At 42.9% G+C, this 288,358-nt stretch overlaps 2 protein-coding genes and 1 non-coding gene across 8 annotated transcripts in view; all 3 read right to left on the minus strand.

Moving 5' to 3' along the window:
- Positions 1 to 32,039: 32,039 nt before the first annotated feature.
- On the minus strand, positions 32,040 to 227,623 carry MTHFD1L (methylenetetrahydrofolate dehydrogenase (NADP+ dependent) 1 like). Of its 6 annotated transcripts, none has more exons than XM_060029788.1 (29): positions 226,638 to 226,768; positions 225,895 to 226,104; positions 223,040 to 223,124; positions 221,827 to 221,877; positions 221,668 to 221,721; positions 217,461 to 217,585; positions 215,095 to 215,195; positions 213,540 to 213,676; positions 199,511 to 199,622; positions 192,979 to 193,067; positions 191,347 to 191,444; positions 188,448 to 188,621; positions 174,069 to 174,205; positions 172,594 to 172,640; positions 170,280 to 170,387; positions 169,307 to 169,381; positions 167,581 to 167,683; positions 158,856 to 158,932; positions 152,627 to 152,767; positions 149,903 to 149,971; positions 145,642 to 145,753; positions 113,938 to 114,077; positions 108,576 to 108,617; positions 107,734 to 107,834; positions 107,006 to 107,183; positions 83,485 to 83,592; positions 81,203 to 81,355; positions 40,212 to 40,332; positions 32,040 to 33,122 (listed from the first exon to the last, which is right to left on the minus strand). In XM_060029788.1, the coding sequence occupies exons 2-28, from the start codon at positions 226,095 to 226,097 to the stop codon at positions 40,243 to 40,245; spliced, it is 2,910 nt and encodes a 969-aa protein (XP_059885771.1). In that variant the 5' UTR covers positions 226,098 to 226,104; positions 226,638 to 226,768; the 3' UTR covers positions 32,040 to 33,122; positions 40,212 to 40,242. The 6 variants fall into 6 exon arrangements, with proteins under 6 accessions (XP_059885771.1, XP_059885768.1, XP_059885770.1 ...); XM_060029785.1 differs by having other exon boundaries at positions 226,643 to 226,725; XM_060029787.1 differs by lacking the exon at positions 226,638 to 226,768 and adding an exon at positions 224,553 to 224,739 and having other exon boundaries at positions 225,895 to 225,980.
- LOC132437467 (small nucleolar RNA SNORA70) lies at positions 214,204 to 214,337 on the minus strand. Its single transcript, XR_009522050.1, has one exon. It is a non-coding gene; the product is annotated as a small nucleolar RNA SNORA70 (small nucleolar RNA).
- A 4,785-nt stretch (positions 227,624 to 232,408) lies between the features above and the next one.
- Positions 232,409 to 288,358, minus strand: part of PLEKHG1 (pleckstrin homology and RhoGEF domain containing G1) — a 157,633-nt gene continuing 101,683 nt past the window's right edge. Inside the window, exons 4-16 of the mRNA XM_060029789.1 lie at positions 278,651 to 278,720; positions 270,346 to 270,392; positions 266,330 to 266,480; positions 263,005 to 263,136; positions 260,056 to 260,238; positions 259,870 to 259,965; positions 259,619 to 259,705; positions 253,416 to 253,449; positions 250,956 to 251,051; positions 249,291 to 249,329; positions 247,304 to 247,326; positions 241,322 to 242,942; positions 232,409 to 235,852 (exon numbers count right to left, since the gene is read on the minus strand). Of these exons, the coding sequence (XP_059885772.1) occupies positions 234,924 to 235,852; positions 241,322 to 242,942; positions 247,304 to 247,326; positions 249,291 to 249,329; positions 250,956 to 251,051; positions 253,416 to 253,449; positions 259,619 to 259,705; positions 259,870 to 259,965; positions 260,056 to 260,238; positions 263,005 to 263,136; positions 266,330 to 266,480; positions 270,346 to 270,392; positions 278,651 to 278,720 (3,508 nt within the window). The 3' untranslated portion in view covers positions 232,409 to 234,923. The remainder of the gene's footprint in view (positions 235,853 to 241,321; positions 242,943 to 247,303; positions 247,327 to 249,290; positions 249,330 to 250,955; positions 251,052 to 253,415; positions 253,450 to 259,618; positions 259,706 to 259,869; positions 259,966 to 260,055; positions 260,239 to 263,004; positions 263,137 to 266,329; positions 266,481 to 270,345; positions 270,393 to 278,650; positions 278,721 to 288,358) is intronic.

Raw genomic sequence — 288,358 nt, forward strand, 5'->3', positions numbered from 1 at the left:
TAATAATTGGCTGGTTGGAACCCAAATCTCCTTGCTACTGTTGGGCTTTTAGTCTTTCCGCTGAACCAACAAGTTTTGATGAAACACAGTCCTTCTTCCTCTACTCAACTCAGTCTATCAGGAAAGAAATTTCAGTGGGGAAGACCATTTTTCTCTTTGAAAATGAATAAAAGATACATATGAAAACAAGAAAGTAAAATTCCAATTTGATATGAGAAAAGCCAAGTGAAGGTTTTTTCCGCCCTAGGCTAAAAGTTAACTTTATTTTTATTTTTTTAAAGAAGATGTTGGGGGTAGGAGTTTATTTATTTATTTATTTTTGCTGTGTTGGGTCTTCGTTTCTGTGCGAGGGCTTTCTCTAGTTGTGGCAAGCGGGGGCCACTCTTCATCGCGGTGCACGGGCCTCTCACTGTCGTGGCCTCTCTTGTTGCGGAGCACACGCTCTAGACGTGCAGGCTCAGTAGTTGTGGCTCACGGGCCTAGTTGATCCGTGGCATGTGGGATCCTTCCAGACCAGGGCTCGAACCCGTGTCCCCTGCATTAGCAGGCAGATTCTCAACCACTGCACCACCAGGGAAGCCCCAAAAGTTAACTTTAGAATACCTAAATATTAAACATTGAATATTTAAAGCATTTGCTTAAAAAAACTGGCCTTAAGATGCTCAGATCAGATTATTCCTAATTGTTATTATGCATCACATTTTAAACATTTCTATCTTCCTATTTCTTACTCATGACACACGGTCATCGTTGGTAACATTTTCTATGAAACTCCAAATACAAATAAATGTTTTCATCTGGATGGCCTATATCAAGGGTTGGCACACTATGGCCTGTGGCCTGTTTCTGTATGGGCTGAGAGCTCAGAATGGTTATTACATTGATAAGAGTTGTAATAAGAACAAAGACTATGTGGCAGAGTATGTGGCTTGCAAAGGCTACATTTACAGAAAAAGTTTGCTGAGCCCTGGTCTATATTGATATTTTTATATTGTTGACCTGGAACAAATAGACTGGCGGATATTATGGGTTTATTCAGATTCAGTAGAGAATTGCAATTCAGTGTCTGCAGCCTTGAGGAAGTCCCCACAGGTAAGGCAAGGAGAAAGCTTTTATAGAGAGGAAAAGGAAGTTGGAAGGGCTGAAGGAAACAAAGAGCCCATGGCTCTTCATTGGCTGAGTCTTTGCCAGGAAAGAAGAGAAATCTTTCTTCTTCCTGTTGGGCTCTGTTACTGTCACAGAACAGGGGAGCGCCCCCTTCTGGTCTCCTGATAATTGAACTGAGGTTTCCATAATTTAAAAATCCTTGGGCCATATATCTGTATCTATCTGTCTAATCTATCTCTTCCTTCCTTCACCCCACAAAGGGTTCTATGGAAGCAGAGGAACTCCCAAAGGTTCTGTAAGTTTTCTGCAAAATAAACTCCCTCAGCTGTATAGTCATAGTATCCGTAGCTTAAAAGCTGATAGAGAGAACAGAGAATGGAATAGTCGGGTGCATTCAATGAAAGATAACGAGAAATGATGAAAGGCATGGAGGATGAAAGCCGATACGGAAGAGCAACCCCGGCTAAGAAGGATGATTACAATTTATATAGAGCTTCATATTTTCCGAGTGCATTTTAATTCCCTTTCATCAATTTTCCAATAACTCCTTGATGGTCTGTGTCATGTTAACTACAGAAAAATCAACGAAAAAATAATAGTCTAAGTAGATGTTAAGCGGTGATCTTTCAGTCTAAAAATCTGTTTTCTGGTGCTGTATTGATACAGATTTTAAATATTCCTGCTTTCTCTGAGAGGTGATTGAATTGAGTTCTGATATCTGTCATTGTTATGATTTCCTCCTCTGAGATTTGAAAATGGTCTTTAAGCTCTCAGAATCCCTCAGTTAAAGTGGGGATGCAAAAGGCTGGAGGAGAGAAGGGCAGAACTGGGAGGGAAGGCAAATAGAAAAGAGGAGTTTTGTCCCAGATCCGGGCCTTCTACATTTGCTTTGTCCAAGACCCACACAACGCAGAGCAGACTGGGGGTGGGGGTGGGGGTGGGGTGCTGGGAGAAAGTGGAGGGGGAAGAGGGTGGGAGAAAAGCCACATACTTGAAACCCGGTGAAGCAGCCGAGGTTACAGGAATAAAAACACCAGGGGGGGCTTCCCTGGTGGCGCAGTGGTTGAGAGTCCGCATGCCGATGCAGGGGACGCGGGTTCGTGCCCCGGTCCGGGAATATCCCACATGCCGCAGAGTGTCTGGGCCCGTGAGCCATGGCCGCTGAGCCTGCGCGTCTGGAGCCTGTGCTCCGCAACGGGAGAGGCCACAACAGTGAGAGGCCCGGGTACCGCAAACAAAGAAAGAAACAAAAAAAACACACCAGAGGCATTTGCCTAGACACCAGTATTCAAGATGCTCCTTTGACCAACTGGATAAATCCTCCCAAATTTATGTACTCAATGCTCCCCAAAGACAGCTGCGGGCCATTTTCTCCTCTGGCCCTTGGGAGGAAAGGAGTATGCAGCACGTCACTCAAGTAAGAAAGACAGTGTGTGGTTTGTCACTTTGATGTGTTCCCTCCCCATCTCCTTAATTATTGGGCGGCTTGCTGGATGCAAACAAGCCTTTATTTGCCAAGAGAGAAGAGGAAAAGGTCGAAGTGTGAGAACCAGATCAATTACTCGCCTCAAGCTAATTCTTTTAACGGTGTGAGTGGCCACATGTTTCTGGGAGAATTCCAGCATAGACAGAAGACTTCTCTGTGGTTCTCTGTATTCGTTTGCTGAGGCTACCTTAACAAATTATCACAAACTAGGCAGCTTAACCAGCAGAAGTGTATGGTCTCACAGTTCTGGAGGCTGGAAGTCGGAGATTAAGGTGTTGGCATGGCTGATTCCTTCTGAGGGCTGGGAGGGAAAGATCTGTTCCAGGCCCCTCTCCTGGCTTGTAGATGGGCGTCTTCTTCCTGCGTCTCTTCATGGTGGCTTTCCTCTAAGTACATCTGTCTCCAAATTTCCCCTTTTTATAGGGACACTAGTCATATTGGATTAAAGCCCACCCCAGGACCACGTTTTAATTTGATTACCTCTGTGAAGGCCCCATCTTCAAATAAGGTCACATTCTGAGGTACTGGGGTAGGGAGGTTAGTGCTTCAACATGTGAATGCTGGGGAGGGACACAATTCTACCCAAAACATCCTCCCACATTCCACTATTCACTTGCTGACTTTTCCAACCTTCTGCCAATGTCCATGTTTTCCCTCACATCCCTGCCACCAGTCTCTCTCCTTCCGTCCACAGGGATCACTGTGCCCTATGCACTGGGCTTTGACAATCCATTTCAGACTTTCTCTCCATGTCCATTTCGACCACCATCCTGGATGATTTCCACTGCATGTGGACAGCTGGTTCCACACCCGAACCCATTACTTATTTGACATCCTCTACATCAAGGTGAGCGTCACCTTTGTTTCTTTTTAGCTCTGTAATCTGCTTCCCGTATGCAGTTTGGACCTTGGCAAACACATGAAACTCCTACACCCCTCTGAAATCTCACAGGCTAATATCCCACTCTCTGACACCACACTCCTGGGTCCTTTCAGCTCCCTCACTCACATTTGCCCATCAAACCTGCTGACAAAACCCTCTAGTCCCTCCCTGCACCCATCTTCCCAACTCCCTTCTAGCTGTTTCTTTTCCGGCATGTCCCATGTCCAATGCAGTAGCCATGAGCCACATATGCTTATTTAAAGTTAAATAAGGTTTAAAATTCAGTTTCTTATTGTTCTAACCACATGTCAAGTGCACAATAACAGAGGTGGTTAGTGGCTACTGGATTGAACAGTCCAGATTCTTTTTTTTTCTTATCTTTAAAAAAATTTTTATTGAAACATACTTGATTTACGTTGTTGTGTTAGTTTCTACTGCACAGCAAAGTGATTCAGATCTATATCTATATCTATCTATCATCTATCTATCTTCTTTTTCATATTCTTTTCCATTATGGTTTATCACAGGATATTGAATATAGTTCCCTGTGCTATACAGTAGGACCTTGCTTATCCATTCTATATATAATAGTTCGCATCTGCTCATCCCAAACTCCCAATCCATCCCTCTCCTCCCCTCCTCTCCCCTCCTCCTTGGCAACCACAAGTCTGTTCTGTATATCTGTGAGTCTGTTTCTGTTTCATAGATAAGTTCATTTGTGTCATTTTAGATTCCACATATGAGTGATATCATGTCTTTGTCTGACTAATTTCACTTAGTATGATAATCTTTAGGTCCATCTATGTTGCTGCAAATGGCATTATTTCATTCTTTTTTATGGCTGTGTAATATTCCATTGTATATATGTACCACATCTTCTTTATCCATTCATCTATCAATGGACATTTAGGTTGTTTCCATGTCTTGGCTATTATAAATAGTGTGAACAGTGCAAATTCTAGAACATTTCCATTATAGCAGAAAGATCTAGGGACAGCACCACTCTAGATCTCCTGAGTCGTCCTTTGAATTAATTTTTCAATTTTGAACAAATTTACACAATTTGTTGAGTAAATGAATAAACCCTTACGTTTTTTACTTCCTTGTCCTTTTCCTCCCTTTCAGCCAACAGCTACACAGCTGTGAATCAGTCCTACCTTCTACCTGTTTTTGTTCCTACATCTGCCTGTGCAGCGCAGCTGGAAAATTTGTTCAACAGGGTACACAGGTATCACTTCATGCTTCTCATCTATAAAACAGGGACAATAATAGTACTCATAAGATTACAAGAAGGATGGGAATGAGATAATGCCAAAAAGTGATTAACATAATGTTTAGCATGTAGTAGCAGTTCGATAAATTTTAGGTATTATTATTGTTAAAAAAATTTTTTTAAACCTCAGCTGGACCTTCGCATTGTCCACCATCCTCCTATTTTTCCCAGTAACTGAATCCCCACCCTTTTCTACTCCCAAAGAAGAGAGGCTTTTTTAAAGCTACTTCCCTTCTGCCGCTAAAAAGTTTTATTACATTCTTCTTCCAGCTCAGTGGAAGAAACTTTCTTTGTGGTAATTTTTTGTAGGATAAGATAGAGTTGCTTTAAGGGGGTGATTTTTTTAGTCTCTAAAACTGGCAGTAGTACCCGTCTTTTAAGACAAGGAAAAACGAGATGTAATTTCTGGAAATGCCTCTTGATAGGGTGCTGTATTAGTTTCCTTTGGCTGCTGTAACAAATGACCATACGTTTGGTGGCTTAAAACAAAAGAAATTTATTCTCTCATTGTTCTGGAGGCCAGAAGTCTAAAATCGAGGTGCTGGTGGGGCCCTGCTCCCTCTAAAGGTTCTTGCTGCTTCTGGTGGGTCCCAGCACTTCTTGGTTGTGGTGCTGTAACTCCAGTCTCTGCTTCCTTCTTCACATGGCCTTGTCCTTGGTGTGTGTCTTTATGTCTTTTCCCCTTCTGTCTCTTATGAGGACACCCATCGTTGGATTTAGGGACATCTCTCATTTGTACTTGTAGGATTTTTATTTATGGAGCCTGAGTGACGACATAGATTGGTCAATGCCACTGAAAAGAAAATTTATTACTTACATTTCCCAAGAGAAGAGGGCTCACCATGCCACTCAGGGCTGCAGGAGGAGCACCAGGTTTGGTCAGGAGGCAACAGCAGGGGCGGGGGGGAAGCAGGAGAGGAAATCCTAGGTCTCAGTCTCTACCGGAGTTTCTGTGGTAAAGGCAAAGCAGGGCAGGGGAAACATTTTAAGATTGGCTGGTTTGAATGATCCAGTAGGCTTTGTGCTATAGGGATGGTCTCTAGCTGCCTGGTACCTGGCCCTGGGATGATTTAGAGCAGGGGACATATGGCTTGGTGTGTGAGAGTCAAATACACAGGAGGTTGGGGCTATAGACTCAGGGTTGGTTGGTCTGCCTATGAAAGGTGTGCCCCTGAGCAGGTTGTTATTATCTTTAGGAATTAGCTTCCTCTAGGAGGGAGGGCAGTCTCTCTTGGGTCTGTAAGGCTTCCAGATGCTAGACCATCAAGAATGCAGAAAATAAGAAAATACAGTTAATATCACTGGCCCTGTGATGAATGGATGCCAAATAGATACACCTGCTTAATCCAGGATGATGTCATGTCAAGATACTGTTTAAAAATAATTAATTTTGGGGGGCTGTGTTGGGTCTTCATTGCTGCGCGCGGGCTTCCTCTAGTTGCAGTGAGCGGGGGCTACTCTTTGTTGTGGTGCACGGGCTGCTCACTGTGGTGGCTTCTCTTGTTGCAGAGCACGGGTTAGGCATGTGGGCTTCAGTAGCTGTGGCGCGCGGGCTTCAGTAGTTGTGGCACACGGGCTCTAGAGGGCAGGCTCAGTAGCTGTGGCGCGCGGGCTTAGTTGCTTCGCGGCATGCGGGGTCTTCCCGTACCAGGGCTCGAACCTGTGTCCCCTGCATTGGCAGGCAGATTCTTAACCACTGCGCCACCAGGGAAGTCCTCATGTCAAGATTCTTAACCCATCTGCAAAGACCCTTTCTCCAAATAAAGTCACATTCAGAGGTCTGGGTAGACATGTCTTTTTTGGGGGGAGGGCGTTATTTAACCCCCTACCAGTTTCCTACTAAGCGAAGTTTCATAGTTACTGTCTCCCACTCTCCTGGGCCACCTCCTTGTCATTTCTTTTTTTTTTTTTTTTTGAGGTGCGGGCCTCTCACTGTTGTGGCCTCTCCCGTTGCGGAGCACAGGCTCCGGATGCGCAGGCTCAGCGGCCATGGCTCACGGGCCCAGCCGCTCCACGGCAATGTGGGATCTTCCCGGATCGGGGCACGAACCCGCGTCCCCTGCATCGGCAGGCGGACTCTCAACCACTGCGCCACCAGGGAAGCCCCTTGTCATTTCTTGGCTGGACTATCATTAAACTGGCCTTCTTGCCCCATCTGCTCTTCTCTAGTCCATCTTCTGGGCAGCATCAAAACGATCTTTCTAAAATGTAAAACTGATCACATCACTCCTCTGCTTAAAAAAGCATGCTCCTAACGAGTGGGACTGTTAGCGCCATCGTTCTGAGTGTTGCAGGAAACATGTTGTAAAGGAAACATTTGCAAGCTTTCAAACTACAGAGCATTGGCTCCAATTTGTAGATTTAGGCAATTTAAATGCATTCATCTGGATGAATAACCTCACACTCTAACCTCTGAATTAATGAATTAATATCCCATGCTCCAGGTTCTACCCAGCTGTTTTCTCTAACTGGATGCAAATTAAATAGATATATTTAGTAAAGTGAATTTGGAAACTCCACAATCCCTCAGAGAAACAAACTTTCCAACGTTCAATATGGCCAACTGCTTCCACTAGACCTGAGCATGCGATAATTCTCCTAAGTTTTCCACACTTCATCATAAATTGAGAACAAAGGACATGAGCTAGCACAGGATAAAGAAATGGAGAGCCCAGGCCTGGACCAAATTCACTTGAGATCATGCAAACCTGCTTTACTTTGGCAAATGCAAAAAATCAAGTTAAAATGAGCCTTATTTTTAAAGATTGCTATATTTCAGTGTTCCTTATAACATGCCAGTCCTCAAGGATGCTTTGGGAGTCACCTGCTGAACCATTTATATTTCCACAATCACTACACGGACCAAACTCCCAATGATTCATGAACCTTCCTTATTGGAAAGCAAATAATATTTTAAAAAATACAATTGTACCTCTGAAGCTCAGACAATAAAGGATTAAGACACAAATCAGAAAGTTATCACCAAGTTGAACCTTTCTCATTAGGCCTGTTCAAGGCAGCCCAGCCAGACACCCAGGCATGTACCACTTGTGGGGATTGGACTCTTCATAGTGTGCCTTTTAATTAATTAATTAATTAATTAATTTATTTATTTTTGGCCGCGTTGGGTCTTTGTTGCTGCGCCTGGGCTTTCTCTAGTTGCGGAGGGCGGGGGCTCCTCTTCGTTGCGGTGCATAGGCCTCTCATTGTGGTGGCTTCTCTTGTTGCAGAGCATGGGCTCTAGGGCACACGGGCTTCAACAGTTGCGGCACACGGGCTCAGTAGTTGTGGCTCACGGGCTCTAGAGCGCAGGCTCAGTAGTTGTGGTGCACAGGCTTAGCTGCTCCACAACATGTAGGAGTCTTCCTGGACCAGGGCTTGAACCCCTGTCTCTCTGCATTGGCAGGTGGATTCTTAACCACTGCGCCACCAGGGAAGCCCCATAGTGCATCTTTGTAGCTTGGCTTTTGCTCTGAGTATTAAGTTTCTTGAGATAGCAAGTGAAAGAAATTCAACTCAAATGGGTGTAACGTAAAGTGTGTTTTTACTGGCTCAGTAACTGAATAGCTTTAGTCGTAACTGAATCCAGGAGGCCATCAGGACATTGTCCCTGTCTCCATCTTTCACCCTCTCTTCTGTTGGCTTCATTCTCAAGATGCCCGTCTCTAGGTGGTACCCTGGCAGTTCCAGCCTTACTTCCTACCAACTAAGCAACCTCAGTGGAAAAACTAGTACTTTGTTCCTTCAGAAACCCCACTCTCCGAAGTCTTAGGATTGGCTTTCACAAGCCTAATGTAGGTCACATTTCCAGCCCTAGTGATGAGAGCACAGTTCCATCTCTGTATTTTTACTCTCTGGTAGTACATGGGGAAGGATTTCATTTGTATGTAAATATTTATATATTCATATATACACACAAATATATATATAAATATATATGTATATATACAAATGTATATATGAATATCTATATAATGTATATATATTTATACATTATATATACACATATATACTGATTCATACATATACATAGATATAATTCATGCATGCATGTTCACATATATGTACATATACTCATTCATGTATATATATATATATATATATATATATATATGTTGCCCTTTTTATTAGAAGACACAGCTTCTGAACTTTATCAATCTTCATGTGCTGATTCATATGAGGTTCTTTTTTTTTATTGGAGTATAATTGCTTTACAATGTTGTGTTAGTTTCTGCTGTACAATGAAGTGAATCAGCTACATGTATATCTATATCCCCTCCCTCTCGGACCTCCCTCTCACCGCCCCCATCCCACCCATCTAGGTCGTCACAGAGCACAGAGCTGAGCTCCCTGTGCTGTACAGCAGGTTCCCACTAGCTATCTATTTTACACATTACATAGTGTATTTATGTCAAACCTAATCTCCCAATGCGTCCCACCCTCCCCTTCCCCCACCATGTCCACATGTCCGTTCTCTATATCTACATCTCTATTCCTGCCCTGCAAATAGGTTCATCTGTACCATTTTTCTAGATTCCACAAATATGCGTTAGTATACAATATTTGTTTTTCTTTTTTAATAAATTTTATTTAGTTATTTTTGGCTGCATTGGGTCTTCATGGCTGTCTGCGGGCTTTTCTCTAGTCACAGTGAGCGGGGGCTACTCTTCGTTACAGTGCGTGGGCTTCTCATTGCTGTGGCTTCTCTTGTTGTAGAGCACAGGCTCTAGGCGCGTGGGCTTCAGTAGTTGTGGTGCCCGGGCTCAGCAGTTGTGGCTCGCGGGCTCTAGAGCGCAGGCTCAGCACTTGTGGTGCACGGGCTTAGTTGCTCCGTGGCATGTGGGATCTTCCCAGACCAGGGCTTGAACCCATGTCCCCTGCATTGGCAGGTGGATTCTCACTGGGCCACCAGCAAAATTCCAATATTTGTTTTTCTTTTTCTAGTTTACTGCACTGTGTATGACAGACTCTAGGTCCATACACATCTCTACAAATGACCCAATTTCGTTCCTTTTTATGGCTGAGTAATATTCCATTGTATATATGTACCACAACTTCTTTATCCATTCGTCTGTCCATGGCCATTTAGGTTGCTTCCATGTCTTGGCTCTTGTAAATAGTGCTGCAATGAACATTGGGGTGCATGTGTCCTTTTGAATAATGGTTTTCTTAGGGTATATGCCCAGCAGTGGGATTGCTGGGTCATATGGTAGTTCTATTTTTAGTTTTTTAAGGAAGCTCCATGCTGTTCTCCATAGTGGCTGTATCAGTTTACATTCCTACCAACCGTGCAAGGGGGTTCCCTTTTCTCCACACCCCCTCCAGCATTTATTGTTTGTAGATTTTTTGATGATGGCCATTCTGACCGGTGTGAGGTGATACCTCTGTTATGAAGAGACCAAGTAATGACATTCAGGCTTATTTGTAATGCAAATGCACCATCACCATAGAGCTTCAGGGACTGATTTGCACCTCATGCACCTTAGCACCAGTCTGGCTGTGAGTGGGCCATGAAGGTCAGCGCCCTCTGAATGGCCGAGACCTTCCCTTCCCTCCTCGCTGCTTTAGGCCTGGCCTTTGCTAGAATCCCCCTCCCAACAGTCTGACGTCTCTGACAGGCTGGCAAAGTAAACTTTGCCATTACCCGTCTTATTTTCTCAGCCCTAGAATGGAGAAGCCACCGGATACTGACTTACTGAGCATAATTTTTGTCTGTGTTTTGAAAGCTTAGAAATACGTTCTTTGGACAACACACCTGACCTAAAACGCCCAGCATAGCACTGTACACATGCACCCATGTCCTCACCCTACCCGCACAAACCCCACCCTCAGGAGGCTATCCACACGCACTGTTTGCAAAGATCTGTTTTTAGGACTGAACCATTAACAAAATCTTATCTTCATCCTCATAGGCTTATTGGAGAAATCTAAGATAGGATATTTGAAGGGAAAGATACCTCCAAATCCATCTTCTTTCCTGTTGGTGGATTAAACCCTTTCCTACCATTTCTTGAAGATGGTCAATCAGTTCTGTTTAAGCATTTCCCCTGTGAGGAAAGTCACTAGTTAGAGATTCCCCAGCCCCTTTCATTGTGGAAGAGTTTGTATCATGAGAAAGCTCTCTCCTGTATTGATCTAAAGTTGCTGTCTGGGATTTCCCTGGTGGTCCAGTGGTTGAGACTCCGAGCTTCCACTGCAGGGGACACGGGTTCGATCCCCGGTTGGGGAGCTAAGATCCTACATGCCAAAAAAAGTAGATAAATAAACAAAGTTGCTGCCTCCCTAACACCCGCCTCTTCAAAAGCAGCAGAGAAAGTTTTGAGGAACTCTTTGTGCCTCTTTTTAGTAATAGATCAGAGTTTGCACTTCAAACAATTTCGTGAGTGTCTCTTTACAAGTCAAAGGCTCATCATCTTTATTTCGGATCAGTAACAAGGCACGTGTCTGGAATGTGTATACGATTTCGGTATAAACAGTCCCCACCCTCATGTATCAACCTGACAAAGTCTAGACTCAAGAGTTTGTTTCAAGAAGAAAAACAAGTCAGCTATGATAGAAAGAATCGCCAGCCTATAAATCGTGCTGAGGTGTGTTTATATAACTAGATGCGAGTTTAAATAAAGCAATTGAAGAGTAAACCTAACTACCAGTCAGAGTTGTAAAAGCAACCTCAGCGGAGTTGGCGGAAAGGACAGGTTACATTTGCCTTGATCGCGCACATAAGCAAACACAGATTTCTAAGCTGATGGCCGGCACGTCAGGACATTGCTTCCAGGGCGTAAGTGTCTTCATTACCATTCTCATCTTGAGAAACTGAAGTTCAAAGAGATGAATGACAGCTTCAAGTCAGACAGAGCCCTGATTTCAGGGGCCGGAGTACCTGTGGCCACTCTGACCTCATCCAGGTGACGATTCCTAGGAGCCTGTTGATTCAAGCTAGTACCCCAAAGCTACCTGCCGTCTCATGAGACAACAAGCCCGCTTGGGGGTGCCCACACTCCCTGTGAATTGTCATCAGATTCTTAGAGATGTCTGTGTCATGCCCCTGCCCCCACTCCCAGCCCATGGACCCCTAGAACTTCTGATCATGGCCCAGCCATCAGTCAAAGTTTCTAGAGAACCAGGGACAGGATTTGCTCTGTGATTTTGATTTATGCTAAGGGTCAAGCGAAGACAGAAAAGGAGGACAGAGGGGCCCGAGCAATATATTCAAGTAATACACTAAAAACAAGTCCGAAAAGAAGCTGTAGGAGGAAGTTTGTGGGGTTTACAAGCAAAATGAATGCTGTATATAATTTCATAGCCATGTGAGAAGTGTCATTTTAAGGCAAGCTGTTTTATGCTGTATGTGTATGATTACAAACACAAACTATATATCAAATGTATGTCTTTGAGACCTATAATCTATTAATATGAGATGCTGAAACGATTTGGGGTCCTCGCTGAATTTGTAATTAGAGAGAAACAAAGTGGACAGAAGGGCTAGGCTGGTGGCTCAGAGATGCAGGTAAATGTCATTGTTCAGAGTGCTGACATCTCACCTGGACCACTTTAATTAGCGCGCAGTTGGACGTGCCTCTCCTTTTCTCTAATCCATGCTCTCCAGGGCCTTGAGAGAAATCTTTGGTGAAAATACTTCTGTGGCTCCTCCGTGTCCCTGGAATAAAGACCTCACTTTTAATATATCACTTAGGACTCTCTGAAATCTGGCCCTAACGTACCTTTCTAATCCTATCACCCACCATGTCACCAGACACCAAATATTCTCCAATTATGTGTTAGGATCCACCTAAGACTCTCCTGTTCATGAAATCTTTAAACCATGGTGCACTTTCCTACAGAAATCATCTTTAAGGCAGAATTCTGTAAGGGCAGGTTGTATCTTCCAAAGACGGCCACCCCTACATACGTGTCCCTTATGCTTTTCCTACTGTGTGGCTGACATCCATCCCATTGAGATGTGGGTCTGTGTTCATTCCCCTTAAGTCTGGGTGTAGGCTTGTGACCACCTTGGTCAATGGAGTACAGTGGAAGCAAAGCTGTGTGACTTCCAGGCTAGATCATAACAAGGACAGAGCTTCTGTTTGGTTCCCTCTTGTGGGATACTTGCCCTTGGATCCCAGCTGCCATATTGTGAGGAAGCCCAGTCCACACAGAGAGGCCATGTGTGGAGGTTCTAGCCAACAGTCCCAGTCAGGCCCTCAGCGGACAGCCAGCATTAATTGTCACACGTGCGAGTGACCAAGCCCTCAGATGATTCCAGCTTTCACCCCAAAAGCCTTCCAGCTGAGGCTCCAGTCCTTATGGAGTGGAGATAAATCTCTGTTCCTTCTGTGACCCACATGTCTGACCCACCGAAACTGTGAGAGATAATTAATAATAATTGTTGCTTTAAGTCACTAAGGTTTGGGTTAATTTGATATGTGGCCATAACTAACGAATACAGTGCAGTTTACTGGGTTTTACCCAAACCAGGTAACAGATTCTGGTTGTTGGTAGTCAGTATCCAATGCAGAAATTTTTATGTGAAGGTACCACCAAAGGCCTTGGAATTATGGGCTTTATAGGAAAAGAAGAGAATATTTGAATCTTAAGAATTAAAGGTGTGTGTGTGTTTAGTGTTGTTTTCTTTTTTTTTTCCCGGTACGCTGGCTTCTTACTGCTGTGGCCTCTCCCATTGCGAAGCACAGGCTCCGGACGTGCAGGCTCAGTGGCCATGGCTCACGGGCCCAGCTGCTCCGTGGCATGTGGGATTTTCCTGGACCGGGGCACGAACCCATGTCCCCTGCATCGGCAGGCGGACTCTCAACCACTGCGCCACCAGGGAAGCCCTGTTTAGTGTTTTAAGCACAAGTACACATAACCGAATACAAATGCTGGTCAGCGGAGTTCTGCTTACAGCCATCAGTTCCTCTTCACTAAGCCGTGGTGAGGACATTTAGTCACTCAGGTGCTGCGGAGAAAGTCACGCTTGGGTTTACATTCCTGCTATCTGCACCTGAGCTGCTCCTCTAGGTGTCCTTGCGATTCTTTCTCCAGGCTGTTTGTTGTGGCATTGGTTGTTCCGTGTTTAAGGATCTCATTACTGTTTTCAGACCTGTCTCCGTGTCCGCCAAGGATGATTGCTCAACTTGGCTTCAACTTCCAAAGCTTCATCCATTGATTTGCTCTGTTAGAGATCTGACTCATTCTTAATGTCTACATAGTGTCATTGTACAGATGTTCCAATGATTTGTTGATGTTGTTGTTATCTAATTCCTAGGTTGATTTGCAATGATTTTCATCAACAAATGCAAATACGCCATGGTTTTGCAATATCCCACGGGCAGCCAATGTTCCCTTGTACTGTTGCTGTCTTTTCTTGCTTTTTCCTCTGCTTCTCTGTCCGAGGGTCACTGGTAACACGCAGACATGCCCCATGTGCTTCTTGCTAAGTGCCCTAATTAATGCTGTGGTTAAGGGGGACGGAAAAAGTCGTGGTTAAAATAGACTGGGAGAATATTTGAAGACCAGTGAGTCTTCCTTGCATAGCTGAGAGTTAGCTGTTGTCTGCTTCAGGGCCCCGATTCTCAGGCAACCAACTCTTGACTGCATTGTGAATACAAACATTCATGGTGGAGGACAGGAGGAAACATAATCTAAATAGAATGGCTTTATTCTCATACATATTTTAATTATGCTGAAATAAGGAGGGATCTAATTTGGGGAGATTTCAATTACTTTAGGGCAAAAAAGCGAAACTTACTGTGGAGACCCAGCAGCCTGGCCAGCTCGCCCGTCCTGCTTCCTGCCCACCCTTCAGCCCACATTCTCAGGAGGCCGCAGCACGGTCACCAAGTGGAATAAGAGAGCACAGCAGAAGCGGCTCCTGGCTGGACGTCGGTCTTATTTTCCAGGCTGATAGCTTTTCCAGGGAGAAAAGCTTCGTGGTGGTTTGGCTCTGACGTTCTCGCTGCTGCAGTACTGAACAGCAGCTGGGAGCCTGGGGTCCCCCAGACCTAAGTCCAAATCCCACGCCTCCCACTCGCTTGCTGTGCGTGGAGAAGCCACCGAAACTTCTAAGCCTCTGATTCCTCTTGCTCCCTCTCAGATGAGGATAATTATACCAGCCTCATGGGATACTTGTGAGGATTAAATGAGGTCATGCTGATAAAATGTGCGGCAGAGAGCCTGGCACATGGCACACCCTCAAGAAATACTAATCCGTGGCTATCAGAGCTGTGACAGACTATTCTTTTCAAATTTCTCCTATTGCAAGTGAGGCAACTGAAGACCGGAAAGGTGAGATGACTTGCTCAAGGTCACATAACTAGCTAGAGCAGAACCTAGTAACCAGAACCAGAGCTCACCTAAACCCCAGACATAAAATGGATACAAATGAGGAGACAAATATGTATCGGTGAAAGTACTTAAAAATTGTTTTTAACATGGCAAAGTATACATAACATGAAATTTACCATTTTAACCCTTTGTGAGTATACAGTCCTGTGGCATTAAATACAATCACTGTTGGGCAACCACCAGCCCCTTCTATCTCCAGAGCCTTTTCTGTTTTCCCAAGCTGAAACTCTGCACCCATTAAACAACTGTTGATTTCCTTTTTTAAAAAGTTGTATACATATATTTTAAAATTATGTTTTTTTGTTTGTTTTTTTACCCCTGCTGTATCAAATTCTCATTTCATAGCACACCTGCCCCACTGGTTCATGTAAGGTCCCTTAATGTACCCTGCGGAGCACAGGCTCCGGACGCGCAGGCTCAGCAGCCACGGCTCACGGGCCCAGCCGCTCCGTGGCATGTGGGACCTTCCCAGACCGGGGCACGAACCCGTGTCCCCTGCATCGGCAGGCAGACTCCCAACCACTGCGCCACCAGGAAAATCCCCTTAATGTACTTTTTCTTTTTTTTTTTTTGAGTCATCATCATTTCTAGGTAGTTTTATTTATTTTTAACATCTTTATTGGAGTATAATTGCTTTGCAGTGGTGTGTTAGTTTCTGCTTTACAACAAAGTGAATCAGTTATACATAGACATATGTTCCCATATCTCTTCCCTCTTGCGTCTCCCCGTTAATGTACTTTTGAGTCAGAAAAAAAAATATTTTGAATTGGGAAAATAAACTTCCAGGGTATCCTAGCACATAGTTATGACTTAAAAATCTCACAAGTTCCTCCTCTTCGCCTTCAGCTATTATGCTTTCTGTTTTCCGCTCCCTGCCCCTGGGTTGCACTTGCTCTGCTCCGGGGGCTGGAGACGAGCCCTAAATTCTCTAGGGTTCCGCTCTTTACAGTGTGTATTCTCACTCCAGCCACTGCCCTCCCTCCTCTCCAGGATGCTTCAGGCACTGTGGTCCCTTATCCAGTGTTCCGCACTGATGCCAAAGTAGTGATTAAGGGAAGCAAGGAATGTGCTCTCTCTTCCCAGGAAAGGGCTGAATCCTACACAACACACAGAGGAAAATAACAGCCTCCAACCAGCAATAGCAACTCACACAGAGGAAAGCAATCGGGATGCAGTGACCGCCCAACTGTTAAAGCTAAATCTTTACTTCTCAAAACCAAAGTCCTGCCGCTGGCTGCTCTCCTGGGAAACCGAAACTGCAAAGGCTGAAGGGTCTGTTTATGTGAAATATGTTGTTGCCCTGCCGGCGCGCTCCCTCCCTCCCTGGACTGGGTTCATATCAGGCCTGACACCTTCAAAGCGGATGTTGATCCCGACCAACGATGTCCCAGTGGCCATTTTGGACACCTCCCTGTATGTCACTGGGGTCCGGAGTGAGAAGGTTGTTAAGAGGTTGAGAGCTAAAGGAAACAGAAGGTTAAGGTGCTTGAACTGGCAATGCATCCCAGCAGCATAAACCAACACAGTGCCAGTGATCAGAGCAAACAATTATCACAGCAGAAGACACTAGGTCTATTTGCACACAGCTGTGACTCGCAGCTGCTGGGACCAGAGGCTTCCATGGGATCAGGCCGAGGGACCCCAGAGAATGACTCAGCCTGGGTTCCTCCTGCCGCCCCAAGGTGCCACTGCAGGCTCAGCTGGTGGAATGTTCAAGAAGCCTTCATGCCTTTTCTCAACAACCAGGACTGACTTTCATCATAAATCTTTGAGCCATGCTCTTTGGTTCCTCTCTTTGGAATTGTTAGTGCTTCTTAATCACTCTTCCCCTTTAAATCTCAATCACTCATTTAAAAAAGCCCTGACCTAAATGTAAGGCCAGAAACTATCAAACTCTTAGAGGAAAACATAGGCAGAACACTCTATGACATAAATCACAGCAAGGTCCTTTTTGACCCACCTCCTAGAGAAATGGAAATAAAAACAAAAATAAACAAATGGGACCTAATGAAACTTCAAAGCTTCTGCACAGCAAAGGAAACCATAAACAAGACCAGAAGACAACCCTCAGAATGGGAGAAAATATTTGCAAATGAAGCAACTGACAAAGGATTAATTTCCAAAATTTACAAGCAGCTCAATAACAAAAAAACAAACAACCCAATCCAAAAATGGGCAGAAGACCTAAATAGACATTTCTCCAAAGAAGATATACAGATTGCCAAGAAACACATGAAAGAATGCTCAACATCATTAATCATTAGGGAAATGCAAATCAAAACTACAATGAGATATCATCTCACACCAGTCAGAATGGCCATCATCAAAAAATCTAGAAACAATAAATGCTGGAGAGGGTGTGGAGAAAAGGGAACACTCCTGCACTGCTGGTGGGAATGTGAATTGGTACAGCCACTATGGAGAACAGCATGGAGGTTCCTTAAAAAACTATATATAGAACTACCATATGACCCAGCAATCCCACTACTGGGCATATACCCTGAGAAAACCATAATTCAAAAAGAGTCATGTACCAAATGTTCATTGCAGCTCTATTTACAATAGCCTGGAGATGGAAACAACCTAAGTGCCCATCATTGGATGAATGGATAAAGAAGATGTGGCACATATATACAATGGAATATTACTCAGTCATAAAAAGAAACGAAATTGAGCTATTTGTAATGAGGTGGATAGACCTAGAGTCTGTCATACAGAGTGAAGTAAGTCAGAAAGAGAAAGACAAATACCGTATGCTAACACATATATATGGAATTTAAGAAAAAAAAATGTCATGAAGAACCTAGGGGTAAGACAGGAATAAAGACACAGACCTACTAGAGAACGGACTTGAGGACACGGGGAGGGGGAAGGGTGAGCTGTGACAAAGCGAGAGAGAGGCATGGACATATATACACTACCAAACGTAAGGTAGATAGCTAGTGGGAAGCAGCCGCATAGCACAGGGAGATCAGCTCGGTGCTTTGTGACCGCCTGGAGGGGTGGGATAGGGAGGGTGGGAGGGAGGGAGACGCAAGAGGGAAGAGATTTGGGAAGATATGTATATGTATAACTGATTCACTTTGTTATAAAGCAGAAACTAACACACCATTGCAAAGCAATTATACGCCAATAAAGATGTTAAGAAAAAAAAAAGCCCTGAATTCTGTCATGATAATATCAATAAGAACAATAGCTTAATGATGAGCACTGACTGCGCCAGCATCGTATTAAGCACATTACATTCCCCACACATTTTATCTTCACAACAACCCTGTGAAACAATTAGTGTCATTATCGTACCATATGGAAACTGATGCATTGTGATCATAAGCGACTTGCAGGGTCGCAGAAGCGGGAAGCAGAGAGCCGGGTACAAGGCCAGGCTTCTCCAGGTCTGCCACTCTTTCTGGACCCATGTGCCTGAGAAGGGCATTTCCAGGCAGTGTGCACTGGTTACGCTGGTCATGTCGGCGAAGTTCTACAAGACATTGAAAACTAGATTTTTATGTTGGGAATAAATATCATTACCAAGACTTTAAATATGAGACAATAAGATGTATAATTGCTCTAGTAGCCAAAAACTGTCATACTAATAAAAAGCCTGATTTAAAAAAAGTTGTGCTAAAACACACAGAACATTTATTACTTTAACCATTTTAAAGTGTGCGATTCAATGGTATTAATTACATGCACAGTGTTGGGCAACCATCACCACTGTCTAATTCCAAGCATTTTTATCACCCGAACAGAAACTCTACCAATGAAGTAACAACCTCCAGCCCCTGTTAACCTCCGATCCACGTTTTGTCTCTATGCATTTGCCTACCCTAGATATTTCATATAAGTGTAATCATACACTATTGTCCTATTATATCTGGCTTATTTCACGCAGCATGTTGCTTTCAGGGTCCATCCATGTTGTGGCACATGTCAAAATTGCATCCATTTGTATGTATATTCTGCGTTTTGTTTATCCTTTTATTTGTTGGGTCATTTCCACCTTTTGGCTATTGCTATGAACTTGGTGTACATTTTAATTTTTTTGGCCATGCCGTGTGGTTTGCAGGATTTTAGTTCCTTGACCAGGGATTGAACTCATGCCCCCCGGCAGTAGAAGCTTGGAGTCCTAACCACTGGACCGCCAGGGAGTTCCCCATGGTGTACACGTTTGAGTTCCTGTTTTCAGTTCTTTGGGCACATACCTAGGAATGGAATCGCTGAGTCATATGTTAATTCTATATTTAACCTTACAAGGAATTTTCTTTTTTTTTTTTTTGCTATGGAAATAAATGGTTTAAAATAATATGGTTTAAAAAAGAGATATGCTGCAACTGCACAGAGTAAATTTCCTTGCTATGATTAAAAACCAAACAAACAATCCAATTTGAGGTTTAGAATGGCAAGAATATTCTTGACAATGTATTTTTAATTTGATAACACAAAGTTAAGAAGTGAGTGGATTGTTACAAAAACTGTGTTTAAAATTCAGCCTTATTAGAAATCTGTGGTTGTATTCCAAGGATAGAGTCTCTCCGTTCTAGAGGTGATGTTTGAAAGACAGGCGGGAAGAGCTGGCCCTGCCTCCCTAGCAATTTTGTAGGGAGATGGTAGGCCTGGGGAGAGGCTTAAGCCTGGGAGGCCAGGGGCCTGGCCAAGGGAGGACACAGTTCTGAGCAGGTGAGAGGAAGGGGCACTTCTGAGACCCTGACTCAGGTGGAGGCTGGCAGGGAACAGGGACACTGGCTTCCGTCTGAAGTTACTCCTTGACCACCCAAAGGCTGCAAGCGAATTAAAGATGAAAGTTCATGGAGGTTCCTTAAAAAACTAAAGATGGAACTACCATATGACCCAGCCATCCCACTCCTAGGCATATACCCGGAGAAAACCATAATTTGAAAAGATGCACCCCAATGTTCACTGAAGCATTATTTCCAATAGCCAGGACATGGAAGCAACTTAAATGTCCATCAACAGAGGAATGGGTAAAGAAGATGTGGCACAGATATACAATGGAATATTACTCAGCCATAAAAAAGAACAAACTCATGCCATTTGCAGCAACATGGATGGACCTAGAGACTGTCATACTGAGTGACGTAAGTCAGACACAGAAGGACAAATATCATATGATGTCACTTATATGTGGAATCTAAAAAAAGAGTACAAATGAACTTAATTACAAAACAGAAGTAGAGCCACAGATGTAGAAAACAAACTTATGGTTACCAGGGGATGGGGGGAGGGATAAATTGGGAGATTGAGATTGACATATACACACTGCTATATATAAGACAGGTAACTAACAAGGACCTACTGTATAGCGCAGGGAACTCGACTCAATACTCTGTAATGGCCTATATGGGGAAAGAATCTAAAAAAAGAGTGGATATATGTATTTGTATAACTGATTCACTTTGCTGTACACCTGAAACTAATACGACATTGTAAATCAACTATACTCCAATAAAAATTAAAAAAAAAAAAAAGGGACTTCCCTGGTGGCGCAGTGGTTAAGAATCCACCTGCCAATGCAGGGGACATGGGTTCGAGCCCTGGTCTGGGAATATCCCACATGCCGCAGAGCAACCAAGCCCGTGCGCCACAACTACTGAGCCTGTGCTCTAGAGCCTGTGAGCCTCAACTACTGAGCCTGCGTGCTGCACCTACTGAAGCCCGCGAGCCTAGAGCCCGTGCTCCACAACAAGAGAAGCCACCGCAGTGAGAACCCTGGGCACCGCAACGAAGAGTAGCCCCCGCTCACCTCAACAAGCGAAAGGCCACGCACAGCAACGAAGACCCAACACAGCCCAAAATAAAATAAATAAGTAAATAAATAAATACATTTATTAAAAAAAATAAAGATGACAGTTCAGAGCTGCTGGTGATCTGGAGTTTGAGACAGCGGTGTTGTTGGGAAAACCATGGATTCCACTGCTGAAGGCAACTAAGATCTGTCTTGGCAAAACCACCTGATGGGTCCTCAAGCTCCTTTGCTGCCTCTGAAATATCACGGTAGAGCTCTGTTCTTTTCTCAGTTCAAAGCACTTTTTCTGCCTGTGATGGCTCAGTGTGTAGGTGGGGGGGCCGAGTCTCTGGGGACACAGCTGTAACTGTGGCCATTCTGATGCCTCACTGTTGGCCTGCACAGCCCTCACCAGGTCACGTGAAAACGGAAACACCCTCAGCAGATGGGTAATAAAGTGACAGTGGATTAAATTCATTCATAAAGCGCACCGTGAGTGCCTCTTCTCTCCAGTCCTTTTCTCAGGGCGCCTCGGGTGGCAGACGAGGACCGGATTGTTCTAGAGTGGCTGTCTCAGGGGAGGGCATCATCAGCCTTCCTGGGAGCCCAGACCTGGCCCTCCCGTTGGTCCTCGTCTGTGGGCTTCACATCTAAAAGGTGAGGCCTCTGAGGGAGCAAGCAGGACTCTTTCCTCAGGGGTCAGCTCCCCGTGTGGGAGTTTTTTGCCCTCAGAGGTCCTGGCGGCACCTGCGCTCACAGCTTGGGGCAAAGCCTGGTAGGGACCCCAGGGACGGCAGGCACTTTGCAGGGCTCCCTCCAACTCCTTTTTCCCACCGTTCAGACTCCAGCACGTGACTAGATTCTACCCCTCAGCCTCAACCTAGATACGGTACAGCTGATGCAGGGGCTGTACCGTAGAACAATGATGCAGGGGCGGGGCGTGGCTAAGTGTGCTGACCCTCCGCGCCGTTGAGATTCCCATATAATTTACGTGGCCCTTCACATACATGGTCCCTTTGAACCTGGTTCTGCACCCATGGATTCAACCAACCTCTGATCAGGTAGTACTGTAGTATTTACTATTGAAAACAATCCACGTATAAGTGGACCCTCATAGTTCAAACCCATGTTGTTCAAGGGTCAACTGTATTTGAGCAGACGGAGGAAGTCTTTAAGGAAAAAGTCTTATTCTTTTAACTTCACGAATTATTCTCTCCGCGTTACTGCTGACCCCTGGACACGCTTCCGTCAATGTGAGGCGAAGTATCCATCCTTCACTGCCATTTTCTACCAACCTCCAAGGCAAGCCTGCAATTTTCCCAACGGAGCCTGACTCCGGGGTTCTTCTCTTTGTCCTGTTTCCTGCTGCCATCTTGGGCAACTGTAATGTCCATGTTGATAATGAATTGTTTCATTCATTCATTCAACAACAAAAAAAATTTTGAGCAGCTTCTGCTATGGGCTACTAAGCAGTGATAAAATAAACTACAAAATGGAGACCAGACTAGAAAATTCCCTGAACAGATAAAACCAGTTAAGCCACGTAAGGAAAAACTAATTTAGCTTATCCTGCAACACAAGTGACATTAGCTTGGGTCACTTCTTGTAAATGCCTTTGAAAATCATAAATGAAACTTAAACTGTTTTCCAAAATTGGCATAAGATAACCATTTTAACCAATCCCCATTATTAGGAAAAACTTCAACGCTATAACCAATCACTGTAAAAAATAAACAGCCTCCAAATTTTCACTGTATAATCTGTCCTATAGAACACACACTTCTGACCTTCATTCCACTAATGTCTTGAAAGCTCCCAGTTTGTGAACTGTTCTTATGTGCACATTAAACTCTTACTAATTACGATTTTATTGATCTGGTGGTTTGAATTTAGCTGTTTCTGGATTTTTAAAGTATTTATATATTTGGTTGCGTTGGGTCTTCGTTGTGGCATGTGGGCTCCTTAGTCGCCGCAGGTGGGCTCCTCAGTTGTGGCATGCGAACTCTTAATTGTGGCATGCCTGTGGGATCTAGTTCCCAGACCAGGGATTGAACCTGGGCCCCCTGCATTGGGACTGCGGAGTCTTAACCACTGTACCACCAGGGAAGTCCCGTTTCTGGATTTTTGACAGCAGAAATAGAAATACTACTATCAGTAATAATGATCAGGAATCGCCCGTTTGTCGTGCATTACATTTTGCAGTGTAGTTGCCTACCCGTGCTGTGTGAAGTCCTTATCTATCCTGGCTGTGTCTGCCTAGAGCCTGGCCTTGGTACCAAGCACAAGATAAGAACTTAACACTGAAAAATGTTCGTTAAATTTAATCGAATACCCTATAAAAGATGCTATTCATCTCTAGGTACAGTGATTCAGAGACAATTCTGTAAAACCACAGAATTTTGTTGTTGTTGTTGTTGCGGTATGCGGGCCTCTCACTGTTGTGGCCTCTCCCGTTGCGGAGCACAGGCTCCGGATGCGCAGGCTCAGCGGCCATGGCTCACGGGCCCAGCCGCTCCGCGGCATGTGGGATCTTCCCGGACCGGGGCACGAACCCGTGTCCCCTGCATCGGCAGGCGGACTCTCAACCACTGCGCCACCAGGGAAGCCCCCAATTTTTTAAAAAAATAAATTTATCTATTTAATTTTGGCTGTGTTGGGTCTTCGTTGCTGTGCGCGGGCTTTCTCTAATTGCGGAGAGCGGGGGATACTCTTTGTTGCGGTGCACGGGCTTCTCATTGCGGTGGCTTCTCTTGAGAGCACAGGCTCTAGGCGTTCGGGCTCAGTAGTTGTGGCACTCAGGCTCAGTAGTTGTGGCTCTCAGGCTCTAGAGCACAGGCTCAGTAGTTGTGGTGCATGGGCTTAGTTGCTCCGTGCCATGTGGGATCTTCCCGGACCAGGGCTCGAACCCATGTCCCCTGCATTGGCAGGCAGATTCTTAATCACTGCACCACCAGGGAAGTCCCAAGACCACAAAATTTTAAACATGACTATCCTAAAAATATATGGGTGGAAATATTACCAATTTCGCCATTAATTTCTCTGTTTTGATCCCACAACTCAGGTCTAGGACCAGAGTCAGTGCCCGTGATGTCTCTTTGCAGTCTGTGTGGGATTGGTAGGTTTGCCATGCGCTTCATCCTCAGTGTGGGAGCTCTGGTCACAGGGTGTAGAGAGAGCTTTGCCTCCTAGGACGACACTTGCCCGCTTTGGTCACACTGAGGGGAAAGCCCTGGTGTGGAGAGGTTGGTGGCCGTGTGAGCCAGGGCACGAGCTCCGTGGTAAAGTTACTGTCTTCTTACACACATTGGAGACAGCCTCTCTGGCACTTAACTAGATAGACCCTGGCCTTTACTCACTTACTTCCTATGTCTGTTGTTATCCAGGTGGCTGTGAGTCTTCATCTAGACTGTTTCTCATCCTCCCCACAAGGCTGGTCTCCTTCACCCTCAGTCCTCACGGGACAGATGACGCGGCTCAAGTCTGGGACCTGCCAGCAACCGTCAGCATGGATGGGGGACATTTGCTCAAATCTCTGCTCCTCCTTCAAAATCTGCTAGGAACTGAATTTCTCATGCTTGATTTCTCCTTTAGGAACGATCAATACCGCCAGCTAATTTGGGGCTTTCATTCTCAGGTTGCTTGCCGACTTCGTTAGGGTTTGAACGCAATTTCTCTATCATTTACCTTCCTGTGTTTGCACTGGAACACGCCGTGGTGGTGAACAGGAGCCTTTGCGGGGGGACAGCATCACATTTTTTTACCCTTAAAGCCTGAGTGTTCTCACTAGCTGCTTTGAACCCTCTGAATCTTTTTTAAGTGTTTTGAGTCACCACGTCTACAAACCAGCTTCTATAAACTTTTTTTTAAAAATTAATTATTTATTTATTTTTGGCCATGCTGCACAGCTTGTGGGATGTTAGTTCCCCGACCAGGGATTGAACCCGCGGCCCTCGGTGGTGAACGCATGGAGTCCTAACCACTGGACGGCCAGGGAATTCCCAAACCCTCTGAATTTTTTAAAATAGGGGAGCCCCAAACCATTTACCGGGTAACACCTTCTTGCTCCCAAATCAGTTGCTACTCTCTGGAGGAGAGTGCTGCTTCTAAGAGCATTTTTACCCCTAGCTCACTGCAGAGCAGGGGGCCAGTCTTGGGGTGGAAAGCTGCAGATGGAATGCTATTTCCATGCGCTGTGTCCGGAGGTTCCAGGAGGACCTCAAATATCTCATATAGTGTGTACTTTCTTTTTTTCATGTTGGCCGGGGCTGCATCTGTCACTTTTGCCTCTCTGAGCTCAGATTTGTCAGAAACCAGAACCCACCATAGATTCATCTTATTTTCCCTCCTCCGTCCTCACCACTCCCCCTTCCTCTCTGCCAAGGCTCAGCCCTCCCCTTCTTCAAGCCAGCTCCCATCTCGCTGGCTGTTGCCAGTTGAGTCCCAAATCACTCATCACTCTACAACTATGGCCTCCCACCTCCCCTGGCTTCCCTCCTCCCTAATTATTTAGCACTTAAGTGCATTTTTCTGTTCATCTGTAGTTTGTTGTGGACGTTTCTGTTTCTGTCACTTCTGTTTATACATATTTACAGTTACTTCAATTATCTGTTCTAATGGCTATCGAGGTGGCATGAATAATTTAAAGGTAATTCACATTTGGCTTTGGAATGCCTTTCTGTACTCCCATTTGAGTTTGGGGATGTCTGATATTCTGGGAATTCACAGTTCAAACTCAGTAATGAAGCCACAGTAGAAAATGGCTTGGAAGGAAGTTGGGGTGTTATTCAGCATCTTTTCCCCTAGCCCCTGAAGCATCCTTTGGCTCCCAGCTCCGTGATGAAGTTGGAAAGCATCACTTCTCATATAGTTGCCTAGTTCTGGCCCCAGCAGAGCCTTTCCAGTCCCTTCGGGGTGTCTGTCTCAGCTGTTTGTCTGGTACACGTTGTCTCTATCAAGGGGGAAGGTAAATCGGTAGGCTGGCTTGGAGGAACACTATCAGGGCTCATGTAATTATCTGGGGAAGAAAAATTCCTTAATTGTAAGACTTTGCCAAGCGAACGTTCATTCAATATGTCTGCTCAGTGCACACACAATTGTTAACCAGTCTGATTACTTTGAAAAATTGTCTTTGCAAAATCCTTACCGTAAAATACGTGAGCATCATGATCTATGACTGAACATACGAACCGGCTTTAAGCTAGCAGGGTCCTTTCACGTAAACAGAGATGCCCACACAGGCTTGAGTAAACAGATGACAGTCACCGTGGTGAGCCCGGGCAAAGGTTTGCGGCCCTGACCACACCACGAGAAATATTTAAGTTTAGCGGATTTCTTACATAAACACTCTAACCTCAGACTCAGTCTGGGCAATTCCGTCGCCCTCCTCTGAGCTCTGCCCTGCCAAGACAGAGGAGACAAGGGCTGTTTTCAGAACAAACCTGCCTTGAGTCTCATTCTAATCGTGGGAGGAAATATGACTGACAACGTATCTGAAAGGTTGGATTTTTAAAAGCATTTCAGGAGACTTAAATACAAACCTAGGGTGCTAAAGAGAAGGGAAGCCTTGCCACGGAGTGTGAGTTTATGAAAAACTCAAAAGCATGGGTATAAACTCCCTCTGGCAGGTGGGTGGAAGGCCATCCCCCACTGCCTCCAAGATCCTCCCAGTGGCTTCTGGGACCATTTTGCCAGCACCCCTCCCCGACCTTGATCATCCTCGTTAATCCACAGAGCCGAGTGTGAGGCCTTGCCTGGGTAGGCACTCAACCCATGCTGGATTATCAGACACAAGTCTAGGATAAGAGATCCTGAATTTGGCTGGCCTCATAAATCTCTTCGTTGTCCACAGAATCTTCCTAGGAGGTCTGTGGTTCCTCAGATGGTTTCAGGATTCAGCTTGGGGCGGGAGGTGCTTGGGAGCCTGGAGAAGCCACAGCGGAGGAAGGGAGGAGAGAGATGCTGTGAAAAACACCAAACTTAATTCCTCGGCTCTGAAGGGGTATTGGGAATTGAGAGTGCCGTAAGGATGATGCATAACGTGCAGGTAGGGCCGCCATGGGCCAGGAGACGGACTGCTAGAAATGTGCACTCTGGCTTTCAACAAGTCTTTGCATAGCACCTTCTAAATGCTAGGCACAGTGGTGATACAAAAGTGGAGTTTGGGTTAATTATTAAATTTAGGATGCAGGAGGATAATTTAGTGAATTGTTTAAAATACTGATTCCCAGGATCATTTCTAGAGAGTTGAATACACTAGGTCTAAGTGAAGGTGGGAAGTTACATTTATTTTTTATTTTTTGCGGTACACGGGCCTCTCACTGTTGTGGCCTCTCCTGTTGCGGAGCACAGGCTCCGGACGTGCAGGCTCAGCGGCCACGGCTCACGGGCCCAGCCGCTCCGCGGCATGTGGGATCCTCCCGGACCGGGGCACGAACCCGTGTCCCCTGCATCGGCAGGCGGACTCTCAACCACTGCGCCACCAGGGAAGCCCGGGAAGCTACATTTCTAACAAGTATTGCACGTAATTCTAATGCAGATGGTCCTGAGACCAGTTAAACAAAAAAATCGCGATTCTAAAACCTATTAGTAAAACTAGCCCACCCAAATGCTTGGGAGTCTGCTATTGACTGCCCAGAGACGATTTTGATGTTCAGGTAGCTCATATGGATTTAGCTTACCTTGAACACAGTGGCCATGGCCAGTCACGGTGTTGCTCCATGAAGTGTTCATTGTAGTCTTGGACTCAGGAAAGCAATGCTAGGTTAGGTGGCTGCATTTTGGACCTGAGGAGGATGCTTACCCCAGAGCCTAAGCAGCACAAAGGAAGAGCATCAGATTAACTAGGAAGACAACCCACACTGATAAGGCTGAGATCACAGGAGGGTGGCACAGCAGGGCATTTCATTCTTCTTTGTCTCATGTTGACGGCTCAACTACATGGTCCTACTCCATTTTCATGAAGTATTTTCGCCATCTTTTTTGGTTCATGACATTCATCTTTTGTCCTAGAATCAACCGTCTTACTGAGACCTGAAGGAAGGCCCAGAGTCATCATTAAGAATGATTCTTTGGGGCTTCCCTGGTGGTGCCGTGGTTGAGAATCCGACTGCCGATGCAGGGGACATGGGTTCAAGTCCTGGTCCGGGAAGATCCCATATGCCACGGAGCAACTAAGCCCGTGTGCCACAACTACTGGGCCTGCGTGCCACAACTACCGAAGCCCGTGTGCCTAGAGCCTGTGCTCCGCGACAAGAGAAGCCACCGCAGTGAGAAGCCCGCGCACCGCAACAAAGAGTAGCCCCTGATTGCCTCAACTAGAGAAAGCCTGCACACAGCAATGAAGAACCAATGCAGCCAAAGAAAGAAAGAAAGAAAGAAAGAAAAAAGAACGGTTCTTTGGACAATCCCCTGAATCTATGGTTGTTTTAATGCAAGTTCAGAACCTGGTGCAACTGTGGGTAACATCCCGCGGACAGCTGCCAGGTAGGGGGACTCTGGCCTTTCAGGAAGGGACATAGCTATTAGTGTCTCATATCCAGTGACCAACGGTGTCTGCCCAGATCTGCGGACACTGGCTTGCTCTCAGGAAGTTTATGGGGTCTAGCAGAAATCTTGCCTATCTCTTGATGGCTAAGGGCTTGAAACTAAGTCAGATCTTCGAATTGACCAAGAGCTCAATCTAAAACTGAGTAAGAGTTGTTCTCAAAGTGTGACATGGGGGCCTGTGGGCAATCTGCCAGGGACACGATGACATGATGTAGGCCATGAAATCTGCCCCATGATTTCTGAAACTTTTGGTATTTATGTATCTCAATAGTTTTTCACGACATGAGCTAAAATCCTTTGCTTAACGAAATCCTCCATCGGTGTACACTCCCGACACCAACTGGATCTTACAACTCCATTCAATTCAGTTCTGACACTCACTGCGCAGTTAGTGCAAACCCCACAGGTTAGAGAGCAGTGTCCCCAGCCAATAGGACCGCCCACTTCCAACACCAGTCACTGGTGTCAGCAAGTGGGCTGACACATGCTCAGTGAGGGGACGGATGAATTTGCTCAGAAAATACTTACTGATCAACTACTACCTTCCATTCCACTACTCTGTGGGTTTGGAATACAGTGGGGAATGCCCCAACACGTTCCCTTCAGTCATGGACCTTGTACGTCAAATTCCTTTTCTTTTTAAGACATTCTGCTTCACACGTGGTAGCAGCCCAATAGGGGTTTGTAGAATAAATAAACTAGTCAATGAATTAAACAATGTTACTCAACAATGGTAAGATCCCTTATCAGGAAAACCATACAGTAAAACTTGTAATTTTGTGGGAATGGCATTTGTGGTTACCCTGAGCCAGTGGTCCCCAGAACTAGGATGCAAGCTGAGGTTCTGTGTGAGCCTTGGGGAGACCAGGTCAGGTAGGACCTTGGTTGCCAGGGGCAGCGTCTAAAGCCATGTGGGAGAGTTTGACCCCAAAGCAGGGCAGGGGTGGGAGCCCAGGAGCTGGCCCAGGGATTGGGGCTGCTAGGCAAGCTCTACATGGACACAGCACTCTACAGTTTCCAGAGCTGCTTCTATCTCGTCTGCGTTAGGCCTGAGAGGGCTCCAGTGACAGGTGCTACCTGGGCTGCTCCCAGAACAAGGGTCTCAGATAGAGGAGTCCTGGAGCAGGGACCCTTAGGGATGGCTTGGAGCACAGATGCAGATGTATCAACATCCCAGAGCATCACAACAGGCTGCAGGATTTAGGAGGTTAGCATTTCATACGGTCCCTGGCGGTCATCACCATTTTGGTACCATAGATCCCTTAATCAGTCAGATGAAGTCTGTGTAGCCTTTCTCAGGATATCTTTAAATGCCACGTATGATTAACGCAGGACAATAGTGAAATGCAGTTATTAAAATGTTGAAAAAGTTATCAAATTTGATTACAGCAATGTATGTGGCTCTTGACACATGAAAAAACAGGATAGTGGCACATCTGCCTTGTTAGATGATGTGCTACTGCGATGCGCATAATCGCTACTGTGACTGCAGAAACTGTAACATTAGAATGCCGGTGACTTCGACTGCGACAGCCACAGGTACTGTGAGTATTGCTGTGATTTGCTGCTGACATTCATAATCGAAGGAAATGTTACATTACGGTTAGAGGTTAGTGAATACAAAGATGTACTTTTTTCCCCATCCAAGTTCATGGACTCTTAGATTTCAGCACTATCCCTTGTTCAAAGTGTAGCTATAAGAGTTTTTTGGGGTCCCTCGATCCATGGCTGCACTAAAGTCTAAGGAAACAGTGAAGCTCTGATTAGTAACCACCTGTTCTGCCACAATGCTCAACTTTCCCGGTGGATATGGATTACAGGTTTTTAACAAATGCTATAAAAGTGCACTTATTACTTAATTTTTACTCCCTTGTACACACACATTTATACAAAAGCAATGGACAAATATGTGTAGGTGGACTTTCCTGGAATAAATAAAGTAAGCTTCATACACCATCTTATCTAACGGCAGGTGTAAATTATGTTAAAGAACAGTCCCTGGGTAATGTTAGACAGGAGGATTCTCTTTGAATATCTGTCGTGAAGAACACTGATGTATTGTTTTAATGGAGTCAGCACATTCCAATTAAAACAAAGAGAATAACCCTAGAAGTAGAGAAATAATAAGAATATTAAGGAGTGGATTGGCTAATTGCCTTGCCGCTACTTTCCTGAGTCCCCATTCATCTCTCCCTTGCTTTTTGTTCATCACTATGGTGTGTTCCTCTGTCAGCTTTCAGAAGATTCTTCTGGTCTGGGTCTTAACCCTTGCAGGTGTTACTTCAGAACCTGAGCAGAGAGGGAGCAAGGCCATAGGTCTCTGTGTGCCATGGTGATCACTGTGGCCCTCACCATTTCTGGTCTGTTAGTAGTTTCTTACATTGCAGTTATAGAGGCAGAGAGAAATCAGGATCTACCCTTCTCGGGAAGATTTCTGTCTAAAACCCACCATGCCAAAGGTTATGTGATTTTTTTGTTTTTTTTCATGCCTTGGCCTCAGAAGAGATGGTAGGTAACTAGCTCTTTTCTAAAATAACGTCTTCTCCTGCCCGTGAGTGCCTCGGTCATCATGAGTTCATAAGCCCATTAATTAACCTGCCAAAGACCTTTCTTCTCAGTGGAGGCTGCTCATCACTCAGCAGGAGTGTATCCTAGTAGGGTTAGTGCATGAACAGAAAACAAATCCATCGGAACGTGAGTTATGACATCTAGGAGTTAAAACGAGCCCACGTGATGGGAAAACCGTGGAGTTCCCAGCGACACCTGGATTACACGTCCTTCGGCGTGAGTGCTGAGAAGCTCTCCCACATCTGTATTCAGGATGCTCTTTTTTTCCTCTCCTTTTTTTGATGAATTGGAGTTGCCTGGTGAAAGCAGGTAAGGAAAGAAGTCTCTGGCCTAAAGCCCTTGGAACATAGGTTTGTAAGATTTTTTTTTTCCCCTAAAACATTTTCAAAAATAGAAAATGAAACTTTAAATGGCAGAGGAAAATAACAAGCAGAAGGGAACTGCGGGAACTTCGGGGGACTTCGGGGACTTCCCTGGCAGTCCAGTGGTTAAGACTCCGTGCTTCCGATGCAGAGGGCATAGGTTTGATCTCTGGTGGGGGAACTAAGACTCCACATGCTGCTTGGCCAAAAAATAAAATGAAAAGAATTGAAAAAAAAATTAAGTAAAAATCATTTCGCGAGAAAGGCTGCTCACTGGGCACATTATATAGAGAACGAATTGACTGTGAACCCTCATAATCTTGAAACAGATTTATATGTCGGAGATGCTAGTTCACTGTGTATTCGGACAGGCATACACGCAAATAAAAGGCAGGGACGGGGGTGGGGTGGGGTGGATGACAATGGGACTGTGACACTTCAGAAACATGAAGCAGGGCTTCCCTGGTGGCGCAGTGGCTGGGAGTCCGCCTGCTGATGCAGGGGACGCGGGTTCGTGCCCCGGTCCGGGAGGATCCCACATGCCGCGGAGCGGCTGGGCCCGTGAGCCATGGCCGCTGAGCCTGCGCGTCCGGAGCCTGTGCTCCGCAACAGGAGAGGCCACAACAGTGAGAGGCCCGCGTACCGCAAAAAACAAAGAACAAACAAACAAACAGAAACATGAAGCAAAATTATTCTCAGGACAGACAGTCTTTGCGTGGGGAGGCTTTTTACTTATTAAACAGCGTTTTGGAACAAATTAAACTGCACATAAAGATACATTATGGGCAGAGCAGCTAACAAGCGGGGTCACTGAGGGTGGAGTACAAGAACATGCAGGATCTGATGGCAAGGGCTTTTGCAGGATGTGCCTGGGGGACATTTAAGATATTTATGGTGACTACTTTACTGATACTGCTTAGAGGACAATCACTGCTTGTTTGTTCCTGAATCCTTGGTTTTGTCTTAACTTTTATGTAATTTTATATTATTGTAGGGAAGAAATGGAAACAAGAGAGGGTCAGGAACAATTTAAGGGCTGGAAAAATGAAAAAACATTTGCCAAACACCCGACCTTTAAGGGTCACTTCTCTTGCCCTATGGGCCTGTGAGAGCTTAATGGCCATTGAGATTCATTCATCAGTGGAAGAAACTAGCATAAACCCATCAGTTTCTAGGTAAGTGATGTAAACTTCCCTGGCACTGAAAAGTAGTTCTGGATATAAAATGTATTTTGTTCCAAAGGATATTGCCACTTTCCAGCAGTCAGAAGATTTCACAACTGACCTGATGTTTCTCTGTCTGTTATTTTTTCCTTGTTATGTTTATAAAGCTCTCGTTGCATTCACAATTTTCCAGGAAATCAGTGTCAGGTAACAACCCCACCATGAAAAGCTACCTCTAGAGAGCAGTCAGCGAGTCTTATCTGGCACTGAAAGCTTGCTGGTTGGTTTTCTACATACATGTTTATTTTCAGTTCAAAGACAATATAGAAAACTCCATCGTGGAAAATGTTACCTTTTAGTTCACACTCTTTTAATCCCCCAGTCCCCATAAAATAAACATTCTAAAGTGTAAGCAGTGGGAAATAATGTAAACTCTGCGGAAACAGAAAATAAATTAGTTTCTTTCAGACTTGGTGGAGGTCCTTTTCCTGAACACTACACTCTGTTACAAACAGAATTCATCTTGAACGAAGAATAAATCTTTGGCCTATTTCACCATTTCCCCAGCATTGCGTAAGAGCATATTTCAAATTCACTTTCTTCTCCAACTGCAGCAAAAAGGCAAGGAGTAGTTTGTGTTTGTGGAGCCTGAAAAACAGGAAAAAAAAATATTTCGGTGGTTTAAGAACAGCTTTTTTCCCCTGGTGTCAAACTGTTCATATATTATAGCTCTAAAGCTGGAGACCACAAGAAAATATAAGAGCAGACAAGTGATGCTATTCACAAGACAAGGCTGGGATCATTGCTTGGAATCTTTTTACTTATGAGCAGTGGAGAATCCGATTCTGCACCACTTGGGACCGAGCCAGCATGGACACGGCAGGCAGAGGTTCTGAATTTCCTAAAAGATTTTGCTTGGGGACCGTGGCTGAAATTCCATGACTTCTAAATTTGGAATCTACAAGTTTCCAGGATCCTGTCAAGTGAGAACATCCAGGATTTTAGATTAGCAAGCCTGTTGCCTTGGATTTCAGTTTCTCTTTTATAGCAGGCACAGAGAGCAAGGTCTGAAAAATGCATTTAGGACAAGAATGGAAGTGAGTGAATCTGGAATTTCTTATTATTGTTAAAGCTTTGTTGTTTTCCCGCAAAGGGTACTAAGACTGTCTGTCACTGTGAATTCTGCAATCTCTTTAGAAAAAGAAGTGATCAAGCTACATTTTAAAAAGAAAAAAAGCAAACAAAACACCTAAGTACCAAAAAAAAAAAATTCATCAGGAGAAATGTAAAATACAAGCACTTGGCCTTTGATCTGAATTTATACAAGGAGGAATTTATCTCCTCGGCCAAGAGTTCAAACTCGGCTGGAATACAGCGAGCCAGCCTCCCACGGATGAGGGCAGGGTCTGGAGCCAGAAGGGATGCTTTATTCGCTTCAGAACAGAAGACGGTGACCAAGGCAGGGGACTAGGAGTTTCAAATACTCCCCTGATGTCTGGTTCAAATCAGGGAAGTAAACAGAAAACAGAAGCATCGCAAGCATAGTAAACATTAACAAAAAGAAAATATCTTTGATGTTAGGAAGGGAGGTCTGCCTGGTGCAGACCTTGCCCCTCCTCTCAGTGATGCGCCAGCCTCCTGTCGGTGGCTCTGGTGACCCTAGATACGAGGCACAGTGACTACGGGGGAGGGAAGGTGGGAGAGACGAGGCTGGGCTCGGTGGAAGACCCGTGGATTGACCACATGACCTCGGTATCAACAGTTTTTATAGTTAAAGAGGCTTAGAGTCTGTGGTTCCATATTTTCAGAAAACTCAAAGGGTTGGTAAAGGTATAGAAAGTCTGAATATAAATTTAAAAAAAAATCAGAAACACAATAGCGAAGGTGCAAATGAATCAGTTGTTTATTCAGTGGGGAAAAATTTTTTTAAATTTGATTTAGTGTTAAATCTTTTGGAAGATAGAATATATAAGACATCCAATCATGGTATGTGAATAATAAGAAATTACAAAGTGCCCAAGGCAACGTGAGTGACCAGAGGCAGAGACTGGAGTGACGTGGCCACAAGTCAAGGGCTGCTGGCAGCAGCTAGAATCTGGAGAAGGCAAGGAAAGGAGTCTCCCCTGGAGCTTCTGGAGGGAGTGTGGCCTGCTGGCACCTTGATTTCAGCCTGCTAATACTGATTTCAGACTTCTAGCCTCTAGAACTGTGAAAGAATCAATTTCTGGTATTTTAAACCACCAAGTGATTTGTTATAGCAGCCATGGGGATAAAACACACACGCACGCCCCCATAAGGGGAGTTCTCTCTTATTTACTAAACTAAGACAACTTCACTGTATTTACCCTTATGTTAATTATTGGTAATGGCACTTGGTTCTTGGCTTCCCTGTGCTGACAACCATCTTGTTTTGGTTCCCACTGTTGAATAACAGAGGTTAAAGTTAAATACGCTACCAAAGTGACTTTATTATTTATTATAAATTTATTTATTTTATTTATTTATTTTTGGCTGCGTTGGGTGTTCATTGCTGCGCGTGGGCTTTCTCCAGTTGCGGTGAGCGGGTGCTACTCTCTTCGTTGTGGTGCGTGGGCTTTTCATTGCGGTGGCTTCTCTTGTGGCAGAGCATGGTTTCTAGGCGCATCGGCTTCAGTAGTTGTGGCTCGCGGGCTTCGTTACTCCGTGGCATGTGGGATCGTCCCGGACCAGGGGCTCGAACCCGTGCCCCCTGCATTGACAGGCGGATTCTTAACCACTGTGCCACCAGGGAAGCCCCTGAAAGTGACTTTAAAGTAAAAACGAAGTCAACCTCAGTAGTATTTGTAAAGTTGATGGCGACATATTTTGACAATTTTTTTAAAACCTCAAAAGTGAATAATTTAGAATCATTTAGATCATGAATTTTTTTTTTTTGAGATTTGCTTTTGAATGGAGAAGTGAGTCTATTTATTTCTCTTATTAGTGAAGCTGCATGATAGTCACTGGGTGCTTATTAACCCATTTGAATGTCTGATAAAAAATGGCTTCTGCAAAATGGAGAAAATTTCAAGTTCATAGCATTTGGTTAAAACTTCCACCTTACCTTGCAAATTCTGATTTTTTCAAACCAACTGGTAGATTATAACTAATGACATAACTGAAGCTTTTCTCCAGGCTTTTCCAAAAGCGCATCCAAGCTTTTCTCACTGATCTATAATTTCTTATATATTATATTAACCATGTGTAAATTTAGAGTTATTAGAAAATTCATATTTTTCCAGAGTTTGATGAAATATTATTTTTCTTGCTTTATTTAAAAAAAAAGTATAAGATGATTAGATCCACTGCCTCCTGGGAAGTTTCTTTTAAAAGGGAATTAATTAAGAATTTCACAACCGTTAAGCCTCAAAACATTCCATTTTAGTTAGATAACGGAGATTTAATTATCACCATCTTTTAGAGATGTTAAAGATTCCATTTTAGATTTAATTATCACAATCGTTTATTTAAGTAGCTTGGGCTTCCAGCCTATTTTGGTTCCTGCCTGGGAGTGGGAAAAGGGGGGCTCCCTCTGTCCCAGGGACAGCTTGGGGTGAGGAACTGAGGACTTTTTCTTGAAGCACAACGGTGATGAACAATTTTTGAGCTGCTTCTTGAAAAGACAGAGTTTCAAAATTAAAATCAGAGAGCCCTGGAGCTCCCCCAGGAAACCCTGAAACTCTGTGGTTTACAACCTGGGGATAAGAGGCTCTGTCCACAAGCAGCGTCTGGAGATTAATTTATAATTATTAAATATCACTGAAAATTTCGGCTCGAAAGGAAGTTTAGGGAAGAAATGAGCTGGTATTATACTCCTTTTTGCATGTGCAATTCAAGAAAAACAATTATAGCAGGGCCAGAGTCAATTTGATTCCGTACTAACCACAACTTTGCACATCAGAACAAAGTAAGGGAGTGTCTGAATCCTTCAGGAAATCTGCCAGGCTTTCTTGAGTTCATTTGAATCCTGCCAAGGCCCAGAAATATGATGAAGCTTCAAAATGAGAAACCCAAAGGGGTTGGGGGGAATGAAACCTCCAAATCCAATCATCTTCAAACAAAAGACTGACCAGTAATGTCACAGGATCAGTTTCACTGGGACAAACAACTCATTTTAATTAGTTCTGTTTGGTAACATCCAAAAGAATGAATCATGCCCTTAGTCTAACAATAGCGAAAGCACGACAGGGAAGCTTTGGAAAAAAGCAGCAAGAGCTCAAATTCTGATGACTCCCGGGCACCTCCCGCTCATACCGTTTCCTAGAGGGTGAGATAAGCAGGGAAGGTGAGGAAGTGGAAGGAAAGACAGCAGCCCTCAACCGAGTGGCTTCTTCCATGTGCGACACGTCACGTCTGCAACACATTCTGCAAGGAGTAAGGAGGGTGATGCCCTGCAGCTGAGTCCAGAGAAAGAGCTGGAGCCTGACCACGATGTGAGCCAAGCAGCCCACCGGACATTTCCTCTCCCGATGCTCAAATGTGTCCGAGCTATCATCCAAGCTTTAACATTTGTATTTTGTGCATTTTTAATAGCCACAGACCTGTGACTGTTAGTACGAGTGGTCCCTGCCTGCCGTATGTGAGAGGGGACAGGAAGCAGGAAGAATGTCTGCGGGATCGTTATTCTGAAGGATACCCGAGAGGGAATGTTTGCTTTGTACAGTGGTTTTCTCTTACAGCACTGGATGGTCTGCGATTATTCAAGCAGGGTCAAGTGATGGGTTTTGAAACACTGCCTACCAAGCCTAGAACAAGGTTTGGCAATTCATACAGAAGAAAGAACCCTGGATAACTGAGTGGGAAAATGACATTCAATGAGAGACTTAAGTAAGAGATAGCTCTAGTATACTCTGACTGAAAAGAATTTTGACAAAGTCATAGCTTTTAATACTCAATTATCTTTTGTTATTAAAAAAAATCACCTGGTTATCCCCAAATTATGGGTCTGTTCAAAGAGCTGGTTATCATCTTCCAGAATGGGCCAAAGTTCATTTACCCCGTGAAAATCTTTTGGTTTGGGAAAGAAAGGATGGGGTGAGACCGAGAGTAAGCAGATCTGGGTTGAGTCTTGGCTTTTGTACTTATCAGCTGTGCAACTCAGGCAAGTTGTTGATGTCTCTGGGCCAGAGTTTCCGCAGTTCTGAAATTTGAGGCCAGCATGACATGTGACCGTGGATGGCAAAGCATTTCCTGCTACAGCTATGGAACGAGAGGCAGGGCTGAGTAGTGGAAAGGCAGTATTATTCCTCTGCTATCTGGTGGATCAGGGCCATCCCTCAGCTTCCCCCTCTTGTGACCCCAGGGGACAGGACAACACCTGCCTGCAAGGGGTGCAGTGACTGCCCACGAGAGGTGCTTAGCACAGTGCCTGGCCCATTGGAGGGAATCCCCAAAGGTCTTGACCCCCAACCCCTGCTCAGTCTTTGTTTTTAATTCTCTCCTTTTTTTTTGGCCGCACCCCGCAACATGCGGGACCTTAGTTCCCCGACCAGGGATCGGACCCATGCCCCCTGCAGTGGCAGTGTGCAGTCTCAACCACTGGAGGTCCCCCTGCTCAGTCTTCGAACAAAGTCCAGAGGGATACTTGTCAGAGAACTTGAACACAAGGATTTAGATGTAAGTACTGGTAAAGCTAAGGACACGCCACCTGGCATTACCTGAGCCCCAACTGCAATAATTAAGGCATAAACGCATTTATATGACCTGTTTGGAGAGCAAATAAAAATGGACCAAAAGGCTGGATAAATACTCATCTATCTGAGAGAGATGACAGAATTACACACACTTGTTCTGGAGAAAAATGACAAGTGGCAGAAATGTAGCATAATGGGTTGACATGACAAGGGAAATGAGTCTGGACAGGGGTCAACTCAAAGTTTAAGAGGAATGATATTGTGATTTTCCCAAGGCCTGGCTGGGAAACCCAAGACATTCACACACACACGCACATGCACAGTCATATCAAAAGACCAAAATAACTCTGTTATCAAAGGTCAAGTTTATGGGCTTCCCTGTTAAGTTAGTCTCCGTTAGTTCATTTTCTGGAGTTTTCTTTTTCAGACATGACAAAAGATTTGAAATGTGATTGTGGTTAAAACTAAATACAGCTCCCACTCACCAGCAAAAAACGCATACAAACACCACCAAACACCACACACACAACCCAAACCGAACAATCCCACAACTTGTATTAATGTGTCTCTTACCTTCCTCATCATAGCCTAAGTCTTCAGTGTTTTAGTAACAAAGACTTGCAAAAAAAAAGAAAAAAAAAATCTCCCCATGTTCACTACTGATAGACAAACAAATGCGGGAGTCCTGTGTGCTTGGCTAAGGGCGTAACTCAGGGACAACTGGAAAGGAGGGTCTTTAGGTCAAGCAAGGTCATCTGGAAGGCCCAGAATGTACTGGCAAGAGGGACGGGTGCTGGGCTAAGGAACCGGAACGGGAGGCAGTAGGGAGAAGGAATGGGGGTGTTTATGGGGAAGGAATGCGTCTTGAGAATATGGTGAGGAATTGTCTGATATATGGGATGGGGAAAAGCAGCTCCAAGTCTCTGAGACTTCTGACTGGGAGTTTCCCAGGGAGGAGGGTTGCAGCGGGGGGGGGAGCGGGGGGGTCCTTTTTCTTCGTGATGGGAAGCTGGGACAGAAGCCAGCAGGTGTGCCTGCGGCTGCAGGACCGAGGCACAGACGTGAATGAGACCAAAGGCCCCCCGCTGTGGGCCGCCTAAGCCAGCGCCAAGACAAGCCCAACCCTCTTACACTGCGCAGACCCTGAATCATCAAGGGCTCTAATTTCTGCTGCCCTGTGCTTCCTGTGACTCACAGGACCCTTGGAGGTAGACGATCTGTCCCACCTCTATGAATCTTTCCAGTGGTATGAGAGCCCAATCCCCCTGTTGTGCGACAGTGTTATGGGTTAGATTGTGTCCCCAAAAGGTACGTTGAAGTCCTGACCCCTAGTACCTCTGAGAGTGACCTTAACTGGAAACAGGGTCTTTGCAGATATAATCAAGTTAAGAAGAGGTCAATAAGGTGGGCCGCAATTCAATGCAACTGGTGTCCTTTAAGGAAGACAGAGACACACAGGGAGACAGAGGAATGTCAAGGATCAATGGGCACCACCAGGAGTTAGGAAGAGGCCAGGAGGCATTCTGCCAGAATCTCAGAGAGTGCATAGCCCGGACGACACCTTGACTTTGGACTTTTGGCCTCCAGAACTGTGGGAGAACAAATGTCTGTCGTTTAAGCTGCCCAGTTGTGACCCTGTTATGGCAGCCCCAGGAAATGATCATACTGGAGTCCTCTATCACATGATTCTAACTCTGTAGCAAGAGATACGTGGGATGAAGGTATAGTTGGTATAGTTAATGACAGAAGATATTAGTTTTAATTCTCGAAAAAGAATTTACAGGGCTCCTTTGTTATAGCAAGAGATGCCTTAAAACAAATCTATATTCAGAGACAGTGTGACTGACTTTCACTGGAATCGGGTCCAGGCACACCAAGGACCTGACCATCTCACTGCATATCCACACCCAGGAGTGACCCAGGGCATGGCTGTAACCTGGTAGGAATTCACAGTAACCAAGTGAGGAAATTACTTATCAGACCATTTCTGTAATAAACATCAGAAAAACCAAACAAAATAAAACTAAAAGGGATTTGAACTAGGGAAAAAAGAAAGAAAGAAAAAGTAAAAAGCACAATAGCCTACCTGAATTGAGTCCTGTGAAAATCCTGTTCACTTAGAACAAGCCTTTAACTTGCTCTGTTTCCGTATCAAGATCGATGTCATAGAAGCAGGGCCGAGTCGGCAGTCCTGGCATGGTGCTCATCTGGGGGAGAGAACAAAAGATTATATATTAGCCAGCGCTGCAAGGGGATCACGCTGGACACTGTACATCTAACGACATAAATTTACTATATAATTCAATTCAGTCTCATGTAACTTTGGGTTATATATACATGTATATTTTTAAATTCACCATCTGCTATTCCAATCTTTGTTTAAGGAAATGAAATCCCTCCATGGTCCCACAGCATACCATAGCTCCAAAACAGTGATTTTCAAACTCTTTTTACTAAGTCAAATCTTAGTGCTGAAGCCCAGCAAAGATAAGCCCCTCTGGCTGAAGGGGACTGTGGATGTGGAAGGAATGAATAATGAATAACCCCCAAGACACATTTCGGTAAAATCTTCAACTCTTGGAGCACAGTTTGAAAACTCCTGTTCTCCAGATAGCTGGTCTACTTTACTAGCAGTAACTGTCGTTTATTGAGAACTTACTATGTGCTAGGCACTGTGTAAATGCCTTTTTTTGCATCGTCCCCCAAACTCAATGAGGTAGATACTTTTATCGTTTCCATGTTACAAGGAAGGAAATGGAGGTTTAGAGGTGTTAAGTCATTTGCCCAAGGCCACACAGGTAATAAACAGCAAAATGGGAAATTGGACTCCACATTTGTAATCTCAAATTACTCATATAACCACCACCACCACTGCTGCCTCCACCACCGTTTGGGCACTCTATACTCAGAATTTTACATAGATAATAACTTGAGTTCCCCATCACCCTTCGAGGTAGGCACTCATTTTAGCCTCACTTTACTGATGAGGACAGAGGACATTTAGGCACAAAGGCATGGGCTCAAGGATACACAGCTGGTCAGTGGTGGAGACGGAATTAAAACCAGGCCTGTGCTTCTCACTGCTTTGCTGCACTGTGTCTAGATCGGTTTTGCAAAAAGCGCTTTGTCCACCTGCACCAGAGACCCCCGGTGACGAGCTGGGGAAGCTGGCCGGTTTCCCCTGGTGATGCTGACACACTAACCATGGGTCTAGAACCCGGAGTGTGAGGATTTTGGATGAGCTGCTCTTTATCGATTTTAGTATTCCCACTTCTTCTCACCAGCCTGGAAGTTCTCAACACCAAAGGAACCCAGATAAGGCCTCTGTCACAGACCTCCGGTCTCTCACTCTCAAGGTCCTTTTTTGTCGGGACAGGATTTCACTGACGCCCACTCTTCCCCCCGATGATGCTGACAGACTCTCGCTACTCAGACTGGGGTCTGTGGACCAGGGGCATCGGTATCACCCAGGAGCTTGTGGGAAACTCAGGATCTCAGGGCCCACCTGCGGGCCACTGAATCAGAATCTGCAATTTCAGCATATCTCCGGGAGATCTGTGTGCACGTCTCCATCTGAGAAGCCCCGGCTTAATCAATATGGCCTAGGATGCCTCCCCCCACTCCCTTTAGCCCCGGGAAAGGGAGATTCTGGGGAAGGGGGTGAGGTGCTGGGGAGGAAGGAGAGAAGAAAGCCCTTTCACCCCTGACCAAGTGCTGCTACTTCTTCCCGGCCCGAGCTCAGGTCGAGGAGGAAACCCGTGCACCTGCGGCCTCATAACCACCTGGGCTACGAGAGTGTGAGTGAGGTGGGTCCATGTGGCCAGACACATAAACACTGTGGTATACGGTGGCCAGCTCCTGTCTGGCTGATTGCACAGGATCGCCCTTTAGTATATTATGGGCTAAAAAGGCTTCTGAGGCCTGCCTGGAATACAGGCACCACTGATAGCACGTCTTCAGGATTTTCTGTGCTCTGGGTTTCGAGCAATGAACTACAAATAAAGTTCTGGCGCACAACCTGCTTGTAGGTGGGGATTTCCTGTACTTTAAAACTTTAGGTATGTGGATGGTTACTTCTCCTCCTGAGGTTTCTGTTCCTAGCAGGGGGGTAACATTTTTCTCTGGTTACTACAGTCGCTGCTCCTAGGAGACCCCAGAAAGAAACCCACGCTTAATGTGTTAGCCCTGAAACATCAAACACAAAGGACATCGGTGGGAACTGTTCATATTTTTTCCAGTTTCCTGGGCTACAAAACTCATACCAGTTACTCTACAACAATTTTCCTACCTAACCGCGTTCTGACATGAGCATTTTAAGATGCCCTTATAATCTGTGTGGGGATATGGATTTGGAAAAAGCAACCAGCGTTTTATAGTTTAAGGAACGAGTGACCGCATTCAGCCACAGTGAAGCTGCTCTGTCTCTAATTTAAAATAAGTCTCTAGGTCGAAGGTATCTGGGTGAGGATGCTACCCAGACTTGACTGCTGCTGCTTCTGAGGCTGCAACACTATTCATTCCAGGGCAGAATTCAGTATGAGGCAGATCATATCTAAATCCACATGAGGTGAGAAAACCCAGGAAGAAGCCCGAAGGCAGTGCATGGGGGTTCATCTGAGCAAAGTTATAATGGAAGTTTCTATTGTGGATAACACAATTGCACTGCCTGCTTGTTTACAAGCTTTTTTAACAGACATGAAAGTTCAGCTTTCCACCATTCACTTTTAGCTGGTGCAAGACCAAGACCGACAAAGGCAGTGGGATTTGCACGCTTCCTGGATCTGAACCACAGGCTGCAGTGACTCAGCGCGTGCATCTTTGGGTCATTCTGATACTGTCACAAATCTGGGAGCTTTTCTAAGTAGCCAAAATATTAAATGCCAGGAAGTATGAAATGTCTTTCCTCTATTTTCAACTTACTTCTCTCAAATGGGAGAAAAATGAGATCAATCAGAAGACTCCCATGTTCCTTTCCAATGATGCAATCGTCACTTTCAAGAATCAAGAATCCCTACTTATTCGGGATGAGCAACAACTGACCAGGAACCATGTGGAGTGTGCAGAGCTGGGGGACTCCCAGCCCTGGAGACAAAGCCACCTCCAGTCCATCTATGTTTAAAATAAAAGTCCTGCTGAGCAGACACAGTATGGAATTATGTTAACCAGACCTTACACATTCGCATCAGATTCTCTCCCAATAAAAAACACTCTGTTACCAAAGGATTGGAGCCCCCAGACAAGAGTCAGCAGAGCACTGCAGGAAAGAAGAATTCGGACAGCCCTTGGCAGTTGACCTCTGGGCCCACGCCTGGGGTCAGTGGTGATCTCTGTTGACTTATTTGTGTGCCCTTGAAGAAGGCCTCCTGCTTAAAATAATGAGGGGCCACTAAATCGTACTTACTTGTCATGCTGCCTTAATGGATTCTTTTACAAAGGCTGAAAAGCATGGGCTTTTGCCCTTCATGTGCCTAATTTTACCTACAATGAATCTTCCAAATCTTTGATTTCGGGTTAAGCTTATTTTGGAGAAACGACGAGTTATAGGAATAGCCTTTATAAACATTCATTAACACCAGCAAAGAGAAAATATTCATATACCTAAAACTTGTCATTCAGAAGTAAGGGTAAAACACTCTTAGAATGAGTAGAAAAATTACCTAAAAATCTGTTTCATAAAGTGATAGCATCATACTTACCACTTAACCAAAATATCGTTGTAGTTAATTTTGTTGTGTTTGTGAAATAATTTCTTTTCTGACTTCTCCCTAAATCTACTGCTTTTTCCTACTGGATAAATCATTCAGATTTGTTGTAATTCAGAAAAGAAATAAGCATTTGAACTCACTGTTCCTTCAGTTCATGATCTAAAAGGGAATCCCTTCTATACATTTCTTTCCTCCACCAATATGGCCGAACACCCATCATCTTGTTGCAAAAATTTAAGAACAACCAAAAAAGGGACTTCCCTGGTGGTCCAGTGGTAAAGAATCCCCCTTCCAATGCAGGGGATGCGGGTTCGATCCCTGGTCAGGGAACTAAGATCCCATATGCTGCGGGGCAACTACGCCCATGTGCCACACTACAGAGCCCACGAGCCCTGGAGCCTGCGTGCCGCAACTAGAGAGAGAAAACCCGCACACCACAACTAGAGAGAAGCCCGAGCGCTGCAAGGAAGAGCCCATGCACCGCAACGAAAGATCCCGCATGCCTCAACGAAGATACTGCATACCGCAACTAAGACCCAACACAGCCAAAAAAAAAAAAAAAAAACCACCAAAGAGACTACAATGGTTAACTACACGATGATGCAATTTAAATAAAAAGATTCTTTTTGATGAAATAATAACTCAAACATTTAAACTCTTGAGCAAAAGTATTTTCTGAATTATAAGTACAGTGCCTCGGGAAGCCCAAGGACTGGATTTTTTGTCTCTTCCCTTCTCCCTCTTCTTTGGACACGAGGGACAGAACTGTTTACATCTAATGGTCATTTAGATAATTAAACTAAGATGATGCAAGAGGAAAAATGGCCGGTATAAACATCAAGCAAAAGGAAAGAAGAGAGGTATTAAAAATCATGATAGGGCTTCCCTGGTGGCGCACTGGTTGAGAGTCCGCCTGCCGATGCAGGGGACACAGGTTCGTGCCCCGGTCTGGGAAGATCCCACATGCCGCGGAGCGGCTGGGCCCGTGAGCCATGGCCTCTGAGCCTGCGCGTCCGGAGCCTGTGCTCCGCAACGGGAGAGGCCGCAACAGTGAGAGGCCCGCGTACCGCAAAAAAAAAAAAAAAAAAAAAATCATGATAATGAAAACAGTGCTGCTACCACTGGGATTCCACTTGCTTGACTTAGTGGTGACGGAGGCTCTGGGATTTCTTTCTGGGTTAGGTAACATTCACCTGCACGGCCCGTGACTGCCAGGGATGCTCTGGGCGCTTGGGGGCGTGTCCTATCAGAGTGCCTGTTATCTTTCCTGGTGGCCAGCGACTGCCTGTTCCTGTGCGAAAGGGCAGTGAGGCTTTATTCAACCCACAGTCCTTTGCTGAGCACTCACTATGGGGATACCAAGGTGACCAGGACCTGGTTCCTGCTTCCAAAGGGACAGACCATTAAGCAGATCATTCGAGTCGAGTCACTTTTTACTTTTCAGTTAAAAGAAAATCTTTTTCATTCTTTGCTTTTCATATAAAAAGAATGAACATAATAAATTCTTAACGTCTGACTTTCGAAGATGGAAGTCAAGTTCAATCACTGTAAAGATGACTCTATCGTGCTCACATCTTGGAGCAGCATCACGGAGCTCCGACTATTCCAATTTATTTCAATGGCGCTGAATAAAAGACTGAGCAAGTACGGTTATTTCTCTCTTCTTTCGTAAAGCAAACTATAACTCTTAGTGGTAAGAAGCCTGTTCCAAACTAACTTTTCCATTAGTTAGAAAAAACTTACTTTCAACAAAAAACACTTTCAAAAAGAAAATACTTTCAACTGAGAAGTAATAAATAATAGAACTAAAAAGCCAAGTCTTGCTCTCCTAATACTGTTTCCTGGAGGTGACCCCTGTAAACAATGTCTTGTGCAAACTCCCAAGAAATGTTCTATTCTTATACAAGCCATGTGACTATATAACATGTATTTATGTAGTTACGTACAGAAACTGGAAAATTCCACATGTACAATTCTGAAATCTGATTCTCAGGGAGAGTAAAACTTAAAAGAGGCAACTGGGGTAATTTCTAAACAAAGGAATGTGGCTGAGTGGGGAGACCCAGGAAGAGTTGTTGCCAACACATTCTACAGTTGACCCTTGAACCACGTGGGGTTAGGGGCACTGATACCCAGCAGGGCTGAAAATCCAAGGATAATTTTTAGTTGGCCCTTGGTAGCCGAGGTTCCTCCCTATCCGCAGATTCAACCAGTGCAGGCCATAGATTGTTGAGACTGATACACTACTGTCATATTTAGATTGAAAAAAATCTGTATAGAAGTGGACCCGCCCTGTTCTAACCCCTGTTCTTCAAGGATCAACTGTAAAGTCAATGCGCCCTGCCTTTTGGAAAATGAGAGATTAGGGAGAGTTCTTTAGAAGAAAAGAAAAATAAATGCGAGCAGGGCGTCTGACCTACTGGATATTGACAAAGGAAACGAAGAAGTTCAGCACGTTTCATGCATCTCAAATATTACAACGGACTAAGAGCTTTCAGTTCAAAGACCACTCGGCATTTGAGTGCATCTTTCCCCCACCAAATAATTTATTTTTCTTTTTTTGTTCTGATTTTAAGGACGGTATCCTTAGTCAGCTTTCAACTATGCTTGCCAGGAAAGCCCCATGCTGGCTTGCTCAGTAAGACGCTGTCCTTCCTGTTTCCGTGCCTGGAAGACCAGAGGTGGCATAATGCAGCCCCAGGGCTTCTCTCTATTGTCCTCTTGGTGTTGGCTTCATCCCCAGGCTTTCTTCTCTGTGTGGGCAGCTCCAGGCCACATCATAGCCACACCCTGTGATATCCAGTGCGAGAAAGAACGTCCTCTTCAGCGACTCATTTTTTCCCCCGATTCCTTTCTTTTATTTACCAATTTTCAAAACAATAGTTTGGTACCCAGTGGTGGACTCTGCTAAGTGCTTTCCATGCTCTGTATCTCATTTAATTCCAACAATTCCACAAGGTGCATGTTATTACAGTTTCATTACCCCCAATTTGCAGATTAGGAAAACAAGACGAGGAAAAGCATAATAACACAAATCACACGGCTAACAGCTGGTTGAGCTGGAATTCAAAAGCAGACAGTGTGACCCCAAAGCCCTAGCTCTAACCACTGAACCCTACTGCCACTGCCTCCCTTACATCATGGCATTTAGTGTCGCTGCCCCTCGGTGGCAACATGTGTCCTGCAACTGCACAAAGAAATGTTATGAGCTGCTTTTGCAATGGGAATACACGTCCTATCAAACTACTGAGATTTCAGCTACAATATTTGTGTAAATAAATTTATATGAATTGTAAAGAAAATTCATTTACTTTACAATTTTAGTCTTGATTCCTTTTAAACTTTAATATTTATGCAAGAAAATGTTACACAGCTTACACCCGGGGTGGTATCTTCCAAATTACATCTTAGTCACACTAGTCAGCAGCGAGTAAAATACCTTATGACTGTTAAACATTGCTACTGTTTACCAACCAATTGGTTCCTCTCTCACTTACTTTGTTCTTATTCATTCATCATATGCTTTGATCTTATCCATTGCCAAAATGATAGATAAAGGTCATATCCACACAGGTGTTACACTGTTCACATCTCACTCTTCCATTTCCATTGGGGGGCGGTGGAGATTCTTCCCCATCTCTCCTCATTTCACCATAAGGACCACAGCTGAGGCTGCCAACAGCCCTGTGAGACAGGTGAGGTGGGAGAGGTCTGCGTAGCCCCACTGAGAGGTGTGGAAGTGGCCTCAGGACAGTTGTGTGACTTTCCCTGGACCAGTTAGGAATGGGAACGTCGAGCACAAAGGCTGGAAGAGGTAACTGAAGTCAGACGGGCAGCAGTAACCCAGGTGGCTCTGAGGGGTGAGGGGAAGGGCCCCGTTCCCGTACTGCCAGTGGACCTGGGTAAGTTACATCACTGAGTCTTGGTTCTGTACCTGGAAATACACTATGAATATAAACAGATCTATGTGATAGGCTCTATTTCAAAATTAAAATGGGATAAAGAAAGGACCCTAGTTTAGTGTGTAATACACAATGGATACAATTGTTATTTTATTATAGGAGGTACAACTATAATTGTCTCTATGAAGTACAGTGCTGTTATTATGATAGACACAGAAAAAGGAGACTTGAAAACAAATCTGAACTGTGAATAATTATGTTTCTTTTATAAGAAAAAAGGGTTCATTAGTTCTGAGATTTCCCCCTAATTTTTCCTGCTCTATAAACAATTTAAAAGAGCCCCTTTCTGTTGTTTCTACTAATGACAATCAAATCTGACGCTACACCCAATAACCAAGACCTAAGTATCAAGTAATCAGGGGCCTCTGACTGATGACAAAGGTTATTTTAAGAGAGAAACCTTCAGAAGTGTGACGAGCTAAAATCAAGTATGATTTTAAACTGAGTTCAGTCTTTAGGAAGAGGGGATTACTCTTTCTGTGTAGGCCAGAGAAGATGCTGTGAAGAGAAGCACAAATTCAATTCTTTACACACTGCTCCTCTCTGCTTGAACTTTTGCAGTGTTTCCTCTCCAGCCTTTCGATGGACAGGTGGCATGCCAGGAGAACCCTGCCAGCCTTGGCAAAACAAACCAATTTTATAACGTTTCATTGTTTGGAAACTCAATATCAAGCAATCAAATTCTGGTTTCTGAGAAGCTCATCTTCTGAAAATGAACTGTGATGTTCTGGGCGTGCGTTTTATCCCAAGGTCCTATTAGCAATTAAGTCATTATTCTGTAACTCCTGGAAGAAGAGAGAAGATGAAGGGGAAGGGAAGAGAAGGAGGCGGGCGGGGCGGGGTGGGGGGTGTCACGAAAACTGCCTTTACTTAGCTGAGCTGGTCCTTTTCTCCACAGAGGAGCTTGTTACAGAAGACACAGCTGCCCATGTAATTTAGCATTTCCCTTTTCTTCCCCCCGCCCCTCCTCCAACCCCGGCAAAGCTCCTCCCCAGAGATAATAAGCTGCTGCAGCAGCAGGAAAACAGAACAAGACAGAGGGAAATTGTATCCATTATTTTAATGTCCCCTTTATGGCTCTCTTGGGACAGAGGCAAAGGAGTGGTCTGGGGGAGCCTGGATGGGGAGGGGAGGAGTTATCTCATCTAATGTTTACTAACCGGACACTTGGCCAGCCAAGGTTTGACCAGGAAACTGAATTAGGAAAGAATTCCTGACCACCCTGCCACCTAATTTAACTATTTTAAATACTAGAGGCCTATATGGTTCTGCCATCTCTCTCTTCTTTTTTAAAATGTTTTTTCCTTCAGGTGGTTCAGACCAGATCCCAGCTGAACGCTCAGGACCTCAGACTGGGTCTATATACAGTATGTTATGGACTGAACTGTGTCCCCCCCGCTCCCCCCGCCAAATCTATATGTTCAAGCCCCAACCTCCAACATGAGGTCATAAGGGTGGAACCTTTATCCAGTAGGGCTGGTGTCCCTCTAAGAGGAACAGCCCAGAGATGCACGGGCACAAAGGAAAGGCCTCAGGAGAAACCAACCCTGATGACACCCTGGTCTTGGTCTTCTGGTCTCCAGAACTTTGAGAAAATAAACCTGCTGTTTGAGCAGTCCAGTCCACGGTACATTACTATGGCAGGCCAAGCAAATGAACACGTCGTACTTATGTGGGTATTTCCTTCCCTCTACAAACTTCCATGAATATCCACAAAACATGTCTTCCCCACTTTACCTTTCTCCAATTCCTGGACGGAAAGAGTCCTAACTGGGCTACGTGCAAAGGCTTCTCTAAACAGAACGCCTTTTCTCACTGCAAGGGCAGACGATAATTAAAGGACTTGGCGGGTAGAGATCCTGCCTGGGAGGTGAGCACCCCGCTGTCCCTCCCGCGTTTTCCCCTTCTTCACCCGGCTTCCCCAACACGGCAGGGATGCTGCAGCTGTCAGACCTGCTTCCTCTGGATTAATGCAGTGGGAGAAAAAGAAAACTGTGGACCAAGTATCTTGAAATCACTCATAAATCATGTACCTTGCTCTCTTTCTGTTTCTCACAAACACACAGCATGTGTTAAAAGTAAGGAGAAACATCAAGAGAGCAACATGATGGATTTCTGTTTTGTAAATCTGATTTTTATCAAAGTAAATCATGTACGTGGCTTAAAAGGTCACATTGTCCCTCAAGGCATACTATAAAAAATGACAGTTCCCTGTCCACTGCTGCCCCACCCCAGCTGTATTCCAGCTCCTCAGAGGCAACCACTATCCATTCTTAGCTCTTTCTTTTTTTTCGGGGGGAAGAAAGGATTTATTACTTGCAGCAAGTAAGGAGAACACCGGGGATCTTTCCCAAAGCAATGTCTCCCCAGCAGCAAAACCGGGAAGTCTTAAGGTAAGCGTACATGCATATTCATGAAGGGGCTTGGGACATCGACTGCGTCCAAACTTGATTGACATCACAAGAATCAGAGAAGGTCAACATCGTCATTCCTTAGGTTCCAGTTGATCTGGTGGTTGAGCGCTTCTGGCTAACCTTCACTTACGAAGCAGAACTGGGAGTCTTCGGCCCCCATGACCTTACCTGGTCTCAGGACTTAATGAAGCTCAGGTTCTTGATGTCTCATCGCAGAACGAATTCAGTGAGAGACAGAGTGATAGGTAAGAAGTGGATTTATTTAGAGAGAAACACACTCCACAGGACAGAGTGTGGGCCATCTCAGAAGGGGAGAAAGGCCCCTCAGCTCTTTCTTTTTATCATCACTGCTCTTTCTTGATTTATAACTTCAGATGCTATCTATTGGCTTTCTAACACAGAAGATGAGGATTTAGCTCTTTGACATCCTACTACCCATGCTCCCCCACCTCCACTTTCCATCTCTCAAATAAAGAGCTGTCATTACTTTTGGTCTGATCAGGATTTATTAGGACAATGTAAATATTATTCACAGAAGGGCCATCATACGTATTCTGATTACATTCTCATTCTTGTACAACTCCTGTTTCTCCTAGAGTTAATAACTGTCTTGTATCTTCATTAGTTCAGCTTTCTATAGGCCTATCATTCATGCACTAATGCACTCTGACAGTCTTGGTCCTCCCTTCATATGCCCACGCATGAGACTAGTCATCCTCGCGGCCATCCTGCGGGTGCCCTTCATCCTGTAGGCCTACTAAACAGCTGACGGTGGCATCTCCCTTTGCCATGATCCTGGAGACTCCTTTCTATTGTCTCTGTTGCCATGTGCTGTACCGTATTGCGGTTTACACACACTAGGGTGACTCCCAGTAACTCCCCCTCCTTGAGTGCAGGTGAGACCTGTGACTTACTTCCAACCAGGAGAACACGGCAAAAGTGATGGGGTCCTTCCGTCTTACCAGATTCAACTTTCCCCCGTGCTGGCTTCTGATAAACTACCATGCCATGAGAGGGTCTAAGAAGACCAGGTGGTAAAAACCACATGTAGCCTCTGAGACTTAAATGTAGCCTCCAGCTGACAGAGAGCAAAAGGCTGGGCCTTCAGTCCTACAGCTGCAAGGCACTGAAATCTGCCAACAAGCTGTGAACTTGGAAGAGGATCCCTGGCCTCACATGAGACTGGAGCCCTAGCTGATGGCAGTGCCACAGCCTGAAGCAGGCAGCTTCGCTAAGCTGGGTTTGGTGTTATTATAAAGCTGCTAAATTTGTGGTTAATTTGTTATGCAGCATAGAAAATTTTTAAAAAAATTAATGGACTTAACTTTCTCTTTAAAATTTTTTTCTCTTGTTTTTCTACTTTCAGCAACTTTATTTTAAAAACAGAGTGAATTATTTAGCAGCGTGGCATACGATAAGCTGCATGTGGTCAAGCGTAAAGTTTCTTCTATGCTATTACAAAACAAGCTGCTGTGAACATTCGTGTACAGACCTTACTATGGACATGTATTTCATTTCTTGTGAGTAAACACTTAGGAATGGAATGGCTTGGTCTTACGGTAGGTGCATGTTTAGACTTTAATTGTTTTCACATCCCCACTAACATCTGGTATGGTCAGTCTTTTTAATTTTAGGTATTCTAATAGCTATACAGTGGCATCCCATTATGGTTTTAACTTACATTTCCCTAATGACTAATGATGATAAGCATATTTTCATGTATTTATCACCCATATACAAGTCCTCATCAGATAGATGATCTGCAAATGTTTTCTCCTTTTCTGTGGCTTATTTAGTTTCCAAATATCTGGGGTTTTTCCAAATGTCTTTCAGTGTTGATCTCTAATTTAATTCCACTATGGTTAAAGAAGATATTTTGTATGATTTGAATCCTTCAACATTTACTGAAAATTAATTTGTGGCCCAGAATATGATCTATTTGGCAAATATTCTGTTTGCATTTGAAAAGGATGTGTATATTCTGCTATTGTTAGGTAGAGTGTTCTTTAAATCCAGTTAGGTCAAGTTGGATTATAGTGCTGTTCAAGTCTTCTAATATCCTTATTAACTTTCTGTTTATTTGTTCTGTGAAGGGTTTTAAAATCTCTTACTATATTTCTGTCTTTATCTATTTTTCCTTGCAGTTTTCCTTCATCTATGTTGAAGGTTTGTTATTAGATGTATAAACACGAAGGACTGTTATGTCCAGATGAAATGGCCCCTTTAAAAATATGAAACAACCCTCTTTATCTTTGTTAATATTATTTGCTCTAGTTCTATTTTGACACCAATCCAGCTTTCTTTTGATCGCTATTAGCATTTTCCCAGCCGGTTTCCTTTAACCTACTAATGTCTTTGTATTTAAAGTGGGTTCCTTGTTGGCAGCATATAGCTGGATCTTGTGTTTTTAGCCAATCTGACAATCTCTGTCTTTTAATTTGGGTATTTAGACCATTTACATTTAATGTGATTACTGATATGGCTGTGATTACCACAAAAACCAAAACAAAACAAAACTCATAACTGTTTTAATGTCCCTATCTCCTAATGCTATTATCTGTGTCATTTAAGCATTAATTTTGGTTGATTTTTTTCATTATAGGTTGTATTTTTTTTTTTTTTTTTTGTGGTGTGCGGGCCTCTTACTGTTGTGGCCTCTCCCGTTGCGGAGCACAGGCTCCAGACGCGCAGGCTCAGTGGCCATGGCTCACGGGCCCAGCCGCTCCGTGGCACGTGGGATCTTCCCGGACCGGGGCACGAACCCGTGTCCCCTGCATGGGGAGGCAGACTCTCAACCACTGCGCCACCAGGGAAGCCCTATAGTTTGTATTTTCCTACTTGTTTACATGCCTGCTAATTTTGAATTGGATGTCAGACATCTTATCTTTTCGCATACTGTATTTTTTGTATTTATAAATATTTTTATACTCTGTCCTGGGATACAGTTTAGTTACTTGGAAACAACTTGATTTTGGGGGGTTTTTCTTTTAAAGCTTTGTTGGGTGGGACCAGAACTGTGTTTAGTCTAGGATTAATTTTTCCCCTACTACTGAGGCAAGACCTTCTTGGCCCTGTGTGGGAGCTATGCACTGTTCCCTTTGATGGAGGTTTTAAAGGTGACACCACTCAGTGTACCTAATTAAAGAGCAAGGTTATTGGAAACATATTATTACATATAATGACAGAATTTGATTTTAAGATAAGTAGTCCAAGAATAAAATTATACTAATAGAAAAAAATAGAGAAATTGTAGAAATGACTAGGAATAAGGTAATACACATTTTGTTTATGTTTATAAACTGAAAAACAGGAATACAAAAGAAAATACTTGCTGCTCAGCTATCTGCTTTTCTCAATCAAAACAAAGTCAGTGGGCTTCCCTGGTGGCACAGTGGTTGAGAGTCCGCCTGCCGATGCAGGGGACACGGGTTCGTGCCCCGGTCCGGGAAGATCCCACATGCCGCGGAGCGGCTGTGCCCGTGAGCCATGGCCGCTGAGCCTGCGCATCCGGAGCCTGTGCTCCGCAACGGGAGAGGCCACAACAGTGAGAGGCCCGTGTACCGCCAAAAAAAAAAACAAAAACAAAAAAACAAAGTCAGTTTTCTCTGAACTTTTCTTCTTTTGGCAAGTCAGATCCTTCCTTCGTTGCTTTGCTACTGACACAAGCAGCAAGAACCATTTGAAGTTCAGTAGGCCTCCCTCTGCTGCCCTCTCAGTGACCTTGGTGAATGAAAGCTTCCCATGATGGCACTTTTTCAAATAAATATGTGGCCCAGGCATCTGACGAGTGTCTGAGTAATTCTCTAGCGTGTTGAAGGACAGTGATACCATCAGCCCATCAGCTATTTTCCCACAGGAACCAAGCCAATAAAGCCTGAATTTTTCATGTACTTGCACATAAATAACACGAAGCATCAATGTGGATGCACTGTACACCCGAAAACAGTTCCGTCAGTACCACACGTCTGCCAGCTTTGTGTGGTGTCCCTTTCTGACTACAATATCACCTTCCAATTTCTACTTCCTCCACCTTCTATCCCCACCCCCACAACCATTCTACCTATCACGATGTAATATTCTATGAAAATTTAATTTCAAGTACATATGTCTACTAGACGTGGCAAGTCTACAAATAATATTTATATTTCATATGTTGTTATATTTCAGAGTTGAGGCAAAGTGACCTAAAGCAGGGCTTTGAATTCCCTCTATAAACTGGGGCTCGCTGGGTGCTCCCAGACCAGCTGTTTCCCCTCCCTGCAGCCCATGGGGATTTCCATGCGGGAAAGGAATAGGGCTGGCTATCTGCCTCAGGGAACAGCATCTCAGCCCTTTTCATTTCATTCACACCAGTACTTAGGGACATTGGGAAACCCAAAACAGTTCCCAATGGGAAAGAGGTTAGGCGGTCCTGAGACAGTTCTGTGTGCCTTACTACCCAAACATGAAATTTCATGGACCTCTCCTTTCTTCTAAATCACAGGTTGGAAAACTATAGCCCATACACCATACATCAGGCCAGCTGTCTAGTTTTACAAATAAAGTTTTATTGGAACACAGCAACACTCATTTGTATATTGTCTGTGATTGCTTTTGTACTATAACAGCAGAGTTGAGTAGTGAGGACAGAGGCTGTTTGGGCTGCAACACCTAAAATATTTACTATCTGGCCCTTTACAGAAAATGTTTGTTGATCTCTGTTTTAAAAGACAATGTCACAGACAAAAGGATTTAATGAAAACCAAGACAGACGAAGAATTTGATTGTGGGTATTCTTTAACTTTCCCTAAAGACACCAAAAACATTTTATAACTAGTAAAGTGGAGGTGTCAACTGAAAAGACAGAGGCGGGTGATGGTGTTTGAATCTAGATTACTGGTTCAACAGAACACACATTTTCTAAAAGTGAAAGGTCAAGGGCACTAACCTGGCATATTCTCAATGTTTTGGGAGACTGCTGGGGGACAGTCATTCTCAGTTTAAAAGATGCTTAGTGGGAGGATGTTAATTTATAGTATTTTTTACTTAGAATCTACTTCAAAGATTTTAATTCATGGAGTTCTCATTTGCAAAATAAAATTCCTAACACCTAATTTGTAGATTCTAGATAAACGTTTTACTTGAAGTCTAATTTTCTTTTCTTTTTTTCTTTTTGGCTGTGCCACGTGGCCTTGCGGGATCTTAGTTCCTCGACCAGGGATTGAACCCGGGCCCACAGCAGTCAAATGCTGAGTCCTAACCACTGGAACCCCAGGGGGCTTCCCTGAAGTCTAATTTTCTTTGATTGGGAAAACACCTGAGTTCTTAGAGATGTGACATGTTGCACCAGAGGGCAAAACCTTCTGTTCCACTTGGGTTAGAGGTGGGAAGCCTATCTATCTGTGTGTCATCTGAAGGCTGAAAGGATGAACTCTTACTGACCAACCAGGTCCTCTGTGTATCACTGATTTTTAAGAGGTAGTGTTCTACTATGCACTGCAAGAGAAAACACAGGTTCTATGGCATGTTCAATGTATCGATGAGACTTGTTGAGGAATCAATGATCTGAGAACTCTGAAATGGTAGCTAGGGTGATCTAGTACTTGATGTCCTTTTACACCTGGCCCTGGTAATGTGGATTGATGGGCAAGTGGCACCAAAGGCCCAGATGGGCTCTGAGACGAGAGGGTCACCAGAGGGACCTTAAGAGGGAAAGTGATCCCTGGATAGCCAGTTAAATAGAACCAAGGACACTCTTAGAAAAGAAACACTGAGGCCCACTGGACAAAATAAAGTTGCCAGAGCAAAGTGGCTTAGCTAATAATGGGGGGGAAGGCGGGGAGGGGCACTTTCCTAAGATGAAAAGTTATAAATCCCCGGGAGAGGATTGCAACAGGAAAACAAGACAATGGAAAATTTGGTCAAGGGTGAAGAGTAGTAAAGGGAAAAAACATGGAGTAAGCTAGAATTTATGGTATTTAGCTTTTGTGATGAACAGCCATCATCTAAAAGTCCTCTGGCCTATCAAGTCAGCAAGGGAGTAACCTGCTTATCCTTGGCTATACCTTACCATTCCTGACTGTAAACCTGGAAGATCAGGGGGTCCCCATTCAAAAAAAAAAAAAAAAGAGAGAGAGAGAGAGAGAGGGAGGATAAATGCCTAATTAAAAATGGCATGGACTTCCCTGGTGGCACAGGGAAGAATCCGTCTGCCAGTGCAGGGGACACTGGTTTGATCCCTGGTCTGGGAAGATCCCACATGCCGTGGAGCAACTAAGCCTGTGTGCCACAAGTACTGAGCCTGCGCTCTAGAGCCCACGAGTCACAACTACTGAAGCCTGTGTGCCTTCAGCCCGTGCTCTGCAAGAGAAGCCACCGCAAGGAGAAGCCCGTGCACTGCAACGAAGACCCAGCACAGCCCCCCGCCCGAAAAAAAAAAAAGGCATGATTTCATAAATTAGGAGGTTGGGATTAACATATACACACTACTATATATAAAATAGATAACCAACAAGGGCCTACTGTATAGCACAGAGAACTACACTCAATATCTCAGTATTTTGTAATAATCTGTATGGGAAAAGAACATATATAATCTCTCTCTATATGTATCTATATATAACTGAATCACTGTGCTGTACACCTGAAACTAACATTGTACATCAACTATCCTTCATTAAAAATTTTTTTTTAAAATTGCATGGTTTCTATATACCTGAGTATGGCCTTATAACTGCAATCATTTTGGAGTGAAGCCACAACTAAAAAACCCTGAGGTAGAGGTGCCTGGAGTTGGAACATGCAATCATTACTCCCCGCACCCCAGCCCCTCACCACTAGACCAGCCTGCTCCAGCCTCCCCGTCTGAATTCCTCATCTTTCACCAAGACCATCCCAAATTATGATTGATGTAAGGATTGCAATGAAACGATACCATAGTTTTAGCCCTTTCCAAAAACTTAATGAAATCAGGCAAACTGGCAGAAGTCCACACGAAAGGAATCAAAGCTGGATACTGTGATCAGTGCTTCAGAGAAACGGAGCCGAGTTCAAAAGAAATAAGGCTGTGGACTAGTACTGATATTATTCTTAAGGCCACTGACGATCCCTCCTGCAAATGCATCATTGTTGACACCACTAAGTGCAGGAGGAAATGGTAAGGTCCTGGCCTACCTAAGGAAGTTCTTACATTTTTAGCATTTATATGCTGTCAAGATTAACTGTCTTAAGTTGTGAGTAAAGGATTTTTAACCTAAAAAATTTATGCAATCCATATCAAGCTTAATTTCTATTTTTTTGAAAGAAAAATAACTGGGCTGAGTATTCAGAATATTGAGTCTCCTGGGATTAGTGGATGGAAACATTACAAGTCTGAAAAAGTACTGAAAAGGAATGAAGGTCAGAGAGTGGGCTGGGAAGCATATGGATGTTGTAACTGGACCCTCAGTTCAAGAACCTAACCTGTAGCAGCTACTTGGAGCCACAAGAAAATACTTCAGGATTTGAAAGATCTGGTAGCGTTAATAACCATGTCGAAGAAGAAAAAGTGAAAAACGACACTGGAAAACCCTAAGGTGCCTCGATCTCCATCACTGGTAAGATCTTGGCTCAAGTTCCTCTTGATGGGTCACTGGGCAAAATGCACCAGGTCCCCACAGAATCACAACGTGGTGTTTCCACTTGGGTGTGTTTGGGGAGGCGAGCCTCTGTTGCTGCAGTAGGAGGAGCAGCAAAACGATCTTTTGCCATCTTTTTTTTTTTTTGCGGTACACAGGCCTCTCACTGTTGTGGCCTCTCCTGTTGCGGAGCACAGGCTCCGGACGCGCAGGCCCAGCGGCCATGGCTCATGGGCCCAGCTGCTCCGCGGCATGTGGGATCCTCCCGGACCGGGGCACGAACCCGTGTCCCCTGCATCGGCAGGCGGACTCCCAACCACTGAGCCACCAGGGAAGCCCTTTTGCCATCTTTTGACTTAATCAAAACCCAGTTATCAGATCTGAATTCTAGCTGTTACTTTGGTTTGTTTACCCAAAGCCTCCTCTCTTGCCGATGGAGTTAACTGGAATTGTGTTGCGTGTTTATTAGCATTTCTCATTTCTTTTATGTTGCCATCCCTGAAAATAAACTTGTTATTCAAATGCTCCTTTCAAGTCCTCCTGCGTCTCCCTTAGAGCCTCACTGAGTTACAGACGTGCAGTCAAGAATAAGCCTCCGTGGTTTACATGCACCAGAAGTCCACACGCAATACACGGGACGGGAGAGCTCATTTGGCTGGTGTCCACACAGCATGAGCAGAAAGAAAAGGAATCAGTGGTGATGCCAAGCTGGCAAGCGGCCACCGTGTTCCAGTTCCTGGAGAAGAGCCAACCACAGGGTAAGCCTGGCTCACTGGGTTTGAGAGCTTTCACTTCATCAGTACATGGAGATAGGTGTGTGTATATATGTTACCAACCTTAAACTTTATTAACACTTACTTCCAGTGTCACAAGCTGGTATCTATTATTTATGGGCTTAACAAAAATTACGATTGAAAGAACTGCTTAAATAAATATTGATATTTTAAACTGATCAAACGAATATAATTTGATTTTATAATAATGAAATTGATACGTTTTTAACACTAATGTGGACTACAAACACCTACACACACTGCTTTAAGGAGCTGAACAGGAGAGGGATGAGATGACTAACTGTAGGAATTTTGCAGGAATAAGATGAGAAACCTTAAGTTTGAGGGGATGCGGTTGGGGGAGGGTTGGTGAGGATGGCGGACTCAAGTACCACAAAAAGGATGCACTCTGGGGAAAGGCGAGCAACAGATGAAGGACCAATGCACTTTTCCTGTGGTTCTTTTCAAGCCAAAGCATTATTTAAAAAAACCCAATGCTACCTAATCGTTGCGAGTATGGAGACCCCTTTTTGAAGTAGAAAATGGTTCCCATGGGGTCCATACAGTCCATTCAACATGAAAATGCATAATGAGGAGGAGAGAGTATAAATTGAGTTATGTTTTTAAATGACTTCGTATTTCATCCACGCCAACCTCTATCTATAACTAAACAAACGGTCGTTCTGGCCCGTGGGAGACACGGTTTATTCACTCTACAGGCCACACACAGTCTGAGCAGTAGCCTCTGGCGGTCGTGCCTGACCGGCACTCTTATCCCGGCTTTTCGGTACCCGTAGGGGGGCTCCATGTGGTGCAGGGGGGTCTGCCTCTGCCTCGTCCGCAGGATGGTCATGACGGTCACTGGACACACTGGTGGGTCAGGACGGGGATGTGCGGCAAACAGGGCCGTCAGGGGATTCCTGAATACAGCTGACCCTGAACGACACGGGTTTGAACTGCAGCAGGCCCACTTACACAGGGCTGTTTTCCAATAGCAAATGGTACACAACTACACAACCCGTGGCTGGCTGACTCTGTGGATGTGAAACTGCAGACCCAGAGGGCCCACAAGCTATACGTGCATTTGCCACTGTGCTAAAACTGGCGCCCCTAAGCCTGGCGTTGTTCAAGGGTCAACCGTACCAACAGGCAGTCTGTGGGAGAGACAAGGTTTGTCTTCCTCTGGGATAGTGGGGTTTTACGTTTGAAGTAGGTCACTCTGTGATATGGAGGGCATCCCTTCCAGAGAGGCAGGGCTGAGAAACGGACAGCTGAAGCCGGAAGGCAGCAGTGGCTAAAGCCAGACGATCCTAGAACTCTGTTATCTCGGTCAGTTCTTCTTTCTGTATACACTTGAGTTGAGTTTCTCTTAATGCCATGAAAAGCGAGTTCTGACGAGCACAGTGAGGGTCAGACTTCGCTGGCCAGGAGCCCCTGCCTGGGCCACCAGCCTGGAGCAGGGGCTGTTCGGCGGGGCGGGCCCTGCGGGGGACGCGGGAGAGCACTGAGAAGCTGCCTGGGAGGTGGAGCCACGGTGGCCCGAGTCCCAGGCAGGTGGTCTCTTCCCATAGAACAAGGGTCGGCATGTCTGCTCAATCGCTTGCATGAACAGCTCTTCCTTTGCTCACGTGGGCCCCTACCCATGGCTGTGAGACGGGAGTGGCACTGCAGATGGTCCTAAATTAAATCACACCAAAGGTCCAAAAGTGTAAAGAAATGTGCAGGAGGTCATTTACGACCATTAACACATTTTTTCAAGATTAGCAAACATTTGCTACCTTGAAAAGTTATAAGCTATGATTTCGTTTAATATTTTAAGGTTTTTGTTTGGAACTATGGTGAGTATTAAACCAGTCTTCACTAAATTGCACTTAAAAACCCCAAACCTACCAAACCTCTATTTCCAACAAGTTAAAAACAATTTAACACTTCAAGGAAATTTATCAGGAATTTAAGGAATGGCACAAAGAGAAAAAATTTTAATTTATGACATGCAAAGTGAATTTTTTTGGAAGCGAACTCTGTAAGTGAAATCAGAGTTTTGAAAGAGACAACTCCTCAAATTGACTATTTCTGCCAAATATTAACCTTATTTTCATTCTTTGATTTTGCAAGACTTTAAAATAGTATATTTTTAAGACCAACAATTTGATTATGTATTTTGAGAAACTCTCAATCTGTGAGTTCATCCAGGAGTGGCCTGGTCCCAGTGGAAAGATTCATGACAAAGAAACACTGAATATCTTTTCAAATTCTAAGTAGCATGTGCTGGAAACGAACACTCCCAGGAATACTCATAACTCCCTGCAACAACTATAATATTACACTGCGTTTTATTCAAATTATTGCCCTCTTGAAAAAAAAACTGGAGCACAAATTCAAGTCTTTGGTTTTGAAGGTATATTTGAAAATATACCTTCAAAACCAAAGACTTGAATTCGTGCTCCAATTTCATTAACTTCCAGCTTGAGTCCAGATAACGTGATGGACACTGCCACTTCCCATTCTTGACATCTGGCTGTTTAATTATTCTATTCGCTTAACTGTCTAAATATATTTGCATAAGTTTACAACAGTATCAGATGGAAGGCTTCATGAATCTGTCAATATTATATTTGGCCAGCTTAATGGAAAGGAAACGTTATGCTAAAAGCACAAAAATTCTGAACAGGGAAATAAGCAAACTGCCCTTACATCCACATAAGACATATTTGTTGGTAAAATATAAAAGAAAAGAAAGATGGGTGTTTCACCTGATTACTATCTTACAAAATATTCAGTCTTTTTCTTATGCTACGCTGCACACCATCAGTTAATTATGTTTGAAAGCTGAAAGAACAAAGACTGCTTAGATGACAAATGAGGCAGTAAATGAAGCTGAGATAGGAATAAAGATTCAAGAGGGAAATATTTTGTTTCTTTTTTAATATGCATTTTGAGACTATACAAATGACCTGCAACTTATTTTAAAATCGACATTCTACCATTAAGTTTGACTCTGTACATATTACATGATATCCCCTGAGACAACTTAGAATGATGCAAAATGGGCTATTAATAATCACACAGAAAGCAGCAAACACATGTGAATGCATCAATCTAGCCATAAAAGGGCTCGAGGGGGCATGAGAGGAGGTTACCTGTTCAGGCACCAAAGTTAACTTCGAAGACCAAAGCCGACTTACATGTGTTGAGTTCAATGGATGTCTTACAGAACTCCAGTCAACATTGCTTTCTAGTACTTGTCTATCCAAGTTTAAGGCCACCCAGGAATGAAATCCAAAACTAAGTAAATATGCAGCAACCTCATTTGACAGTTTTCAAGTTCCAGTTTATCCTTTATCAGAGCTTCAAGCAAAAACCTAACATGTTTTGAGTTTGACTTCTTTTCATTTCCCATATCCAAGGGGTCACCCTGCCCACACTCTTGCCCCGACACACCGCTAATATATTGTGTTTTTCTCTTTCCTGACCCTAGGGAATAAGTTCGTGAAGGCAAAGACTTTGCCACATTCACCTTTTTATTCCTAGTGGCAAACAGAGTGGAAACATAAAAATTTGTTGAATGGACACAAGAGGAAAGAGATGGGAAAGATCCTAATAATTTGCTGCCCGTTGATAATCCAGATGGATTGACCATGAATGGTTGACTTAGCGGCTGCTTAGAAATTTCTTCCGTGTGGAGGCCTCGATGTGATCAACTCGACTTTTTAGGGTCCAAGGATTCACTGTGAAGTAAGTTGCATTAAGCAAACTTACAAAGTCTGTTTTATCATCTAAATCCCATTTTATTCATTTTGGGTGAGGTATGACTTAGCCATTTTGAGAAGGCAGTGCAGAATGATGGAAAGAGCAACAGACATGAAACAGAAAAAAGCACAGGCAAGCCGCAGAGTAGGGTCCTAGTTAGTAGGGTCCTAGTTTTCTCATTTATATAATGAGAGAGTTGAACTGGACGATCTCCAGCATGGTGGTTGGGAGACATCCAGGGGTGGGCTTCCTCTCTTTGTGATGCTCGTTTTAGTAGTGCTAATGACTCCAGAACATTTAATTTATAGCCCAGATCTCTTTACCGAACCCTAGACCCAATAACCAATTGCCCAGTGGACATCTTCACTTGAACTTACAACAAATGCTTCAGACTCAGAATGTTCAAAACGGAATTCGCTATCGTGCGGAAGAGAGAAAGCTACCCTTAGACCTGTTTGCAAGGCTGGCGTCTGGGAACCTGACTTTTGAAAGGGTTTATACTGAACACCTGCTTCTCTTGCGGGAGTCTGGAATTTGGTGAGTGCCAGGCAGAGGGTGCCTACGTTCCTCTGCACTTCACCCCATGTGCCTTTTCCCTTAGCTGATTTTGCTTTGTATCCTTTTGCTGTAATAAATTGTAACTGTGAGTATGACTATATGCTGAGTCCCTCTAGTGAATCACTGGGGGTGGTTTGGGTTCCCCCAACACAATTATTTGCCTCCTAAAATTGGTTTGTCCTCCTTTTTTGCTTATCTAAGTAAACGACAATCAGACCCACCTGGGGAACAAGTCAGACATTTGAGCCATTTTTTTATTTTTTTTTTGCTGTACGCGGGCCTCTCCCATTGCAGAGCACAGGCTCCGGACGCGCAGGCTCAGCGGCCATGGCTCACGGGCCCAGCCGCTCCGCGGCATGTGGGATCTTCCCGGACCGGGGCACGAACCCGTGTCCCCTGCATCGGCAGGCGGACTCTCAACCACTGCGCCACCAGGGAAGCCCTTGAGCCATTTCTGAATTCTCTCCTCCCCTCTCCTGCTTATTGAGTCCAGCTCATTCTACCCCCATAATCCCTCTGGTATCCATGTCCTCCTTCACCTTCACTGGCTCTGCTGCAGGCTAGGCTGTGCGCTTCTCGCCTTCCTAACTATCCGTACTACCACCTCCTAACTAGGTATTCATGCCTGTGGTCTCCTTTCTCTCCAAATGGCTCTAAACTGTGAACACAGTGATGACATTGCTCTGCTTAAAATCCACAGGTCCTGCAGAATTCAGTTCTGATTCCTAAGCTTGGCCCTCAAGGCCTCGCACGACCTGGGCCTTAGCTTCCTGCCCAGTGTCACTGCTCTCGCTCCGTCCAAATCTCTTGTTGCCCGCACGCACGATCACCATAGCACCACGTTCCGTCTCACCTTGATGCTTTATGTGTTGTTGTTTTCCTGTCCCACGTCACCTGACTAGCCTCTTCTCATCCCTCACAAGTAGGATGAGGCAACCCCATGCCCAGCCTGAGCTCCCCAACCCTGCCAGCTCCCAGTGCCATCTGCTCCCATGGGCTCTGGGGCACCTCTGCATCCCTCTGTCTCTCAGGAGGAAAGAGCGCTCGGCTCTTTAAGGTGTTAATATATTTAACTGCTGCCCCTCACTAGCCCGTGAACTCCATGAGGGCAAGGTCCAGTCCTTTTGTTGTTTTGTTTGTTTGTTTCTCATGGCCTAGTGCACAGCGCTCTTCGATAAATATTGTATGAGTGAATCAGAAATAAGGCATTTGTGTGGTCGCACAGTGATGCATTCATTAAGCTCGAATGCCCTGATGAATCATCACCATTAGCTTGAGTATCTGAAGTGCATCTAAAGGAAGAGGATTAGTCACTGCCAAGGACAGAACTCTCTGCCCTGGACTCTCCTGGTGATGACAATAAAATCGTCTTCTCCAGAGCTCCCTTTTCTCAGACCCATGTGGTCCTCTACCTTCTGTCCATAACCCACCCCGGGGCAATGCATATGATTCTTTACTATGTAAATATTAACTGAAGTGTTTTCAGCAGATTTTTCCCAATTGCTTCCCACAAATTCAGTGCTGTTTATCTAAGAGACGTCCGCTTGCTGACCGTGGCTTGCCTTGCCCTTCACTTAAATCCTAATGTCCTTCTTCAAGTCTCTACTGTTCCCTTCCTACAATATATGAAGGATTTGAATTTGGAACCAAGCAGAGCCCAAATCCATTGGAAACACTGACTTACCTGTAAATGAAATTGACTCCCCGGTGCATTAGGCAACGTACCGAGGAAGAGCCCTTCCCTACCACCTCATGGATGATGTGTACACATGTCCTCAGGACAGAGAGCACAGCCAACCTCCAGGCTGAGTGTCTGAAATGCAGGGTCAGGTAAACTTGAGAAACTGCTCTGGCAAATGCCAATCTACGTGCCTTGATTAGCAAGAATACTCAGTATCTCGGTTAGTTTTCAGGAATAAAAATTATTTAACAAAATGGTAAGAGAAGGGCCTTAATACTTAGGTAAGTACCTGATAGCTTTTAGAACATCTGCATCATTTAGCAGTTGTCGTTTCTCACAAAAGAGAAGGACATGCTCAAATTTTATACTCTGATTTGATAAAAAACCCAATCAACATCCAGTTTAGGACTACAGTGGCTTGGAGCTGACAGAGACCAGAGGCCGTCATCTCATCAGCGAGGTGAAGGGCCTTGGCCTGGGGCAGAGGCAAGACTTTAAGTCGAGATGGGGCAATGCCTCATTTAGGGCGCTCACCACGGCACCATCCTGCCCTTCATCCTGATGCTGTCTCACTTCTGGTGGAAAAAAAAAAAAAAAATTCCTTCCGAAGTTTTGAGAAAGGCGCTATATTGGTTCAAGTGTCATCAAATAAGTTAAAACAGTAAAAACAACCCATGGTCCACACCTGCAGATGCTCTTAGCACTTGGCCAGGCCATGCCCAGCCATGCAGATGGGGGCAGGAGTCCTCGGGAAGGAGGGGACCAGGGCTTTGCTGCAGGTACAGGGTTGGGTGTGTGCGTGAGCCGTGGCTCTCCCTTCTGGGGAGGTGGGGGACAAATGACACGTATCCCACAGAGCATAATTTTCACGGTACAGCTCTGTCATGAGGGTTCAGTGGGCTTCTGTAGGCTAATTATCATCGATGTCACTGAAGAATTTGCAAGTGTATAATGCAGTTCATGATTCTTGCTGGCCTGTGGGTCATCCTTAAAAGCAAGCAAATGGCACATTTCTGCAAAGAGTACCAACAAGCTTCTGCAGGATCAGAAAAGCAGCCTCCACCAAAGGCCAAACACGGATGTGACAGACCCCAAGAATCAGTGCCCCCATACTTCCTGCTCCTTTATGAAACCCAACATGGTCCCGACCTGCCCAGAGTCTCAAGCTGCACTAGATACATATCGTTCTTGTCTCTCTGTGAAGCTATTTATATTTCATTAAAACGTCAGTGCGGTCAATCAGCTTAAGCCCTTACTAGGTACGGAAATGAAACACGGAAAGAAGAAATTGAAACCGCTAATCTATAAGCCGTGGGCCGTCCCTGAATGGCAATGAAAATAAGGATTTTGTGTAGTGCTTTCCTCAAAGGTAAGACTATTCTGGGCAGTGTATGCATTGAGAAAGATACAGTAGAAACACATTTTATTGTATACATATTGTATGAGTGTGTGTGTGTGTGTGTGTGTGTGTGTGTGTGTGTGTGTGAAAGTCTAGATCTCTTTAGCCCTGGAGCATTCTGGGTGGTATCTCTATTTCGACTTTGCCCCCTAATCTTCTGAAGTCTGGTTTCAGAAGGTGGAGGTTTTCAGCAAACAACTTCAGGAGGCTTTTACTTTAAAATGAAGTTTAAGAAATTGACAGGAATCAGGAAAATATACACTGAATAAACATCAAGGTCCTGTTAGAAAGTAGGTGTGTGGTCCAGGCATCCTACAGTTATTAGAACCGAGCTGTTTATTAGTTTCAGAGCTTCTTGACAACCCAAGAAAAAGGGGAGAACACTCAGGCCAACGATGTGTCTTGAAAAGGTATTTCCATTTCCTTGGGAAAACAGCACAGAAAACAAAGTAAATAACCCCAAAATACTACTGTCACTTAAGATCGGAAGAAATTCATTCAATAGCTAGAACCTACTGTGTGCCAAGCGCTGGGCCTGGCAGCCGACAGGTCAGGGTTATAATCTCCAGGGACAGCAGGGACTGACTCTATTCTATCACGTTGGCTGAGCAGGGTCCTACGGCCTAGCACATCAATCATTGGGCTGGTAGGGTTGACAATACTTTTGTGAAATTAAGGAACCAAATCAAGTCTCTCACCTGAAGAGATGACCAACCTATCCCCAAGAGAGAAAGAGCTCAGTAGAAAACAATTCTGGACCCCTTTGACCTTTTAAAGCACATTCATTAATGGGTGACAGAAACACCAAGATCCACATCAAAAAAAAAAAAAAAAAAAGGGTGACATTATTCTGATTTAGAAGATACTCAAGGCAATAGTTTCAACCAGGAAAGCCTGGTTGAAAAATGTCACAATGAAAAATTTACCTTTGAGCAACACAGCTTTCTGCCAAGCAACCCAAAGTTTAGTTAGACAGTTTATCCTAAGTTACTACAATATTAAAGCTATAATGCAATTAATGGCTATCAAGCAATAAGGTTTTGGATATCATCTGCTCACATAATGGGATTAGTTTTAGAACAGGTCGTTTGAAGCCACTCTTTCTAATTGGACAGCTACCAGAATCAAGGCTCGTGTCCAGTAATGGATAGGATGTGAAAATAAGGCCATATAATCAGCAGGAAGATGATATAATATTTCTGAGGAGGCAACGATGGGGCTGAATCAAGGTTTTACTACTTACTGGCTCCATGATCAGGGCAATTTACTTAATGTCTCTGTCCTCGGTTTCCCTCTGTGTAAACAAGGGCAGTGATGTTACCTACCTGGAAGGGGGCAGTGAGCATCAGATGAGTTAATATATACTGCTGAAAACGCTGTCTGGCTCTGATGTTAGTGCTGATTACAGTTTTAATTTTTATCGTTGTAATTTAAGTAAACATCCCTTTGTTTCTACTTGCTTTTTCTATGCATTTTTACACCGTTGACATTATAGTCTATGAATCCCATTTATTTTCCCACTAAACAAACCAGTTATTTCTCCAAGTCATTAAACATTATAAGCATATAGCTGCTGTATGTATTTAGAGACAATCATTCCGGTCCTGAAACTATCCAGACATTAGTATCTTCAACCCTCCCTTCAATGATTCCTTTTCGCATCACACATTACATCTAGGGGAAGAGAATGGATTATTTTGGGGGCTAGAAAAGATGTGAGCTTATGTGCTCAACAGAGAAGATACGGAAGAAATAAAATCACAATAGAAGATCTGTGAAAACGTACAGAACTACTGTAGACAGAGTTTTTGTTTGTGTTTAATAATACACAGAGAGCAGTGCCTGCATGTTGATAACACAGGAAGGAGGACAGGATGTCAGGGTAAGATGCAGAGTAGCCCCGTGCACTTGAGATGAACTGGACATTCCACCCTTGTCCTCAGCTTGAATGTGTGAACACAAAGAAGTGCTGAAGAGGGATTTATGGGCATTTTTTTTTTCAGTGCTGCAGAGATTCCCCATCAGGGTTTCCATGTACCATTAACTATTTATTGTCCAAAGACAAGAAGACTCTGTCTGAAATTCTAATCCATACACTTAATATTCTTCTTCTTCCTGAAATCTTCTGTTCTTTTTCCAGTGATGTGGTTACAGCGATATATTTTTTTTTTCTGTCTGTAATGCATTCTACTCCAAAGAAAGATAGCAGGTTCCAATTTAAGCCGCAAATGAAAACTAAAAGCACTTCAAAGAAGTCAAATAGATCTCCTTTTGGTATCCCATTGTTAGGTGGTGCCTCTCTCCTCTCTCCCTGTCCAAACTTTTCCATCTCTAAAATGGAGCACATTCCATTCTTTGTGACAAACTTATCAAAATTAAAATAACAACCTCCGGCTGTCAAAACAACTTCGAAAAAAAAAAAAAGAAGTCACTTGTGGTTATTGTAAATAATAAAGAACTTACAGCTACCTATGCAATGATTTTTACCCATGTGAAAACTATTTCTTTAAATAGATGGCATAAAGGACTACAAATGAGTCATTTCTAAATTCATTATTTTATAAACTTTGGAGGGAACGCCAACCACATCACGGAACGGGGAACTGGACTGACCATATGCAACTTGGAGAACCGACCTTTTGCAGAAGAGTCCTTGTTATAATTATTTTCAGGCCCAAACAAAAAACTGTCTCTTAATATGAGCAAGTACTTGGCACTTACACTTCAGGGAGAACTTTTCACATATCATTGTGATATTACAGCTTTGATGACAAGTTAACTCTTTGCCACCTGTAAGCAGACTGAACTGCTCCATAAAAAGAAAGAGCAAAGATAGTGGAAACCCAGGTTACTGGTCCCCATGGGCTTATAATAATTGTGATAGAGCGGCAAACACGCTGAAAACAGAGGATTCTGATGGGTTGGAAATATTTGTGCAAGTTCGACAAATTATGCATGGTGTCTCAGACAGAGAAAAGATTACTTCCTTTATTTTTAGGAGAATTCTCTTTATTTGTGTAATGTAGCTTGAAACAACTTTCAAAGCCTCTGACCTGCAGCAAATCACGGTCCATTCAGAAACCAAATTATCGAGGCTTAATGACTAAATGGACACAGAAATAGTATTTCACTACAGGCAACCGCATAGAGTGCAGAAACAGCTCATCTGTCCCCAGACACAGCCTGGAGCTGCCCGTTTTGACGCTTCTGGCTTTCCTTGTTACCTAGTACAAGGTCCAGCCTGGAACAGGGCTCACCAGCCCGGGCAAGGGAAACTGCTGGAAGTTTTGCTTTTCTGCCTCAAAGGCAATAAAGAATGACCCAGAGACCTTCTGTTGTGGCCATGCAGGAGGTGGCCCTGCCCATGCCCAGGGACAACCATTCACACTTACTGCTGTGAAGGGCCCCCTGGAGCTGTCAAGGCAGAGGCCTTGGAATGATCTCATTATATCCTTCCATTGGTTAAGGGCTCCCTCCCACTGCCTTCACGGTCAAGTTCAACTCCTAACTACAGGGTCTAAGGGCATCTGCAGTCAGGTGCCTGCCCACTGGTCTGTCTGGAATGATTCCCCCCTAAACGCTGCCCTTTTTCAGGACACCAAGGGCACTTCCAGGCAGCTTCTCTGCACGGCTGTCCTTTCCCTCAGGAGAAGCGAGCACCCCTTCCTCAACCCGGCACCTTCAACACTTTGCTTGGATCTATTAGTCTGTCAGCACTAAGCATCCAGGGCAGGGGCTGGGTCTTTCCCGCCTCGGTCACCCAGTGCATAGTGCACGTCAGACAGGCAACAATGTTTTGAATTGGAAGGGAACTTGGAGACTGTATCACCCGAACGTAAAAGAAGTCTCCATGTTTTTGCTCTGGCCTCTCTCCAGAGCTCCAAAAATGAATTTCTAACTGGCTGATGGATGACTTGACGGGGAAATCCAACAGGCACCTCAGACAACATGGCGCTCCCAGTCACCTCCACTGAAACACCAGCTCGCTCTTTGTGCGCCCTTCCTTCCAGGTCCTCGGGAGTCACCTTGGACCCCTCCTCATATTCCATCCATGTGCAGTTTCTGTGACTCCCAGTCGTCTCCTGGCCACACACCATCCTCTCCATTTCTACCACTACTGCCCCCATCCTGGGCCTATACCACATGCACTAAGAGCTATTATTTATTATTATTATTCCCACTGAAATGAGGGCTGAGATTCATTAACACAAAATGTGACAAGCAGTTTCCACACAAACGGCCGTATGCCAAGTGATACAGCTTGGTGAGATATTCGATCTGTAAGTCCATATCTAAACACGTTAAGAAAAATATATTTAGACCTGATTTATAGCATTGCTGGTCAGTAACTGGTTTGAAAAGAAGGGCTACGGCACTGACCCCGAAAGGCTGGAGTTACAAGCAGATAAGATAGGTGGGCATTTGAGCCTGTCCCCTTAGTGTCTTACAAGATGTGCTTTTCCAGACCGGGACTGGAGTGGAGATCCTGATACTGTGAGGTCACATCGGCAGAGGACACCTTAAGGACCCCCGTGCCCTCCGCGCAGCTGGCTGACCCCCTCACACTGGGTTGGCTCAGCCGTACGTTCTACACTGGACTCCCCAGTGTGGACAGATCAAGGGAACCAAAGGCAGGGTCTTTACCCTGGGGAGGCCTGGATTAACAGGAGACACTGGGTAAGGCGACTTGATAAAGGATAGGACACCCAAAGGAAATAAGTGCAAGAGACCTTAGCTGGGTAGAGCTGGCAGCACAAAGGCAGAGGTGTGCTTGAGTGAGAAATGCAGTGTTGGGAGGTGAGTAGGGGGTCACAATGCCAGTCCTGGGGGAAGGTTCTGGAGTGAGTAAATATGTCTTCAGAGAAGAAACACAGATACATTTGAGAACTGGATGATGGATTTTGGAAGGAACAAAGAAGCACGGGGGTTACCCAGTGACTTTCACAGGCTTTACACTCCCCAGAGCTGATTCTTGGGGTTGGGGTAAGTCTCAAACAGGAGACTGACATACACTATGGATTCAGCTTGTATTCTTAGCCCTAGGTCTCCCCCTCAGCACACTGGCCAAGGGCACATACGTAATGCAGGTACCCCTGGAAATCCTTACAGAAGGGTGGCAGTGTGACTATGAATTTTCATTCTGGGTCTTCCAGGGACTATGTACATAAATACCTCTGTTTGATCACTTAACTCAACATAAACTATTTCTCTAATACCTACTTTATACTTGTTCCCTGATTTAATTAGATCTGGCTATAGTCACTGGTATAAAATGTTTTGAATTTTCAATGATACCCAGAAAACAGCAGGGGGGAACCAACTTTTCCAAAAGCAGTATACCACAAATGTTTTATAGGGACATATACTATTTTTATTTTAACGTTTAATCTGATGTCCATGGGTGGATACTCTGATGAACACGTACATAGTTAAGCCTGTGAACTGCTATGAGCTCCAGATAACATCAACCATATTCCTCCCTCAAATTACAATCCCAGTTGAAAGCGTCATATCCTTCTTCTCAATCTAGCTTTTCTTCCTGTTCATTCATTCCCACCAAATGCTCCAACTGACTCTGACGGTGGCCCATTTATTTAATTTGAAAGCTGGTATTTTGGTTTGTATTAATTTTATTACCCTTTCTTAAACTGCTTAGCTGCTTCTGACTATATGCCTCTTAGTACGGACTAGGATAACAAAGTAAACAAAGGCAACCAAGAGGCACAGAACAAAGAGAAGCGCCACGAGCGCCAGACACTTTCATGGATGTCTTTCCTTCTGACTTGCGTATATCTTGATTGGCAGTTTTATGCTCTGAATCCAAACTGCTAAATGTGGCAGGAAACAAGTAGGCTAGAGATGGAAGTGGAAGAGGAATGGGCCAATTTCATCAATCCCTAGAGAAAACAAAAGGTCAGTACGCTGATGATAGGGGTGGACACTTAGGCGCCACAAGTACCCTTTTCTAGGTTCATAGAAAGTAAGAAAGACAGAGCCTACACATAGGGATGACTAGTGGTAAGTTAAAAATTTAAGCCAATTAAAAAATAATTAACTCAATAATAGAAATATCTGGTAACGTTATTACTCAGCACGTTTCCCAGGCTGAGGCTGATTTCATTTGAAGTAATTTTATATTTATGCTAAAAATATATTAGCATTGGACTTCGCTGGTGGTGCAGTGGTTGAGAATCCGTCTGCCAGTGCAGGGGACATGGGTTCGAGCCCTGGTCTGGCAAGATCCTACATGCCACAGAGCAACTAAGCCCATGCGCCACAACCACTGAGCTTGCGCTCTAGAGCCCACAAGCCACAACTACTGAGCCCGCGTGCCACAACTACTGAAGCCTGCGTGCCTAGAGCCCGTGCTCCGCAACAAGAGAAGCCACAGCGATAAGAAGCCCTCGCACTGCAACAAAGAGTAGCCCCCGCTCGCCGCAAATAGAGAAAGCCCGCGCGCAGCAACGAAGACCCAACGTAGCAAAAGATAAAAATAAATAAAATTTAAAAAACCACAATATTAAAACAAAACAAAACAACATTAGCATCAAACTCAGGGAGAAAAGGTCATTGAAACAAATGGACTAGACCTAGATAACAGTATGTGGTAGAGGGGCAAACATTTTCCTGAGTCACAAAGCTTCCTGTGTCTCATCAACCTGATAAACAGTTTCTGGAAATCGAGAATGCCGCTGGTCACTTCCCTTCTGCTGAAACATGCCAGACTGAAAAGGCAGGGATGAGTTATCTCCTGCTGGACAGATACACGTGTGCCTCTCCTCTGGACACCGGGAAGGGGGCATGGTCACAGAGCAACTGGGCCACTTGCTGCAGCCACGTCAGGATACGAGGAAGTGAGGGATGCCTGCTCCAGAGGAAGGGCACGTTTGGGAGAAAGCAGGAAATCCTGATGTAGAGATAAGAAGAGCAGTGGGAGAGAGACCCAAGCTGGGTGGAGAAGAGGAACCCGACCAGGTCCACACAAATGGGGTGAAAGGACACAGCGATACAAAGGAAGTGAGGCCAGATGGGGAGGGATTTTATACTCTTTTGTGTGCAGCGAGTCTGGATGATTTCAAACTAATCACAGAGATTTCAGGTGTCGGGTTAACTGGGGCCAGGGAACATGGGAGTTAGGAAGGTCACTTGAAGAGACTTAAAAAAAATAAGCTAAGAGGGCTTCCCTCGTGGCGCAGTGGTTGAGAGTCCGCCTGCCGATGTGGGGGACACGGGTTCGTGCCCCGGTCCGGGAAGATCCCACATGCCGCGGAGCGGCTGGGCCCATGAGCCATGGCCGCTGAGCCTGCGCGTCCGGAGCCTGTGCTCCGCAACGGGAGAGGCCACAACAGTGAGAGGTCCGCGTACTGGGGAAAAAATAAATAAATAAATAAATAAAGCTAAGAGCTTCTTTATTTGTCGGGGGGGTGGTGGGTGGTGTGTGTGGGGAAAGTAAGGCAAGAGGAGAGTGAGGGAAAGGAGAGAGGAGGAGGATGATTTTGCAGGAAATATGCCCAACGCTGAGCTTCCGACAGACCTTCTGTGTGATCTCACAGGACGGGAAGCTCTTGACAACACGACTGCTTAGCCATCTCATTTAAAGGCAGCTTGGGGGGACTTCCTTGGTGGCGCAGTGGTGAAGAATCCACCTGCCAATGCAGGGGACATGGGTTCGAGCCCTGGTCCGGGGAGAGATCCCACATGCCGCGGAGCAGCTAAGCTGGTGCGCCACAACTACTGAGCCTGTGCTCTAGAGCTCGCGAGCCACAACTACTGAGCCCACGCGCCACAACTACGGAAGCCTGCATGCCGAGCGCCCGTGCTCTGCAACAAGAGAAGCCACCCAATGAGAAGCCTGCACACTGCAACCAAGAGTAGCTCCCTCTCTGCAACTAGAGAAAGCCCTTGCACAGCAATGAAGACCCAGCGCAGCCATAAATAAATAAATAAATAAATAAATAAATAAATAAATAAATAAATTTATTTAAAAAAATAAAGGCAGCTTGAGGAGTGAGTGTGTGTACCTGGCCATGAATCTCTGGAAAATGTGAGGAGTAGCGCACTGGGTTGAAACCTACAAGGTCTGAGTTAATTCATGCCTAACCGAGTGCACCGAGTTTGTAACTATGCATCCCTGAGTAGGGTCGGTGTGCCAGGAGGGAAACATCTCCCCACTGAGCTGCAGAATAACTTCACCACTGACCTGAATCAGATGCAGCGGAAACAAAACATTCAGTACATACTTTTACAGGAGAGGGAGGAGAACGGAAAACAAAGTGAGCTTAACTGAAATGTGAGAAAGAAAACGGCAATGACTTGGCTGGGTGGGGCCCCAGCTTGCGCTTTCACTGGCCCCCGTTCCCCGCAGACCAGTAACTCTCCACCCAGCATTCGCTGTGGATGACATCACTGATTTCCCAAACACGCTCCAGCAGTTTCCTGCTTTCCAGAGTCAAGCTAAGCGAGGTTGTCAGTGGGGCACCTGTGTAGAGATGTGGCCAGGTCAGGTCAGAGTGGAAATGGAGGCCACACCAGGGCCCGTTTGCTCGTTCAATGAGCTGTTTGTTTTACTGATGATGTTTTAGTCCCCTTTCCCTGGACAGATTTCCGTGCTCTGATGGGGCCAGCCCAGACCAATCATGGCATGTACATATATATTCAGTGCCCAGGATCACACGGTCTGTTCCAGAAAGAGCACAGGGGCCAAAGTGAAGGGTGTAGGAAGGAACAGGGGAACTGCCCAGTGAGAATCACTGCTCCAGACGGACTGGGAGCTCTGACGCACTGCATCTTACAGCCCCCAGCCTAGGTGCTTCTCTCTCCCCATTGGTCTGTGAGGCCAAAGCCCTAGGATTCTCTCCACAGTTTCAAGTAGCCACTGTGTCCCCCAGAAAGGCTCTAACTGGCACCGAACACCACGTAAACACTGTAGGAAGTCTTAATCCCTTCAGGGTAAACTGCAGGATGGCTTAAGCCCAAGATTCCAGCTCATATTCTTGTCCTTAATAACCATTAGGTCCTAATTTTGTGTCCTAAGTTTGTCAATAGAGAAGACTTCATATTCAAGAGGACTTCTAAGTTCCTCTAAGGAGCTAATCTCATTGCCTTGATGTGATATCAAAGGAAAAGAGTCCGAGACACCAAAAACTACCTTCAAATGGACTTCTGCTGGGAATTCACACTTGGTTGGACACCTCTCCAAGCCAACTGTTCTGACAACACGTCACTGTGTGAGGAAGCCCTGCACGAAAACAAATTAACATGGAAAAAACGATCTTGCATTTCCTTAGCAGAGTTTGGGGCCAGCAAACATCTGACAAGACTCGACAAACCATACTCAGGAGCGCACTTCTTAGAGGAACATTCCAGCTCTTTTGTCCATTCTTTGGTGTCCCAATTTTCAGGTGTTAAAACACTACAAGAAAGCCAGGAAGGGCAAGATGATTCTACCAGCCTAATTCCGCCTGCCATACGTGTACTCTGACTCCCTTGCAACTAACTGGCCCTGGCTAAACGTTTCCCCAAGTACTTTCAGTTTACCATTTCTCTATTTATTGTATTTTCATGTCATGAAAGTGACATATCCTTGATGCAGTCATTTGAAATAAGCAGAAAAGAAAAGCAGCTGTTCATAATATCACAGCCCCCTGTCAACATTTTGGTGTCTTTTTAGTCTTTTCTATATGGAATGTAATTTATTTCCCAATAATATAATTTTATAAACTTTGCTTACATATTAATGTTTTTATGTCACAAAATTTATGTCAAGTGATTAAACAGCCCTGATAAATTATAAAAACCTAAAGACAATATCAAAGCAATGGGACCACCAGACAAAGACCACCTACTAAACTGGGGAAGGGGTGGGGAATGAGATTGTTTTGGAGAAGTTTTATAAGTTATGAGATTTATTGAGCACTCGAAACCATAAGCTTTGAAAGAATTTTTGGAAACTTAACAGGGTAATCTGTAGACTATAGGGCTGGAAAATCTTAAAAACAGTCTGCTCTTTTCTCCCCACATCAAAGACCTGGATTTGCTAAACTATTTCTTACAAGGAGAGGTACTAAGTGGTGGTGTGTTGGTCAAGGATTTTATACTCTTTTGTAGCTTTCAATAATATGATGGAAAGAATATACAAGAATAATGCCATTAAAGAGAGGCAAGGATACACACGGAGCTTAGTAGGAACGAAGATATTTTAGGAAGGAAAAATGAGATAGAAAACACTGCCAGTGCACGTAAGGATGGGGCAAAGGTCTTAGATGGCCCTAGCTGAGGAACCCATGTACGACTGGGTGTTTCTATAAAAACAGCACCAGGAAGTGAAATGTACTGGTAAAGTGTCTACACCAACTGGAGGTCACAAATTGGTGATCAACTCCAATTAAAGCAGTAACTAAATAAAACATGATGAAATCATTCAGTGGTAGAAAACTTTGGCCTCTAAGTAAGGATGGAAGGTAACGTAAATATTTAGAAAACTAAATCTGGAGGGGAAAAAACCAAACTCTCCAGCACTTCACCGTGCGATCTGCCAAAGTCAGCAGAGCTGGAGATGTTCATTGTTTGAGGAGGGGCATGCCTGTGTTGAGATCCTCCACTTTCAGACCTACTAGGCAGCCAGGAGGACGGGCGTCCCCTGAGGACACCCCAGAAGGGATTTCTCCTCTGCTGTAAAGCCCACGGTGCTCTGCACGTGTATGATTTTCCTTCCAGCATCTGCCGTAAGGCCCCTCGGGAGAGGACTGGAGCTCGTTCACCCCCATGTGGCTTACAGCACCTCCCACCCGACAGGTATAAATGAATGCGTGAATGAATGAACGAGCCATGCAGAAAAACAGAGGGGCTTTCTGATTTTGAGGTCTCAGTTCGGGCTTTTTTCCTGGAGGGGAGAGACGGATGTGTGCTTCAGAGGCACTCGAATAAGCCCGTGTTGAGTCAGGGTGATTCATCAGGCTAGAATTTTCCCACCTGCAGGAGCCAGGCCCCCCCCAGTGTCCCCATCCCCCTTTGCCTCGGTCATCTCAGCAGGAAATTACTACACTGGGTCTCCCACACGTATGATGAATCTTAGAAGCATTCTCACAGACTGTGGCAGGGCCCCGGACGGGGTCAAGTAAAAGTAAATACCAGCCCTTATTAGGCGATCCTGGCCTCCTGCGTTGCGTTTGCCCCGGACACCAGCGGCTTCCTGCTCTGTCACAGAAAGCAGACCACAGGTCACCGCCTCCACGTGATGCTTCCTGACCTCCAGGAACTGCTTCCTTCCTCGCTCCTCACGTGATTGTTTTGGAGGATTTTACCGCGGGGCCCTGCCGCTTACAGCTCCACCCGGGGGTGGAGGCTCGGGACCTCCTCAGGGAACCCAGGCAGCCGGAGGCCACCCCTCGAGGACTGCTCACACCTTCATTTTCTAACTACCAGCCCGGCGTCCAGGAGGAGCAGAGGGGCGGAGGGATGGACTCGTGGTCATGCACACACACACAAGCTGTGGCTGATGGAACCCTGGCTTTCCAGAACTGGTCTTACAAGGCTGTGGATGTGAGGGTATTAGTTGAGGTGGGAGGAGACTCACAAGCAACTATTTGCTTAGTGACCCCACAGATTTAAAATTATGATTGGTATTTAATGACTTTTAAATGCTCAGATACTCAGAAGGTATCATTTATTGACTCACGATTTTTTATACCAAACCACTGTCTTTGTTAATTCCCTTCTATCTACCTTTACTAGCTGCCTGAAGTGGAGAAAGCTGCTTTACTGGGGGCTCCCCACGGCATGGAGCACAGGGCCATGTGCACGTCCCCTGAATGAATGAATCTGTTGGGAGAACTACGGTAGGATTTCAAATCTGTGCAGGACAAGACAGGGCAGATTAGGAACTCAGCTAATTCCCTCCTCAGTTGTGTCCACTGTTCCATGCTCTTTGGGACCCTCGTGGCCGCTTGTCCCTGGTCCCTCTGGGCGGGTACTATCCGGCTGTGCTCTGCTAAGCAAAGGCCTTCATGGACTGAAGACCAGATCTTTGGCCCTGAGGAGCTGCCGTCAGGGAGGCCATTCTAAGGAATATAAAGCAAGCTCTCCTCGTGTTTTTGTTAACTGAGATAAGATTAAATTATGCTCAATAAATTTTACCCTTTAAAAACGTGTAGGTCTATGAGTTTTGACACACGTATACAGTCATGGATCCACCACCACAATTAAAATATAGAGCAGGCGTCCCCAACCCCCAGGCCATGGAACGGTATCAGTCCGCGGCCTGTTAGGAACCCGGCTGCACGGCAGGAGGTGAGCGGCAAGGGAGCGAGCGAAGCTTCATCTGCTGCTCCCCATTGCTCCCCATTGCTCGCACTATGGCCTGAAACGTCCCCCCTCCCCCATCCGTGGAAAAACTGTCTTCCATGAAACTGGTCCCTGGTACCAAAAAGTTTGGGGACCGCTGATATAGAGTATTTCCATCACCCACAAAAGGTCGCTGGTGCCCCTCTGCAATCTGTCCCCTCTCCCCGTCTGCCCCCTGGACCACTGATCTGAATTTTTTTTTACCTTCAGTTGCACCTTTTCTAAAATTACCATTCAGAACCTGTTTTATTTGAACCCTTCTCTCTCTTCCAGCACCGTCGCTGTGCCTCCCTCAATGGGAATCTCCACCGCCAGCTCCTGCGGTTACTCTCTGGTCTCCCTGTGCCGCCTACGATGGTTCTGCCCAGACCCTCGAGGGCTCCTGTTACCCCGTTGGCTCCGGAAACATGGCAGTTTTCCTAGTACCATCCTTTACCGCTTATTACTCTCGTGCATATCCTTGCTTCTCCCCTGTGTCCACCCTCATGTATATTCTTAAAGCTCTCAGGGCCTTCTTCCTGCCTGTTCCTTTCTTCTGAGTGCTGTGTCTGTATTTCTCATGGATTCACAGACCATTTTATAGATCCTATAAGCCCTTTCAGCTCTCTACGTCCTGGCCAGACGCATTTCTGGCTCTGCCCATCTGTCTTCTTGACTGTGCTCCTTCCGCGACGGACAGCATCGCCGTCTACACTCAGGCCAAAAGTGTCCTTTGCCCCGAGCCCCACGTGCAGGTGGCTACCTTCAAAATATACCTCGAGGGTTTCCCTGGTGGCGCAGTGGTTGAGAGTCCGCCTGCCGATGAAGGGGACACGGGTTTGTGCCCCGGTCCGGGAAGATCCCACATGCCGCGGAGCGGCTGGGCCCGTGAGCCATGGCCACTGAGCCTGCAGGTCCGGAGCCTGTGCTCCGCGAAGGGAGAGGCCACAGCGGCTGAGCATGCGCGTCCGGATCACCGCGACGGGAGGGGCCACAGCAGTGAGAGGCCCGCGTACCGCAAAATAAATAAATAAAAATATACCTCGAATTCGTCTCTACTCCCCATATTTACTTCTACAGCTGCCATGCCAACCTTGATTACCTCTGGCCTCAGCCGATGTCTCCCTGGGTCTGGTTCTCTTTCCTCTAAACATTCTCCACTTTGCTACCAGAGCTGTTTTTCTAAAATATAAATCAGACATTTTTCTTTTCCAGTGGTGAGGACCCTGGGCTTTCACTTCTGAGGGCGCAGGTTCGATCCCTGGTGGGGGAACTAGGATCCCGCAAGCCACGTGGCGCGGCCAAAAAAAAAAAAAAAAAAAAAAGAATAAAAACCAGGCATGAAACCCATCTTACTGTAACTCCCCAGTGTGCATGGGATAAAACCCAAGGTCTTTAAGATGGCAGCTGAGATCCTTAACAGTCTGGCCTGGTGTTGCTACCCTAATCCCATTTCTCAGCCTCTCAGCCCCTGTCCAGCTCCAGCCACACTGGACCACGCTGGGAAGGGTCCCATGTATTTCTGTGCCTTTGAGTCAAAATTCACCGTTTCCCCAGTTCAGAGGTTGATTCTCTTTTTCTTCCACACACCCCCTGCCCCCAACCCGGTAAGAAATAGCTACTGCCTCCCCGGTGCCCTGAGAGTATTTCAAATGCCAACACCAACCCCACACGTACTGGATGCCTCCGTGCTGTTCAGCCCGCTGCTCCTCTTAGTATATCCTCACAGCTACTCCTCTTGGTATCTCTGTGCATCACAGGCATTAAGAATTCAAAAAACGCTTATTGAAAACACTTTGCCCAATATCAGACGCAACGTGTAAACATGAAGGCAAGCAACTCTGTACTCATTATGCACTTTTTACCCATCCACTGCCTAAACAACAGAGCCACATGGCTTATTTTAAAAATTGCTATGTTTCCTGTCTGGACTTGATCAGCTTGTAACAACAATGACAGCAACAGAGATGATCAAGATTTTTTGTGCTGAATCTAATCCAGGGGCGTCCCATGATGAGAAGACAAACCAAGGGAAACCACCATCTCTCTGTGTGGCTATAATGAAGCATTTTATGTACTAAGCCTATCATCGTGGATTTTAAGTGCTTTGATAAGCTTTCACTTCCGTGCTATCTCCCCTCCGTCCAAAGAGAAGCTTTGAAATAACAATAACCATCCCATAGCAACAATGTCCCGTCACAACAAGGTCAAAAACGAGAACTCATGTGATTTGCTCATTTTCTTAGGCAGAGCTCCCCCCTTAATGTGCTGACAAAGAGGTGAAGGCTGAAAGACTGATCTCCCCAGCCCTGGGGTGGGGGGCTGGTCCTGCCTCTTGGACATGGTGGTGGCCTCCATCTATCCCACCGCAGTGAAGTCTTATCATTCTCAGGGCAGTGATGTGAAGATCCGGAAGCCCTACACTAAGCCACCCCACCACTTCAACAGCAGACTGGCTCCTCCCAAATTATTGTCTTCTATGTTCTATGAGGGGGGGAATCGACTTTATGACTCAAGGGATCCTGAAGACAGGGCAGATTAGGAACTGCTGATGCAGGGGACATGGGTTTGTGCCCCGGTCCGGGAGGATCCCACATGCCGCAGGATCGCGGAGCGGCTGGGCCCGTGAGCCATGGCTGCTGAGCCTGCGCGTTGGAGCCTGTGCTCTGCAACGGGAGAGGCCACAACAGTGAGAGGCCCGCGTACCGCAAAAAAAAAAAAAGATAAAGAAAAGAAAAATTCAAACCATTCAAAATGGCAGGTGCATTTTTCACCGTGGAAGAGAGTATTTAGGAAAAGAGCAAATACTATTAATTACTTCCCAATACCCAATCTGTAAGGCATTCCCAGAGCATAAGGATTTCAGGCATCATGACAACACAGACTGCGGAAGGGTTCTGGAGAATGTTACACACTCACCGTTCCAACCAATGGGTAAATGAACCCAGCACCTATGCTGGCCCGTACGTCACTAATGGGTAGAACGAAATCCTTGGGTACGCCTTTCTTGTCAGGTTGGTGAGACAGGGAAAGGTGGGTCTTAGCCATGCAGATGGGCAAATTTCCAAAACCCTGTAAGAAAGGAAAGGAAAGGTGTTCCTTGAGCATAAACGTTCATCTCTACTTGTTTGACCCGCACTCCACAGAATCCCCACGACTCAGATCCACACATACAACAGTGCTTGTTACTGCCTGTTCATTGAACAAGAAGATGGGACAAAAACTCATCTGCACGAGATCATCACCTGGCAAGTTGAGGGTGTCGATTACTTACTTTGGATAATTCTTGTTACAGAAAGGCAGCATTATGTGTGTCTTTGAAGAAAAGGTGGCTATTTGCAGGCAAGCAAATAACTGCAGGCAGCAGCAGCAGCTGTAGAAACCACTTTCTAAGGATATTAATATCCGGCACTCAGAAAGGTAATCTGGAGAAAGGCTTTGTGACAAGGCTTTTTAGTCCCGTTGTTCGCTCATTCTTAGAGGCTGTCAGGAAGCAAAGAGCCTCTTTGTGTTGTTTTATGAATCATGGCTATTTGATCTGCGATTACATTATATGAACCAAGATGAGGTCACTATTTAAGCCTCTTATTTTTAAGGACCAAAGGCGATGCCTGACCCAGAGTTCCAAAGGTGAAAGGGGAGGCAGTCACATGTGGGGTCTCACAAAAAGGACAGTGTCCTCGCTGCCTGGTCCCGATTAAGGGTACACAGTGCCTCCTTAGAGACTTTGCTAATTAACTGCAACCACATACTTGACGCATAACTTTTAAGGAACATTCCCTCGGTGGACAGACAGAGATAAAAGGAATGCAATCTTCAGAGGTAACCCACACAGAATTTCTTATGATTCAACCTAGAACTATTTGGAAGATTTCAGAGTACTATCAACGGGGGTTGGGGGTGGGGTGTTCCCTTTACTCTTAGATACGGATCGGAAATCTGCTGGGTGGCGATCACAACTGCCCTACAGAAATGGTGCCCAGAATTGTGGGTTTCAGAGATCAATCAAATATTGACATAATTTTTATGAACTGATATGGGTTTGCCAATTTAAAAGTTTGCCAGTAAGAATATATTTTTTAAGAACCCAATATGCTATATACCATCACTGTATTACTTCACAAAAGAAAGAAGATTTTAAGCCTGAGAAAACATCAGGAAGGACCTAATATTCGAATCAATGATAGTCCTTAAATAGCATTATTAAAAAGTTATTTAAAAAAATCACCTCATGACAATGACCTTATTTTACTCATTTCATTGCACATGAGTGAAAATTTCACTGCAGAACAATGCCAGTGTGTACAGCAATGTCTGAGGATCATTTATGAAAAAGCACAAGCCAAGAGCATTCTAAGCTCTTGGAAAATCCTAAGAAGAAATGAATTGCCGACTATCTTACCAAACCTGGGAGAATACCCTGGCTAGTGCTGGTAGCACAGGACAAAATATTAAATATGCTTTAAAAATAGAATTTAGGAGTTGGGGGATTAAAAAAAAATAGATCAGTGATACTCATCATGAAGCTCTTTTGCCAGCAAGCTCCTGAAGAGCTCTGACTTCTATCTGATCACAGCAAACTGGAGGGGGTGTTTGAGGCACATGGCCCCTTTGGTTAAGGTGGCCGAACGCGCCGCAGTGGAGCCTGTTCGACATAACCATTACAGGACTAGACTCTCGCTGCTGAATCTTGGCCATGTGCACGGCAGAAGGCGATGGAGCCTTCAGCCACTGTGGACAATCTCACCACCAAGCCGATGAAGCACTTGTATAAGAAAGAATACCAAGCACCCCCGACTCTATGTGCTGCCGTCCTCTTTGACTGACCTGGCACCACGCTACCGTTTTTAAGACAGTAAGAGGAAGCACTACAGATTATTTAACTCTTGACTCCACTGCTGCACATCCAGGAACAGTTTCAATGTTTCTGGCTGACTAGCAGGGGCTGAAGATCTCACACACACAGCTAAACAGGGACACTACCTGTATTAGACAAATTTATAACCATAAAAGTCAATGATGTATGTACTCTCACCATAATTACAGTTAACGTCCTACCCAAGGACATTCATTCAATTTTTGTAGACCACAGAGTAGATTAAGCCAAGTTCAGCTGGTGGGACGTACACCAGCTCTCAAGTCAAGGTGAATAATTTCAAAAGCCTAAGCTGGATCTTCCCCCCTAAATGCACAACGTTTACCTGTTCCGTGTAACGATCTATTTTGGATTGTGCCTCCGGAGAGAGTTCAATATCTTCGGCTCCATAGACAGCCTGGGCGATGGTTCTTATCTTTTCCACAATTGGAAGCTGGGAAAACACAAATGACAACAAAATCGTTAACTTCAAGCTGGTTAAAGAATTAAGGGAGAGCTTAGTGAGATTTTCTGTAATTGCTTAAAATTCACTACCAGATTCCCTCCTCATCAACTGTGGTATTTGAAGCAAACACTTTTCTCTTCTATCATCCTTAATGTCCTGAAATTTTCAGATCAGAGATCAACTAGCAAGTAAGAAGCCTTAGATGTTCAACCTGTTCAGAGGCTGCTTATCAAGTTGAATCATTCTTATCCACTGCATCCTTTAACGAAGTTTATACTATGCTTTTTAGTGATCTTTTAAGCCAGAACATAAGTCTCCTAACTAAATAGTGCTGGTGTTTAAGTGGGTCTCAACTTGGGTTATATGACAGAAATGTAGCAGTTCTAAAGGACACATTTTTTTTGGTGAGCAGGAATGGGTTGAGATTTTAATATAAATGCTAATGTGATCAAACACTTTATTGGAAAACCAGAGGTTGAACCTAGTGTCACTTTAACAAATTATGAGACAACAAGGAGAATGGGACAAATCTGAGAAGACTAGATATGGGCAAATAAGTGTGTGGGGAGGAGATGGAAAACTCTTCCACAGTGTTGGATGCAACGCTTGGATATAGGTTGCTAGTGAAACACTAAAAGTGGCCTCTTCAGAAACAAGGATGGTTCAGTAGGGAAGGGATGTGCCATGGATAAAGTGATTCTTAATTCAAGCAAAGCATTTGACAAAATTGTTCCTAATTTCACTGGGGGTAGAAAACACATAGATGTAATGAAGATGGTTGGTGGATGTACTGTTCAGTGAAGGGCTGCTGGACCAAGTGCTGACGGAATGGATGTCAGCCAAGGGGCAGAAGCCTCTCATGGCCCCCCTCAAGGACTTTGCTGGGCAGTGGCAAATTTGCATGAATTACTGCTGATATATACCTAACAGGAGAAAATAAAAGCTAGCTCTGCTCTGCCAATTGATAGTACCCCAAATTACTTTAAAATGTATTTTTTATTACTACAGTTTTTATTACTGTAGAGTTGCTCTGTGGTCTGGAACTGAAATATTGGATGTTTCAACAAATAAAAAAGAAATGAAGGTGCAAGTCATTATGATCTTTCGCTGAAGGACATAAAAGAGGATCTGAATCAACGGAGAGAAATACTTTGTTCATGGGTGAGGAGATGCAATACTGAATAGAGGTCGGTCTCTCAAACTTAATCTATTAGTTCAATCCAATTCCAATAAAAATCCCAAGAGCACTTAGGTTACTTGGCCAACCAATTTTAAAATTCCTAATGAAGAGTAACGGCAAAAATAGGTAAGATAACTTCAAAAATAAATAAAACCAAAAGAACAAAGATAAGGGACCTGCCATACCAGGTATCAATCATACTACAAAACTATGCTGATTAATTCCATGTGGAATCGGCACAGGACGAGATGATTAATCAAGGGAAGATAACAAAGAACACAGAAGGACACCTCAGCAGGTGTGGGACAGTATATAGTAGACATGGCACAAAACAGGGAAAGGACTGACTATTCAACTGACTTTTGGCTGGAGAAATAAAATTAAATTCCTGCCTCACACCAGGCCCCTAAATAAGTCCAATATGGAACAAAGGCAAAATCTTCAAAATCAAAACTCTACATATTGGGGGAAAAAATTGGGGAATTCTTTATTATCCTGAGGTACGGAAGGAATTCTTAAACAAGGTAACAACAGACTCCGCCTTAAAGAAAACGATTTATAGATCTGACATCAAAACTTAAAGTTCCTTGTATTAAAAAAAAAAAAAGACATCAGAAATAAGGATAAAGCATAAGGAACAGTCTGGGAGAAGATGCTTGCAAATATTTAAAAGATTAGTTACTAGAATGCATAAAACTCCCACAAATTCAGAAAAAGACAAACAAATATTTAATACTAGGCAAAAGAGTGACTAATAACAATATGAAAAAATGCCCAATCTCATTAGTGATCAAGGAAAGGCAAATTAAAATGATGAAAAACCAATTTACAACCGTGAGATCAGCAAGACTGAAAGTATGAGAATTTCAAGCGTGGGTGAGGATGTGGGGAAGACGACCCTTCAGAGTGCTCTTGGTTGAGATGTTAAAGGTCTCGCCTACCACGACAGCTTCCTAACTGGTTTCTTCACTTCTAACACCCCCATCCACTCTACTGCAAGTCTGACCTTCTTAAAATGTACGTGAGTAAGAAAAACTCAAGATCACCTCTGCTAAAACTCCTTGAGCGCTCTAAGATCTATCCCAAAGGCCAGCATCTCCAGGAAGCCTGTACTGACCGTCCTCCAGCACACGTGGGCGTTCTCTTCTTTGCCATCCGATAGCCCTGTAATGCTCTGACCTGGGTGTTACGTGGCACCAGAGGTTCAGCAGGGCCTGGCAATGAGTGGCTGCTAGCAAAGCCCATGCCCTGCTGGGATGCACTGATGGACCTCGGATGGTAACAGTGCCAGGATCAAACTCTGATGCTGAAATCTACCGGGTGGCAAGGGGCCTTTTGTAAACTATGTCATAAGAGAAATCAGAGAAGAACCTCCACTTCAGGACTTCCCTGGTGGCGCAGTGGTTAAGAATCCGCCTGCCAATGCAGGGGACACCAGTTCAATCCCTGGTCCGGGAAGATCCCACATGCTGTGGAGCAAGTAAGCCTGTGCACTACAACTATTGAGCCTGTGAGCCACAACTACTGAGCCCGTGCTCTAGAGCCCACAAGCCGAAACTACTGAGCCCGTGTGCCACAACTACTGAAGCCCGCGTGCCTAGAGCCCGTGCTCCGCAACAAGAGAAGCCACCGCAATGAGAAGCCTGCGCACGGCAAGGAAGAGTAGCTCCCGCTCGCCACAACTGGAGAAAGCCTGCGCGCAGCAACGAAGACCCAACGCAACCAAAAATAAATAAATGAAGTTGATTCTTTTAAAAAAAAAGAAGACTCTCCACCTCTAGAAGGGACAACTCTAGAAAGAAATGATCGTTATTTTCCAGGAAGGCAGAAGGTGAAGCAAGGACAGAAATCAGAAGGAAATGTTTAAGGAAAAGCTATAATAACAGAGCTGTTTTACTCTGGCAGAGTTCAGGGTAAGCCGAGTATGGCTCCCGGGTTGTTGCAGAATTACCGCACGAGTGCAAAGTTGAGTCTGGGCTAGAGAAAACCTTGAGTGTAACTTCTAATGTAAAAGATTCCATGTTCGTTAGCTGAAGAATTGAGAATAGCCTATAAACTCTTTGAGGCCAAGGACCACCTCTTGTTCACGTAGAGGTGGGATACAGTACAGCCCCTGGACTACAAGAGTAGGCTCTCAATATACAGTTGAATAAATGGAATAAATATTTTCTGACCTTCCTGTTGACAAAGCAAGGATTCCATGTGATGTGACAGTGACGCTTTTTCAGGGGAAGGCAGCTCACAGAATATGGTGTCACCCAAGCAGTGTGATAGGTCCCATGCAACCTGGTTCATCTGGGCTCCTCCAGCCCTCCAGAACAGCTCAGGTGGGGGGTTCGTGGGCTGCTGTGGGACAGGAGAGCTAAGGAAGAACGCAGCCCCTTAGATTTGGCTGAATCATGCAACCTCATTCCTAGTGGGAGAGGTGAATATGCTGCTGTACTCATTTCACTGCAAGCACTGAAGCCACGCAGTGTGTTACAAATGTCACGCTGCACAAACCTTACGTAATATTATTATGATGGCGCGAGGGCAAGAGGGCTAACTAAAGACTTACGTTTTCCCTGGAAGTGAAACAAAACAACAACAAGACAGATTAGTACTACTCATGACACATTTAATGAACAGAATGCACTATTTACTGAGCTCTAGATTGATCTGAAAAGGAAAAGTGAGCGTGACTTTTCTATAATATAATAATTGAAAAAAACTCACACGTGAACAAGGTAACAGCAAATGGATGACAATGAAGGAATTCGTGTGAGTGGGTATTTAACTGACTTATTTTTAGTTTTTAAACACGAAATTTTTTTCAAGGAATACATATATTTAGTTTTAAATTGTGGTAAAACACACATAACAGAAGATTTACCATCTTTATCATGTTCAAGTGTACAGTTCTGTACTGTTAAGCACATTCCTGTTGCTGTGATGCTAATCTTCAGAACCCTTCACTCTGCAGAACTAAAACTGTACCCACGAAACACTAACTCCCCATTCTGTCCTCCCCTCAGCCCCTTGCTACCACCTTCCTACTTTCTGTCTCTATGGATCTGTCTACTCGGGGTACCTTGTATAAGTGGAATCATACAGTATGTATCTTTTTGCATCCGGCTTATTTTATTTAGCATGAACCTCCAGGTTCAACCATGATGTAGCACGTTACAAATTTCTTTCCTTTTAAAGGCTGAATAATATTTCACTGTATGGACATACCACACTAAAAAAAAATCCATTCATCCACTGATGGACACGGGTTGTTTCCACCTTTTTGCTCCTGTGAATAAGGCTGCTATGCTAAAAGTGGGGGGGGCGGGAACGGACAAATATTTCTCTTCTGGACTTCAATTCTTTGGGGCGTAAGGAAATACACATTTTTATCAACAACTAAACTGCCTTCCTGCCTAATGTTTTCTTTTTTAAAATAAATTTATTTATTTTATTTATATTTATTTTTGGCTGCCTTGGGTCTTTGTTGCTGCACGCGGGCTTTCTCTAGTTGAGGCGAGTGGGGGCTACTCTTCGTTGCGGCATGCGGGCTTATCATTGCGGTGGCTTCTCATTGCAGAGCACGGGCTCTAGGTGCGCGGCCTTCAGTAGTTGTGGCTCGCGGGCTCAGGAGTTGTGGCTCGTGGGCTCTAGAGCGCAGGCTCAGTAGTTGTGGCGCACGGGCTTAGTTGCTCCGCGGCATGTGGGATCTTCCCGGACCAGGGCTCAAACCCGTGTCCCCTGCACTGGCAGGCAGGTTCTTAACCACTGCGCCAGCAGGGAAGCCCCCTGTCTAATGTTTATTTGAAAGTGCTGTGGAAATTTCAAGCAGGTGCCAGGCTGACTTTGTGAACTGTGTAGTTGTGGTCTTATTTCCTATGGGAAAACTGCAACCACACATGACAGGATGACTCAAACAGAAGGCAGAGCAGGGGAGCAGGGGCTGGTGGTGTGAGTGAGTCCCAGTCAGGCGACTTGTTTCCCCTCCTTAAGACCCTGGAGCATCCCAGCAGCCACCATGACCAGCTCCCGGTATCCTGCACTTCCCATGCCCCAGCCTCAGCCTCGCCAGCCCCGGAAAAGATGACACTCCCTCGCCGGCCTCGACATGCACAAAGCTATCCAAAGTGAGCCTACGAGAGGGACCATCACCACCTGGTGTGTGTCTCACAGCCCCACACTGGATAAATAATGTGCTTCAGCTCATGGAGCTAGAAACCCCAAGACCAAAACTCTCTTGGGACTCCTGCTACAATTATTCTCTTTCACCTATGTGTACAAGTAAATAAATAAAAAGAACATCTCAGTTAACACAACTTTTGGGTTTAATATAAAAACTGAAACCTGCCCTGATAAGGCAGCTCCACTGTATACCTTGTTTATATTGTGACAGCCGGAAAGGAACCTCCTGCTGTTTCTCTGCTCGATTTTGGGGAGCAGTGTAATCTTTAAAGAAAAAAGCCAAATTCATGTCCAGTAATCTTGATCTGAACTTGACATTCACTTGTGCTGCTCGTTTTAAGTGGTAGTTTTTATAAAACAAATAAAATGGTAAAATAAATTATGAATGGGTATGCATTAATCATCCCTGGCTTTGCTCCAACTTCCTAAATATTTACAAATTTATCCATTTGCCACCTCTTTCCTCTTTACACCCCTGATGTCTAGGATAGTAACTTCCAATCAGTAGGCCCTCCACAAACAACTGCTGAATGAACAACCATCTGTGGCAAGTACTTTCAAGATGTCATGGTGTACAAAGAATTTCGGAGATTTTGTGTACAAAGAATGTCTGATGGGGTGGGGACAATGACACAGTAAAGTGTGACGGAATGGAGCGTGTGAGAAAGCCTTCGCCTCTACGTTACTACTAAAGTTGGAAGATCACAGATTGCAGGGGACGGCACGGAAGTCAGCATAAATTGGTAAGACCTAAAAGGGAACTTGAATGGTGCTTGAAGGATGTGAAAGATCTTAATAAGCAATAAAAGGAAAGATTATTTCACACGAGGAGAACGGCGCACATCAAGGTGTGAATGGCAGCAAAGACAAGGCTTTTTCTGGAAAGAGGGACTACTCTAGGTGTACTATGCTCAACATACTCATATAAGCTATTCACAAAGCCTGGCGTCTATACTAGGATCTTTGATCATTTGGGAACTAACATTATGTTAAATCTCCGTCCTCACCAAGAATAGAATTCTGAACGTATTCATTAATTTCCTCCCAAACCTCTTAAACGTATAAAAATAACTGAAATACTTTAGAAGAGAGCTTTCCGATGGAAACTTTCTGTGATGATGGAAATGTTCTACAACATGCTTTCCAGGCTAGTAGCCACCAGCCTCATGTGGCTAGTAAGTAGTTGAAATGGGACTAGTGTAACCGAGGAAATGAGCTGTTAATTTTAGTTAATTTAAATGTCAATAGCTTTCTATGACCTGTGGCTACTGAACTGGGCAGCAGTTCTTTCTAGCTCTAGAAAAGAACCCTGAATGGGGGGTCGTATTGTCTACGGTCTTTTGCTTAGAGTATGCCCACCCAGAATCCTGGCTGAGTGACACCAGGAAGGTAGGTTGGAGGATGTAGGGGTCTTCACTCTTTACCACATTCCTTATGTAGATGTGGTGACCCAGGCTCATAGAAGCTACGTTACTCAAAGTTAGATAGCATATCCTTCTTGAAAAGACCACTGGACTCATTACACATGCACCCAATGTTCATTGTCGCACTATTGACAATAGGCAAGACATGGAAGCAACCTAAGTGTCCATCAACAGTTGAATGGATAAAGAAGATGTGGTACATATATAAAATGGAATACCACTCAGCCATGAAAAAGAATGCAATAATGCCATTTGCAGCAACGTGGATGGAACTGGAGATTATCATACTAAGCGAAGTAATTCAGACAGAAAAAGACAAATATCATATCATTTATATGTGGAATCTAAAAATATGATATAAATGAACTCATTTACAAAACAGAAATAGAATCACAGACAAAGAAGACGAATTTACAGTTACCAAAAGGGAAAGGCGGGGAGGGATAAATTAGGAGTTTGGGATTAACATATATACACTACTATATATAAAATAGACAAACAACAAGGTACTACTGTATAGCACAGGGAACTATATCCAATATCTACTAATAACCTATAATGGAAGAGTCTGAAAAGAATATATATATTCTTTTCTGAAAAGAGTGTGTGTATGTGTGTGTGTGTGTGTGTGTGTGTGTGTATAGCTGAGTCACTTTGCTGTACACCAGAAACTAACCCAACATTGTAAATCAATTATACTTCAATTAAAAAAAAATGAAGCTGACAGAATTGAGGAAAATAAAGAAGTATGAAGGCTTTATAATATAGTGGCATCTCATCTTACTTAGATGTCAGGTTCTAAAGCCAGCAGCCCTGAATGTCTCTTAGAAGACCCATGAAAACATGACACAGTACTCTACTATCAATATTCCACTATCTCTTAAGCACATGACTGTTGAAGTGCTGAAACACACTGCTGTTTCCTCAGCCATTACACTGAATGAAAACTACATTGTTCTTTTGTTTTACCGAAGCCTAGATTGGAATTCACATAAGTTAAGTGTTCCTATGCTGTGATGTTGGCTTGAAGTACTTCAATGCTCATGAAATATTTAAGGAGAGGAATCAATTAGTAAATTTATAAGTCGAATAAAAATCTCTGGACATACAGTAATTATTTCAATTTGTATTTTGTATTTAAAATGAAGCATGAATTTTCAGTGATCTACAAGTGCAGTGTGGTAAATGGCCTTTCCTGTACCTCAAATAAAAGTATGTAATGCGAAACCAGCTTCCACCAGGAGCAAGGGCTTCACTACAACATACCCTGGTGTCATGGGAGCAGCTCTGCGTTGTGAGTGAGAACAACAGACCCTTGTGTCTTTGACACAAAGCATGTCGCTGGCTGGAAACCAGCACATCTGAGCTACCCAAGGTGTACGTGCTGACTGCCATGAGCCAGCTCCCGGAGTGGCTCGTCCCACTGGCTTGTTGGTCCTGAGCAACAGGTCTACCCAGAAGAATCCCAGAAGAATCTCGCTCTTCTGAGACAACCAGGACACATGTTGGAGATAGCTGGGGTCTGAGAAAGGAAAGAAGGCTCATCGCCAGAAAGTCTGCATTTGTCCATGTGAAGTGATGATACGGAATTCACATTCAAATCACAAGGGTGACCTTGTATACTCGTTTTTGTTTGTTTTTTGCCTTCAGTTTGATTTACTTCAGGTCACAGGAATTTTCTTTCTCCAATTTCCTGTAGTTGGACATCTTGAGGACTATATTTCATAGGACCAAATATGCAAAGGGATCAACATAGTGTCTAACAGAGCAATCTTGAGTGATATACAGAGGTTTGTGTTTAAAATTTGCTCATTGAATATGAATTCATTTGAATTTTGTTTCATCTAGTGGGAAAATTTTAGATTTTTACTCCTAGTTGAGGATTTTTTCCTCACTATTGTTCTCTTTTTCGATTCTTAATTTTATTTAAACAATTTTTTAAAATTTTATTTTTAAAAATAAAGTGCTTATTTTATTTATTTTTATTCTTTTTTTTTTTTTGCAGTACACGGGCCTCTCACTGCTATGGTCTCTCCCGTTGTGGAGCACAGGCTCCGGACCCGCAGGCTCAGCGGCCATGGCTCACAGGCCCAGCCGCTCCGCGGCATGTGGGATCTTCCCAGACCAGGGCATGAACCCGCGTCCCCTGCATCGGCAGGTGGACTCAACCACTGCGCCACCAGGGAAGCCCTTGTTTTGTTTTTTAATTCTTATTTTATATTAGAGTATAGTGGATTTACAATGTTGTGCTAGTTTCAGGTGTACAGCAAAGGGATTCAGTTACACATATACATGTATCTGTTCTTTTTCCAATTCTTTTCCCATTTAGGTTATTACAAATATTGAGCAGAGTTCCCTGTGCTGTATACTCTTTTTTTTTTTCCCTTCGGTACGCAGGCCTCTCACTGTTGTGGCCTCTCCCGTTACGGAGCACAGGCTCCGGACGCGCAGGCTCAGCGGCCATGGCTCACGGGCCCAGCCGCTCCGCGGCATGTGGGATCCTCCCGGACCCGGGCACAAACCTGTGTCCCCTGCATCGGCAGGCGGACTCTCAACCACTGCGCCACCAGGGAAGCCCTGTGCTGTATACTCTTAAACAGAACATTACAGCAACGCCAAAAGAAAGCAATATACAGGAATAGGTGATTTTAATGATCTCACCCAAAGGAGGGGGAAGGGCTGGTAGTGGCCTGAGAACTTGCTTGGCCTAATGATATGCATGTATGACACACCTGTTGTTCCTCCTGGCATGAAGTTACGTGCAAACCTCAGTGTGTTGTGAGACTAATATGAATGAACACGAGGTGCAGCCTGGCCTCTGTTTTCCTGGGCAGGAGTCATACCTCCCTCATTCATCTACTGGAGCAGGGCTGTCAAAGAAAAATCTTCTGGTCTAAGATTAAAAGTCTCACTCAAGGGTGGAGTAAACTACTTTCATGAAAGGAAAAATAAATCATTTTCGGAAATAAAATGATTGCTAAGACAAATCCCTAACCTCTCAGATCCTGGGGTGAGTGGAAGCCGGTGCTGTTTTGAGTGATGTCCTCCCCCAGTCCTAAGGTTGTCGTTTTCCTTTTCAAGTGGTCTTTAATACACCTGTGATAATATTTAAATAATGTTGCTTGCTTTTCAGGCTGAGAAAATGGATGCTTTCCCTACTGAGTCTTCTCGTGTCATCTGAATTTAAGTCAGAAAGACCAAGGGATGGATGGAATGATGGCAGAAGGTGACTAGCTAACACGTGGTGGGACCTTGACAGTTCATTTTACATCCCTGTCTTTCTTGCTTGGCCCATAATTTTCGATGAAATGCATTTCTAGAAACTTTTGCCATAGTGACATTCCATTTTTTATTAGAAGAAAGCACTTAAATGAAATCAAAGGAATCCTTGTGACATGTACAAGTGAAATAGATATAGACCACTGTTCCTTTCTCATCAGGTGCTATTTCTAGCTTCAAGGAGACAAAGCTGTGGGATGCCTTGCCAGAATCACAAAGGGCTGAATAGGATGCATTGAGAAAGTTGGGTGGGATCTAACAGTAGGTTCAGATCTGAAGAGACCTGTCAAACACAGATGGGTGAGGCAGCGGTAGGGGTAGGCCAAGGAGGTGAGTGATACACTGCTGGCCAAAGGAGTCTGGACAAAGAACCTAGAGGCCAGTGTTGGAAACAATCTAGTTTTGATAGTGATCTAAGATGTGTTTGCAGAAGGATGTGGTATTGAGGCAGTGTGGGAATTTGGAGCTGAATCATGAAAAGGAGGCAAGAGGAGAAGAGGCTGATGAGGGAAGGGTTAGAAGCAGTTCAGGATGGATGACCAAAGCTCAACCAGAAATAAGACAGCAGAACATGAGAGCACAGGGAAGAGACACGGATTCTGAATGAGATACTTAACTGACTGGAAATATAAGGGACAGCTTCCTACAAAACATGCCAAACATTCAATTGCACAAAAGGAGGAAAGGAGAGGGCTGAAGAAAGGACTGGTGGGAACAGGCAGACCAAGCGCAGGTCTGAGGACAAGCAGCAAAGAGCCAGAGGAGGTCAAAGGCCTTGAGAAGGAGACAACAGTACAGGGATAAGGGCATAAAAAGAAAGGTCATCATCTCTGGTGGGGCTAATGGCAGACTCTGGGAGGGCTCACGCCAAGAAGTACTTCCCAGAACTTCTGCTGCCAGTGTCCCTGTCCTCACGGTGAGCCACAGCCACCCCCAGCCTCTGCAGGACACCGTCCAACACTAGCAGCATGCTGAGTTTTATATACATAGAATCACATCACCAGCAAGAGGGCAGACAGCAGAAGCAAGAACTACAGTCCTGCAGCCTGTGGAACAAAAACCACATTCACAGAAACATAGACAAGATGAAAAGGCAGAGGGCTATGTACCAGATGAAGGAACAAGATAAAACTCCAGAAAAACAACTAAGTGCAGTGGAGATAGGCAACCTTCCAGAAAAAGAATTCAGAATAATGATAGTGAAGATGATCCAGGAACTCAGAAAAACAATGGAGGCAAAGATCGAGAAGATGCAAGAAATGTTTAACAAAGATCTAGAATTAAAGAACAAACAAACAGAGATGAACAATACAATAACTGAAATGAAAAATACACTAGAAGGAATCACTAGCAGAATAACTGAGGCAGAAGGACGGATAAGTGACCTGGAAGACAGAATGGTGGAATTCACAGCTGTGGAACAGAATAAAAAAAAAGAATGAAAAGAAATGAAGACAGCCTAAGAGACCTCTGGGACAACATTAAACACAAAAACATTCGCATTATAGGGGTCCCAGAAGGAGAAGAGAGAGACAAAGGACCCGAGAAAATATTTGAAGAGATTATAGTCGAAAACTTCCCTAACGTGGGAAAGGAAATAGCCACCCAAGTCCAGGAAGTGCAGAGAGTCCCATACAGGATAAACCCAAGGAGAAACACACCGAGACACATAGTGATCAAACTGGCAAAAATTTAAAGACAAAGAAAAATTATTGAAAGCAGCAAGGGAAAAATGACAACGTACAAGGGAACTCCCATAAGGTTAACAGCTAATTTCTCAGCAGAAACTCTACAAGCCAGAAGGGAGTGGCATGATATACTTAAAGTGATGAAAGGGAAGAACCTACAACCAAGATTACTCTACCCGGCAAGGATCTCAGATTTGATGGAGAAATCAATAGCTTTACAGACAAGCAAAAGCTAAGAGAATTCAGCACCACCAAACCAGCTCTACAACAAAAGCTAAACGAACTACTCTAAGTGGGCAACACAAGAGAAGAAAAGGATCTACAAAAACAAACCCAAAACAATTAAGAAAATGGTCATAGGAACATACATATTGATAAATACCTTAAATGTGAATGGATTAAATGCACCAACTAAAAGACACAGGCTTGCTGAATGGATACAAAACAAGACCCATATATACGCTGTCTACAAGAGACCCACTTCAGACCTAGGGACACATACAGACTGAAAGTGAGGGGATGGAAAAAGATATTCCATGCAAATGGAAATCAAAACAAAGCTGGAGTAGCAATACTCTTATCAGATAATATAGACTTTAAAATAAAGAATGTTACAAGAGACAAGGAAGGACACTACATAATGATCAAGGGATCAATCCAAGAAGAAGATATAACAATTATAAATATATATGCACCCAACACAGGAGCACCTCAATACATAACGCAACTGCTAACAGCTATAAAAGAGGAACTTGACAGTAACACAATAATAGTGGGGGACGTTAACATCTCACGTACACCAATGGACAGATCATCCAAAATGAAAATAAATAAGGAAACACAAGCTTTAAATGACACAACAGAGGGCTTCCCTGGTGGCGCAGTGGTTGAGAATCTGCCTGCCGATGCAGGGGACACGGGTTCGAGCCCTGGTCCGGGAGGATCCCACATGCTGCGGAGCAACTAGGCCCGTGCTCCACAACTACTGAGCCCGTGCGCCTGGAGCCCGTGCTCCGCAACAAGAGAAGCCACCGCAATGAGAAGCCCCCGCTCGCCGCAACGAGAGAAAGCCCGCGCGTGGCAAGGAAGACCCAATGCAGCCAAAAATAAAAAAATAAAAAAAAAAAAAAAAAAAATGACACAACAGAGCATATAGATTTAATTGATATTTATAGGACATTCCATCCAGAAACAGCAAATTACACTTTCTTCTCAAGTGCGCACGGAACATTCTCCAGGATAGATCACATCTTGGGTCACAAATGAAGCCCCAGTAAATTTAAGAAAATTGAAATCATATCAAGCATCTTTTCTGAACACAACGCTATGAGATTAGAAATGATTACAGGGGAAAAAGCTTAAAAAACACAAACACATGGAGTCTAAACAATACGTTATTAAATAACCAAGAGAGCACTGAAGAAATCAAAGAGGAAATCAAAAAATACCTAGAGACAAATGACAATGAAAACACAATGGCCCAAAACCTATGGGATGCAGCAATAGCAGTTCTAAGAGAGAAGTTTATAGCAATACATTCCCACCTAAGAAACAAGAAACATCTCAAATAAACAACCTAACCTTACACCTAAAGGAACTAGAGAAAGAAGGACAAACAAAACCCAAAGTTAGGAGAAGGAAAGAAAACATAAAGATCAGAGCAGAAATAAATGAAACAGAAACAAAGAAAACAATAGCAAAGATCAATAAAACTAAAAGCTGGTTCTTTGAGAAGATAAACAAAATTGATAAACCATTAGCCAGACTCATCAAGAAAAAGAGGGAGAGGACCAAATCAATAAAATTGAAAATGAAAAAGGAGAAGTTACAACAGACACCACAGAAATACAAAGCATCCTAAGAGACTACTACAAGCAACTCTATGCCAATAAAATGGACAACCTGGAAGAAATGGACAAATTCTTAGAAAGGTATAACCTCCCAAGACTGAACCAGGAAGAAATAGAGAATATGAACAGACCAATCACAAGTAACAAAATTGAAACTGTGATTAAACATCTTCCAACAAACAAAAGTCCAAGACCAGATGGCTTCACAGGTGAATTCTATCAAACATTTAGAGAAGAGCTAACACCCATCCTTCTCAAACTCTTCCAAAAAATTGCAGAGGAAGGAACACTCCCAAACTCATTCTATGAGGCCACCATCACCCTGATACCAAAACCAGAAAAAGATACTACAAAAAAAGAAAATTACAGACCAATATCACTGATGAATACAGATGCAAAAATCCTCAACAAAATACTAGCAAACAGAATCCAACAGCACATTAAAAGGATCATACACCATGATCAAGTGGGATTTATCCCAGGGATGCAAGGATTCTTCAATATATGCAAATCAATCAATGTGATAAGCCATACAAACAAATTGAAGGAGAAAAACCATATGATCATCTCAATAGATGCAGAAAAAGCTTTTGACAAAATTCAATACCCATTTATGACAAAAACTCTCCAGAAAGTGGGCACAGACGGAACCTACCTTGACATAATAAAGGCCATATACGACAAACCCACAGCAAACATCATTCTCAATGGTGAAAAACTGAAAGCATTTCCTCTAAGATCAGGAAAAGACAAGGATGTCCACTCTCACCACTATTATTCAACATAGTTTTGGAAGTCCTAGCCATGGCAATCAGAGAAGAAAAAGAAAAAAAAGGAATCCAAATTGGAAAAGAAGAAGTAAAACTGTCACTGTTTGTAGATCACATGATACTATACACAGAGAATCCTAAAAATGCCATCAGAAAACTACTAGAGCTAATCAACGAATCTGGTAAAGTTGCAGGATACAAAATTAATGCACAGAAATCTCTTGCATTCCTATATACTAATGATGAAAAATCTGAAAGAGAAATTAAGGAAATACTCCCATTTACCATTGCAAGAAAAGGAATAAAACACCTAGGAATAAACTTACCTAGGGAGACAAAAGACCTGTATGCAGAAAACTATAAGACACTGATGAAAGAAATTAAAGACGATACCAACAGATGGAGAGATATACCATGTTCTTGGACTGGAAGAATCAATATTGTGAAAATGGCTATACTACCCAAAGCAATTTACAGCTTCAATGCAATCCCTATCAAACTACCAATGGCATTTTTTACAGAACTAGAAAAAAAATGTTAAAATTTGTATGGAGACTCAAAAGACCCCGAATAGCCGAAGCAGTCTTGAGGGGAAAAAATGGAGCTGGAGGAATCAGACTCCCTGACTTCAGACTATACTACAAAGCTACAGTAATCAAGACAATATGGTACTGGCACAAAAAGAGGAACATAGATCAATGGAACAAGATAGAAAGCCCTGAGGTAAACCCACACACCTATGGTCAACTAATCTATGACAAAGGAGGCAAGGATATACAATGGAGAAAAGACAGTCTCTTCACTAAGTGGTGCTGGGAAAACTGGACAGCTACATGTATAAGAATGAAATTAGAACACTTTCTAACACCATACACAAAAAGAAACACAAAATGCATTAGAGACCTAAATGTAAGACCGGACACTACAAAACTCTTAGAGGAAAACATAGGCACAACACTCTTTGACATAAATCACAGCGAGATCTTTTTTGATCCACCTCCTAGAGTAATGGAAATAAAAACAAAAATAAACAAATGGGACCTAATGAAACTTCAAAGCTTTTGCACAGCAAAGGAAACCATAAACAAGACGAAAAGACAACCCTCAGAATCGGAAAAATATTTGCAAACGAATCAACGGACAAAGGTTTAATCTCCAAGATATATAAACAGCTCATGCAGCTCAATATTAAAGAAACACACAACCCAATCCAAAAATGGGCAGAAGACCTAGATAGACATTTCTCCAAAGAAGACATACAGATGGCCAAGAAGCACATGAAAAGCTGCTCAACATCACTAATTATTAGAGAAATGCAAATCAAAACTACAATGATGTATCCCCTCACACCAGTTAGAATGAGCATCATGAGAAAATCTACAAACAACAAATGCTGGAGAGGGTGTGGAGAAAAGCAAACCCTCTTGCATTGTTGGTGGGAATGTAAATTGATACAGCCACTATGGAGAACAGTATGGAGGTTCCTTAAAAAACTGATTTAGAATTACCATATGACCTAGCAATCCCACTACTGGGCACACACCCAGAGAAAACCATAATTCAAAAAGACACATGCACCCCAATGTTCATTGCAGCACTATTTACAATAGCCAGGTCATGGAAGCAACCTAAATGCCCATCGACAGACGAATGGATAAAGAAGTTGTGGAACATATATACAATAGACTATTACTCAGCCATAAAAATGAACAAAATTGGGTCATTTGTTGAGATGTGGATGTATCTAGAGACTGTCATACAGGGTGAAGTAAGTCAGAAAGAGAACAACAAATATCGTATATTAACTCATGTATGTGGAACCTGGAAAAAAGGTTCAGATGAACCAGTTTGCAGGGCAGAAGTTGAGACACAGATGTACAGAACAAACGTATGGACACCAAGGGGGAAAGCAGAGGGGAGTGGGGGTGGGGGTGGGATGAATTGGGCGATTGGGATTGACATGTATACACTGATGTGTATAAAAGTGATGACTAATAAGAACCTGCTGTATAAAAAAAAAAATAAGATAATATTCAAAAAAACCCCAAAAACAAAACAAAAATTAATTAATTAATTAAAAATAAAAAAAGAAAGGTCATCCCTTCTCCTTAGACTGTTGTTTAGCAATTACTACTAAATACGAAAGACATACAGAGATGTATGTTTTAAGTTCTATGAATTAAAACTACATATATAGTATTTATGTATACATTTTTATATATTCTAAATACATGGAACTGTATATATTTAAAAATGATTAAAATGGGAAATTTCATTTTACATACATTTTTTACCACAATTAAAAAAAATATACACATACACACACGAACACATATAATACTCTATATACATACATACAAGTACTTATACATATGCATTTTTATTTATTTCCTTAAAATTTGAGGCTCCGTTTGCTGGCTGATGCCCGGAGTCCAATTAAAGAATAACTCAAAACCCTACCAACAACTGGTTTGAATCCTTAAAAAATATAACATACATAATTCCTCAATAATCAACGAACTCCCCCAGCCCTCAATCCCCTGCCAGCAGGGGAGAAAACACTCCTAAACACACAGGCAGTGAAAGTGCAATAGTGCAGAAATCTGCGGTGCTGGCTGTGGCCCTAGATGGAGTCTTCCTGGTCTGTTTTGATCTCCCTTGCTTCTAGCCCTGCTGTGATCAAGAGAATGGCTTCACACAAGGAACAGGAAAGACCTTTTAATAAAAACAAACACCATCTCCTCATGCTGTCAAGGTTACACGTCTAAATGTTTACGAGTTTAGAGGAAGGATATGGAGGGATGTGGAGATGGTTTTCAACTTTCACTCCTGATTTAACAAACAATATTCAGATGGACTTTGGGTGGTACCATACATTCTTTGCAAAAGCTACTGACTTTCTATTAAATCACGAATAGCTCCCAATTCTAATGGAGAAAGAATGCTAAATGTCTTGCTTTAATTTGGGAGTGCCTTTCTTTCCTGGTGCACTAGGGGCTGCTAATTGCTGGTTTTAACACAGTTGAACAGGACACCAACCCTGCAGCCCGACCTCCAGGTTACCTGAGTCACAAGACAATTCTTGAAGGTCAATTCAGGAAACCCCTTCTCTTCCTGAAGCGAAAGTGACAGAAGGAAGAGCTAACATAGATTACCAGCCCCCTATGTCCCAGCATTTTACTCCAGGACATTTCACTTGGTGCTCACAGCAACTGGGTGAAGTTGGTGTTAATATCAGACACTATTTTATAGATAAGGAAGCTGAGGCTCAGAGAGTTGTCCACATTTATATCCATAGTGGGAGGTCCCATCGAGATTTGAACTCTGTTTGCAAATGAAGTTACCGACAACGGATTAGTCTCCAAAATATACAAACAGCTCATAACAGCTCTATGTCAAAAAAACAAACAACCCAATCAAAAATGGGCAGAAGATCTAAATAGATGTTTCTCCAAAGAAGACATACAGATGGCAAAAAGCACATGGAAAGATGCTCAACATCACTAATTATCAGAGAAATGCAAATAAAAACTACAGTGAGCTATCACCTCACACAGGTCAAAATGACCATCATCAAAAAGTCTTCAAACAGTAAATGCTGGAGAGGGTGTGGAGAAAAGGGAACCCCCTTGCACTGTTGGTGGGAATGTAAATTGGTACAGCCACTATGGAGAACAGTATAGAGGTTCCTTAAAAAACTAAAAATAGTTACTCCTGGGCATATAACAGGAAAAGATGAAAACTCTAATTAGAAAAGATACACGCACCCCAAAGTTCATAGCAGCATTATTTACAATAGCCAAGACATGGAAGCAACCTAACTGTCCACCGAAAGAGGAATGGATAAATAAGATATGTGGTACATATATACAACAGAATACCACTCAACCATAAAAAAGAATGAAATAACGCCACTTGCAGCAACACGGATGGACCTAGAGATTATCATACTGAAGTAAGTCAGAAAGAGAAAGACAAATAACATATTGCTTCCATGTGGAATCTAAATAAATGATGCAAATCAACTTATTTACAAAACAGAGACAGATTCCCAGCCATGGAAAACAAACTTACGGTTACCAAAGGGGAAAGGGAAGGGGGAGGGATCAATTAGGAGTTTGGGATGAACATACACGCACTACTCTACATAAAACAGATAACCAACAAGGACCTACTGTATAGCACAGGGAACTCTACTCGATATTCTGTGATAACCTATATGAGAAAAGAATCTAAAAAAGAATGAATATCTGTATACGTATAACAATCACTTTACTGTACACCTGAAACTAACACAACATTGTAAATCAACTATACTCCAATTAAAAAAAAAAATGTGGACTCAATTCTGAATGACCCCTTTAACTATAATACATTACTTCTTCCATCAAGCGTCCATTTGTCATGGGGCACGTCCCTCACCTTCTCTGAACGCCTATTTCTGCATTTAAGATACAGAGTTGAGCTCACACACCCCATGGGATTGGATGAGATATACTTGAAATTATGTACGGAAGAGGGATTTGTTAGCTAATAAAGTGTAAATACAGGTTCGTTTTTTCATCTGCTATTCTGTTTTCCTGGGTGCCTGCAGATATGGAGATATATTGGTCACCTGTAAAGATATAATTGCCAAAAGTAATAATAGAAAAGATAGGTTTTGGGGAGGACTTCTAACTGTTCCTTAAAAGGAAAGGGGGCTGTGATCATCATTAACGGTTGAGAGGAAATGACGCAGAGTAGTGCAAGTTTAAATATATCAGTTCTCACATGATAAACTTCCTCTGAACAATGAGGCCACTGCCTTCTATTCCATATTTAAAAAATTATTATTCTGGGAGATTGGGATTGACATATATACACTAATATGTATAAAACAGATAACTAATAAGGACCTGCTGTATAAAAAAATTTTTTTTTATTCTGAAATAATCAACAGCCACCTCTAGTACCATGAACAAAAGTTGCCTCCTCTTGAATTAGAAGCTACTCTGGTAAAAGAGGTGCAGAATTTTCTCTAGAGAACAATGGCTGCTTCCCTCAATTTTGCAAAGTTCAGCACAGACTCCCGAGTCAGAGGAGCAGCTTGTTTCGCGCTTTAACTAATGGAACCGTCATCAGAAGGCCTCATGCTCTGCGAGTTGTCCGGCCTCACAGTGTCACTGAGGTCAGGTAAACACTATTTCTCTCGAGCTGTTCCTCTTTCCCTTTGGGGTTTTGAGACGATTTCTACTCCCCACACAAAAGCAATCATGCCCTGTGCTCCGACACTATTTCCAATTTCTCCAATGAGCTCAGGTGTCTTTCTCCTGTAACACAAGACTAGGGCGGGGCTGGAGCAGGAACTAAGAGGCCATCAATCCTGCGCTGAATACATTCTTGGTGGAATAGAGTCTGGGATGATAGCAAAAGGCACACAGAAGCCCAGTTTGTGCAGAGAAGCAAAGGCACCAGGGCGTTTTATCCAAAAGCATTTTGTCACTTCTTTTTCTCCTGTGGGGCAGTCTGATACCTAATTGAGCTGTCTAGCATCAAAGGGCTAGTCGTGGGGGGGAAAACAAAGGGAATTAAAGGGTTTCAAGAAAACCATTATTACTTAAATAAAAATTAAAAACAAAAAAGAAAGAAAAAAAAGAAAAAGAAAACCATTACTTAGTCCACAAAGGCTCACCAACACTGCCTATGCACGTAATTGTGGCAGGAGGGAGGCTGAGCTCTGTTACTGCCTGCAACGATGACTTCAGATTTCCCACACCGTTACAAGACGAGATTGTACATGGTCTTATATTATCGAAAATCGACTCACCAGCGTGAGCGACAGAGCTATCAAGGAGACAGTCCCTGGTGAGGCAGAAGCAGCAATAGCTCTTTTCATGAATTGTCATGTAGCAATAATAGGCCGCGCTGCTGATTCTCTAAGAAGCAATTACGCAGCTCACGTCTAATTTCTGTGTTATAAGAAAAGGGAATGTATGTGGGCAAAGGAGGCAAGAATCCTATCAAATATGACTTTAGACCACATTATTATAAAACTGTTCCCCTTTTCACAGAAGAGCAGACATTTTAACAGCATTATCTCCACAAAAAATGGGAATTCAGGGAAAAAAAATTACGATATTGGTGGAAATGAAAAGGGTTCATTTAAGGGATAGTACACGTTTAAGAAAGCACAACTCAAAAAACATTGCTTCTATTTACTGACCTTTTCACTTTGGATGGTTTCCTTGAAAAAGCCACACTTCGTGAAATCATTCGTTTAAAATCTGCCATTGCGGGGCTTCCCTGGTGGCGCAGTGGTTAAGAATCCGCCTGCCAATGCAGGGGACCCGGGTTCTAGCCCTGGTCCAGGAAGATCCCACATGCCACGGAGCAACTAAGCCCGTGCGCCGCAACTACTGAGCCTGCGTGCCACAACTACTGAAGCCCGCGCGTCTAGAGCTCCTGTTCCACAACAAGAGAAGCCACCGCAATGAGAAGCCCGTGCAACGGGTGCTACCGCAACGACGAGTAGCCCCCGCTCTTCCTAATTAGAGAAAGCCCGTGCGCAGCAACGAAGACCCAACGCAGCCAACAAATAAATAAATATACTAAAAACAAACAAACAAACAAAAAAACTGCCATTGCCACTCAGAGTGGGCTGGTTCACGATCAGAGCGGGGCGGTGGTCTGAGGGTTTCCTGACAGTTGTTTGTGTAAAAGGGCCAAGAGCTGCACCAATTCATAAGGGCTGCACCCTCATGACCTAATCACCCTCAACCCAGCAAGGCTTACCTGGGCATCAAGGCCCAGGAAGGAACACAAGATTACCTTGGCCAGCCACCATCTGAGTTGGCTTCCTTCCCCGTGATGAGCCCACTGCAGGGCTGCATCTATATTATGCTCAGCATCTCCAGAGAACAGCTTCTAATCAGGACATCTTTCTTCCTGTAGAACCCAAGCCCCCTGCCCTCCCCACTGCCACATCCTGCCCCACCACCTCTATAAGACAGAACATTAGGGTCTCTCATAAAATGACCTTTGAACACGACACACCTTTTCTGAGCTAACCATCCTAATTCGTTCCTGAAATCCTTCCTCCCACAGTCACCAACTACCCGCAGTGACCCCGTTTGGCACGGATTCTTTGCCCATCGTGGTGCTTCCTCTGGTGGGTCACTCAGGTGCTGCCCGTTTGAGAGGAATCCTCCCCACCCCAACTCCCACTTTTGAGCACAGTAGTGGATTCTGAATGACAGAGCAGGACGATGGCTTCCGTCATTCCACACACACCCCCTCAGCTCTGCCTCTGTCTGGCTGTGGGACATAGGGCAGGTTACTTAACCTCTGTTTGCTTTATTTTCCTTGTATGTAAAACATGGGAAAAGCAACAGTTTCTACCCATCGGGGAAGTGAGGACTAAAGAAGTTAACAAGCACAAAGTGCCCGTATGCCTGGCAGACAAGAAGCCCTCCTTGCCTTAAAGTTATCATCGTGTTCTTCATGATGTAACTCTAGGCTCAAGACTAACAGAATTTGTGAGGGATGAAGGAACCAGAGAAGCCACCAGTTTGAAGCCTGAGCACTCTGGCAACCAGGGACTACCTATGAGGACAAATCCAACAGCCAGAGCTGGAGCCAGCAAATCCAGAATGGAGATGTTTGGGTGGCAGCAAAGATGAACCAAGAAGAGTGAGGTCCCGAGAAGTTCAGATGTTCTGATTGAACCCTCATTACCCAGCTGATACTAGACAATCCAGCAACTCCTCTTCAGCGTATATGCCCAAAAGAACTGGAAGCAGTTTTACACACATGTTCATAGCAGCATTATTTACAATAGCCAAGAAGTGGAAGCAACCCAAGTGGCCACTGACAGATGAATGGATAGCAAAAAAGTGACATAAACATACAATGGACTGCTGTTCAGCGTTAAGAAGGAAAGAAATTCTGACATATGCAATAACATGGGTGAACCTTGAAGACATTATGCTAAGTAAGTGCTATGGACTGAATGTTTGTGTCCCCCCAGATTGGTATGTTGAAGCTTAATTTCCAATGGGATGATATATTAGCATCTGAGGCCTTTGGGAGTGATTAGGTTGATGTCATTAGGAGATGGGGCTCTGGGGTGATTAGGTCATGTGGGTGCACCCCTCATGAATGGGATTAGTGCTCTTATAAAAAGATAACCTAGAGAGATCCCTCCCCACTTCCACCATGTGAGGATACAGTGAGAAGACTCCCATCTATGAAATAAGAAGCAGGCCCTCATCAGACATCGAACCTGCTGATGCCCTGATCTTAGACTTCCTAGCCTCCAAAACTGTGAGGAACAAATTTGTCGTTTATAAGCCACCCAGTACTATGGTATTCCTTATAGCAGCCTGAAAGGACTGAGACAGTGAATAAGCCAGTCAAAAAAGGGACAAACTTTATGGCTTACCGGTATGAGATAGCCAGCAACAGAGGAGGAGAAATGGGGAGTTAGTGTTTAACGGGCACAGAGTTTCGATTTTGCAATTTGAAAAGACCTATGGAGAAGGAGGGTGGTTGCACAACCATGTGAAGCTACTTAACACTAGTGAACTATTCACCTAAAAATGGTAAAGATGGTCAATTTTATGTTATGATGTATTTTACCACAATTCAAAAAATTTTAAAAATATACTAGGCATAGCTCAAGAAAACCATGGTGCAAATGGGCTATAGCAGAAACGGACAAGGAAAATACTGCCCGTGATATCCCACGCCTTATGAAGTTGATCAAAAGTCTTGCTCCTGTGCAAACCCTGTTGAACCCTGTACTCCAAAACCCCTCTGCGCTGAGTGTAGAGCACAGGCTTGGGGGCAAGGAGCTGGGGCCCCTCAGCAATAGGGCCTCGTCAGGTGGCTTAACCTCTTTAACCTTCGGTTTCCTCATCTGCAGAGCTGTTGTGACAACCCACGTGAAGCTCTCGGCACTCACCTAACAGTTAAGGTGTTATACAGTATACAGTATACAGTTAAGGTATACAGTTAAGGTGCGAGACCCATCAGGCACCATTATCATTGTGTTGGATCTTACCTGCACATCATACAGGAACTGGAAACGACTCTTTTTACTTGCAGCTTCTCTCACAGCCTGAGCCAGGTCCACCGACCCTTTCCCACCAATCGACCAGTGATAGCAGGGCACTGCATTAAAGGCGCCAGCCCGCTTTGCAAGCTCACACACCAAGTCAATCTCCGCTCGGGTGTCGGTCCTGGTGATGAAAACGTTTGTGGTTTTGCATCTGTATTCATTTAGCGATGTTTTTAAAGAAAGACTAACTGCTTATACAGAACTTTGCTCCCAAACACTGAATATATTTTAAACATCAGAAGTGGTTACACTGTGCTTAAATAAATCAGACCTTAAGAAAAGCATGGGGGAAAAATCCGCTCCAACGTGACTCAAATATTTCAAGTTGTTAAGGGTTTTATTGAGAAAATTCCATAACATATCCCTTTGATCATCCACAGTCTTTCCGTCAGAAATGCTGGGTGGAATTAAGACGAAGAAGAAGAAGAAAAAAAAAAGCCAAAGAAATGGTAACTCACTACATAGATTTCACTTCCCTGATAACATTTGAAAACACTTCTGCTAAAGTAAAACCAATTCAAAGAAAATCAAACAAATAGAATGAGCAGAGTATTTCTCTGTCCTTTTAGATGAAGCAGAGAAAAGGTCAAACATCCTCAAAACACAAATGCAGTTAGTTCACAGGGTGGCCCAGCGATATGACCACATTTAAAGTAGGACACTTGACTCACCTGAAGACATTCAGAGCTACGACAACAGGGACCCCGAAGAGCTGAGCAATCTGAATTTGCTTCTCTAGGTTACAGCAGCCATCTGCCACCAGCTGGAGGTTCTGTAAGAAAACCAGGCCCCCATGTATCACCTCCCATCCAACCTGCCAAACTACACAGGCAGGCCCACTCTGGCAGGTTTTGGGTCTATCTACACTCACGTTATTGTCCTGGAAGCTATTAAAGAAAGCCATCAATCATTTTTTCCCTCCAAGAAAAGATGGCTGCAGAAGGAGGAGGCTCATTTTCCAAGTAAAGTCTAAAATTATTCTAGATCCAATGGCATATGTGGGTCTTGAGCCAGGCAGCTATTTCTGCTGCAGACTGGTGGCCAGTACGTCAGCAACATGCCCACGCTCTGTGGGCTGGTGGACAAGAAGGCGTAAGGTCCTGGGAGGGTGACCAGCACCGTCCAGCTACTCCCTGCTCAAATCCCTGGCGCCACCTGTAGGAGCTAAGAGGTACTGTTGCCAGTCAATCAAAGTTTATTTACTCACTCAAGTCATAAAGCCAATTGTGTATCTTCCAAAAGTCAGTATCTGCCACATCAAAAGAATACATGGGTATAAGAGGCCTGCTCTGATGGCTGCCCAGCGGGTAGGAACTGGACAGAAAGCCTACACCCATCTTTTCTTAAGATTGGGGAGTTAACCGAATGGATTTTATCCCTCCCCCCACCCATTTCCTCTTGGATTATTAGAAAAGCACTTTTCTAAGAGGCCACTGGCGGAGGACCTATTCCCTGACTGAGATTCAACTGCTAGTCAATGGTTAACTGTATTTGAATAATTCTTCACTCTTACCTCTTCCGTATACTCTTTTTTAAGAGGGACCCCTGCAGTCACCTGAGATAAGAAAAGACAAAAATTAAGAATAATCCTATCAAACTGTTTACTCTGATTAAGATCTGAAAGAAAAACAAATCATGGTCCCTTTGGGGAAGGTTCATTTAAAAAACACATTTTGTGCTTTTAAACCAATAACTGGCAGCCCTGGCTGAACGTGAAGTCTCGTGGGTGCTTTTAAAAATCACTGATGCTTGAGCTCCACCCTGACCAATTAAACCAGGATTGCTGGGAGTGGGACCCAGGATCGGTGATGGTTAAAAACTTCTCAGGCGATTCTAATTTGAGCTAATATTAAGAACTTTCATACTGTTGCCCATTATCCTAGCATAGAAGGGAACTCACAGTATGATTAATACCTGATTTATACAGAGTGCATAATCGTTCTAAATAAATTCTAAGTCATTTAAAAGTAATTGCCGTGAATTTTCCCCTTTCTTTGGCCTAGTTTCTTACAGAAGCCGATGGGGTTGGCAGTTTAAAGATAAGGAAACTGAAGGTGAGAGAAGGCAGGTATCTTGCCCACAGTTACACAGCAAATGAGAGGCAGAACAGGGGCATGAGTATAATAGGGTTCTGAAACCCCAATTTAGTGCCTTTTCACAGTTCCCCATTGTTTTTTTTTTTTCTTTTTTTTGTCTATAGCCTGCAACTGGTTTCAGTGAGAAACCCCAGACAACATTTTAATTCACTGAGGACGTGGTGACTGTTCTCCTCTCAGCGAAAGAGGTCTTGAGAATATTGGAAATCCTTTGAAAAGTTACCTCTATGACAGATTGTTTTCTTGAGATTGTGAGGAAACATCATAAGGTATTTTCAGATGGGTTTTTTTTCCCCAGCATTAGCATAAACTAAAACACACAGTGGACCCTTCAGTTGGAACAACCAAAATGCTGGGTTAAAAAAGGAACATAAAGTACTGCTGAGCATGAACATATGCAAAGTTCTGCAAAATCAAAAATTAGGCAAAATCAAGAAAAATGGGTTGTACGCAAATGCCAGAAAGTAGAGGGGATCAACAAAACCAAAGCTGGTTCTTTAAGACTAACAAAATTGATAATATTCTGGCAAGAGTTTTTTTTTAAAAAGGAATGAAAAAAATATTGTAACTACACATGCTGTAGACAGAATTAATAGGATACTGGGACAAACTTTATACCAATACTTTTTAAAAGACAGAGAAACTTAGTATGAGTTTTAATATAAAACTCATTTAGGAAAAAGTAGAGAACTTAAACAGTTCTCTACTCATTAAAAAAAATTAAGTTTGTAGTTAAAAACCTACCCCTCACCAATAAGCAACAGGCCCAGAGAGTGTTACAGGTGACTTCTTCCCATCTTTGAATAAACAGATTATTCTAATGTTACAAAATCCCTTAATGAGAATATAAAAGAGAATCAATAAGCAAAATTCAGTTATTCATAAAAAAGATAATGAAAGGTTCATTTAATATTTGTAATATAATTTGCAACATTAATAAAGAGAAAAATCATGTCATCTCAATAGATGAAGAAGATTATTCAACATATAGTATAACAACGTGACAAATAGCAACAGAAGGCAATTTTCTTAACCTGATAAAAAACATATATGAAATATTACAGAAAACATATTTAGCAATGAACTATTAAACGTGTTCTCTTGTTGATAAGGAATAACAGTAGGATGCTGGCTATCAACACTATTTAATACTGCCCTGCAACTAGAAACATATGGTTAGTGATGAAAAAAAAGTATCAAGATTGGAAAGGAAGAAACAGAACTGTCATTATTTTCATGTATGATTGTCCACACAGAACTCTCTAAAGTATTTACAGCTAAATAAGTACAATTAATAAGAGAATTTTTTAAGTTATGGAGATTTAATATAGAGCATGGTGACTATAGGTAAAAATATTGTATTGCATATTTGAAAGTTGCTAAGAGAGTAGATCTGAAAAGTTCTCATTCCAAGGAAACACATTTTTTTTTAAACTATGTATGGTGACAGATGTTAATGACTTATTGTGGTGATCATTTTACAATGTATACAAATACTGAACATTATGTTGTATACCTTGAAACTAATATAATGTTGCATGTCAATTATACCTTAAAAAAATGTAGACAGGTCACTGGATATATACATAAGAATCCAGAAGTAACCTGTGAAACTATTTAAAAATATAAAGCACATGGGAACAGATCGGTAAAAGGATGTAGAAGTCCTTTGGGCAATAAACTGTAAATGTTTATTAAAATATATTTCAAAAGACCTAAATCAGTGAATATCCCAAGTTCCTAGATCTAAAACTGATCTATTGATTTAATGACATTCCAAAAAAACCCCCAAATCCTAGAAAGATTCTTTATGGGACTTTATGATTAGTTCAAAAATACGTATGGAAGTGAAGAGGACTGATAAAGGCCGGGCACCCATGAAGAAAGAGAACTACCAGGGAGAGCTTGCACCACAGACTTAGTGTAGCACACACACAATTATGTGTAAATAGACCAGTGCAACCAAACGAAGATCCCAGAAACACACCTACACGTGTATGGAGAATTGATTTATCACAAAGTAGCCTTGAAGATCAGAAAGGAGGGACTAACTAAAATAAATAGTGCTAGGCCAGTTGGCTATTAACACAGAAAAAATAAAATTAGGCCTGGTCATTACAACACACACCAAAAACCAGTAATGAGGGTGATGGTTAATTTTGTGTGTCAGCTTGGGTGATGGGATGCCCAGATATTTGGTCAAACATTATTCTGGGTATTTCGGTGAGGGTGTTTTTGAATGAGAATAACATTTAAATTGATGGACACTGAGTACAGCAGACTGCCCCCCATCACTTCAATCAGTTGAAGGCCTGCTATAACAAAAAGAATCTGTGCAAGAGAACATTTTCCAGCAGATTGCCTTCAGACTGGGACTGGACTACCGGCTCTCCTGAGTCTCCAGCAGTGGCCCACTCAGTAGATTTTTGGACTTGTCAGCCTCCATAATTGTGGGAGCCAATTACTTATAACAAATCGTTTTATAATAAATACACATCCTATTGGTTATGGAGAACCCTCCTTAAGAAACTATGTTTAAAGAACTAATTATAAAAGACATGTCTGAATCCAAATGCATTAGTTCTTCCATTGCACCAAGAATGGTCAGCATTTTGAAAGACAGGATATGACTGGGGCTAAAATGGGCAAGTTCAAGGGTCATAGGATTTTCCACTGCATAAATTATGTAAAAAAACAAGCTGAATAAACATAAGAGGCAGCCGAGGTTATTTGTGTAATGATATCAAAAGGAAGTAGAAATTATAATGGATCAAAAACATTACTATGGAGTTGTTTCAAGTAAGAAGGAATGACACTGAGGTGGATAATACGGAATACAGGATTAAGAAGATCAAGGTTCATGTATTATTCAAGTATCGAAAACATTTCCTTGACGCAGAGTATGCCAGGCATGAGGAATACCCAAATTAATAAGATATAGTCCTTAATCTCAAGGAATTCAGAGTCGAGTGGGGAGATACACACATAGACATTCATAAAGTAATATGATGCAGAAGCACTCCTGGGGTCCAGGAGAGGAACGCTGCACTGCATCTGGCTTCCTGATGCCCCCGTTTATTATCCTCCACCCATAGCTGTGCCTACTAATCTCGAGCCCTGTTACAATCATCACCGGCATGGAAACATGACATTAAGGGAAACTGAAGGATGTACCAAGGATTAAGGTGAGCAGAAAATGAAACCGTTGTAAAACAGAGCACACCCATTAAGATGAACTGAAATAGGATTATAAATCACGTAGTGAGTTTTTATAGGACAGAGACGAGATAGGAGGGTGCAAAAACACTGGACTAGAAGTCCAGAGACCTTGATTCCATGTCTGATTAGTCCCCTAAACAGATGGAGGATACTAAGCAAGACCCAGAATCCTCCAGCACCTCAGTAATTTTATCTTTGTAAAGACTTGAACCAGACTAATTTCTAAGCCCTTTCCAGTATTAAAGCCCTTTGATTTTATAATTGTCAGGGTGCAAGACAGGGAGGAGGAATTTCAAACTTATCTTATATAGGTAGAGATCGTTCTTTGAAAATGGAAGTCGATACAGCTTCAGAGTCTGAACTCAATTGGTGTTTTGAACAAAATCAGAACTCTTTAGCACTTCTATATTATAATACCTGCCGCGTCAATCTTGCCTTTGATATAACGGTGAAGCTCTAGGCTAAAATGAAGTGCTCAAGCATCTGGTATTAATGAGCCGATTAGGGATTCAGAAGAGGTTTACCCTTCATTCATATTCAGATCTGAATGCCTGACAAAAGTCCAGAATCTGTGTCTCAGACCCAGGCTTGAGATTTGGCTCTCTGCTGGCCTGGTGACATCCCCTGAACACATCAAACCTCAGCTTCCTCATCTGTAAGATGATATAATGTCTGCGTCTCCTAGGACAAAGAATTGCTAAGATGATTAAACAGTGCACATTGTGGTGTTTCATCATGGCAAACTTGTTATTTGTTTATGCTATATAATTAATCATTGTGTGATATCCGCATACACGGTATACCAATTAAGAAATCAGATTTGGCAGTCTGTGTAATATATCAATAGTATAAGTAATAAAGAAACTCCAAATGATTTTATTTCAAAAATGGTTAATCAGTACAACATTTCTTATTCTCCCTTTGGAAATCCCTAAAAATGGAAAAGAAAAAGGAAAAAAACAAAAAACTACATCTTTGCTGTGGAAAGGTGAAAACTCCTTTCAGGTGTGTGTGAATTCTATACATGATAAAGTCTTTAAAAATGTTAAAACAGAATTTGTGTTTTCTAAGCAAAGCTCTCTTAGAAATAATCCAGTGCTCTAGCAGAGTTATAAAGTGAAATCATAATAAACAGAAACAGAAGGAAAATAGCGCTAGATGAAATCTGATGAGATGTAGCGTCAGTGAACCAAAAAACTATCCGTACAAACACTGAACGACCTCACCCACAAAAGCCATCACTCTAACCCTTCTGTTCTTCATTCAGGAACCAAAGCCTCTATCCTCCCATTACCACAGGGTTATAAAATGTTGACATAAGTTTCAGTTTAGACTCTTAGAACTGAAGAGTGGTCACATGCTCCTTCCCCAAATATTGCTTAGAAATAACTTTGTGGGTGTTACTAATTACTCGATCGAACTGAACTCTAAGTGCCCTATCATGGTGATTTGTGAAAAAGGAGAAATTCTAGAAAACTGCAGCTATGAAGCAGGTTTGGATGTTTCAAAGGTTCAATTCTGCTGCCTTCTGTTTTATTCGAAAGGAAGCACGGTGCTTACACTTGGTCCACCTCCGTGCATCTTCAGAGCCCGCACCGTCGCCACCAGCACCACAACACTGGGCACCAAGCCAGAAGCTCTGCACTTGATGTTGAAGAATTTCTCCATGCCAATGTCAGCACCAAAGCCAGCTTCAGTCACTGTGGAGAATCAAGTTTGAAACTTGCTATTATCTTCTAAAAACAACAGTAGGTTTTGACAATCATTGATGTGGTTCAAATTCAAAGGATGACAAATTTTCCTCCACGTTCAAGGTTACTACACACCACTGCATCCTGTTCATATACAAAAGTAAAAAGACGTTTCCATGGTTTTAGAAAATGTCCTACTTCCTTACATTCCATAAAAAGATGACTCTCTACTCTGCTTCACACCACTGTTCCTTAAGGATTCATTGCCATGGCCAAGATTTTTCTTCCAGTATAGAAGGTCAAGGCAAAGCTTTTCTTAACACAGATGGTATTTTCAACTTTTTAATCAGGTTCCAAAATGTGTCAAAGAACATTGTTAGTATGATTAGTATAGAAGATCTTTCCTTACTCTTTATAAGATACATACAGAATCACTTATTTTTATTCCATCTGGCCATGTCTATTGATGAACAAAATTGAAGTTAGTTGAGCCGTTTAAGGAGGTTGATCATCAGGCTTGATCATAAGATGGTATCTTTACTTCATAACCAGAGAGGACACTCATCTTTAACCATCCTTTCCCCTGACCCTAAATTGCTAAAAGTGTTACTAAGGCAGTTATGGCTATAGCAGGGAGACTATCCAACACTGCCTTCCAAGATAATCCTCCTGACACTGGGTAAGCAGCAGTATCTTCATACACAAAGCAGAGCTCTGGACCAGCCACATCACCAGCCCCTGGGGGTTTATTAGAAATGCAGACTCTTGGGCTCTATCCCAGAACTATTGAATCAGAACCAGCATTTTGACAAGATCCCTTAGTGAGATGAATGCCCATTAAAATTTGAGAAGCACACTGCTCTAGGGAAGGAATACTATTAATGGAATAGAAATTAAATATTTATGGAATATGCACTACATACTTACAGTACAACCAAGGCCATAACTTATGGCAGAAAGAGGAAGAGGCAGTAAAAAAAAATTACTAAGATAAAATAGAAACCAATTAACATGTGAATAAATGAGGATTTTGTCCCCAGCATTCACTGAATATACACATTGTAACAAAAATTAAGAAAAGAAAAACAGAGAGGGCAGACAGACAGAAGCAAGAACTACAATCCTGCAGCCTGTGGAACAAAAACCACATTCACAGAAAGATAGACAAGATGAAAAGGCAGAGGGCTATGTACCAGATGAAGGAACAAGACAAAAACCCAGAAAAACAACTAAATGAAGTGGAGATAGGCAACCTTCCAGAAAAAGAATTCAGAATAATGATAGTGAAGATGATCCAGGAACTCAGAAAAGCAATGGAGGCAAAGATCGAGAAGATGCAAGAAATGTTTAACAAAGACCTAGAAGAATTAAAGAACAAACAAACAGAGATGAACAGTACAATAAGTGAAATGAAAAATACAAGAAGGAATCAATAGAGAATAACTGAGGCAGAAGAACGGATAAGTGACCTGGAAGACAGAATGGTGGAATTCACAGCTGCAGAACAGAATAAAGAAAAAAGAATGAAAAGAAATGCAGACAGCCTAAGAGACCTCTGGGACAACATTAAATGCAACAATATTCTCATTATAGGGGTCCCAGAAGGAGAAGAGAGAGACAAAGGACCGGAGAAAATATTTGAAGAGATTATAGTCGAAAACTTCCCTAACGTGGGAAAGGAAATAGCCACCCAAGTCCAGGAAGCGCAGAGAGTCCCATACAGGATCAACCCAAGGAGAAACATGCCGAGACACACAATATTCAAATTGGCAAAAATTAAAGACAAAGAAAAATTACTGAAAGCAGCAAGGGAAAAACTACAAATAACATACAAGGGAACTCCCATAAGGTTAACAGCTGATTTGTCAGCAGAAACTCTACAAGCCAGAAGGGAGTGGCATGACATATTTAAAGTGATGAAAGGGAAGAACCTACAACCAAGATTACTCTACCTGGCAAGGATCTCATTCAGATTTGATGGAGAAATCAAAAGCTTTCCAGACAAGCAAAAGCTAAGAGAATTCAGCACCACCAAACCAGCTCTACAACAAAAGCTAAAGGAACTTCTCTACGAGGGAAACACAAAAGAAGAAAAGGACCTACAAAAACAAACCCAGAACGATTAAGAAAATGGTCACAGGAACATACAGCTCAATAATTACCTTAACGTGAATGGATTAAATGCTCCAACCAAAAGACATAGACTAGCTGAATGGATACAAAAACAAGACCCATATATACACCATCTACAAGAGACCCACTTCAGACCTAGGGACACATACAGACTGAAAGTGAGGGGATGGAAAAAGATATTCCATACAAATGGAAATCAAAAGAAAGCTGGAGTAGCAATACTCATACCAGATAAAATAGACTTTAAAATAAAGAATGTCACAAGAGGCAAGGAAGGACACTACATAATGATCAAGGGATCAACCCAAGAAGAAGATATAACAATTGTAAATATATATGCATCCAACATAGGAGCACCTCAATACATAAGGCAAACGCTAACAGCTGTAAAAGAGGAAATTGACAGTAACACAATCATAGTGGGGGACTTTAACACCTCACTTACAACAATGGACAGATCATCCAAAATGAAAATTAATAAGGAAACACAAGCTTTAAATGTCACAATACACCAGATACATTTAACTGATATGTATAGGACACTCCATCCAAAAACAGCAGATTACACTTTCTTCTCAAGTGCGCTCCGAACATTCTCCTGGATAGATCACATCTTGTGTCACAAATCAAGCCCCAGTAAATTTAAGAAAACTGAAATCATATCAAGCATCTTTTCTGACCACAACACTATGAGATTAGAAATGAATTACAGGGGAAAAAAGCGTTAAAAACACAAACACATGGAGGCTGAACAATATGTTACTAAATAACCAAGTGATCACTGAAGAAATCAAAGAGGAAATCAAAAAATACCTAGAGACAAATGACAATGAAAACACAATGATCCAAAACCTATAGGAGGCAGCAAAAGCAGTTCTAAGTGGAAGCTTATAGCTATACAAGCCTACCTCAAGAAACAAGAAACATCTCAAATAAACAATCTATCCTTACACCTAAAGGAACTAGAGAAAGAAGGACAAACAAAACCCAAAGTTAGCAGAAGGAAAGAAAACATAAAGATCAGAGCAGAAATAAATGAAATAGAAACAAAGAAAACAACAGCAAAGATCAATAAAACTGAAAGCTGGTTCTTTGGGAAGATAAACAAAATCGATAAACCATCAGTCAGACTTATCAAGAAAAAGAGGGATAGGACCAAATCAATAAAATTGAAAATGAAAAAGGAGAAGTTACAACAGACGCCACAGAAATACAAAGCATCCTAAGAGACTACTACAAGCGACTCTATGCCAATAAAATGGACAACCTGGAAGAAATGGACAAATTCGTAGAAAGGTATAACCTCTCAAGACTGAACCAGGAAGAAAGAGAAAATATGAACAGACCAATCACAAGCAACGAAATTGAAACTGTGATTAAACATCTTCCAACAAACAAAAGTCCAAGACCAGATGGCTTCACAGGTGAATTCTATCAAACGTTTAGAGAAGAGCTAACACCCATCCTTCTCAAACTCTTCCAAAAAGTTGCAGAGGAAGGAACACACCCCAACTCATTCTAAGAGGCCACCATCACCCTGATACCAAAACCAGAAAAAGATACTACAAAAAAATAAAATTACAGACCAGTATGACTGATGAATATAGATGCAAAAATCCTCAACAAAATACTAGCAAACAGAATCCAACAACACATTAAAAGGATCATACACCATGATCAAGTGGGATTTATCCCAGGGATAAAAGGATTCTTCAATATATGCAAATCAATCAATGTGATACACCATATTAACAAATTGAAGAATAAAAACCATATGATCATCTCAATAGATGCAGAAAAAGCTTTTGACAAAATTCAATACCCATTTATGACAAAAACTCTCCAGAAAGTGGGCATAGACGGAACCTACCTCGACATAATAAAGGCCATATACGACAAACCCACAGCAAACATCATGCTGAATGGTGAAAAACTGAAAGCATTTCCTCTAAGATCAGGAAAAGACAATGATGTCCACTCTCACCACTATTATTCAACACAGTTTTGGAAGTCCTAGCCACAGCAATCAGAGAAGCGAAAGAAAAATAAGGGAACCAAATTAAAAAAAAAGAAGTAAAACTCTCACTATTTGCAGATGACATGATACTAAACATAGAGAATCCTAAAAATGCCATCAGAAAATTACTACAGCTAATCAACGATTTTGGTAAAGTTGCAGGATACTAAATTAATGCACAGAAATCTCTTGCATTCCTATATACTAATGATGAAAAATCTGAAAGAGAAATTAAGGAAACGCTCCCATTTACCACTGCAACAAAAAGAATAAAATACCTAGGAATAAACCTACCTAGGGAGACAAAAGACCTGTATGCAGAAAACTGTAAGACACTGATGAAAGAAATTAAAGATGATACCAACAGATGGAGAGATATACCATGTTCTTGGATTGGAAGAATCAGTACTGTGAAAATGAGGGCTTCCCTGGTGGCGCAGTGGTTTGGAGTCTGCCTGCCGAGGCAGGGGACACGGGTTTGTGCCCCGATCCAGGAAGATCCCACATGCCGCGGAGTGGCTAGGCCTGTGAGCCATGGCCGCTGGGCCTGCGGGTCCGGAGCCTGTGCTCCGCAACGGGGGAGGCCACAACAGTGAGAGGCCCACGTACCACACACATACACAAAAATACTGTGAAAATGACTATACTACTCAAAGCAATCTATAGATTTAATGCAATCCCTATCAAATTACCAATGGCATGTTTTACAGAACTAGAACAAAAAATCTTAAAATTTGTACAGTGACACAATAGACCCTGAATAGGCAAAGCAGTCTTGACGGGAAAAAACGGAGCTGGAGGAATCAGACTTGCTGACTTCAGACTATACTACAAAGCTACAGTAATCAAGGCAATATGGTACTGGCACAAAAACAGAAACACCTATCAATGAAACAAGATAGAAAGCCCAGAGATAAACCCACGCACCTACGGTCAACTGATGACAAAGGAGGCAAGGATATACAATGGAGAAAAGAAAGTCTCTTCAATAAGTGGTGCTAGGAAAACTGGACAGCTACATATAAGAGAATGAAATTAGAACACTCCCTAACACCATACACAAAAAGAAACTCAAAATGGATTAGAGACCTAAATGTAAGTCTGGAGAGTATAAAACTCTTAGAGGAAAACACAGGAAGAACATTCTTTGACATAAATCACAGCAAGATCTTTTTTGATCCATCTCCTAGAGTAATGGAAATAAAAACAAAAATAAACAATTGGGACCTAATGAAACCTAAATACTTTTGCACAGCAATGAAAACCATAAACAAGATGAAAAGACAACCCTCAAAATGGGAGAAAATATCTGCAAACGAATAAACAAACAATTAATCTCCAAAATATATAAATAGCTCATGCAGCTCAATATTAAAGAAACACACAACCCAATCCAAAAATGGGCAAAAGACCTAAATAGACATTTCTCCAAAGAAGACATACAGATGGCCAAGAAGCACATGAAAAGCTGCTCAACATCACTAATTATTAAAGAAATGTAAATCAAAACTACAATGAGGTATCACCTCACACCAGTTAGAATGGGCATCGTCAGAAAATCTACAAACAACAAATGCTGGAGGGGGTGTGGAGAAAAGGGAACCCTCTTGCATTGTTGGTGGGAATGTAAATTGATACAGCCACTATGGAGAACAGTATAAAACTAAAAACAGAATTACCATATGACCTAAGAATCCCACTACTGGGCATATACCCAGAGAAAACCATAACTCAAAAAACACATGCACCCCAATGTTCAATGCAGCACAATTTACAATAGCCATGTCATGGAAGCAACCTAAATGCCCATCAACAGATGAATGGATAAAGATGTGGTACGTATATACAATGGAATATTACTCAGCCATAAAAAGGAATGAAATTGGGTCATTTGTAGAGATGTGGGTGGATCTAGAGACTGTCATACAGAGTGAAGTAAGTCAGAAAGAGAAAAACAAATATCGTATATTAACACATATATGTGGAACCTAGAAAAATGGTACAGGTGAACTGGTTTGCAGGACAGAAGTTGAGACACACATGTAGAGAACAAAAGTATGGACACCAAGGGGTGTCCTATATTCCTATATATATTCCTATATAATTTTTAACGAATATAATTTTTAACGAGGCGTCATCAACAAGAACTAAGGTAGGTTCCGTCTGTGCCCACTTTCTGGAGAGTTTTTGTCATATTCCTATATAATTCCTATATAATTTTTAACGAATAGGTAGAATTTTGTAGTCTGCTCTTTTACTTTAAAATTATCAGGGTTTTCTTGCTGTACTACAAACTTCCAAAAATTATAAGTGGGAACTTATAATTTTGTTGTTGATGTACCGAGATTTGCAAAATTGTTCCCCCTGTTATTAGATGTTTGGGTTGTTTCCAATATAAACAATGCTGCAAAATAGCTGTGCATATGGGCTTTAACCTCTTTCAAATTATATTCTTGGAATAAATTCCCAAGGGTGAGAGTATGGTGCCAGAGGGTATAAAATTTTTTTATGACTGTTGATATGCTTTTGACAAGTTGAAAAACATTCCTTTGAAAGTATTCAATTTGGAATGAACATAGCTACAAGTCATTTTCCTCCCCTTTACTACATTTCCTTTGAACAAGCGATGTAGCTATGTTATGATATTTTAAAAACTGTTTCATGTCACCCTATAGTTAGAAGTAGACTATTATGCACATTTCACATACTAGGGTTTGATCAAGTGATCCCTAGTCTTTCCAACCTGATGCACATGTCCACTCGAAGCTCCCCTATTACACTGTAAACTCCATGAGGATAGGGACCATGTCTGTTAACACTGCAAGGCACATAGTAGGCCCTGAATTAACGTATATACCTCCAAACCAAACAAAAGGGAGTAGAAAGTTTCAAAACACTTGTTTTATTGTGTTATTAATATATTAATAGCACATTTTATTTATAAACGTGTAATTCCCTTGCAAAAGTTGCATGCTCAAATTCTCTTTAAAAAACCTGAACTCTTCCCTTCCTCAGCCTTCACATATAGTTACCAAGTTCTCCTACCTTCATCAGCTCAGTGCTGCCAAAGGAAAAACTCCCAAGATCCCTAACATAAAACCAAAGGCCACCCTAATGTAACTACCTTCCCTTTCCCCACCCTCTGCCTCAAATTTCGTGTTTCAGTAATACCACTTCCAGGAGAGCCCACACGAAGCATGTGATTTGGCATCCTCACCACTCCTCTCCCATCTGGAATGTTCTTCTCTCCCCTCTCCCTTAAAGCCTTAGCTCAGATGTCTCATTTCCTGGAAGCTTGCTCTGAACTTCTCAGGCAGAGGAAGCTACCCCTTCTGACCCTCCTAGCCCTCTGGTTTGTTGCTCCATGGGGCCCACATCCATCTCTGCATGTAGCATCCTAATTAGACGTATGTGTCATCTGCCATGTGGAGGGCCGGGGCCATATCTCCTTCACCTTTGTATCTCTAGTACCAAGTGCAAAAAAAATGAGTGAATTGACAAAGAAAAGAAGAAACTATCAGAGAGGGAGCCAGCTCTTATTCAACAGAGAAAGGTAGATAGACATATACATAAAATAGAATTTAAACAATTAATAGTTTTCTTACAGCTCCCTATCATATCTTCTTTTTTCTTAAAATACCAAAACCATTTTAATAAGAGCTATAAAGGTCATATCTGAAAAAGACAGACCACCTCAAATGTCTGCATAAGCTAGACAAGATTAATTTCATGTTGGGAGGGAGGAAGCACAGTAACAAAGAGAACTTCAGTTAGGGAAGGAAACAGGATGCAGTAATAAAGGTCTAGGACTGTGGCTTCCAAATGCAAGGGAAATATGGAGGCAAACAATAGGAAGAAAACAGGAGGAAGTGCCAGATTCTCATCCGTTGAAAGCTGTTTGGAAAATACTGCACGTATTTTTATTTGTTTTCAAATACCAGACTGTTAGGGAAAACAGCAGGTATGCTGGTGGGTCAGTAATTCCGAAAGGACGGACCACTTAATACGGCGTCATCAACAAGAACTAACTCCAACATGGACACCGTGCAGTGCTGTGTGTCTGTGTCTTAGTCCCACGGGCAAGGGGGACAGTGTCTGGTTGTGATAAGGGGGCAAGTCCCAGTTCCTAGGCAAATCCTGGGACTGGTCGACATCGAAAACCCGTAAGTTAAATTTTCCTAGTGACCTGAAATAAGCACTTTGTTCCCTTACTGTCTTGGCTGCTCTCTATAAATTTTAAAACAGATACGGGAGAAGGAATTATTTCATGTGGATTGTAGTACAGACTTGGTCTTGAGTCGCGAAGCAAGTGCGTTTACTATGATTTAGCAAGCCTGAAGAGCACGTAATGTAGACTTCTGCGTGCTGCACGTTTTAGAAGGTTTGCGAGAAACTGCCCGTGCCACGAGAATTATTTGTCTTGGCAATCTCATTTTTTTGGCGGGGGGGGGGGGGGGGCAGGGGCGACGGGGTTGTTTACAGCTCTTCAACTTACAGCGTGAATGGAAACAGGAAATGCTGACTGATACTCCGTGTGAGCACAGGAGCTCGTAGATAGGGATTCTGTAGCCTGGCTTGATTCAAACTTCAAAACCCATAATCTGCTCAGAAAGGAACTGTCAGTGGGTCTGCTCTGGGAAGGGACTATTGGGACAAATACTCTTAGTAACCTGCGCAGGAAACAGAGCTCTGGGTAAAAACCAATACTGGACAACTGGGTGGCTGGCTCCCTACGCTGATCTGCTAGGACACCCCGAGTCCCATGGTACAAACTGAACAAAAACAATAACAACAAAAAAGCCACTACTGACAGGCACACTTGCTATCTATGAAATTCTTCAATAAGGCAGAGAGAATGATTTTTATATTGAAGTTATTCTATCACATCCCCAACTTGCTATACACAGAGAAGTTGCAGTGATGATTAGGACTCAGATTTTAGAGTAATCACTGATCTGCTACCTTAAAAAAAAAAAAAAAAAAGCATTAACGTCATGACATAACAGGCAGGCCCTATAAGCCATGGGTTCATAAAATTCTAGAGCTATGAGGGACCTTTAGGGATAACACACTCTAACCTCTTCAGGGCTCCTATGTGCCAGGTAAGCTCCCTTCTTGAGATGACAATGAAGAACCTGCTATGCTGTCTCAGGTCCCTCTGATGCCCGGCCCAGAGCGCTCCTTTCTATATTACATACTCTCTGCCATTCTGCCCAAAAGCACTCTTGATTAAACATACACACCCCAGGATTTAGGAAAAACCTTTGTTTCTTCTCATTCAGTAATTACTGAACCTCTATGACCCTGCAAGGCATCTGAGCATTTATCAATGTGCCCCTGTCTTCACATAGTGAGCAAACAGGGCTGCCAGCACATTTTTAACAAGACAAAGATGAGAAAGATTCATTCATTACCTAATAACAAAGGAACATCTTTCTAACCTTTCTTTTCATTGTTTTCCTGCTTGAATTCCCTTTGGTACTTTAAAATGTTTATTTATCTATCAGTATGTAGGTAAATTGGAATCAACTCTCTTTCACAATTACTTCTAGATGATCTCATGGGTTAGTACGTTTACTGAACCCATTTCTATGGAATCACAATCTTAAGTGCAGTTCAGTCGTTCTCAACTAGGGACAGCTGTCCATATCTGGAGTCACTTTCGGTTATCGTAACTGGCATCTAGTAAGTAGGAGCCAGGGATGCTGCTAAACATCGTAGAATGCAGAGGACAGCCGCACACCCGCTTAAAAACAACAACAACAACGACAAAAACCCACCTAGAATTATCTACCCAAAATGCCCAAAGAGGTAGACACCCTGCTCTAGTTCAAGCAGGACAAAGGAGCCTTGTACTTTCTAGACCCTCTTCCTGAGAACGTTACAAATGCATTTGCTGCATCGGAACAAAACACTACAAGATTATGTTAACGAGAACCGTATGTCCCATGAGACCCTGAAATATGAGTAAAAACTCCACTCAGCAACGTCTGATGCGCTGTGTCGATGATGTGTTTACTACAACACGGCAGTTCCTGGTGATGAAAAGTAGTGTCTCACAGGTGCACCAACTTCGTAAGGAAGCGAGGAATACAGGACAACACGGGTGATGGCAACGATCTGTCTTACTACTAAGAACGAACATATATGATGGGGAAAAGCTATTCAAATAGAAACTGGGGCTTGGGGAGAGGCACAGACGTTGACATTTACTGACATGCCTGTGTGCCCGGCAATGCACTAGACATTCTCCATCTCATTTCACTTTTTATCGCCTTCATCCTCTGCTTACAGATTATGAAGTTAAAGATGTAAAAGTTTAAATGATTTTTTTCCCAAGATCAAACAGTGAGAAGGCGATAGAGCTTGGATGGAAATCATGGTCCATCTGACTGCAGGCTAGGCCCCTACTCCATCCTGCCCCGTCCATGTATAACTGATCCTGCAGCATTTCTTTAACTCAGCCGCTTGGCAAGTTGTGTACCAAGATGTAACTCTCAACACCTTATACTTCAATAGTAATTTGATATCTAAGATGTAGCTCTAGATTCTTTTCCTGAACCCCAGACTTGTTTTCTAATTGCAATGTGGCCCTGCTGTGATAAAAGAAAGTAAGTCATCTGCAGTCTTCTTCTCTATTATATTTCTTCCCTCCCTTCCTTCCCCTCTCTCCCTCCTTCCTTCCATTCTCTCTCTCTCTCAATTCAAAGTTCTTTTCTCTCTTAGAGCAATTCATTTAGGGATAATGAATCTCATCCTTTCCCAGTTCTCAGCCTACAGTGCTGAGTTCTGGGCAGTGGCGGGCAGTATACTGGTGAAAAAGAAAGAGCTGTCAAGGACCAGCTCCATCTGCGTTTGGTATCCAACACCAGCAGAAACAGGTCACAGGTAGAGAACACTTGCTCTGCAATCTGGCCTCCTGAGAACCAGATGGTATTCTGGGAGTCAGGAGGTATTTTACCACCTTTCACTGGATGAGTCAGATCCCAAGATGGGTCTTCCCAGCCTCCTCCAAGCCAGGCGTCCACCCTCCAGCACTGGCTGGGGAAATGACCAGCCCCCCAACTCTCTTGTTTGGGTTTTCCTTTCCAAATTGCACACCACGGTGGGAGAAAAGGCAACAAATACTTCAGATCCTAAATTCTCGTTTTTGCTTTTACACTGGGGAAAACCCTCCTTAGGCTCTGGGATAGAGTTAAGCTGAGGCACCAAGAGTTGTCCTGAGTTTCTGGCTACTTGAGACACCTGAATATTGTCACTGTCACAGCAAACTGAACTTCCACCTTGCTGTGTCACTAAGGGTTTACTCCATGTGTACTCAGAAGATTAGAATTTTCAGATTTCACAGCCACTTTATAATGGTAATAATTTTTCTCTCCATGATACATGCAACCAACATACATATCAAATACACAACATAGTGAATCCCCATTACTTTGGGACATGAACTTGAATTTATGGACTGTGAGAGGGCTCACAGAAGAACTAGCCTTTGCAATCAGTTTAGCTCAAAATAGGTTGAGATAAGAAGTATGTCTGCACAGGGCAGATTTTGCTAACTTAATCCTCAAAAGAATTTCTAGTAAACAGAGGGAGAAATAAAACCGTAGCTTTCATTCAGTTAGCACTTAACTTTCTCACGACAAATCAGAAATGAAAACAAAACCTTTGTACAGGAGGAAGTAAGGTGGATGCCGGACTAGGCTTCATTCTGAAGCACTGTGGGCTATAATTCCTGAATAATGCTAAAGGAATGGAAACTGGACTCTTCAAACTGCCTTTTTCTACCCTATGTAAACATGTCTACTCCGCTGCAGCTGTCTACAGATAAACTCAGGGCAAGTGGAGTTCAGAGTCACAGAAGCACATAAACTCTGAATTGCAGCTCAAGGTAGGCTGCTGGCCTTCGAGGATTTTAATTATTTTTTCAATGACTAGAAGGAGACTAAGTAAACCAGGATGAATCAATAAATGACAGGGGAAGCTCTGTATTATTACTACAGCTGGAAAAAAAAGTGTGGGGGGACTTGATTTAGAACGTATTAATTTTAAGGATCCAACTTAAGACTATGAAATTCTACAAAAAAATGAAATCCTTTCTGCTCTTTCGGACTTGTCTTTGCTCTTAGGGTTTTTTTTTCTTTTTTTTTAAAATTTATTTATTTTTGGCTGTGTTGGGTCTTCGTTTCTGGGCAAGGGCTTTCTCTAGTTGCGGCGAGCGGGGGCCACTCTTCATCGCGGTGCGCGGGCCTCTCATTATCGCGGCCTCTCTTGTTGCGGAGCACAGGCTCCAGACGCGCAGGCTCAGCAGTTGTGGCGCACGGGCCTAGTGGCTCCGCGGCATGTGGGATCTTCCCAGACCAGGGCTCGAACCCGTGTCCCCTGCATTGGCAGGCAGATTCTCAACCAGTGCACCACCAGGGAAGCCCCCCTGCTCTTCGGTTTTATTAAATGTCTTAGGGTCAAATTTTCATCAAGTATACAGATTCAACTGGGCACAGGAAAAAGAAACCAATTAAAAAAGAAAAAAATATTAATATTAACACGTGCCTTTCCTCTTTCTTACCATTTTGGTGAAGGCAGTGCTTACACATATTAGGGGAAGTCTGGTAGTCGTATAGAAGCATGAGAAGGTTACAGGGGATTTATTAGGAGAAAAGGAAAGAGAAGATAAGGAAAGTATAAAAAGAACATAGGTCCATATGAACTATCTGTTTTGGGTAGTAATAAAAACTTCAAAAATACCAGTAATGCCACTTAGATGTACTTTGGTATCAGGATCCAGAATCCTTCTTCCAGAGAATTAATTAGGTACAGACACTGGTTCCTGTTATTTGAACCCATCGTTATACATCTTGTTTTGTAAAATGATTTTGACCAAAGTGAAATTTGATTCTGAAAAAAATGTTTAGATGAAAATTAAATTATACATGTTACTTTTTACCTCCTCTATAAAAATCCAACTGAATTAAATTCATAGATTCATTACCCAAAGATGCCAACTTCTTGTACAGATCATGAGCACCTGTACAATGTCATTGCTTCGACCAGGGTTTTAACCCTTCCATTTTTAGCCAACTGTGGTACCCCAAAGTTCTGGCTAAGGGCCTGGATTTTGGGTGACTGCTTGGGGCAGAGCTGTTCTCTTGCAGCTCCTGAAAACCGGACACTAGGAAAATAACTTGAAACAAATTCTGAAAGTCTCTGCTAACAACATGTCTTAATTTAAAGTAATGGAAAGATGAAATAGAACATTTTTCATCGAGCAGTTGATGAAAACCAAGCCAAGGAGGAAAAAAGCATAAATGTCAAAAGGTAAATACGTTTAATCTCAAAGGTTCCCAGGGGGAAAAAACAACATCCAAAAAACTATATTAACTTCTTCTGTGACTGCAAGAAACCCAGCAAGAGAAACCAAGATTCCTGAGTTTGGAAACAAATTAAATCTACCAACATTCCTAGTATGACAACTTCTATTATAGAAAAAGAAACTAAGATGGAAGGAAAACATTCTAAACTTGAAAGCTGGAAGATTCTACAATGTATTTAACTGAATAAAAGCAGGCAGGGCAGGAATTTTTGAACTGAAGGTAGAGACCCATTAGTGTTTTACATAATCAACTTACTGGGTTGCAACAAGAATTTAAAAAAAAAAGAAGAAATAGGATAGGAAATATTAGGATACGTGACATATGATAAGAGAAAGTAGTCTTGTTTCATAAGACACTGATTCCATTTTTGCACACGTGTGTGCATGTGTGCACATGCATTTTGTGATATAAAGTGTACTTTATGCTCTGGGTTTCAGTCAAAACATTCAAGAGTCACTGGCCCAGACTCTGCAGATTTCTTATCTAGGAAGGGAGACAGACCGGCTGGTTTTACAGTCATGTCTAGCCCCACTGGTTTCTCACAAGATCAATTTAATGATTATCCAGACCTGGTCCCACTCTGCTCAGCACTGGGACAAACGGCACAGGTAGCTTAAAGGAATGACGACCTCAACCTCAGTGTTATCAGCCATTACCAGTACATTTAGAGGCACAGATGCAATGTTACTCTCACTGATCCAGTGGCTCTTTTGGGCAGAAATGGTCTCCATGGTCCTTCTTTCCATGTTTTCTTTCTGACCTGGTCACTAGCAACAGACAAGCCCCCCTGCCTGTCCAGTGGTACAAGATCTTGAAAGGATTCGATTTAACAGAACAAATGAGAACTCACTGAAAAGGCAATTCCTACTTACAAGTCTAAAGAGCTGAAAGTAAAGATAATTGCCCCGAAAGGAGGGATGAGCATGTTTTTTCCTTGGCTTATTTAAAAAATAATCCTTTCCGTCTATAAAATGAATATATATGAGCAGAAACATACTACTGATTACTGAAAAATCTGATGTGAAGGAGAAAATATATCAGGCACTTTTAACCGTGTTCGCTGTTACTTATGTCCTTGAATCTCTCTGTACTGTTGACCACGGAACATGCCCTTGAGATGTCCAAGTAAACACAGTTTATAAGGGAAAGGTAACAAAGCGTCAGGAATAATTCTCATGTTCCCACCTCTGCACCTCTACCCCATCCCTATGTGCAGAAGGAGTTGATACTAAAGTTTGGTATCATTCTTATTTTGTATAAACAAAGAACAAACCTTCATTTGCCACCCCTGTTTCTTTCTCCTGCTCTTGGTATGTCCCCAGACTGGCCTTATATCTAGAAGTGGGGTCCAACTTGGGTTAAGTACCAATAATAGAAATAAGATTATTTGCATCACACAAGAAAAAACTAATCTTTGATTTACTTAGGAATGAAAGTGGGCCCGTCGGTTTGGCTGATTTAGAAGATAATCCTAAGCATGTTTGTGTAGAGAAGTCAAAGAAGTCAAAGGTCTCCTCTCTCTAAACCCTGGCAGATATTGTCACACATACACACACACACACACACACACAAGAGAGAGAGAGTGAGGTATAGTGACATGGATGACTTGGCATTAACTTGATTCTGAGTCTGGGAAAACCTCTTGAACTATGTCATGCTAACCTCACCTTTCTATTTAAAGGAGCCCATACAGAATCAGAAAATGTTGTAGCTTCTCTTGCAGCTAGGTATGGCTATAAGACCAAGGTTGTTAATGAGATGTAAACAGAAGTGTTGTATGACTTCCAGTAAGGCTCTAGAAAAGGTGATATGCCTTTCATTCTCCTTCTTGCTGGCTGGGTTACAGATGTGATGGCTGGGGCCTGTGCAACCATCCTGGGCTACTAGGCACACCCTGATGACTGAGTAGATGACATACCAGTTGAGACTGTCTACCCTGGATTTCTTTTACACGGCAGAGAAATAAACTTATATTTGCTTTGGGCCACTTTTTTCACTATTGTTGTTATGTGTGGGTGAACCTAATCCTAGCTGATTCCTTTGTGAAAATAAAGCCTACTTAGAAACGTGATAGCATTTTTCATTTCTGTCATTTCAGTTTGCACATAATTTGAATGTTATGCAGTGTTTTCTTTCTCTGCACAACAGTAACTCTGGGACTAAAGACAAGGTTACATTTCTAATTTAGAAAAGATGTGAGATTTGCTCAAAGTTTTGCTGATGAAAAAGTTAAGATTTCTGAGGCTGAGAGTGGCTGTAACTCTTTGATAGATGCCTCAAAGCTATGTCACTGAAGGTAAGTGAGAGAGAGTCTAATCGAAAGCTCCAGACACAGATTTTAATCAAGACAGCAGAAACCGGTACATCAGTTTGCGGTAGAAGAGGACACACGGTAGGTCTCAAGAGGGTTTCCTGTTCATCTGACTTTAACAACTGTTCCCACTCTAAATTCTATCTCCTCTGTGTACGTGCTAAACAAAGAAGTGTTCTTTGAAGGCAAAAAAACCTATTTTCATAGTTGTTTTAAATATTTTTAGAATTTATTATTAAACTATTGCCTGACCCTAAAAAGTAGAAACAATCTAGTCGACCAAAACATTCATGCACTTTTATAAAACAAACAAAAAAGGACTAAACTAGACTAAGGTGGGCTGGGGTAGAGGGCAATCAAAAGAAGGTACTCATCGCTGGTGTCTAAAATTCAGTATGTTTGTGTGCATGAACACTTGAATATATGAAAAATAAAAATTAAAAAAAAACCCTCTCATTCTTTAGGACATAACTGAACATCTCAGTGGGCAAGAAGGAGTTTTTAGTGGATGAATAAGCCATCCTCACTGCCTCTGGACAGCAGGCTACAAGGGCAACCTCTGAGAAATCTCTTCACTTCTCCACATTGAGTTTGTAGAGAGAAAGTCTCGCCGGGGCTCAGGCTGTCTGATCCCTCAGGTCATCTACTGTCCACATCTCTACCATTCCCATTATCAAGGGAAATGGAAGAGCATGGACGGCTATATACCACCATCACTCCTGCTAGAAAGTAACGTAAAGGCCCTGACCCACTAAACATGACCGTTAGCATCCAGATTTAGCTCTAAAATAAGTAAAGACTTGACCACATACTAATGACAACTGCCAATCTACGCCTCTAGCCTCAGCCTGTCTCCTAAATTCCAACCTATATTCCTCCCCCGCCTTGCATAAATAACAAACATTAACGTTTTGCCACAACTGCTTATTTTCCTTTTACAAAGAAGTAACACAGCACAGACAGAGCTGAAGGCTATCCTCGTGCACGGGTACCAGTTCAGCTCCTTCCCTTCCTCTCACGGTCAGCAATTCATATTAACTTGGTGCTTATGCGGGTCATGTTTTCATTCTTCTGCAGACGTCCAAAGGCATAAACAAAATACAGTGCTGTTTGTATGTTTTTTAAGTGTGTGAGACTGTATTTACAATTCCACGAGCTGCTTTTTCACTCAACATTGTCTTTCTGAGCTCTTTCCTTGTGGAAATACCCAGAAGTAGTGCTGCTGGCTGTGAAGGACCCACATCTGTAACTGCTAACCGAGTCCTTTACTGGGGAAGGGGCCAGTTAGATAACCCTTTGGCCTCTCCTTCCCCTCACTCATTCTCTTCAGGAAGGTGGACTGTCTTACCTGATGGGAAAGGGGTAGTTTGGAAAGAAACCCCATCTTCCAGTGGAGTCCTGATAACAGTAACACTACAAAATCATTCCGGAAGTTCTCATGGATCAGAAACTGTATGCTCTTCTCCGTGACCTTTAAGGACGTTGAAAATATACGTCCAGTCTGTTTTCTCTGCCATATCGCTGAGCTGGATGAACTCCTGGTGATTCCTTGAACACATACTGATCTTTCTCCCCTCTGTCCCCTTTTACTGGATTAGATCTTAAACTTTTTTCAAAACCTCCCTCAAACGCCATCTTCTCAAGGGAGTCTTAATGGAACCACTACTGAAGAATTGTCCATTTATCTCTACCAGTAATTGAAAGCATAACATTTCAGATCGGCATTTGTTCCCCTCCAAATGACCTGATCTAACCATGAAATTCATCTCTGCCACGTCTTATACTCCAGCTAAACTAGCCTCAGAACCCACCAACTCTTTCCCATCCACATTTGTTTGTTCTGTGCACTCTGCCTAAAAACCATTTCTCCCTAACTCTGCGTGTCAAATAACTTCAGATTTTAAATCAATTTTTCCTTTTTTAAAAAAAATCACAAAAGTAATGCACACTAATTGTAAAAATTTCAAGAATACCAAAATACATAAAGAATACAGTGAAGGTCACCATGACCCCATTTCCCACAGATGAATAAAAGTAATCATTTGATATACTTCTTTCATACCTTTTAGTTGCAGGTATATATTTATTTCATAATTTTAAAATGCAAGAAATACATTATAAATATTGTTTGGCAGCGTAATTTCTTTTACATTATGTATTGTGAACTTCTTTCCATGTTCTATATACATCTATTCTTTTTAATAACCTTGATGTTACACCAATAATACCATACTTTTTGCTTTTTTTCTTAAAGCTTTATGTTTTAACGTTCACGTTAAAATTTAATCCATCTTTATTTGGAATAAATTGTGATGAAGGACTCTAAAGTTTATGTTTAAAAATTAATAGTCAGGGGACTTCCCTGGCGGTCTAGTGGTTAAGACTCCACGCTTCCACTGCAGGAGGCACGGGTTTGATCCCTGGTCAGGGAACTAAGATCCCGCATGCTGTGTGGGGCAGCCAAAAAAAAAAAAAAAAGAGTGCTCCAGGCAGAGAGAAGAGCCAGTGCAAAGATCCTGAGGTGGAAGCACCCAGTGTGTTTGGGGAAGAGCAAGAAGACTAGTGTGGCTGGATGGAAAAAAAAAAATTAATAGTCAAATGTCTGAACATCATTTAATGAGTGATACATCCACTGGCCACTGATTTCAAATGTTACCTTTATCAAATTATTAATATCTACATATAATGGAGTAAGTCTAATTAAGGACACAGGTATTCCTTTGATATCAGTTTTCTTTGTTTTTTCCTCTATTGTTATGGCAGTGTTATCTTGTTTTGATATCTAGAGTTAAGTAAATCATCCATCATTGTTCTTTAAATTTTTTTCTTATCTATCCTCGTCATTTATTCTTTTAGAATCTAAACAAATGTTGCTCTTGATTTAACGATGAAGCTCATCTTCCTCTATTTTTACAGTAACCATAGGAGAGCGAAATTTTCCACCCCAGAATGTGTCTCTTTGACATGAGGATTATTTTATGTTGATTATTCTTAAGAAACAGAAGACTCAGGAATTCTTTCTTTTTACTTCCTCCTTAACTGCTGAAAGAATTTAGATAAAGGGCTTGATCCAGGAACAGCAAGTTCACCAGAGACACCTACAAAGAATATGGGTCAGGTGTAGGTCGGGGGGTACTCGGCAGGGCCTGGAGATCAAAGTCCTCTTTGTGTCCCACTGTCTCTGCATAATCAAGGAAACATTTGCTTACCAAACATTTGCTTTTTCATCTTCCTGTGAATTGCCTTCATAACCTATGAAGTCCCAGACTCTACAGCCTTCTCCTTAGTCCAGGATGACATATATGTTTCATTTTACCTGACTGTCTTTGGAATCTCTCATGTTCTGATTCCCTGTACGTACATGATTAAATTTGGTTTTTCTCCTGTTAATCTGTCTCATGTAAATGTAACTATTAGGCCAGCCAGAAAAACCTGCAAGGGTAGAGGGAAATTTTTTCCTTCCCCAACATAATTACTGTGCTATACCATAATATGGTATGATATATAGCACAGTAGTTTTATAGTAATTTACATGTTAGTTTGACAGAGGAATGATGATAACACTGACTATTCCCATTCAAGAACATGGCATATGTGTAGGAAAACATGACAACCCAAAATCTATGAGATGCAGCAAAAGCAGTTCTAATAGGGAAGTATATAGCAATACAATCCTACCTCAAGAAACAAGAAAAATCTCAAATAAACAACCTAAGCTTACACTCAAAGCAACTAGAGAAAGAAGAACAAACAAAACCCAAAGTTAGTAGAAGGAAAGAAATCATAAAGATCAGAGCAGAAATGAATGAAATAGAAATGAAAAAAACAATAGCACAGATCAATAAAAATAAAAGCTGGCTCTTTGAGAAGATAAACAAAATTGATAAACCTTTAGCCAGATTCATCAAGAAAAAAGGGAGAGGACTCAAATCAATAAAATTAGAAATGAAAAAGAAGTTACAACTGAAACCACAAAAATACAAAGGATCATAAGAGATTACTACAAACAACTCTATGCCAATAAAATGGACAACCTGGAAGAAATGGACAAATTGTTAGAAAGGTATAACCTTCCAAGACTGAACCAGGAAAAAATAGAAAATATGAACAGACAAATCACAAGTAATGAAATTGAAACTATGATTAAAAATCTTCCAACAAACAAAAGTCCAGGACCAGATGGCTTCACAGGCAAATTCTATCAAACATTTAGAGAAGAGCTAACACCTATCCTTCTCAAACTCTTCCAAAAAATTGCAGAGGTGGGAACACTCCCAGACTCATTCTACGAGGCCACCATCACCCTGATACCAAAACCAGACAACGATACCACGAAAAAAGAAAACTACAGGCCAATATCACTGATGAACATAGATGCAAAAATCCTCAACAAAATACTAGCAAATTGAATCCAACAGCACATTAAAAGGATCATATACTATGATCAAGTGGGATTTATCCCAGGGATGCAAGGATTCTTCAATATATGCAAATCAATCAATGTGATACACCATATTAACATATTGAAGAATAAAAACCATATGATCATTTCAATAGATGCAGAAAAAGCTTCTGACAAAATTCAACACCCATTTATGATTAAAACTCTCCAGAAAGTGAGAATACAGGGAAACTACCTCAACAGAATAAAGGCCATATATGACAAACACATAGCAAACATTATTATCAACGGTGAAAAACTGAGACCGTTTCCTCTAAGATCAGGAACAAGACAAGGGGGTCCACTCTCGCCACTTTTATTCAACTTAGTTTTGGAAGTCCTAGCCGTGGCAATCAGAGAAGAAAAAGAAATAAAAGGAATCCAAATTGGCAAAGAAGTAAAACTGTCACTGTTTGCAGATGACACGATACTTTACATAGAAAATACTAAAGATGCCACCAGTAAACTACTAGAGCTAATCAATGAATTTAGTAAAGTTGCAGGATAAAAAATTAATACACAGAAATCTCGTGCATTCCTACACACTAACAACAACAAAAGATCAGAAAGAGAAATTAAGGAAATAATCCAATTTACAATTGCAACAAAAAGAATAAAATACCTAGGAATAAACCTACCTAAGGAGGCAAAAGACTGTATGCAGAAAACTATAAGATACTGATGAAAGAAATCAAAGATGACACAAACAGATGGAGAGATATATCACATTCTTGGATAGGAAGACTCAATACTGTGAAAATGACTACACTACCCAAAGCAATCTACAGATTCAGTGCAATCCCCATCAAATTACCAATGACATTTTTCATAGAACTAGAACCAAAAATCTTACAATTTGTATGGAGACACAAAAGACCTTGAATAGCAAAAGCAATCTTGAGAAAAGAAAAAAAAAAAACAGCACTGGAAGGATCAGGCTCCCTGACTTCAGACTATACTACAGGGCTACAGTAATCAAGACAGTATAGTACTGGCACAAAAACAGAAATATAAATCAATGGAACAGGATAGAAATCCCAGAGATAAACCCACGCACATATGGTCACCTAATCTATGACAAAAGAGGCCAGAATATACAATGGAGCAAAGACAGCCTCTTCAGTAAGTGGTGCTGGGAAAACTGGACAGCTACATGTAAAAGAATGAAATTAGAACACTCCTGAACACCATACAGAAAAATAAACTCAAAATGGATTAAAGACATGTAATGTAAGGCCAGACATGTATAATGTATGTAAGGCCAGACAGTATAAATGTAAGGCCAGACAGTATAAATCTCTTAGAGGAAAACACAGGCAGAACACTCTATGATATAAATCAAAGCAAGATCCTTTTTGACCCACCTCCTAGAGTAACGACAATAAAAACAAAATAAACAAATGGAACCTAGTTAAACTCAAAAGCTTTTGCACAGCAAAGGAAACCATAAACAAGACAAAATGACAACCCTCAGAATGGGAGAAAATATTTGCAAACGAAGCAACTGACAGAGGATTAATCTCCAAAATATACAAGCAGCTCCTGCAGCTCAATATCAAAAAAACAAACAACCCAATCCAAACATGGGCAGGAGACTTAAATAGACATTTCCCCAAAGAAGATATACAGACTGCCAATAAACACATGAAAGGATGCTCAACATCACTAATCATTAGAGAAATGCAAATCAAAACTACAATGAGGTATCACCTCACACCGGTCAGAATGGCCATCATCACAAGATCGACAGACAATAAATGCTGGAGAGGGTGTGGAGAAAAGGGAACCCTCTTGCACTGTTGGTGGGAATGTAAATTGATACAGCCACTATGGAGAACAGTATGGAGGTTCCTTAAAAAACAAGAGAGTTATTGAAAGACAAGAGTCCTGCTTCGTGCCTTTCAATAACATTTTATGGTTTTCTTTCTATATGCTCGTTTCTTATTAAATTTATCCCTAGGTATTTTATAGTTTGGGGACACATATAAATAGGATATTTCCCCTTTTACAGTATCTGTTTATTGCTGATATAAAGAAAAACTATTACATACTTACACTGCATCCAAATAACCAACCAACCAATTTACTTAAAATAAATTTCTTGAACTCTCTATTATACAATCATACTGTACATAAATAGTGGAAAATTTATCACTTCCTAATATTTATACTTTTGTATTGTATTGTTCTTGTTTTATTACATTGGCTAATACTTGCAGAATAATGATGAATAATGATGGTGATCATCATAAGTATTCTTTTTTTTTTTTTTTTTTTTTTTTTTTTTTGCGGTACGCGGGCCTCTCACTGCTGTGGCCTCTGCCATTGCGGAGCACAGGCTCCGGACGCGCAGGCTCAGCGGCCATGGCTCACGGGCCTAGCCGCTTCGCGGCATGTGGGATCTTCCCGGACTGGGGCACGAACCCGCGTCCCCTGCATCGGCAGGCGGACTCTCAACCACTGCGCCACCAGGGAAGCCCCATCATAAGTATTCTTGTCATGGCCTGAATACATTCGTGTACATTTAGGACTTCAATATTTAATATGATGCTGATTGTTAGTTTCTGTTTTTCAAATCTGTTTAAATTCTCCTATTGCATGAAGTCTTTATCATTCCATTGACATACCTCTTTCTTCAAGTAAAGAGTTACTTCTTTACTCTGCTTTATTTTGAACTGGATAACCAAGCACTTAGTAACTTGACATAGTTCTTTTAAACTTCAGGTAGTTTTTAAAATTTACGTTACTTACATCAAAACATTAACGGCTAAAAGAACATTTAGGGTTGAAGCTAGCAAGAGGTTGAGACTTTTAGAAAGCCCTAAAAATCCAATCTTCTCTCCCCTCCCCCAAAAAGATATAAAAAGTTCCACACAAGAATACAGTACTCATTTAGTGACAGTCAGCTTCCTTATATCCCTTACTCAAAGTTCTACTAGGTTTTCTTTGCGTGAGAACAGCGCAATATTGTAATTATATCAAACACTGCTAAAAGCTTAAGAACAACCTCATGTAACTGCAATTTTCTAAACTACAATTTATACATTAAGTAAGGGTAGTTGGACTCTTCTCGGCATCCTCAGGCTAAAAGTTCACAGCCAAGATGGGGGAAGATAGTAGTCAAACAATATAAACTTAAAGTCACTGCAGAGTGGACATTTTTATTTTTAATCCTCAAAAAGGTTATGCATTTTAAAATCATTTTATGTTAACTTTCACAGCACTAATCCCTGCAAGACAGTGTTTTGACAGGGGTCTTATTTTAACTCCATGTTTTATGATGGAAAGCAGAACTACATTACGAGCACATTATTTAGAATACACGTAAGTCCTAAGTAGGGATAGGCTAGATAACTCATTGAAAATAAATTTGCACTTTGTGGCACACAAAGAAACAGTCAAGGTCAGGTTAGACATTCCTAAAGTTCAAAACTCCTTTCGAAACTGTTTACTCTTCTTATTTAACTACTCTTTTAATTAATGAATTATTGCCTCAAAAAACCACCAAGCAAATATGCCAATGTTTACCATAAAAAGCCTAGAGGAAATCCAGACATGTTTACCAGTAGATAAGTTATTCAGTAAACTGATGTGTATTATTAATTTTTCATTTAAAAAAACATTTATTTAGTGCTGGTTACACGCTAAGCATAGGGCTATGTGATAATGGTGGTACAGAATGAAAGTGCACATTTAGGAAGCAGTAAAGCACAGTGCTAAGCGCAAAGGCTCGGTGCTGGGGCTTAGACTCAAATCTCTGCTCCCCCCTTGCACTAGCTGTTAGCCTTTGGGCAACTACTTACTCAGTTTCTTCACCTGTAAAATGGGGTGTATTATGGCAACTGCGTCCTAGGGTTGGTATAAGACATATTAACATATACATAAAACACAGAGGAAGTCCCCAGCAGGATGCCCAGCACACAGCAGGTCCTCAAGATGTGGGTGGGGCCAGCATACTGGAGACCTTGCACCGTGCAGGACAGTCCCACAAAGATCTGTCCCCTGCCCCACCTGACTTGCCTTCCACTCTCGTAGTTGGAAGACATGATTGTGATTATATGACCTTAGAGCCCTCCCCACAATCTGTTTTACATAAAAACTCCAAATCAAGCTATCAATAGCTATCATTTTTAAGGAATGCAAACAAGAGTGCAAACTGAAGGAAAGTTAACTTTGTTTTCTTTGGAACTTTGCCAAGAGATGTTCACTTTGGCAGAACATCGCATCACCAATGCCGATAACCACTTGTGACATCTGAGGTGCCGAAAACACGCCTAATCCTTCTGCACCTGTGGCTGTCCTGTGAACGAATTCTTGTGTATGTGCAAGCACTACTCAGAATATCTTTCAGCGTAGTCGAAGTAGTTTTCCTAATAAATACTCACTGAAATACATATCATGTTACCATAAAATAGTTTTATATCACAACTAACACATTACATTGTGTTTTGAAATTACCTGTAGAAGGTTATAGTACCTGAGTTTTATTGACGATAGTCAAGTGTTTGGTATAAAAAGAGGGAATGGCTATGCTGAGTTTGAGAACACACTGGGCTACATAACTCATTCAAAGTCACAGCTGATACGGAACAGAGCTGGTATTCGAACCGGGGTTGTCCTTAGAATGCACGTTTGTAATTTTTATACTTCTGAGGTGGAAAATTAATGGATGCTCCCCAGCTCCATGGAGTTCTTTGAATTGGGGAGTCATTTACTAGATATTTACTCAGAAGCTCAGAATATCGCAGTGAACAAAAGGGCCAAAGACCCAGTGCCTTAAAGGATTTATATTCAGTGGAGAGACAGACAGTGTTCACACAAATGCCTGCATGTCTAGTGGAGCAGCACAGAGGATGGGGGTGCTGTGGGGGGGCGGGTGCTCTTTCAGCTACAATGCATGCAGAAGGCCTCCCTGACACATAAGCAGAGACTTGAGAGAGGCAAGGGAGCAACCCATGTAGTTATGAGAGAGCTTTGAGAGTGAGAACAGCACGTGCAAAGGCCCTGATGTGGAAGGCGGCGGGGAGCACCCATGCCAGATGCTCAGCAAAATGGGGGAAAGGCAGGGCAGGAGATGAGATCAGAGGGGCAGATGGTGGAAGAGATTATGTTTGGGTTTATTCTGAAAGCTACAAAGCCGGATGGTCTTAGCAGAGTCAGGATGGAGTGTGACTCAGGCTTCAATAGGACCACTCTGGTGGCATTATGGAAACAGACTCTGCGGTCAGGGAGGGGTGCAGGGTGGCTGTCACACAGCCCAGGAGAGAGATGGTGGTGACCTGAACCAGGTGGGGCAGCCATGTGCCAGGTGTGGTTGGGTCACATCCATTGTGATGGACTGGGTTTGGGGTGTGAGTAAAAAAGAGGAAGGAAGAATGATTTCAAGGCCTTTGACAAAAGCACCCAGAAGAATGAAACTGTCATCAACTGAGATGGGGAAGCAGGATTGGGACCTATGGAAAGAGAATCAAAAATATGGCTTAGAAATTTTTAAGTGTGAGGAGGCATCTGGATATATGGTGGTCAAGGAAAGGTCCTGGCTACGTGTGGAGATGGTCAGTCAGGTCCTAGGGTGAAAGTATAGGGCAGCAAGAGAAAGGATCTGAGGATGAGCCCAGGCACCGGGACGATGCTTCAGCAAAGGAGCCTACAGAGGAAGGGGTAGCTGGAGGAGGGGCAGAGGTTTTAACAAGGGAAAATTCTTGTTTTATGTTATTCACATGTAGGATGTTACCAGCATATCTAATCCTTTCCTAGGGTAAAACTCTTGCACAAGTGCACCAGGAGATAAGAGCAAGAATGTCTGCTCATCACAACATTTCCTATTTATAATAACACAACAACTGGAAACAACCTAAATATCTGTTGACAAGAGAACGGAGAAGTGGTGGTATATTCACAGTTGCTAGATGCAACTGGTTAGAGAAGATACAACACCACATTACTTTTGTAAATTCTAAAATCCTTTTCCTGTTATTTCAGTAGTGAGCAAGTAAGACTTTAAAATTTAAAGAGGGAACTGTACTGGGTATCATATGCACCTGTGAGTTTGCTGGGTTCCAGGGCATTCTGCTTTCTCCCTGGTAACTATACAGCATTTCCAGAAGGACTCCAGAAGGATCCCCATATTTCCAGAAGGATTCCCCTAACCCAAAGGAGTCATCAGATCTGCTCAGAATCTCAGATCCCTTCAATGGATAATGGTCCTAAACGCCTTTGTCTGAGAAGGGAACAAGCAGTAGTGTTTTCCATTGTCAGAACACAGATATTCTTCACTTGAAAGAATGCATTAGTATTTGTGAAGGTTTATCTTAAAAGTAAAGATCGTCAGCATCTTAACGTGGTAACAGCAGCTGGCGTCCACTGTTCTGTTTGGGCCAGAGTCACCAGGGTCTGTGCTTTTCCAGCATTACTGCACTAAGCCCTGAAAACAAGCCTTGAGTTAGGTAAGGAGAAACCAAGATTCGGGGAGGTTACTCGTCCTACCTAAGGTCACAGTGGGCACACAGCAGACAGCAATTCAAATCCAGGCGGCTGAAGCCTGCAATCTAATTCGTGTGGCTGCACTCCATTTCCTGGAGTTTCAGTATTATAGCAGAAAATGACCAATAAACCATACTGGAGTCAAAATGAACACCCCCCACACCCAAATTAGTCTAACTTAATATTATTCTAAGTGAATTCCACTCAAGCATTGGAAGATCAGGTTGTAAAATTTGGTGACCTGTAATTAAGAGGTCCTACTCCTAAGTTTTAAAAAAGTTTATGAAAATCGTTGATATATACTAAAGAATATATGTAAGTTAGCAGCAATAACTAAAAACCCGAGCATCAACACCCCAAATCCAGGACAGTGGGCACTTCTAGTGGGGGGGGCAGAGAAATGAGATTGGGGTGGGGGGCATGACTTCTAATAATTTCCCATCACACGTGGGATCTTCCCGGACCAGGTACTGAATGCGTGTCCCCTGCACTGGCAGGTGGATTCTTAACCACTGCGCCACCAGGGGAAGTCCCTTTTTTAAAAAAATCAGTCTGTAGTCCATGGCAGTTTATCTATTCTGAAGGCTGGTCATTTGTCTGTTATCTTTGAAAATGTTTCCTCTCAATCTGTCACATGCCTTTTTAATCTTGTATCTTTTATCATGAAAAATTTATTTTTAAAATGTATTCCAAGTTACCAATCTTTTTGAGTTTGAGCATTTTTTTATCTTAAGAGAGTCTCCTATATACAACGACTTTTCTATGGACATAAATTCATACTCAGACTTCAGACAAACCTGTACTACGGCATTTAACTTCTGTAGATGGATGTTAAAATGGGGGTCTTTTGCCTGACACCCCAAAACCATGTCAATTGCTCACGTGTCAAAGGACAACGCTAGACCTAGCAGCACGTGCAAAGGAATTGTTTGAAAATACACTTTGCATCCCTTAGTCCAAGAGATACCTTTCAGAGAAAGGGGTTGACAAGAAATCGTGGGGAAGGATTTCTTCAAAGAAAGTTATGGACGTGCCAGCCCCACTCCACGCCTCCAGTGGGAAGGAGGCAGAGCTGCTGCCCCTTTTCTGGAGCTAGTGAATGAGGCTGTAGCAGAACAACTGGAAAGAATCAAGAGTGACACTGCCATCAGGGACACGGGTGGACCGGGGTATGAAAAATATCCATGAGCTGAAAAGAAACAGCCCATGACAGGGTTGTGCGAGAGATGTAACTGCATTCCCACTGATGGTAGGTCAGAGGTCGAAGGGCTGTGGTACCCTGAGACCAGGTGTGGAACCAGCAGCAGGATTTTCAGAAGACAGAGGTCTTCTGCCAAGAGTGTGGAAGAGGCCAGACTGGTACCATCGAATGGCCAACCTTCAACCCTGGAGGGGCCAGAGTGGACCTAAGTGCAAGGTGAGGGGCGTCAGAGAAGCAGCCACCTTCCCCATCCCACTGTCGCCTAGAGGCAGACCCAGGAAGGCAGAGTGAAGCTTCAATTTGAATGAAATTTGGAGTTTTCATGAGACTGGACCCATATCCTTTTAATAAAATGAGACTATTTTTGTGACCAAAGTGACTAGAGGAATGTTTTAAAAAATATTTTAAAGGAACCAGATATTAACTGGGAGCAAGAGCAATCTACCATAAATTTATTCCAAGTGCAAGGAATGAACCAGCCCACAGAGCGGGCTTGACCAGGCAGCGGGGAAAGAGCTTGTTCCTTATTCCCACTGTTCAGGACGCTGACTTTGCTCCCAGCATTTCACGGAGCTGCAGCATCAATTTGCCACCTTCGTGAGAGTTTAACACCACAGGCCTTGAGTCTTGTGGTCTGTACTGATCTAAGTCACTGGTGTTACACAGTTATACATAATGGACCATGATCTTTATATATTAAAAATAATATAAAAAGAGATATCTGTACACTCATATTCATAGCAGCATTATTCACAACAGCCAAAAGGTGGAAGAAACCCAAGTGTCCACGGACAGATGAATGGATAAACAAAATGCGTTACATACATACGATGGAGTATTGTTCAGCCTTAATCAATTACTAAGGGAGTTCTGACAAATGCTACAACATGGGTGAACTTTGAGGACGTTATGCTAAGTGAAATAAGCCAGTCCCAAAAGGAAAAATACTGGTATGAATTATGTAGAATAGTGATGTTCAGAGACTGAAAGTAGAAGGGTAGTTTCAGGCACTGGAGAGACGGGGAGTTGTTGTTCAACGGATACAGAGTTTTAGTTTTGCAAGATGAAGAGTCCTGGGGATGAATGATGGTGACGGTTGCACAACAATGTGAAAGCATTTCACTGAGTGGTACATTTAAAAATGGTTAAAATGGGAACTCCGTGGTGCTCCAGTGGGTAAGACTCCATGCCCCCAACAGAGGGAGCCCCAGTTTGATCCCTGGTCAGGGAACTAGATCCCGCATGCATGCCACAACTAAGAGTTCGCATGCTGCAACTATAAGATCCGACATGCCGCAACTGAAGATCCCGCACGCCACAACTAACACAGAGCGCAACCAAAATAAATAAATAAATAAATAAATATTTAAAAATTGGTTAAAATGATACATTTTATGTTCTGAGCATTTTGCCACAGTTGAAAATAAAAACTAAATAAAAAAGGAAATTTAACCTCCATCAGTCATGTATCAATAATGGAGTGAATAATGAGAAGTGGCTAAGAATTATCCTGTCTTACCATGTGTCAGGTGCCATGCCAGGACTTATACATGGTCTCATTTAATCCTCATTTCAAACCTATGAGGCAAGTCCTATTAAAATCGTTACTTTACAGATAAGGAAACTGAGGCACAGAAGGGTTACCTTGCCTAAAGTTACACAACTTGAAAGGAGTTGACAGAGATACTCTGATTCTAGAACTAGGCTTCTAAACCTCTGGCAGCGGGCAGATTTCACTGTCACTGAACTATCTCCCATTTACAGCCTCTTAGACTAGAAGAGATCATAGAAACAATTCACATAATTATTGACATTTGCATAGTTCTCCAGGTTTAAAAGCACTTTCTCTTTTGATATTACTCATTAAAATACTGCAGCACAGGTATTCTCCTTTTATCAGAGAGGACACAGAGACTAGAGAAGTTAAGTAAATGGCTTCAAGTCATGTTACCAGGCAGGGTTCCGATTCCACAGCTTCTAACTCTGGGTCCATGGCTAACCATCCAGATCCAATTCCTTGTCTAGTCCAGCTTCTCATTTTTCAGATGAGACTGCCTACAAGGGACACGCCCAAAGATGCTAATGGCTTGTCCAAGGTCACACAGAGAGCTAGTATGTTCTGTGCGCATCACCAGCACATGCCTTTAAAAATCCTTAGCCACGACAACACATATTCTATAAATATGTGTTGATAAAGGAAGGATTGGTGCAGAGGCAGAGAGCTCTGTCAGCATAAAATAGAGTGCTTTTTTCCAGAAGCTCTTTTATTTGTGGAGTTGATGCTTTAGAACCTACACTTCACGTAAGCGTCCAAGTTTTCAGTGCCTGCCCTTACTCAACCTCCCCCATTAGCTCTACAATTATGCTGTTATCAATTGAGCAAATCCACTTAGACAGCATGTCTAGCTACTCTCATAGCGGATTTCGTACCCAAGCAGCAAAGTACACGAGAGCTGTATAATGCAGACCTTTGAGAAATGAACTACATAAATCCTCATTTGATCCTGACTGTATGTCTATAAGGAATTCTTAAAACAGACTCAGCCACCCTGAGTGATCTTTTTAACGGCCGAGTGTAAAAATGCAGAGCTAAGATCCTCTGTCCAGCAGAATCTTTTCATGTAAAATAACTCACTTCTGAGATACAAGGCTAACGATCAGTGTGAAAAAAGCAATTGCTAGACTTGATTAAAGACACTCACGCAGTGAATGTAAACTACTTGTTGGCATGTGAAAATCTGCCAGTGTAATGGCTCAGATGTCAAATTAAGGTGATATTCCATGAATCCTTGTTTATCTTTTTCTTTCTTACAACCTTAATATTGTGGGTGGGATTGGGGCTGGCACGGACTGAGCAAACTCTATGGCAGTGTCCCCCTCTTTATGACTGGAATGTCCAACAAAACCCAGAGAGAAGCAGGTACCACAAAGAAGACCTTCACAGCAGCAAAACATCTGAGGCCTTACTAATAAAAATGTCCTAGTCTAATGGTTGGGAATCTCCCCTCCATTAGGCCACAAAACCACACTCGGATTCAATGAAGAGCCGACTGATTTCATTTCAAGTAATCAGTATTACTATTACTGCTAGTATTGGTTAACATTTAATGAGCATTTTCTCCTGTTAAATTACACACACAGTATGCTCCAGCAGGGCAGGACTAGGTCTGCTTTGCTCACCGCGTAGCCACAGGTCTGAGTCGCATGCCTTGTATGTGTTAGGTTGTCAATAAATATTTGTTGAATGAATAAATAATCTCATTTGGTTTTCCAAATAACCCTATAAGGTTTGATACAATATTGTTATCACCATTTCTCAGCTGAGAAAGCTGAGGCTCAGAGGTCATTACATTGTACCCAAAGTCACGTGGTCAGCAAGTGTCAGAGCTTATATTCTAAACCACATGCACCTGACATCAAAATCTATGGTTCGACCACAATGTCATGTCACTAGGACAGCCCAGACCTTAGGGTTTTTCCAGTACTGAGGCCATCTCTGAAAGGTGGGCTTACAAGAATATATTTCAAGTCAGAATGGATCTCACTCTGTTCCAGCCATCACCTTTCAGATTTCTTCAATATTCTTCAAAAACTACATTTAAAAAAAGTGACTTACCTACATATCCTTCTTCACCAACCAGTTTCAGGGCAATTTTATCAGCCAACACTGAAGAGTTGCCGTGGGCAATGTTGGCAAAGGGGCCAGCGTGCACAAATACAGGCGTCCCCTGTGGAAGCGGAAGAGCAAATTTTAAAAAGCTATGAGAGGGGCTTCCTTGGTGGCGCAGTGGTTGAGAGTCCGCCTGCCGATGCAGGGGACGCGGGTTCGTGCCCGGGTCCGGGAAGATCCCATGTGCCGCGGAGCCGCTGGGCCCGTGAGCCATGGCCGCTGAGCCTGCGTGTCCGGAGCCTGTGCTCCGCAACGGGAGAGGCCACAACAGTGAGAGGCTCGCATACCGCAAAAAAAAAAAAAAAAAAAAAAAAAAAAATCTATGAGAATCAGTTATTTCCTACTATAATTTTGATAAGCCACTGTTTTAGCTGTTTCAGTGACCATGAGATAAACCTTATTTCATATTATTCTGCATTATATTGTTATAAAGAATGGAATTAAACCTTAATGGTCTAAGAGGCTTGTTTAAATTGTTTATCCCCATTAAGAAATTAACCAATTCAAGAAAAATCTAATCATAAAATCAACACAATAAATGAATCGTGGGAATCATGGCAGGGCAAGTACATTTTATTATAAGCCATTTTTATATTTACAATAATAATCTTATTCTGATTTTTAAAAACTGTCTTTCTCATTGTTCCTCTTACCTGTTAATTTTTTAAGTTAAGTCACCTGGTAATTATTAAAACAAAAGAAAAATTTCACCCATACTAAAATGTTAGTTACTAAAAAGACAAAAAAAAACAAGGGAATTCTCAAAAACTTTAGATTTTAATTATTTAAACAAAATCTGTCACATAGTCATTCTTACTTTCATTCCTACACTTCTCTTTTGTCAAAGAGAAGAGACTGTAGCCCTCGCTAAAAAAAATCACCCACGTGCATTAAATTGTTTAGGCTGTATTCAGAGTCAGCTGGGGCCACTGAGGTCTGTGTGCGTGAACCCTGGCTCCACCTGTGAAAATACAGGTTGCCCTTTCACTGACATGGGGGAGGCAGGGAGTGATGCAGGGGATGGGGCCTGGGAACCATGGAAAGGTCCCATGAACCAGGATGGGCTGTGGGCGAGCATGTTTCAAAGCTGAGAGAGGTGAACAAAAGCAGGAAGAAAGGCAGTGAAAGAAAAATCGTCACTGAGAGTGAAAAGGAATTGATCAAATCCACTCAGAGTTTTCTATTTACGTTTCCCCCCAAAGTCCTCAGGAGGGACAGTCACAGAGTACGGATACGGCCATACAAATGTCTGTGGAAATAATACAGTGGGATACGTGTTTATGGAAATGCATACATGCATGTTTACTGTCTAGATCTCCACCTGTCTACCCATCTATAGTTTCTCACTTCTATGCAGATAAGCCTTTTAAGTGCTTTGACGGAAACACTGTTTAAAAGGTATTAACGCCTCCATCACCTCCTAGCCTTTGCCAGTCCTAGGACGTGGCTGCCTGTGGAAAGCTAGTAGCGGAGCTAATGAGAAAAGTTTAAAGACACAAGGTCACAGGCTCCACCCCTGGGTGGGCGGCTGGCTTCATTCTCCTATGCCCTGCAACCCTCATCCTGGCCATCTGTCTGAGAAGCACCTGGTACCAGTCTCCAGGGCGACAGGTGACAGGGTATGGCTGGATCAGCATAAACACACCGCTATTCCTGGGATAGCCACTCCAGGGACTAGATGGGCAGCATTTAATTTTAATTTAAAATGAAATTAAAAGCCACACAGAGTAATCACGAAAGCAGTATCAGAGCCCTGGTTTTTGAACTCCCAGTATGTGGTTTAAATAGAAAAATTCTTAGACCATCATTGTTGGACATTCAAACACAGACACAAATACACACTCAACTGATATTTATACTTATATGATGCAGTATACGGAGTTAATACTTTAAGAAATTCTATCACTAACCCAAAGACATAAAAATATCTATCGTGAGTTCAATATTTTATTTTATATGCAGAACATTTAGGAAAGTAGTAACAGGAAATATCTTGATTTCTATGATGACAAAGCTGTGAATATTCTCTTTAAACATTTCATAAGATTAAAATTTCAGCTGCTCTTTGCTGACCAGAGATCTAAAAGAGCATTATCCAAAGAACTTTCTGCAGGGCTCTAAACATTCTGTATCTGCACTATCTCATGCAACAGCCACCATCCACAGGTGGCTACGCAGCACTTAAAGTGCGGCTGGTGAAAATAAATAAATAAGTAGAAATAGAACTAGTATGACTGCAGAACTGAATTTTAAACTTAATTTAATTTAAACTAATTTAGATTGAAATAACCACAAGTGGCCAGGAGCTCCCATATTGGACAAAAGACTGCAGCAAGTGGGTGTTTTCCTCAACACTGCATATGGTTAACCCATGGTAAAATGTTAAGATCTCTTATCCTCTCTCTTCCACCGGGAAGTTCTCAAGCTTATATGTATACAAAAATCACCCAGGGTATCCAAGCCTTACCTGCCAGACATTCTAGAGTTCACTTTGTCTGGGGGAGAGCTTGGCATCAGCGTCTTTAAATCCTTCCATGAGATTCTAACGTGCAGCCAGGGTTGAGAACTACTGGTCTCCGGGCACCTTGCAGCAATGGAACCCTTGATAACCTCCTCTGGGACTAACAGTCAAGTGTGTTCAAACATGAGCACTAAAGCAGAATCTGTACATTAACCAGTGATTTTTGGATCATTTGTTGATTTAGGTTCCTACTGCCACTGATTAGCCACGTTAATGTGGAATGAATATTTAGGATGCAGGTAGCAGAGTTCATACATGCAGATATTTTAACGGAATGCTGTGTTCATTTTTCAAACAATGCCCATTGCCTGTGACATCAAAATGACGTCACAAATGTGAGCACAGTTAAGAACTGCTTAGGGGCAGTCCAACCCAGTAATTCATTCAACTAACAAGAAACTAGCCTTTTAGAGTGGGATATGTATTAAAGGTGGGAGTAAGTTTTAATCTAAGAAAGATCATTATTTAAAACAGTAAGCTGATCATCCCTAATGATGATGATAATGTGTTCATTTTTGAGGGGGAAATGTTATGATGAAGCAATATCATGTCTCTTTATACATTTTTTCTCATTCATTTAGTTATTTATCTAATATGTATATATTTTTAGGAGCAATGGAGTAAAAACAATAAATATCCATTTAATTCTTCAGCAAGTGTTTACTGAGCACTTAATATGTGTGAGGAACTTTCTAGGAGCTGGCGATACGATGGTGAACAAGATGGAAAAAGTCCTGCTCTCATCCTGGTGGGAGGAGAAATACAGTAAACAAAAAAAGAAATAGGGGCTCTCAGATGATATCTTGTGCCATGTAGAAAATGACAAGAAGGTGGGTTTTGGGCTTGAACCACTGACCAGGTTTGGGGGATGGAATGAGTTGGGAGGAGGTAGGAGGTGGATAGGAATCAAAGATGCTTTTTTTATGCATAACTTTGAAATGCCTTTTACCCACCCTAGCAGCTCGTGGTAACCACACCTACAAGTCTGAAATGCGGAGGTCAGGAGATTCAGAGCCAGAGTTCAAGGGTTATCACATGGCTGATACTGCAGGAAAGCGCAGCTGGAGAAGTGAGAAGAAGGCAGCGAAAGAGACGGAGGAGAGGCCACCGAGAAGGTCCAGGAAAGCAAGGCGTCAAAAGCAAGAGAGCAAGCGCTCCAGAAGGAAAAGCATCGGCTGTGTCAGCCCCCACTGAGCAAGCCATATACAAAAAACGACCTTCTTAAAAAAGTGGAGCACAGCACACTTTCCTAGAAAACATTTCTCCGCATTACTCTGTGTGTGCGTGTGTGTGTGTACGTTTGAGTTTACTGAATACTCTGCGTTTTGCTTGGAGAGAAAAAAGACAACAAACCTAAACTCCCCAAACTTAAGGATTATGAGAAGCTAAGTCAAAAAAAAAAAAAAAAAGCAACATAGAAAACATCATGTAAACATGATAAACGTGGCTACACAAGTTACTGAGATATCAGACACTGAGTTTCTAAGTTTCTCCTCTGGTCAATTAGTAATTAGCCAAGATATGAATCATATCAAAGAAGTCTGAGCTTTTGGGGGGATGACCAAGCTGTTATTCTGATGCTCCTCATGGGCTCACATTGGCTGGAAGTGCTCACGTGTGGAAACGCACAAGCAACCTAGTTAGTGCAACTCTGTTGACAATGTCTATGAAATGAAAATCACTTACTTCTAGGGTCTGCATCAGATTTGGTTTTATCGCGTCTTTCATCAGAACAGTCAAAGCACCTGTCACCCCCTGAAGGAAAGGGAGAAAAAAGCCCACTTATTTAGATTATTGACAAAAGATCGTTCGCACAAGGGTCTCTCAGCCTCTTCTCACCAGCCTACCTCCTAGGTGGGCATCCCCACCGGCCGCCGTCACCTCTGAGCTACAGGTGACACAGTGCTCTTGCCTCTGTCTATGTCTCCTCCACCTGAATGGATGCCAACCCTTCTAAGATGTGATGGGGAAGTAGTAGTCATCGCATTTTTTTTTAAAAAACCTCCTTTGACGGAAATAAGAGGCTTGCCATACCTTTCAATTTGCAACTATGCACATCATGTTTCATTACCAGAGATTACACTGTTGCCCCGAGAAATCAGATGAAGAACAAAAACAAGGCTTGTTACACAGAGGGAACGAAGAAAGGGAAAGGGACGTGTCTAAAGGCACCCATTCTGGTTTCCCACCCTCTCTCGACCTCTCATCCCACAGATAACCGAAGGCACTCAGAACACTGTTGCATTGGAAAGGCTCCTCCTTTTCTGTCTCTCGTGCTATGTCTGCCTAGAAGGGAGCTGATGCCACTTGTACATAGATTGTGGCTGCTTCCTTCCAATGCTATAATGCTTGAGTTGGGCTCTCTCGAAGCTCCCTATCCCATTCCTGGAAAAGAAGAGGTGGAGGAAGAGACACAGCAGGGATGAAGTCGGAGAGCTACTGGGGAAACTATTTGTGCCAAAGAAGGCCACAAAGGGAAGCTTTTTTAAAAAAAAACTCCCTTCCACCTTTTCTAAGGACACTGGGCAAGTATCTTTCAACAGATTAGTCAGTTATGGGAAGGCCATAATACGAGCAAATGCATGTGAACATGGCCCTGAAAAAATAAATGTGGCATGCAACAGATCCTAACAGATAAGGTGGGAGAATCCAGAGACTCTTCAGCTCTCCAAGGTGCATTCGTTCATTACTTTCTCCTTCTACCTCCATCACCAACAATGTTAAGTGTTTCTCTTATATGATCAGTTTCTATTTTTGTATTTTTATAATATTTAATCATTGAAGATTTCTTTAAAAATCAAATTTACTTTCTACTTTATGGCAGAAAATAAACCTTGCAAGAACTGTAACCTTCCTATTATAAATATATGAAGAAATCAGGTACCTTCTGCAAACAAGAAACACAAAAGAAAACTAAAAAGAGTTAACTTTGGGTTTTTTTGGTCCAGATCCAAGAGTTTTATGACAAACCAAAGGAGTAACTTTAGGGAAATATTTGTGGATAAAGTTTCAAACTACTCCTGGCACGTATTTACTGATACCTAAGATTAAGAGGATACAGATAAATATTTATACAGAAACTATTATATGCAAGTCTAGAGACAAACGTTGAGGTGTCGATCATTTTTAAAAAGCAGTACTTTTACAGCAACCTGGGTTTGAGTTTTCTCTTTAAGCCTTATACTAAGCATTCCATGGGCTGCTGATATAAATGTATCTATTTAATCTACTTGACAAGACTCGAGTCATTCAGATTCATCTCTTCAAAAGAGCCAAAAGGTAACCAAGACATTTTGGCAAAGGTTTAAAATTATATCCCAAGGCCCTAGAATTAATAAAATATTAATTGCCTGTCTCCTTTTCACAACTGTTTTTCAATCATCAGTGTGCTTTTAAGATTCCATTATGGTATGTGACTCGATATATGGGAAAGTAAGCTTAAATTTAGAGTAATGGCTGCCTACGTTGTACTAAGTACTATGTGCTTATAAACACGTACAAGCAAATGAAATAGCCTCACCACCGATGGGGATTAACAGTAAAGTTGGCTATTAAAAAAAGGAAAAAAGAGGGCTTCCCTGGTGGCGCAGTGGTTGAGAGTCCGCCTGCCGATGCAGGGGACACGGGTTCGTGCCCCGGTCCGGGAAGATCCCACATGCCGCGGAGCAGCTGGGCCCGTGAGCCATGGCCGCTGCGCCTGCGCGTCCGGAGCCTGTGCTCCATAACGGGAGAGGCCACAACAGTGAGAGGCCCGCGTACCGCAAAAAAAAAAAAAAAAAAAAAAAGGAAAAAAGATTAGCATGCCAAATTACAAAAAGCACTAAGGAAGGTGGTGGTGTGCCATGAAAGCTTTGTAAGAAGCATCATTCCACGCAACAGAAAGCTACATGAGTAAGAATGACTAAGGCGGACCTCTGTTTTTATCACGTGAAACCCAAGTCGAAGGCACAAATTTAAACAAGCCAGGGTGCCCAGGGAGCAGGCTGGAGCCAAAAATGTGCCATTTTTAACTTAACTTTCCTTCCATGAAGGTGGAGTCACTTCTTATTCCTTGGAAAGGTGATGTGCCCTCAATTTAAAGCCAGCATAGATCACACTTTTTTAAAAAAGCCACAGGCTGCAGGAGGATGACCGCACCCCAGGCAGAGCAGAGATCACGATTGGAAAGGATGGTGAAAAGCTCACGAAATAGGTTTCATAGGCTTTGGTTGCAGTCAGGCATAAGCATGTTATAAATGCCTGTGAGAAGATGATGAAGTTACAAGACAAACGGGATGGTGAGCAGGAAAACGTGTGCAGAAATTCTCTGAATTCCCATTATTACCCAGTGATGTAAGAGGAAGAAAACCTTCTCCTGATCCCAAAAGAACAGGGGCAGCGAGCTCTCTGGAGCTTCTGAGATGGACGTACCAAATCACCTGTCGTCACGGGCTGCCCGTTTCTGTCACTGGCCACCACCATTCTGCCCAGCCGCTCCTTCATGTCCGTGAGGCTGTCAGTCAGAGCCAGCACTGCCATGACCTCACTGGCCACGGCGATGTCAAACTGCGCCTGAAAAGGCAAAGCCAAGGTACTGGTCAGCTGCAGCTCCACCTGGATGGCCATTTCCATGGGGATCTGTATTACAGCAATTCCTGCAGGCCCAGGGTTTAACCCTCGATGGGCCGTTCTCAGAGGCACAAGTTTCCAGCACATGCCCGGTCCTGGGATCGGTGCTCCCTAAGGAGGCCACCCCTTCCTCCTTTTGCTGTGCTGAGCACGGCCTGGCTGGGCCCCCCATTACGGCAGCTCACGGCGCTATGAGATTTGCTTCTGTAGCACGTTTCAGCCTCGGAATTATTAATGTGATGACGTGATGGACGCACGGCTCCACCAGTGGACTGTAAGTGCCATGAAGGCAGGGACCATTTGGGGAGGGACTGCTCCTGAGTCCCCAGCTTGGAGGCCTGAGTGTGAAATGCGGGAGGCGTTCAATGCATATCAGCAAAATAAAGGAAGAGTCTGCTGCCCACCCCTCTGTTAGTTACGTGTGTCAAGGGGGATGCACGTGTCTGCCCAGCGAAGAGGTAAGCAGCAGATCGTGAAAAAAGAGGGTTCTGAGGCCAGTCTCCCAGACTTAGAGCTCAGCACAGCGGTGAGGAGACCCTCGACTTCTGTCATCCCCCCAGTCACAAGGTGACATGGAATCAGTTCTGAGCTGTCCACGGAGGCTTGGCCACGTCAGATCATGAATTGTCCAGCCATGAATGCTGGAGAGCGTCTACTTCCTGAGACATGTCCCTGGCCTTCCTATTCCCGCTCCTGGCTCTGATTCCAAGCTGGACACAATCCAACAGGAACCAAAAGAGACACAAGGACCCCGCATATCCTCCCCCTCCGAATTAAGCCACCGGACAAGACCGCTTCATTACACTCCTTCCCAAGGGGCATGTGAGCCAGACAAGTTCAGTCTTACATAGGAAATGGCTGTGCCCTGGAGGGATCACCTCAGGAGATATTTTATTGTCCATTTCCGGCACCCACAAGAAAGGAAGTGAAGGAAAGAAGGAGCTTTCTGGCTACTTCCTGGTTGAGATTTCAGTAGTCACTCATTTACTGAAAACACATTACTGAAAGGCAAATGCACCTATACTCAACTATTGCATTCTCAATATAACCCATTCCAAATCTCAGTGGTTTTTCATTGTGTGAAATTTAGGGTTTTCTACACCACCGTTCCATTAAAAACAGTACATATGAAAAGTAACTAAAAATGATGAGACTTTCTGCACAAAACCTGAGGCTAGAAATATTCTTAAAATATTAACTGTGTGGGCTTCCCCGGTGGCACAGTGGTTGAGAGTCCACCTGCCGATGCAGGGGACACGGGTTCGTGCCCCAGTCTGGGAAGATCCCATGTGCCGCGGAGCGGCTGGGCCCGTGAGCCATGGCCGCTAAGCCTGCACGTCCGGAGCCTGTGCTCTGCAACGGGAGAGGCCACAACAGTGAGAGGCCCGCATACCGAAAAAAAAAAAAAAAAATTAACTGTGTAAGTGATAAGTGGAATGTATAACACCCATAAGTTCTTCATTTGTAATCGTTACAATTTCAAAATTTTGCATCTCTAGCAACATCAAAATGAAACAAGGATCAATATAAATATAGTTACTCATTTTATGCCTGAATGGTACAGCTAATAGAGGGCTGCTCACTTTTGTTTTGCAAATAAAATATTTCTAAATCACATAAAGGTGTAGATGAGATTATTCTTATTGTTTATCACAGATTTAGACAAAAGACAAAAAGCCATGTTGACAAGGATGCGAATCCCCTTTGACTCTGCAAGTATGGATCTGTTTATCGTGTGTATGTTACAGCTTATTTATGATAGCCCAACACCGCAAACACCCTAAGCGTCCATTAACAGCGAAATGGTTGTATCTATCATGGTACATCTACAAGATGTGGTATTATATAGGCATTAAGAAAATGATGATATAGGGAATTCCCTGGTGGTACAGTGATTTGGACTCCGCGCTTTCACTGCCAAGGGCCCGGGTTCGATTCCTGGTTGGGGAACTAAGATCCCACAAGCCGTGTGGTCTCACAAGCCAAAAAAGATGATATAGATCAACATTAACTGACATAAAAAGATGTTCTCAATAGTTTTAAGGTTAAAAAAAGCAGTTAAACCTCTTAGATATAATCCCTTCTCACTTAACAATATGTATGCATAAAGCAATACAGAACATAACCTTGGACAAGTCACTTAACACAATATGGCAACTTTTCTCATTTGCAAACCAGATTTACAAACTAAATGTGCTCACGTATGTAATGGGCCTACCAATAAAAGGCACAAAATAGGCACTCAGATCACAGCAATTGTTAATCCTGCATCTCTCTAGTACCAAGATAGAGTACAAAAATACGCAGAGAAAATGTGAAGGAATTTCCTTACTATTCCTCTTCTGAAATCAGAAGTCACTGATTTCAGAAAGTGAACAGCTTTCCAGCTTCCATGTTATGTGTTTTTACACATATAAACACGTATGCTGGCTTTTTCTTAACATAAACTGGATTACGCTATATTCATTTTAGTCCAAATTCTTTTAACGTGTGTTTTTTTTCTTTTCCAAGATTTGATTTTATTATTTTTTTGAATTTTATTTTATTTATTTTTTATACAGCAGGTTCTTATTAGTTATCTATTTTATACATATCAGTGTATACATGTCAATCCCAATCTCCCAGTTCATCCCATCACCCCCCCACCACCACCACTTTCCCCCCTTGGTGTCCATACGTTTGTATGGACAAACCTTCAATTTCACAATCTGTATGAGAGCTCCATGTCACTCCCCCGATATACACTTTATCATTTTCAACGGCTACCTGTTTCTGTTGTGCAAAAGGATACACCAAATATATGTAATCACCCCTAACGATGAACACTGGATTGCTTCCAATGTTCACCATTACAAAAAATGCTGCAATTAGTATCCTATATTATAGATTTTTTTTGGTACCTGAGTAAATAGTCCCCTCTTTTTAAAAAAAATCTGTAGTCCTGAAGTTAGAACTGTTCTGACATTTCAAATTTTAAATACTGACAAACTATCATCCAAAAGGCTTTACAATTTATATTCTCACTAATACTGTAGAAAAGTCTCTATTTCTTTGCATCCTCACTAACGTTTAATATTAATTTATTTATGTTTTAATGAGCTCATAGATAAGTCTTATTATCTTCTACTTATCCTATTCATTTCTTTAGTATAGATTTATTGAACACCTACTACTCCTATGTAACAAAGTCCTATGCACTGGGAATACAGCAGTGAACAAAACATACCAAAACCCCTGCCCTTATGAAACTCACATCTTACTGGGGGGAGGCAGAAAATAAACAAATAAGTAAGGATAGCAGGGAAAGAAAGAGGGAGTTTGGGGCCAGGCAGGTGCAGTTTTAAAGAAGGTGACCAGTGAAGGCCTTACTGAGAGCAGTATTTGAGTATTAATTTATGGAAATTCTTTTTATGCTTGGCACTTTAACCCGTTGTTATATTTATACTGCGAATAACCTCTCCCAGACTCTTACTGGTCTTTTACTGATTTTGTAAATCATTTTTCCATATGGAAGATTTTAATTTTTATTTATGTCAAAATTATCTATTCGTTAGAGTTTCTGCTTTTTATGTCAGTGCCAATTCTACTAGGCCAAACTACTGTGTTTGACTTATGCCAGCTTATTTTGTATTTTCTGTTCCAAATTTTTTTTTCTTTCTACTCAAGGATTCTAGATTGAAAATCCTGTTCCTTCAGAACTCCAAATCGGTTTTCCCAGTGTCACCTTGCATTCAGTGCTGTCAATGAGAAGTCTGATGACAATCTGAATCTTACTCCTTTGTGACTCATCAAGACTTTTTTCCTCTCTGGCAGCTCTTTGGTGTTGTGAAATTTCAACATTATGTGTCTGGGTGTAAGTCTACTTCATTTATGCTGCTCAGCACTTGTTAAGTCTTTTAATATGAAAATTCTAAATTTTCCTTAAAGTCAATAAATTCCCTTTTTATTATTTCCTCAAATACATTCTTCCCTACATTCTCTGTTACTTTCACCGGTAACTTGAGATGAGTATTAGAACTGCTCGGTGTGTCTCGTATGTCTCTTGATTTTTCCTTTATATTTTCTATGGTTTTCCTTTTGGTAGTATGTTCTGAGAGAGTTTCTTAGATTGAACTTTCCTCTCCCATTCAGTTAGCCCTATTCTTATTCAATCTACTAACTGGATTTTTACTTTGACACTACAGTTTTATTTCCAAGATTTTAACCCATTTTTTTTCCACAACAGCTAATTCTCAATCCTTGTAGGACAGTTCCCTTAAGCCTCTGAGAATACTGATGGTAATCTCTTCAAAGTCCCCCCCCACCCCGCCACCATCTGCTCTGCAATCTTGTCTAGGGCATCTAAGCTTCTCTTTACCGCGTCTGGTGTCCATGTTCATGATATGTGTTTTCCTTTAATACAGACGATTCCTGGCTTTGATGCTCCCTTTTCCTTGTCTGGGGACCTGATTTCTGACAACCTCACCCTGTCTCTAGACATTCAAGAGAGTAGGACATAGGACATGCTGCTCGTTGGCTTCCTGTCCTGCAGTCTCTCACAGGATTAGTCCTGAGGTTGCCCACTGTGCAAATGACAAAAGGCTGCCCTCTCCTAAGTGTCACAATATACTGCTTTTCCTTGCACCAGATGCTTTTCACTGCCAGCCAGGAAGCACGGTACACAAGCGAATCTGTGACTTTGATGTGAGCCGCCCCCCACGGCTGGGCCCCAAGGCTGAGACCAATGTACCACTGGCTGTGTCTCAACCAGGTGTCCCAGGAAGGTGCCTGTGCACCAGTTTTTTTGGGAGCTGTCCCCATCCCTCTCCTGTGTCTGAGAAGTAGGGTATCTAATGCCTTTGAATTTAGCGACCCCCTCCAATACTTCCACCATATTTTGGTTTGTGCTTTTCTCCACCCATCCAATTCCATCTTCCTATCTTTCAGAAGCTTCCCCAAAGAGTATGGCCATGACTCCGGTTTTCTAGCAAGGATACTGACTATTTGAAATCTGTCTGTGTGTGCAAGTTTCAGGATTTGGAGGAGGGATGGAACAGGGGCTTAGCTTGTCTTCTCGATTCCATCCTCATATTCACTTTTTAAATTTTAATTTTTTTAAGTTGAAGTATAGTTGATTTACAATGTTAATTTCTGCTGTACAGCAAAGTGATTCAGTTTTATACACACACACACACACACACACACATACACATACACATTCTTTTTTATATTCTTTTCCATTATGGTTTCTCACAGGGTATTGAATATAGTTCCCTGTGCTATAGCGTAGGACCTTGTTGTTCAGATTCACTTTTTAATTCAAATATTTCAAAAGATCCAAAAGTCTATTTGGTATGAGGACTGAATACTATAGTAAAAGTGATTCTTTTTAGGTTAATAAAAACTTAGCAATGTAAAGGCCATAAATCTAAAAGTGTCTTAAGCTATGAAGTTTACTACAAAAAATAATAATTTAGAGGCCTGCTAGGCCTGGCTGAAAAATCATAGAATGAATTTATATTCACTAAGCACCATCACCCCATCCTGGAGACCTATTAAGATGAAGGTGGACATCATAATCTATCTTCTACATTTTCTGGATTTGGGTAATAAGACATTATCCTCAACAATTTCTCAGGCTAGTAAGTCAAATAACTGGGTGTTTATTCTTTGGTTTATGAAACGTGAGTAATGTGTCTGAGATTTTCATTTTTCGGTTGTTATGCAGATATAGTACGAACTGGGTGGGTTCATACTATTTTATATCTAACGTATAAAATACGTTAGAATGTATATTCAAGGGATACCCTGAATGGCTCTCACCAGAAACACAACTAAAATCACACAGAAAAAGGATGGCAAAATAATATTGGAGACTTTCTGTCTCCTGATGATTTCCCAGTCCTGCTGAGGGACTGGAAGAAATACCTTGACTCATCAGGGGCCCACTGGTTACTGTGGGTGGAAGAACAAGAAGAGAAATGTGGAGAACCAGCTTCTGGGCTGCTTTAAGTGCAAGAGCAGAGTCCTCCCTGGAGAAAACACCACCTACCTGCCGAGAAAAGCCCTTCTCTGTGTTTCCCTGCCCGATGGTTATTTTTCGTAGAAATCGGTCATTTGTATCCATGACTGGAAGAGAAGAGAACAGAGCATCAACGAGCAGGGACTGGCTTCCCAGTGTGTGTCTGGCATTATTCTGGGTGTTGCAGAGGCAGCAGAGAGCAAGAGCTAAGGTTTGGCTTCCCTGAGCTGATGATCCCGTGGGAGGATCACAGAAAGGGGTCAAATAAACTAGGGATCACCCAGCTAGGAAACCAAGGACGGGATATGACGGCGTGTGTCGGGAAGGGGTCTGGGGTGGGGTGCCGTTTTGAACAGGCAGTAAGGAAAAGCATTTCTGAAGGAGTGTCCTTTTTACACTGAAACCTGAGGCACAAGAAGAAGCCAATTAAGTCTCTCTGAAGGTTAAACATTGAACGAACATCTGACCCACCACTTCCAGGTATATATCCAACAGAACCGGAAGCAGCTATTGCAAACCCATGATCATAGCAGCATTATTCACAACAGCCAAGAGGTGGAAACAGCAAAGTGTCTGCTGACAAATGAATAGATAAACAAAATGTGGTATAGACATACAATGGAATGTTATACAGTCATAAAATGAGTGAAGGTTTGATATATTATGATACAACATGGACGGACGTTGAAAACATTATGCATGATGAAATAAACCAGATACGGTATGATTCCACTTGTACGGGGTTCTTAGAATAGGCAAATTTATAGAGACAGAGAGTAGAATGGTGACTACCAGGGGCTGAGGGGATGTGAGGACTTATTATTGAGGGAGTGTTGAGGATGATGAAAAGGTTTGGGGTGTAGTTAGTGGTGATGGTGTAACCATCCCAAGCCTTGGCCTATATGCCATTCGTGGCATATATTTAATGCCATGAATTGCACACTTATGAACGATTAAGATGATATGCTATGTATATTTTACCATATAAAAAACCCCCAAATAAATAAAGTAGTATATGTGGGGGGAGAAGTCAATGATGGTTCGAGTAAGTATCACTTCTCTTTACTCTTTTCACTGGCCTGTATGAATTGCACCGATTTACATTTTGTTTGTGAAAACCAAATCTACAATGCCAGAAAGTAAAGCCAGAAGGACACAGACTTCACTAATAATTTATACTGCATCAAACAGCAAGCCATCCACACTGACAACTTAGATCCAATTTACTAAATGTTTAACATGGCTCTGACCAAAACGGTGGCGGGAATTGTGTATTTGGGGACTACAAGCATCTGTAGGATGAAATTGTGAACGTTTTCTTCCACACACAAGGCACGGACAGACGTGCCAGCCTCGCCCGCCTCTGCTGCTCCCTGACTCGCCGCCGGCCTCTTTCTCTACATACAGTACTCTCCTCTCGGGACTTCCCTGGGGGCGCAGTGGTCAAGAATCTGCCTGCCAATGTAGGGGACACGGGTTCGATCCCTGGTCTGGGAAGATCCCACATGCCGCGGAGCAACTAAGCCCGGGGGCCGACACAACTACTGAGCCCACATGCCACAACTACTGAAGCCCGTGCGCCTAGAGCCCGTGCTCCACAACAAGAGAAGCCACCGCAATGAGAAGCCTGCGCGCCGCAACTAGAGAAAGCCCACACACAGCAACGAAGACCCAACGCAGCCAAAGAAAACTCCCAAAATCAAAAACAAACAAACACTCTCCTTTCTCACACATACATATATACATTCATATTACCGCACATTCATACGGGCACCCAGGCACACAGAAACCTCTCTATGACTTTAAGGCATAAGCAGAGGGCATACAGAGAAAGGAATGCCTCTCACTATTATCACTAGCTAGTACTTTATTCCCAAGACCAATGGTGCAGAATCATATAAAGTAAAAATAATTCCTACTCTCATGTGTAGTATACACAATCTTAATGTGATCTTTTTATTGGTATTTCAGCTGGTTTTTATTTAGCAAAGAAAACACAAACAAGAACCGCCCCCCCCCCCCAAAAAAAACGTAGTAAGATCCACCATAATCAGCGGCGTCAGGAGGCCACCTGTGCGTTTATTAGCTCAGCCCTGGCAGAACAGGGCGTCTCACCAGGCTTTTGATGTCCACGGAAAGACGTGTGAAATGATAGTGATACATAAAAGAAATGTGAAGATTAAATTCTGATACACAAGAAAGATGGATAACAGAAAGTAACGCTAAGTTAGTATACGGAACTCCTGCCCTCTAAGTGATAGAGGTGAAGATGGAATGAGAAACATACTTATTCATTTCAGGGCTATTTACTGAGGGCCAATTTTGTGGCAGGTCCTGCGAGAGCTGTACAGGGATACAAAGATGGACAAGACATCATTCTCTGATGGAAGGCACTCACCGGCAAGGGGAGAGATGGAGAGTGCAGGCAGGCGTGGAGGGGGGACCCTGCAGAGGGGAGAGATCTGGTTTTTCACGCTTTGCCCTAGACGGTCCCTTTAGGACTACACCGCTCTGTTTTGAGGAGCATCCAGAGTGTTCCTAGTGGCTTGTTCAAACAACCAGCACCAGCTCAGGGACCGGGAAATACAGGGTAGGACATCGAGGCTAGGCCCACTACTTTGGCTTTGGCAGAAGTGTACTGATTCCCTGCAAGGCTGTAGGGGACTGCTGGGAACTAGTAACTGGATGTCAGTTCCTGGAGACTGAGGCTTCTTGGTCTTCGGTCTAACGGCCTGTGAGGCCCCAGGGGTTCTGATACTCAGAAAAGCAGGGCTCACATCCTTCGAGGAACAATAAAATGACTTGATGTCCACTGTTTCTTCTGCTTATACTATGTGTTTCTGGAATAGTCTATCGGCTCCCAGTTCCACCCTGTTACCACGCACTTATGAGGCCTTCAAGCTAGTGACGGGAAGCATAGGAGAGAACAACCACGAGTTAAATTTCTTACAAAGGATAAAAGGGAAGAGGCGAGCATTCAATATGCGACATCTGTGGTCTCAGAAGAGTTTTTTAGCCCCATGTGGTCACTGAGTGTCCCCTCTGTAGTTATCAAATTATAAAAGCATCTAATCTCACCCAAAGGCCATACTCTTTCTAGCTCTAAGCCAATAATGTCTTTAAAAAAAAGAACAACAACAAAGAAACCTTACTTTTTATTTATTTATTTATTTATTTTTGCGGTACACGGGCCTCTCACTGCTGTAGCCTCTCCCGCCACGGAGCACAGGCTCCGGACGCACAGGATCAGTGGCCATGGCTCACAGGCCCAGCCGCTCCGCGGCATGTGGGATCTTCCCGGACCGGGGCACGAACCCGCGTCCCCTGCATCGGCAGGCGGACTCCCAACCACAGCGCCACCAGGGAAGCCCCGAAACCTTACTATTAAATGACCTCAATCTATTTGATGGAGAGTCCTATTTCTTATATTAATTCATGGGAATAAGAGTCAAACTAGCTATCAAATGTCATTCCAAACTCCTCTGACCTAGGTGGCTTGTCTATAGCAATAATTAGCACTTTAGTGCCCTAAACAATAATACAATTCTAGTATTTATCTGGAGTAATTTTTTAACGTTATCACTCACATCAAAAGTGATTTGCAACTATGGTATGCTTCAGTCCTTTCATGCTTCTTGGAGAGAAAGCAATCTGCAAGGTGGCCCTGGGTACATATGAGGGATCGTGTAGCCTTTCTTTTTCTAAGACCCACTTAGGAATGGGTGGCCCCATTTCTGGTGGCTGCCTCAGCTGGAGCCACAATGCAGATGCGGAAGAATGCCCCTTGTGTAAAAATTTCTTTCTTAGCATATCCCCAGGCTAGGTTTAAAATACACTGATTTCCAGGGCTTCCCTGGTGGTGCAGTGGTTAAGAATCTGCCTGCCAATGCAGGGGACACGGGTTCGATCCCTGGTCTAGGAATATCCCACATGCCGCAGAGCAACTAAGCCTGTGCACCACAACCACTGAGCCTGCACTCTAGAGACTGTGAGCCACAACTACTGAAGCCCGTGTGCCTAGAGCCCATGCTCCGCAACAAGAGAAGCCACCACGATGAGAAGCCGACACACCACAATGAAGAGTAGCCCCTGCTCACTGCAACTAGAGAAAGCCTGCGCGCAGCAACGAAGACCCAATGCAGACAAAAATAAATAAATTAAACAAATTAATTAAAAAAAATACTGATTTCCACCTACATTAATTTTTTGTTCACAAAACGGTTTTAAAGAGTAACACAAACTCACAAATGCCTTGAAAAAGCTGACTATGCATTTCAGATATAACGGTATAGTAATAATTAATCCTAGTTATAAAAAAAAAGTTAGGACTTCCCTGGTGGCGCAGTGGTTAAGAGTCCACCTGCCAATGCAGGGGACACCGGTTCGAGCCCTGCTCCAGGAAGATCCCACATGACGCGGAGCAACGAAGTCCGTGCGCCGCAACTACTAAGCCTGTGGTCTACTGTCCACGAGCCACAACTACTGAGCCGGCATGCCTAGAGCCCGTGCTCCACAACAAGAGAAGCCACCGCAACTACAAGCTCGTAAGAAACCGCAACAAACAGTAGCCCCTGCTCGCCGCAACTAGAGAAAGCCCCTGCACAGCAATGAAGACCCAATGCAGCCAAAAAAAAAAAAGGTAGTAGACTTCCCAATAAAATGCTGAACATATTCATATCGGTAATTAAAAATGATGTTGGGGGCTTCCCAGGTGGCGCAATGGTTGAGAGTCCGCCTGCCGATGCAGGGGACACGGGTTCGTGCCCCGGTCCAGGAAGATCCCTCATGCCGCGAAGCGGCTGGGCCCGTGAGCCATGGCCACTGAGCCTGCACGTCTGGAGCCTGTGCTCCACAACGGGAGAGGCCACAACAGTGAGAGGCCTGGGCGTACCGCAAAAAAAAAAAAAAGATCAGAGCAGAAATAAATGAAATAGAAACAAAGAAAACAATAGCAAGGATCAATAAAACTAAAAGCTGGTTCTTTGAGAAAATAAACAAAATTAATAAACCATTAGCCAGACTCATCAAGAAAAAGAGGGAGAGGACTCAAGTCAATAAAATTAGACACGAAAAAGAAGTTACAAAGACACCGCAGAAATACAAAGCATCCTAAGAGACTGCTACAAGCAACTCTATGCCAATAAAATGGACAACCTAGAAGAAATGGACAAATTCTTAGAAAGGTATAACCTCTCAAGACTGATCCAGGAAGAAATAGAAAATATGAACAGACAAATCACAAGTGATGAAATTGAAACTGTGATTAAACATCTTCCAACAAACAAAAGTCCAGGACCAGGTGGCTTCACAGGTGAATTCTATCAAACATTTAGAGAAGAACTAAACACCCATCCTTCTCAAACTCTTCCAAAAATTGCAGAGGAAAGAACACTCCCAAACTCATTCTATGAGGTCACCATCACCCTGATACCAAAACCAGACAAAGATACTACAAAAACAGAAAATTACAGACCAATATCACTGATGAATAGAGATGCAAAAATCCTCAACAAAATACTAGCAAACAGAATCCAACAGCACGTTAAAAGGATCATACACCATGATCAAGTGGGGTTTATCCCAGGGATAAAAGGATTCTTCAGTATATGCAAATCAATCAATGTGATACACCATACTAACAAATTGAAGAATAAAAAGCATATGATCATCTCAATAGATGCAGAAAAAGCTTTTGACAAAATTCAACACCCACTTATGATAAAAACTCTCCAGAAAGTGGGCACAAAGGGAACTTACCTCGTCATAATAAAGGCCATATATGACAAACCCACAGCAAACATCATTCTCAATGGTGAAAAACTGAAAGCATTTCCTCTAAGATCAGGAACAAGACAAGGGTGTCCACTCTCACCACTATTATTCAACATAGTTTTAGAAGTCCTAGCCATGGCAATCAGAGAAGAAAAAGAAATAAAAGGAACCCAAATTGGAAAAGAAGAAGTAAAACTGTCACTGTTTGCAGGTGCCATGATACTATACATAGAGAATCCTAAAGATGCCACCAGAAAACTACTAGAGCTAATCAGTGAATTTGGTAAAGTAGCAGGATACAAAATTAATGCATAGAAATCTCTTGCATTCCTATACACTAATGATGAAACATCTGAAAGAGAAATTAAGGAAACACTCCCATTTACCATTGCAACAAAAAGAATAAAATACCTAGGAAAAAACCTACCTAGAGAGACAATAGACCTGTATGCAGAAAACTATAAGACACTGATGAAAGAAATTAAAGATGATACCAACAGATGGAGAGATATACCATGTTCTTGGATTGGAAGAATCAATATTGTGAAAATGACTATACTACCCAAAGCAATTTACAGAATCAATGCAATCCCTATCAAATTACCAATGGCATTTTTTACAGAACTAGAAGAAAACATCTTAAAATTTGTATGGAGACACAAAAGACCCCGAATAGCCAAAGCAGTCTTGAGGGAAAAAAACAGAGCTGGAGGAATCAGACTCGCTGATTTCAGACTATACTACAAAGCTACAGTAATCAAAACAATATGGTACTGGCACAAAAACAGAAATACAGATCAATGGAACAAGATAAAAGCCCAGAGAGAAACCCATGCACCTATGGTCAACTAATCTATGACAAAGGAGGCAAGGATATACAATGGAGAAAAGAAAGTCTCTTCAATAAGTGATGCTGGGAAAACTGGACAGCTACATGTAAAAGAATGAAATTAGAACACTCCCTAACACCATACACAAAAATAAACTTAAAATGGATTAGAGACCTAAATGTAAGTCCTGAAAGTATAAACCTCTTAGAGGAAAACATAGGAAGAACACTCTTTGACATAAATCACAACAAGATCTTTTTTGCTCCACCTCCTAGAGTAATGGAAATAAAAACAAAAATAAACAAATGGGACCTAATGAAACTTCAAAGCTTTTGCACAGCAAATGAAACCATAAACAAGACGAAAAGACAACCCTCAGAATCGGAAAAATATTTGCAAATGAATCAATGGACAAAGGATTAATCTCCAAAATATACAAACAGCTCATGCAGCTCAATATTGAAGAAACACACAACCCAATCCAAAAATGGGCAGAAGACCTAAATAGACATTTCTCCAAAGAAGACATACAGATGGCCAAGAAGCACATGAAAAGCTGCTCAACATCACTAATTATTAGAGAAATGCAAATCAAAACTACAATGAGGTATCCCCTCACACCAGTTAGAATGGGCATCATCAGAAAATCTACAAACAACAAATGCTGGATAGGGTGTGGAGAAAAGCGAACCCTCTTGCACTGTTGGTGGGAATGTGAATTGATACAGCCACTATGGAGAACAGTATGGAGGTTCCTTAAAAAACTAAAAATTGAATTACCATATGACCCAGCAATCCCAGTACTGGGCATATACACAGAGAAAACCATAATTCAAAAAGACACATGCACCCTAATGTTCATTGCAGCACTATTTACAACAGCCAGGTCATGGAAGCAACCTAAATGCCCATTGACAGACGAATGGATAAAGAAGATGTGGTACATATATACAATGGAATATTACTCAGCCATAAAAAGGAACGAAATTGGGTCATTTATAGAGACGTGGATGGATTTAGAGACTTTCATACAGAGTGAAGCAAGTCAGAAAGTGAAAAACAAATATCGTATATTAACACGTATATGTGGAACCTAAAAAAAGGGTACAGATGAACCGGTTTGCAAGGCAGAAATTGAGACACAGATGTAGAGAACAAACGTATGGACACCAAGTGGGGAAAGCAGCGGTGGGTGGGGGTGATGGTGTGATGAACTGGGCAATTGGGATTGACATGTATACACTGATGTGTATAAAATTGATGACTAATAAGGACCTACTGTATAAAAAAATAAATAAAATAAAATTTAAAAATTCAAAAAAAAAGTTTGAAAAAATCTTGTCATAGTTGGTACTAATGTAAAAGCAGCTGTGATTTAGTTCTAAAAAAGAAAAAAAAAAAAAAAAAGGAATACACACCGTCTAACTCTTCGGTAGGTTTTATCAAGTGCTATTACCACACGCCTGTAATTATATATTACCGCCTCCATTTCCATCTCCAAGAGACCGGGGCCCAGAACAGGTATGTGAATCGCTGAGGGGGAGACACCCACTCAACGCTCCTGACTCCACATTTAGTGCTTTTCCCCACTATCCCACCCTTATGGAGGGCAGTGCGGGAGAAGTGAGGGGTGTCACAGCCAAGAGGAAAACAGGGAGGTCAGGACAGACGTCCCTCTGCCCCACATTTGAAGTGCTGAAGGGGATTCTAGTTAAGTGGCTGGAAGCAAGAGACTCAGAGAAAAGATTCTGCACTGAAAATACAAATTTCTAAGCTGCTTAGAGCTAGTGGTGAGGAAGAGAGTAAGAAATCAGAATGGCGGGTAGAGAGGGCAGCAGGACAGTTAAGGGGAGAGACACAGACATTTTTACCCCCAAAGAGAATACAGGAGGCCAGAGATGAGACAGGAGAAAAGTAATGTTCCTCGGAAATCTGGAAGAGATGGGGTGAATGGGATGAGCTAAGGGTACAGCTTTTTCTCCTAAATAGGCGGCAAGGATGAGAGAAGAGGCTGGTAAAATAAGTGACGGAAATAAATGGAGGGATTATGTAACGCAAGCTAGGAAGACAGTGGCAAGAAATACAATTGCGCATTTATGCAGAGCTCCAATTGGAAGACATGTCACCCTCCCCATCTAGCCACCAGCACCTACCTCTCTGCCACGTGATGGTGGAGGGGTCAATGTCAAGACGGGCAAATTTCCTCATTTCCTCTTCTGTCAGAGCGCTCGGATCAGTCTTATTTATTCCCAGTTTCTAATGATTAAGAAGAACAAAATATGTTTTAGAAGGAATAAAAAGCAAGACGTAACCAAATTATCCCTCTACTTTTACCTTCTCCATGACTAGTAAAGCCTTTTTAAAAACTAAGCTGAACTTCAAGTAAATGGTAGGTTAGTCCAACTCATAAATGAATGGACCCAAACGCCTCCTAAAATGGGAGACATTCTTTGTGTACTGTCACCTGTTATTCGAAGGGTGTATTATTACAAATACACCCTTCGAATAACAGGTGACAGTACACAAAGAATAAGTACCGTATTGTCTGTCATAGCCTAAGGCTCTCTACGTAGTCACCACATGCCATGCACAGAAGGGGCATAAAACTTCCATCTAACTGATGCTCCAGTTCACTAGTTGTTCTTTTCAGATACAAATACCAATAAATTTTTTTTTAACAATTTCCTCTTTTATTTATTTATTTTATTTTTATTTTTGGCTGCGTTGGGTCTTCGTTGCTACGCGCAGGCTTTCTCTAGTTGTGACGAGCGGGGGCTACTCTTCGTTGCAGTGCACGGGCTTCTCAATGCGGTGGCTTCTCTTGTTGTGGAGCATGGGCTCTAGGCACGTGGGCTTCAGTAGTTGTGGCACACAGGCTCAGTAGTTGTGGTTCGCAGGCTCTAGAGTGCACGCTCAGTAGTTGTGGCTCGCGGGCTCTAGAGCGCAGGCCCAGTTGTTGTGGCACACGGGCTTCGTTGCTCCAAGGCATGTGGGATCTTCCCGGACCAGGGATCGAACCCGTATCCCCTGCACTGGCAGGCAGATTCGTAACCACTGCGCCACCAGGGAAGTCCCTACCAATAATTTAAGTAACGATTATGTCTACGTTTTCAAGTTATTTCTAATTCCACAAGAAAAAAATTAAAACTTTTAAAGCATCTCTTTCTATAAAGGAAACACTCTAACAAAGTGGTTTTTGATAAAGTATAAGAAAAGAATCTGGGAAACAAACTATAAACATTGGAGATGCTGAGGATACCATATTGTGCGTTATTCTCAACAAACTGAACTTGGTTCAGTAAGAAGCCAGGGGATGAATTTTTTAAACCAATTCTCACCAACCAGTGGCTGTAGATTATATCATTAAAGTTATTTTTTAGTCTGAAAAAAAGCAAAGGGAAAATCTATGTGATAGTAGGGCATTAAGTAGCAAAGAGCACTAGAAAATGGTAAAATGGATAAGAATTAAGAGCACATCCACAAATAGAATCTTGCTACAATAAAAACTGAAATAGATGAATTTTCAAAGTCTTTCTTAGAAAATTAAGAACTGTTATGAAAAGGAAGACTCTTGGCAATCTTCATTTGTTAGTTGACTAGAGTTCTCAGCAGAGTGGGGCTCTCGTTTTATAGATGAAAAAGCTGACATCTATAAGGGTGAACTCATTTGTCCACCTGCTTTTTGGTGCAGGATCAAGGCCTCAGGCATCTAGTTCTGGGCAATCTCTGTTACATTGTTCTGTCTATTCAGAGTTCAATATCCAAAAAAAGCATCTGAAAACCCAAATCAAATCAAGTTCAAAATTTCTGGTTCTGACGATTTTTCTGATTTGTTTCCAGGGTATTTTCTTTTTAAAGAACAATTAACTAGAAACTTACTTTCAGCCGAGCAAGTTGAATTTTTGAAAATTCTCTAACACCATTCACTGAAGCAACCAGTCGATTATACAGAGCCTAGAAACGCAAAATAAAAACAAAACTCACAAAAGTTTAAGGGCCAACCATGAACTTGGACAATTTACAGAATATGGCAAAGTTCATTACATTTATAACCAAACTGTTTAGATTACAGACCCTATTAAAATTCTCGGTTAATGTAAACAATTTAGACTGAAGTTCTGTCATTTTAATAAATTCGACTAGATCTGCAATAATGCACATTGTAAAGAGTTTGCATGAAAATACATTTCTTGATCTACAGCCTTATAACTACCAAGTTAAAATTTATCTCTATATTTATTTTTGGCTTCAAAAACTCACTAGGGAGTTAGTTTAATTGGAGGATGTTAGGACCTTTGTAAAATGTGTCAGAAATTCCCACTTTTATCCATGTCCTATGTCTATGAGGAATTAGCATCTAGTAGTCTGTCCCCTTCAGGTGTGTGATTTACCTCTCAGACCCTACAGCCCTGAGGCCCAAAAAGGGGGTCTGACCTGTTTAGCAGGGCATCTAGGATAGCTGCCTGTAACATCAGAATCTTAAAAAGATATCTCTCCAACCCCCTTAGCAGAGACCAGAGATTACACCCATGGGCAAAACTAAGAGAACCTGTCTACCAATTACCTTTAAAACTAAAGGTTCGTCTTGAAGACAATTTGGCTTAAAAAGAGCAACTAGCATAATTCTCCCAATAACCTGGTAGTGGTCATAAACTAATTTGAGAACCTTACCAAAGTACAGATCCTCTCCTTAAGAAATAAGGACATATATACAATTCACAACATTTTGAATAGAATTTCAGAGAACTTTCGGACTCCAAAAGTTTTTTCATGAATTCCTTAATCCAGGAATCCCAGGATAAGATGCCCAAAATGGCCTTTTGGGCATCTTAAAACAAGGAGCCTTTCTCACCTTATCTGTTTGAGTATTTTCATGCAAAATCCTTGTGTCGATAGCAGCAGCCAACAAGTTATTAGCAGCGGTGATGGCATGGATGTCCCCAGTCAGGTGAAGGTTGAACTATAAAGTGAAACGAAAACATCTTTCTACTTGTTTCAAACAACCATTGCAGTACTGAAGGACTTTCCAAATAAACAAAATATTCTGCTAATGACATACCCTTACAACGCTTAAGATATGTTTTATACAGCCTGAATCCGAAGATCAGAAAATGTCAGTCTTCCACTTGACAACAAAGAATACTTGCACAGACTTTCTATTGCAAATTCTTCCTTTCTCAGGTTAAGAGTGAAACAATTCTGATGGACTTAATGATTGGGTTCCTTACTTTGGTTTTCTTTTTTCATGTACTTTTATGCACTGTTTTATAATTAAGAAAATAGTACCATATCAAATGTACTTTGGAATAAGGCAGGGAATAAAACACACAGTAGCAATAGAACAATATAGAATGTGACAGCCTGAGAAATAGAAAAAAAGTATCACTCTCACAACTCTCTATTTCGTTATTTTTCTTCTAATCTTACGTGCACACATGATTATTATCTGTAGAATCAGCATGTTTGTAATTTGCTAACTTTTTCAGATAGTTGTAACTACCTTGTCCCTCAGTTCGGCCCAACTTGGGCCATGCAGGTGATGCCTATGACAGCAGGTCAGCAGCGCCCTTTCAATACTCCCCAGGCCACGTTCCTTACACTCCATCCCCAACCTGGCCCCCTGGCTCTGGAGCTTCCTGGCTTGTGACTGTTACTCATCCTCCTGCAGATGAGGCCTGGGGCTATTTTTCTCAGCCAAGCCTTGACTATGCTTTCTCACTCCCACCCCCTTCTCACTCCCACCCCCAACATTTGAAGATTATCCAAAATTTCCCTCTAGCTTCCATGATGCTCACATCCCTGTGGGTAAAAAGAAAACCCTTTCCTATTCCTTCAACAAAATCAACAAATATTTCCTAGTGAGCACCTCTTACGTGCTGGGCACACGGCTAAGTGCTGGGGCCCAGGGGGTCTAACTCCTCACAGCCCGATGGGACCACATGGAGGTAAACACAGAGCAGGAGGGGATCCGTGGGATGGAACAGAACCTCGACGGAGCAGGTGCCATTTGAAATGTGAGCTGAGCAGGGAAGGCAGGAAAGGGAAGAACATTCCAGACTTGGAATCAAGAGAAAACAGGGCAACGAGTTTGACAGGGTGGAGACAGGGAGGGTGGCATGGGAACCTGAGACACTGGGGGTGGAGAGATGGCCGGAGCATGATGGAGTAACTGCTGAAATGCAGGCAGCAGAAAAGGACATGGGCTTTAGGAAGACTTCTCAGGACCTGAACCAAGAGGCTGATGTGGAGAGTGGAACTGATGGGACCTGGTCACTGGTTAAATCCAGGGGACAAGGAGGTGTTAATACAGGGTGCAGAAATAAGAATTGACACCATTGGCCTATTTGGACCATTTGTTTTTTGGAACTGTGGTTGTCCCTCAGTATCCATGCGGAATTGGTTTCAGGACCCTGTAGATAGCAAAATCTGCAGATACTCAAAGTCCCTTATGTAAAATAGTGTAGTATTGGCATATAACATACTCTCATCCTCCGGTAGAATCTAAATCATTGCTAGACTACTTATAATACTCAGTACAATGTAAACGTTACGAAAATAGTTATCAGCGTGCATTAATTCAAGTTTTGCTTTTTGGAACTTTCTGGAAAATTTTTTTTCCTGAGTATTTTCAAGCTGCAGTTGGTCACAACCATGAATGTGGAACCTGTGGATACAGATGAGCGACTGGACTTGATTCTGGAGTCTCAGTTCACAGAAGTGAAGAGTCCAGGCCTTCCCGAATTCAGCAGTGTAACAGATGATGATGGAGACACAGCTCTGCGTCCTATCATCCAGAACCCTTGAGGTGGGTTTTGGGATTCAGAATTTTTTGGAATGTAGAAAGGTAGTGTGATGGACACGTAATTTATTTATAAAACATTCCAAGCAGGGTCCAGGTCGGCATCCATTAATCAAAAATAATATTTCTGCAGCAAAATATATGAATATTTACACCTAGTGGCACAGACAAAATCCATAAGTAGCTCATTAACAGTAAATGTCAGGTCTTCCCCCAAATGGGTCAGGCAAACACTTCTGGTTTTCAGAGCCTTCAGAACTTTGGGATTGAGGATAAAGTACTGTGGGCCTGTATTTACAGAAGCACAGAGAAAAGGTTCCAGGAGGGAAAAACAGTGACACAAGACCCGTGTCTCTTGGAATCTTACCTCTTCCATAGGGATGACCTGGGCGTATCCACCACCTGCAGCTCCTCCTAAACAACAGAGCAGGTACCATTTGAAATGAGTTGCCAAGTACAGGAGCCCCAGGGACACAGCTCCCCAAGCCCAACAGGGACGCACGTACCCGTAAGATGTAATAAAAAGAGGCAGTGAGAAATAATACGTCTCAGGCAAAGCAGAAGGTGAAGAAAGTTCACCCTACGTCCCACTATATAATTTAAGGACTTTGGTCTCTTTGTTTAAAAGGGGGGTAAGCAGAATACAGCAAACGGCGTTACAGCGAACATGAGATTCTTTCGTTAATTTATTATTAGATTTACGTGGCTATGCTTCACCTAAACGGCACATGCATTTAAAGTACCAAAAACTTTCCTAAATAAAATCTACCTGATCAACAGACTTACACATTACAGGCTTCTGTCAGTTTATTTTAGTTAATAGTATATATGATTTATCATGCTGCTTATCCCCCGAAATAGTAAAGTTATTACATTAAAAAGACTTCTCTATCCTAAAACAACGATACCTTCTGTGTCCACATCATTTTACAGTTGACCTTATTTTTATACACTATTTTGCCTCACGATAATCTGGGAAGCCTAGTACTATATACCTTTTACACTTTTACACACGCGGCTCAGAGAAGTTATGACTGGCTAAAGGTCACACAGCGCTAAGAGACACAGCCACAAATAAAACCCCAGGCTTCTTGTCCACATCTAGTGTTCACTGCACTACATAATGTATGACATTCTAACAGTACTTAAAGTTAGGAGTTGTTAATATTTGTAACAGTAATATAAATATAATACTGCTAAAAACCACAAAGTACCGAGAACAAGCAGTAATTGTAGCAGTAAAGGCTATTATAAAGTGAGCTGAAGAATGATTCATGATAAATCCACGAAGCAAGACTAGTGACTGTGGAGGTGCCAGATCGCAGCCCAACCACAGCCACAGAGGAAGTTCATCGCATCTCCCGGTCCACAGCCAGTTTCCAGAGCTCCTTGGGGCCCACGCAGCAACTCCAATGACATGAGGCTTGGGGCTGACCTAAGGGATCTCTTAACGGTTTGGTTGGAAAGACCTTTTAGCTTGGCTGGGATGACAAAACACCAATATAAACAGCTGAGTTTCAAAACCGCTCGGCAAAAAAGGTACTGATGAAATGGAAGGCTTTCTGCTCAAGGCTGGAGTCCCGAGCGAGAGCCCAACCATCGCTCAAGGGAAGCAAGGGAATCGGCTTCCTGAGGGGCTCTGCTGAGACCTCCCCCCTGAAGCTCTCTCTGCGGGAGGATCATGCTGCGGCGACCTCCTGAATGTGCAGGGGGGAGGGGGGGGGAGGGCTGCAGGAGTGCATGTAGAGATGAAATGTATCAGTTCCTCTAGTAAGTTGTAACTCCACGATTGTTGGTGATAAATTTTGCCCTGAAAAACATACTAGTTGTTAAATGAACTACCTTTCACTCCGAAAGTCGGTCCTTGAGAAGGCTGCCTCAGACAGGCAAAGGAGTTGACGTTCAGGTGCGCAGTCAATGCCTGCACGAGCCCAATTGTAACCGTACTTTTCCCTTCTCCCAGAGGGGTGGGTGTGATCCTGGTGTGGGGGAAAAGGAACAGTAAATTTAATATTTTCTAGACAACCTATGCACAGTCAATCTATGGTACAAGAACCAACTCGGAGGAGACTGAGAGAGGCCAGGCCACTCCAGAATCACTGAACCATTCAACTTCCTTGGATCTTTTTATGGTCTACCCACATCACAAAAGTCCGCGCTTAAGTTAAAATCAGGATATAGACGTATCTTTACCAAGAGTGCCAAGAAAGAAAAGTTAATTCAGCAGTAGTGCCAATAACACTATCAACTTCAAGAAACGGCAAAGAGTTATTCATCAAAACGATTTAAGTAATTAAGCTGATGTCATTCTCTTGCTGATGGATAAGTTGGCATTTGTTCTTCCAGGGCCATTTACCGAGGGCATTAAGTGGGCACGAGGCCTAAGTCAACGGTCCAGGGGTGGTGAGGCATGGCCGGACTCTCATTTTGGAAGGGATTCTAATGTCCCCATTCGTCCATCTCCTTCTAGATATCAGTGTCCGGGGCTTGTCCAGCCATGTTTAAACACAAGCTGTGCCGGAGGCTCATTACCTCCAGGGTGGCCCATTCATTTCCTGATAGCTTTTACAGTTAGACAAGTTCTTTGTCCTAAAGAGGAGATATCTGCATTCCTGTAGCTTCCTACAGACACACTCAGCCTCTCCCTTCCCGTATTGGGAAGGAGTAAGTCCACAGCTCCTAAGCACACTCAGGAGGTCAAGTCTGCTCTGGGAGCTCACTGTTGAGCACACACCCTACAGAGCCAAGCATCAGAGGCTCACAACATCAAAGAATTAAGTAATGGGACAGGCGTCTATTACATTCCCAAGTAAAGACCCATGAAATTGTTCCTTGGCATATCCTAACCACTGTTACAAGTTTCAAAACTTCTTTTGCCTTACAATTTAGTCTTCTGTGGGTTAGATGCTGTGAGCCAGATTGTCTAGGACGCTCAACCAAAACAAAACTGATGACAGAGTTTTCTGACCCAAAAAACCCAGCGATGTGACCACAAAGAAGCAATACAACTATCTCCGTCCACCACAGCAATACAATCAATCACTCTTTCAGCAAATATTTCTTAAGTGCCACTGTGTCCAGGTAACTAGACCCCGGGGACACAGTGACGACCACACTGGACTCCACTGCTGACCTCACAGAGCTTATGGCCGATGGGAGATGTGGAGAGATCAATGAGCAGTTACAATGAATGTGAGAAACGCTGAGACAGAGGAAACAGGGCAATTACACTATATTATGAGAGCACACAGGACGATCCAAGTAGACTTGGGACAGCAGGGAAGGCTTCCTGGTGGAAGTAACATCTAAGCTGAGACCTGACAAATGGATGAGAGTTCGCCAGATAAAAGTGAGGGTGGGTTTGGGGTAGTTAATATGCTAGGCTCTGTGCTTTATATTTGTTGGGTTAATCTTCATTTGATAAACGAGGAAGCTAAGGCACAGGAATTTTAAGTATCCTGCCCAAGGCCACACAATTAGTAAGCAGTAGAGCTGGAAATTAAACCCAGGCAAGTCATCTGACTTCACTAGGTTATTTCTATGGATGGAAATCATTATCGATAATGAGTAATTCAAAGCATGGGAATGGAGACGATCAGCCAGTGGAGGGAACAGAGTACAAAAGGGATAAAGAGAGAATTGTTAAGAACATGGTCTCTTAGGGAATAGTTAGAAGAGAGCAAAGGGAAGCTAAGAAGGAGCAATATTAAGTTCGGGAAACCCTGACAGGAGGCAGAGGTGTGACAGGGGAATCTTCGAAGGGAGCCATGGAAGCGTCCCCAGACTCAAATGCAGTCCAGTGAAAAGCGGTCACTGGATGGAGCAACAAGGAGGCCACTGGCAGGGAGCTAGTGATCCCACTGGAATGCTCCTCGGTGGTGACGTACACTTCCAACCAAGAGCCACAGGCATCACGATCTTACGTAAAGAAAATGCAGGTCAGATGTAGGGTGGATTAAGTACTGTACTGGTATTTACTTCTTGCAAAGGAAGAGAGGCTTTACTTAAATGTGTCACATGAAGGATTAGATTTTCATCCCTAAGGATATGCTCACAATGCTGCTGGCGAGAGCCAAAAGCAGACACGCCCAGAGATGACCTCCCAAAAACTCCAGCTAAGCGTCCAGCTCTTAATGAGAAACACAGGACTGCTGAGCGTTCTGCCAACTGATATAATTCAGGAAAATCAGAAAGTAGGAAGTATTTACGGGGAGCAATCAAAGGAGAGCTACCAAAAAAATTTTATTTCACCTTAATTCCTACATTTGGCATCAAAATTTGGCTTAATTGTCATCTCACGATCCTTAGCTCACCTTCCAAACTATCAAGTTGACTGAGGAAAGAATAAGCACCACGTTAACCTAATTTCTTTTTCTGTAAGAGCCTGGAGTTTATGGAAATGGAACTGGGGGTTCTGCTCATTATCTTCCACATCTTCTCCTAGGATATTTATCTGCTCCCTCCAACTTCCCACAGGACTCATTTCGTGCTTATTATCTAACTTTTCAGGGGGCATTAGGACTACAAGCTTGCTGAGGTGAAAGACTATTTCCATTGCGTTTCTGTCACATGTCCAGGCATAGATGAGCAAAAAACATTAGAAAAAGAAATGACACCTTTTCTAAGACAAATGTTATTCACTGTCAACTACAGTAAAAACGAACTGAACGAGTTGGAGATCTCCCAGACATCTCCAACTCAACGATAAGACCCAGGTCCACTCAACGACCAGCAAGCTACAGTGCTGGACACCCTATGCCAAACAACTAGCGAGACAGGAACACAACCTTACCCATTAGCAGAGAAGCTGCCTAAAATCATAATAAGGTCACAGTCACCCTAAAACACACCAACGGACATGGTCCTGCCCAGCAGAAAGACAAGATCCAGCCTGACCCACTAGAACACAGGCACCAGCCTACACAACCCACTGAACCAAACTTAGCTACTGGGGGCAGACACCAAAAACAACGGAAACTACAAACCTGCAGCCTGTGAAAAGAAGACCCCAAACACAGTAAGTTAAGCAAAATGAGAAAACAGGGGAATGCACAGCAGATGAAGGAGCAAGATAAAACCCCACCAGACCCAACAAATCAAGAGGAAATAGGGAGTCTACCTGAAAGAAGAAATCAGAGTAAGGATAGTAAAGATGATCCAAAATCTTGGAAATAGAATGGAGAAAATATAAGAAATGTTTAACAAGGACCTAGAAGAACTAAAGAGCAAACAAACAATGATGAACAACACAATAAATGAAATTAAAAATTCTCTACCAGGAATCAATAGCAGAATAACTGAGGCAGAAGAACGGATAACTGACCTGGAAGATAAAATAGTGGAAATAACTGCCGCAGAGCAGAATAAAGAAAAAAGAATGAAAAGAATTGAGGACAGTCTCAAGAGACCTTTGGGACAACATTAAATACACCAACATGAGAATTATAGGGGTCCCAGAAGAAGAAGAGAAAAAGAAAGGGTCTAAGAAAATATCTGAAGACATTATAATTGAAAACTTCCTTAATATGGAAAAGGAAATAGTCAATCAAGTCCAGGAAGCACAGAGAGTTCCATACATGATAACTCCAAGAAGAAACATGCCAAGACACATATTAATCAAATTATCAAATGTTAAATGAAAAGAAAACATAGTAAAAGCAGCAAGGGAAAAACAACAAATAATACACAAGGGAATCCCCATAAGGTTAACAGCTGATCTTTCAGCAGAAACTCTGCAAGCCAGAAGGAAGTGGCAGGACATATTTAAAGCGCTGAAAGGGTAAAACCTACAACCAAGATTACTCTACCCAGCAAGGATCTCATTCAGATTAGACGGAGAACGTAAAACCTTTACAGACAAGCAAAAGCTAAGAGAATTCAGCACCACTAAACCAGCTTTACAACAAATGCTAAAGGAACTTCTCTAGGAAGGAAACACAGGAGAAGGAAAACACCTACAAAAACAAACCCAAAACAATTAAGAAAATGGGAATAGGAACACACATATCGATAACTACCTTAAATGTAAATGGATTAACTGCTCCAACCAAAAGACAGACTGGCTGAATGGATACAAAAACAACACGCATAGATATGCTGTCTAAAAGAGACCCACTTCAGACCTAGGGACACATACAGACTGAAAGTGAGGGGCTGGAAAAAGATATTCCATGCAAATGGAAATCAAAACAAGCTGGAGTAGCAATTCTCATATCAGACAAAATAGACTATAAAATAAAGACTGTTACAACAGACAAAGAAGGACACTACATAATGATCGAGGGATCAATCCAAGAAGAAGATATAACAATTGTAAATATTTATGCACCCAACATAGGAGCACCTCAATACATAAGGCAAATGCTAACAGCTAAAAAAGAGGAAATTGACAGTAGCACAATAATGGTGGGGGACTTTAACACCTCACTTACACCAATGGACAGATCATCCAAAATGAAAATAAATAAGGAAACACAAGCTTTAAATGATACATTAAACAAGATGGACTTAATTGATATTTATAGGACACTCCATCCAAAAACAACAGAGTACACTTTCTTCTCAAGTGCTCACGGAACACTCTCCAGGATAAATCATATCTTGGGTCACAAATCAAGCCTTGGTAAATTTAAGAACATTGAAATCGCATCAAGTTTCTTTTCCGACCACAGTGCTATGAGAGTAGATACCAATTACAGGAAAAAATCTGTAAAAACTACAAACACATGGAGGTTAAACAATACACTACTAAATAACCAAGAGATCACTGAAGGAATCAAAGAGGAAATCAAAAAGTGCCTAGAAACAAATGACATGAAAACACAATGACCCAAAACCTATGGGATGCAGCAAAAGCAGTTCTAAGAGGGAAGTCTATAGCAATACAATCCTACCTCAAGAAACAAGAAACATCTCAAATAAACAACCTAACCTTACACCTAAAGCAATTAGAGAAAGAAGAACAAAAAACCCCCAAAGTTAGCAGAAGGAAAGAAATCATAAAGATCAGAGCAGAAATAAATGAAAAAGAAATGAAGGAAACAATAGCAAAGATCAATAAAACTAAAAGCTGGTTCTTTGAGAAGATAAAGAAAGTTGATAAACCATTAGTCAGACTCATCAAGAAAAAAAAGGGAGAAGACTCATATCAATAGAATTAGAAATGAAAAAGGAGAAATAACAACTGACATTGCAGAAATACAAAGGATAATGAGAGATTACTACAAGCAGCTATATGCCAATAAAATGGACAGCCTGGAAGAAATGGACAAATTCTTAGAAAAGCACAACCTTCCAAGACTGAACCAGGAAGAAACAGAAAATGTAAACAGACCAATCACAAGCACTGAATTGAGACTGTGATTAAAAATCTTCCAACAAACAAAAGCCCAGGACCAGATGGCTTCACAGGTGAATTCTATCAAACATTTAGAGAAGAGCTAACACCTATCCTTCTCAAACTCTTCCAAAATATAGCAAAGGGACGAACACTCTCAAATTCATTCTATGAGGCCACCATCACCCTGATACCAAAACCAGACAAAGATGTCACAAAGAAAGAAAACTAAAGGCCAATATCACTGATGAACACAGAGGCAAAAATCCTCAACAAAATACTAGTAAACAGAATCCAACAGCACATTAAAAGGCTCATACACCACGATCAACTGGGGTTTATCCCAGGAATGCAAGGATTCTTCAATATACACAAATCAATCAACGTGATACACCATATTAACAAATTGAAGGAGAAAAACCTTATGATCATCTCAATAGATGCAGAAAAAGCTTTTGACAAAATTCAACACCCATTTATATAAAAAACCTCCAGAAAGTAGGCATAGAGGGAACTTACCTCAACATAATAAAGGCCCTATATGACAAGCCCACAGCCAACATTGTTCTCAATGGTGAAAAAATGAAACCATTTCCTGTAAGATCAGGAACAAGACAAGGTTGTCCACTCCCACCATTATTATTCAACATAGTTTTGGAAGTTTTAGCCACATCAATTACAGAAGAAAAAGAAATAAAAGGAACCCAAATCAGAAAAGAAGAAATAAAGCTGTTACTGTTTGCAGATGACATGATACTATACATAGAGAATCCTAAAGATGCTACCAGAAAACTACTAATCAATGAATTTGGTAAAGTATCAGGATACAAAATTAATGAACAGATATCTCTTGTATTCCTATACACTAATGATGAAATATCTGAAAGAGAAATTAAGGAAACACTTCCATTTACTATTTCAACGAAACGAATAAAATACCTAGGAATAAACCTACCTAAGGACACAAAAGACCTGTATGCGGAAAACGATAAGACACTGATGAAAGAAAATAAAGATTATACAAACAGATGGAGGGAGATACCATATTCTTTTATTGGAAGAATCAACATTGTGAATATGACTCTACTACCCAAAGCAATCTACAGATTCAGTGCAATCCCTATCAAACTACCAACGGCATTTTTCACAGAACTAGCACAAAAGTTTCACAATTTGTATGGAAACACAAAAGACCCCAAATAGCCAAAGCAATCTCGAAAAAGAAAAACGGAGCTGGAGGAATCAGGTTCCCAGACTTCAAACAACACTACAAAGCTACAGTAATCAAGACAGGATGGTACTGGCACAAAAACAGAAATACAGATCAATGGAACAGGATAGAAAACCCAGAGATAAACCCACGCACATATGGTCACCTTATTTTTGATAAAGGAGGCCAGAATATACAATGGAGAAAAGACAGCCTCTTCAATAAGTGGTGTTGGGAAAACTGGACCGCTACATGTAAAAGAATGAAATTAGAACACTCCCTAACACCATACAAAAAAATAAACTCAAAATGGATTAAAGACCTAAATGTAAGGCTAGACACTATAAAACTCTTGGAGGAAAACACAGGCAGAACATTCTATGACATAAATCACAGCAAGATCCTTTTGACCCACCCCTTAGAGAAATGGAAATAAAAACAAAAATAAACAAGTGGGACCTAATGAAACTTAAAAGCTTTTGCACAGCAAAGGAAACCATAAACAAGACGAAAAGACAACCCTCAGAATGGGAGAAAATATTTGCTAATGAAGCAACTGAAAGGATTAATCTCCAAAATTTACAAGCAGCTCATGCAGCTCAGCTACAAAAAAACAAACAACCCAATCCAAAAATGGGCAGAAGACTCAGACATTTTTCCAAAGAAGATATCACATTGCCAACAAACACATGAAAGGATGTTCAACATCACTAATCATTAGAGAATTGCAAATCCAAACTACGATGAGGTATCCCCTCACACCAGTCAGGATGGTCATCTCAAAAAATCTACAAACAATAAATGCTGGAGAGGGTGTGGTGAAAAGGGAACCCTCTTGCACTGTTGGTGGGAATGTAAATTGATACAGCCACTATGGAGAACAGTATGGAGGTTCCTTAAAAAACTACAAATAGAACTACCATATGACCCAGCAATCCCACTCCTGGGCATATACCCTGAGAAAACCATAATTCAAAAAGAGTCATGTACCACAATGTTCACTGCAGCACTATTTACAATAGCCAAGACATGGAAGCAACCTAAGTGCACATCGACAGATGAATGGATAAAGAAGATGTGGCACATATATACAATGGAATATTACTCAGCCATAAAAAGAAACGAAATTGAGTTATTTGTAGTGAGGTGGATGGACCTAGAGTCTGCCATACAGAGTGAAGTAAGTCAGAAAGAGAAAAACAAATACTGTATGGTAACACGTATATATGGAATCTAAAAAAAAAAAAAAAAGGTTCTGAAGAACCTAGGGGCAGGAGAGGAATAAAGACGTAGATGTAGAGAATGGACTTGAGGACACAGGGAGGGGGAAGGGTAAACTGGGAGGAAGTGAGAGAGTGGCATGGACATATATACACTACCAAATGTAAAACAGATAGCTAGTGGGAAGCAGCCGCATAGCACAGGGAGATCAGCCTGGTGCTTTGTGACCACCTAGAGGGGTGGGATAGGGAGGGTGGGAAGGAGATACAAGAGGGAGGAGATATGGGGATATATGTATATGTATAGGTGATTCACTTTGTTATAAAGCAGAAACTAACACACCATTGTAAAGCAATTATACTCCAATAAAGATGTTAAAAAAAAACAATTAGTAAAGCTTGTCCTAAGTCATTAAAAAAATAATAGTCTGTTCATTAAAAAAAAAAAAAAAAAAAGGATAACCATGGTCCATTTGTTGTTTCCCATTACACTTGACTGAGGCAAATAGTTCAAAGTCCCTGGCCTCTTGTAAATACCTTTGTTCTGCTCTGCAACTACAGTAACTAGAAGAAAAACTCACAGATATTTAGATAGTTGCACAGGGCAGAAAATCACAATCTTAGAAGAATCAAAAGAAGTTATTTTTACACTGACCAAAATGGTTTGTAACATTAAAAAATAAACTAAAATAAAATCAGGTATTTGGCACTCTAGACAAACAAATAGTGATGTGAATATTTTCCTTTAATACGAAATTCAGTCTGTTCACACTTTGAATTTGGGCTTCTTTTTTAACTGCTGGGTCCAAGCGATTCAGAAAAATTCTAAAAACTTCTGCATGGAAATCAGTAAAGGGTGGATGGAGACCCATTCGGCATACACTTTCAATGCCCTGCAGCTGCACTCCGAGTCAAGTTCTCAAACAAATTCCTTTTCATTAGTGTAACTAGGAAAATATGTAAAACTCAGGAGACCCTAAGATTCTTTTGGCATATTTCCCTGAACAATTCCCAATACTTTTCATTTTGTCAGGCAGAGCAAATAAAGTGATGTGTAGGTGTAAATACCATGTGAAGTGTAGCTGATGAAATACAGATGATTCTGATGGAATAAGAAATTCTGAAGTTTGAAGAATAGCATTTTAAAATGAATTAATCTGTTTTGCATTTGGGTTATTAATAGTAGAAGGTTTTTTTAATCCCATGGTTTTATATTTTAATCCCACTGTTGATATATTCAAATCACATTTATACATGAATTCAAACGTGCAATAATATTTTATTATTTAGCTTTACTGAAAAATTATTTGGGCATTTGAATTCTTCTAAAGCATGAGAGAAGACTTATGTTATAGTATTCAGGGATAAAAGCAGGACACAAAATGGTATTTATGGCATGATCTCAATGTGTAAAAAGGACAGATGCAGAGATACAATCCTGGAAGGAAATATAAAAATTTTGAATACTTCTGTGTAATGAGAGATTTCGTTTTCTCCTTCTTTTTACTTTTCTTTATGCTAAATTTTTATTCAATGGGTCAATATTATTTTCAGATTAAAAAAAAAACTTTCAGAAAAAAGGAAAAAATCATTTAATGGACTGGTAATTTATATTTCTTTTTTTCCCTAACATCTTTATTGGAGTATAATTGCTTTATAATGTTGTGTTAGTTGCTGCTGTATAACAAAGTGAATCAGCTATATGTATACATATATCCCCATATCCCCTCCCTCTTGGTCTCCCTCCCACCCTCCCTATCCCACCCCTCTAGGTGGTCACAAAGCACAGAGCTGATCTCCCTGTGCTATGCAGCTGCTTCCCACTAGCCATCTATTTTTTTTTATTATTTAAAAAAATGTTATTGGAGTATAGTTGATTTACAATGTTGTGTTAGTTTCTGCTGTACAGCAAAGTGAATCAGTTATACATATACATATATCCACTCTTTTTAAGATTATTTTCCCATAAAGGTCATTACAGAGTATTGAGAAGAGCTCCCTGGCTATACAGTAGGTCCTTATCACTTATCTATTTTTTATATAGTAGTGTCTATGTGTCAATCCCAATCTCCCAATTTATCCCTCCCACCCGCTTTCCCTCCTGGTAACCACAAGTTTGTTTTCTACATCTGTGACTTTATTTGTTTTGCGAATAAATTCATCGGTATCATTTTTTTTTAGATGTCACATATAAGTGATATCATATGATTTTTGTCTTTCTCCATCTGACTTACTTAACTCAGTATGACAATCTCTAGGTCCATCCATGTTGCCATGAATGGCATTATTTCGTTCTTTTTTATGGCTGAGTAATATTTTATCTTTATTTGTGGTATATATGTACCACATCCTTTTTCTTTTTTTGAGTTCTGCTTTTTTTTTTGAGTTGTTTTTTTTTAACATCTTTATTGGAGTATAATTGCTTTACAATGGTGTGTTAGTTTCTGCTTTATAACAAAGTGAATCACCTATACATATACATATACCCCCATATCTCCTCTTGATCCCACCCCCCTAGGTGGTCACAAAGCACCGAGTTGATCTCCCTGTGCTATGTTGCTGCTTCCCACTAGCTATCTATTTTACAGTTGGTAGTGTATATATATATGTCCATGCCACTCTCTCACTTCCTCCCAGCTTACCCTTCCCCCTCCCCATGTCCTCAAGTCCATTCTCTACGTCTGCGTCTTTACTCCTGTCCTGCCCCTAGGTTCTTCAGAACTTTTTTTTTTTTTTAGATTCCACATATATGTGTTAGCATACGGTATTTGTTTTTCTCTTTCTGACTTACTTCACTCTGTATGACAGTCTCTAGGTCCATCCACCTCATTACAAATAACTCAATTTTGTTTCTTTTTATGGCTGAGTAATATTCCATTGTATATACGTGCCACATCTTCTTTATCCATTCATCTGTCTATGGACACTTAGGTTGTTTCCATGTCATGGCTATCGTAAATAGTGCTGCAATAAACACTGTGGTACATGACTCTTTTTGAATTATGTGGACGGGTAATTCATATTTCTTAAGAAGCTGCAACCATGCGTATAAGGGCTTGATAATGTCACTTTTCCATAACTGACCTGACAAAAATTAAAGGTGATTTTATTTCAAATGAAGTTTTCATTTTAGATTATAAATGATTGTTTTGCTGTTTTAAAGTGATTTCAAACATCCAGCTATCAAAAGATTAGGTAACAAAGGCAGTTTACACACTTAAAAAATATCTCTTGTTGTGTTGGTGAGGGGAGTTCATTCCTCTCTTATAGAATACACTGTTATATGTCTTTTCTAAAAACCTCCAAGCTCTGAGACAGATGCATATATACATCTCAAAATCCTACCCTCACAGCTTCTTTTTCTTTTTTAAAAAAAATTTATTTTTTTTTAAAATTTATTTTTGGCTGCATTGGGTCTTTGTTGCGGCATGCAGGCTTTCTCTAGTTGCAGCGAGCGGGAGCTACTCTTCGTTGCAGTGCACGGGCTTCTCATTGCAGTGGCTTCTCTTGTCGTGGAGCATGGGCTTTAGGCGCACGGGCTTCAGTAGCTGTGGCACGCGGGCTCAGTAGTTGTGGCTCGCGGGCTCAGAGCGCAGGCTCAGTAATTGTGGCGCACGGGTTTAGCTGCTCCGCGGCATTGGGGATCTTCCCAGACCAGGGCTCGAACCCGTGTCCCTTGTGTTTGCACGCAGATTCTTAACTGCTGTGCCACCAGGGAAGCCCCAGCTTCTTTTTCAATGCAGGTGAAAGCAACACAATTTGATTTTTGTTCCTTCATACGTCTTCGTTATGTAAGGGAATTTATACCACAATTTCAGAAAAAGAACTGTTGACGTCCTTGGGTTAAATCTGTACTTGAGAATTCAGGTTTAATTTTGGCTTCTACGTATGACATGGCAGCCTGGCTTCTTCCGATCAGTTACACACATAAAGGCCAGCAGAGACAGAGTGGAATGATGTTCTACTGGGTATGGACCAACACGTAGTGGCAATCTAGGCGGCCAGGCTGGCGGTCACTCTCTGGCATGTGGCTGGAGGCCAGGTTATGACTTCAGGTTTGGAATCTGATAACAATACCATCACAGGTTTTGTTTTACAAGTATCAATTCTGTGTTCCCAGTGAAGGGCAGGGCCTTGTCTAGATTTGTGCTTTTATTTCCAATACTGACAAGCCCAAAACAGAGTAAATCACAGCCCTTCCATGTGAAAAATGGCTGCATGGTTCTTCCTTCGTAAACTGAGACCACATCCTCCTGAGTTTTCCTAATTCTTCCTACCTTAAACAGGGTGAGAAAACCAGCAAACCCACTTACTAAGAGCACCTAAATCCTGGAAGAAGGGAAGCAAATCTGTGGATAAGATGCTAAATTTGCTTCTGAAGTTCTTAATGTCTCAGAGTTAATTTATTCACTGTAAACAAACTTGCGTGAAGCCCACTTCCAGAACAGCAACACTGACTGACTAGATGTTCCCTCCAGACTCTGGGACCCAGGAGTACCCACCCCCTGCCGTCAGCCAGCTCCTTTCACAGATCTACCCCCCCAGAGGGTGCCTCAGTTGAGGCCACATCTCCCCTCAAAGAGGTTTCCTACAGCTCAGTTATGGGGACATCAGGGCTGGGGTCCTAGGCTGGAGAGCATCCCATTAGGATTGGGAATCCAGCTGCGGTGAACCTGGAAGTCTGAGAGGTTTAAGCCACAGGCAACAGAGGTGCTGCAGCAAGGTATGAATTCCTTAAAAACACAGCCACCGAATGACTCTAGCTGTCCATCTCTCTTAGAAAACAGTAACAGAAGGAGATGGGGAAAGAGGAGCTGGGGGGTGGGATGGGGGGTGAGGTCGGGGGGCAGAGGAAGGCTAAAGGAAAAAGGGGAAGAGATATGAAGAAATTATGATACCATTAAAGAGGTGATATTATGGATGCTATCTTGCTTTATCTGTAGTTTTATCTTTATTTGTAGGTATGAAAAATTGAATTCATCTCTAGGGATTGTTCCTAAGCAGATTATTGGATAAATGCACAAATATGCATGCCCATGGTTGTGAATTTCAGCACTGCTTATAATGGCCAAAGATGGGGAACAATTTGAGAGCCCATCAATAGAGAATTGGTTAAATAAATTGTGGGACATCTCTATGATATCTTCAAACCTTTTTTCTGCCTTAATACACTTGAAGAAGAATGAGAAACATGCTTTACTATCAGTGGCTGAGCCACAGCTATGTTTCTTGGTGCTGGGAAGATGTGTAGAATGGAACCCACCCTCATCCCAGGCATTTCTACCACCCCCCCCAAGCCCTACCCCCAGCACATTGAAGAATCTGGGATGTGAGCAGTAGCATGTCAGGTAGTCATGCAAAATGATAACACAGCTCTATCCTGACTCCCACGGAGCTAGGTATACAACATATTGTTAAATAATCAAGTTGCTTACAGAATAGCATGTGTTCAATGATCTCATTTATGACAGACTGCCTTTGTGTCAAGATGGTCTCAAATGTGAACAGCCGTTTATACTTTCTTGTTTTTACTTTCTGTATTTTTCAAATAGTTTTACAAGTATGCATGACTTTTATAACCCGAAGAAGAAATAAAGCACTTACATGAATAATCAGATATGTAAAAACCAAGCTAACTGTAAGTCAAGTCCAGTTACAAAAATGTCTCTGCCTGTTAACAAACAGGGTTTTGTGCCCCAAGCCTCGGCCTATATACCATTAGTAAGTCAATGCAATGACATTTCAAGACAACAAAGGAAGTTATACAGTCTCCTAATGCTCCCTTACATGCTCCTAATGCTCACATTAAATAAATATTTGAAATCCCTTGTTTTCTATTGTTTTTCAGCTGATGAATGTATTTCTTTTTTTAAAAAAGAGGCAAAATAAAGCAAATGGCTCCTTTTCACAAAAACTGTGCATCTGCCTTTCGTAAAACGAGCAACACAAATGTAAATGGCCCAATATTAATTCTGAAATGCAAGAAAGAGAGATGAGTTTTTGTAACGCAAATTCATAAATATTAAGGATACTAATCGAAAAGTCTAAGTCTCACACAATGATCCGTTCATTTTCCAATGTTATTTCTAAGTAGGAAAACAACCCATTCGGCTCAAAATATTTTACTTTCAATTCTTATTTTAATTTTTATCATGAAAAGCGAAATGAAAAATCCAAGGCAGAACCAGGGTGATCAAAACACAATATGGGAAACAAAAAGCGAAGTCCTGGATTAGGAACTCGTTACACTGTATATTCTGTGGAGGAGACTCATTTGTTTTACACTGAAAATAAAAACTTACCTCATGTCAAATGAAGGACGGCCAAGGGAAATGGACAAAATAATGTCAGGCTGGAGAAGAGGATGGATTTGAGGGGTGTGGTGACAGATACAAACAGGGAAGAGAGTTTTATAAACGTCTTCTCAGTAAAAGAGATTTTAAAAGTAGTCTTACCCAGCAACTAAGACGTATTTTCCATCTGCTTGATCCTTTAACCTTTCTAGCAGGGACAAACGGACTTTGGCTTTGCTTTTGCCATAGATTTCAATTTCATCTGCAAGCAACCCTATCTCCTTGGCAAGGATATCCACAGCTTTTGGAGTCTGTGCTCTTGAAATCTCGATATCACTGGGTGGGGAAACATAAGAGGTAAGAGAGTCTGCTCAGCTTAGGTGGTCGCTGCTTGAGTAGAAAACAGCTGTACACCATGCCAACAATTAGATCCAATGGCTTTGTGGCCCTTTCTCCCAAGTAGGATTAAGTACAACTGCTAACAATTAAAGTGCGTAAGAAAACGGTACATTGCTTTAGATAGAGAAGCAACTCTTAAAGATTCTAGAATTCTTCCCAGGTGCCAGGATACACCTCTGCCATAGGAAAGGAGATGGATTATTACCACGTGTCCAAAGGCCACCCCTCAAGATAACTCCACGATAGAGCACAGTGTTTTTTATGGGTCATCGCTGAATTCCTTAACCAGGAATAGAGGCGTTATTGCATAATGCTTTATTACTGGGCTAGCCACATGTGTCTCTTGGCAATTCAAAAATGTGGAAATACTCTTTTGTTTTATCTGTGTCCATATTTTCCCTCTCAAGTCAAAAATCGTATTTCAAAATATTTCATTAATTACATAACTGTCGGTAAATGGAGCTAGTGCCCGAGACTCGACTTCAGACACAGGAAATTTTAGGAACTCCAGAGTGTCGCTGGGCAAACAACTCAACTATTCTATTTCACTGGTTAAGATGTGCAAGCTGCCGCTCATCTTAACAGGAGTGCTGTGAAAATCAAGACTTCTCAGAGAGAGCCTCTTGGGGCTCCTGAGCTCAGCCGCTTCTTTCTTCGGGGGTCTGGCCCCTCCGTCCGTCTGTGACTTGGTCTTGAGGGCTGATGTGTGACAATGCAGCAGTTTCCTGATTCACCCTGGGGCCCCTATCTTGCGGCGCAGCGGTCTCTCCACTGGTAGGCAGCCCCCTGCTCTATTTTTTCCGCAGACAATCTCTCAGACCTCATACTACCCTATGTTCTCCTCCATGACCCCATGGAGCCTGACTCTGGTGCAAGAGGTAACAGTAAACCTACTTCCAATGCCCACTAGAGCGGGAGAGGGGGAAGGGTGCCTCTGCCCAGATGTGGGCGGAGCTCTGTACCTGCAGCTAGGTAACCCCTTCCCCAGGTCCACCTACATTGTCCTTTCTGATTCTTCCCCCACCAACAGCACCCCAGCCTTCACTGTCCGTGCTCCCACTTCATTTCGCCTTCCTGAGTACACCTTTTTTTTTTCTGTTTCTCTCCTCCCACAATCTCCTAAATTGAAGAGCCTACTCTTGCAAAACCTCCACGGTTTTCTCTTCACTAGCTGAAGAGTGATGGTGACATCATTTTGATTTTCTGAGTGATTTATAAACTACTCAGCCTGCCTTTCTTTCCCCAGTGGCTGTAGGAATCAAATTTGGTTAAGCAATTTAGGGGCTTTTCCCGCCAAGTGGAATTTATTTGGATTTGTACACAATTTGGCTGAATCCTTCTCAAGTTTTTTTCAGCTCTCTGTAAGTAGAATTCACTCATTGACTTTTAAATATGAAGGTTCTATAACAACGTAAGTAACCTCAAAAACTATTTTATGAAACAGACTGCACAACTACGGGGATGATATTACAAAGAACATTCCTTGGAATTTATGTATTAATGAACACAGAAGATAACTAAGACGTTTAGTCTATTTGAGGTGTGAAAACATAGCTTGGAGGGTTTCACCAGCCTGGTGGGTATAATCGAAACTTAGTGTTGGGCTGTGGCCCAAGGAAACAGAGGTCAATTCTGAAAAGCAACTGGTTATCAAGTGAAAAATGAGTCAGTTCCGGGTGGTGTTATCTCCTACATCCTGTGTATTCCATGCTGGCAGACAGCATCACCTGGTTAAGCGCTGGACTTATGGGCGTCCTGTAGGAAGGGGACTGGGCCAATTCACAGGAGGAGGGGTGGCCATGGGGGATTCACTGCGAGGCTGGAAAATGCATTTGCCTGGCTCAGATAGCTTATCTAGCAAACTGTTCCAAAATCACATGCTGAGACTGTCCTGCAGTTTGTATTTCCAAATTTATACAGAGGGAATATGTAGCTTACACTTCACACTTCATTAAATACCACGCTGAAGAAAATATCCATCTGGACCCTCCCAGAGTGTCCTGTCAGAGAGCAGATGCCACCACGTTCTGAAGAAGGCAGAGCTCCGGTCCCACGTCTAATGGCGTTTGGTTTGGTTGGTCATTTACCCACAGCGTAGAAACCTACAAGGCCCTGAAGACCAAGCTGACGTGTGTGTTGGGCATTTCTAACACTGAAAAGCGTATTCCAAATATGACATTACCGTATTCTGTCAAATCTAAGATACCATTATTTTAAGAAAAAACACTGCCACTGAATACAGGGTACATCATTGACAATAAGGTGCATCCTGATTTCAGAAACTAAAAAAAATCTACATCTTAGAACTGACAGAATATGGTCAACATGTTCATTATCATTTAATTTTGGAGGAATTAAATGACAGAAAAAAATGGTGCAGCAGGACTTCCCTGGCGGTCCAGTGGTTAAGACTTCGTGCTCCCAATGCCAGGGGCATGGTTCGACCCCTGGTCAGGGAAATAAGGTCCCGCATGCCGCACAGCGTGGCCCAAAAAAAAAAAAAAAAAAAAAGAAAGAAAAAATAGTGCAGCAATTTGGTTAGAGAAAATTATCCACCATCAAAGCCATAACACCACAAGTTGTGCCCCTAACCAATGGGTAACTTTGGGTATCTAAGGCACTTTGGTGAGCCGATGTCAGTATAAACAAATCACCTGAATACCTTGGTACGGGGGACAGAGGCTGAAGTTTCAAGCAGTGAAGTCTCCACCTCCTGTACTGCTGCTCACGGAACCACCTCCTTCTGCTACTAACCATGTTCTTCAATAGGGATAGGAAGGAAAGCATGTTAGAAAAGTAAAAGCTGACAGGTTACACATCTAAACTATGAAAATATCGAATATCGTTCAGGGATATTGTCATGAAAAGGAGTATAAGTTGCACAGTAATCCAAGTGAACACCAGGACTCATTTTATTCACACGTAGTTAAATGTGCAGATTTTTCTTAAAAAAGAAAATGTGAGATACAAGTACTATTAAAGTTTGTATTCACTAAAGGCATCAAGTACATGGATTACAATTATAGCATCACCTCAGAGAAGAAAAATGAGGGAAATATGAGAATGCATGACAGGCTAGCTGGGATGCCCAGCTTCACCAAAAATCTGCACCATTGCAAGCATAATCCTTCTACAGTTGATATAATAGAACAAGCAAACCGAATTATCAGTCATACATATATATATATACACATATATATATACATACATGCACACACACACATATATATAGAAATAATATTTGCCTTTAGTTGCAATGTAACACAGATGCCTTACAGAAATGCACTACGTCCCATTTTGAAGTAAAATTTTTAATTGGGTATTGCATGTATTAAGAAAGAAATGAACTAAAACCTGCTTCTGTTCAATTAGAGGCTCAGGTTTCTCTACTGCTACTTAATGCCTCTGCTGGCCGGCACCCTCACTGCAGGCTTCGGCACCAGCCTAGCGCACAGGAGTGGGGAGCCGGAGACCTTGGGCTTTAGGTCACACAGATAGCGGTGGTTCAAAAAGATGTCCACAAACTCTTTAACACTCCTGTCTTCAAGAGATGAGCCCAATTCCCTTTCCCTGGGTTGTGAACTACATTGGTGGCTCAGTTCTAGCAAAGAAGAAAAGAGGAGGTGGTGGCACGTGACTCTGGAGACTGGGTCACAAAACCTACTGCAGTTTCCTCCTTGCTCTCTCCTTTGATCCCTCATTCTGGGGGAAGTCAGCTGCCACATCGTGAGCAGCCCCATGGAAAAATCCAGGGGATGAGGAACAAAGGCATCCTGCCCATAGCCAAAGAGGATTTAAATACCACATGCCAACAGCCATGTGAGGGCGCCATCTTGACTCCTCTGGCCCCAGTCAAGCCCTTCAGATGACTACAGCCCCGCCATCTTGATTTCAACCACATGAGAGACTCCAAGCCAGAACCATCCAGCTACGCGGCTCCAAATATGTGACCCACAGAAACTGAGATAATAAATGTTTGTTGTTTTAAATGGCTAAATCTGGGGGGTAATTTATTACACATCAATAGATAACTAATAGAGGACCCTGATGTGGGTCCCTGCCCCATACTTGTCATGTGACCAAAGGCAAGTAACTTAAATTTTCCAAGTCTCCATCTTCTCATCTATCAAATGGGAATAACACTATCTTACAGGATTGTTGTGAGAATTAAATGACATCATGTTTGTAAAGTGTTTGACACTGTGTCTGCTAAACAGAAAACACTTCCAAATGTTAGCAACTATTCACTGAAGCTCCAAACTCAAAAATTCTCAAATAGCTGTGTCAGACAAACCTGAATCCGCAGAGCGGCAGCAAGGAGACTCACGTCTTCTGCGATGGGACCAGTACCATGGACACCGGGAGAACTGCATCCAAGCTTCCCTGGGGAAAAAAAAAAGACTTTCAGCATATTGTTCCTTGTAAAATGCCAGGACGATGAATGATGTTCTCGTTTCCAACCAAGCAAGTTAGCATGTCATGGCACAGCTACAGAAACGTTACCAGGCAGGTCCTGGCACAGCCTTGGGGCTCTCAATTGGGCCACATATTTGGAGTTTGAGTGCTTTAAACTCTTGCCTCTACCGCTTACTTGCAATTGTGACTCTGGGCCTGTTAATTAATGTTGTTCAACCTTGTAGAGTTTTGTGAGAATTCAATGTGATATGGTAATGTAAAGTGCTTGTCATATCGTATGCATGTTTAAACAATAAATTAAAAAATCAAAGCAATTTCATGTATGAATACAAAGTATTGAGTTGGCCAAAGAGTTCGTTTGGGTTTTTCCATAACATCTTACGGAAAAACCCGAACAAACTTTTTGGGCAACCCTATATAAAAAGGAGGACTAAAACACCTATAGGACAAGCTAGTTAAAGTGTTCTGTGAACGATCAGGCTTTCTTGGATAATTTTTTTAAATCCCTGTCATAAAAGTGACAGAGCCAATTTTTCATCTAAACTGAGAAATTATATTTTAGGGCATTAACTTTGAGGATTACCTGGATTTCAAAACACAGAGGCATTTTATAAGAATTCTACTGGGGTTGGCACTTAGGAAGTTTATGAAAAGTAAACATACATGTAAAATGCTTTAGTCTACATCCTCTCTTAGAGAAGAGAAACATTGCTAATAGTAACTTTTTTGAAGTAAGAAACTATTTCCTTCTTTTTCCACCACTCTACTCTTTATCTATTTATTTAATTTTTTTACCATCTTTATTGGAGTATAATGATTTACAATAGTGTGTTAATTTCTGCTGTATAACACAGTGAATCAGCTATACATATACATATATCCCCATATCCCCTCCCTCTTGCATCTCCCTCTGACCCTCCCTATCCCACCACTCTAGGTGGACACAAAGCACCGAGCTGATCTCCCTGTGCTATGCGGCTGCTTCCTACTAGCTATCTATTTTACATTTGGTAGTGTATATATTGGACCACGCCACTTTTTTTAAAAAAAAAAAATTATTTATTTATTTTTGGCTGAGTTGAGTCTTCATTGCTGCACGTGGGCTTTCTCTAGTTGTGGCGAGCGGGGGCTACCCTTCCTCGTGGTGCGAGGGCTTCTCGTTACGGTGGCTTCTCTTGTTGCGGAGCACGGGCTCTAGGCACGAGGGCTTCAGTAGTTGTGGCACATGGGCTCAGTAGTTGTGGCTCACAGGCTCTAGAGCGCAGGCTCAGTAGTTGTGGCAGACGGGCTTAGGTGCTCCACGGCATGTGGCATCTCCCTGGACCAGGTGTCGAACCCGTGTCCCCTGCATTGGCAGGTGGATTCTTAACCACTGTGCCACTAGGGAAGTCCATGACCACTCTACTTTTAAATTATCCATTTTCCTGGAAGTTCTTTGCAAGAAAGAGCATGAAACAAAAGTTAAGTGTTTTGTAATGTTCTATTGTCAAATGTATTAAGGGTGTTGGAAAATCATATCCCTCAGGTGTTGTTTAAAGATTAGCAACACTTCAGTTTTATAAATCATATTTAGGCAAAAGCCAAGAGTCTAGAGAATGAGAGAGATTTGTTTTCTTTTGTTTGAACCACTAGAGATCTGACCTAAAGCTCTTATCCAGCCACTAAAGAAAAGAAATATGCTTCCCTCTTTCTTACCTCTTTCTTTAAATGATGGAGAAATAAGAAAAAGCTACATTCTAGGATGTGATCTCAACTTACAAATGCATGTTACAGGAATAAATCACAAATACCTCTGTGAATGAAGACTATTTCACCTACAGAATTACACAGTGAATAATTTCTCCAGTACTCTTAGCCACTGTCTTGCATAAAACAGAACATGGCTAAAACAAATGAAGACTTTAAAACACAACACAAAAGACACATACACTCATATTTCAAACTTTAGGAGAATCTTGTAGGGACCAATATTTCTCTTTTTGAAGAAGAGTTATCAGAATTCCAGCAATGCTTTTAGTATGTTATTTTCTTTTCCTTCTACTATATTCCATCCAATAAAATTGAGTGTAATTTTTTCATAGGAAAAAATCTAAGATGGTTATCTCAAGATGACTGGGTCAGAAGTTACTTTCTTCTTTTCTATTGTATACTTCAAAAATGTTCTATCATAACCACTGTATCATTTTTGTAGTAGGAATCAATGCAATCTTAAAATGGATTGTAAGTTCTGAATCTGGAGAAATTGAAGCAATTAAGATGGTAACTCAGTGAATCAGGAATACATTCTTAATAAATTTCTTGGCTAAGGAGAATTGAAAAAGGAAATCATTACATCACCCCCTTGCCTATGCAGAGGCAGGGCCCCACCCGGAGGGGTGTCCACACTCAGTCTGTGAGTCCAGCAGGGCTCCCATCCCAAACCAAATGGGTCTTTTCACTTCCCACTAACCACTCCCCATTAACTCACAGTTCCTTCCTCCAGGGACAAGTCAGTGAATCACTTTAAAAGATGGCCTTTCACTTATAATTTTTCTTATAATAACCAAACTTGCCACAATCGGAAAATTTAAGGCTAAAGTGTTATAAGACTTTCCCTGGAAATCAGAACAATCCTTTTCTGAAAGGAGCTGTTTTGAGGCCACCCTGGGGATTTTAGCAACTTTGATTAGCACGAGTCCTGGGATGCAGCCCAGGGCTCCCTGCTGACTTATGTGTGCTTAAAATGATGCTGTGAACTACTCTGACCCATAAAGTTGCTGTTTTGATACTGTTCTCTGGGCCCAAGTATTAAGACCAGTTTCTCCTTTGTCCCATTTGGTACATCAGAAAGTGAGTTTGAATATTAGAGTGCACAGTGGTTTTGCTTAGGATGATTTCTGACCTTTCGCAAGCACAGCATTACAAAATCACAGCCCACTTCCTTCATTTGAAATAATTGTTTTAAAAATAAAATTATTCTTATAGCTAGAAAACTGAACACTGCTATGTCCCTGTTTTCAATCTAAACATGAGACTCATGCCATAGAAGAGTGAACAGATCCAACAAGTTAGGTATAATTGTTTTCCGAGCACTGCTTCTGGGATATCAGCCATCAAGCAAATCTCTCTGGGGATTAGGTATTCAATAAAATGGCTCTATAGAATTACCTCATCATAAATCACCATATTCTATCTATTTTTACGGGGGGGGGGTGGGAAGGGGAACCCTGCACCATTAAGATGACCATGAAAATTTCATTATAAAGCCCTGCCTTCACCCAATCATAAGTGTATTAAAAATTCTTTTTCTCTGAAGTTTAAATAAAAGCAACTTTCCTTTTAATAATGTTTGAAAAAGATCTTCATTTGTCTAAAGTGGAAAGTTATATATAAAAGAGAGGGAAAATGCCTTTCTCCAATTTACTCATAGATTAAATTTTCATGCTAATTAAAGTTGCTAAAATTAAAAGTGTTGGACTTCCCTGGTGGTGCAGTGGTTGAAAATCCACCTGCCAATGCAGGGGGCATGGGTTCGAGCCCTGGTCCGGGACGATCCCACATGCCGTGGAGCAACTAAGCCCATGTGCCACAACTACTGAGCCCACATGCTGCAACTACTGAAGCCCGTGCGCCTAGAGCCTGTGCTCCACAACAAGAGAAGCCACCACAATGAGAAGCCCGTGCACCTCAATGAAGAGTAGCCCCTGCTCACCGCAACTAGGGAAAGCCCACGCTCAGCAATGAAGACCCAACGCAGCGAAAACAAAACAAAACAAAAAAACTTTTGACAACTGAGAAATGTAACGCTATCATAAACAGTACCGACTGGAAAACGTTCGTCCATTTAATCAGAGTAGGATTTTTCATCTTTGCCTTTGTGCCGTCAGCCCTGTTTTTAAGTGGGATACAAGTTCAAGGAAATGTCTCTATATCTGCAACTAACTTAAAAGTGCAATCAGGGCTTCCCTGGTGGCGCAGTGGTTGAGAGTCTGCCTGCCGATGCAGGGGACATGGGTTCGTGCCCCAGTCCGGGAAAATCCCACATGCCGCGGAGCGGCTGGGCCCGTGAGCCATGGCCGCTGAGCCTGCGCGTCCGGAGCCTGTGCTCCGCAACAGGAGAGGCCACAACAGTGAGAGGCCCGCGTACCGCAAAAAAAAAAAAGTGCAATCAATTAGAGTACAATTCTGAGTCCATGTTTATTCACTCAGTATTTACTGATCCCTTCCTAAACGTCCGGCACCGTTCTGGGCACTGGGCATTCAAAAATCAATAAAACCACTACTACTGGACCAGATAAATTGAAAATAAACTAACTGCAATCAGTCTACATACAGAATTGTTAAAACATAATGCTTGCTCTTATTTTTTTCCCTCAAGAGAATTGTTACATCTAAATCTAATGTTTTTAAAATGCCTTTAAAAAATAAAAGTCCTAAAAAGAAACTTATTAGAAATGAGGCACCGTTTCACCAATAAAACATATGGCTCATGGGGATTCCCAAAGAACACTGAAGCAGACTCTCCTATCTCCAGCCAGGATTGTACCAAAATTGTCCTAAACACATAAACTCTAATAAAAAACAGCAAGTAAACATTGTAGCAAGGAAACATTCATTAAAAAAAATAATAGAGTCATAACTGACTATCCTAGTCCAACTAGGATTCTGAGCAAATCTATAGTGCATTTCCACTATTAATGGGTTAGGCATTGTTTTTTTCAGGGAAAAAAAAAAGAAGTTATACCCAGAAATTACATATATTTCAAAGAAGTAATTTAGTACCTGCCTTCTATTTGCTAAAAAGAGCCATTAATCCTACATTCGTATTATATTGTACCTCAAACTGCTTTATTCATGTGTGCGCTCATCTGTGAACTGAGTACATGAGCATTTGGGGAAATTCTTGAGCATCTTCCTTTCAAAGCACCCCAAACAACCCCCTAGCCCTTCAGCTCCAAGGGTTTTTAATCTGATTGGTCGATTCTGGGAGGAGCTACATTTCCCAGAAAGGAAGGTGCATTATTTCTGTTTTTGAAGAAACAGTTAAATGAATTTCAGTAGAGCTTTTAGCATATTACTTTCTTTTCTTTCCACTGTATTTCAATAAAATTAAGTTTAGTGCTTTTTTAATGGAAAAATGTAAAATGGTTATCTCAAGGTGACTGGATCAGAAGTTACATTTATTTTCTCCTTGATACTATTCTCTACTTCACTCTGTGTTCCGGGGCTGCCTGAGTTTCAAGGTCTAGAACTCCAGTGTGGTACCGGTAGAGACCTCTGCTCCTTTTGGTCCAAGTTCTGACCAGCTTTGAGGGAAAAAACGCCATCCTCCTGGACAGTTCAGTACAGCCTCCCCTACCACATGTTGAAATTTGGAGGCCATGGGTAACAAAGAGGGTTCTCTGTCTCCCTCTGCAATTGTCTCTTGCATACACATGTCACTCAGGGTCTTGAGGGGGTGGGCTGGGTGTGCTAAAGCTCTCTTAGCCTGAGTGTCTTTCTGTGAATGAGAAAAGGGTGTCCCTACTGGCGCCTGGGCTGAGTGCCCTGGGGCTGGCACAGTTCAGCTACCCTGAGGGTGACCTGATGCGGTCCAGGATGTTCCTGGGTCCGTTGGCAAATACCATCAAATACCAGCACCCATCCTAAGACCTCTTCGGTTTCTAAGGGTGACTTTCACAGTGTTTTGAAGTGACTTTGTGGCTCCAAGGGAGTGCGTGAGGGGGTCACTGCAAAGGGAAATTACAAACACAGGGGAGCTAGTCTCCACTCCCATCCCTCTGGTAGCTGTGTTTTCATCTGCTTTTACGTGTTGAGGTTCACCCAAGACTGCTTTAGGAGAAAGGATTCAGCTGATTTTTTGGATTTTTTTTGCGGTACGCGGGCCTCTCACTGTTGTGGCCTCTCCTGTTGCGGAGCAAACGCTCCGGACGCGTAGGCTCAGCGGCCATGGCTCACGGGTCCAGCCGCTCCGCGGCATGTGGGATCTTCCCGGACCGGGGCACGAACCCGCGTCCCCTGCATCGGCAGGCGGACTCTCAACCACTGCGCCACCGGGGAAGCCCTCAGCTGTTTTTTGAAAGACTGTGAAAACCACTGTTTCTAGTTTACCTCACACCTGTAAAAATGTCCTACTTTAGGCCACAACCGACTCGACTGCTTGATGCCAGAGGCCAGCAGGGGACATGCTGATGAAGGGGGAAGAACAGAAGAGGAGGAGAGGCCCTTACTGCAGCTGGCACCTTGGCTGCTCTTTGCCCGGCAATGTGGTTCCAGCATCAAGCAACCCAAAAGGCAGGCACGTTACCTGTGTAGGTATGTTGACAGCAACCATCATTTCGGGAACAGACTCTTCTGAAGAAGATTAACTTTCCTCATAGCAATCTCACCTATTTTGATCAGCGGCCTAGCACCAATTTGAAGACATTTACCTGACAGAAAGTCATGGGAACAGTTGAGAACAGTAGTTCCTGGCTGAATCCAAGAAAGGGGAATCTCTTCCGGCTTGGGTGAGCCCAAGATCACAATGTCAGCCTCATGAAGCTAGAAAGAAAAAGAAAAACACCACACACATTGTCAACTGTAGCATAAAGACGTGACGATCAACGCCAAATGCCTTCAATGTAACAGACAACAATCTTCAGAGTTCAGTTCCACACGGATGCACTGACAGAATCACTTTACTAATTTACTAATGTAGCTCATATTAGTACAAACCAAACGTGATCATCATATCCTAGAAAAAAAAAGCTTTAAAAATTTCTTCAGGGGGACTTCCCTGGCAGTCCAGTGGTTAGAACCCTGCTTCCACTGCAGGGGACTCGGGTTCGATCCCTGGGATGTGGCATGTGGGGAACTAAGATCCCACATGCCGCATGGCATGGCCACGAAAAGGAGAGAGACAGAGAAGGACAGGTCCATCATTGTGATCTGTACAGCAACAAAGAAAATAAAGTGTTTACTCTTATTAAAAAAAAAAAAATTTCTTCAGGGCAGTCACTTCAGCATATATACTACGTGTAGTCTTATCATTTACATGTTTTCAACACTAACTGCAATATCAAGAAAAAGGATGGGGCCAAGGAAACGGCACTGATGGGAGGAGGAGACTGCAAGCTGAAGCGGGTGGACAGCATCCTGACTCATGCAGCATCCTGCCGTAGGGGGGAGATAGTGCTGGTCGCAATGAAGCCACTTGAAGATCTGACCAGTGCAGGGAGCCTTCCGGCCTGTACAACTGCATAATCAAAATTAGACCCATATGGAACTTGTACTAGATCCATGGACAGATTTTCAAGAGCTCAAGCAAGAATCGCATTTTCCTTGAGGTCCTGGTTAGTCTCTTGTCAAACTGTTTTTTTTTTTTTTTCCTTAAAGAAAAAGGAAACAATGCAACCACTACTACAAAAGACATTCACATGTCTGCCCTGTTTGTATTTTGGTAACACGGCACAGGAGGAACATGTCTGGAAGGATGGTTATGAAGCAGGGTGAGAGGTTGGTTCTGGCCTCAACAGAAGAATGACCACCTGTCCCAGTACCAACTAAACAACCAGACTTCCAAGTGGATCCATATGTGGAGGGAGAGAGCTGAAGAAGGAATCTTAGACCCATGGGGAAAATACCAACAGCTGCACGTGTCAGCTCACAAATACGTGAGGTTGGTTTCATCATACCCATTTAATGGACAAGTAAACTGAGGCTCAGGGAGTGTAAGTACCTCTATGGTATGTCCTGTCTCCCTAGCAAACACAGCCTTGGAATACTCAATACTCTATGAGGCAGAAAGAGAGGGAAGCTGACAGCCCTCCACTCTGTAGTGCTGATGGCCCCTCCCCCATTGCTTTTTCCACAGACTTCAATGCCCTGCAACTGACTGCAGACTCTTCAGAATCAAACAGACAGGAACGGAAGACAAAACACAAAAACACCCCCAGTGCCACTACCCTCACCCAACCACCCAACAGCCCAGGAAGTGAACGGGCTCCAATGGTCCTCATCCGCTCTCAGCTTGGACATGCTGATCGCTGAAGATCATGGGGAAGGACCAGGCCAGCTCCTCAGCCCAAGTCTGTAACACTGTTTGGGCAAGAGGCTGCATCAGCTAAAGTCTCAGGAATCTTGGGAACAAAAAAGCCAAGATCTAGAGCAGCTCCGAGCTCCCATGATAGGAGAAGCATGGTGAAAATTTAAATGCACAGGTTAACATCCCAGAAACACCGGATCAGCTGGATCATGCAAATAGGGGAGAGCAATTCAGTGAGTACCGCTAATGAGGCCCGAAGGTGCTCACTGCTTTTCAGCACCGCCCTAAGGCACAGGAAGAGGAATATGTTAAAATGGTATCTCTGTGAGTCTGTATTAATCACATGCAAAAAGAGATCCCTACTAGAAAAACCACTTTTTTAATGCCCAAGTCACAGTACTGTGAACCCGAATTAAGAGGTTTACAGCCAATATTCCCAGCAATCTAGTGCGTTAACGCCCCATGGGTTCTGTACAGATAGAGCTGAAAGGCAGCCAGACTTGCAGGTGATGGTACATTTAGGGGAAAAATGTGTTCTTATGGAAAGAGGATTTTAAACATCTGATAAGAAAATATGTGTGTTCCTTTACCACTGCAGACACTCAACCACAGTAAGACTTGAAACACAGATGCTTAGCGTGTGGCAAGTGATCAGCGAATAAGAAACGCCATTTCGCTGCACTTTCCACGCTCGACGGCGGCAAAAACAGAACATGTTAAAACATCTACAAAAAGGAAGTTAATATGTACAAGACTGCAATGTTCATTTTGGAAAAAGCCAAGGATCACAGGTTTAATTGAGTCCCCTAAGAGCACTTAGTTTCCTCCATGTGGTGTCTTCCGTACAACCTGTTCTTTTCATTACCGATAAATCTTGGAAATCTCATTCCGACCCCTTAACTGTGTACCTAGACTCGGCTCGAAAACGGGCCGTGCTAACAAGCAACTGGGGGGGGCAGCTGATCCCGCAAAGGCCAAAATCTCCTCCCCCAGACGTGATCGCATCGGAGATGCTAATCTTTCTGGAAAGGAAAAGTGCTAGATGCTTAAATCAATAAATAACCCACGAAGGCCCAGGCGAGGTTTTTAATGAGCTACGATTCAAGAAGAATTATCATCTCACTGGCTGTTTCTACTTTCTTCCTCCCTAATGGGAAGGACCCTGGCCAAAGCCTGGCTTGAAACTTTACTCATAACAAAATATTGCCTTCTCTGCTGAGACTTGAGTGGAAGCAGCTTTCAGCGAACCGCCCACTCCCCAGGCAGAAGACCAAATGTTAAAACAATCGCGAGACACAGATATGCAGGCATTTAGCGTGGAGCACGTGGGAATGCGGAGGGTTTAGATACCATGAAAACTACTTTTCTGAAGTCACTGCTTTTTCAGGGAGTGTGGATGGGGGACAGGTCTCAGAATACGGACGGGGAGATGGAGGACAGATAGGACTTGCAGAGTTATAAGGAACCTCACAACTTTGTACTTAGCAAATGAAATGCATTTTAAAATGGAAACTCCAGAAAGGACAGCCCCACCTTCCTAGTTAGAAGACAGGACTTATGCTATCAACGGTTTTGAAAGGGCATATATGAATCTCAGGCATGAGGTCTGTATGCCTACAAAAGGTAGGACAGGTGAAAAAAAAGGTTTGGAGCTATGTCCTGAAGCATCGTGATGGAATTACCTGAGACCTATCAAACCTGCTTCTACATCCTTCAAAAGTTATCAACACAATTCAGAAAATAAAGTTCAAAATGAAGAACAATACTTAAAAAAAAAAAAAAGCTACTTTTCTCCAGCAAACACATGCTTCTCACATTACAGCGACTGAAGAGAATAAAAGAGATCCAGGATTCTTTAGTGAATATACTCTTCACCTGCCATCTCTCAGGCGCCACCTGGGGCAGACACTGAGGTTGCTGAGGATAGGAATATAAAATTCCCTGCCTACAAGATCTGGGAGCTGGGGATCTTCAAGATGGAGGCGCAGGGCAAACCACTGGAATACGGAAAAGAAACAAACGTTCGATTTCTACTTCTTTTGCCCACACAGTTGGTAAAATACTTAAAAACGTTGCTAGTGTTTAACACCCGGCAGTCCCTGTGCAACAGGGACATCCGGCAGCTGTCACACACAGTTAAGTACAGGGAGGGGCCCCGAGGGAGGGAGGGAGGGTGGGAGGTGACCCGGCCCTCATTCTTTCACTTTCAATGAACTGGGACACTTTGTGGTTAGTGCAAGCCGGGTGAGCGGCTTTACAGATCACATCATGTTCCGCAGAAGACTTTTCACGGTGCTCTGCAAGGACAGGGTGTGTCTGTGAAATCTCATGTGGCGTGGAGGCCCCGTGGCCATCTCATGGCAAAGACCTAAAAAGAGTGAAGTGTTCTTCTTTTTTATGAAATGTCACTTTCTTTCAATAAATGCCAAATTCCGGGATTTGCTGGCCTTTTCTTGGTAACAGATAAGTAGCTGTCAGACCGGGCCACTCTGGCTGCCCTCACACCATCAGCTGTGCTTTAGGAAGATTCCTCTCGATGCTGGAGGGGCTGAGAGGGAAAGCATTCTACTGCAGCAGGCAGAGGACAGGGCTGGTAGGAAGCTGGATGCCTGGAACTGAGGAAGGTCAGTAGGATGGGGGTGCAGGCTGGGATCTGCCAGCATTATAGACATAGTTAAAACTAGAAGCTTGGACAAGATCCCCGAGGGAAACAGGTAGAATGGGGAGAAAAAGGTGTTTAAGGCATCTCTTGGGAGCACTCATCGTAAATGACAAAAGACGGGAAGAAATGATATGACTCTGGTGAGACTCCAGACACAGGAAGGACTGGATGCCTTCAAGCCGGCACCGGTTCCAGTGATGCCCAGTGGCTAAGCAAGCTAAAAGGAAAGAAACTCCGTTTTGGGCAATTAGGAACTCATCAGTGACTTTATTATAGAAATGGGCATTGGCAACCATGCCTGGGTAAACTCTTGCCCTTTGAGTCCAGTGTATTCCCTGACGATGGAGATTTTATTGAGGCAGAGCTTTTCATAAGCAGAGTCCCTGTTTATCCATAAATTATTCAAACTTAGAATGTCTAACTTTTTATTCGAATTAACTGAATATCTACCGAAGGATTCTTGCTTCGTACCCATGGATAAATATACAGACTTTCCTGCAATATTAAGCATACTATCAAAGGAGAACATCAAAATAACTGTGTAAACACTCTAAAGTAAGGATGTCAAACCATGTTCATTCAGATGTTGTAATACTTTGGCAAGATAAGAGAATGAGTCTCAGCAAAAGGTACCTCCCCCACTTCAGCAAGTGATCTCATCCCAGAGAATTTTTTTCCTTTCTGGAATTGCCTATGTTTCTTTTCTCCACTCTCATCTGTGATCAGCAGGACATTATTGGCTTTTAAAATTAAGACCTATTTCATAAATCAGAATGACTACAAGCCACATGGATAACTTGGGAGTATGATCACAGCACTTAGCTCCCCAACTTTTCCCCCAAAGGTTAATAAATGACCTTCCTTTTTCTAAAACGTTCATGTCTTACTTCATCATTCAACATATTTACCGCTCAACGTATGAGAAGAGTGTATCAAAGATAGCCAGTTGTGTCCCAAATGATATAGAAAAGACAGTTAATCCCTCTTCAAGTTTACTTGATTCTCACATAAATTATGATGGATGATAAAAGGAAAATGCAACCTCAAATCCACTAATGGATATACTTTGATTCATCAAGCATAATTCCCTTGGGCTTCCCTGGTGGCGCAGTGGTTGAGAGTCTGCCTGCTGATGCAGGGGACACGGGTTCGTGCCCCGGTCCGGGAAGATCCCACATGCCGCGGAGCGGCTAGGCCCGTGAGCCATGGCCGCTGAGCCTGCGCGTCCGGAGCCTGTGGTCCGCAACGGGAGAGGCTACAACAGTGAGAGGCCCGCGTACCGCAAAAAAAAAAAAAAAAAAAAAAAAAAGAATTATTCCCTTTCTCGCATCCTAGGAAGAAATAAAACTAAAAAGTAGGGCTGAGACACACACAGAGAGCGTGAGCTCACACCTGTGTGTGTCTGTGCGTGTGTGTATGTGTGATGAGAGATAATCTAATATGACAAAGACTCAGAACCACGTAGCACAAAAATGTGGAAAAGACCAACTTATGGTCCCCAGATCCACGAGAAGCAAGCCCCACTTCACAGAGGCAGGACAGCCTTATGATTTACGGTTATGCCGTGTTGAAGTTAAGGTGAATTGATGAGACTGTGGGAAATTCAGCGTTGCGTCGCATTTCCCGCCATACTTGTGCTTTCCAATTCTGAACCCTGGGCTGCACATAGGATTTCTGCATCCCACTTCCCCTGAGTAACTCTCTGGCCTTAGTTGCCTCCTTGGAGAAGTGAAGAAGCTGCACTTGACAGAGAGGAACTGAGGTGCAGAGGGAAGACCGTGGCAGGTGGGCTTTATAAGACCCGATTCATATCCAGGCTCTGCTCCTTTTCACTGACAACCAGGGTCAAGGCACCATACATAACACCTTGCTTTCAGGATATAACGCTAGTATATGAAAACACTTTGAAAACGAAATCTGTACACAAATGTAAGGTGCTTTATCATTATAGATTATGTTAAGACCTACCAACTAGAGTATTCTAATTCTACATCCTTAGGAAGCATTTACACTGGAGAAGAAGGGGTAAAAGATAGAGCCAGGCTCTGCCGATGGTGCGGACAGGCAAGCAGGGATGATCTGTAGGTGGACGGGAGGTGATGTCACTGGCCTGATCTCTGCAGGACACAGCCTGGAGCCCTTCCTTTGTGCAGTACCTGCCTTGAACCATCTGAGACTTCACACGCCCCCTTTGGATCTCACGCCAAGTTTCAACAGATTCTCTCAGATCCCTTTCTCAATGCTGCTAAATATAAATGGCCTGATTTGGGGGCTTTTTAAAAAGTTCTATTCACCTCCTTCTCTGGTGTTAATAAGCAAGACAATGATCAGGCAGAAGCAAGAGTGAGAGGAATGGGAGCTGACATCCAAAGGCATTTTCAGTCCATGAATGTTGAAATATCTGTCAAAGAAACTCAGGGAGCTACATTATCCAGGTCACTTAATCACACATTACTCAGCAGCCTTGGTATTTGCTTGGCACAAGATCTGTGCTGCCCCAGGGTCGGTGGTATCTTCTCCAACCAGCCACTACAGGGGGGTGGGGTGGGGGGAGGGACTCACATCAATGAGGCTGTACTGCATGTCCACACACCTGACCAGGGTGCCCCCCACCCTGCCCTCTCAAGAGGGTGGACACATCCATTCTGAAGAGTGCCCCTGGAGGGGTGGTGAGAAGCCCAGGGCTCAGGGAGCAACTGGCTTCCTTATCTTAGGAAGATATCTGTGGGACTATTAACTGTGGGAATGAAGCAGTGGTGAACTCAACCCAAGTCTAATGTCTTGGGCCTTGGTCCCGCTAATGTTGCCCATCCGAGCTGTCAGATACTTTTGGGTTTTCAAGATTAGACTTTAAAGGTACTTTTAAAGATTGGGTTTTGTGATTATCTGGAATAAGAGCTGACGTGGGCTAGTGGCTAAAAATACTGGCTGTACTGCCACCTCTATGATTTTCAAATTATATACATTTGCACAGTCTCTTTACTTCTCTGAGCCTCAGTTTCCTCATCTATGATATGGGAAGAGTGAGAGTCCTGCCTAATAAGATGGCTGCAGAATCAACGAGATAACACAAGTGAAGGACAGTCCTGGTTCACAGTAACCACTAACCCAATGATTGTTAGCCGTCCTTACTGCTGTTACCATATGTTACTGGTTTAAGGGTAGCCTCTCTGGTGAAAAAGAATTATCGTGCTCATCAGAAACCTTGGAGGACAGAAGGCAGTGGGATGACATATTTAAAGTGCCTGAAGAAAACAAGATCTGTCAACTGAGAATTCTATATCCAGCAAAACTGTACTTCAAAAAAAAAAAAGGGGGAGAAATGAATACATTTGCATATTAAACAAAGTGGAGGGAGTTCGTTACCATTAGACCTGCTCTACAAGAAGTGAAAAGACACTAGTCAGTAACTCCAAGCTGTGTGAAGAAATGAAGATCTCCAGAAAAGCCAGTATTCTTGTATTTTTGGTTTGAAACTACACTTATAATTTCCTACCCGATTTAAAAGACAAATGCATTAAAAATTATAAATATAAAAAAGAAAAAAAAACTTGTGTAACTTGCCAATCCAGTCCAGTTTAAAAGCTAGGGTTGGGCTTCCCTGGTGGCACAGTGGTTGAGAGTCTGCCTGCCGATGCAGGGGACACGGGTTCGTGCTCCGGTCCGGGAAGATCCCACATGCCGTGGAGCGGCTGGGCCCGTGAACCATGGCCACTGAGCCTGTGCGTCTGGAGCCTGTGCTCCACAACGGGAGAGGCCACAACGGTGAGAGGCCCGCATACCCCCCCCCCCAAAAAAAGCTAGGGTTTTCCAGGAATTCCCTGGTGGTCCAGTGGTTAGGACTTGGCGCTTTCACTGCCGTCGGCCTGGGGTTCGATCCCCGGTCAGGGAACTAAGATCCTGTAAGCCACGTGGCTCGGCCAAAAAACAAAAGCTAGGGTTTTCCCCACAATCTCTGGAAAATAGATTACTTTTTCAAAATCTCATATGTATAATACACATATATTTAGAATTTTCCAATTCCCTTTTTAAGGCCTTTTGTATGCTACGTACCGAATTTAAAGTGGAAATGACTTTGTGATAATTTAGCTTGGCTCAAGAAAACAGCCTACTTTGATCCTTCAAGTGTGAAAGACCTGTATTTTTCCTTCTTCTGTTAGTGCTAGTTTTGACGATCTCCGTGCTCAGGAGAAACAAGATCCTCTGAGACAAACAAAATACAACGCTTCTCTTATTCTGGGGTTATTTCTTATACACGCAGCTGGGATCGACCTGATCCGTTGCAGCTGGAGGCCATTTCGCCATCATCTTCCAGCTGCGCCCGACCACAGATTCCGAAGAGGCTTTCCAGCCAGCGGAGCAAGTGAGGGCGTGTGAGCACAGCCCCGGGGCGCCTGCCAGCCTCTCCTCCCAGGAGAGGGGTACCACTCCGCCTCATAAATACTAAATGCAGAACATTTGCTTTTGGTATCAGAGTGAACTCCTTGGGGTGAGGAAGAGGACATCTCCATATCTAGGCCCATTTTCACAGGGCGGATGGCTGTCCCCTCCTACATGAGGGTGTCATTCCACTCCAGGGGCCTGGGGAGCTGAGTGAGGGGCCTTCGTTTGGGTGGAGGAAGGAGGGCGATTCCTTATCTGGACCCAAAAACATCACACCCAGTGCTTTGGGGTACCAACAGCTGATGCTCCACAGTGTGTAGCTGATTTGGGTCAGTGCCCAGACATTCTTCCCCTCTCCCATGTAAATACAGAACGCGTCTCAAAGCAGAATGCATCTTTGTTTTGATGCTGCAAAACAAAGCAGGAAACTTATTCTTAATTTTCAATCATACGCTCAGAGGGGCATAAACTATCAAGCTACCAAATACAGAAGTCAACTCTCTTTCCTGTACTTCTCTAAAAAGGCAAATCTCAATTCTCATGTTCAGACTCCATGAGATTTCATGCGTAATCAGTATCCAAAGACTATCTTTAGATCTAGGCAGGCTGTTAGAGAAGGGATCCATTTCTATGTAACTAACTCAATGTAACTACTCCTCAAAATCGTAGGAAGGACTACTATTCCTGGAAGGAGTGACTGGTAAACCAGGAATCCCCAGGAGACATGATCTGAAGTGGAGCAGCTTGAGTAACACAGGCATCAGGGAAGGAAGAGGTCCACAGCCCTGGAGGTGAGGACCAGAGGGAGAGCCCAGGCTGGCCAAAGCTGGGCACCCACTCTCTCAGGGACACTGTCTCTTAGTTTTCCTCCAATAAGGAACCCTGGGTCCTGATTTTTTATTACCTCCTTACAGTGTGATTACCCACTGGCCTTTCCATTTCCACACTGAGGATCAACTGCACATCCGTATGGTGAAACTTGCCAGTGTCCTTCCTGACTCACCATCAGTAACAGCCAAGCTATTACCAGGGATCCTGTGCTAAGCAAACTTACGTGATCACTGAATTCTCACAGCAGCCCCATGAGGCAGGGAGTATTATGATCCCCATTCACCACATAAGGAGACAGGCTCAGAGACGTTAAACAACAGATAAGGCTTGAATCCAGAGCTGTCTCCACCAACGCCTATGTTTTATTGCTTCCCGAAAACACAAATGTTGTCTCTGACTCCAGACCTTCAAAGACAGTTCCTACTGGTTGCAGCAGGCTGCGACTGCTTCAAGGTCATCCCAAACTTGAAAGGCTACGGGTAGTTCAGGAGGTGGTGGACAGGACTCCAGTGTTACAGTCCCCTCCTGATCCCCAAACCCTCACCCCCCTGGTTTTGGAAATCCCCCACCAGATGGCCAACAGGGGGTCTTGTCCCATGTCAGGTACAAACAAGCAGGTAAGAAATGCTTTTCAAAGATAACGTCCTGTGACCTAATAGCTATAATCCTTTGCTTGCTCTTTGCTCTCCCTGATACTTAGCATTGTTGATAATGAGAAGATAAATGGGCCATAATCTTAAAATGCACTGTTCAGATGCACTTATAATGCACTATCATCTTAAAATGCATTGTCGATGGAATCAGAAAACAAAAATCCGAATCTGTTGTTAAATTTATACTTTCAAGGATTCTCACAGTGGAGGCTTTCCGAGGGTGGACACAGCCTGTCCCGTTCAGGTGTCCTGGACACTAACTTGGGCCTGGCTGTTCTTTGCACCACATTAATTGCAGTCACTGTGGTCTGCGGAGGGCGCACTGACCCTCTGAAACCAGGCCCCGCAATGGCCTGTGTTTTAGAAAGAAAATGTAGGAATACTGAAACGTCAAATGTCAGGCAGAAGCATGGAGGCCTATCAGCGGGGAGGTAAGTGACTAGTGAAGTTGGCTCCTAGCACCAAAAAATGGAAAGATTCAGCCTTTATCCTGTGGTGTGAGGGGAGCCTGTTGTATGTAAGTAAGCCAGGTAGAGAGGGCCAAACACCAGAGACCAACTGAACTTTAAAGACAAGTACAGGGAGCCCGGAATTTTTCCCTATTTTTGGCTATAAAGTTGAAGCAATAAAAAGAGTGGAAGTTGACAGCCTATAAGATTCACAGCGGTGCCACTCTAAGTGCCACAGACTTAGGAAAACAAAATGTGCGTGCAACGTCAGCTATTGAAAAGAGCCTTCTTAGACATGCGGGAACCAGAATGCTATTCAATTTCTAGATTCTCTAGAGAATAAAGCCTTGTAATCATCATTCTCAAAGTCAGGGTGAGCTTTATCCGAAAGAGTCAAGGTGATTTATTTCCATAATAAAAAAAGCACTTTGAAAGATGTCTTTGTTGTTCAAAAATACAGATACAACTAGCAAAAGTATCTGTGACAGCTGTGAAAACACTGAATTGCCAATGAAGGCATTTTTCTCTTTTTCGTCACAGCTGTTCAGTTCAGGGCAAGTTTACTGTCCTCTTCTACTAAGCTTCCCAACCTAAAATCCTGGCCTCTATGAAGTATGAAACATTGTCCTTGAATTTTCTTGAATAGGCTGCCACCACGTGGTGACCACTGAAAAAGCACATAGGTTTGAGTTTAATTGCAAGACCATGTTGCTGGGCTATTTTAAAACAAGAAGCAATTATGTACATCAGATCCACCTGCCACTGAAAAATTACAAATCTCAGTCGAGAGGCCCGTCTCCCCTGGACAGGACTACAACTTGTTGGTTTCCATCCTCACGCTGCGAAGTGAAGACCATGTATTTTAGATTTTAGTTAATTTATTGTACTTAATGCGCTTTTAATTTAACTTCACTTTGCTTGAAATCTGTGAAATTCATTGTCAGTTTTTGAAATTAAAAACTTTATTAACTATTTCAGACATGGAAATGTAAAAGAATAACATAACACACCTGGACATCCCGCCCATTGGCTAGTTGAAGGAAAGGCATGACCAACACAAGTGAAGGTCCCCTAGTCTCCTCTTACCTACCTGCACATCTTTGTCCTGTCATGGTTTTCCTGATCTGGTTCACAGTTTCTACTCCTTTCTTTATACTTTTACTTTATATGTATGGAGCCCTAAAAATATATACGTGGTACTGATTTAAAACCCTATATAAATGGTGTTAGATGAAATACAGCCTTCTGCAACGTGATTTTTTCCAATGAATGCTGTTTTTAAAAATTCTTTCTTGTTGATATTTACAGCTTTAGTTTTCCTCAAAACTGTCTTGTTTTTGTCCTTGTGCTTCCATGTAAATGGAATCAGCTTGTCAACGTCTACACAATAATATTATGTCAGGGTTCTTTTTTTTTTTCTTGCGGTATGAGGGCCTCTCACTGCTGTGGCCTCCCGTTGCAAAGCACAGGCCCCGGACGCGCAGGCTCAGCGGCCACAGCTCACGGGCCCAGCCACTCCGTGGCATGTGGGATCCTCCCAGACCGGAGCACGAACGCGCGTCCCCTGCATCGGCAGGCGGACTCTCGACCACTGCGCCACCAGGGAAGCCCTACGTCAGGATTCTGATTCTAATTTATAGACTGATTTGGGGAGAATTAGTACCTTTAAGACAAGTCTTATTGCGCTTCCCTGGTGGCACAGTGGTTATGAATCCACCTGCCGATGCAGGGGATATGGGTTCAAGCCCTGGTCCGGGAAGTTCCCACATGCCACGGAGCAATGAAGCCCATGCGCCACAACTACTGAGCCTGTGCTCTAGAGCCCGTGAGCCACAACTACGGAAGCCCGCGTGCCTAGAGCCCATGCTCCGCAACAAGAGAAGCCACCGCAATGAGAAGCCCGCGCACCGCAACGAAGAGTAGTCCTCGCTCTCCGCAACTAGAGGAAGCACGCACGCAGCAAGGAAGACCCAGTGCAGCCAAAAATAAATAAATAAAATAAATTAATTAATTAATTAAAGAGGAAAAAAAAGATGAGCCTTCTTATCCGTGAATATGGTATCTCTGCTTTTAATTGGGTCTTCTTAATGACATTCATCAAAATTATATAATTTCTTTCAAAAGGTCAGAAATAACTTTTGTTAAATATATTCCTAGATATCTTATATTCTCATTGTTATCATAAACTGTATTTCTTTAAAAATTAATTTTCTAACTGTGGGGAGTAGTGTTTAGAAATGCAATTGATTTTTGCATGTTGATCTTATATCCAAGAACCCAGATGAACTCTTACTAATTCTGATATTTTAATAGGTTCTTTTGGACTTCTTATGTAATCATATTACCCAGGATTGATGACAGTTTGGTGTCTTCCTTTCCGATCATTATGAATTTTCTTCCTTTCTTTCTTCATATTACTGCATTGTCTAGGAATTCCCACACAATGCTGGTTAGGAGTACTAATAACAGGCGCCCTTGTCTTTCCTAATTTAAGAAAATGTTTCTAATGTCACTGTTAAATGAGATTTTTCACTCTAAGTTTTTATAGATGTTTTATCTTGTTAAGGAATTTCCTTAAATTCCTAGTCTAATGTTTTTCTCAGGAAAAAATCATAATGAATATTAGATTTTATCTAGTGACTTTTCTGCATCTACTATGGTGACAGTATAGTTTTTAATCTGATAATGTGGTAAATTACATTAATACATTTTAACAGATTTTAATGTCAGACCCCCCTGCAATCCTATGATAGTCCCAATGGGATAGTGGATTTGGTTTTCTATTTTGCTAACGATTATTTCATCTATGTTATAGGTGAAATTGGCCTGTAATTATCCCTTAGCATCTTGTCATTGTCTGCACTGGGCACTCATACAATGAGTTAGGAAATGTTCTTTTTCTATTCTCCAGAGAAAATGTTCTTTCCTGTGGTAACTCATTTATAAAACGACCTAGTGCCTTTTTTTGTTTGCTTGTTTGCTGGGTAGACTGATTCAATGTCTTCAATTATATATAAGACTACTCAATTTTACTTGAATCCGTTTTGTAGGTCACAGTTTCTAGGAAAGTTTTCATTCCATACAATTTTTCAAATTTATCAACATAAAGTTGTTCATATTCTCCTTTTTAAAAAATAATTTTTGCTTCTGTGGTTATGTCCCCTTGTTTGTTCCTAACATTGCTGGTGTTCTCTCTTTTTGTCTTAATTACTTTGGCTAGTGGTGTGTCTATTTTACTAGATTTTTCCAAGAACTATCTTTCGGCTTTGCTGATAACCTCTCATATTACATATTTGTTTTCTATTTCAGTAATCTCTGCTCTTTTGTTTTCATCCTTTGAGATTTTCTGCTGTTCTTTCTCTAACTTTTTACGTTAAACGATCAGCCTATGCATTTCAGTCCTCCTTTTCTAATATAGGCACTGAAGGATATGTTTCCAACATGAAAGATGCTTACCTTGCTTTGAAGCTGAGGTGTTTTCCACTGGGAGCTCATTGTCATGGACCCTTTTCTCTGGAACAGGCATTGCAGGGTGGCTTCCAAAGACCCATGGGCTCCTATTACCAAGATCTTCTTTCCATCTAAGTTGACACCTACCCACCAAATGGAAATTCAGTATTATAATCAAAACTTCAAAGTCTTCCTCCCATACAGCTTTAATGTAAGGAAAAATAGCTTTTATTTTAATTTAATTTAATTTTTGGACAGGAAAGCAGCATTTATTGGTGGGCGTGATTAAGGAGGGGACAGCGCCAATGCTCTCATGAGTGAAGGGCTTGCCATTTGTCCAAGGGGCCACGATTAGGGATGTATTTGATCCCACAGCTATCTGGGATGAGCCACTTTTCTACCACCATGTTTTCATATTCATCCACATTAAACTTAGTAAATCCCCACTTCTTGGAGATGCGAATCTTCTGGTGGCCAGGGAACTTGAACTCGGCCTGTGCAGGGCCTCAATCACATATTCCTTGTTCGGCAGCTTGGCGCGGATGGGCATTACGATTTGGCCAATGTGGACCCAGGCCACTGTGCCCCGGGGCTTTCCAAAGGCACCGCACATACCTGTCTGGAGCCCAGACTGGGGACAGCATGGCAGACATGAACGTCCACTGGAAAGGGCTGTCTCGAAGTCCCTGAGGGCAACCCATACAGGCAAGAGGCTGCACACACTACCAAGGAGGCTGCTGTTTGCAACCATTGCACACTGGGCTCCCACGGGGAAAAGAGCAGGGTTGGCTTAATAGGCTGCAAAAAAATCGCCTTTGAAAACTTGGCCCTCTGAGTACCAAACCTACAATGACTATAAGCCATAACTTATTCCTTCTTTGCAAACTTTATGGTAGAGTGACCTAGAATCATCATTCTAATTATCCATGTGATGGAAAAACACTGTCTATACGGATTATCTCAGAGACTTGAGCTTAATGGCTAATGTCCTAAAGGTATATCTTGAAAGTTAATCTTCTAATAGAACTTTGGTATATATTTTGGAATTTTTGCTCAATCATTTCATGTTTGGCTGTAGGGGAGGGGCATTGTCTCCTTTTCACTCAAGCTGGTGTACAGAAAAAATTAAATACTGATTACTGAAAGAGATACTGCTCACTGATAGATCCTAATCTAGGTTTCTATACCCGAAACTATATCTGACAGCTTCTTCATTTAAGTTTTAAATATAAAACTTATCTAGGTTTACATATTGACAGATATGAGCTGAAACTTGAAACATTTTTCATTGTGGTTATTTTGAAGGTTTCGTAAGAGAAACTGAGAAAACACAGGTTAATCATTCATCTTTACCAATTTCTCTTTAAAATTATAATACAGCTAATCTTTATTAGAGAAATTTGCCAGTCATTCATATCTCCTAAAAGATGAGAAAAATAAAGCTGACACTGAGTATCGCTTCTGTGTTTCAATAAGTATCTTCCAGAAGCAAATCCTTACTAAAAACTCACATAAATAACAAAAAATAGAAAATAGCAACATTTCTGAAGGAGCCTCATACCTGACTTTTCAAGAAGTTCAATTACAGCTCTGGCCACAGGTGAAACAAAACACTCATGGGCGTCCCCACGTACCAACTTCCCCAGGTTTACATCCGTTACTCTGAATCAAAAAATAAGAGAACAAGTAAGTCAAGCTTGGCCAAAACTCACTCATCTGTAATCCACATGAATTAATCCCAAATAACAACCAAGTCAATATTTGATACGATGAAATACAATTTATCTTTTAAGGCAGGACAAGAAAAAATTAAATATAAAATTCTCTCTGCGTGGTTGTTTGGGCCTCTTCCCTCCCTCATGTGCAGTGTGTATCTTGGTTAAACATTAACCAGGGCTTCCCTGGTGGCGCAGTGGTTGAGAGTCCGCCTGCCGATGCAGGGGACACGGGTTCGTGCCCCGGTCCGGGAAGATCCCACATGCCGTGGAGCGGCTGCGCCCGTGAGCCATGGCCGCTGAGCCTGTGCATCCGGAGCCTGTGCTCCACAACGGGAGAGGCCACAGCAGTGAGAGGCCCGTGTACCGCAAAAAAAAAACCATTAACCAGAGCTCTTCAAAGATGAGAATCCCTGCTTATTTTTTTCTTCTGACACTAGCGGTGTAACTTCTTAAAAGACCAGTGTTCTTTCCCAGCTCTGTAGGGAGTCATGGTGACTTGCTGCTCGCTCTGTACATGCTGACCTGGACTATGTGTCCTTGGTGAACTTTACGTAAAACATCAGTATGTCATTTTGATGTTCGATCCTTTCTCTCAAAGATGTATATGACTGTGCCTTCGACTTCTAACAGGCGGAACAGTTCTCAGAGCTTCCTGAGAATCTGCTTCCTGGGTTATAATCCCTGGTTTGGCTTGAATAAAATTCCCTTTCTTCCTTCTTAACTTGATCGTTAATTGAATTTTCATCGACAGATAGGTAGGATATATTAAATTATTAAATAGAAATGAAAGAGTGAGCAGGAATAGAGGTCATTAGCTTCTAGAGCAGTCCCTCAGGCAACTCCAACGTGGTCCCTAGGAGTCAGGACGACATTGGGCGTTCTGGTTCTGCCTGGACAGCAGGACCGCAGCTGGAGGCCACGTGGGGCTTCACTGCACAATGCTAGGGAGCTCTGTTCAATGGACCGCATGGAATGGTGGCCCTGGATGTGTGCAATGCTGTGGTCCTGCAGCCACTTTATCCTGAGGAAATTTACATCTCCATCAATATCAAAGTCCAGAACCAATCCTAGAAATCAGGGGTGACCTAGCAAGACTTGGATTCAAGGTCTGATCCCCACTCGACATCAGTACTTATCTCCTTAAGGAAATCAAGGAAAAAAATGAGGGACCATGTCCTTTCAATGCCTTCTGTGTTCTTCCTTGGTCAAACCAAGGACAAAATAGTCCCTAACTATTTAGCTTAAATTGATGGTCTCAATACAGGTTAGTAACAAAATAGAGATACTTGGAAAACTTTTCATAATTCTCTCTTTTTATGAAAGACTGAAAACTACATCTCGATACCCTAGGATTCTGGATGTTTTCTAATTGATTAGAGCCTCTTCCCCCTTTATGGTTTATCTGCTAGAGGATCGGAGATTTTCATGACAATCTTCTACCCATGTTTGAGTCTGCCCTAAGTCACAAGAGAAGGCTAGGATAATGGGGGAACATGGGTATGCCAGTGAGGTGCTGGTCACTCAATCCAGTCCCTACAAGACTAACGTTATAAATTTGCTTACGACCCTGGAATGCTAAATATATCACGTTCTTTCTGGCCACGATACAAACATTTCTTATTTCCATGTAGGAAGATGAGGTTTTTAACTTCCAGGAAACATCATGAACTCCCATATGGATGGTCAGTATTCCCTGTCCCATGAAGCTTACGTCATGACATGAGTCTAAGACCAATATCAGAGCACCTGATATTCACAGTTTTCCCCTCAAATTTCAAATAAAACCTCACGTTATGAATGTAAGTGCTTGCTTTGTTTTCCTCCGCTGGCCTGGGACTACGGCAGAATGTGCTACTGTGGTGAAGCAGGTCCCTGGGTTTTTTCTCTCGTTTGGTAGAATTATTAAGGAAAAGGAAAAGCTATTAGAAGAGGAGAGCTGGCTAAGGACTCTGTACGTCAGACAGGAGCTTCTCAAGTGAGTATGATTCGGCCAAAATGGCACCCAAGCACTACCAAAGGGCAAGTGTATTTTCTCAAATACGTACTTCCTTAAGCATAATTTTACAAGCCCTCCAACTCCTGAAATATTTAGAATGATTTCATTCATGGCTCAATTACTGACATAGCTGAAAGAGAAGAATTTTAAGGAATTCACAGTAGAAAAACTAGTTTAGCAATGAGTCGATTGTTTTCTTTTCTATGTTCTCACCCATCCACATCTTTTTCTGGTTTCAAGGCATTGAGGATTTTGTTGCTAAATGAGGTCTCGGAGATCTGAAGGGCAAGGCCATGTATTCTGGTGTCTTCATTAATCTTCAGGATCTCATCTATGATCTAAAGTGAAAACTAAAGTCAGTTTTGCAAAAATAAGACCCAAGAACAGACACTTTATGTCAAAAATAGATTCATGAAAATGCATCTGTTTTAGTTTCTTTTTTCTCCTTGTTGAAGACCTGGTGTAAAGCAGAATGAAGAAGTCTACGTTCCCTCTAACCACGTTTATAAAAGCTTGGCTGAATTTTTTAGTGACTTCAAGTCCTTCTTATCGCTCTATTCTCTGCCAGAACAGAACAAAACAAAACCAAAGTTCAACAGTTAATAAAGCTGAGATCAGCAAAAGACAATTCCCTGTCCACAATCAGATCTGAGCCCAATGCAATGCCAACTTTCAGGGAGGCCAGGACTCAGGAACCTTGAGCATTCCAACCTGGCCCAGAGAAGCCTGTGTTTCAAGCACACTGTGCTTAACCAAAGCTTACTAATCATGACACTCAGGCCCTCCTGTTCTCTGGACCAGAATGGCATGTAGAAAGCATTTCCAAAGGCTTATGACGGAAAACCTCTAAGCATAGATAGCTCCATTTTACAGGAAACACTAAAATAATTTGCTGTTTATGAAAAAGACCAAAGCAGTTTGGGAAGCTAATATAATCGATATTGAATGGCCACGTATGTCTTTAAATAAGCAATGCTCTGGCCTCTCTGTTTACCTCTATTTTACGCCAGGATTTCACTTAGCAATGTTACTTGTTGATAACTAAGAGAGATTCTAGCTCGTAGATATGGATCTCACTATGAGAAGTGTTAGTTTACCATTTCTGTTTGACTATCTAGCAAAAATCATGATGGTATTTCTACCTGGTAAGAGAAGAAAAAGCTATTTGATATATTCAGAAAACTCAGAAAGAAAATTTTGTTTAATATTCATCATTCTGTCATTCATTCAACAAATGTTGAATGTTTTGAATATCTACCTTGTACCAGTTCTGAGTAAAGGAAATACAGTTGTAAAAAATATCTGCCCTCATGGAGCTTATATTCTAGTAGAGAAGACAAGACCAATAACAACAATAACAACAGGGACTTCCCTGGTGGCACAGTGGTTAAGAATCTGCCTGCCAATGCAGGGGACACGGGTTCAATCCCTGGTCCAGGAAGATCCCACATGCCTCTGAGTAACTAAGCCCGTGCACCACAACTACTGAGCCCGCGCTCTAGAGCCTGTGAGACACAACTACTGAGCCTGTGTGCTGCAACTACTGAAGCCCACTTGCCTAGGGCCCGTGCTCCACAGCAAGAGAAGCCACAGCAATGAGAAGCCCGTGCACCGCAGCAAAGCGTAGCCCCCGCTCGCTGCAACTAGAGAGAAAGCCCATGCACAGCAACGAAGACCCAATGCAGCCAAATAAATAAATAAATAAAATGACCAAAAAAATAACAACAATAATAGTATAATCTCTGAAATTGATATGGAGTGATGGCAGGTAGGGGGTGGTCAGACGGGGTGGCATCTATACACAGAGCCCAGCCAGAATGAAGTGAGGGTACTACTGTTACCTCCAACGTAGTTAGAGGTAACAACGACAACAAAATCTTAATAAATTAAGATCCTTACTCTTTTCCAACATAATAACACCATCATATAAATTCCCATTTATCAGAATTTCAAAGAAAAAGAGTGAATAAGTGACTCCTTGTCAAAAAAATGAGCCAAGGGGAACCTAAAGGAGAAGGAAATCCAAAAAAAGAGGGGATATGCGTATACATACAGCTGATTCACTTTGCTGTACAGTAGAAACTAACACAGGATTGTAAAGCAACTATACTCCAATAAGAATTTTTAAAAAATACGGTGACAAACTGGAAAAAAAATTTGAATGAAAAAAATTAAATAAGCCAAGGGGGAAAAAAAAGTCAAGGGCTATCAATACCAGCGGCAAAACAATCTAAGAACATGCAAATTCTACTGCAGAAAATGAGTGTCCTTTGCAAAGGGAAAACAACTTTCTCTGCATTCTGTTAGTACTGGTAGGACAGGTGTCAGTATTGGTAATATCTTACAATGGCAAGTGTGGTAGAAACTGTTTGCCCAATATCCAATTTCTGTTCTTTCTTAGTAATGAACTCTTCATTTTTAGCTGTGCTAGAAATGATCGTGGGCCACTTGGTATAAAGACCACATTTCTCGCCTCCCTTGCAAAAAGGCCAAGCAATTAGGTCAGGCCAGTGGAATGGAAGCAGAACTGTGGCTTTCAGGAGAAAGACTGGGATCCTGACTTTGGTCTTTGTCCTTCCTTTTTCTTGCTGGTGATAAGAACTTGTTGAACTAAGCCCTGTGGTCCTGGAAAACAGGGATGGTTAAGAAATGCCCCCATCCTTTGTGGACTGCAAAGAACCACCTTCCCCATATGATTCTGACACGACCATCCAATGCTCCCTCGTCTCCAGACCCCACAAAGTTCTATTCTTCGTTCATAAATGATTTACTTGAACTGCTGGTCTCCACTGATCCATCGGCACAAAATGTCTGTTAACCAAACTCTGGGTAAGCTTCTTCCCTTCCCCCAGGTTCCTAACCTTTAACCTACCCTCGGTCTGATTGGCCAACAGCTCTACCACCACCCAACCTCCCTGGGAGAATAGGCTGGCCTCGGGGTAAAACATTCTCTAATCTCCTATCCCATCAAGCCACCCTTTCATCCCACTTTTCTCACACTGGGTTCTTTCCTCCCTATAGAAGAGAAGCCTTTTGCTGACCTCTCAAAGGTGTGTCAAGCTTACGGGCAGAGTGTGCAGTCCCTTTCCCCACCTTGCAATAATCCTTTCAGATTATGTCTCTCCTCACTGAGACTGGATTTATTTTCTCTTTGACACTGGCTGGAATGTGGATGTGACCTGTAGCGCTGAATCTGCCATCCTGGATGAGGCAACACAACAAAGACCACAGCGCAGCAAGATCCAGGGAGCCCCTGAGGTCCTAACGACTCAGTGACGCCACCACACCAGCCGGGGACTGCCTACTGCTAAACTTTATTCACATACAAAAAACTTCTGTGTTACTCCAGATTACTTAAGGTTTTCAGCACTGCCACAGCCAGTCTGAAGAAAACCTAGCCATAGAAGGAGGAGACACCAGGATGGCCCGTGGTCCAGTTTCCTAGGCCCTACTTATAGGGGTGATTGCTTCTCCCACGCTTGAGATGACACTTATGAGGACTGGTCTTCCCTGCTGGTGGAAACAACTAAAGCACATACAGTAGCAACAAAAGAACCCTGTGGTGGATTTTCTCTTTTTTTTTTTTTTTTTTGTGGTACGCGGGCCTCTCACTGTTGTGGCCTCTCCCGTTGAGGAGCACAGGCTCCGGACGCGCAGGCTCAGCGGCCATGGCTCACGGGCCCAGACGCTCTGCGGCATGTGGGATCTTCCCGGACCGGGGCACAAACCCGCGTCCCCTGCATCGGCAGGCGGACTCTCAACCACTGCGCCACCAGGGAAGCCCCCCTATGGTGGATTTTCATCAGCTGCCCCCAAACACCACTGAAGGATTCACACAAGGTTAGCCTGAAAAATATCTTCTCCTTTATTTTATCGACAGGGCAACTGAGACCCAGAGAAACCAAAGAACGGTCCAAGCAAGGTCAAACAACCTGTCAGGACACTGCAAACCAGAACTAGTCCTCCAGACACTGATAATTTCCACTAGACGATGCTGTTGCTACAGCTGAAGAAACACAACCAAAGTCACCACATCATAGGTCACATCATCAACAGAAACACATGGTAAGGAGATAACAACAAGGTCATACTGAATAGCACAAGGAACTATATTCGATATGGTAATAAACCATAATGGAAAAGAATACATAAATGTATGTATAACTGAGTCACTTTGTTATACACCAGAAACTAATACAACATTATAAATCAACTATACTTCGATTAAAAAAAAAGAAACATGGTAAGGGACAGATAGATCAAGGGGCATCTACACTAGTGGGAAAAATGAACTATTCCCTCTACAAGTTCAGCCCTAAGAAAAGGCTTGTTCAGTTCTGACCACAACTAAGAGATGTTAAGAGGTCTGTTAGGACTGAAGAGGAACACAAAATAAGGGTTAAGTGTGCTGCTGTATTACCTCATCTTCACTGCTATCTGCAGGAAGACAGATGTGAGTGATGTTCAGACCAGCCTGCAAAGAGAGCATAGGGCGATTTTGTCACGGAGAGAAAATGAATCTATCACCCGAAAATTAAAATGAAGTTTTAAAATCATTCAAAAAATCAACAATCCTTACCTCCTCAGCCAAATTCTGGTTTACTTCCTGCATCAAGTTATCATCACCTGCCTTGGGAAAGGAGAGCAAGAAGGGGAACATAACAACATAAAAATACCTTGAAAAGGTACAAAGCAATACAAAGGCTAATTCTGTGATTATACATTATCTGACTACAAAGATGATAGGGAAATGCAGAAAAAGAATCTTATTGCTCATAAAAGGGGACTAAGGGCTGGTATTTATCAACATGTCAGTTTCTCAGGCTTTAAGATATATCACTTTTGAAAATAATAGTCCTCATAGGGCGTATATAGCCGCATAGGCAGCATTCCTTTCTAAGTGAGGACACCTAAGACGGGTGTTTAGGACTTGCCCTTGGGTGAAAAGCTACCAATGAGCAGAATTCCAGGAGGCCAGGCTCTTGTTTCGCTTTCCTTTCCACTCTTCTCACTTGCTTATCTTTGTAGGGGGTGAGGAAACAGACCCCAAAGAACGCAGGCCCCAGAGTGACTTGAGCATAGCTCTCCAGTCTTGAAATGACAGCGCTGATGAAACTAGAGGCTGCTACTCTGATGCATTAAGCGTGCACCCAAAACCACAGAGGCAGCTCAACTGCTGGGCTGTGTGACCTTACAGGCTCGGCCCAGCGCACCACTTCCCTGCACCTGCGTCACCTGGGTGTGCCAATAAGGGTGGCAAACAGTGCCAACTGCAGCTGGTAATGAAGGGGCCGTGGCTAGAACACAGACATGGAACTCCCAAGTCCTGCCATGCCATGGCTTTTGGCCCTTCAGACTCATGGCAGGCTTGAAAAGACTGAGTAGTAAGATCACCAAATACCATGTCTCAGCAAGCATCTGTCTTCCACAGAAACAAAGTGGAATGTTTTTTCCCATCCCACTCAAATCACATCTGATCAGCATTTATAATGGACCACATTATATCCTGTGTAATGCAACTTACATGAGCACCTACCTCCTGACCTCCGGAAGCTATCCGCACCAAAAGGAGACAGACTCAGACAGAGTGGTACCTAACCTGTAATCCTGAAGCGGCAAAATGACCAGATAAAGGGGGAAATGACAACATTTCCACATGAGCTTTCTCCTCCATCCCCGAAGCCCGAGTGGGACTTCTGTGACAAGAAATGCAGCTGGTCACCTGTGTATAGTTGTCTTCTAAATTAGAAGACATCCTAAAATAGCAAGACAGAACCACATTCTTAGCTTACCTGAATAATAGCAAGAACCGGCTTAAAGGCAGGGTTTTTTCCTTGCAATAAACTCAGAACTTCTTTCGAATTCTGAATGATGTCTCTGCATTGAGAAAGAAAAACAACATAGTCAGGTCTAGGTTAATGACTAGAAAGGATGGATACAACACATTTTCTTAGAAGGTTTTCTACTCTAAATGAAACTAATTAGACAGCACAAGGACAGGCTCCTCTAAGTGTGGAAAGGGTGGAGGGAGGGGGAGGAGAACAATCATGAAATACCTGGCGTAGGGCTTCCCCCACGGCGCAGTGGTTAAGAATCCGCCTGCCAATGCACGGGTCAGGGGTTCGAGCCCTGGTCCGGGAAGATCCCACATGCCGCGGAGCAACTAAGCCTGTGCGCCACAACTACTGAGCCTGCGCTCTAGAGCCCGCGAGCCACAGCTTCTGAGCCCGTGTGCTGCAACTACTGAGCCCGCGCGCCCAGAGCCTGTGCTCTGCAACAAGAGAAGCCACCACAATGAGAAGGCCGCACACCGCAACTAAGAGCAGCCCCTGCTTGCTGCAACTAGAGAAAGCCCGTGTGCAACTAAGACCCAACGCAGCCAAAAATAAATAAATAATAAATGTATTAAAAAAAAAAGTTGGCTCTTACGAATGAACTTATTTACAAAACAGAAACAGACCCACAGACATAGAAAACAATCTTATGGTTACGAAAGGGGAAGGGGGGGAGGGATAAATTAGGAGTTTGGGATTAACAGATACACATTACTATATATAAAATAGACAAACAACAAGGACCTACTATATAGCACAGGGAACTATACTCAGTATCTTGTAACAGCCTATAATGGAAAAGAATCTGAAAAAGATATCTCTATCTATATACATATAGACAATTTTGTATAACTGAACCACTTTGCTGTATACCTGGAACACAACATTGTAAATCAACTATATTTCAATAAAAATTTTTAATTAAAAATATTAAATAAAAAATTAAAAAAAGAAAGTTGGCTCTTTTTCCTCTCACAATAATAGACAAAAGGCTTAGCCAAGGCAGCACCCAAGCTTCAGTGCTTAAGACCACCTCTAAGGATCATCTCTTGTTTCCATCAGGGTCTTGCATGCACAACAGCTTTCAAAAAATGCAAGGGGAACTTCCAGCCAGATCCCATCAGCAATAAATGGCCATGAGCAAAGGGACAAGGCAGAATGGCCAGGGGCAAAACTCCTCCCAGTTTTAGAGAAGAATTTGACGAATGTAACTGGCAGGCACTGCTCTTGTAGGTGGCTTAGGAGAGAAGGGTGCTCGGAAAACTTTAAAGGCTTCAAAACTCAACCAGGATGAGCCTTCCCACAGTCAGCTGGGCTAGAAGACATAGAGTAAATGGGCATGCAGCTGTCTACAACCCAGGAAGGTTTTGGTTTGTTTTTAAACACTTGGGATAAAGCAACTTGATTCCCAGTGAAACAATTGTATTGTTGTGTTGATAAACCAGACTATATGTGAAAGTTCACAAATCACCTTATAAACGAGCAAGAATCTTCTGTCCAACAACATGCGGCTGAGGACACGCCGTATGCAGGTTCTCTGCCTTTCTTGGCTGCTAATTTGGGCCATACTGGGTCCTCATTTCTGGCTAGTGTGGGAAGGCACTGGAGTGCGGGTCCCAAGTGGTTCTTGGCAATGTGTATATGGGTCATCTGGAAAGCTTGGTAAAGAGAAAGGCTTTGTGACTCAGCCCAGAAAGTCGGACTCCCTAAGTCTGGGTGGGGCCTGGGAATGTGTGTCTTCAACAAGGAGTCTGGGTGGCCCTGAAGCACTCAGGGGAAATCAGGCCTCTGGTTGACTAGCGTGGGCAATTCACTGAGCCACTAAGGAACCCGTTTCCTCATCTGCAGGGCAGGTGTACTACAAGGACTCTACCTTTGTTCTTATACTTGTACAGTGTTGTTCTGTGTCTCAAAGCTACACCTGAACGCTAAAAACACTCCTTCCAAAAGCAATTTTCCCAGAAACACTTGCAGCACCTACCCCTCAATAGAATGAAGGGCACACGACCGTAGAAGCTGACACCTGTCACCAACTCTGCTCATAAAGTTGGCTAATTCCCCCACAACTTGCCACATGTGTGACGTTTCATTCTTTGGGGTTATTCCTTATTCTTCCATTATTCTTACAGTGCCAAGCAAAGCAAGCAAGGAGTTACCAGGCTCAGGAAGTCTAGAAAGTAGCATAGATGTTTCTCATCAGAGATTTTTCTGCCCTGGGTGAGAAAAGTTGCCTCAACTTCTAGTTGGAAGGCGACTTCTGCATCCTATACTGTCTTTGGACCCTTACCCTGAAACCAAATCCCCCTAAAACCTCTTATCCAGTTTATGATTAATCTCTCTATCCAAAACTTTATTCCTTTTCTTGTCCCCTTAATCCTGTGCTAAATGAGCAATAATCAACCAGAGTCAGACGACTAAAATTGCTGTTGTTGGTAACATCGTTAATATACTAAAATTGCTATCATAGATATCTTCACTAACTACAATCTCAAGCTGTTTCTCCAGGGCAAAATGAGCTAACAGACATCTGGCCAAGGACCACCCACCTAAAGAAGCATAAACCAGAGACATCCCGACTGCCGAAACCACAATTAAGAAATGTTGGATTTCCCTGGTGGTCCAGCGGTTGACTCCCCGCTCCCAACGCAGAGGGCACCAGTTCGATCCCTGGTCGGGGAAGATCCCACATGCCCCGTGGCTCGGCAAACAAACAAAAAAACCCCAAAACCTCTATCTCAAAGATCAAGTTGGAGTGGAGTGGATCTGAGGCGTCCCTTACTCCCCTGCTTGGTACCCTGCAACAAACACTGTACCTGCCTACGTCACAACCCGGTGTCAGTAGACTGGGTGTGCTGCACATCTGGCGAGGATACCCCAGTTCGGTTTGGTAACAGCCCCTTAAGATGAGCTCAGCTGTACACTGCTTAAAATCTAATGACCGGAAGAGACCTAACCGCGACGTCCGGAGAGAAGACAAGGTAAACTGAAGAGTCCTTGGAGTCATAGGCCACATCATGAAGCGCCTTGGAAACAGAGGGAGTAAAAAGGTAAATTCATTTTCAGAATGAAGGCTAGAAGAAAAACAGAAGAGGATGTCAGCGGATGGACGTGAAGAGCTCGCTCCGTAACATGGCATCCTGGAACTAGGAATTCTAGTTAGGGAAGGGAAGAAAGGGCTTTCCCGCGACCCCCAGGCATGTCCGGAGCGCTTCACTCAGACAAGGCTCTACTTCCCCTCGCTCCCACCGAAGGGCTAGGAGAAGCGGCTAGGGTGTGTGTGAGGATCAAGGGGGGTGGGTACGGGGGTGGAGGGGGACCGGCGAACGTCTCCGGTGGGGACAGCGGAAGGCCGGCCCGGGGCTCCCAGGCAGAGTTCGCCTCTCGCTCGGGAGATAACTTTGGAAATAAGTCTCAGCTGGGGATTCCGTGCCCAACGTGCAGCGATGCTGGGAACGAGACGGCCCCGACTTCTCCGGCAGCCCTCCGCGCGTCACTAGGTGGGCCGGGCCGCAGCCCTCCCACGCGCAGGAGGCTGCGGCGTTTTGGAAGCGCAGACCTCACCGCAGTCACTGTACGCCGCCCGCAGCCAGCGTCCCGAAGGCGGAGCCCCTGCGCAGACGGGCGCCGATCGGTGGGCCCCGGGCGCCCCTGCCGCAGCCCCGCGGGCCCGCAGCGCCCCGGCCACCATGCCGGATCCGACCAGCAGGCGGGCGGCCGGGCTGGCGTGGCGGGAGCGGGCGCCCCTCCCCCTCGGGGCTCCAGCCCTCGCCGCGCCGCCCCTTTCCTGCCCAGGCCGCGCCCGGCATCAGAGCAGGCGGCGGGAGGTGCACGTGGAGCGAGGCGCGCGGTCTGAGCTGCGCAGCACCCGCCGCGGATGCCCACGCCCTCCCGACCCCCGACCCTCCGACCTGGGCCGGCCCCAAGACTCTCCGTCCTCCGGCGCGGCCAGCCCGCCCTCCCGGTGCCCGCGCTGCCCCCCACCAGCTGCCGTCACCCCTAAAAGTTGGCACCAAACCCTCGCGACCCCGTGCTCAGCGAAGCCCCCACGGAGGCCCCCGGGGCCCGGCCGAGACTCGAGAGCTCCGGCCGCCCCACCTCCTGGGTCTCCCCCGGCCGCCGGGGACTTGGGCGGCGGCGAGCGCCGGACACTCACCGGACGATCGAGTCCCGCGCTGGGGGCGCCCGGCTGCCCGGGCCCCGGCTGCTCCCGGCCTGGGTGTCTCGCAGCCGCCGCTGCCCGAGCAGGCCCTCCCCGCCGCCACATCCGCCGCCCCCGCCGCTGCTGGCGAGACAAAGCTCTCGGAGGCGGCGCGGCGGGCCGGGGGGCTGCAGGCGGCCGAGCTGGCGCAGGACGAGCGGCAGGCGCGCGCTCATGGCGAGGCGCGGGCGGCGCAGCGGGAACGCGGCGAGGCGGCGGAAGCGGGAGGCCGCGGGTTCTCCCGCGACGCGGAGATGCGGCGGCTGAGCTCAGAGACGCAGCGGCTCACGTCCCTCCTGGGGGTGGCGGGGCGGGCGCCAGGCGGGAGAACCGGACCCGGCCGGTAACGGGCCAGCGGCAGGAAGGTCCTGGCTATTCTTCCTCAGCGGAGAGGAGCCCCTAGGGGGCACTGCGCTCAGTGGCCGTGACGTTGGGAAGGTGGGCGCCTGTGGGGCGCGGGGCTGCTGTTCGAGTTGCCTGGACGTCAGGGACGGGCACTTTCTGGCACTTGCAAACACAGACTCGAAATTTGGCTAGGGTTAAAAATCAGAGGAGGGTGGGGCGTGAGCATGGGGCTCCCTTCCTGCCCTGAGACAGCTCCTTCTTGCTCCGCCTAGGATGCCAATAACATCCTGCCCTCGGGTGGCAGTTTGCTTCCTGGAAGGGCAATTGGTTTAGGGTTTGCTTATGGCTGGGGGCAGGGGAGATAGAGGGATTGGAGGTTAGAGTTGATAGGTACAGGGTTGTTTTCTGAGGTGATGAAAATGAAATGCTTAACTGTTTACGGAGGAGCATCAGAGAAAACACCAGAGGATCTGATGCTGGAGCTGAGTGTGTTTTTCAAATATATATACTGTTTATTTATAATGTATATAGAGAAAAGCATAAAGTAAAAAATAAAATCACCCACAATACTATTGCCAAGTCATAACGGTTAATTTTGATCTCTTAATTTTATTTTAACTTGTATTACAAGATTGTGACCATATTATATATATAGGTCTCTTCTTCACTTGCTATATCTGTTTTCATGAAATTGGGAAGGGATAGTACTCGAACTCATGATTTATAGTGGCTTTATATTAAAACCTAATCTATATTGTGGATAGACCATAATTTATTTTACCTTTTCCTGATGTTGTTTGTATTGTTTCCAGTTTTGGTGTGAGAAATAACATTCTTTCATTCGCTTGTTCAGTAGCTGTGTGTTGAAGGCTTTCTGTATGCTGGGGGAGGGATAGGAAGGTCAGTTGGGGCCACACCTGTGGTGGCAATATTTACCTGTAACCTTTTGCCGAAGCAGTTCTCAGAAAATTTATAACTGCTAAAAATGTTAAGTGGAGGAGAAATAGCACAGGGAAGTGGAGAATAAACAACACAGCCACAACTTCATATAAAAAGGCAACCCTTCCGATCATACTGAATTGCACGGAAAAGTGTGGCATTTTTGTGAATTGCACGGCTCAGCCTGGCACAGCAGGCCCCAAAGAAGACTTCCCAACACTTCATGCGCTATTCTGTATGGAAGAAAGGTTTGAATAGAAAAGATCAAGTTTAAAACTGTACACCTAAGCTAAATTGATTGGGAAGGGTGAGCCACCAAAACTAATTTGTTACTGGAATCCGTAATATGGAAATGACTCAGGCCATATAGATGTGCTACAGAGCCATCTTGAAGAAGGCACTTTGGAGGCTGTTTTCAGTCGTCACCAAAAGCTTATGGCAATCCACACCTTTAAAGCGATACTCTCTTTTAATTAGATCTCACATTAAAGTATAATAGGGAATTCCCTGGCGGTCCAGTGGTTAGGAATTGGCGCTTTCACTGCCGAGGCGGAGCCTGGGTTCAATCCCTGGTTGGGGAACTAAGATCCCCGCAAGCTGTGCAGCAGCCCAAAAAAAAAAGTATAATAAAGTTCACCTAGAAGCCGTGTGGATTTTTTGTTTTCTGGGTTTTTTTAACTGAATTAATGTACTTTCTAATCTTAAAAAATTTTAGGTGTTGACGCTGATGGTCAACAATGGTCTGTCCCATTATGATATGATTAACTGCGATCTTATATGTAATTTTAAGAAATCACTTTAAGGTCTAGGACAGCAAATGCCTGTGCTGATCAAACCAGTTAAAGTATTTTACTCAACCTGTTCAGGTCCTCACGTGGATGACCATGGAGGCCTCTGTCCTCTGCTCACCTTCAACTCCCTCTTGGGCCCCACCCTGAAGTCATTCCAGATGAGAGCTATTTGGGTTCTTACACACTCATAATACACACTTGTAGGAGAGGATAGGAAAGGGAGAAAGATTTATGGAAGAAAACTTCAGGATCTTTCATATTCCCAGGTTTGGTTCATGGGGAAGTGTCAGGATCTCATTTGGAGATAGATACGTCTGAATCTGTTTATCCCAAACTCAAATATATATTGGTTTACTTAGGAAAAGTCAACTACCCTGGGAGAAAGGGCTCTATTGTGTTGAAGCCCTTAAAAATGCATTAACTCACATTCTTTCCCTAGTGGATATAATTTCAGTGCACTTTGAGATGACATTTGGACATAGGTCAAAGAAAGTTTGTTTCCAGAATAAGGAATATATATATCTGAAGTTAATATGATATTTATAGGTAGTGAGAGTGCATTTGCTCTATACTAGCCTCTATGCTAGGCATGTGGTGAAGGAATCAACTTTGAACAAGACAGACACAAGCTCGGGTGTCAGGGTGTCAGAGTTTACTGTGCAGAACTGTATAGTAGAACACAGGCATGTTGATGGAAAGCTATAAAGCCTAAAGTTTCAGAGAGTTATTAGTGTTAAGAAACACCTTCCTAGACTTGGAGAGTCACAAGAAGCTTCCAACAGATCAATTGGAACCTAAAGGATGATGATGTTGACCTTTTCTGACTTCAATCAACTAAAGCTTGGCCTCTGTTGACCTTTGCCCCAATTCTATGCTGAATTCTCTTGCTCAAGCCCCTTCATGAATATGCATGTACCCTTAGCTTAAACACTTCCCCAACTTTGCTGTTAGGGGAGACACTGCTTTGCCTAAGATCCCTGGACCTTTGGCATGGTTGTGTCTTTTAGCTTGACACCCACCAAGTGTCAAGCTTCTCCGGACCTTTGGCATGGTTGTGTCTTTTAGCTTGACACCCACCAAGAGGGGAACCCAATTTTGGGGTAACAATGTGATTGTTCTGAGACACTCTCAATGGGTTTCCTGCATTTTGCATCTCTTCCTGTCTTGTATCAATGGGTCTTGTTCTGGGCTAGTGTTGAAAGGATATTTGCATAACAAACGACCTTGGAAAATAGAGAGTGTTTCCCTCCAGGGCAGAGGGCAGATATGTTTGCTGCCCACAGTGTAAAGATAATGCCTCCCTCCAGGGTCAAAAATTGGGCAGGTTTGCCAGTAGCTCTTTAAGATAAAAGATTCCTAAATCCAGTATTCCTCAGCTGTGAAACCAACCCACTGTGTGCGTGTAGCACGTACTTGGGATGCTCTGCAGGCCCCCGGGGGCCTGGAGAAGCAAGGGAAACCAATGCTTTCACGCTACCCTCCACAGTTCTTAATAGTGATTTTTGAGCTGAGTGTTGCGTACCTGGCAGGTTTTCTCCTGGATCGTAGTGGGAGGGTCACGCAGGAAAAGGGAGCAGCTCCTGTAAAGGCAGAGACAGATTTGGAGGACTTTGTAGAAGATTGGATTGTTTTGTGTCTAGAAATATTATGCCGGCTAAGATTTGGGAGGATGGAGGTGCACAAGTCTGAAAATGGGGAAAACTGGCAAGACCAACAGGTAGGAAGCTAGCGCGACAACGTCATCTCTTATGTTCAGGGCTTCAGGTAGTTGAGGCTTCAGGCTAATCTTTACCATTGAAAGAGAACTGGGAGTCCTTACAACTGATAAGGACTTTGCTGTTTTTACTTCTCTTGCCTAATAACAGTTTGTTCTTTTGTTTCCCTTGAGATCATTAAGTACTGAGACCTGTTCAAGGAGAGCGTTTTGGCCAGGCTGAGCTCCCAGAGTGGCTTAGGCCCCAAATGGCTTCCTCGCCTGTTTCTTTCTCCAGGGATCTGCTACCCTATTGGCTTACAGGATGATTTTCACCTTTAAATTCCATCCTCAGATCTCGGAGTCACCTCATCAGAAGCCAGCCCCAAACAGGCTAGATCTAATAATTTTTTTTTAAGGCGGAAATCTGGATTTTCATGTTAAACCTTTTTAAAACTGTATAAACCAGATTCAGACTCTGGGCCACCAGTTTACAGCCTCTGATTTAACTAGTCTATACAAGAAGGAATCTGCTTACCCATGGTCTTGTGATGCTTACATGGAGAGCCATACCTTGCCATACAAACAATAGAATATTTGGGGGCTTGTGTTTGCCCCGTAGAGCGGATGATTTACTTACTGTCCAAGCCCTGTTCTTTTACGTTTGAGCTGAATAGACATGGTTTTAGAACTAATGAAGTGGAACTGCTTCCCTTCCTTTCCTATTGTATGATGCATCGTGAATAAGCTATTGTCCGGAAAATCAAGCTTTCTTCTTTTTCACAGATACGCGAAGTGAGCTTTGCCCGTGGGCTTGCACCACCAGAGTAAAGTGGGCAAGTTTGTCTTTTGGCACCAAAAAAACTTCAGCATTCTGGGCTCTTCCCCTCCACCTCACCTGACTTTAACCCCGCAGCTGCAAGTCAGACTACTCTATGACCTCACGCCATCAAAACCAGTTACCTGGAAAGGCACTCGGTCTAAGGGGAATTTCAGAGAAGGGTATGATAATCCCAGGTTAAATTCAATATTTGAAAAGTAATCAAAAGATACAGAAAATGGTCAGTCACAAGGCCACTGAAACATGGTATATCATCACTACCCTGAACCATTTTCTTTTTTTGGGGGGGGGGGGCCATGCTGCTCAGCTTGTGGGATTTTAGTTTTCTGACCAGGGATTGAACCTGTGCACCCTGCAGTGGAAGCTCTGAGTCCACTGGTCTAACCACTGGACTGCCAGGGAATTCTACCCTGAACCATTTTCTACACAGCTCATAAGGCAAAGTATTATAACTGAGTATAGTTCAGAAAAATCTTGATCTTTCTAGAATTAACACATTAATTCACACTGTATTTTACTTTGTACTTTACAAACTTTATTAAATAATGAGCATTACTAACTTTCATTATCATATATACAGTATTTAAACTATGTTTTCCTAGATGCATGGTTTTTTGTTTGTTTGTTTCTCTGGGGTTTTTTTTTTTTGCACAAAGAATAGAGTAGGTGAAAAGTGAACTTATAAAAAAAAAATTGAACCTTCAGTACAGAGACCTTGTAAGAACTTGACATCCATTTAAGTACATATAACTCTTTTCCCCCAATTATATACATCCCTACCCCACCTCCCGAAGAAACTATTTTAAACAAAAGCACTCATTGAATAACTTTGAGGGAAAATACGAACTTGATTATATATATACACACAGATCTCAAAATCTGTATCCTGGCTGACAGAACGGATGTATAGAGCTGCAGATTTGTCCTAGAACCTAAAGACAACCATACAGACATTTTATACAGTATGACAGCAGCCTCCGTGCAGCAGGGTGTGTTCCTATAAGTGACATCAAAGTCGTGCAACAGGACATTGGTGTGGAGAATTAATAATTTCTGAGAGGAAGACACCACAGCAACATGGATAATACAGAATTTGGGTCTTACAAACCAAAAAGCAGAGAAGTGGGAAACTGCATTCCCGGGACAAGAAAAGTCAGGTAACTTTGTTTTGTAAACGCCCTTACAAATACGTCTAGCAAGTCTGAGAATCTATACTCAGTTACGGTGCTTCTCTTTTCTGATACTGCTTATTCTTGAAAACTCATAACATGTTTAAAGGAGGGCAATGAAAGAAGGAATCGTTCCAGAACAATGCTCGTCAATATGGACTTTGTTTTCTAAGCTACAAGAAGAAAGTACAGTATGGAGAAAGAAGAAAATTAGGTTATTTTTTGTTACTTAAAAAGGAAAACGAATGCCTTAGGTACCTGTGTATAAAATAAGGATGGTCACATTTTATGTTTTTAAGAAAAAGAGGCATAGCACTTAAAGAGAGAAAAAGAATTATGGTAGATGTCACTGATTCAAATCAATATCATTGCTTATCTTTAAATGAAAAGCCCAGATCCCTTTTCCCTACACAGATTATCATATCTTTTAAGATGAAAACTGAGAGGGTGGGGAAGAGGCCACAGAATGTAAAATGGCTTAAAGTGAGAATGCGAAAGCCACTGTTTGAGAAAACATCCTTGTTACATTGATTGGAGTCTTCAGTAAAATATTTTTATAAAGTGGCCATAAATCTGCCTTCATTTTTCTCTTTAGCTTCTTTAGTTTTGTGTTTTACTCACAAGGTCTTGCTTTTGTTTTTGTTTCCTTCCATAAAGAGTTGTATTAGTACATAATATCACAATGAACCACTATTTAAAGACCATAATTACAACTTAAAAGATGTGATTAGTCAGAATTTAGTAACCAAAGATTCTGCTCTTCTATATGCCCCCAAACAATGAGACAAGACCCCCTTTTTATGTCTGGCTTAGAAAATAAATTTCACTACAGTCAATAAAATTCTCAAGGCTGGGACCAGGTCATCTGGCTGAGTATAAAATTCATGAAAGGACATCTGAAAAACTGCTCTGGGAAGAGTAGCTTTAAAGCGCTTTGCTTTATTTTAGTTTATGGTTTACTTCGTGTTGATTAGAAACAGGCACAAAACGTAGTGAAGGGTTTTATCTTCTCCCCATCCCCAACTGTCATATAATGAGATGATCAAGTTGTACCCAGATGTCAACCCATCTTTTCTAATAAGTCAATTTGCATTTTCTTGCACTTGGTTTTAAACCATTAAGGGAATCATTCATTTAACCCCATGAAATGTAAAATAAGTGATGAGCAGCACATTCTGTGGCCTCGTTCAGGAAGACAGGGAAGGATTTTTACTTACAGAAAATTGGTCATGATACATTCTAATTTCCAATAGTTACATATTTTCTGCCTTATAATGAACTAGATGCAGGAATGCCAGCATAGAAACCCTAAAATGGGCACCTAGACAATACTCCGATTAGAGATCCCTCGTTTAAGTTATTCTAGGGTCTTGGCACAAATTTAACAAAAACGTCAGAGGTAAGCATAATCCTTTAAACAGCTTTAGTTTCCTTTCTTTTTAAAAAACGTGAAAAGTCCTCCTTGCTGCCTTTGAGTCCTAGTATACCTGTGGCTTCTGGATAATAGGAAATGATTATTGCATTTCTTAAAGTCTGGGCACTAACTGTCAGGATATGGGAAAAAATACCATGGCCATCATGTTTAAAAAAAAAAAAAAAAGCCTAAAATTTTCAAGTAAGATTGACTTACATGAAACACGAAGACCATCAACATCAGAAAACACAGTGTTAGATGCTAACATTTGCTACAGTACAATCCTGGCTGGATCGCCAGCTGTTTCAAAAAGTTGTGCTGTTAAAGAAAGTATACTTTACATCTCTGGTTATTACAAAACTGTTCTAATCTGGTACATACAAAACATCTCTCAGTATCTCTAATTCATGAGCACAGTAAGAAGTTAATTCAGGCAGCTACTCTTAAGAAACTTAGGCAAAGCTGCTTGAACTAAGACACTGGAATTTTTCCCTTAGAGACTGGACAATATTTTGCTGATTGGGAGGTGGCCCCTTCCAGAGATAGTCATTCAGTTTGTCAGAATCATTGTATGATGTCAGATATGGTCCAAGTTTGCTGCTTATTGGCTCATCTTCTTCTGACTTGATCTCCACATAGTCATCTTCATCTCCTTCAGTCTCTTTGAAATTGGAAAAATAGTTCTGGGTAGCTATTTGGGCACTTAAAGGTAAATTTCTATTTACTACCAGAACTTTCTGTGAGTCCTGGAGTGTGAGATCTGAGTGTTTTTCAGTGCCCTGTTGACCTGAGTCAGCGATACCTGGCACCAAATCCTGGTGACTCTCCCACCTTGAACTTCTGTGTAAAGACAGCAGCTGTTTCTTTCCCATTTCACTAGGGTAGTTGATGGAGTCTGAGGACTTGTTTATCAGGATGGAGGAAGATGACTGGGACCTGTTATAAGGCTGAGATTTAGCACTGATTCCCTTCCGTCCCAGAGAGTTGTAAAGATGGCCCTGACAGGAGTTCTCTTTGTTGGGCTGGCTGACCACCACGCTGTGTCTCTGCACGGAGCCCAGCAGAGGCTCAGAGATTTGGAGAGAAGGCACGGAGCAAGCTGCGGACAGTTGTCTTGGGGTACTTTTCGTATTGATCTCTAAAGTGGGACATTTTGACTTCAAGTCTTGCTCTGGCCGGGGACAGAAATCTGCTAACTCTCCATTACTATAGGTTGAATGCAAAAGCCAGTCCTCGCTACCGTGTTGGGTGTGGGAAGATGATGCAGAGCTGAGGTTGGAGGAGTCTTGAGGGCTGGCCCAGCCATCCTTCTGAGTCTTAAAGGGGGTTTCTCTGAATACGATCTGGTCATACAGTTGGGAATATTCAGCAATCCTGGCACCTGGAAGGCAAATATTAAAATGATAAATATATACAGGATCATTTCTACATGCAAAGATTTAAAAAATAAGAACGTTCTAGCAACATATTAAAAAATTAAACAGTAGAGAGGACTTTTAAGTTAAGTTTGAGGATAAGAAATCATCAAATACTAAACAACACAAACTAAGAAAATCATCCCGTTTAATAAAAAAGCCACCTGAAACTTCATTTGATCTAATTCTGGATTATTTTGTTTATTTCAACAGCAGGTCCACAAGCGTTCCCTGTTTGTAATGACAATTTCTAGTGTTCTTTACAAGCATGGAATCGTGTGTCAGTGCTAAAAACAGGCAACATAAAAATAAGAGTCAGCACTTAAACCCCGGTCAATGAAAAATAACTCAAGTAGTCATTAAAAGAAGCATGACCACAATCCACCCTGCAGTGGCTACCCCTGCCTCACCGGTCTTGATTGCTCTCGGACAGCTACTCCCAGCAGAGTCTGCTCCCGGTGGCTGTTCCCGCACTTCTTGTTTCCAGGCAGCCCTCCACTGCCACTGTCTCGGGATGTTGACAGGAGGTCCTCCCTTCAAAACCACATGTACTGACTGATCCTTACCTCCTTTCCTATCACCGAGAAGCCGGGCACTGAAATCTATGCTTCCAAGACATTAAGAATGAACCATCCTGTGCACACAATCCATAATCTAATGCTCTCTAGTACTGGTTGCAGAACAGGGTTTTACCGTTATTTCCACGAAAGCTATTGCCACTTCAAATTAAGCTATGAGGCCACTATCCTCTCTACTTCACTTCTGAGTACAGACATCTCTAAAGACATTAACAGAACCGTGATATAGATACAGAGAATTCTCTTGGGTCAGGAATGATTAAAAAGAGAGAGCCCAGAGATGTCAATTTCAAGAGCCGTGTCCCCCCACCTCCCAATCCAGGTACCCACATGACCACCCTAGAATCAAAGAATTCCATGAATCCTATAAATCACTCAGACCACATCTACGCAGTCTCTATAGAGGGCATCTATTCTATATATGATGACCAGCAAGTGACATTACAATTTTTTCCTCTTTATATTTTTAGTAACCTGTTATTAGTAAATTATTCCTTGAATTTAAACTAAATATTTAGTTGAGTTTCTGCTGTTTCTTTCAAGTTTGCCTTCTATGGGGACAGAAAACAATGTGCTGTTGTTCTGTGTGCCCTTTAACTGCAACTCCCTCAGATGACTTGCCCCTTAGTCCCCAGAATCAGAATAAATAGTGTTTATCTTCTCATTATAGATCCTACATTCATTCAGAGCCTTCAGACTTTCAAGTCCAAATTGCTTGGAAGGACAGAGATTATTAGTTTAGAACTTGTAGTAACAAAAACTTGAGCTATTACTCCTTAAAGGGCATAGTAAAGACTCTCAATACCAATTAAGATTTGGTAACCCCTTAACAGACTGGAAGTCTACATAGACACTAAGGTGCCCTTGTTAGCCATCCTGAAATATACAATGTTTCGTTAACTATGAAACCCAACCAGTGGTAGCTGGACCTTTAGGCTTGTCTTTGGTTAGCAGTCCCACCTCAAAGTCAAGACGGTTCTTCCCAAGCCATTCTCACCTACACTGTGGCTCTGAGCCTGATCCCACAGCTGAATCAGGAAGGCTTTGAACTTCTACAAAGTTCCAAGAAAATGACAATTTGAGAGAAAGCAGTGAGAGCTAATCAAAAAAATTCAGTTAAACTATTGCAGCATCAAAATTTAACTGTAAAGTCTTGTAAGAACAAATAGCTCTTGACTTTGGAACATGGTGGCCCAGATCATCTGAAACCATGTATTATCCAAAATAGCCCTAGTATTTCTCATGCCTTTTTCTTCTTTATCACACTCTCTTCTTCTTCCTTTGCTTAATCAAATCCTATTTACCTCTCAAGACCCTCTATAAGCTTTATCACTTCTATGAATCCTTTTCTAACTGATTTCTCTGAAGTCTTATATGCACCATAATACTTAGCTATTGGTTGTGTACGCATGCTTGCACACAATCTTGTGTTGCTAGTTATTGTATCCAAGCTGGTTTATTATTCCATCTAGTCCATGAGCTTTTAATCTTGGAGAACAATCCCCACAGAAAACCAAGCACAGCTCTAGGCAGAAATTGGTCTCAAGAACTACTTAATTACCCAGATAATTTTTGGACTGCCTCCATTTATTCTAAACACAGTGTTAAGAATAAATGTGCTCCAAGACTGTACCATGGAGAGTGGAAAGGCAGCGTACGATTTGGGCATAGCCGGAAATGGGGAAGCAGGAAGACAGCCTTTAGTAAAATGCTATGTAAACATATATATTATAGACAACTCATAATGGGCACAGTTTATCTTTGGATAATAAAAAGTTGACCATTTATAAATTTGGAATAGAAAGTACCTCGCAAGTAGACACTATACTGTGCCGATCTAAGTTTTTGTTTTTTTGGTCTCAGCTTGACCTTCTAAGAGAGTCTATAACTTGCTTGATGCCAACATGAACGTGAGACAAGCTTCCAGAGCGATGGCTGTTATTAACTAGATACCCTTAGTCCGATGTACAGGAAACAGCCAGCCCAAGATGACACTTCTAGCCTAAAAAGCTCAGTATTAGTCAGCTGGATGCAAATTCCCCCTCATTCTTAGTTCTGGCATTCATAGTCCTTATAGAACATGTACCTTATCATAATGGGACAACGTCAGGGCTATCTCTGGTTTATTCCTCTTTTGTAAGTCTAGAAGGTAGAATTCTTATCATTCCAGATAAAAATTTGAAGTGATCCTTGTTGAGAGAAGTATGAACTCTACTGTTTTCAAGACAGAGATTAAAATCAACATTTCTGATGTTGCTTGTGATGCAGCGCAAAGCACAAAATGCTATCTTGCCTTCCCTACTTTACACAAGGAGGAGCATTCCTCAAGCCTGTACGGAGTTTTCTCCCACAGAGAACATCACCAAAAAAACAAGGAGTGGGGGGGGGGGACCCCAAAGGCTTCCTTGGCCTCAAAGACTGTCAGGAGTGAGGCATAATGGGACAAGATGGCCGACATGCCGCAACAGGCTCCAAAAGGTGGGAGGGGCTAGACCTGGTTGGGTGATTTACAGGCGGAAGTCTGGCCCAGGGCCTGTAGACCCCGGCTGGAGCGTTCAATAAAGGTGCTGGAGAGTTTCAGCAGGTGAATAGGGCGCCCCTCCTTCCGCACAACACCGAGAGCAAGCTCCTGGCAAAGTGGCAAGGCCCATACGGAGAAGTCTGGTGAATCGGTCCATTCGATTACGACGTCCTGTGCCCAGATAAACAAGAGAGAGAAAAGGAGTCATCACGTCAACTGATTGAAAGCCTGGTGGGCACAGGAAGTGGTCTCGATCCACCCAGATGGAAGATTCTTCAGGTCTGAGAGATGGCAGGCCCTAGGGACACGCTCCTGCCAGCCAGCAGGGGGAGACACTGGCTGGCTCAGAAGATGACTCTGGAGAGATCTTCTCTTGGAGAGAATGTCGATAGTAGCCCACCATGTCAAGAAAGGGCCCAGACACAGAGCTATGATCCTACAGGAGCCCAAGAAGACACGAGTAGCCAAAACAGAAATAACAAACAAAAAGGGGGGGGGGAGCAAAAGAAAACCCCAAAGGGAAACCTATTCATACTTAAAAGGTGGGTAAAAAAGACTATTGAAGGCAGTTGTAAGCCCTAATGATTCAGTATTGAAGACCTTGCTTCTGACAGGGTTGGAGCTTCACATGTTAATGGATGGTCCACATTCCAAACAACCGGCCTCAGGCAATTACCACTTTTTAAACAACAGTCTGCTGGCTTCATCAATCCATCATCATCGGAAACCTCAGTATTATATTTTCTCTCATTCTGAGGCACCCTAGCCCAGATTCAGTCAGTGGTTTCATTGCCAACACACTACTGCTTCTAGTGCCATCTGTACTCCAAAACAGTCCGCCTGCAGCTGGAACTCAGTCACTTTTTCTGTGTGTAACAACAGTTTAGCAACACTAGCGTTGGAAAAGGGACTAATTCAAGCATATTATTGCAAGGAGAAAAATATATGCGATCTAGTCTCTCACATTCATATAAAAATCACATTTAACCTTTATCTAACTTAAAAAGAAGGCCAAGTCACAGAGGGTCTGTAAAATCCTTCAGGTAACATTTCCAGGGCTTCACTTCCCTACGTGTTAAGAAATATTACTGTGCGATTAGCTCTGGAAAAAGAGTAAACTTAGGTAATTCTTAAATACTCCCAAACTTAAAAAAACTGTTTTTCCCTACAGATTCTTGTCATGCAACTTGTGAGTCCATTTAGGACTTGGATACCCCCTTCTGATTCTCTGCTTTCCACCTAAGAAAGCAGTCCCAAAGAAAGGAGGTAGGTGTCATCGAGTTGGCCAGATGAGCCATGCCGCCACCAAGCTAACCAACGAAACATGCCCTGATACTGAGCCATCTGGTTTTTATTTTTAATTGGAGAACTGTCTCTTCTCATTTGATGCAGAGACAATGCTTTGTCAGAAGATCTAGGGCTGGGATTCTTAAAACAGGATCAAAAGTCCACACTGAAAAAAAAAAATTCAGTTCCTGGGCCCTAATCTCAGAAATCTCTCTGGGTCTGGAGGTGGAAAACTCCTCAGGTGAGAGTCAGCACCCTCAGGTTTTTTTTTCTTTCCATGACAATCCAGTGCTTAATTCACATCATGCCCTTCCACTGAGAACCCTGTGTAATCTACCCAGGGGATATGTACTTCTTTACAATAGAGGAAAAGCCAAACTGTGATCCTCTCATTCCTAAACCCTAATGGTACCAATATCACGCACGTGATCCTGGTTTGGTTCTGCCCAAAAAGGAGGCTTGACTCAAAATTAAATTTCTTGGAAGCATACAGGAGAATACCAAATGAGACAGTATTAAATGCATTACAGCAGCTATTCCAAAAAAGCAACTAGAAAATGTAACACATGAGAAAACAGCCGAGTTACAGTGTGAACAGCCAAAAAAAACCATGCAAAAAGCCCTCCTTTTTGTCTTTGTTAGGATGAGTAGGCGTTTTTGTTAGGATTCCGGAGCAAAGAGCAATCCTATTCCGTATTCGTCCAAACCTTAAACTCTTACCCTGCTACCCAGCTACCCCTCCTAACACACTGAAACTGAACCTGACGGCTATGTTTCAGCTCTAGATTATATTAGAGAACACTGCTTCAAATATCACATCTGGAGTGATGATGTCACAGACACCAGGAAACCCTCCAGACCCAATCACCTCCCACTGGTGAGATGTGGTGGGTGCAGGGCCGGCCTCATCTGTGCGTCAGTGAGTCTGGGGTCTCTCTGTGAGAATGCACATCTGGGTGACAGCACCCTCACGGTGCTAAGGACACTGAGAACCAGAACACGGCTCTCTCCCAGTCCTCGGAAGGAGAAGGGCAGCGCGGGAGACATACCGATGGCGGGCCCGCCTTGCTTCTTTTCTTCTAGGATGGCCGCCAGGTCCCTGGGAACCTGCTTCTGCACGTGGCTGCCAGGCGGCTGCTCCAGCTCCGGGCTTTTCACCTTTAACAGCTGATTTGCCTTCTTGATCTTCTGACTGTACTGCCTGGCCATCAGGAAAACCCTGCTCCTGGTCTTGTCTGAGGTGTCCATGCCGGGGTCAGGGTTCTTCAGGTCTGCAGGGGACGGGCTGCTGCTGGCCACGTCGTAGGGACTCTCCACGGGTGGCAGGTCACTGACCAGCGACAGCCGGTGGAGACTCAGGCAGGAGCCGTCTTTGGAGGCCGGGGTTAGGTCAAGCGTGCAGGAGACCGGCCCCGGCCTGTCTCTGGGCGGCACGAGGGGGGCCCGGCCTGCGGGCAGGGAACGTGGGGAGCGTGCGCCCAGCTCCGGGGCGCTGCCCGCCAGCGGCCGCTCCTGCACGTCGTCTTTGCTAACGGGAAACGCCGCCAGGAGCCGGTCTCTGGCTTTGACTTCGTTTTTCTTGATGTAATTTTCCAGGTCATTCCAGATTTCATCTACTTCTTCAGACAGTTTATCGGAGATGGACCGATCCGCTATGGACAAGTTGCAGCCGAAGGAGTTATAGAACAAACTCAGATAATCGTTACCGGAGGGTCCCGGGGGGTACGGCGCCTCGTCCTCGCTGAACTGGAGGCTGTCCTGGGAAACAGAGGCCCTCAGACTGTCACAGCACCCCAGGTCAGCCTCCAGGCCCAGGAAGGTGCTCCTCTTGGGACGTTTCAGGCTGCTGCACTTGAAGTCCTGGGAGGGCGCCTCTGGGAGCCCGATGGTGTCGTAGACGTTCTCCTCCACCACCTGGAGTTCGCGTGAGCTTTGGTTCCACGCCTCCCGGCCTGGGGAGGCACCATCTCTCTGGGGGTGCAGAGGGCTCTTCTCTGGGCTTGCCGGCCTCTTTGAGAAGGCCAGCTCCGGGGTGCTCTTGGGGCGAGCAGAGTCCCTGGCTGATTTGGGGGGAGGGGCTTCAGCTTCTTCCCGTTTAGCCACCATCAGTTTCAAGTCCTCATAACTTATGTTATCATAGACATGGTCTATGTCATCAATGGTCAACTCTACAGAGGACCCGAAGGGAGTCATCCCGTCCAGCCCCTCTGTTTTAGGGTCATTCTGCAGTTCCCTTCGGGAGCTGTACTGAGGGCTGTCACTGTCCCTATTCCTCATGTCAGGGGGACACGTGTTGCTCTCGCCAGCACTGCTGGCCCGCCGCACAACCCTGTGGCCAGAGCTGGGGGTCTCCGAGGACTCGACCTGTCCCATGTGCCAACTGCAAGGTCGACTGGAAGTGCTGTCCTCACACAGTCGGGCAGAGTTCAGATCTGAAGGGGAGAAGGATGGCAGGAACATCTGATAATCATCTTCGTCCTCCTCATTCTCCTGTGGAGACCGCCGACTGGGGAACAAGGCTTGCCGGATCTGGTGGTCCGTCCAGATGCTTCTGACGGCCCCGCCCCCGCGAAGCACGCTGATAATGGCAGAACTGCTTGGCTGACTGTTCCTCTGGGCAGGAGACGGCCCTGCTGAAGTCAGCTGGGGAGACCCTTCCTCTCTGGAAACCTGAGGAGGATAGAGACATATCGATTGAATTGTAGCACCACAGGACACATGACTTAGGATGTTCTCCTGTATTTACACATTGCCTCTCCCCCTAGACTGTGATATTCTTAAAGAAAATGATCAGTAAACATTGTTGATTTTTTTTTTTTTTTTTTTTTTTTTTGCGGTACGCGGGCCTCTCACTGTTGGGGCCTCTCCCACTGCGGAGCACAGGCTCCAGACGCACAGGCTCAGCGGCCATGGCTCACGGGCCCAGACGCTCCGCGGCATGTGGGATCTTCCCAGACCGGGCCATGAACCCGCATCCCCTGCATCGGCAGGCGGATCACCACTGCGCCACCAGGGAGGCCCAAACATTGTTGATTTTAACTGTGTTGGAAAGCACATCAGATTTTTTGCAAAAGGAGCAGAAAGGACAGGAACTGATATTTGCTTAGAAATAGGCTAGGCTATTTGAAGACAGTCTCCAAACTTAAGGTTCACAATCACTCTTTGGATTAGATATGATTGTACCAGTTTCACAGCAAGGAAATCTAGGCTCTTAGGATTCAGTAACATGTTTTCCCCCAGCAGTGGAAAGGCTAGCATGTAAACCCAGGTTTGACTCCAAATACCTTTCCCCACTGCAGGGAATTGGCTAAATACAGAAAACTCTTAGATATTTCTAATAATTCCGATGTGTTCTCGGTAAATAACATTATATAAATGAACATATATAGGTGTCAAGGGCCATGGTATCTGATTTCTATTTGGGGTTTGATTCTTAGCGGTCTTACTGTGGTTTCCGGTCTACGAGAAACACCCCTGCAGACCCCCAAGGGTTTTCCTTTAAATCTGCAGACCTGCATGAACCTGACCAGCAGTGCCTTGGTTTATAGATTCTAGGCAAAAGAGCCTTTGTTGCAGGAATTTAATTTAATCCACTACTGAGCTAATGAAATTTCTACTTTCTTTCAAAATACATTTAATTAAGCAATATTTAGATGCCAATTAGGGAGTAAATTATGAGTGACATTAATGATTTTTAATCAGAGAAAACAATGGGTCTGTTATAACTTGGAACCTTTCCTGATGGAGCTCAACTGTGCAGACAGGGAGTGGACTGCCCTCTGATGCCCTCTGTGGGTACTGGGATTAGCTTCAAAGATTTGAAAGGGTTAAGACAGGTTCAAACTAATTAGTACCAGGGGTATATTTTCTGGTCAAAACACTATAGTAACCTATTGGAAATGTCAAATTAGCAAGAATTTTTCATCACTGATCAATGAAATTGGGATACATGTTACCTTGGAATATCCACCTATTAATATGTCTGTCTGTCTGCTTACCTGCCTGTCTATCAGGGAGGGCAAAGATACAATTTTATCCTGAATGTTGTTTTTCTATTAAAAATTTAAAGCTAAAAACATCTAATTAGTCATTGAATCTTTTGTTCATTTTTTTCAGATAGTAAAAATGTGGGGCTTCCCTGGTGGTGCAGTGGTTGAGAGTCCGCCTGCCGATGCAGGGGACGCGGGTCGTGCCCCGGTCCGGGAAGATCCCACATACCGCGGAGCGGCTGGGCCCGTGAGCCATGGCCTCTGAGCCTGCGCGTCCGGAGCCTGTGCTCCGCAACGGGAGAGGCCACAACAGTGAGAGGCCCGCATACCGCAAAAAAAAAAAAAAAAAAAAAATGTGGACTATTTGAAGACTAGGAAGAAATGAATACACACACATATAGATATATGTGCACACATACAAATATATATATATTATATTTTGGCTCTTCTGTTTTTTTTCTTTACCCTTTAATATCTCTCCCTTTTCCTCTTACTCAGACTGCACTGGTAAAATGTTTATAAAATATAGGTACGCAGTAACTACATTTTATAAAATAAAACAAGTTAGTATTAGCTAGTTAAATCATGATCAAACACTGTGGAAGTGTAACAAAACAATTCTGTGAACAGCCAGAAGTAATACCTTCTTAAAATCTTTCATTCCAGAAAAATTCCCAGACATTTTAGAAAATTAGAAACCCCGAATTGTTAATATCAAAGTATATTTTTAAGGTAACTACCCTTTTTTTGTTTGTTTGTTCAGCCACGCTGCGTGGCTTGCGGGATCTTATTTCCCCAACCAGGGATCAAACCCGTGTCCCCGGCAGTGGAAGTGCAGAGTCCTAACCACCGGACTGCCAGGGAATTCCCAAAAGGTAACTACACTTGAAGTGAAGTTAGCAGTAATTTGGAAGGTGAAAGTTTATATCAAATAAATCATCAGGAGAACTGAGGAAGCTGTTAGGTTTAGAAATAATCAGTATATGGATTGGACACAGCACAGAAGTACGTAGTGTAGATCCCTCGTGATGAACAGTTTTCCACATTCTCAGCATTACGGTTACTTAATAATCACATAATAAGAGCTAATTTATGGGGCACTTGTTTTGTGCCAAATACTGTACTAAGCACATTAAAAAACATATCACATTTAATCTTTATAACAATTCCATAAATTAGGAAACTAAGTCTTGGTAAGGTTTAACAACTTGCATACAGTCATACAGCTTATAAACGGCAGAAATGGATTTGAACCCATGTCTTAATCCTCAGTTTATATATGAGCTAAATCTCTCTCCCTCTCTCCTTCCCTTTATCTCTCGCTATATACACACATGCACACACACACAAACACGGCTTTAGAAGGTATATTCTAGGAGAAACGTTAATCTCTTTATCTCTTTAATCTCTCCCTGCATTTAGTATACATTCATTTTTGTTAGGAGATGGAATTTTACCACTAAGAAAAAAGTACATTGGTGTTTTCTTTCTTTCTTGTCTTCAGATTGTATAAGGTTTAGTTAGTCCCCATATGGAGACTTGACTCGATCACTATCGTAGAAAGTTTCCGAGAAGCTCTTGAGATTGTATCTCTAGGACTAATAGAGCGATTCCCCTAGCTGGTACTAAGCCAGGCTTGCTCCGTGATCATAGCTTGGCTGCCTTACAAGGGCACCGTCCCAGGGTTTGTTTATGAAAACAAAGTACATTAAAAAAATCAAAATCTCATGCCATATTTCAGGACAATGAACCAATTCATGTTAATAAATTTCAAAAGCTTCCAAACAGAAATATGTACTACCTGAAAAAAATCCACATGCCGTAATTTTAAGCAAATAGCTTAGAGATAAGACCATGTTGATTTTTAGACATTTAGGCGTCTAACCTGAAAGATACATTATTTATTAACAGGGTCACTTTGGCCCTGTGCCAAGGAGTGGAGCACGTAGAATCGCGGGGGAGATGTTCACAGCCACGTTGCTACAGTTACAGAGCACGAAGTAAGAAGCTGCGCTCAGTCCCCTAAACACTGTTAAGTAAGCCAGTTGATCAGTAGGCATACTGGATGTGGTTTGCCCAGGTCAGGATACAATAGGCATTGTTCGTAGGTAATAAATTTGAATATACATCTTCTAATACAACATACCATTTTTATTCTGCCTCTCCTAACCTTTTATTGGAGGGAGAAAAATCAAAGCTTGATATAGTGAAGTTTCATTATACCACCTATGATCACACCTCTTATACCAGCAGCAGGACCATATTCTTAGACGGGGATCTTTGTGATTGAAGTCTGATGCTTTGAAAAGGGAGCAAATACTCAGGATGCAAGAGCCTCAGTCTTATAGGCACAGAGGCACAGGGCAATGTGGGGTGCACCACACTAGCCCTGTGTGGGTGTTACATCTTTTTTTTTTAATTAATTTATTTTATTATTATTATTTTATTTTTGGCTGTGTTGGGGTCTTCGTCGCTGCACACAGGCTTTCTCTAGTTTCAGTGAGCGGGGGCTACTCTTCGTTGTGGTGCCTGGGCTTCTCATTGTGATGGCTTCTCTTGTTGCGGAGCACGGGCTCTAGGCGTGCAGGCTTCAGTAGTTGCAGCACGCAGGCTCAGTAGTTGTGGTTCACGGGCTCTAGAGTGCAGGCTCAGTAGTTGTGGCACATGGGCTTAGTTGCTCCATGGCATGCGGGATCTTCCCGGACCAGGGCTCGAACCCGTGTCCCCTGCATTGGCAGGCGGATTCTTAACCACTGCGCCACCAGGGAAGCCTAGGTGTTACATCTTAAGGTAATAGCTTCTGAATAGAGAGGTGGGGCAGAAGGATGAAGAAATCATTGCCTTGGTTCTGAGAGATGAAGCTGGGGTGGTGAGGTGGAGGGAGAGTTGATAAGGACGAGCCCTAACTTAAATCTACGTCAACATGTAAAATAATTGTTTACACTTGGAAGATTAGCTGCAGATGAGACATATAAGGAAAGGGTAGGTATAAAGGGCACCTAAAGTAAACATTTCAAAATAAGAAATGTCAATAGTACTTACCTTTTGGATGTCTTGTGCTGTTTCTGAAAAATAAAAGTTTTTTTATCTTTTAAGTTTGAGGATTAAAAATGTCTCTCTCATACATAGGTAAGCACTCACATTTTATAGGGCTTTTAAACTTATTGTTAATAATTGAAGCCCAAGCATCTCTGGGCTCTTGAGACCTCACTTTTAGAAAATGCCTCTCAGTTATCCAAGTATAGATCTTGTACTACATGTAAAACAACCAGACATGTATCTGAGTGATAAGTATCTTCCTTAAATCCCTGAGAGCAATGGACCAATTCATATGAATACGTTTCAAAAGCTTCCCCCCACCCAAATATATATTACCTGAAAAAATAATCCACATGCCCTAAGCCATGAAACTCACTTAAACATCAGATTATGCTTCTGTTAATTTTTAAATATTCTATCGGCTTTCATTGAAGATATAGCATTTATCAACAGGGTCACCTTGGCACTGTGCTAAGGAGGGTGCAAGAGGAATTGTGGGGAGAGATTTACCAGCCACATCCTCCTATATACCCTTACGATTCTCTGATCATGTGTGTCTCATCTTTCAACACTGTTTAATTACAGAAGCATTTAAAGTAAAAAGCGATCAAACCCTCTCCACAAATTCCACCCTGCAGAGGTAGCCACACTTAAAAGTTTGATGTTCATCTTCCCAGGTCCCATGCCCACTGCCCCAATCCCACAACAATGCACAGTTTTTTTGACAGCTGCAGAATATTCCATGTAGTATTCCAGAATTTACTACAACTTTTAAAACTATTTCCCACTAGATGGGCATTTTATGTGGTGTCTTGTTATATAAACTCTGCAAAGAACACAGATACTCATAGATCTGTGCTCACTTGGGTGAGCACTTCTATACAGGAAGTGTACGTTGTGAAATTTCTATGGGTGAAAAATTTGAAATTTTTGGTTCAAGAGCAAATACACATTTTCAATTTAAATGGGCATTAACAAATTTTGCTCCAAAAAGGTTGCAGAAATTTATACACCAACAGTTTCAGAGTGCCTGTTTTTCTTTTCTTTTGGCCAAGCCCACAGCTTTCTCCTCTCCATTTATCTCACTGAAATGTATGGTTTTTCTGATCACTAATACAGGTGACCATTTGTAAATTTTATTGGCAGTTTGTGTTTCTTCTGTGAAACTGCCCGATTATATTCTCTGCCTTTCAAAAAAGAGTCCACGTCTACTGAGCCCACATGCCACAACCACTGAAGCCCGCGCGCCTAGAGCCCGGGCTCTGCAATGAGAAGCCACTGCAATGAGAAGCACGCGCACCGCAACAAAGAGTAGCCCCCACTCACCGCAACCAGAGAAAAACCTGCGTGCAGCAACGAAAACCCAACGCAGCCAGAAACAATAAATAAATATAATAAATTTATTAAAAAAAGAGTCCTTTGTCCGTTTTTTAAACAGATTTAATTAATTAATTTTTTGGCTGCGTTGGGTCTTTGTTGTTGTGCACGGGCTTTCTCTAGTTGCAGAGAGCAGGGGCTACTCTTCGTTGCGGTGCGCGGGCTTCTCATTGCGATGGCTTCTCTTGTTGCGGAGCACAGGCTCTAGGCATGCGGGCTTCAGTAGCTGTGGCTCGCGGGCTCTAGAGCGCAGGCTCAGTAGTTGTGGTGCACAGGCTTAGTTGCTCCGTGGCATGTGGGATCTTCCCGGACCAGGGCTCGAACCCATGTCCCCTGCATTGGCAGACAGATTCTTAAGCACTGTGCCACCAGGGAAGCCCCTGTCCTTTCTTTTTGATATATGGGATTTCTTAACATCAACATTCACAGATATTCATCTTTTTATGCCCATTATCTATGCTGCAAACGTTTTATGTCATTCAGCCTTACATTTTATAATGGGATTAATCAAATCTGCCAATCTGTAATTCATCTTGTGTTTATTTTTTGTGTGTATGGTTTGACTTAGTGGATATCAACAAGAATGAAAAAAGAAAGTTATTTTAGGACTTACCGCTGGTCTTCAAAACTTTATGCGATCTTGAGGAAGGTTCTGAGCGAAAAGATAAGGCCAGCATCATTTGCAAAACCAAATCAAGTTTTTTTCTTTATAAGTGAATTATTAGCTTATGGGCAAATGAATTGAGCTCTAGAAATTTTCTATCAAATTCATCTAAATCCTGATTGCTTAGAGATACTTAGCAGCAAGACATTCCCTCCATCAAAACTGTAGGATAAATAGTAAGCTGTGCGATCTGGGGTCACCTAACAGAAAACCAACCCTACCAACTAGTAGAGCAATGTTCTGAGCTTTAACTACCACCTATAAGCGGATAACGTTCAATTTTATATTCTTCTGCCAGAGCCCTACCGGAAGCTCCAGGTCTCAGATGCCAACTGTCCATCTGACGTGTCCCCAACATGCCCATAGACCCGGCAAACTCAACACGTCCCAGTCGCAGCTCACCAGTCTCCCCCATCTGCTCTTCCATTTGGATTCTTATCTTAGTTGTCACTCACATTACCCTCCCTAGTTAGCGACCAGGACATCATTTTAAGTTTCTCCTGTTTTCATCCATCATGGTCTTGTGGGATCCCAGGAACACTCCACCCCAATCACCACTGTCTTATTCCAAACCTTTACCATCTCTCGCCCAAGCTAGAGGAACAGCCTCCTACCAATTCTCCCTGCCTACTTCATTTTCCACATCGAGCCAGAACTCTCATTTTAAAAGGCAAACATGTCATTGCTTAAAATCCTTCCATAGCTTGCAGGATGAAGTTCAAACCCTCTGCGTGGCCTACTCGGCCTTCCACGATCAGAGCCCAATCTGTACTTCCAGCCACATCTCTTTCCGATTGACCTTGCCCACCTCTACCTCCGGCCCACCTTGCAGCCAGGCCAAACAACTGGCAATAGCTGTCTGATCTAAGGTACGCTGGCTCAAGTCTCAGGGCCTTTGCATGTGCTATTCCCACCCCATCAGGCTCCTCAGCTCCCAGATCCCATCTGGGGTACTGGTCCTCTACTCTGTACGGCCTTCTCTCTCCTTCCTAGAGGGTTCACCTCTCTCCTTTGTCTCCCCGCTCTTTCTTCCTTTCAACCTCTACTACAGCTCCATTGTATGAACTGGTATTTATTCAACCTTTTTTTGACTCTCCCACTAGACTACAAACTCCTTGCAAGCAGGAATCCTGTGTATTATTCGTACATTCCCAGTTCTTAGTACAGTGCAGGAAATTAGGTAGATACTCAATAAATGCCGATTTAAATGGAAAAAAAATCCGAGGGCTAAGGGAATACCACACGAAGTCTGGTTTAGCAAATGTGTGTTAAAATTTTAGGTCTGAATACTCTTTGGGATGCGTCATTTACAGGATACAATTTTTCACTAGCGATAGTAAAGAGAATTTAAGTACCTGCAGGCCAATGGTAATAACATGCTATACAAAGTGAACTTAGTTGATTGACATGTTTTTTTATATTCACTGGAAAATAGAGAGTTAAGTAGAAAGAGTTTTAGAACCAAAGCTTGAGAGCCCCACCTGGAGGCATTCTCAAAGGTATTCAAACTGGCGGTGTGCTCAGAAACCGGAAAGAATATACCTTTTTGTCAGACTGAAAGGGACTTTCACGACTAACGCCCCATAATTATCTTGATTACCGCATCCTATTTACCAGATTTTCTTCTTAGCCGATATGAAGCAGAACCATCTTTAGAGCCACAAAAGGCTTTTGTCTCTCCCTCAGGACTGTAACAGAAGCCTGGGTAATCTGTAACGTAAGAACCACATGCATCTATAAGAAGGAAGCGTTCCGGAACGTCTCAGCAAATGGGTAGGACTTGTTTTGATACCTATGGATTTATTCTTTTTCGTCAGGCATGGTAGAATCCCTCCTTCCATAACTCGTGTTGAATACGCATCTCAAGACTTTCTGTTTACTGACTGCTGGAGTGTGTTAGCAAGCTAGCCCGCAACCCCTCCTCCAACCCCGCCCAGCACCCACCAGGCACACACAGGCACTCTTTCTCTGTACTCTCTTCTTTTCACTCTCTGGCAGAAAGAGCTATAACCATTGGCTCCACTCTTACTAGAAAGTTAGTTCAAGTGTGTAGGGTGTGATAACTTCCTACACCCACTCAGACTCATCTGCAGCTCTAAGACCCACAGTGGTCAGTCAATTCCATGAACATGAAAATCCCTGCAGCTGAACTTGCTACCAAGGCCCCTGACAGACTGCGGTGACGGGCCACAACAGAGGCCCTGTCAAGGTAAAACCAAATGGAGAATTCCCTCTAGGTAGCAATTTTGTGAGGCATTGGTGCCCGGCGTGGCGGTGGAGGGAGGCGAGCCCTTCCTGCCCTCGTGGAAGCTGTCCTCCCGGGCAGCGACTCTCCATGTTTTTCTAGACGTGGCTCCTTTGAACATGTGATGAATGGTTTAGGTTCTCTTCCCAGACAGGGGGTTTTCATTTTATTTCATCTAAGGGGTACACAGGTTTTGGATTAAGAAACTCTGGTCTAATCCTGAAGTAGTGCAGCATATTCCAAGATCATCTGCACCTAAAGCCTGAGGGTAAACAATTTTAGGACACGTCCGTAGACCGGCGTTCTTCAAATCGGGGTTACGGCCCTTCAAGGGCATCTGAAGTGCAAGAAAGTTCTGAGGACTGTTAAAGACCACATACACTTCTCCAGGGTCAGAGGCCATTTGGTCCAATGGACTGGCCTGCTCTGTTCACAGCCAGCTGAGACCAAAGTCAGGGTAGGGCAAGTAAGGTTATTTTCCTAGGCTGAGCGGCTCTGGCCCAGGCCTGGCCTGGCAGAGAGGCGCAGAGCACCGTTAGAGGCTTCACACCATTCCGTGCGCTCACAGAATCTTAATGGTGTCCAAGAGCTAGCTCAGAGCCTGGGAATAAATAAACAATGTTGAATGTAGCTGCTCACATGGAACAGCTGACCTCTCTGGATCCCCATCTTCCTCCATCTTTTCTCCTGATTCTCACCTGCCCATCCATGACCTTGCCTTCGCTTCAGAGCGCCCAGATATATTATATACATTATATATATATATTTATAGAAGAAATAAGGGGTATATTGTGCAGCGGAGGAAATATAGCTAATATTTCATAATAACTGCAACTAGAGTATAATCTTTAAAAACTGTTGTACACGTGTAACTTATATAATACTGTAAATCAACGATACCTCAGTAAAAAGAATCTTCGAGAGATTTCCACTGAATAAAATAAGCGGCTTCAGAGAACACAGGGCAAGGAGCCCCAGCCCAGCTCTCTGGTGGTGATCACCTTGCATCATTTCTCGGGATCTCACGGACACGCAGTGGGGAATCTCAGTGACAGTGGCGGTGTTCATTTTTCTACTTCAGTAATGTTTCTTTATTTTTCCCCCCCCTGGAGAATTAACAACCAGCAGGCTGGGGGGTGGGCTGGGGTAGGGTGGGGTAGGTGAATCAGCGTTTGCTCTTGGGGAAAGATTCCTCAAAAGCAAGTTATTTAGAAAGTTTTAAGTAAAAGTTTCTGTCAGACCTGGCTGTAAGTCTTTAAAGCTATTGCTTCTTTTTAAATTCTATTTAATCTGGGAGATCACAAGGATGTGATAAGTGCTTCGAACAGGTCTTATTTTATAAGACCTCACTTATATTTATTCTCTGACTGCTATGAGAAGTCCAGAGACACAATAACATATGTGGGGCAGTTGTAATTTTAAAATGTGACCTGCATCTGGAAAACCAATATCTATAGTTAGCGTGATTACTGCAGATAATCAACATAGGTTTTCCGCTAATGGAGCGAGGTGGGAAATGCATTGTGGGACCATCATGTTTGGTGGTGGCAGAGGTGGGGCAAGGGTGACCCTGGAAGCATATCTTACACTGTGAGTTGATGCAGAGACCAGCGGCAAGCCGTCGGGGAGCTCACAGATGAACCGAGAAATTATTGTAGAAACAAGCCAATGGGTTAGGAAGAGGGTATACTGTCTGCTGGCTCTGTTTGTTAAAACAGTGAATAGAGAGCTGCTACTTTCCCACAATGGACGTTTGCCATAAACTTGTAGAAACTTGAGAGATACAAGGAGACAGTGAGATTTCAAATTGTGTAGAAAACAAAACTTACGAACGGCATCCATTTCAAGTATTGCTTGCTTGGCCTGAAAGAAAGAAGGTGTAGCTATAACTGCAGTGACCTTTTTCTGTTTCTTCTTTAAACTACCAATCCTAATACGGGTCTTATCCCACCTGAGTGAGTGGTTTTGGAAAAGCTTAAAAAAAAACAAAACCAAAACTCATTTCTTTTAGGCATTAACACATAGTTCAAGGGATTCCAACAGATGAGCATCTGTCCTCGTGTGGGTGGTAGCTGCTGCACCACTGGTGCCCCAGAGCTAAGCTTACAGCCCTCACCTGGAGAGAAAGAAGGAGGGGAAGGAGGGAGGAAGGAGGGGGAGGGGAGGGGAAGGAGACACAGGCGGGGAGGTGTAGGAGGAGGAAGGGAAAATAAGAGGGAGAGAGAGAAACTTTCACTGAAGGTTCAAAAACCTGGCTGAGCAGCGTATCAAAATCTAGATTCCTGCTACCCAACCCTAGTCTACTGAATCCAGCCCTGATCTATGGAGCCAAAGGCTCAAGGGACAGGGCCTAGGACCTACACCAGCAGCCCTCCCCGTATCTTTGGGGCATTATAAGTCTTCTGAGCTGAATGCAAACTAGTTGCTGGACAGTTCCCCTGTCCTTCCAAATATTATGCGATTATCATCAGCTGACTCTCCCAGCACCCCTGTACCTACCATCACTTGTGTGTGCCCTAGAATCTCCCAGAGGGGGAGAAAGAGCTGCGGTGTGGGAGAAGGACCCTGGAGGACATGGTTTGTGATCCCGGCTTTAGCACTTAACTAGGCAGGTGCTCTCATATTCCTGCCTGTGTTTCTTCGACCTTAAGATGGTAAGATAGGAGCGACCTTTCAAAGTTGCTACCAGGACCAAATGACAGGCACTCAACCCAAGTTAGTTACCATTTACTCCCGCAGGGGACTGGCCCTGATGACCTTGACTCTTGCTTTCTCTGCATACAAACTTCTCCCCGACTCAACCCCCGAGCTTCTGAACTTTATTGCTTCGAGGCTTCTTTTTGTGGAATTATTGCCATATGTTATCAATGTATAGGGAACAGTGAAAAGAAAAGTTAATGGCCTTAACATGAGCCATCTTGCTGAGGATTCAAAGAAGAAAAAAACTAGGTAGGTTTTCTCGCCTCTTTCATGTCATTTTCATGTTTCAAGGTAGTGTAATGGAACCTACAAACGTTATGCTAAAAATAACTTTAAAAATAATTTTACTAATACTTTGTCACAGTATGTGATGATATCACAGTAAAAATGTCTGGGCTAAGGGGCAACCAAAAAAACCCCACAAAAAACAAAAAACAAACCACAAAACAATGCAGTCACCTGAGTTTTGAGAAATCAAATGCTTAGATTTTTATGACACTGATATTTCCATCGTACATTCAGAGTTTGAGGTTACTAGTTGAAGTTAATTTCAGACACAAACGTTAGCTCAGTTCCCGTGAAGTGCATTGGCAGAACCATGTGAATATACAAAATGCAACAGTCTCTACCTGAACCTTATTCCCAACTAATCTGGATGAAATTTAGTTTATATGCCACATATACAGATGGGCCACATGGCTAATTCCCAGCAAGTTTCTTTGTATCCATAAACTTGACTTCGAGAACTCAGTATTTTTTTTTCTGGTCTTGACATTTAATTCAAAAAAAGTCTATTCCCACATTTTTCCACTAGGGGTCAGCCAGAGACTATCACTGAATTAAAGGAATGGAAGGAGGTTACGAGGAACCTAACCTCTGCAGCTGTGTTAACAGTAGAACTGTGGTACATCTTTTTTTTTTTTTGGTACGCGGGCCTCTCACTGCCGTGGCCTCTCCCGTTGTGGAGCACAGGCTCCGGACGTGCAGGCTCAGCGGCCATGGCTCACGGGCCCAGCCGCTCCGCGGTATGTGGGATCTTCCCGGACCGGGGCACGAACCCGCGTCCCCTGCATCGGCAGGCGGACTCCCAACCACTGCGCCACCAGGGAAGCCCGGTGGTACATTTTCTGATGTTTGTTCCCATTATGTAATTCTTTTATTTGATAGGAGTAAATATAGTTTGAAAGCTTCAAGAAAATAAGAAACAGTCTTGAGAAGAGAAAACTTCAACTTAGTAATAATCCTGCTTAAATAAAATATAAAATTATCATTAGCTCATGGTGGATAAAGTATATTAAATAAGTGTGCTTTCATTTTCCCTAGGAATAATGTGGTTAAGATCAACTTTGGATCCAGGAAGAACTGGGTTTGAATCTGGGCTCAGTCGTATACTAGTTGCATAAACTTGGGCAGTTTACTTTCCGTCTCTGAGCCTCTGTTTTTATTTCTCTAGAATGGGGAGAATAAGACCTTTCTCGTAAGGTGTTTTTCTAAGGGTGAAATAAGAATATAAAGTACTCAGCACAGTGTATGTGTGCTCAAGAAGCTGTAGCTAAAAAAAAATAGAACGTTTACATCTATTTACACCTAAAAGGGTCAGGAACTTGGACCAAAAAAGCACAATTCTACTGTGACTCTATTAACCATTATAAAACATAAAGGGAAAACTGCTTGGAATACACACCCCTAGTGTGGGAGAAAGAGGAAGGTCTGTAAGCTAGTTTCACTTTGTAATGGCCAATAACTGATTTTCAGAAGCCCTTTGGCAGTTTTGATTTTCCCAGGGACAGGTAAACAACAGGTGGGGCATATCAAAGACACACTGCCATTGCTCAGAAGGGCATTGCCAGTGACAAGGCCAGCAAGCAAGTGACTAACCATGAAGCAAATGCAGTTGCCTCTCTGCATGAGCTACCTGACACCTCGCAACACCCTGATGAGATGAGACTCATGCTTAAGTCAAAGCACACACCTGTGCACATTCATTTCCTGGGCACCGAATCACTGCTGATAGCCCCTGAGAACAAGTTTCAAATACTTTTCAAAAACTATGCAAAGAGCAACCAGACTTTCCTTTCTCAGAAATCTCAGATCTCCTTATTTTCCACCCAGTTCTACTCTCACGAGCATCATCGCATTTACTGCTCCACTTCATTCCTCCTCGCCTGGGCACGGACCATTTCCCCGCACGCGTGGATATCCATTCTCCACCCTCACCTTAGTTCCTCGCCACTTTACTTCTGATCACCCATCCCTCCACTCCAGAACAGTAACACACAATCATAGCCGCCCCCAGAGCCTCATCATCACGCAGAAGTGCCCTCCCTTTCCGCAGGACTCCAGAAGTCCCCTCTTCAATTACAGATCTCGGTACTTTCCATCTCTCCACCTTAACTCTTGCTGAACCAGTTCTCTGACTTATCCTTCAACCTGTGCCTATCTTCCCGGTTGGTTTCACCCTCCACTCAGCCTGGAAATCATGCTCAGTCACTGCAGGTGGGATGCTGGGTGGCACTGTCTTCCCATGCCCACTTAATCTTCACCCTCACCGCTCTGCCTGTCCTCAGCCTTGGGGAACCCACCTGCGCCCCATGGCTCAACACTAATGTTGAAGTTGCTGGATCAACACACACATTCATGGTGGCCAGCTTCAGTGGGCCTAGGATCCTTTCACAGATTACTGTAGTCATCCCTACTGACTTGCTAGCCTGTGTTCTTTCTTTCTTTCCTTTTAGTTTTTTTTTTTTAAGTTATTCATTTTTGGCTGCATTGGGTCTTCATTGCTGCACACGGGCTTTCTCTAGATGCGGCGAGCGGGTGCTACTCTTTGTTGTGGTGTGCAGGCTTCTCATTGCAGTGGCTTCTCTTTATGTGGAGTATGGGCTCTAGGCACATAGGCTTCAGTTGCTGTGGCTCGTGGGCTCAGTAGTTGTGGTTCGCAGGCTCTAGAGAGCAGGCTCAGTAGTTGTGGCACACGGGCTTAGTTGCTCTGCGGCATGTGGGATCTTCCTGGACCAGGGATCGAACCCGTTTCCCCTGCAATGGCAGGTGGATTCTTTGCCACTGCATCACCAGGGAAGTCCCTAGCCTGTGTTCTTTAGCACGTGTTCTGAACCCCTCCACTTTCCCTCGGACATCCAGCCCCATCTTTGCTTCACTCACCCAGTAGATGCCGTTACCACCAACTTCAGTGAAGGCAAACCCTTTCAGCTCCCTCAAGTCCATCTCAAAGTTTATCCTTTCTCATTTTTCTTCTCCCCCGGCTCAGGGAAGATATTTCTGACCCTTTCCAAGACTAACCCCTACACCTACTGGTAAAGTGAATATAAATAGTGTAATTAGCGTAGAAGAGGCGAATAGATTGGTTACCTTTGTATGGAGCCGCACCAAGTTTCTGGTTCCTAAGACCAATGGGATTACTTCTATCCTTTAAGTGTTTTCAAAAGCCATATTGCAAACATATGGAGGCGTGCATTAGCCGTTCTTGCATACTTTTTCAGTAAATAAGAAGTTTTGAGCTTCCAGCATCAAGTTCACGATCTAATGTTTTTATTAGACTGTATTTACAGTACATGCCCCCATCCCCGAAATTCGGGGGTTAAGGATGATCCTATTCTGCCATCTCCCTGGGGTCACATTCCAAGGGGTGTTCCACCTCTTATCTTTACTGTCTCCTGTTCTCTTTCCCTGTCCCCTTAGCCTACATGTCCACCGTATTCTTCATGAGGGCAAAGCATCTTGCTTTGATCTTACCTCCCCTCAAACTACCACCGTTTGTCTCTTCTGAACTTTGTTTAAAAAAGAAGGCTACACCCAGTCTGTTCCTTACTTCTCCCTTGCTTGTCCACCCACCGCCCTCTCGCCCTTATCTCTCAGTTGCCAAATCTAATATGTACTTTTCTGTCCGAATCTGTCTTCATCTCTGCAGGCTTTGAGATGGTTACTCCACTCGTTCTCGGAGACATTCCTTCCTTTGTTACCACACTTTTCTCCTTCGGTTTTCTTACTGCCTCATTCCGCTGCTCTGCCTTTGGTTCTTCTGCAAATCCCCCAACCCTTGCTGGTCACTTAGATGTTGGGATTCCCAGGGTTCCGTCTTTCCTTTACACGTTTGTGTGGGTCCTCCTATCAAATCTTGGGGCTTCGGTGACTGTGTGGAGAGACCTGCGTCTCTCCCTGCAGCTGAGCCGCCCCTGCGCATGTGTCCCTGCTGCTCCCTCTGAGGCCCATCCAATCGGTCCCTCCCCTGGGCAACCCGTCTTGGAACTCACAACACCATCCTCTTGGCCCAACTCCTGACTCATCCTTGACTTTTATTTCTCCCTCTCCTCATGCACTTGGTGGGCAAAATCCTGTTCCCTCTGGTTCCATGATGGGCTCTGCCTCTCCCCCCATCTCTTATGCTCCCTGGCAGTGCCCCTTGTCTCTCTTCTAGGCCACTGTGGAAGCCTGCTAATTCTTCTCCTGCCGCCACTCACACTCCGCCAGCTGAACCGTCACACTGTCCCAAAGTTACACTGTCAGAACACAGGGCGGCCCATGCCACGCCCCCCCCACAAAGCCTTCAGTCGTTTCCCACCACGAAAATCCAGGCTCCTCAGTGTATGTGTTCAAAGCCCTTCAAAGGCCGGCTGACTGCTTTCCACGTTTCTAGTCTTACGTCCTACTCCATCTCCTGAGGACTCGACCTTTCCGTCCGGGCACATTCTGTGTGCTGTGAACACAGGGCCCCTGTTCACACCTCCTTGTTTTTTGTTTATGCTGTTCTCTCAGCTTGGTTTCCCTTTTTCTTTTCCCCCACTTAATAAAAAAATTCCTCATCCTTCAAGACTGAGCAAACAGGCATTTTCCTTCCTCTCCTCACTTGACTGTAAACTTGAACACTATTCTTCCACAATACTTGGCTTATACCTCTATTAATTCATCACATCATTTATACGACCAGCTCCCTGGTCTGCAAATTCCTTCACGGCTGAGTCTGGGTCTTGCTTCCCACAGAGCCTAAGCCAGCTTTATCCGCCCCAGGTGCTTAGCACACCTTTGAATAATTCTCATAACTGCCTTTATGTTCTACTAGTTCTCTAGAAATTCCCTTACAGTCTTTTCCTTATTTTTCTTCTTTCAAGCCACAAAAGGAACAACAACAAACCAAAAACTCTCCACCGAGTCTCCCTACATGTGAATCGTTTCAGTACCAATGGCTGGTTCGGTTGATCCTTACGTAGTCTCTCAACTGTCTTACTTTGGAAGATGCACATTTGCTGCCGTCAGGCTGTCTTTCTGGGACTCGAATTCCTCTCAGTGTTACTGTTTGCGGCCCTCACAGTCTTACCTTAGCTGGAATCTTCGCCGCGTGATTCTCCAGGATCAGCCTCTTGAGGTGCAGAACCCACAGGCGTTTGTCTTGCTGCGACTTTGCCTACCGGGAGGAGATGTGGACAGTCACGCCACCCCGCTAGTCGCAAGACACAGACACTGCTAAGAGCCTCGGACTGGATGGGACACACGTGAGGTGGCCAGAAAGTCCTGCAAAGGCCTCCAGTCGTGACGCACGAGGGCGGGGAGGCGAGGGGGTGCTGGTACCTGAACGGTGTGCTGCAGCTTGGGGTTCTGGTAGTGGAAGACGCTGAAGCTGAGGGGCTCCTTTGGGATCACTTCCACCAGCATGAGGTTGCCGCACTGGAGGGGCGGGCAGAGAGGGGGAGGCAGGCTCGCAAGAGGATGGAAGCAGCGCCCCAGTCCTCGCCCGGGACCTCTATTCGGACCTACCAGGATGTGAGCTTTGTACGTAAACGTGTCGTCTCTCTTCTTGGTGATGAGAAGCAGCTTGTCAAAGAGGAAGAGCGTCCGCTCATTCTTGGCCCGCTGGAGGCGGAAGGTCCCCTCGAGAACTAGCTCCCCGTAGCTGGTCAGGTCTGGCCCCTTCCAGTTGGTGAGCAAACTCTGTATCTCCTGAAACAGTGAACGTTTCCTGTGATTAAACAGGAGGTGGGAAGGCAAGACGGCGAGGACACAGGGGCCCATTTGTTGAGCCTCAAGAATGGTGTCTAAATACCTGCGACAGGGGCTAAGGGCCCTGCGTGGTGTCTGATGTGTCTGCATTTATGGCTGGTGTCACTTCAGGGTTAACAGAAATGAATCAAGTTGTTAATTGACGAGTTGCCAATTACTTCTTTCCATCCCTCCATAATCCCTCTACTAAGGCAGTGGAACTGTCTTTCACAAGCCAGGTAAGGAGGCTGCTGGTGTGTGGCCTTCTCAGCTGTCCTTCTCATGATGTGCTCACCCACATTCTCTGGACGAACACCCTCAGAGCTACTGACCTGAAAAACCTCTTTCCAGAAATCGAACTCACACCACAAATAAGTAACGCAAAATGAAAGCCTGAGGAAAATCACACAAGATACATCTCAGAAATTTCCTGATATTAATCCCCATTCATCTGGGAAAAGGAAATGAATGTTTCTTCGCCACTGTGTTTTTAATGGAACTTCATAAATATCGATAGCATGACTTTGAAGTTTCTTTAGGATTTACTGTACATCCCTATCAACGTTTCTAAAGGAAGCTGATGTTGTTATTTTGGAAAAATGAAAACATTCACAAACAGCACTTAATTAAGCAGCCCATAAAACCACCTAAAACGTCATTGGTTGAAGATAGAAATGGAGGTAAGTCTGAGCCAGAGCCTGATTTAGTGGTGTCTTCAGACTGCTAGACAGAATCTTAAGCTATGAAAAACCAGTCATTTAGCCATTTCTGAATATCTAACACACGTTATGTCTGACGTTATGCCACAAAACACTTGAATGATGAAGCATAAAACCTTTCTTACTGCTACACAAAGCAGATACGGCCTGGAAGATTAGAATGTCAACTTCCTTTGGACTTCCCTGGTGGCGCAGCGGCTAAGAATCTGCTTGCCAGTGCAGGGGACACAGGTTCGAGCCCTGGTCCGGGAAGATCCCACATGCTGCAGGGCAACTAAGCCCGCACGCCACAACTACTGAGCCTGCGCTCCAGAGCCCGCGAGCCACAACTACTGAGCCCATGTGCCACGACTACTGAAGCCCGCGTGCCTAGAGAGCGTGCTCCGCAACAAGAGAAGCCACCACAATGAGAAGCCCGCACACTGCAACGAAGAGTAGCCCCTGCTCGCCGCAACTAAAGCCCGTGTGCAGCAATGAAGACCCAAGGTGGCCAAAAATAAATGAATAAAAAAAATAAAAAGAATGTCATCTTCCTTTGATTTTTGATAGTCAATTGCGTCATACCACACTCTGGCTGCCTATAGATGAAACCTAGAGGTTTTTTTTTTTTGGCTGCATTGGGTCTTCACTGCTGTGCACAGGCTTTCTCTAGTTGCGGCGAGCGGGGGTTACTCTTCATTGCGGTGCGCGGGCTTCTCATCGTGGTGGCTTCTCTTGTTACGGAACATGGGCTCTAGGTGCACGGGCTTCAGTACTTGTGGCACGCGGGCTTAGTTGCTCCACGGCATGTGGGATCTTCCCAGACCAGGGCTCGAACCCGTGTCCCCCTGCATAGGCAGGTGGATTCCTAACCACTGTACCACCACGGAAGTCCTGAAACCTTGCGTTTTGTTCAGAGGTATGGCCTGAAAAGCGTAGCTCTTTTCACTCCTGAGTCAGATGTAGGTGCTCTGCATAGCACGGAGTCACCCTGAGCTTTGCTTTTATTCCAGGGGCAACAAGGAGCTTAGGACTAGCCTCTGGGCCCACGTGACCTTTTGTTTTTAAATAATGCATCTTTTGAGATGCCCAGGACATGATTGCTGACTTAGCATCTATCCAAAGTTCCCAGGAATTTAGGGCTCAAAATGTTGACAATGGAAGGGATCTTAGTAAACTTGTCTTATTTTAAAAGTGAGGAATCTAAAATGCAGTGGTGAGTCTCCTCCCCAGTGAAACTGTCAAGGACCTGGCTCCAGACTCAGCTCTCCTTCCTCTGAGTCCCCGTCCCATCACCACTTGTTCGCCACCTCATGATTTTGCATGAGCTAGTGAGAGAGGAACAGAGGCTTAAAATCCCTTTAAACAGTTTGGAGGGCTTCCCTGGTGGCGCAGTTGTTAAGAATCCGCCTGCCAATGCAGGGGACATGGGTTTGAGCCCTGGTCCAGGAGGATCCCACGTGCTGCAGAGCAACTAAGCCCGTGTGCCTCAACTACTGAGCCTGCGCTCTAGAGCCCGTGAGCCACAACTACTGAAGCCCGCGTGCCTAGAGCGCGTGCTCCGCAACAAGAGAAGCCACCACAATGAGAAGCCTGCGCACCGCAACGAAGAGTAGCCCCTGCTCTCTGCAACTAGAGAAAGCCCGCGCATAGCAACAAAGACCAACACAGCCCAAAATAAATAAATTTATTAAAAAAAAAAAAAAAAAGCAGTTTGGAGAGAGTTGCTTTCAGCAAGAATTGCTTATTGGTAATTAATATAAAATAAGGCCTTGGGAGACTCAAATTTTTAATTTGGGTCACGGAAGGGGCTATGAGCAAACAATTAGTTTGAACGTTACAATGTACCTTTCTCTTTAATAGCCAGTAAATAATGATCAGTATTATCAATGTCCTGATCTTTTCTCAAGGAGATCTATGATGAAGGCCATGAATGACGTGCAACACTGAACAGCCTTAATATCTGATTTGGGAAATGATAAGTCATAGGGCCGCAGCCCCACCAGGTACTGCTACCCTGAGGCCTCACCTGTAACCGGACGGCGTGTTCATGCTTCCGCTTCATGTCGTTGATGTGCCAGGCCACTCGCTGCATCGTGTCTATAGCATCAAGCACCACATCGTAGCCTTCTGTGTCCTTGTCAAGGTGATTTTCTATTTCCTTTAAAAAAAACCCAAAACACCCAACCCTAGTTATTTTCAAAATTTTTTTCTTATATACTCAATGAAACAAAAGGCACTTCTGTGATTAGTTTCTCATTTTATTTTTGCTTATTTACACACTATCATCTTTCCTTAAGATTCTGAGATAACTACCAGAAATACCTACAACAAAATGGTAAGATACGAATAAGAATGGAGCTAGGAAAAATAGAAGTCGATGAGAATTGCATAAGGAGGAATTTGACAAGGAGGATGAAACAAAACAAGTATACAGGCCATTAAGTCTCACAGAGATATTAGAGTGATTATAATAGATAAGAGAGTTGATATTATAGTTGGAGATTTCTGAACTTCCTGTTGGCCAGTGTAGTCCAGTTCTCAGTAATATGGTTCTCACTCTTACTACATAGGAAACATTTTTTTTTTTCCTCCCAGAGGAAGCAAAACTAACACACAGGGCTTAATATGTAATGGCCTCAAAACAAAGCAAAACAAAAACCAATGAATATTATATTAAAAAAATACCTTTACAGCAAGACATTTTCATGTAGTCAAGGCTTTAAAGCCTTTAAAGCCTTTCACTAGTTCATGAAATTCACTAAAGATAATCCTTCAGAGTGCTGAGAGGTATCTCATGGTTCAAGTATTCACTCTCTGATGGTCAGAAGGATGTAACACCGGCACTTATCTGAGCCCTGGAGTTCCACAATCCCAGGGAGGTGAGAAGGGGACACGATTATAATCTAATTCTTCTAAGTACATAAGACACATGTCCCTAGACTCCTAGGAGTCTAAGGATAGGGACTATTGCATAGTTCCTTTAGTCCTTTATGTTCTCAACAGTGCCCACCAGAGAGCTGGGTGGTAAATAAATGCTTATTTAATTGAAGCTGTATCGTCTTCAAAGAGCAACAATAAGTTTTAAGTATCTAAATTCCAATGTAAGTATCTAAAAGAGTAAGAAGATATTAGAGTCAATTAGACTGTTCCTATGACACTTATCATGCAGAGATGTTAAGCTCAAGGGTGGAGGTTGAATCTAATGGTATAAATTATGAAGATTAGTTCCCTTGTTTTTTAGTCACACTTTGTTTACTTTTACTGAATCCTCAAATTTTCCAACCAGCTAGAAACTGGAAAGGAATTTACATTTTATTTCTGCACTCAGACTCAGCTGTTAGAAAGGTCCTATGAAACTGTATCACTAAACTAACAACTCCCAGGTAAGTTTAAGATCAAGAGAAAACTTAAAAAAATAATCACTTCTTCTTTTAGTCTGAGAGGCAATCCTGTTCATCAATAGACAGACTCAGAAGTACAGAGTGTATTTCTGTGGGGATTTTCACAGGTGGCTACACAACTTTGAAGTGATGTGCATGATATAGAAGGAACACTCTAAACCAATTATAAAAGCAAAAATACTCCAGGCAATTAGTTTTAAATTAATCTAACCACTGTTCTTCCCTTTTATCTTCACTATGAGCTGTTATGAGCTGGAAGTTTGTGCCCTCCACAAATTCATATGTTGAAATCCTAACCTCTAATGTGCTGGTATTAGGAGGTAGGGCCTTTGGAGCTGGTTAGGCCATGAGGGTGGAGCCCTCGTGAATGGTGTTAGTGCCCTCATAAAAGAGAGCCCAGAGCACAGTCTTGCCTCTTTCCACCATGTGAGGAAATGAGGAGAAGAAGGCAGTGTGCAACCCAGAACTCAAGCATGCTGGCCCCCGATCTTGGACTTCAGCCTCCAGGACTGTGAGAAATAAATGTTTGTTGTCTAAGCCACCCAGTCTATGGTATTTTGTTATAGCAGCGTGAACTAAGACACCAGCTTTTAATTTAGAGGGTAAGGGCTGTTCTTCCTAGCAGTTAACTTTTTGTAAGAATCTTGACTTGTTATATCTGACATGCTTATATAACGGAGGTCCGAGACTCTTCTTTTGATTGACTTACTCTCTAGAAAGCCATAAACAGAGATTACTGGGACATACTAGTTTTAAATGCCATATTAGCAGAGTCCAGGAAAGATCTATCCTGGGAAAGCTATTCTTTTTTAAAGAATTATTTGGACACTGATTTAGTAAATTAATCCCACTAAATTTAGAGGTCATTAAAACCAATCGAACAGTTAAAGTAATATCCCTGATGTGGCTTCACAGGATGCAAGATTCTCCCAAGATGAGCCAGGCAGGCAAAAAGACAAAGCTGAGAAATCTCTGGTAAAGTTGGACCATAAAGAGTTCTTAAACTTTTAAATGTGTATGAACTGAGCAATCTTGGAATGCCTATCCAAGTTAGAAACCTGGAATCATTTAAAAAGTGATACAAGTAAATTGCAGGCATGTTGATAAACATAGGAGCTCTGGATTTAAATCTTTTTTAAAAAAGATTTTTAATGCAGTATTAAAAATAATAAAATAAAAATAATAGCTCATTTTTATTGACCGCCCGCGAGGCACCACGAACGTGGGAAATGTACAGGATTTGAACCCGGGCAGTCTTGCCCCAGAGCCCTGCTCCCAACCTCTCTGCTATCCTGTCTTTCTCAAGTTGCAAAGGCAATCAATCCTACTTATAGAATGAAATTACTTTCAAGAACACTATTTCCCATTTTTATCAGCTTCCTTAGGAGATAAGAAATGAGAATGTATGAGAGCCATGTCTACTTCTGTTTCTAAGGTCTCCTTGAATTTTGTACAAATAATGGGAAATGATATAAAGAAAACAGACCCTGAAGTGATGGGAGGCCCAGCTCGAAGATCATTCATCACGCTGCTCATCTGTCTTCTCCCCTTTCAGCCCCTTCTCGTTGCCCCTACACAAGCCAATCTATGACAAACAGCTCTCCCTCCCAACTGCCTACTGAATCCGGGCTCATGGAAATAAAATAAAACCTAACAAAAAGATCTGTTGTTCATGAATGATAGCTCCCTGCCTGAAACTGTCACTCCTAAGCCCTATCACCATCAGAGCCAAAATGAATCTTTTGACTTGGCTGTTGTCAATGAGGTTGCAGGCCTAGAATATAAATATCTCTAATTCCTCAAAGCAGATTAGTCAGTTGTAAAGTATGAGTGTGGAAAATGTTTCCATATGTCCACAGCTTTTTCTGATTTTTTTTCCTCCTAAACTTAACATATACACACAAAATCCCCATCCCCTAGAAAGTCCTTCAAGCGCAGGCAGAAACTTACATGCAAAAGGAGATGATACTTGAGAATCCGCTGAACTGGTTTCAAGAGATAGGACCCCAGAGGCAGTGAGTGTTTCAAAGTTTCCTGACGTTCCCTGAAGAATTTGGCCAGCATCTTGTTCCTCATGCACTCTGTTAGCACAGCCACGGATCTGCAAGAAGAAGAAATATTTTAAAATCTAAATTGTAACGCTTGACACGAGCATTCAAGTTTTAAACGCTGGAGTGTGCTGATACCTTAAAACAGGTAAGAGCTAGAGAAGCTAGAATGCTTCTGGGCAGGTTTAGAAACGGTGTCCCTCTGGGTGGGTGAATTAGAAAAAGACACTATAAGAAGGTAGTAAAACATGGACACATGGCATCTAAGCAGGAAGCTCCTTCCTCCAGGGAGATGCTGCCCCTGCCAGGACACAGGGCTTTGCAAAGGGGATTTAAATTGGACGTTAGCCCCTAATTATGTCCCATCTTGGCATCTTTGTGCAGTGCTCAAATACACATCTGTATTCAGTTTTCAAGTTAGATTGCAAAGAGTGGGCACCTTTGTACTAAACAAAAGGAGTGCCTTCTTCCCAGTAGATCCAGCCCCGTGCCGGACGTTTGCCACCCCCTCTGCCGGTTGCCTTTAAATAAATGCACAAAGTGCATGACATTATGTGCAGGTCTTTGGAGACCCCATCCCCCGAGGAACTTTCCTTTGAGAATCTCTGAACAGATCCTTCTTTCCACCGCCAAGTGACTCGCCTCATTCTAAATTCAGCTTTTGAAACAGTTGGATAACCTTGGTCCTTAAGGAGCGTGCCTTACAGAGCATATTAGAAAAGTAGGTCGGAATTCTTCCTCCACCTCAGCTCCCCAATAAGTACGGCCCCCAAACATCCTAGATGGATGGTTGAAACAAAGCTCATATCTTATACATAAAGCAAGCTGGTGGGCTAGTATAGTTGCACATACACACGTAAATTAAAATCTTATGGTCATATAACTTAGAAGGAAGCAGGTGGAAGTAATTTCAGCCCCTTTCTCCCCAACTCAGTAATATGTTTTCAGAATTAATTTAGAAAAACAGAGCCAAACAACAAAATAAAACTCCTTGGAAGGAAGTGACATGGATGGAGGTCTCCTAATTAAGCGATCAGAATCCCTTTCATGCCTGATTGCTTGGAGAAATATCTCTGTTCAAATGGTTTTATTTTTCCCTTAAGATTTCAAAACTATTCTTCATCATGTAACCTAGGGACTTTTCTAAGGTTCTTTAGAGTCAGAATCAGCTGCCCACTGGCCTTCTAACCATCTGAAGTTTTGAGTTCTTGCCCAAGGGTAAGACACCTGCAAGAAATCCTGAGCGCACTGAACTCCGGATTCAGGCCACGGGGAGACATCCGAGAACAATGACCTGAGCGGGTCTGTGCTCCTCCCTGGGGACAAGAGGGAGGGCTTGTGCCTCTTCCCAGCAAAGTCACTGGGGCATGACTGGTATGAAGAAAGACATCTGTCAAGGTGTGCAGGCGACATTTAATATCACCAGCCTGGATCCGAAGGGGAAAGACGCGTTGTCAGATGGGCTGAAACACCTGGCGCTCACGGCTTGTGAAGACGGGGGAGGGAAATCTCGGGCCTCAGAGAGCAAATTGATGGGAGGCAAGGGGACAGGAAGAAATCTTTTTCTATGGATATGAAAACCACACAACTGGGCAAGAACCGGATGTGCCCGCTTCACTGAGAGGGCCTGGGGAGCAGTTCCCTGCTAACACGTTTCTTTCCTTCTTCAAAGTCAGACCCAAGGTAAAAAACACTTCCTCCTGGAAACTGTCCTGATTTCTCCTCGCTGGGACTTACTCCTCCTTTATCTCATGCATCTTTAGCTTCTATTACATATGACTGAGTTGGTACTACATTGACTTGTATTCATTGATTTGATCTTTCCTAACGGCTGTTCCACTATTGCATTTGGTTCAGTTCCGACTCTCAAAACAATATAAACTGCTAGAAGGCGAGGGATATTCGTTCCTATTTCCTGCCAGTGTACACCAAGCTTGGACTTGTGCCCTACGAAGGACAGGCTCTCAGAAATGTCCTGCACAAATGACTGTGCCTATCCCCTGACCCTGAAGCAGTGTAGTTTATAAAAGCTGCCTTCGTTCTGTGCCCTCTGTTCTTATTACTGTCAGAAAATCCTTCTTAACATAAACTTCCAAAATTGCACATTCAGAAGATATTTCTTCAAATGACATGTTTATAATGAAATTTACACAGACATAATCCTCCAAATAAGCCCCTCTAGCATCTTAGATCCTGATAATTGGGTCCAGAATTTTGTTGATTCTTCAGAGTTGGAATGTTTTTTCCTTTCCGACAGGAGGAAGCGTTGTGGAGAAGTTGAGGGCTGATTCTTTGATTTCTCTGCATGAGGGTGTGGTGCAACGCTGGCTTTTAGCATAAGGACCATAGCTTTAGTTGGGGCATCCTACAATTTCCTGATATCTTCAGGAGAGAGGTGGAAACAACATTGCTTAAGTGAAACTGTGGGTAGGTCTACAGATAAGGATATGAATAAATGTACTAATCTGCATGTGGGGTGTTGTTTTGTTTTGTTTTTAGGGAAACCTGAGAAAAGCATGCTTGACCCCCAACCAAATAAATCACCATAGCATGATATCCTGACCAATATTTAGAGGAGGAGATGAAAATCCTCCAATGGAAAGTATTTTGCCATCAGTAAGCCTGAGCCTCTGCCTTCATGTCTTTTAATCCACACTGGCTTTCCAGGGCCGCCCCGGAGCAGGAATGACACGCTTGTTCTTCCTGAACACAGTGACACAAGGGGCTCAGTCTACTGGCTTCTCTTCTAGGTGGACCCCCCCACCCACTTCATCCTTAGGGACACGCCTCTACCAAGACTGGCTACAGAGTAGATAAAATCCCCCGAGCTCTCTTCCCGGTCCGTCCCTAACATAACAACTCAAGTCCTGCTAGTCACGTGGGCAAACAGACAGTAGAAAGGTATGGGGTGAGGGGAATCACAAAGCTTCAGAAAACTTACAAGGATGTAGTAGCATGAGGTTTGAGGCTGGACCCACTTTGGTTCAAATCCCAGCCAGATTTGGTCACTTATCAGCTATGTGACCCTTGTAAAATCAAAACCTGTTGGAGGCTCAATGATTTCATCCACGCAGTGGGGATGGGGCGGGGATGATGAGGAGGTAGCACTTGCTGAGGACCTATCAGGGGCCAGGCCCTGTGCTGTCAGTGTGTTCTCTGCTTTTCTTTAATCCCTCAATATCTCTAGATTCCTGGGAAAACTAAATTCAACCACATTTTGTATTTGCAGGATTGAGCGTAGTACCTAGAAATCAATAAGTGCTCAATAAATGTCTTTTGCAGAAAAAAGACTTTCCTACAGTGTGAGCTGTGGTCTTAGGCCTGACTCCCTTACTGCAATGGTCACTATATTGGCCAGAGGCTGCTCCCTAAACGGTCCTCTTGCCGACACCCCCAGTGTGAGCAAAACTGAAGCAATGATCCGGGTGGGATGATCAGTCCTCTTTTCTCACATAAGCTTATCATGTTTTTTCCTTTCTCTGAACTCCATAAAACTTATGCAGTTCCTAAAATTTATACGGCAAAAATATAACATATTTTATCCCCAGCTAGATTATATAAACTCACTAGCAGTGCATCCCATATTCTTTAAAGCATGGCACATATACAAAAGGGTTAATAGATAAGACTTCTAGCCAAACACAATTGGTTTACTTAGTTTTCCACTGAGGGAAACCTAACGATCTTTTTGGTCTCCTTTAAGGTCTTTCACAATTTTTCCCTGTGCTGGCTCTGCTGGGGAGTCCCTAAGCCTGAATGCATCAGTATCTGGGTACCCTGTGGTCCGTTCTCAGCATGTTTGCAGTTTCCCCACAGTACTCAGCGCAGTGCCAGGCACATAACGCCTACCGACCACTTACACTGCACAGACTGACTTAAAACAATATGAAGATACTCCTGCACATTCACAAGGCGTACCTCGGATAGTTAGTGCAATACTGGGTGTAAATGTGGAACTCTTCACTCTGCAAGGAAACAAAAGAAATTTTATGGGCAAAAAAAGCAGAGACAACAACAATCAATTACAAAGAAAAGATATATCATTCATACCTTTAAATTTGTTCCTGTAACCACACTGGCCTGTCTCCTGAGCCCCTGTGGCAATCATCCACGCCTTTTTTTTTTTTTTTTTTTTTTGCGGTACGTGGGCCTCTCACTGCTGTGGCCTCTCCCGTTGCGGAGCACAGGCTCTGGATGCGCAGGCTCAGTGGCCATGGCTCACGGGCCCAGCCGCTCCGTGGCATGTGGGATCTTCCCGGACCGGGGCATGAACCCGCGTCCCCTGCATCGGCAGGCGGACTCTCAACCACTGCGCCACCAAGGAAGTCCTCATCCATGCCTTTTTATCTACCTTGGGTTATACCTAGAATCCATGTGCACTTGAACTCATCTGAGTTCATTAAACACTTACTGAGCATCCGCTGTTTAGCTGAATCTGAGGGCAAATAGGAAGAGGAAGACAGTAGGGTTTCTGCCCCCAGATGCTCATGGTCCTCTGGGGGATTTGCAGTGTGAGAGAGAAATATAGGTAGAAAATTTAAATATCACGTGGTCAGAACATGTTGGAGGCATGTGCAGGGCACAAGAGAGCCGCTGCACACTTTCAAGCCCTGTGTGTGCAGTTCTCTCTGCCCACTGTCTTTCCCACATTTTTCATCGGGTAGCTACCAGGCGCCACTTGACATTGAACTGAGGCTTTATTTCCTCTAAGGGGACTTTCTGAGTCCTTGGGCCGAGCCCACTGCTCCTACTTGGGACCTCACAACACCCAGTACCAGCCCATCTTGCAGCGTTTGCCGAACGATAATGACATTTTCTGCATGTCTGTCTGTCTCCCACTCTACGCTGTGTTCCTGCAACAGGGGGCCCTACTGTGTTCATCTGGCACATAATGTCTGTTGAACTACTGAATCCCCATCTCTCCTATGAAGCTGAAATTTTTTTCAGAGCAGGATACAAGTCTACTCACCTGTATGTGTCCAGCGTGGCAGCAATGCCTCAAATGCTTAAATATTTGGCTAACTAATGGGGGCTTCTTGCCTTTTGCTATGATCATATTGCTATGATGAGGTTTCCTCATCAACAAATTCTAGACATAATATCATTTCACTTATACAAAAAAAAAAAAAAAGGTCATGAAGAACCTAGGGGCAGGACAGGAATAAAGACGCAGAGCTGGGACGAAGTGAGAGAGTGGCATGGACATATATACACTACCAAACGTAAAATAGAGAGCTAGTGGGAAGCAGCCGCATAGCACAGGGAGATCAGCCTGGTGCTTTGTGACCACCTAGAGGGGTGGGATAGGGAGGGTGGGAAGGAGATACAAGAGGGAGGGGATATGGGGATATATGTATACATATAGCTGATTCACTTCGTTATACAGCAGAAACTAACACACCATTGTAAAGCAATTATACTCCAATAAAGATGTTTAGGAAAAAAAAGTATATATCTTTAATAGGAGGGCTTTTAAAAAGAAGCATCACTGCAATGCTATTATCATATTTACATAATTCCACGGGAAGGACTGAGAGGTTGGGATTAGCAGATGCAAACTATTACATATAGGATAGATAAAGAAAAAGGTCCTGCTGTATAGCACAGGGAACTAAATATTCAATATCTTGTGTTAAACCATAATGGAAAAGAATATGAAAAGAACAGATATATGTATAACTGAGTCACTTTGCTGTACAGCAGAAATTAAACACAACATTACAAATCAACTATACTTCAATAAAATGTAAAATAAATAAATAACTCCATACTCTCATGAGGGTTTGTCATCAGTATTCCTATTTTCTTTTTTTAAATTATAGTTTGCTGTTTGCTTTGGAATCCAAATAACACCCACACACAGCAACTTGATATTGTTGATATCTCTTAAGTTCCTTCTAATCTATAAATTCCCCCTCTTATTTTCCCCTTGCAATTAAGTTGAAGAAAAACCAGATGGTTTGCCCTGCAGAGTCTCCCACAGTCTCAGTTTGCTGATCACATCCCTATGGCTTCCTTTACTGTGTCCCCTGTCCTCCTCTTTGTGGTTTAGGAGAGGTTTGATCAGACTTAGGTTTCATAATTTGGCCCGAGTACATCATAGGTTAGACTACACTTAAATCGGGAGGCATATGATGTCTGGTTCTCTCTTTCTGTGATGTTAATAACCATTGGTGGGCTTCCCTGATGGTGCAGTGGTTAAGAGTCTGCCTGCCAATGCAGGGGACACGGGTTCGAGCCCTTGTCCGGGAGGATCCCACACGCTGCAGAGCAGCTAAGCCCGGGCGCCACAACTACTGAGCCTGCGCTTTAGAGCCCGCGAGCCACAACTACTGAGCCCACGCACCTAGAGCCCATACTCTGCAATGAGAAGCCACCACAATGAGAAGCCCGCGTGCCACAACGAAGAGTAGCCCCCGCTCGCCGCAACTAGAGAAAGCCTGCATGCAGCAACGAAGACCCAATGCAGCCAAAAATAAATAAATAAAGTAAATTTATTTAAAAAAATAACCATTGGTAATTATTGCTTAGATCTGTTAATTCATGAGGGGTTACAACATGGTGATATTTCTAGTCTACTATTCTGTCTTCATTTATTAGCCAAAATCTTTCCAAAAAAGGAACTGCCTTAGACTGGTTACCCTGCAGTTTGTGGTTTGTATGGGAAAGGCAGGATAAATGCTTGATTCTTTTCCTTGATTTTCAAAATAATGCCTCGGTTCTCTAACATCCTGCAAAGGGCTTGGGTTTTTTTTTTTTTTTATATCACTGTGATTTCATGAATATAAACATATTTCACGATTTTCAGTTGTTTTCAGTTAGTTATCTTTACTGATGCTCAAATGATCCCATCTTTGCCCAGTAGGAGCCTCTTCTTGAGTATTCGTGACCTACAGCCTCCAGCTGCTTCCTTGTTTTCTGATGTGACAAGATGTTCCAGACTATCTTGTATATTTACTTCCCTACACTCATTCTTCGCAGAGCCCTGATTCCTTTAGGTAGGAAGTAGTATGTGGAAACCACAATCTGAGTTTTAGGGATGCTCTTGCTACTAGGTTAATTAGTATTCCTAGGCCTTTTCAGTGGACAAAGCTAGGAATATGGTGTTTTTGTAAAGCTAAAATACATACTTAGTTCATACTAATTCTTGTAATTCAGATTCAGGACTACAGTGTTTTTAATTAGCCTCATTCTTACTCTGTATTTTCTTTCTCTTGCCAATTCCAGTTCTCAGTGACACAAATGTAAATATTCATTTGCTTTATCCCACAATATACACAATAATTCCAGAATAACAATACCAACACCATTATATATGATATCATTACTGAAAACAGTTAGGGATGCATTTGTTGTATTTTGTCCATAGCATATTTTTCAATTGATTGGAATTTCCTCTGTGTGGTCATGCCACAAACTGGATATGCAATTAGACTCATTGTTTCATTTTGCTTTCAATTAAAAAAAATTTTTTTAAATTTATTTTTAATTTAATTTTTTTAACATCTTTATTGGAGTATAATTGCTTTACAATGGTGTGTTAGTTTCTGCTTTATAACAAAGTGAGTCAGTTATACATATACATATGTTCTCATATCTCTTCCCTCTTGTGACTCCCTCCCTCCCTCCCTATCCCACCCCTCTAGGTGGTCACAAAATACCCAGCTGATCTCCCTGTGCTTTGAAGACTGTTTTAAACTTTAACTTTGGTTTATAACTATGTAAAATAGATATATGGTTTCAAAGTCAACTCTCCAAGGAAATGTACATTTAAAGATGTCTGGCTTCTAATCTTTCCCATTCTAGACTATTCCCTCCCTTCCCCATCAGGAACCAATTTTTAATCTTACAGTTTATCCTTAAAATTTTTTTTTAAATATACACATTTACATATAGGTATAACCTCCCCTATTTCTGAATAAATAAAAACAAGCTATGCCCGTGATTCTCAAACTTGAGTATTAGAATTACCTCGAGGGCTTATTAAAACACAGATTACTGGGTTGCACGCCTAGAGTTTCTGCTTTAGTAGGTTTGGGTGGGGCCCGAGAATCTGCTTTCTAACAAGCTCCTGTATGATGCTGCTGCTGCTGGCCCAGAGACCACACTCTGAGAACAGCAGTGCTATACTCCCCACCCCATCCCCTTTCTAGTAGTATACAGAGATATTCTTGACTTGCTTTTACTGCTTTGTACTATTCTATTACGTGGATATACCATAGTTTATTCAACCAGTTTTTTGTTTTGTGGACATTTGGGTTCCTTCCATATATTACATAGTTCTATACATATATTTATATATGCATATGTACCTATACTTATATAAAATATTTATTTCTATATACCGTATAGATTTATAAATTGTAACAATCAGTACTACAAAGCATAGCATCACCTTTGTTGAGTTTCTGTCACTATATCTTTGGAATAGATTTCTGGAAGTAGGATTGCTAGAATAAAGGGTGAATTCACATGTAATTTGGCTAGATATAGCCAAATTCTCCTCCGCAGGGTCTATTTTGTTTTCCCACAATTACAGGAGTGTCTGTTTCCCCACGGCCTTGCCAACCTAGTAGGCTGCCAACATTTTAAGCATAGTATTTAAAAAAAAATCTAAATTAATTGCCAAATTCAAAAAGTTAGAAGATAAAAATATCTTGATTTCTGGCTTCTCTTGAAAAAGTATTAGACCCACTGGCCCTGGGCCTACAGTTTCAGGTAACATTTCTGTCCCTGAGACAGGAGTACCTCGATGGCTCTGGCGTCCACCTGGGCCCATTCATGCACCGTGTTCACCTGTTCAGCTCCTGAAGGCACTGGAGTGTCCCGCCCGGCTCCAGCGATAAGAAGGGCAAAGTGATTTGCCCAAGGTCTTCTAGGAAATGAACACCAGGCTAGAGCCTTTCCCTGGGTTTGCTCACAGGCTTTCAGCTTCTTGCTCCTTTCCTGCCTCCTGCTGCCCTCAGCCTGGGATTGAACAATTATCAGGCTGATTTCCTCAAATTTAAGGACTCTTAGGATCATATGGAATACCAAACTTAAACACCATGGCCTCAATGAAAACATATTTAAATTACATCATCTATTTGACCTACACACACCTACCCTAATAAAGCCTCAAGGCTTCTGCACAGCTGAATTTCTGTGCATTTTGTGACATCATGGCTCTATTCCTACCTTAGACAGTTTTGATTTAAATCACTGACATGTTCTTAATACAGAAGCAAATGCATATTGGATCTTAGATTTATAAGCTCTGTGGACAATTCAAATAATGGCTTTACACAAAAGTCAATAACTCCTAGTTAGTTAATTCCCTAAACACCTATTTCTTAGGATATATGCACACAAGTCCTTTTCAGAAGTATTTAGGGAGAAAGAAGGCAATGACACACAAGAAATGATACAAAAATAGATATTTTCTTCTGGTTATTCAACTCTTTCAAGTTGCAATTAGAGACGATGTCAAAATGAGACATTTAATTATGAAAGAACCAAAACACGATAGTCACGGCTGGCCAATCGAACACACAGGGGATCTGAATGTTTATTGAATGAATAACCAGAGTATAGAAAACACACACACACACTCACTCATTGATTCCTGGGTACTATTCACAGGACACCATGAGAAAGGCTGACTATGTACATAGCATAGGGGTAAGGTGACACTGACTTGAACGCACTCCAATCACACCAATATCTGATACCAGCACTTTCTTGAGGATCATTTCAGCAAGTGGTGGTGGTACCTGGCACTGAAGAGAGAAAGGCTCCAGTGGGGAGGGGGCCGCGCATCAGGGGAGAGGAAGAGGATAAGGGGAGGCTGGGTCTCTGAAGACGAACTTCGTCTCCCTCCTAAATTCCTCCCAGGGTCAGCCTGGCTGACAGTCATGATAAGGGATGGAAATGAGGGTGGAGGTGAAGGCAGGAGACCAAGGAAACCTGTTCCAGGTGTTTCCAGAGTCCTAAGAGCGGAGAAACACTGAGCTGGGAGAGAGCTCCGTCTGCCTGGTAAGGACTTTTTCCATCCCTCGCGAGAATGGCTTCAACAACAACAGCTCCTGTTGCTCTTCTATGGGCAGCAGCAGGTAAGAAGTCCTGTATTCTCCTCCTGCTGTCGCCTCTCCATACCACAAAAGCAAGGTCAGAGATGACTCTCTGTGGAAGCCCCAGTGACTCAGATAAAAGCAGATGGCAGCCGCCAGCTTTACCTCTTTCATTAACGGCCTCTCAATTAAAGCGATTTTCCATTCCTCCCCAGAGGGGAGCAGCTGGCTGTGTGTCAGAAGTGTAACATCTTCCAAATTTCAGGGTGCTGAGTAAGAAGCAGGCTGTGCCAGGCCCCACACTCCCTCGCGATTCCCGGCTCGCACACCAGAGCGTGGAGCGCTATAATCAGTCTTCTAATTAAACTTGGCAATATCACAATGAGAAATCAGATTTGGGAGCTGGCAACCTGGCACATCAACAAACTTTTATGTGAATAATTAGGCCAGAGCTAAGCGTACGCCGGACCAGCTTTAATCAACGTGTGATTACAGTTACCAGTAAAAGCCCCAATGTTTCCAAAAGCTTCTATGTTGTTTATGTGCCATGGTGATTGTAACACAGCTTCTTTGACATACTCAGCGTATCTTTTTTTTTTTTTTTTAGCGGTACGCGGGCCTCTCACTGTTGCGGCCTCTCTCGCTGCGGAGCACAGGCTCCGGACGCGCAAGCTCAGCGGCCATGGCTCATGGGCCCAGCCGCTCCGCGGCAGGTGGGATCTTCCCGGACCGGGGCACGAACCCGCGTCCGCTGCATCGGCAGGCGGACTCTCAACCACTACGCCACCAGGGAAGCCCCTCAGCGTATCTTTTTACCCATTTCTTCCTCTTTCGTTTTCCTTCTCTCTTCCAAATTCCCACCCTGCAGGAGAATTCACTCTAACACAGGCCGCTTGTGAAAAGAATTGTGTAAGCGTGTGGGCACAAACACTCGCACCCACAAAGTCAGGAGTGTTTTATACACAAGCCCATCCACTGCCTTTAAGGAACCACACTTGAGTAGAACCTAGAGTGTTATGTTTGGATTCAAAACCATTGGATCATCAGAAATGACCCTGTGGAACCACCTCAGAGCCCAGTCAGGCTGGGAGGACATCTCCAAGTTCACACTGGACTCCAGGATTCTAAATGAGGTGCTAACTCTGGGCTACCCCAAAGCACAGTCATGAACTTTGCTTCAACCTTTGTACATTTGAAACCACAACTGCAAAAATCCCATGAAGTTCTACTGCAAAAACAATTTCTGCTAGAGGTTTTCTAAACAAAAGCTGTTGAATTTTTAAGAGGAACGTAAGATTCTATATACAGTAGGTAGTATGTCGGGAAAGTAATGTTGTCAAGCAGGGGTCCCCAATCCCTGGGCTGCCGGGCAGTACCAGTCCGCGGCCTGTTAGGAACCCGGCCGCACAGCAGGAGGCGAGCGGCAGGAGAGCGAGTGAAGCTTCAGCTGCCGCTGCCCATCGCTCCCCATTGCTCGCATCACTGCCTGAGACATCCCCCCTCCAAACGCCGCAGAAAAACTGTCTTCCATGAAACGGGTTCCTGGTGCCAAAAAGGTTGGGGACCGCTATTGTAAAGGATTCCCTTGTAAGTTTCAGAATTCTCTCTCTTATCTGGGTACAGAATATAAACTGTCGTTTAAGATTTAAAATTCAAATCCTTTCCTTGTGTTTTTCTAAACCATCAGTGCAACTTAAGAAAAATGTAGGAAAATTAGAGTGCATTTTTAAGATGCAGGAGACTAATTCTGCTCTCTTTATCCCCCTAATGACTAGGCTACTGCGATAAATATATAAATACTATTTCTATTCTAACAGATTTTTGTAACTGGTCTAGTGGTATTGTGTATGTACTTATTTTTCTAACATTTCTCTAATCTGGACTCTCCTCTTCCCAAGCTTAAAGTTTTTCCTAGGAAACATATGTAACATCATTTAGCTACTATACAAGTTCTAGGACAACTACTAAGTTATTAGCATTTCCTAATTTACTGGGAACTGTGTTTTGTATTTTTTTTTCCCTAGCTAGTGGGGAGGAAAAAAACCCTCAGAGTGAGAGAGATTAGTGGTGAACCTCAGCCAATCTGGAACACAATGGTCATTTTAACCTTAAAATGAAAACAATGTGTGCTCTGTCTCTGTCTTGGTTGGCTCAGAGAGATGAACCCTGCTTACCTTGGACACAAAGCATTCTGCTATGGCCACAGGATCATTTTCACAGTTTTCCAAGTCTTGCAGAAGTTCACTAATAAAAAAATAAAAGCCGGAATGTATTAGGTTGTGGTCTGAGAGTTGAGGACATTTAAAATAACTTAGAAGTTTAAACATTTATATGGCATTTACAAGGAATCGTATTTAATTGGATAACTGAGGACCTCTTGTCATTATATCCAAGGCTTAGATAAGGGACTTGCCCAAGGTCGTGGTGGAACAGGGGTGTAAACACAGGTTTGACCTGTAACTCTCCCACCCAGAGATAAGCCCTACCTAACGGTTTCAGTCTTCTAGAAGTTTGTCAACATCTGTATGCATGCTCACACATACTCACTCATTCATCCAATAGCTTTCCAGGTACCAGATACTGTGCAAAGCACTAAGAACAAACACAGCAGTGAGCCAAGTGAGATATGGTTCCTGGTCTCTTGGAGCTTGGAATCCACCGCAAGAGTCAGACCTTCAGTGAAAAGTCACACTGACAAATATAACACTATACATGGGGATACTGCTCTAAAGGAAAGATATGCCAGGGGAGGAAACCTCTTTCTTCAGATGAAAATCTATATTATTTTTAATGATTCATTATTTTAAGTAACTAACTGCATAATATTTCACCGTGTGGATGTAGCGTCGTTAATTTAACTGATCTCCCATGGCTGGATGCAATTCTAGAAATGGGATTGCTGGGTCATCGGACATTCTCAGTTTAAATGTTAACACGTTTCCAAATTGCACTCCATATAACTTGGACTGATATGTACTTTGATATGTTAAATGTTTATTTTAATTAGCTGTGTATTACATATTTAATAAAAGGTTAAACAGTTCTACAGGAATTATGATAAAAATAGTTCTACACTTTCTTGCTTTTTGTTTCCCATTCTCGACTGCCACTCCCCAGAAACACTTCCAACTCCTGGCTGTTTCTGTTGTATGTACCCCTGTTTCCAAACATGCTGGTAATGCATTTTCATTCTTTTTGTTTTAGATATTTACTCCGTAATTTCCCCAGCTTCCTTTCCTCCCATCTTCTCAACAAGCTCTGTTATGAAATTTAATTAGATTAAAAGTCAGAGTTTACACTTTTTTAATATTTATTTTATTTATTTGGTTGCACTGGGTCTCGGTTGCAGTAGGCATGCTCCTTAGTTGAGGCCAGTGGGCTTCTTGGTTGTGGCATGTGAACTCCTGGTTGCGGCATGCATGGGGGATCTAGTTCCCTGACCAGGGATCGAACGTGGGCCCCCCGCATTGGGAGCGCGGAGTCTTAACCACTGTGCAACCAGGGAAGTCCCCAGAGTTTACACTTTAAAGACTATGTAAATATTATTTTCAGCTCAGCCTTGGAGCGTACCATAACTACATTTCCTTTCTTGTACAACCATGTTGTACACACAAATATGTCACTGGAAAAGGGAGGAGTATTTTAATAGCCTTTTAGGTGAGTGTGTATATCTTTCTTTGATAAGACACTGCAACTCAACAAATGGTAGTTTCTTAGAGGTTTATTGGAGTCTGAAACCATTATATACTATATCCTGTTACATTAAAGTCCATTGATGCATCTATCTTGTCCTCTGAAAGGAACTTTACCAGTGCATGATTTCAGAATAGTCCCGATTTCAAACATTCTTTCCTAATATTCCTATAAAAACATACCATCTGTAAGATTATTTTTGTTTTGTTTAAATATAGTTCTGATATTGGTATCAATATCTTTTATAGAAAGATGGGTGTGATTAAATTAAAGACAGTTGAAATCTAATCATTAGAATCTAAATACTGGATGAAGAGAAAAGATCAAAGAAAAAGAAGAGCCAAGGAAGCAACATATCTGGGCCAGTGTTTTCCGTCACTGGAGGATGGGGTGCCCTGGATATAGGTTTTGTATCCAGGTCTTTCAATATAAATCCTCTTTCTGAGCACAGAAGAATTTTGAGCAGAATCCGTCATGTTACTTCTCAAGGCTTAATAGAAATACTCCTTGACAATATTTAACCCCCTGTGTTCTCTATGTTACACTCATCAAGCTACCCTTTCAGCTTTAATTTCATCTCCAGATTGAATCTCCTGGTAGGAGGGAGTGTCTCAGGGGACCCACCCAGGCTCTAGTACGGCTCACCTATAAGTGAACGGCCTTCATTGCTCAACAACCCGAGCTGGGAGGAAGCCCAGATGCCTTCCAGTCCTACCCCTTAATTTTAAGGTGAGAAAACCATGACTCATAAAAGGGAGGTGGCTTACCTTAGGTCATACAGCTACTAATTAATGGCATAGCTGGCGTTAGTATCAGGGCTTTTGAATCCCAGTCCCACACTCTATGACAAACACATCTATTGAAAGATTTGTTTCCTGATTGACTCAAGAAAGCTGAGGGCTAGACTCTGCCTCACAGTGTCTTCAACCTCGTACCGCCTACCTGGAAGGCCTTGTGTGAATCATCTGGTCCGCTTTCCTTTACAACCCTTTTCTAAAATAATAGAAACAGCGAGGAGGAAGTAGTTGGATTTCTTTCAAGCTCTGTCATCAGAGCAATCATCCTGATACAGTTGGCCAACCACCCTGTTTGTTCTCCATTCAACATAGTAATTACTGAAAGCCTTGTGTGTCAGGCACTGCTATAGGCACTGAGGTGATGGGGTAAAGAACATGGACAAAGGCTCTCTCCTGTGGTGCTTATGTTCTGATCAGGAGCGATAAGTGTTAATAACTGAAGAAATAAACAACACAATATCAAACAAAAGACAACAAATGTTGGCAAGGATGTGAGGAATTGGAACTCTTGTACACTGTTGATAGGAATGCAAAATGGTGCAGCCACTATGGAAAGCAGTATGGAGGTTCTCCAAAAAATTAAAAGTAGAACTACCATATGATCCAGCAATCCAATTTTGGGGTATTTATCTACAAAAATTGAAATCAAAATCTTGAAGAGCTATCAGCACTACTATGTTCATTGCAGAAGTATTCACAATAGCTAAAATGTGGATATAACCTAAATGTCCATGAATGGATAAAGATGAATATATATATATATATATATATATATATATATACAATGAAATATTATTTAGCCTTAAAAAAGAAGAAATTCTGTGACAACATGGAAGAACCCTGACATTATGCTAAGTGAAATAATCCAGTCACAGAAGGACAAATGGTACATGATTCCACTTATGTGAGAAATCTAAAATAGTCACACTCATAGAATCAGACAGTAGAATGGTGGTTAGCAGGGGTTGGGGGTAAGAGTAAATGAAGGAGTTGCTAATTAACAGGCATAAAGTTTCAGCTAAACAGGTTGAACCTGCTGTACCACATTGTAGCTAAGTTAACAATAACGTGTTGAACACTTAAAAATTTAAGAGGGTAGATCTCATGTTAAGTGCTCTTATTATAATAACATAAAATTTAAAAAAAAGAAACTAAATGAGATTTCGTTCTTTTACCAATAGAAACTTACACACCATAGTACAATATTGCTTAATGAGAATGTTTATGTGAAAAAACAGTAAAGTATTGGTTTTACTGAAAAACAAGAGAAACCCAACAGAATAAGATATTGTACTGTGTTAGGAAGGAAATAGAGGACAATGTGGTAGAGAGCAACTGAGGCTGGGTGGTGGTGGAGGAGCATTGAGGCAGTCATGGAATGTTCTCTGAGGAGGTGATATCTGAGTTTGGGGAAGGTTGGAAGAGAAAGTCATTTAAGAAATTGATAGTGAGTCTAAGGACAGAATGAACATGGTGTGTTCTTATGTGAGGTGTAGAAAGGAAGCCATTGGCTGGTGTTTGGTGAACAACGGGGAGTGTGGGAGATACGGAAGACGACTAAACATAAAATAATACATCATGTACTATGGGAACTCAGATGGGGCCACGAATGTGGGAGATCAGGGACTCCATAAAGACCAGAAACAGACTGTCATTCTAGAGTTACAGCCTAACGGGGCGGGGACTAGGCTTCTCATTGCATCACTGTAACTAATGAACAACTTTACAAGTACAGTAGCAGGAAGGAGTGACTCACAGATTGTGTTTTGTACTCAAAGCTAAAATTAGAATCATTCTACCTTCAGGCCTGGGGTATTTTCCCTTTTCCCAGAGCAACTGTTCCAAATATCTCCTCCTTTTTGAGTAGGATTATGAAAAAGAAAATAAGATTTCTTACTTGATTTCAAGTCCCTTGTCTGGATGGACAGTTAGAGGAAACACAGTTCTCTTTTACAGAACATATTCCAGGTAAGACTCTCTCTGACCACTGATGTGGACTTGAAGTCAGGAATTGTAATACGACCTTGAAGATTCTATTGCCTTACACTGAGCCAGATTCAGGAAAAGGGCCTCTCCCCTTCCAGTGTGCAACAGACTCTAAGCACCACTTCCTCTTCCCACCCACCCAACTAGGTCAGCTGGCATTTGAACTTGCTTGCATCCAGAGGCACACATGCATGAGGGAATAGAAAATGGGGTGAGGTTAATAGAACCAAATGCTCCATTAATTTCACTGATACATTAGCACTGGTCTTGAAAAGTCTACAAGAAGAAAGCCTGCAGGTAAAAATATATTTCTACCATTGTGCAGTAGTTGAAGACATTTTGGTGGTGTGAAAAGGCATTAAAAGAAATGATAACTGCCCCCACCTTTCCCTGCCTTATTGTTGTATGCGTCCCATGATTTGCTCTCTAAATTACATTTCAAAGGAGAAAAAAAGCATGGCCCAAATAATGTTTTTCTCTTAAGACATAAGTTACTTGCTCTGTGGCTTTTACTAGCCCCTCAGACAAAATTAATTGCTTGTTCCTCAGCGTTCTCAAAGCATTTTGTTCGTTCCCTGATTAGATGACTTGTTGCCTCTGCTACACAATGATGTCATTCATCTTTATACTACTAGACTTAGCCCAGGGTTTTAAACACAGTAGTGACTCAACATAGGTATACTGAATAAAGAGAAAGGGTTGAAGGAAAAAGTAAAATTTTACTCTCATCTTTTGAGGAAGGAAGAGAGCTTACGATTTTAACTTGCTAAAAAATAATTTAAAAATAGAACTCCAGTATAGAGGAATGGTCTCTGCTTCCTCACTCTTCATCATTAAAGAAAGATTCAAATTACTGTTTAGATAACTCTTCTGTATTCCAAGAGAGGGATGCTGTGTAAAAACAATTGACATGTCTTCTTTCATATGCAGTTAAAAAAAAAACAACAAGTTTTGGGAGTTTAGGGGCAAGTTAAAATGGGGAAAGTGGTTTCTTGGACAAAGCTTGTTTCCTGACCGTTTGGGAATTTCTTCCAGACACCAAACCAGAGTCTTAAATTTCCAGGCTGTTAAAGGGATTATGAGAGAAAGATTTGGCTATAAAAAGGAAAGCAAAAATGAAATCTCAACTGTATTCTAAAACAGTTCACGTTGGAAGATTTTGTGAAATAACAATTTGAATCTAGTAATATGCCAAAACCGAACAAAGACAGTACAAGGGGGACTTCTCTGGTGGTGCAGTGGTTAAGAATCCGCCTGCCAATGCAGGGAACACGGGTTCAAGCCCTGGTCCGGGAAGATCCCACATGCCGTGGAGCAACTAAGTCCATGCGCCACAACTACTGAGTCTGTGCTCTAGAGCCCACGAGCCACAACTACTGAGCCCGTATGCCACAGCTACTGAAGCCCGTATGCCTAGAGCCCATGCTCCGCAACAAGAGAAGCCACCGCAATGAGAAGCCTGTGCACCGCAACGAAGAGGAGCCCCCGCTCACCGCAACTAGAGGAAGCCTGCATGCAGCAACGAAGACCCAACGCAGCCAAAAATAAATAAATAAATAAATTTAATTAAAAAAACAGATAACATTGAAATAAGAAAAGTATCTTAAAAAAAGACAGTACAAGGAAAGAAATTATACACTACTGTCATTTATGAACATACATTAAAAAGTTCTTTAAAAAATACAAATCTAACTCATTATGCATAAATACATGAAACATTATGGCCAGGTAGGGTTTATTCTAGTAGTGTATATATGATTCAAATCAGAGGCCTATTAATATAATTTGCCACATTATGAATAGGAGAAAAATCATATGCTAATTTTATTACAGGATGATTATGTATTCAATAAAATTCAATTTTCATTCACACTAAAATCTTAGCAAAATAGAAAGAAGTATCTATCTAAGTCTTGGAACAAACATCATACTTAACGGTAAACAGTTAAAGCATTCCTGCTAATGTCAGAAAAAAGATAAGAATGCTAAAATCTAATCAACATTGTATGGAAAGACTTACCCAAAGCAGTAAGACAAGAAAAAAACATAAGGGGCAGAAGAACTGTAAAGGAAGACAAAAAATTCTCCTTATTTTCAGACACTACTGTCTACACAGAAAATCCAAAAGGATCTATAAACCATTATTAGAACTGATGGGACAGTTTAGAAAGTTAGTTGGATATAGTATCAACATATAAAAATTAAAAGCATTCCTACATGACAATAATGGCTAATTTAAAAATAGAAGAATTACTCTAGTCAAAAATAACATAAAAAAGAATAAATTTTTAAAAGTCACATGTATGAATGTGATGGAGAAACTATAAAACATTATTATAGGGCATTTTAGAAAAGCTTGATTGATGAGATATTTTTACAGATAGGATGACAATATTGCGAAGATGTCGATTCTGCCAAAATTAATCTAAAAATTAAATTGAATTCCAATAAAAGTCCCAACAGAGTTTTTCATGGAACTTGACAAACTAATGCAAAAAAAAAAAAAAAAAAAAAAATCGGGGCTTCCCTGGTGGCGCAGTGGTTGAGAGTCCGCCTGCCAATGCAGAGGACACGGGTTCGTGCCCTGGTCCGGGAAGATCCCACATGCCGCGGAGCGGCTGGGCCCGTGAGCCATGGCCACTGAGCCTGCGCGTCTGGAGCCTGTGCTCTGCAACAGGAGAGGCCACAACAGTGAGAGGCCCGCGTACCGCAAAAACAAAAAAACAAAACAAAACAAAACAAATCACCTGGCAGTGCAAAGAGTTAAGAAATGCTAAGCCATTGTTGAAGAAGAGCAATGTGGATTTAATAATTAAGACAATGGGGTATGGAGTAAAGATGGACAAAGAGACCAACAAAACAAAACACAGAGCCCAGAAACAGGACCATACATACACATAAACTTCACCTAGGAGGAATGTGGAACTACAAATCGGCATAGAAAGGATGTACTTTTCAGCCTACGGTGGTGGGACCATCAGCTAGCCATATGAAAATAAGGATTTGGATTTCCTACCACAAACCATACTTGCATCAATTTTAGTTAGATTAAGGACATAAGTGAAAAGCAAAATTTTAAGACTTTCAGGAAAAATATAGAGTATATTTATGAACTGAGAGTAGGAGGTAATTTTTTAAACAAACACAAAATCCACATACTATAAATATTATATTTACTTAGAGTAGTCAAACTTATGAATTTTACAACTTATTTTCAAAGAAACCATAATTAAAGTTAAAAGACAAGTCTCATACTAAGGGAGGATTACAACTCACAAAATCCACAATGATCTCCAGGGAGAATTCATCAAGAACTCCTATACAACCCTAAGAAAAAGAAACATCCTGGGACTTCCCTGGTGGCGCAGTGATTAAGACTCCTCACTCCCAATGCAGGGGGCCTGGGTTCTGTCCCTAGTCAGGGAACTAGATCCCACATGCATGCCGCAACTAGGGGTTCACATGCCACAACTAAAGAGCCCACCTGCCGCAACTAAGTGCAACCAAATAAATAAATAGGTATAGGTACTTAAAAAAAGAAAAGAAAAAGAAACATCCTTACAGAAAAATGATCAATGGGTATAAATCAGAAATTCACAGAAGGAATCAAAGTGGCCAAAAAAACAAGAAAAGAGGCTTAGTCTTAACTGCAATTGGCAAAATGCAAGGTAATGTACCCCCCAATGGAATATTATATCACAGTTAAAATAAGCAAAGTAGAGCTATAAATCTCAAAAGCAACGTTGAGTGAAAAAAACTTCTAAAAGGTTGACACGATTTGTGCCATGTTTGAAATAAGTTAAAGCATGCTATGTATTTTATTTTTTAAAATTTTTATTTGTTTATTTTTGGCTGTGCTGGGTCTTCATTGCCGTGTGTGGGCTTTCTCTAGTTGCAGCGAGCGGGGGCTACTCTTTCTTGCGGTGCGTGGGCTTCTCGTTGTGGTGGCTTCTCTTGTTGCGGAACACGGGCTCTAGGTGCACGGGCTTCAGTAGTTGTGGCGCGTGGGCTCAGTAGTTGTGGCTCACAGGCTCTAGAGCGCAGGCTCAGTAGTTGTGGCACATGGGCTTAGTTGCTCCACGGCATGTGGGATCTTCCCGGACCAGGGATCAAACCCATGTCCCCTGCATTGGCAGGTGGATTCTTAGCCACTGAGCCATCAGGGAAGCCCTGTATTTTAAATAAGTACTTACATACATAGTCATGGCAACAAAGATCATACTTGGGAATGAAACACCAAGTCTTGGATAGCAGTTACAGTTATGGTGGTATTTTGAGCCAGATTGTACTGGCTTTTCTGAGACAATTCTGTACATCTCTTCCTAATTCCATGTTCAGTGATGTCTTCTTAGTAGCTTTAATCTGCAGTGATGGGTGTGTTTACACCAGAGAAACTGGCAAACACTATAAATCCCAGATTCCCCCTCCCTTGTCCTCACCCTGGAGAACTGGTACACCAGCACATCACTGTGCCATCCTCCACAGAGCGGGATGCAATTGGGAGGGGTCTATCAGGGGACTCAGCATTATTTGTAATGCCTTTATGCTTTCAAGAATTTCTAAAGCAGGGACTTCCCTGGTGACACAGTGGTTAAGAATCCGCCTGCCAATGCAGGGGATACGGGTTCGATCCCTGGTCCAGGAAGATCCCACATGATGCGCAGCAGCTAAGCCCGTGTGCCACGACTACTGAGCCTGTGCTCTAGAGTCCACGAGCCACAACGACTGAGCCCACGTGCCACAACTACTGAAGCCTGCGTGCTGCGCCTAGAGCCCCTGTTCTGCAACAAGTGAAGCCGCTGCAAAGAAAAGCCCACACACCACAAGGAAGAGTAGCCCCTGCTCGCCGCAACTAGAGAAAGCCCATGCATAGCAATGAAGACCCAAAGCAGCCCTAAATAAATAAATTAAAAAAAAAAGAATTTCTAAAGCAAATATGGCACAAAGGAAGGCCTTGATAGAGCGAGGGTGCTCCATGGGTGTTTATCATAGTACCCTATGCTCTCCTGTATTTTGGGACTATTTCCTAAAAAACAAAATCTAATCAGCTGAATTTTCCAGGCCAAAATAAACCCATTTTCTTTTTGCCTTCTTTAATTTTAGAGTTCTAAATCTTGCTTAGTTGGGCACAATAGTATTATATTATGTTGAGAAACCTGGACCTGAACTAATAACAGAAACTTTAAAATTATTTCAAGCCTTAACCATAGATTTGCCAGATAGCTGTATCTTTGAAATCAACTGAAGTAAGGTATAGAATAGAGGATTCATAAGAGGCATTAACATAAAAAGTCACATCAATACTCTTATTTAATCAAATGTAATAGCAAAGACATCTGAGCTCTAAATTTAGAGTCCAGATTTTTCTTTTTTTTTTTTTGCAGTACGTGGGCCTCTCACTGTTGT

Source organism: Delphinus delphis, chromosome 14 (genome assembly GCF_949987515.2).
Source record: "Delphinus delphis chromosome 14, mDelDel1.2, whole genome shotgun sequence".
Classification (NCBI taxonomy): Eukaryota; Metazoa; Chordata; class Mammalia; order Artiodactyla; family Delphinidae; genus Delphinus; species Delphinus delphis.

What these genes read in the sequence shown, in the direction of transcription:
- MTHFD1L (XM_060029782.1), bottom strand. Translation starts at nt 226,217, where the DNA reads ATGCCATGTTACGGAGCGAGCTCTTCACGTCCATCCGCTGACATCCTC. An exon ending in CCGTGACGACAGGTGATTTG is followed by an intron (nt 149,972 to 152,626) that starts GTACGTCCATCT and finishes CCTTTCCTTCAG; the next exon opens with GGGGTGACAGGTGCTTTGAC. An exon ending in TAGATCGTTACACGGAACAG is followed by an intron (nt 81,356 to 83,484) that starts GTAAACGTTGTG and finishes CCTTTCTTACAG; the next exon opens with GGTTTTGGAAATTTGCCCAT.